Raw genomic sequence first — 288,358 nt, forward strand, 5'->3', positions numbered from 1 at the left:
CTGAAGGGAGGAGGGAGGAGATAGAAAGCAATCCACCCCCATCTCTTTTGCCCCCATCCAATCTACCTCCCTTCTCTGATAATCTACCTCATATTTCCCCACTGTCTCCGTTTCCCTTCCTAACAGATGCTTTCTTGACATACCTTGCCTCCCTCTATCTTTCCCTTGCCTCCCCAGCCTCCCCTCCCATACAACACTCACTCACAGAAAATTTCTAGTGCCCGTTATATTTCCCCCCCACAATGGACTTTATTACTCGTTATGTGTGATGCTATGAACTGCAGGGTTGTAACTGATTTGTACATGCAGTACTTCAAACATTCAGGAAAAGTGATGCATAAGTGCTCCTGATGACTGGGATAGATTAGATTTTTTTTTTAAATGTTGCATGTATTGTAAGCCTTGAATTTTAAATGTGGGTTTTGATCTTATATTATTTTGTATTGTTAGTTGCTATTAGCAGATTTCTGGGAAAGTGGGGTAGAAAACTGAAGTGTTCTTGTGGGTGAGTGTATGCTTGTGTATGATTCTAAGTTAAACTTGAGTATAGCAGGCATATTTGTAGCATCTTTCTTTTTGCCAAACAAAAACTTATTGATTAAAAATAATTATTTTGCTAACTACAGGCCAAGCAAACAAGCAGTTCAACTGGCCATTTTAATTCCAGCAATCTTCTGAGAAGGGTTGAGAAGAATACAGATGAAGCAGGTCTCTTAGCATACCATGCCTTTCAAAAACAAGGTCCCATTGACCTTAAACACACCTGCTGTGGCTTGCTTTGCTGGAGATCAGGGTGAGTTGGAGACTTACTGGAACAAAACTGTTGAAAAACAAAGAATGCATACGCCAATAGTGTATTTACACATCAATATGAGACACAGCATGGAAATATATGAACCCAGAGACTATAAACCTAATAGAGATCAGACCCGGTGACCAGAACTTAGATCTGGAACATGCAGATGATGATCAGTGCCTCTGCGCATGAGAGTGGATTCCTTCACAGCTGATCAACCACTGCATAGCATTCATACAACTGGGAGAGCCAGTGAGAGGCCCAAGTTTGGATCCCAGCTCAGCCAGGAAGTTCACTGGGTGACCTTGGACCAATTACACTCTGTCAGTTTGTCTACTTCACAGGGTAGTAGGGGAGAGGTGTGTGCAAAAGAAGGAATGGTTACATAATTTTGCCCTGAACTCCTTGATAGAATGGGTATCTGCCTTCAGTCTCAGTGAGGAAATTGAATTATAAATAAAGTAATAATATTAATAGGACATCTCATTCAAAGGCTGGATAGCTTCAGTTCCAGCTGCTTTTATTCTAAATTACACATAACTAGTAATAAGGTCCAAAGTGAGCCAAGCCATGCAAAGCACAAAGATCAGCCTGCTTCAGAGGCTGTGAGTTAGAGTTGTAGCCCCCACCCCCCAAGAAGGTATATCAGTTCACTTGGACAGGTTGTTTGTTTTGATGAATCCAAAAAAAGTAAAAAGACCAATGTATTCTCTGGCAATTCATAATGCAGCACAAGCTTTTACCTGAGGGTGTGTTTTAGTTTTTACCTTGAAAATAGTATCCATCATGGATACCAATGTGACATGACAATAATTAAGAATGCTGGAAAAATCCTTAAGATTTAGGGGAAATGTGGTTTTACAGTGTTATGGATGAAATTTCAGCAGTGGCCACCAAAAATCTAAACCAGCAGCACAATGAGACTAAGGGTATCCTGAATTTCTACAGCCAAATGTGTTCATTGCAAAAAAGAAAAGGCAAAAGGTAAAAAAGAAATATTCTGCATTAAAAGCCCTCTAATCAGTACTTCTTTGCATGTTCAAGGCTTGTTCACAGCCTGATTAATTCCAGTTTTAAAGAAACAAATTTGTTGCTGGCTATGAGATCCCAGGCCAGCCAATCAGGAATCACATAACCATTTTAACAGTGTGGAAGGTAGAGAGGCAAAAGGAACAAACAACAGGGAACTGACGAATGAAAGAAACAAGAGAGCAAAAGGGAAAGATGGGATCAAATGCATTTACAACAGATTTAGCACTGTAAAGTGTTGCCTCTGACAAGTGTCAAAGGATAGTCAGTCCAACAGTATGGCTTGAAACCAGCATGCCAGTGTCTTGTTCAAGTTTTCTTTCTTGCTTTCTCCTTCAATAAGCAGCAGCTGTAGCTCCTCCCCCTTCCATATTCTCCCCCCTTGCTTTGAATAAAGCTGTCAAATTCACATCTGTGTGTCAAGCTCATTCACACCCAGGTGTATGGTCCTTCAAATTAGCACAACCTTTCTCCAAAAGGCCAGCAATGACATGGTTGAGAAATCCCCACCTCCACCCGCAACACCTGCCTAAACCTGCGTAGTCTTTGCTCACACGCCCATTATATGGAGGTTGCTGAGGATGCTGTCCCTTCAGAGCAAGTGTCAAACTTCAGTAGTACAATTGCCAACCTCCAGATGGCACCTGGAGGTCTCCCACTATTACAATTGATCTCCAGACCACCAAGATCAATTTTCCAGGAGAAAATAGATGCTTTGGAGGATAGATCCTATGGTATTCTACCTTGCTGAGATCCCTCCCTGCCCTAAACCTAGCCCTCCCCAGGCTCCACCCCCCAAATCCCCAGGCATTTCCCAGTCCAGATCTGGCAACCTTATTTCAAGGAGAGAAGAGAAAAATTTTTTTCAACAAGACACTCACCAAGTTCCCTCTTTGCAGATGTTACATAAGAAAGCAGATGCCAGTTTGGTGTAGTGCAGGGGTGGCCAACGGTAGCTATCCAGATGTTTTTTGCCTACAATTCCCATCAGCCCCAGCCATTGGCCATGCTGGCTGGGACTGATGGGAGCTATAGGCAAAAAACATCTGGAGAGCTTCCGTTAGTCACCCCTGGTGTAGTGGTTAAGTGTGCAGACTCTTATCCGGGAGAACCAGGTTTGATTCCCCACTCCTCCACTTGCACCTGCTGGAATGGCCTTGGGTCAGCCATAGCTCTGGCAGGAGTTGTCCTTGAAAGGGCAGTTGCTGTGAGAGTCCTCTCAGCCCCATCTACCTCACAGGGTGTCTGTTGTGTGGGAGGAAGATAAAGGAGATTGTGAACCACTCTGAGATTCGGAGTGGAGGGCGGGATATAAATCCAATTTCTTCTTCTTCTTTTGTTTCACTTAATACTTGGGAGTTAACTATTCTGTTTTGGGAGTCATGTATTTATTTATTTGTACAGTTTTTTTGCTGTAATAGAGCATCAAACCAGGATCTGGGAGGCCCCAGTTCAAATCCACACTCTGTCATGAAAGCTCACTGGGTGACCTTGGGACAGTCACACACTTTCAGCCCAACCTACTTCACAGGGTTCTTGTGAAGCTACAATAGAGGAGAGGAGAACAATGTAATCCGGTTTGGGTCCCCAGAGGGGCAGGGTATAAATAAAGTAAGTAAATAAATAAAAATCTTACAGTTGGCAAAGAAAGTAGCTGTGGAATACTTTTGAGGTATTTGGAGGTTTATGGTTTAGTGAAGAGTGATCATGACAGCCTTTTGGCTTTTTGTGTTTGACCACCTGGAGGTGGGCAACCCTAATTAGTGAAAGGGCTCCCTTCAGCTTCCAGCTTCATTGATGGGACCATGAGAGAGGAACTCTGACTGGCGGGGGGAGGGGGGCTGCATCTCTTCCTGTGGGTTCCAAAATATGCTCAGGAATGGGGCTCTTTAACCAGGGTAAACTGTTTAAGAGCATCAATTTGACTCCTGAGTGACTGGATGCTGACGGAGGAGCAGGAAGGTTTTAGCCTTTCATTGAATCCATAAAGAATATTTTAATGGCCTCTCTGTCAAGGGAAAGAATTTCTGGGGATATTTTGGGCTTTTAAAATTGGAAGCAGCTAATGTTACCGTCATTGCCACTGGTGTGAACTCCCCCAGGGATGCTGTCAGAGCAGGGCTCCTCTACAGGCATCATCATGGTTAAGGAAAAAACATGAGCTTACTGTTCGAGTGCTTTTTCTTTGGATTTGAAAGGGTGCCTTATCCCAAAGGCTTGGTGTGGCTCCACTGGGCATAAGCCAGCCATAGTTGAGCACCTTCCTGCCTCTTCAAGACTCATGGTTAATTCTTTCCAATCAAAATTATCCAGAAGACCAGCACATGTTTCATTTAGGCCAGATCTTATTTTAAAAAGTGAGATATCAAAGCAGATAAAATTCAAGAATTTAAGCTGAACATTGGGCTTCACATATCTATGTCAGGTTGATTTGGGGACCTAGCTGTAGATTTTAAATGTATGCCTGTGTTTTGCTTTGCAAACCTTCCTTACAGGGAGAAAACTGAGAGCTGGGGAGAACCAGTCAAGATCTAATCAGCCATGAAGCAAACTTAGTGACTTTGCTAGTTGCTCTCAGCTTCAACCTACCTCACAGGGTTGTTGTGAGGCTAAAATGGGGGAAGGGTGACCGGTTGAGTAACGAGTGTTGTTCTGATCTTCTTGGAGGAAGGGCAGGATAAAAATGTAATAATGGACAGAAGTTTGGCACAGAATGGCACAGAATGTGTGTGTGTGTGTGTGTGTGTGTGTGTGAAAGAGAGAGAGGAGAGCTTGGGTCAGATCCTGCTAACCTTTTCATTCATTGCCAATTAATTCCTTATTTTGGCCCCTGTTGTACAACATGCTTGTTGCCTATTCAGGTCCCACAATCCCCAGTATATAGTCTTTCTGGGGGATCTTTACTTTTCCTCCAGCAGAAAAGCAGGTTGATAGAGGCACCAAATTTTCAGCATATGATCCAGTGCCTCTCCTCTAAACACCCTCCAAGTTTCAAAAAGATTGGACCAGGGGGTCCAATTTTATGAGCCCCAAAAGAAGGTATCCCTATCCTTCATTATTTCCAGTGGAGAGAAGGCATTTAAAAGGTGTGTAGTCCCTTTAAATGTGATGGCCAGAACTCCCTTCAGAGTTCAATTATGTTTGTCACAACTTTGCTCCTGGCTCCACCATGATATCTCCTGGCTCCATCCTCAAAGTCTCCTGTTCCACACCCAAAGTCCCCAGATATTTCTTGAATTGGACTTGGCAACCTTAAGCTCATTGGGGGGGGGGGGGTGCCTCTGTAGGCACAGATCTCCAGTGTTTATAAGAACATAAGAGAAGACATGTTGGATCAGGCCAATGGCCCATCCAGTCCGTGTCACACAGTGGCCAAAATACCCAAGTGTCATCAGGAGGTCCACCAGTGGGGCTAGAAGCCCTCCCACCATGCCCGCCCCAAGCACCAAGAATACAGAGCATCACTGCCCCGGACAGAGAGCTCCAACAATATGCTGTGGCTAGTAGCCACTGATGAACCTCTGCTCCATATGCTTATAAGAACATAAGAGCGTTTTGTGCAGCTTGGTCCTTTGGGACAAGCTAAATGAGGCAGTGGGTGGCTGGAGCTCCCGAGCTGGAGAACTGGACTTGGGAAGCAGTCCATGATGGAGACAGTGTGTATAATGGTTAATGTGTTAGACTAGAAGCTGTGACCCCAAGGTTCAGATCCCTACTCTGCTGTGCAAGATCACCGGATGACCTTGGAACAGTCTTTCTCTTTCTGTCAGCCTAACCTACTTCACAGAGTTGTTGTGCTGAGGAGAATATGAAGGAGAACAATGTTGTGAGCTGCTTTGGAGATTATAAAAGGAGGCATAAGTTGCTAGATAAAAAAACTATTTTCTTGATCTGAACTGTGTCCTTGAAACATCAGCTTTCACCACAGAAGGAAATGTTCAGGTACCATTGGGTTCCAACAGCTACTTTAAACTTTTTTTAAAAAAATAAGTGAGATATCCAACCACAAATCTCTTGGGATCTTGCTTAAATGCTTTTCTTGCCCCTTAAAATCTGACAAGCCTCTTGCTTGGTCAAGAGTCCCCCACTTTGGCTAAGTGTACACAAACTGTGGTAGCCGTGCATTAAACTAGAGTGATTAGGAAGAACAATGGAACATCCCCTGAGGAAAACAGGATTGCATTGTGGGGCTGAAAGGAAACTATTGGTGATTACAGACCAGCACTTTGGGCTGACTCAGAGATGCCTCCGAAATCACTAGAAAAATCCTTCAAAACACAAACATCTGCTGCCTGTTCCCATCCCGTCCTCACCCCGTCCTCCGGCATTCTGAGAAGCAGCTCAAAAAGCTACCACTTTCAAAGTGGTAGCAATTTTTTGAGCTGCACACCAGTCACCTCCTTGGCATCTGGAAGCAGAAGAGTGCAAGCAAGGCACCTTGGTGGTGCTGGTGTGAAACCACCAAGCCGCCCCTGCCGCATCCAGCTTTTAAAATATTTTAAAAATTTTTTTACAAAAAACTGTTCAGAGTGCATGCACATGGCCACTAAAAATGTATGGGGGGAAAACCCCAAATCAAGGGACGGGGATGGTGTGCAACAGCCATCTGATTGTGCCCGTGTTACCCCGTAGATAGGATGGGGACGGCTTGTGGGGGAGTGTGTGGAAGGTTCCGGATGGTTCTTTTTGAGCCAGCCCAATTTGGAATGCCTCCTGTCTGCCCCTAAATACCGGTCTATTATCACCCTATTAGTATGATGAATGTGGTGGCCTCCACAATAGCCTTTAGCTGACTTATTCCACAAATACAGCCTTACCCAGGAGAACAGGAATGCTTAGTGAATATCAGGGTGTTTGTGAGAGGACCAGTTTAAAATGTTGGGTTCAGATTAAAAATTCTGAGAGGCCTGGTACCACCACAGAAGGTTTTAGGAGTCAGGGCAGAGAAGTACCAGCCAACATGCCAGCCACATTAATTTTGGTCTTGATGTGACTGAAGTGTTAACAGACAGGCCTCCACTGTGGGAGTTTTCTTTCTCCCTCATTGAAGAAAGAAAATCTACCTCATGTAATCAGGGAACAAAATTAGGTGGTGATGAACATCCGCGTGCAACATGGTGCATGGGTAACCAAATACACGAAAACAAATCGATGTGCGTTTTTCTCTGCTCATGGGTGTCTGGTTCCTAATTAAAAATCCCTTGCTATTTCTTCATCTGCTAAATCAATTAAGAGAGTTTTTCTTTGGACAGGCCTCTTGACACTGAGGTGCTAATCCCCCCCACACCTATCCCACCCCAATTGCCATGTCCTGCGCCTTCTCCAATTTGAGCAAGTCGTTGCTAATCTCTTCTTTTTGTGTATACCTGGAACCCCCTCCTTTTTACGCTTGCTTCAAAAGGTCTGTCCGGAAGACTGCTGTAGTTTGAAAGCCATGCGTGTGGTATAAAAGGAGGTGGGACGGCAGCTCAAGGTTTGCAGCCGCTGACAGGAAGAAAGAGAGGGAGGGAGAACACCACAGATCACACAGTACGGCAACAGGTAAGAGAGAAAGGTATCTCCCTCTCTCTTCAATTGCACTTTAGCTCTTCTGAGATTATCTATTCTCTAAGCTTTCTTTCCTTGCCAGGTGAATTTTTTCTCGCTTTCCCCCCTTTATGTTTCAGCCTTGAAGGGAAAAAATTATATTACATTTCAGTCGCAAAGAGGAAAAAAGATTACTGTGGATGCAAGCCAGCAATATCATCCTATGCAGAGTGATTCCAGTCTAAACTCACTGATCTCAGTGGTTTGGATTTGAGTAACTCGGCACAGGATTGAACTAGTCGGATACAAGCTTCCTTAAATGTGTCTGAAGGGGTGCTGGGCTATTCATGAGGACACAGAGCGATCCATTTAAAGTACAGACATATAAGTCCAAGTCAAAATGTTGAAAGAGAAACCTTAGGAAGGTGCCCGACAACCGTTCTTGGAAGAGCTCCTGACAGGAAGAGACAAGTAGGATACTTGAGGTCAGCATCTGAACTCAGGGCAAGGACTTGGACTTTATGGCCCAAAGAAGCATCCCCCCCAAGTCTGACTTCTTATTTCTTAGAGAGGTTTCTTGGAGGGGTACTCTAATTCCAAGTCTCCTGTTCATTTCCTATAGAGTAAAAAGGTCCTTATTTAAAACACTGCTGCTGCCCCCCCACACACTATTTGATCTATAAGGTAAGAGTGATTGTCCTCATCAATATTTGCAGTTGATTTAAAACCTGAAGCAGTGGTTACTGTGGCTTCATTAATTTAGATTGGAAATTAAGGAAAGCAATGCTTCGTATTTTCCTTTTGACACCTTCTAAGCAATTACATAGCCACCAAGAAATAAATTTTCTCTACCATCAGATTTAACATTTAAGAATGTAAGGTACTTGGGCAAGGCACTTTTTTTTTAGAAAGCAACTTTTAATTGCAAATGGTGGAAATAGAACTTCAGCACTGATGCCTGTTTTAGTTGAAGAACTATGGTGGCCCTAATGGGTAGGTGATTGACAGATAACAGGGGAATGGCACTTTATCAGGAACTAGTCCAGAATGGAAAGAGGAGGCAAATTTGAAAGGGGGGAAGAGAGAGATGACAGCATTGCTGACATAAATCACTTTCTGGATATCAAAACTGAACTTTAGCATTACTTTGCAGACAATGAATTTCAGTGGGAAAATATGGTCTCTGAAGGCCAAACTGAATGAGATTTGAGAAAACCAGAGATTGACTGGATCTCATTGGATTGGATCCAGCATTAGATTTCCATTACTGATGGGAGGGTGATTGATACTGATCCTGCCCCCTCACTTTCTACCACACACCTCTGACTCTCCCCTCATGCTGTTCTTGCAGCTCTGCAGGAAGTATTTCAGATTGAGGTGAGAAAGTCCCACTCCTAACTGATGAAAATTCTGTCTGACAGTAGAAATTACTCCTGGATCCAGACCATTTCATTTGGCTTTTATAGTTGAAAACAAACTTACTGTACTTGGATTTCATTGGAGCTATGTTGTAGGAGCATGGGAATTAACCTTTTCCCTGACTATATTGTCCTGAGGTAAATTGCCCCTGCCAAGCAACTATTTGCCATGTGGGGGCAACATAAGGTATGAAACTAGATACCTGCATCCTCTCCTGGAATTAATATTTATTAGCTGGGATAGGTGGGGATTTGAACTGAACAAAAGACAAGTATTTGTTAACTTTTTTTACCCCACTTTTCTTCCCAATGGGGACTTAGAATGGCTTACAACATTCTTCGCTTTTCCATTAGTCTTCACAACAATCTGTAGCTGAGAGTTCTGAACAGACCCAAGATCATCCAGCAAAGCTTTCCTGCCAGTACAGGAATTCCAAATTAAGTCTCTTAGACCTTTGTCTTATTCTCTAAATGCTAGCTTTCACGCTTATTTGCCACCAGTGTTCCCTCTAAGCTGAGTTAGTTCACAGTTTTTTAGCCTCCAGCTCACACATTTTTCTCTTAGCGCAGGAAAAATGACCCCAGAGCAAACTAATTTATGCTGAAGCTCCCAGCTTTAATGCCAGCAGCTCATGAAGTAGAATTTTTGCTCACAAGACTCCATAGCTTAGAGGGGGTATTGTTTGCCACTGATAAAGAATTATATGCCCAATATGTGCCCCAGAGAGTACTGAGATCAGGAGCACAAAATCTTTTGACAATCCCCGGGCCGAAGGAGGCCAAACTGAAAACAAGAGAAAGGGCCTTTTTGATCACAGCTCCACACTGGTGGAACCAACTACCAGATGAGGTGCAGGCCCTGCGGAGCCTTGCTCAGTTCCGTAGGGCCTGCAAGACCACTCTCTTCCAGCTGGCCCTCTCGTAATGTGGATACTAGCCTATTATATCCGGTCATCATTAATTGCAAGAGGAGAACATCTAGAATATAGTACCTGGAAATGTTAGAATATAATTCAATTGATGGTTTTAATTATAACATTTTTAATGTAATAGCAAATATTGTGAACTGTATATTGTTGGATATAATGTTTTATTATTGTAACTTGTTTTTATGCCATATTTTGTGAGCCGCCCTGAGCCTGCTACGGCAGGGATGGCGGGATATAAATAAAATATTATTATTATTATTAATTATGAGAAACAGAAAAACCAAGCAAACAACCCTTTCCCTTTATGGCCATGCTTCCTCTCACCCCATTACAAAGGGAGAAGAGGTCTGCATCAGAAATTATGCTATTATTCATTATCAGTGGAAACAATTATGCCCAAATGGCTGTTAAATGTTACTCTCTGCAAAATTTAACCCTTTTAGTATCTATTTAGAGAATTCATTCTGTTTTCCATATGTTGACTTAGATCCGGCCAAATGTTTCCACAGGCAAAAATTCTGCCCACAGATTGCAAATTCCTCACCTCCCCCCCAAGGCTTTGGCCTAAAATGCTTCCAGAAAAGCTTCAGGGAACCCTGAGGGACTGCATGTGAGGAGGCATAATGAGCTACAGCAGTAAGGGAGAGGTGAGAAAGTCACACTCCATGGACAGATGCTTGTGGAAACAATTGGTTAGATGCAAGCCAATACCTTAACCCTCCTTTGGCTGATATTATCATCTGAGTTGGGGGAAGCAGGTGCTGAAGCTGAGAAAATAACCATTTACTGAAGATCCAGCAAGGTGTAGAGGTAAGAGGTGTCACACTAAGACCTCAGAGGCTCAATTTCAAATCTCCACTCTGCTATGAAACTCACTGGGTGACCGTAGAGCACTCACCCTCTCACAGACTAACTTTATATTACCTCAAATGATGGTTGTGACTGTGAAGATAAACTGGGTGGTGTGGGGATACCATGCAACCATGCTGGGTTCCTTAGACAAATTGTAAGAAAAAAACCCTAATAAATAAAATCAAGATCACTAAATGGCTGATTCCAACAAGGAGCTTCTAGTTTCATAGTCGTTCTGCTATACCAGGTTTGTATCGTGCTCAAGGTGGCTGTCATCTTTCTGTTTCCTCAGACTTGCTCCACTTCCTCCTGAAGATGCTGAATCCTCAGTGGAGCAGTCTTTTGGCCATTCTGGGAGTCCTGCTCTTCCACTCAGTGGTAGGAGGTCATGGCCATTGTTTGGAGAGTGGTCGGTGTAGGGACATGGACACAGAAGCTGGCCTTTTGGTAAGTGAACTCTTCACTGGGACCAATTGTGGAAAGTTCCAGAAGAACATACATACAGATCTACTGACAAGGCTTTGTTGACGTGTTAGCTTGATCTTGAGCCTCAGCAGCAAGGTTTACTTTCTGGGAAAAGTCATCAGGGCTAGGGATGCCATGAATTTCATGTCAAACAAATTCACTGTTTGACTGCCACACAGACTTGAGCCAATCATCCAGCTTGTTTGGTTTGCACCAGATTTCTCAAATACTTTCCAAACATATTTGCATTGGTGGTTTATCTCCCCTCCCCCACACTCAGCTCCTCATGAACCAAAATTCTTCCAGTCCATTAATGTCACTAATAATTGTTTAGATGAACAGTAGGATAGATGAATAGAACAGTAGGACTGTATGAATAATAGGATTTTAAAAAAAAACATGCCATTTTTATTTATGTTAGATATATATAATTTATGGCTGGTTTAACAGTCTCTGTATGTTCCCTTCACCATCTTCCTGAAGGGCTTTTTCTGGCATTAAAAAAATCAGCTGCTGCTAGATCTCAGTGTTATAATTATCTTTTACATTCGTCACCTTTATTAGGCATTTGTCTCATCAGAACCAGAGACATTTTAAAAAGATTTTACATTCAACAAAATAAACCAGAGTGATATAAAAGTTAAGATAAAATTATCCAAAAGCATACATAAACTGTTCACAGATCCTTATTGCAGCTAGCAAATGTTTAACTGCCCGCAAGGAGATATAGGGATTTGTATCCAATGCTACTAGCTGCTCTTCTGGGAGACTCTGAACATTATGCAGAAGAGGTCTAATAATTGCATTCATCAGTCTCAAATAAAATAAAATAAAATAGTATGTGGGATAATTGTTCAGGAAACCCAACCCTATAAGGGCAAAACCTTTTACTAAAAAAGGGTTCCCGACTCAAGAATCAAATAGGGAAGGATATTAAGCAAGCATAAAGCATAAAGCTCCACAATCAAGAGGTGATTCTAGGTTGGATAAATAGGCAGCTGCAGTACCATAGTCTAGTATGGTGCCATGGGGCATAGGAGATCAAAATCTATTTGCTAGAGAACACAAGATTTGCCTTTCTAGCAGGTGCTGATGCAACTAGACTATGGGCAGGAGAGAGTCAGAGGAGATGTCAATTGAGATAATTTTCCTGTTGATTAACTTTGACCCCTTGCTTACATATGAATCCTCAAGCATAAAAGTTAGGTAGCTTGGATGATCTGTTAGAAAAAAATAGAAGCAACTAGAACTTTATGGTCTGAAATCTTTTGTTATGATAAGTTTGTTTCTTTGAATTCCCAACAAAAGCTAATAGAGGACAGCAATATATTGTTAGCGTGTCATTGCAATCTAACAGTGGCTAATTTTTAAAAAATGTCTTCTGGTGCCATCGGAGGAGGAACCATCCATAACGGCATTTGAGAACTAGAACCTCTGTTGAAAGTAGGGCTGCCAATGCCATCTTGGAGAATTCTTGAAGATCTGAGGGTAAAGAGTTGGGGATGTGCAGAATGCCTGAATGTAAAATAAGACAATCAGTTTGCTTTCACAAATTCTCCTCAGTTAATTTTAATTACAAATATTTCGGGGGTGGGAGGAGTTCTCCGTTTCAGTCCTTGTTGAGTCTGCAGGTGCTTTTGAAATGTTAAGCAGAAGCAGAGGGTGCTGTCACAACATGGGGAACTGAACTGATCTCAAAATGCCTGACGGGCAGGGTGGTCTCTTTGCTTGGGGTTAAAGACACTGGTTTCATTAGACAAAGGAAGGGTGGGTTTGGTTAGCCAAAGAGTGATTCTCCTAAGGTCAGAGACATAACAAAGTCTCTGTCTATGTCCAAACTATGGGTGCTTGGTAGCGGTCTACCAGTCAGGTATGAGCTCAGTATCTTGATAGCAAGTTAGCTGTTAGACAGTGACTAGAAGCTCCCTGGTTTTATGTCTGTTCCATTCAAGATATGTTTGGTTTTATCCCCAATGCTCAAAAACAAGCAGGTTCTAGGAAACACACTAGCAGGTGCATTAGTGCTTCAGAGTCCCATGAAAGGATGGGCACAAACTGGCTCATGAACTAAAGTCATTTTGATAGGTGCAGGTTCAGGGGTGTATATAATTGATACTGTGCAAGCTAGAGGTACCAAACTCACAGGAGATCTCTTGCGGACTCTCCTCTACCTGTCTGAGTTATGCCCCCTGAAAGAAGGTTTCCCCAGGAAAATGCTTTCTGAGGAAATGACAGGAGCACTTTCCTGGGGGCATCTTCTTAGGGGAGCCCTAACTCTGACCCCATAAAGTCAATCCTCACCAGATTTGGAGGGCTGGCAGAGGAGAGTTATCCAGAGATCCCATTTGAATTTGGTGTCTCCAGCATGCTGGGAGGACCATTCTACCACATCATGAACTGAACTAATTCATGGTTCATGAATAGGGCACACCACACACCATGAACTGAACCACATTTTCCCAATTATCGCTCATCCCTTGTCCTTAGCTGGGAATCACCACTCTGTTTGCTATCTATGTTGGAACCCAATGATATCTGAATTAAATATTTGATATCAGACAATATGTGATAGCTGGTGTGCACTCGTATTCAACACTAATGATAGACAATTTCAAATGATATTTGGGTTCCCAACACTGCCTTACAAATGCTGGAAGATTTGGGGGATGGAGCCTGCGGAGGGCAGAGTTTGGGGAAGATCTGATGTCATTTGTGGGTGTTGTTTCCCCCAGTCTCTTTCATCTTTACCCTAGAGACGGGGGGAAATATTGAGGCCATTTTTTCTCCGGTCCTCAGTTCTTTGGGAAATATGGTCTCGGAGTGGGGAAATGAGAAGGCTAAATGGTGTATTATATTTACCAAACAACTGCCATGCAGGAAACCCTTTCTACTTTACTGTCTCCCAGAACATACACAGCTGCCTTATACAGGGTCAGTCTGTTAGTCAGAAGCCCAGTATTGTCCACTGTGGTTGGCAGCAGCTCTCCAAGGTCTCCACTTGCTATTTGAAACCCTTTCACTGGTAATGCAGGTGGATTATCTTGGAGCAGATGCTCTACTACTAACCTGCAATCTTTTCTCTAACCTCTGAATCTGTTCCAGAACATCCATTTTTTGTGAGAATCCTGGGGCGAGTGCGCACCCTAAATCCACATAAGGCAGTATTAGGCCTTGCTATTGTCCATTGTGAACAGAGTGTATCATGGGACCTAACCAGCTTTATACTTCTGTGGCTCTGCATCACTGAGAAACAGGACTAGAATGATGAGTCTCTCAGTGCCTTATAGTTTAGACCAGGGGCCATTTGTTATGAGGGCCAGATCTGACATACATGGGACTTTGTTTGACTGGGCCACATGTTCCATAAAATGTAATGCCAGGTCGTGTAGACATAAACTTCATAAAGGACACAACGAAATACAATTAAAAGATATTATTTTAAACTTAAAATACAAACATGCTTAAAACAAGAACATTCTTGCTATATTTTGTTTATTTAATAGTCTTCGGCACCTCCCAAACCTCTTTCCCCCACTGTTAAAAGATGCCTACCTAAAATAGAAAGGTTAGGGAATTGTTTGTTGTTGTTGTTCAGTCGCACAGTTGAGTCCAATTTGTTGCAGCCCCATGGACCAAGTCACGCCAGGCCCTCCTGTCTTCCACCATTCTCCAAAGTCTGCCCAAAATTGTGTTAGTTACATCAGTAATGCTGTCCAACCATCTCATACTCCCTTCTCATTTGGTGATCAAAGTATTGGCGCTTCAGCTTCAGTATCTGACCTTCCAGGGAACAGTCAGGGTTTGACAATACAATTTTAAAAACAAAACATCAAGAAAAAGCACAAGTACCACAGCAGAAATTAAAAAAATAAACTAAAAATATAAAATGCTCTGAGCTGAGGAAAATATGAAATGGCTGGGCATTGCAAACCACCCCAACTCCCAGGTCTACTCAGAGAGGCTGTAGGTCTCCAGGGTTTCAGGGTTTTTTACAGGTTGGTTTGAGGTAATAATTCTGGTTGTTCTCTTCAGCACTTGTTCTGCATTGGAACCCCATGTTATGAGTGTGTGTGTGTGAAAACTAATATTTTCCTGCATAACTGGAGTTCCTTGAGTTTGTAGAACTCTGTATTTTAACTCTGGTTGATCCCAAACCTCCCTCCCCACCCTTAAAATATGCCTGCCTAAAATGAAGATGTGGGGGAATAGCAGGATTTGGCAATGCAATTTTTAAAAATAAAACATCAAGAAAAAGCACAAGGATCATAGCAGAAACTAAAAATATATTCAATGCTCAGAGCCTAGGAATACATTAAATGGCTGGGCACTGAAAGCTTCTCTCCGCCCTTCTTATCTACTCAGAGTGCCTTTGGTTTTCCAGGTGTATTATTCCCCTTTGGCTTTGGGTTCCCAGGTTACAGTACTCAAGCACCCATTCTCAGGTCCATTAAGCAGAGACAAGCTAGCTGAAAACATCAGCCATTTACAAAGAGACAGCTGAAGCTGTTGGATTTTGGAGTCAACATACAAAACTGAAACTGAAACAAACGCTTCACCCAATAGGACCAAACTAAATCATACAGATGTGGGGGGGGGGCAGGCTGTTCCATTACATACAAAAAGTTGCAAAGAAAATGTGGGCACAGACAGACTATACTGGGAATGGAAAATCCACTCTGCATTTTCTTTGCAACCTTTTCTGTGTTTCATAGAATCATAGAGTTGGAAGGGACCTCTAGGGTCATCTAGTCCAATCCCCTGCACAATGCAGGAAACTCACAAACACCACCCCCTAAATTCACAGGATCTTCATTTCTGTCAGATGGCCATCTAGCCTCTGTTTAAAAACCTCCAAGGAAGGAGAGCCCACCACCTCCCACCCAGAGAGAAAACCAGTGATGACAAAGCCAGAGCCCTGTCCTCTGCTTCCTGCAGCTCCATCTTGAATGGATGAGGACAGGCAGAGGAAGGAGTAGGGGGAAGAGAGCCGCAGGCTGATGAAAGCCCTTGGTGGGCCAGTTCTGACCTGTGGGCCATGAATTTGACACCTCTGGTTTAGACTCTTGTTTCACCTGTAATTGCGCTGAGCTTTGCAAACCTTGGAGATAAGCTCTTTTGGAAACCTTAATAGGGCCTTTTTGGGCAGGCAAGCAGTTCCGGTTGACTTGATGTCAGGGGGTGTGGCCTAATATACAAATGAGTTCCTGCTGGGCCTTTTATTTTAAAAGCCCTGCGTGAAACAATGGCAACATCAGGGGGTGTGGCCTAATACGCAAATGAGTTCCTCTTGGGCTTTTTCTACAAGAAAAGCCCTGCTTAATAGTAAGCACCAACTGAGCATTCTGAATACTTGGGTGTTGGGAAGAGCAAAATAATCTCTGCCTGGAGTCAGCAGATCTGTTTGGATTAGGTGTGACCTAGAGTTTTCTCATAGTTGCAACTGATCTCCAGAAAAACTGGCAGCCTCAGATGGTAGACTCTATGGCATTACATCCCTGCAAAACTCCTCCCCCACCCTCCTCAGACTCCACCCACCATTTCCCAACCTATAGTTGGCACCCCTAGCTTGCATATGATTGAGGGCTGTGGTGCTTGGATGTCTCTTTGTAACTCCTCCCTACCCTGCCCTTTCCCTGATGCAGGAGTGCCTCAAGGCCTGCAGATTGGATCTCTCGGCTGAATCACCGGTCTATCCTGGCAATGGCCACATGCAACCTCTGTCTGAGAATATTCGGAAGTACGTCATGAGCCATTTCCGCTGGAACAAGTTTGGCAAAAGCAACAGCAGTGGTGGTGACTTAGGCCATAAGAGAGAAGAGCTCCCCAGAGACCCCATCCTAGACTTCTTCCCGTTTCCTTTGCAAGCCCAGAACAACTGGGGAGAAGACAATGAAGGCAATCAAAACCTGGAAAGGCAGGAAAGCAAGCGGTCCTATGCCATGGAGCACTTCCGATGGGGGAAGCCTGTGGGCCGGAAAAGGCGACCTGTGAGGGTATACCCAAATGGGGTGGAGGAGGAATCCTCAGAAAACTATCCCCAGGAGTTCAGACGAGAACTTTCCTTGGAAATGGACTACCCTGAATTTGACTCCCATGAGGGAAAGAAGAGCTCTGAAGCAGTGATGTCTGAGGAGGAGAAGGAGGACCTGCCAGAAGAAGTGAAGAAAGATGGTGCTTCATACAAGATGCGTCACTTCCGGTGGAACGCCCCACCTAAGGACAAACGCTACGGTGGCTTCATGACCTCAGAACGCAGCCATACACCCCTAGTGACTCTTTTTAAGAATGCTATAATCAAAAGTGCCTACAAGAAAGGCCAGTAAGAACGAGGGGTTATGATGACCGAAAGCACGGGAGGGGTCCTGGGTAGATTTCTTTGGCACGCGTTTCATTTAGATACTGTTAATGATGATCATTTATTTACATTGTTCTAACTCGTTATGAATAATAATTAAGGAGCTCGCTGCTTAGGAAAACACTTTCATTCTGGTTCTGAATGTACAAATAACTGGGTGGGGGAAGGGGAGGTTTTGCAACAAAAGTTAAGCTTATATCCATTGTGTGCATGTAACAAAGTGGGAAGGCTAGTGGAGGGCATCGCTATCTTTCAGAAGGGCAGAGTATTTTCATATTTTAAACCAGATGTACAATACTGTAAATGAAAGGATTAAAGATATAAAATAATTATAATGATGATAATTACAATAATACATCTTTTGCAAACTAAACAGATCTCTGAGGCATCTTTGGTAATGCGTTATATTCTGCAGTTATCTATTTTATGAACAGAAGCACCCTGCTGGATCATACCAAATGTTTGTCTAACCCAGCAACTATCATTAGATATTTCTGCCCCAGTTCATTTCACCCAAGACTTTCTTACACTGAATCTCATTTTCCAAGGTTGTTGTCCACTCATTTAGTATGAAGAGATTCCGTTGAGGATTCAATCCACTTTGGTTTTCACCATCCTGAGTAAGAGGTATCATCTGTAAGCACAGCTGCTTCTCTAGAAAAAAGGTAAAGGTAGTCCCCTGTGCAAGCACCAGTCGTTTCAGACTCTGGGGTGACATTGCTTTCACAATGTTTTCACAGCAGACTTTTTATGGAGTGGTTTGCCATTTCCTTCCCCAGTCATCTACACTTTCCCCCCAGGTAGCTGGGTACTCATTTTACTGACCTTGGAAGGGTGGAAGGCTGAGTCAACCTAGAGCCGGCTACCTGAACCCAGCTTCCGTCGGGATCGATCTCAGGTCGTGAACAAGGAGCTCAGACTGCAGTACTGCAGCTTTACCACTCTGCGCCACAGGGCTCTTCTTTTTTGCTGCTTCTCTACTCTACTATAATTTCACATCATTTGACCGCAAATTAAATAACACTCACTTCATATTTTTAACCAGTAGCTTATTCACAGAATGATCCATCCTCTTATCATATGACTTCAAGATCTGCTTAGGAGCCTTTCAGGAGAGAGTTTATCAAATACTTTTTTGGAAGATCAAGAACGTAGTGTTTCCCAGATCACCTTTGTCCATGTCTTGTTCACACTGTAAAACAACTCCAGAAGGCTGATGAGGCAAAACTGGCCTTTGATGAATCCATGCTGATTTATCGTTTGTAGAGATAGCTCTTCTGTGTTCTGTTCCAGGGGTCCCCAACCTTTTAATGTATGTGGGAGCCTTTGGAATTCTGACAAAGGATGCTGGCCACACCTACAAAATGACTACCATAGGAGGTGGAGCCAGTGACATAATGGCTACTGCAGGAAGTGGAGCCACACACATGAAGCCAAGATGCAGGGGAAAAGGGGCAATTATATATATATATATATATATATATATATATATATATATATATATATATATATATATATATATATATATATATATATATTGGCTGTTGCAACTGAAGCACCATTATTTTATTCTGCACAGGCAATCAGATCTGCAGTGTCCAATCAGAAGCCCTGCTGGGCAAGAACCCCATCTGTGTCCACCCACATTCTAAAAATACTTGGTAGCCAGCCACTATAATGATTTTGCCCTCTCCTCTCCCTTGCATGCAGGATTTCCCCTTCTGTCTTGTTTTTTGCTAAGCAGCCCCTTTATCTTATTTGTCTATGCGTGTCCCACTCACTCGCTTTATTATATACAATAACAACTTCCTGGAGGTTAGCAACCCTAATTGAAGCACATGAGCAAGGCCAGCTTACCATGCAAGTGACCCAAATGGCTGTTAAGAGTGCCAAACCAGGTGAGGGGGCAGCAATGGGGGAACAACAGATCTCCTCTTGGGTTGCTGTTATCCACCTGGAATCCACCCAAGGCACAGTACAGAAGTGCTTCTGAATGCCTTGGAAATTGCCATTGTGGCAAGGAAGAAAATGCTTCATAACAGGGTTGCCAATTTCCCACTTTTGGCAGGGGAACCCCTTCCAGCACTTCCTGCCTACCTACCAGTGGTGATGAAGAGAAGTGGGAAGAAATGGCAGAAGTGACATCATCGTATTGCAAAATTTGGTGATGTCACCAGTTTTCTTGGCCAGAAATGACTATGGCATTACATTATGACATTCCCACATGTTTCTTCTCCTCTTGCCAATTGCTGACTACCTGGTACCTAGAGGCAGCTTTGTCATGGCACTGCATCATGGTTAGAGTGTTGGATTAAAACCTGGGATAGCTGACTTTGAATCCCCACTCTGCCAAGGAAGCTCAATAGGTGACACCGTGCCTGTCACCATTTCTTAGCCTAACTTACCTCACAAGGTTGTTGTTGTAAGAGATGAAGTGGAGGAGGGAGGAAACAATGTGAGAAGTTGCTTTTGGAGAAAAGCAGGATATAAATGAAAGCAAAATAAGTTTGGGTAGGGCTCACAATCACTGCACAAAGGCTCTCCATATTGAACTGACACACGTTGACGGGAACTGGCAATGAGCACACTGGCCCTGCCTTCGCAAAGGATTGAACATGATGGCCCTGCTTTCTCCTACACACCTCTATGAAGATTCACGTGAAGACATGAAGCTGCCTTACACTGAATCAGACCATCACTCCCTCAAGCTCAATATTGTCTACTAAGCAGGCCTGTAGCCATAAGGGGGCCTGTGGGGGCCCTACCCCCAACTTCCTGTCAGGATGCCCCAACTTTCTCTCTCCCCTGCTGCCACGTGGGAGGGAGGTGTGGCCCCCACCTTCTCAGCACTCACCCCCATGGCCCCTCTGGGGGCAGCAGCAGGGGAGAGGGCTGTTTAAATTGCCAGGACGGTTGGCAGGAGCAGCCACTGGCCTCCATGATTTAAAGGAGGGAAGGAGAAGGAGGGAAGGGAAGAACAGGTGCTCTGAGTTGTGGGCCCTGAGCTCCACCAAGAGGAGGGGGCAGCTAAGTGACCCTAACTAGTATTTATGCCTTCTGACCTTTGAAATCCTGGCTATGGGTCTGCTACTCAGACAAGCAGCAGCTTTCCAAAGTCTCAGGAGGAGGTCTTTTGCATCAGCTACCACCTAATCCTTTTAACTAGAAATACCAGGGATTGAACCTGGGAACTTCTGCAAGCCAAGCAGATGCTCTACTACTGAGCCACAGCCAATCCCTCTCCCTCAGGTTCTCATTTTCAAGCAGTATGTGTGTTGGCTTCATGTCATGATCACATCTGAGCAGTGTGTGTGTGGGCTGCATTCAGGTGACTGGGGTATGATCTGTGCCACTTAGACATTATACCTGTGTTTCAGCAATCATGAATTAAAGCAAGCATTACATTGTTTCCTGCTCTTCCTTTATCCACATACATCCTCTGTGTGCACTTCATAAAGAGCTACAGTGGCATAAACAGTATTCTAGATGCTGATCTCCCCATGACATTTTATGTACTCCAGTCAGTGTGGTATTTTTTACTTCATCATTCCTTCATCACTTCTGAGAAAGAAGCATTTAATGTTCTGTTCCAGCACAGTAAGATTCAGAAGGGGGAAGGTTATTTATCCATATAAATAAATTGAAGGGTTTTTCCCCCCAGGGATTATTCCATCAAAGAGTGATTCACTGAGGTTTGGAAGAAGGTTGAGTAGAAGGGCAGTTTCATGCAGATGAATGGTTGATTATCTTTTTTCCCCCTTGTCCTTCACCTCCCTTGACCATATATGCAAATTTCTGAGTTGGAAAATTCCTGAATATTTGGGGGTGGAGCCTTGATGGTAAGGTTTCGGGAGTGGAGGAACCTCAGAGGGATATCAACAGCTGCTAGCCAGGATTTATAGTAGTCAGTTTTGGGGAAGTATAAATCTGGAAGGGGGCAGGGTTTCCTCAGGGGCAGAGCCTAGCCAATGGTTGCCTGCAGGCAGGGCCAGTGGTGTCAAGGGGTGGAGGAGATGTGGAGACCAGGGGCAGGGGTAAAACAGCAGAGTCAATAAAAAGGCGTTGCTCATGTATTCCCACAGTTATTCCATGTATTTTCAACTCTGACTAAAGTTTTGAGTTATATTACTTTTTGGTTCTTGCTTGAAATTGCTGTCCAAAAGAAATGATGACAAAAGTGGAAATAATTAACTTGTTAACACGTTTCATGGAATGATAGTCTGTTAGAAAAGCAGACAGGAAGATTGCAGTTGGACAGGAGTTTATGCTGCGCTTTGCCCCAGGTCTCTCTCCTTTAGAACCTACGTTGAGAAAATTTTTCAGAAGGTAGCCATGTTGTTCTTCAGTCAAACAGCCAGATTCTAGATCATAGCATCTTAGCAATCAACAAGTTTTTTCAGGGTTCAGTCTTTTGAGAGTCAAAACTACCTTTGTCTGATATTTGACTCTTGAAAGCTTATAGCCCCCCAAAACTTGTTAGTCTCTAAGGTGCTAATACTGGACTTGAATCTAGCTGAGGAAAAACACTGGTTCTAATCTAGAAAGGAATTTCATTTTTTTCCTTATTGGGAAGAAATCTCTAGGTTGGGAGATGGATTAGAAAATGGTAATTTCATAACACAAAGCAAGATTATTGGGAGAAGCCGGGCTTTTTTTGAGCAGCAATGCACAGGAACACAGTTCCAGCTGGCTTGGTGCCAGGGGGTGTGGCCTAATATGCAATGAGTTCCTGCTGGCTTTTTTCTTTTAAAAATCTCTGTGTAAAACAATGGTGACATCAGGGGTGTGGCCTAATATGCAAAAAAAAAAAGCCCTGGAGAGAAGAAATTGGTTGGGGCTCACCTTGGTTTCAGGGCCCCCAGGTTAGACACATTATTCTAGCAATATTCAGCTCTTGGTTACCTACATGTTCATTATCTGAGTGGGAGCATTTGGTGCTTGCTGCTTCAAGGAGCAGAAGTGCTTATTCAACAATATATTCTATATTGCTGGCATTCAATAAGCAAAAAACATAAATGTACAGTGCCAAACTAAGCAGACACTCTTCTAAGACCACTGAAGTCAGTGGGGCTCAGAAGAGTGTAACCTGTTTATTGTTACCTGGGTAGACTGTTCTGGGAAAGAATCTTAGATTTATCATCTTTAATAATGTCTGGAGTAATATCTATATACTAAATAGCAAAATCATTCAAATCTTTGGTTATTTAAATCTGGTGACTGGAGCTGTAAATGGGAAAGACAGATCTTTCTACAAACCTGAAAAAGGTCCCAAGTTTTCAGAAAAATGTGAAATCTTAAAAAAGAAACATTTTTTTTAAAAAGAGAAAAGGAGAGCTTGTAGCTTTAAGCAACAGATTTCCTCAGTGGCTGTTTGCTAGGCAACTACAGATTCCAGCTTTGGTTACATCAGTAAAAAGCAAGGGGAGGGGAAAGGGTCTGTTCCAGGCCTCTGAAGGAGGACTCATTTGGGCTTGTCCTTGCTTGGGAGGACTAAATTGGGCCAGTCCTAGCTAGGGTTGCCAGCTCCAGGTTGGGAAATTCCTGCTGATTTTGTGGTGGAGTCTGAGGAAGGCAGGGTATGGGGTGGGGAGAAGCCTCAGTCATAGAGTCCACCTCCAGAGCAGCCATTTTCTCCAGGGGACAGATCTATGTCATCTGGATTTTGGTTGTACTTCTGGGAGATCTCCAGGTCCCACCCGGAGGTTGTCAAAGCTAGACCTTGCAGCAGCTTTTGGGCGACTTGATGCTACCTGATTTGCATACCAAAGTATCTATTTTTGTCCTGTTCTCACACTTCTAATAGTCAATGATGTATTCCTTCTTACCTTTCAAACCACATAAGAACTCAACATTTATATGACACATTTCCATTGTCCAGCATACTATATACTTGTCATAAAAGCTCATACTTTTCAACAATTGTACTAACCAGTTCTGTTGCAGGTGCATGCGTGAGCGACTCCTGTCCTTTACTTGCTGCAGGGCAATAAACACAGGATGAGTGTCGGCCACAGTACTCCCCCCATGGCAGCTACTGCCCAAAACTGCCCTGTGTGCCTAGTTTTGGGTGCTAAATTGAGACACTCCTTACTGTCCTCTGCAGGCCTTGCTGACTAGAGATGACATAGGGAAGGAATTCATTTATGCAAACTTTCACCCTCGCATGAGGATGGAGGGTTGACCCTAGGGTGCATTCACACTACTCTAAGTAATGCAGCTTGCAACTGGATTTTTGCTATCTTTACACAGTAAAAATTCAGTTGCAAAATGCATGATTTAGGGTAGTGTGACTGCACCCCTAGTGATCTTTTAGGAGGCACAGAAACAGGGGTGGGGGCAGATTTGGTTTATTTCCATTTTTATTTTTCAGTTGCTTCAAAGTGCATTCCACAACATGATGTGGTGCCAAATCCCTCTCCTTCTCTTGCCAAACAATTCAGAGGAGCAGCTGTGGCTCAGTGGCAGAGCATGTGTTTGACAGGTAGATGCATCCTAGTTAAGTCCCTGACATCTCCTATTCAAGAATCTCTGCTAACAGGTGCTTAGAAAGACCTTTGTCTGCTTGAGCCCTTTGAGAACAGTAGCTGGAATGGAGTGGTATGCGGCAGTAGTATGAGGCAGATTCATATGTTCTATAGTTAAGCAAACAACAACAACACAGGCCATTTCTGCACACGTTATGCCTTTTGGGTCCACCTCAGTTCCATCGCTGGCCTCTGCTCAGTAAACTAGTTTCTTTCTTAGATGTGAAACTTGCCAAGAACTGCCCAGCTGAATGTACCATGTTTGATCCCTGGCCCTTTTAGTTAAAGGATCTTGGGCAACTGCTGTTGGGTTTTTTATTTGCTTTGCCTGAGACCCTGGAGAGCCGCTGACCTTAAAAATAGGCAGCACTGATTTGAATGGAACAAGGGTTTGGCTGGGAGCTTCATATCACTCGGCAGCTGGGAGTGGGGATCTTGAATGAAAAGGGGTTATTTAATAGGGTGGTGTGGAGAGTTACCCTCTTGCATCAACCTTGACACTGAAAATAAAACCACATGAGGATTTGACCCAGCAGTTTACACAGAAAAAATCAGAATTCAATGGGCAGCTGCTTGGGTCCCCCCCCCCCCCAATATCCAGCCAGCTCAGCTTGTTTTCGGCTTTTCTTGTGCATCACAAAATGTTTGCTTAAAGACAGTCCAGCCCAAGTCTATGACAACATTAACATTTATTTGAAAAGGGCATCAGACTGATTTTATTCAAAAATCAACCAACAAATGTCCCCCCACCAATAAGTGACCTTTGTGAAGATCAACAATACAGTTCACACCTGTTTATGCTTTTCTCCACTCTAACTGCAAAAGAAAACTTCGTGTGCCTCAACATACTGCAATGTATAAAGGAGAATATCTGCATATAAATTGCCCGTATCTTGATTCATTAGTGCAGTATCTCTCTATGTATCTTTTTGCAATGTCAAAGCCAGCTTTTGATAATCTGTTTGAGAACTTGCCATGATTGTATAGAGATGACAGAGGATCAAATTAAAGCACAGAATATTTAGATTTGTAGAAAGGTCATGGTTTTCTAAATTTATACACATGTGTAGATAAAATGATAAAAGGAGAAAAATACTTAATGTAAAATACAAGTTGCTTTGTAATGCCTGTAGTTGCTTTCTGGGAGATGTCTGAGTTAGCACATTGGGATCCTGGAATGCTGATGAACATTCCAGTTGCTCTGGTGAAAGAAAATGCAAAGGGTCAGAACAGGCATTCTGCATTTTAAAGAGTTGGGTGGCTCTGGGGCCCCTGACCCCCAACCTATTTCCTTGCAGCTACACAGCACCATAGAGAATGCCTTTTTAAAAATTAAAGGAGAGCACTTTTGAAATTGGAATGCTACCATGGGGTGGGGGAGCAGAATCCTGCCTCCTCTCCAGTTTTCTTGCACCGAAATGGCTTGGTGGGGGGAGGGGGAGAGATTATTTACATGGATCAGCAAAAATGGAAACAAGTTCTTAACAGTATTAGGGTTTGTAGAATATTTCGGGATCAAGTGCCGTGTTCTACTGGAGAAAGTTTTCCTTCCAGACGTTTTGTTCTCAGCTGCGGAGAACATCCTCAGTGGCGTTGCAGCTGGAGCAGGCGCTCAGACCTTCTTGGCTGCTGTGCATTGAGTGGGGCCAGGGCTGCTGGAGAGCTGCTATTTGGCTGAAAGTCTCAGAACAACCAGCAAATTCCACAGAACAATCAGCACAGTCAACAACCATCTTCCTTATCTTCAAACCCCTTCCAACCCTCTCAGCAATTAACACAGAACAATGGTCACATTCAACAGCCAGTTTCCTTATCACTACCCTTCCAGGAAGCCCCACCAAACAATGGGCACATCCACAAACCAATTGCCCTTTCATCACACCCCCTCCAGCCTAGAAATAGCAGCTCTCCAGCAGCCCTGGCCCCACTCAATGCACAGTAGCCAAGAAGGTCTGAGCGCCTGCTCTGGCTGCAACGCCACTGAGGATGTTCTCCGCAGCTGAGAACGAAACGTCTGGAAGGAAAACTTTCTCCAGTAGAACACGGCACTTGATCCCGAAAGATTCTACAAACCCTAATGATGTTACCAGCCGTGAAAACCTGAAATCTTTCTTAACAGTATATCGTTCCTTATCCATTGGATTTATAAAACTTTTCATGCTGCATGTAAATTTGCAAAAAATGGAGTTCCCATAGGGAAAATGTTCCTGATGCAAACAAATCCTGGCAAGATCTGGTGGACTGTTGGTTGTAGGCTGAGACATATCTGACCTCTCAAATTTTACATTTTTTTAGACAAGGATGCCCTTTAATATGTTCCATCTTTTAGGTATGCTCTGAGTCCAATACATACATGGTAAAAAGGTTTCATCAGGGCCGGATTAACATTTAGATCAAGTAGGCACTGGCCTATGGGGCCCCATGCTTTTAGGGGCCCTGGGCTGGCTTTTCCCCCAGGTTTTCCTTCTGCTTGCAGCCCTCCCAGCCTGCACACTCAGCCAGCAACTGAGCTGCTCTTTGCCTGACTTGCCTGGTGTGGCTGCTTCTGGCACTGTCACCAAGTTTGCCTCGCTCTGCCTCTCCCCTGCAGCTTTGTCAAAGGGGCTTTTGAGAAAATGCCTGAAGGCTACAGCAGGGGCCGTGGGCGATGGGGCAGGCATTCCAACTCTGAGATAATTTGCAAAGGGCCCCTGTGATTTTGACTGCCTAGGGGCCTCCACAGGGTTTAATCCAGCCCTGGGCTTCATAGAAATCTCCTGTCTTTTTTTTTTTCTTACTTTGCAACAGATTACCTCCTGTTACTTTTAAGAATTCATTACAAGTAGTTCAGATCATGTTTGTCTTTGTGAAAAGATAACTGTTGGCATGCTTTTTTGGGAAGATACATATTGAGGTTGGAAATGGAAATAGAAAAGATCCTTAAGTATAAGGATGTGTTGCGGCTGACCAAGATCGAGATAATTTATACTGCAGTATTCCCAATTACTATGTACGGGACGGGTGTGAAAGTTGGACAATGAAGAAAGTTGCCAAGAAGAAAACTGATCATTTGAAATGTGTTGTTGGAAAAAAGGTTTTGCAGATATTGTGGACTGCCAAAAAGACAAATCAGTGGGATCAAGACAAACTTGAATTGTCTCTAAAAGATAAAATGACTAAACTGAGAACATTGTACTTTGGACAAGAGCAGGCCTCAGATTCAGTGGGAGCTCACAGGAGCACAGCTCCTGAACCTTTCTGAGAGTTCCTCCTCCTTGTCCATTGAATAGTAGGTGCAGCTGCATAACAATCCCTCGATGAGCTTCACCACCTATTGTTCTACAAAACGACCCCTGAACAAGAGTCACTGGAAAAGATAAATAATGCCAGGAAAAGAGAAAGACCCAACATGAGATGGATGGACTCAACCAAGGAAGTTACAACCCCTCAGTTTGCAGGACCTGAGCAAAGCTGTTAACGAGAGGGCATTTCAGAGGACATTCATTCATAGGGTCGCCATAAATTAGAAACTACTTGATGACCCTTAACACATATATGTATGCTGGCAAAATCCAAGGAAACTTAAAATATGCATTGCCAAACATAAAAGCAACATTAATCTCAAACTCCTGTGGGGTTTGGGGAGGGACCTCAGCAGGGTCTAAGGCATATAGCCCGCCCTCCAAAGCAGCCATTTTCTCCAGGCCAGGGGAATGAATCTTGGTCATCTGGAAATCAATTGTAATAACAGGACACCTCTAGGTGCCACCTGGAGGTTGGCAACCTTACATGAGACCTCGGGAATCTTGGGCTAGGCCTCCAGCCTCTTTTCCCCTCCCACGGTCCTGGCCAAGCCAAACTGCTGGCAGTGATTGCAGTTGGGGCCTTGGGGCTGGTGCCGCATGACTGCTGAGGAAGCATTCTTCCTTCTTGCAGCTGTTGTCCTGGCTGGCTTGGCAGCTGGTGAGTGTGGTTAAGCTGGTGCATACCATGCTGCAACATTTCTCCTTGTTGCCACTGTTCTGGTGGGCTTCCAGGTTGCCAGTACTGTGGGTTCCCAAGAGGGCACCCTGTGATTCTGGGGTAACTCTAGTGGCAATTGCAGCAACAAGGATGGGCATGTGAAGTTCCAGAATTTGTTTTAATTTTTTTCAAAGTAAATTATTTTTAAAATTAATCTATATTTGCATTTTTTTTACTAATCTCCTTGATGAAAGCATAGGCAAAACGTCTAGGGGACTTCAAGTCTAATGAACTATTTTTCCCCGCTGAAATGGCTTCTTGGCCTTTTCTTGCTCCTCGCTATCCTGAACAAAATTAAAATGATATTCAGAGCCTGCAAGCCAGTACAGCAGCCCTTTCATACATCACACAGTGACTCCCAGGAGGCTGCATTCTTGTGACCTGTTGGGGTCCAGCCTGCATCACTAGCTTGCCTTTCTTGGTGCCTGATGCTCAATTGGGGGTTCATCCTCCACCTGCTCCAACAAGGAGCCTCCAGCCATTGACAGATGGGTCTGCCATCTGGTCTTTCCCTAATGATGCCTGAACATCATTGTATTAGCTTCCATTAGCAATCTTGCTTGGAACTGTAGCTGCTTTTGGATAAACATATGGAGCAGAGGTCTATCAATGGCTATTAGCCACAGGGTATAGATGGAACTCTCTGTCTGGGGAAAGTGATGCTCTGTATTCCTGGTGCTTGGGGTGGCAATAGTGGGAGGGCTTCTAGTGTCCTGGCCCCACTGGTGGACCTCCTGATAGCACCTGGTTTTTTTAGCCACTGTGTGCAGAGTGCTGGACTGGATGAGCCATTGGCCTGATCCACCATGGCTTCTCTTATGTTCCACCCAACAGTATCCTGGAAGCTATGCAGGAAGGAGACACTGCTGCTTTACCCTCTGATGTTGTTCTAGTGGTGGGCTTCAAAGATAGAGGCTGGGATGTAGGAAGCTTCGGTTCTTTGCAGCCACCTTGGGACAGACAGAATGCATGACAGAAACTTTTTAAATAAATAAACTAAGCACCATAGGGTAAGGGTTTCTTTAAAAAACCCTCTAAAAACCAGTCACATATGGGTTGTTTTGTCCATAATCACTTACGTTTATATTATTTATACTTATTATCACTCCAGTCTGATTGGTTTTTTTAAAACTTCTGAATTGTTCTGGTTTCAGCAAAAAAAATAAATTTCCAGGTTTCTCATCCTACTGGAGCGAAATCTTCAAGGATTGTTCCCCTCGCATCTTTCCCGGCGGAGTTCTCAAGTAGTTAAGCATCCCTGTTTCACAAGATTCATGCTGGCACCTCACTGAATAGACAGAAGAGCACTTAATTCTTGCAGATCAAGTTCTTGATATGAGCAAGAGGGGAGGAGCTCTAGTGAGAAAACAGTGATTGGCAGGAACTGAAAATGCTGAACACAAAAGTGCCTGTCAAGAATATCCCGAGGTGCACTTTTGACTGGAGAACATCCCTGGCATGATCCTGAGTCATTCTCCCTTCCTCCCTACTCCAGCCTCTAATAAAACCAGAAAAGATGCCAGAAAAATGGCCAGACTAAGGTTTCCCATGAATTTTTGGAAATAATGCCGTTCAAGATTCAGAGCATTTCCTAACAAGGATATCTTGGGTCGGATCTTGAATAGCAGTCTTCTAATTGTACATATCCGTAACTTAGAGAGGGAGCTCTTTAAGTACATTCTTTTGCCCAAGACAGAATAGACTGTTCTTTAAGCTGCACAGCAAATAATGATCCAACCACTGCTGTAAGCAAGAATCTACAACCTCTTGACAGTCTGGCCCTGGAACAAGGAGAAGGGCTTCTTACTGCTTGCTGAAGAATAGTGTGAATGTGGCTTTAGCAGAAAGTTTAGCGGTGCAATCGTAAGCAAAGTTCTCCAGTCTAAGACCATCTAATTTCAGTCCTCCTGCATAGGATTGCCCTCTTGACTGTGCTGTCAATGACTTCCAACTGATATCCCTGGGTTTATCGAGATATAACAGGCATGAAGTACTTGGTTCAAAAGTGCACCTGAGCATTACAGATCCCGATGGATTTTTTTTGTAGGGCCTGCGCCTATTATGTACTGAACTGGGCTCTTCAAGACTGGGGCTCTGTTTCCGAAGTTGTGAAGTTCTTGTGGAAATGCACCTACCAATGAATGCATTCATTTTCAACAGGTCTCATCTTGAAAGCCTTTTTCATCTTCAGGATGGAGTCAGGATTTGAGCCCAGCTATGCCATCTGAAGGAGAATTATACCCTTCTAAACATACTGAGAGCCAGTTTGGTGTAGTGGTTAAGTGCATGGACTCTTATCTGGGAGAACTGGATTTGATTCCCCACCAGTGTTCCCTCTAAGCTGAGTTAGTGTGAGTTAGCTCACAGTTTTTTAGCCTCTGGCTCACACATTTTTGCCTTTGATCAGGAAAAATGGCCCCAGAGCAAACATTTATGCAGTAGCTCACAACTTTAAGGCCTCATAATTTTAATGCTTGTAGCTCACAAAGTAGAATTTCTGCTCACAAGACTCCACAGCTTAAAGGGAACATTGTCCCCCACTCCTCCACTTGCAGCTGCTGGAATGATTTGGGTCAGCCATAGCTCTCGCAGAGCTGTCCTTAAAAGGGCAGCTTCTAGGAAAGCACTCTCAGCCTCACCAACCTCATAGGGTGTCTGTTAGGGGGGAAAGGTAAAGGAGATTGTGAGCCGCTTTGAGAGTCTGAGATTCAGAGTGTAGGGCAGGATATAAATCCAATATTATCTTCATACTGACATCAGTGGCCTTGGAGTGTCTTTCTGCTTAGGATGGCATGGTAGGTCCCACCCCCTCTCCCTGGTGTGGCCCTCTAAACACTACATTACACCAGCTCTCATCTGACCGAGCAAGAAATGAAACCAGTGCACACAGAATAGATTGACTTTATGTGATGGATTATCAGCACACATTTTCAATAAAAAGGGAGGGGGGGGGAGAGGAATCTACCAACCCTTCCAAACAGCTTCTTAAAAAAGGGAAGCCACACGATCTTCCCCCACCCTCCACTGTCCGTAGAAGGCTACATGAATGTCACTTGCATCTTTTGCATGACAGGAAAAAACTAGCTGAGCGTGACGAAGGGAGAGGAACTACAGATGCTTAGAGAGCTCGGATGCAGGGGGTGTTTCTGTCCATCTTGCTCAGAAAGTTGGTTGGGGGTGGGGTGTCACACCACCAGCTCCAGGCAGCCCCACTTTTGCTCATGCAGGCAGCATGATGGCATTCCACTGGGTCCTGATGACCTGGATCTTGTCCCAGCATGCAGTTTGACTCTCAGTACACACATAGGTCTGGGAACTTCATCTCGTACACTGGGATGGAGTGACTCTGGGGTTGGCCGTAAGCAGCTGTGATGGTGCCAGAGGGGCTTGGAGGGGGCCTGCAGGGAAGAGAAGGGAAAGAACGGCTGAAGACACTGCAGTGGCTGCAGATAGCAAATATAAACAGCACTCTCCATATGCAATTTGGAGGAAGTGGCACGGAAATAAATGGGAACTGCACAGAGTGTTTATTTAATTCCATTCAAGCGTATGCAGAAGAACTTATCCCAGGATGGAGTCAGTTACATCTGTGGTTCTACGCTTAATGCTATCTCAAAGATCCTTTGCTTGAGGTATATGTTGTACGGTAAGGACCATCTGGGGAGCAAGTGCGAGAAGCAGATCTTCTGTTTGGGCATACTGCCTTTAGATAAGGAACACAGAATCAGAATACCCCAAAACATGGAATTGTACACTCTACTCTTCCATGTAGAAACAGAGGTGTCATCTAATTCTCAAAATTCTACAGAGAAGGGATTATGGAGAACAGAATTCCTGTAGTTGCTGCATTGAGGTGAAGATACATTTGCTATGTCCCCCCATTCCACTTACCGTATGGTGATCTCAAATATCTGGTTGAGTTTGCTTTGGAGCAGAGTTGCCTGCAACAAAAATGAGAATTTGTATCAGCGCTATATTGTATTGGCACTTTTGAGCTGTATGGCTGTGACGCAGATATAAGGAGAATGTGCTAATGCTGCTTATTGGAAATTTCAGCATAACTGTTTTTTTTTTTAAGTAAACAAATACGTTTTGAGACAAAGAGGGAATGCCAAAGAACCTTCTGGACAAGTCCCTCTCTTGGCCTAACCTACCTCACAAAGTTGTCGTGATGATAAAATGGAGGAGGGTGAATTATATTTGCTCCAATGCTTTCCTTGTAAGAAGGATGGGATAAAAAGATACTACCTAAATAAATAATCCAGCACTGCAAGTCCCACAGTGGCTGCCTAGGAGGATCATAGCAGGTGAATGTGCCTTCTATAACTGCCTCCCAACAACTGGTGTTTTACCACATCTTTATCCTATGCTTCCTCCCCAGGGCACCCTACAATGGCCCAACATTTCCATCTTATTCAGAAACAGTGCCTCCAAACGTTCTGCCATCATAGACCTATCTATCCTCCATGAATCTGGCTTTCTCCTCTTCTTACTGGGGGAGGGGGGCATGACCTAATTTATCCACTTTATCCTGTGGCAGTAAATTCCACAAGTTAATTATGCATTTTGCAATTATGAAGAACCTATTTGTGGAACTCACACATTTCTGCAAGTTTGGAATGCATCAGATGTTTAAAGACCACCTATAAACATTTTGGGGGCCTCTCGTGTTTTCCCACTGCTAGGTGGTGGTATCAACCAGAGTTATCGTTCTCTCTTGTTCCATGGGAACTCTGCCGCCCTTTCTGATTAACAGCCAGTTAGGGCAAGTCAGGCTCTACTTGTGTAATGTCTGGTTGAGAGCTGAAGTCCAGAAAGTATCCCCTTGGTCATGGCCCCCCAACAAGAAGAGGAGAAAGCCAATTCTAAGAGGTACACCTGGATGTGTCCACTGGGGTGCAGGAGTTCTGCATCTGTCAGCCATTCCCCTCGCACACACTTTGCGTCACTCAGAGCTCCCTTTGCCTATTCCCTCCACCTCACTCTCTGAGACTCACATTTGATATGATTTTTACAGTAGCTGAGCTCCTGTTTTGCACAAAGGAAGCCTCTAGTTCAATCTTTGTAATCTCTAGTTTAAGGATCATCAGCAGCAACTGATGGGAAAGACCCCTCTCAGCTTAAGACTCTGCAGAGACCTGTTAATTAGAACTGACTATTTGGAGCTAGGCAGACCCAATAGTCTGATACTGCATAAGGCAACTGTATATGCTCAAAACTGGGGCATAAGAATAAATCCCAAATAAACTCAGAACCTTCACAGGGATTTGTCACTGGAAAGCTTTAAATGATTACATTTTTATAACATCTTCTTAATACTGCATTTGTCAGCTCAATAAATCCCATTTCATCATTATATTTAATTGATGTAGAATTACACAGTTGGTGTAATTAATGAACCAGAATATGCAACCAGCAGACATGCCATTTATTTACAAGCCACACACCCAACTGGGGCTCTGATTATATGGCTATGCCCAGTAAACAATGGTTAAGACCATAGGGATGTTACCCATTTCTTTCCACAATGCTCTCACGCAGAGAAAAATGACACTCACCCGGGCACCGCAGTGAGCTGCAATCTCTTCAAAGGGGGCTTTCTGGAATTTCTCAACCACCTGCCGTCGTCTTTCCCGCTCTTGCTCTTCCACCGCCACACTGTCTACTAAAAGAGAGAAGAGAGACAGAGAGTGAGGTGGAGGGAATAGGCAAAGTGAGCTCTGAGTGATGCAAAGTGTGTGCGAGGGGAATGGCTGACAGATGCAGAACTCCTGAACCCCAGTGGACATGTCCTGGATTGTTTGTCTCTCCCGGTCACAAGCAAAGACAAAAGAAACCACACAAGTGCCTTATTAACAGGGAACTCACAGCCACAGGATGCAAGGATGGCCACTAATTTCCATGGTTTTAAAAGGGAATGAGCCAAACAATTGAGACAAATAAAAAGGAATGAGACAAATACATGGGCCTTCTGCAATTATTCATAATGGCCAAAAGGAATACCAAAGTTCCTACCAACCCCCCCACCCACCCAAAATAATTAAAGCGCCTAGGAGCCCACGGTGCCCATTCAGACTACTCTTTATTATTCAGTAGTCTGGCTTTGCTTTTTTTCCTAGTTAATGTCCACTGGAATTAGTGGAAAATTTGGATGCAGAGATCAGCATGCAGCCATTTTGGAAATGCTTCATCAGACAATGAAAGGGGTACAGTTGGCAGTGCTTGTATAGCTTGTGGGCAGGCTTAACCACTGCCCCACAAGCTATATGTAGCACTGCTAACTGTACCCCATTTCATTCTCTGACAAAGTGTGCATGCACATGAAAGCTTACATTCTCAATAAAACTTTGTTGGTCTTAAAAGTGCTACTGGACTCCAACTTTGTTCTGTTGCTTCTGACCAACATGGCTGCCCACCTGGATCCATTTTGGAAACACGACACTGCTACCTATAAAAGCTTCATTGTTCAGAGGGCTCATTATGATTTTTGCTTGTTGACTTCCATCCTGCTCCGCTCTTTGGCCATTCAACCAGCCCTTCTGAACTTGGGTCATCCCTCCTATATGTGCAGATGGTGCTATTAAGCAGGGGGGAGCACCAAGCACACAAGGAAACATCCTATGCCCACTGAGATACACTGAGCCAATTTCAATTTTTTAAAATTTATTTACTTCAAATATGCTTTGTTCAGTCCAAAGTGGCTGACGAAACAGCAAATGAAAGTTAAAAAAGAAAAAGTGACAACACAGAATGACAGGCTCCTCCTCCAAAGACCAATAGACATTCATTGCCTATCAGAGCAAAAGCCAATTCCTTGTACTGTTAGGACACAGGCCCAAACACATAAGCCACTCTACAGAAGAACAGCTGGGATGATGCCCTTCCAGATCATAAAAGGTTAAATGAATCCAAAGTAATGAGCTCAATGTTAAAGGAGATCAATATAAGATATTAATATAGAACAGTTATAAAAATATCAGTATTTATTTACAAGATATTTTAAAAGGCCCTAATATAACCTCAGCTTAGGTTATACAATGGCTTCAGTCACTGCAAAAATATTACAATAAGAAATTATTATTCTATGGAATAATTCAAATATTATATTAAATTCAATAATGGGATTTTTCCTCTCTCTCTCCTTTCAGCACAATTCCAACTTATCCTCTATTGATTTATTATTCTAATATTTTGCAATGTCTAGAGTCAATGTGTAATTGTTATTCTTGACCACTGAAGAAGGGCCGAAGTGTGTCTGGTTAGAATCACATATCATCTTTGTTTGAGTGTACTGTATGCTTTTAATCTAAGTTGAGGCTACATTAGCACCATTGTTTTTTAAAAAATATCTTGTTAATAAATACCGGCATTTTTGTATAACTGTTCTACATCCATATATTATATTCATTTCCTGTAACATTGGGCCTAACGTTGGACTCATTTCACCTTTTAGGTTTCATCTTTTTGGGTTAAGTCCCTCCACCCCTTTTGTTCTTGTAGCTCTTTCAGATCATCTCATGAAAGACAGGTCTTCCAACCAAGGGCAGTGACTGAAAGAGCCCAGGAATAATGAAAGCCAGATGGACCACAAACGTTGATAGGGATACTGAGAACAGCAATAGCAGTGAGGACCACAATCAGCACATGACTTGACATAAGGAAAGTTGGTCCTTGAAATACATACAAGTGAGTGAAATACACTCAGGCACATAGGACTTAAAATGTCACAACCATGATGGGAAGCAAGCTGGTAACGAGTGCAGCTACTTTAGAACTGGTGGCGCAGAGTGTTAAAGCTGCAGTACTGCAGTCCTAAGCTCTGCTCATGACCTGAGTTCGATCCCTGGTGGAAGCTGGGTTTTCAGGTAGCCGGCTTGAGGCTGACTCAGCCTTCCATCCTTCCGAGGTTGGTAAAATGAGTACCCAGCTTGCTGGGGGTAAAGTGTAGATGACTGGGGAAGGCAATGGCAAACCACCCCATAAAAAGTCTGCCGTGAAAACATTGTGAAAGCAACATCACCCCAGAGTCGGAAACGACTGGTGCTTGCACAGGGGACCTTTCCTTTCCAATATGCATTCAGGGACTTTGTTTTTTATGAATGTTTGCAGTCAGGGTTTTTGCAATTTGTAGCCTGGGTTCAAGGGTTGCCTGACATCAGTTGCACATGAACTGGGAGGGCCTGCCCACAGCGCATCACTGGGAGGCTTCCAGCTTTTTTTCCAGAATAGATACTTACCAATTGCTTTCTTTAGTGTTTCATAGGTGATTTCTTCAGCAGGTGCTCTCTGTTTAGGATGGGGGATGGGGAGGACAAAAGTAGGAAGAGAAGAATTAGAAGATGGATGCTCACCCATGAATATCAGAGTGTTTTATAGAGTCATGTGACTGGACAGCTTCTGCTCACTACATTACAGTGTGATGTAGAAGTTGGACTAAGAAGGTCTGGTTCAGGCCATAAAACTGGGCAATCTTGGTCCAGACATACTCAGTCTCTCAATTTAATGCTCCTCACATGGCTGCTACAAGGGGAAAACAGAGATGAGCCACACGCACGACAATGTGTTCCTTGGAGAATGGCAGAATATAAATGCAAGGGAAGAAATGGCTTGCATAAAGCAACTTGAACCTAGCAGCCTGCCTAGTCCAGCATACTGTGGGCAAACAGATGCCCCCGGAGGGTCAAGAGGCAAACCATAGAGGCCAAGGCCTTCCCTTGAACTTGCCTCCTAGCACTGGGTTTCTGAGGTTCACTGCTTCTGAATATGGAGGTTTCATTTAGGCATCATGACTAATGGACACTGAGGGACATGAATCTAATCCCCTTCTAAAGCCATCTATGCTTGTGGCCATCCCTTACATTCTCTGGTGGTGAACTCCACATTTCAATCACTCGCTGTGTATTCCTTTTGGGTACCTTGAATCAACTGCCCATCAAATTTCATTGGGTGCCCCCAAGTTCTAGTAATATAGGAGGGAAGAAAAAAGATTCTCTTAGTTACCTATCATCGAGACTACATGATAGAATTGTTGAGGTACAAGCGAGCTACAAGACTGATATATAAATCAGGAAGTCCTTGGTTCAAACTCTCCCTTCTACCTACCTATTAATGTCATCAGGGCAATGGGAGAAACAGCTCCCCAAAGGGAAACATCTGCCCTGCTGTTGTAGTGATTGAGCCCCAGCACAACACAGAACAGCTTGCTGAGAACAGCACAGGGCCGAGGAGAAAGCAAGGCACATAACTGTTAAAGTACCTGAACATCCAAGTGCATATGACTGTACAAGAATTTAATGTACAGCCCCTTCAACTGCTCCATGTTTCCTTGGGATACTCCCCCCAGTGGCCCTCCTCTTCTCCTAATCCCTGCCACTTCCCGAGCACAGTTACTTGTCCATGTGTGCTCATCCCGAGCCAGGTAATCAGGGCCTCCTATTGAGCTGTGCAATTCTTCATTGGTATGCATTGGTATGCATACCACTGCTGTGCCTGAGCTTCCCCAGGCACAGCAGTGAGTGAGCAAGGAGGGAGATCATGCTACGTGTTCAACTGTGCAGGAGTGAGGGGAGCTGCATGTAGCAGGAGAGATGTACTGGACAGGAATGAATGCAGCCTGCCAGTGTCACCAATGCTAGTTCTCCAAGCTATGTCAGAGGGGGCTTAGAGCGACTCATGGCTGTGGCTGAATCTATCTGGAAGTTGCTGTGAGCACTGCTGTTCACTTTGATGAGGCTCATGCAAGAGGACTTCCCCAATGAATAATATTCTTCAAGACTGAATTTGTAAATCTAAACATGTTCTCTTCTGATGTTTGCAGACTCAGCAGACTGGGATGAATGCAGATCGTTTTCTGGCTAGGCTACCACTTGGTAATGCATGCAAAATGATGGGAAAGCTAGCAGTGGCAGAACTCTCTTGGGCTCGACTCAGATACTAAGCTGGCTAACCAAACAATTCTGTTTTTATTAAAACAAGAAGGAAGAATTGCAGTTTATTTCCTCCCCACTCCACCTGAAACTCGTCCATTTTGAAGACCACAATGAGGTGAGAATCCTTCCCCCAACACTGGCTTTTGCTGCTGGGAAAAGCAAAGGACTCCATTCCTTGACACCTAAATTGCAAACACAGAAGTGCCCCATACACCAGGAACTCTGGGAAATTTAGTTTTCCCTGCTCAGTTGCAGTCTGGGCAGGAGGAAAATCGAGCTGCAATGCTCACCTGGGGCCAGAGTAATTACAAGTCACCAAGATTTGTATTATGAACCAAGAAAATAAGAATGTTGAAGTCGCCACCAGAAAAGACCACATTTCATTTCCTTTATTTCTGTTATATTTTTACTAAGCAGCATCTGTGGCGTGTGAGGAAAGCCAGTCAGATGGCCTGATGGGTAGGGAGAACACTACCAGCTCATAGGATCGTTTTCTTGCTGCATGCAAGTATATATTTCTTCCACAATCAGTGCCTTCACGAATTATATTCCACCCTTCCTCCAAGAAGCTCAGAGGGGCATAGACAGGCTTTCCTCACAGCCACCTTACGAGGCTAGATTAGGCTGAGTCTCTCCCAGTGAGCCATATAGCTAAGAGGGAACTTGAACCCAGTCCTTCTCAGTTCATGTCAGAGAACTCTCCCTCTATCAGTCCCTCACCCCAAATAATTAAGCTATGGTTATGTCTCAGGAATAGCTGCCAACCCAAAGCAGCCTGATCCATTTCTTTGCCTTGGAAATAAAATGGGCCATAAATCAAAAGGGAGGCTAAGTTTATTCCAGCAGCCTGAGGTGCCACTGAAAGAAGCAACTGGCTTTTTAAGGAGGCCCAAAAACAATAAAGGGGAAGCAAAACACAATCCCAAGAGGACGAGGAGAGAGAAAACATGGATTTCAATTGGTAGGACTGGGGATCCTGGGCGCCATCTATTGGTTTAGATTGTGCTCCCTAGCTCTTCTTGTCTTTCCCTTCAAACTGTGAAGCTGATGTGGTGAGTGCCATCAAAATGCAGCCAACAAAAGTGAACCCTGTGGGGTTTTCAAGGCAAGTTCAGAGGTAGTTTGCCGTTCCCTGCCTCTATGTAGTGTCCCTGGACACTTTTGGTGGTCTCATATCCAAATACCCACCAAGGCTGATCCTGCTTAGCTTCTGAGATCTAACAAGATTAGGCTAGCCTGGTCCATCCAAGCCAGGACATTTGGCATACCTCCTCTTTTTCGGGGCTATTTCTTGACTCCACTTCAACCTGCAGGGAGATGGTTTCTCCAATACTCTTCCTTTTCGAGAGCCGATCTTCATCTGAAACAAACAGTTGATCCATTATGCCACCTTCCTCCTGCTCACTGCCATAGGGAAGGTAATGCCTTCCTTCTGAATGGACCATTCTGGACATCTCAAGAATAGGAATGGGCACGAACTGAACCATGAAGCAAAACTCATCATGATTTTTGCTCTGTTCATGGTTCCAAACCAAAGTTCATGAAAGGTCTACTACTATGAACTTCTAAAATCTTTTAAAACAGTTTGTGGCGGTTTATGGATAGTGCATAAAGCAGGGGTTTAAAGGGATTCATCCTTCCTCGAGGATCGGGGACAAAGGGTGGCAATTGGTGGCGAGCGGTCCCGGAGGCGCGCACTGGATTGTGGAGTGCCTCAGGGGGCAGTTCTCTCACCAATGTTATTCAATATCTATATGCGCCCCCTTGCCCAGATTGCCAGGAGATACGGACTTGGGTGCCATCAATATGCAGATGACACCCAACTCTATCTGCTGATGGACGGCCGGCCTGACTGCGTCCCTGAGAATTTAGACCAGGCCTTGCAGGACATGGCAATGTGGTTGAGGAGGAGCGGGCTGAAATTGAATCCAACGAAGACAGAAGTCCTTTGTCTGGGTCGGGGCGCCCGGGAAGGGAAAATACCTCTTCCGGTCTTCGACGGGGCGCCGCTGAAAGCGGCGCACCGGGTTAGGAGTCTGGGAGTTCTACTGGAGCCTTCATTATCAATGGAGGCCCAGATTGCAGCCACTGCCAAGTCAGCCTTTTTCCACCTGAGGCGGGCAAGGCAGTTGGCTCCCTTCCTAGAGCGCCAAGATCTGGCAACGGTACTTCACGCAACGGTCACCTCGAGACTGGATTACTGTAATGCCCTCTACATGGGGCTGCCTCTGTACCGAACCCGGAAACTGCAGCTGGTGCAGAACGCAGCGGCCAGGCTACTGTTGGGGCTCCCTAAATGGGAGCACATACAGCCTGGACTGCGCGAGCTGCACTGGCTACCAGTTATATACCGGGTTCGTTACAAAGTGCTGGTCATTACCTTTAAAGCCCTATATGGTCGAGGACCTGTCTACCTTAGGGACCGTGTCTCCCCATATGAGCCCCAGAGAGCACTGAGGTCAGCTGGAAAAAACTTGTTGACCACCCCCGGACCAAGAGAGGTGAAGCTGCAATGCACCCGCAATCGGGCCTTCTCTGTAGCCCCGAACTTATGGAACCAACTTCCAGAGGAAATGCGGGCCCTGCGGGACCTTGAACAATTCCGCAGGGCCTGCAAGACTCTCCTCTTCCGACTGGCTTTCGCTGACGAGGAAAGTAACTGCTAATGATACCGCCATCATAATAAAGAACAAATAGCAATAGCATTAACACTTTTATTAATTTAATTAATTTTAAACCTATTAGAATTTTAATGTCGAATGTAACTTTGTCTTTGTATAATGGAATGTTACTGTTAGCCGCCCTGAGCCTGCCCCGGCGGGGAGGGCGGGATATAAATAAAATTATCTAATCTAATCTAATCTAAATTATCTTTAAACAACTGCTTTCTTTTGCCTATGAAAGTCGCAGAGCCAGCCAAGCTGTTTTCCACACTTTCTTGTCCCTTTAAAGCTTAAAGGGACTGCACAAGCCAGCAAGAAAAACTGCTGAGCAGCGGGGAGCAATCTGCTCTGTGCCGCTCAGCTGTTTCCCACTCTTTCTGCAAACCCGGTTTAAAGGGATTGTGGCCTATTTGAAGGGGATTTGTGGAGCCAGTTCAGTTTGTGATTCAGTTCATGGTTTGGCCATGAATCAGTATGAACCACATTTTTCTGGTTTGTGCCCAATCCTATTGAAGAACTGCAAAGTAAGAAGATGCCTTTGTTCCATAGTGGCAGCAGCTCTCCAAGGTCCCAGAAAGAGAGTGATCTTTCCTTCCACCTGTTTCCTAAGATTCTTTTAAACAGGAGACGTTGAGGGTTGAACCTGAAAGCTTTTGCAGAAGAAACAACTACTCTATCTATGATCCAAGACACCACTCCCCCCCCCAAAAAAAATCTTGCATTGGATTGGAAGCTTTAAAGTTCTTAAATCATAAGTCAAGGCTCTGCTCACTGAGATTCTTTTAACGAGATTTAATTAAATTAATTTTTCTATTTATACCCCGCCCTATCCTGCAAGCAGGCTCTGGGCAGCTTGCAACATTAAGAACCTTACAAAAACATTAAACAAACCACATCCAGACTTGATAATATCATAATTTCAAAATCTGTAGAATTACAGAATCGCAGAATTAGCAAGATAGTATCCAACATAACTTAAGCACCTAGATGGTAAGATGCTGATAAGGTGCTGATGGAGGCCTCATGCTTAGCTATGAAACAGTTGAATTCAAAAAGCTGCTTCACAAATAATAGTGACTTGATATAACTCTAAATAACTAACTCCAACTCTCCTCTGTTTCTGAGTACTGAACAAGCAAAATACAACAAATGTTGTGTAAGTCTTTAACAAGTGCTTTTAGATATTAAAATCCTGTATGCATTTAAAGTTTTCAAGCATGCTCTGCTTTCAGAATGGCTTCTCCGCTGGGCAAAATAACCTCACTGAGTATGTTCAGATTTCTTTCTCCTCTGATTTGAACGAGAGTGACTTGAAACATTTTCACAGCAATACTGTGCAATGTCCCAACATCCAATTTGGTCAGTGGCATTTCTATTTTTTACTTGATGCATCAATTGTATTGTATGAGCACCCCTCAAAAAAAAATCTGCCACACACAACCCTCTATGCAGCAACTAGCACAATTCTGGAGTCACTTAGATTCTGCAACAATGTGGATGTGTCACTTGTGGTATGCAGCCCATGGAGTCACAGGAAATGATAACAGTGGAAGAGTGATGGCAAGTAAGAGATGGCCAGGAACAACCTGTCAAAGGCTGCCAAAGAACAACCCACTCATCTAGGCTGTCGTGAAAACATTCTTCACTGGACTAATTTAAATTCTGGGCCCTAAATTGCTGACATCTGCAAATCTGGTGTTATTTCACATAGTCTGTGCTGCAATTTTAGCTGCTTTGCATAGTTTTGTAGTCCTAGGGAGAAACACAAGGCACAAATCTGAATCACTGGGAATTGTATTTGGTCACTCTTGTGACTTCTGAGATTGCAGCAGACATTGCCAATATACACTGAAGAATATCTTCAGACAGACAGGCATGAGGACTAGAAACTTATGTTTATTCAGGCAGTGTGTCCTGGAAGCTTAATTCTATACCCAATACCGTCCTTTTTTCCTTTGCTCTCCTGAAACTATGGCACATGCAGCCCCATACAATACCTGTCAGCTGGGGAACGTAGGGGGTGCTGAGCCTGTCGGAATTGTAGCCACTCCCTCCCAGCACTTCACTGATCTTGCTTTGCCGGAAGAGGATCTCGGGCCCAAGATGGTCCACGTTCCTTGAAAGCCTTGGGGAAAGAAAAAAAAGACTCCAATCAACTTCTCCATCAGGCTGCTTATTAACTGGGTCTTCAGAGAAGATAGGAAATGTGGAAGGAAGAGCTGAGAGAGAGAGAGAGAGAGAGAGAGAGAGAGAGAGAGAGAGAGGGACAGCACAACTGAGCAAGAGGCCAGGAGATAAACCTGGAGGAGCAGCATTAAGTAAATGGTGATTCAGAAACCATGTTGAACCTGTGGGATATTTTTATCTAGTGCTTCAGATGTTCAAAAATTTGTTGGTGATGCTGGCTTGCTCACCAGACTGCAGTCCTGTTTAATGGGCTGATGCTTATAAAAATGGCTGAATAGTGAAAGGACTGCATGTTATTAAGATAGCAGCAGAACTGGAGAGAGGCCCACATCAGAGTCTTTACCTGCTTATGAGGACTGCTAGATAGATGCTGGCTTGCCCTCTTTCCCACAATGGCACAATGTTTTACAAAGGCACTCTGCTCCCTGCTTTAGAGTGACACCCAGCTTTGAAGATGAGCATACTATAAATGCCCAGTGGATTAGTATGTCCAGAGATGCTTCCTTATTTGGTTTCTCCACCCAATTCCAGTAGACATTTTGAGGCCAGCTTTATACCCCCAGAGACTCTTACCTGGGTTTTTCAGCAAACACGCCTTCGGGGAGGAGGTAAGGTGCCTCCTTCTGCCTCATCTCTATGACCTAGCAAAGGGAAAGACTTTTTTAAGCCAATCAAGATTGTCTAGTACCTATTCATTATATCCAAGATCTGGCCATACAGGTTAGGAGGTAACTTTTGGATCCCCTGCCTAGCACCTACAGAAATGCTCAGCTTAGTCATCCTTAGTTATTGTGTGTGCTGCTAAGGCATGGTCAGCAAAGTGATGAAGCTGGGATAAACTGCCTGCAACTTTGCCAGTTTTTTATATTTTATACGTTAACTGACTTATACACAACACTGTTCAAGCAGCAGCTTAGGTTTGATAGAAAGAATACTGTATGCAGGGCTCATTGTGTAGCAGAAGCTCCTTTGCATCTTAGGCCACACCCCCTGATGTAGTTAATCCTCAAAGAGCTTACAGAATCCTCCTTACAGGGTCTACCATAAGCACTTGGAGGATTGGCTAAATCAGGGGTGTGTGGGCTAATATGCAAAGGAGTTCCTGCTACAAAATGAGCCCTGTATTGTACTTCAGTTCCCCCCCATGTATTTTTTTTCTCAGTATAAACATGGGGAGGATTTCCTCCCCCTTCCACTGCTACAAAATGTTCAAAAATTGTACATCTCTACTCAAACCTGTTCACCTCTACAGTGTCAAAACTACCAAGCAGAATGATGTTGCTCCAAAAGACCACTTCTTTTGCTGATCCCTTTGGGGGCAAGTGGCTACTAATCATAACGCCTCCCCCCCCCCAAAAAAATAAAGCTTTGTTTTATTCTCCATCCTCCAAGTTCTTATCACAGCAACTTCAAGGCTAAAGTGGATATTAATCGAAAAACACAGCCACTATCAATGAACACCCCTCTATCTTGCCATCTCCTAAATAACATCAGTCTGAAGCAAATGTGCTTTATCATTTTTACAGCCCTGCATATGGCAGCCAACAAAGTAGAGCAACGGAGTGGAAAACATCACAGTAGACAGCATATCATGGCATCAACATATATTAGCTGAGTTAGGGCAAGACTGGAAAAATGCCAATTGACAGCCATTGTGCAGTTCATATAACATCTGGCTTGTCCTGCAGCAGCAAGCTGTGATCTGTCAACTGGGAGGTGGTTCAAGAAATAACAAGGACAGATGTGTGAAGCAGGATGAGAAACAAGGCTAGACCTCATGGATGTGCTGGCAGAAGGCAGGAACGGTAGTCAGCTGGCTGATCAGGTTCAGATAGGCGGCTCCCAGGGCATAGAGAGCACAGCGGTTGTAAAGCGGCAGGTTATCCTCATTGACCAGGGCCACCTCCTGAAAGGAGAAGCATCATGTTATAGATCCCTATGAGGTCTCTGCATGGGAGAGGGACACTGTCCAAAAGGGCATTAAAAACCCTAATTTTACAATGAGCCAATTTCCATATTTTAAAATCCCACAAAGTGCAGTGCAAGCTGAGAGACGCATGACATCACAGGATGCCACACACTCCTGACGTGGTATCAATAATCTGGAAAGTATTTGCTAGGCAGCCTGGACCCATGTTGCAAGCAGTGCTGGGGTTCTGAGAGGCTATAACCATGTACCCAAAGGTAGTCCTAAGGAGCACAGACAGCTTCAAGAGGGGATTGGATAAACAAATGGAGCAGAGATCCATCAGTGGCTATTAGCCACAAAGTATAGATAGAACTTTCTGTCTGGGGCAAGTGATGCTCTGTATTCTTGGTGCTTGGGGGAGTAACAGTGGGAAGGCTTCTAGTGTCCTGGCCCCACTGATGGACCTCCTGATGGCACCTGGTTTTTTTGGCCACTGTGTGACACAGAGTGTTGGACTGGATGGGCCATTGGCTTGATCCAACATGGCTTCTATTATGTTCTTAGGAGGTGGGAAGTACTGTTGTTGAAGTCACAGCGCTAGGACGGGAAAAGTTTAAATCTCTTGCCTTTTATGTTTCCAGTCAAAAGTGCCCCACTAGAAGGGGGGTGGGGAACATAGATCTTGTACTGAATCCTTTTTTCTGTCTCAAGTGTAAACAAGATAGGGGAGGGGCATTTCCAACTGGAGAAATGGCATGCACACCTCTGTGTGTGTTCTGTGAGCATGCGTGAACGACTGGCCCCTTGCATCCTCAGCATCACTCCTTTGATCCACATTGGGTTTCTCCCAGTGACTCCTTGTTGCCATGCAGTTTCATCACATGCAGTCACTGGATCAAGGTTTGGCTTCCCCACCTGTCAGGCTCTTGCCCTGGGCACCTAAGTGTACCTTGGCTTTCCCTTCTGCCCATTCCCGCAGACTTCTAGTAAAGGTCAGGGTTGGTTTGGAAGACTCTCATTTCCTCTTCTGCCTACCCAACCTCACCTGCATGGCCAGCACCAGGCGGATGAGGTCCACCACCACTTCCTCGTTTGCTAGCTCAATGCTGGTGAGTGCTAGCAAGCTGTAGAGAGCTTCAAAGTGAGCACGGCCGTTGCTCTCCTCCTTGCAGCTCAGGTACATGTGCCGATACAGCTGCTGAGAATTCTGGAAGCAAAGAGGAAGCATAAGAAAGAAGCAATGCTTGAAAATGGCTCCTCATCTGATGCTTCTTCATCTGTGATGAAGGCTGCCCCATTCAGAAGAGAGACACCAGATGGGAAGGCAGGCCACAGAGACCTCTAAAGGCTCATTCCTGGAGCAGCTGCAGGTCCCTCCCACCACTTCCATTCCTTTCTCTGATTTTTGGTGCTTCCTGCTCCCCATTTCATCTCACTCCCATTTTATTTCTTTCAGTGGTCCATGTCTTCCCACCCTCTTCAGGGGTAAAAGTAGTAGAAGCCACAATCAAATGACACTGAAGCATGCAAACACTAATACGCAAAGTACCTCAAAGACTTAGATGCTATGCAAAAACTAAAAGTAGTAACAAAGGCCCTGCACGCAACTTTGTAATTTAGCAAGGGGTGGGGGAGACACAAAAGGAAGAGGGAAGGAATCAGGCAGCCAATGCTTTAGTGCGTGTCTTCAGGTGCTGCTTCCAGCTGCTGAGTGAGGGGGCAGTTGTCCTCATCCCTGGTGGCAAAACATTATTGTGATGCTGCAACTTCTACAGCAATTCAGGGCAAAGCCAGAAAAGTCTGTCCATTTGCAAAATGCAAACTGTAAGGTTGCTTTTGTTTCAACTGACATTGGGGCTTTGATGATAGTGAGACATGAACTTGCGATGTGCAAACAGATGGGGATGTCTGATCTTGGTTTCATCTTGTCTTAAGTCTCAGCCAGAAGTGCAGCAACTCACTGTATTTTTGATGCTACTGCAGCTGGGATCATAACACAGGGATCATAACAAGAGAGAAGGAAAACAGCGAAATCAATTTGGGCCAAGTATCTATGGGAAGGGAACTCCAGAGCACTGGAACCACCATTGAAAAGAACTCTGTTGATACACTAACTGGTGGTTGCAAAGGTTGGGTACTTGAGAAAGAAGAGATTAGACTTATACCCCACTCTTCACTCAGAGCTTCTTAAAATCTCCTTTTCCCTTTCCTCCCCACAATAGACACCTTGTGAGGTAGGTGGAGATGAGAGAGTTCTCAGAGAACTGCTCTTGAGAGAACAGCTCTGCTGAGAACTGGTGGCTGACCCAGGATCACACCAGCAGCTGCATGTGGAGGAGTGGGGAATCAAATCCAGTTCTTCCAGATTAGAGTCCACTTTCTGTGCACTGCTTGAATATCATATAAAGGAGGGATATCCCTATAGGCAGGCTCGACTTTATCATCGTTACAAATTCTGCTCCGAAGCCTCTCTCAGCAATCTATCCTTCTGGGGAATTCTGGAGCTCAGAACTGACTAAAGATGTGATTTCCTCTACATTAAGGAGGAGAGATTCCTACCATGTGTTGGTTATTAAATAGTTGTGATTATAAGTTGTTGGAATCAGGGTTCTGTATTACCAGAAATATATTACCAGTGGAACCTAATGTTGAAATCTGGGATTCTTCCAGAGTTGTCATATTTCTGACAATCATGAAACAAATAGTAAAACCATTTTTTAAAAAAAATTCTCTTGAATGTTTGTTTGCTATATTTGTTTTGTTTTATATCACAAGAAAATTACTGTACCCTTTTTTGGCACTTATGGGGGCCTGGATTCAAAAGGGTTTTATTATTGTTTTTATGATGCATAGGAATGTTGTAGTTCTGAGGAAAGGCAATAAAAATAAATATTTTCCTTTCAGGGAAAGGGAACCATTTTATTTAATAGACTGCTAAAAAAGCACATTTTTTTCTCGTCTAAAACCAGACGTTTCCCAAATATCTTCTCAAAAATTTTCTTTCTTGTTGGAAGAAATCTGGAGCCAAACCCACAACATGAGGAGGAGGAAGAAGAAGAAATCAGGACACGTGCTCAACCTCTGCTAGTCAAGCCTCATCTTCTACTTGCAGATCCTCCGTAAACCCAATCACCTGCCTACCTTTTTCATGAAGACAGTATCCTGGCGTGAACACTTGTCCACTTTCAGCTTCAGGATGGAGATGTCACTGATGGTGCTGTGTAGGAGAATGAGAAGAAAAAGTCTGGATATGAATATCAAGTAGGATAGAAGATCCTTTTTTCCTTTAGTGGCTTAATTCCGACACCTAGTAAAATCATTGCAGCGTTACATAAAGCAAGGAAAACAAGGCTGCCAGTCACACAGGCGGAAGAATGCATTTAGCAAAGCGCCATTATTGTTTGATTTAAGCTGAGGGGGCAGAGCAGACACAAGAGCTTCTTCCCTGGCTATAAATTCATATCAAAAGTGCCCAGCCTCTGGAGAAGCCATGAGAAATGAAATGCTAATTTTCAGCAGTTAAATTTGAGCATCACAATTCTTGCATGGGGTATACTTGAAACTATAATCAATGGTGGATAAATCTGGGAGAAATGCCACATTTTAAGGACAGCCTGAACTCTCCCTCAGCAGGACTTTTAATTTATTCATTCAGTTTACTTAATTTTTAGGCCACCTTTCCTGCTGAGCCGCAAGGAGAATCACACAATTTAAAAAAGAAGAGCTGGATTTTATACCATTTTCCTCTACCCTAAGGAGTCTCAAAGCAGCTTACAATCGCCTTTCCTTCCTCTGTTCACAACAGGTACTTTGTGAGGTAGGTGGGGATGAGAGAATTCTGAGAGAGAGGTGACTGGTCCAAGGTCACCCATCAGGCTTCATGTGGAGGAGGACTGGGGAATCAACCCTGGCTCTCCAGATTAGAGTCCCCCTCTCTTAACCACTACACCATGCTGGCTGTCTTTCACAATTAAACACAATGCAACAGGAACAGTCTAATATGGTGATACTCACTCTGTAGTTCAGGAACCACATATGGCTCATCTGCAACCTGTTCCCAAAGGAGGCACCTGCCCCATGTTCCAGGAGGGTTAGCAACACCAGGGCTTGTGGTTGGCAGGCACTTCCCACCTTGGAACAGGCACTGAAGGATGGGTAAGTACAGGCACCCCTGAGCCACAGGCTTCATGCCAGGGATGGAACTAAAGAGACCATCCTCTTCAACAACCTCTCAGCCTCTGTACGCTCATCCCAGCACCTAGGTGGCAACTGGGAGAAGAGCAAGGTGGTAACGTCAAGGTGGTGCTGTTTTCAGACCCTTGTCTCCATATCCAGTTTGGTGTAGTGGTTAAGTGCTGTTAAGTGTGTGAACTCTAATCTGGGAGAACTGGGTTTGATTCCCCACTCCTCCACATGCACCTACTGAGTGAACTTGGGTCAGCCACAGTTCTTGAAAGAGCTTTTTCTCAAGAATAGTCTCAGGGTGTCTCAGTCTCGCAGGGTGTCTGCTCTAGGGAGCAAAAGGGAAGGAGATTGTAAGCTGCTCTGAGACTCCAAGGGAAGGACGAGGTATAAATCCAATCTCCTCTCCTCCTCCTCTTTCTCTATGTCTCCTCTTTGCTGTGTCTCATGCTGAAAAGCCAGAAGGCAGAGAAGGAAGCCTTTCCTTCACTGCAGATAAGCCCTAAATGCTCAAAAGTAATCTAGAATTTAAAAAGCCTAGCCTGATCTCATCAGATCTCAAAAGCCCAACAAGGTTGACCTGGTTGGTATTTAGATGGGGGAGACTACCCAGGAGGTCTGGCATTGCTGTGCAGAGGCAGGCAATGGCAAACCACATCTGTTCATCTCTTGCCTCAAGAACTCTACAGGGTGCTCATAAATCGGCTGCCACTTGACAGCACTTTCCATTTAAATAGTTTAGTATTCATAGCTGTATTACTATACATGGGTATTTAGGGCACACAGCAGATACGCATCTTTTTTGCTTGATGATAATTGAGAATGTGGCTCTCTGTGAGCTGTAGACTGAGCACCACTGGAATTATACATTATACATACAAGAAACAATGAAATAAAAACATGGATTAAAAATTAGAGAATGTGCTTAAAAACTGTACAAAAATACAATAAAGCTGGATTATAGCCATTACAAGGGCTACTCATTTGCATCGAAGATTTCTATCCCTTTTTTTCAGAATTTCCCTCCCAGTCCTCCCCTCTCCATTCCCCTCCTATTATTTTTGGACCCTTGAAAAATTACTGTACTCATACGGTTTCAATGTGGATATGCTGGTCTGTAGTAGAGGAGCAAGATTTTTGAGTCCAGAAGCATCTTAAAGATAAAAATGATTCCCACAGTGTTAGCTTTCAAGAAACAAAGCTTTCTTTGTCAGATACCAGAGTTCTGGCTCTCAAAAGTTTATAAATGTGAAAATCTTGTTGGTCTTTAAAGTGCTGCTGGAGTCAAATTTGGTAGCTATAAAGGAGCCACTTGTTCTGAGAACAACTCCTGTGCAGGCAGGAAGATTCTTAAATGACTCACTCATAATTAGTGGCCCAGTGGTCAGCCCCTATTCTACAGAATGGCACCTCAACCGGCCCCCCCATCTGAACTCCAAAAACAAAGCCGAGGCTGGAATACCTGATAGTTTGAAATTTGTGTTTATTCCCATGGCGGTCAATGAAGCTGATGAGAATCTGGAGGACAAAGAGGCGGATCTCTGGATCTTCCATCAATGTGGCTGACAGGAGTCTGTCCAAGAAGGAGCTGGGAAGGGCTGTCAGCATATTACTGCACTGGAAACCGGTGGAGACCTGCAAGTTCCCAATGACCATCACCGTTAGAGTCAAGGCCATGGGAGAGCTTGGTTGCAACACAAACCCCATCAACAAGGGGTACTGCCGACAGGTAAGGATTGGACACTGGGAGGTGCAGAGCTGCCTGAGCCCCTTCCCAATACAGCTTTGGAAGACATGAAGTGCAATCCTATACATGTTTACTCAGAAGTAAGTTTGCTCCTAGGTAAGAGGACCGTGGCCTAGGTTTGCTCTTTCCCCTGTAGGGTGTGGCCAGGCTTGCCTCCTTGCATTATAATGGTTTGCAAGCACTTTTCTGTGGTAAACTGGCTCTCAGCTTGTCGTGCACAAACATCCATTTTGGCGTGGTCTGTACGCATGTGCAATACATTTGGGTGCGCCTCACTGTGGTCTGGTATCAGTGCTTAGCCTTAGCCAGCCACAGAGTGAAGCCTCAGGAACTACATCTTGCACACACAATGGACATTCATGCAAAGTCTCACCTTAACCTTTATAGGATGCCTGGATAGGCAGGCTCACCCCAAAGCATAAGAACCCCCCATATGTAAAGGGACCACTCTGCTTTGAAGCCCCGACAGCCCACCAGATAGGATAGTAGTGTCAAAGTTCTGAATGCCCCTAAAACAGCAAGGACTTTTTCCAAGACCACAGTTCTAATGTCAGATGTTCTTTGTTCTGTAGGCACCTCTCTGCAGCCTACCTGCTTTCCTCATTAGAGGACTCAATGGGAGATCTGTGACGAGTCTATTAAGGACAATCAGTAAGATGGAAGTCACAGTAGGACAGATGAACAGCTGGTCACCATGCAGGGAAGTATATTTTTCTACGAATCCGTCATCACTTGTAAATTTGGAAGAAGCAGCTGTGCTGCCGGCACTTACCTGCAGAAGTGATTTCAGCAGCATTATCTGTGTTAGGCGATTCCTGTTCTCCCTAGAGAGGCAAAGGCCAAAATTAAAACCAAGCAGAAAAGAGGTCTTGAGACACAAAATGACACCCATCGAGCTTGGAGGGAGAACAAGCACAAGCCCCTCGGCTATAATGCCATAATCACACACATACACAGACACAAATTCTTTGCCAAGGCAAGGCACTTATGTGCAGACATCTCATCAAGCAAAGGGATATCCAGGAGAGATCCATGTCAGCTGTGCTAGTCTGGTAAAATGAGTGGGCCAGGGCAGGGGCAGAGGGAAAGAAAAAGAGTTCCTATGGGGCAGATGCTCCTGTCACAGCCTGTGCTGTTCTCCATAAGAGAGAGAGAAAAAGGCGGGGGGAGAATTAACCCAACAAAATTGAATCAACTACCTGAAAGGTAAGTTAGAAAGCCAAAGCAGGGCCAAAAGCTAAAAGGAAATATGAACTAAATAAATTTGGTGTCTTAACATGTTTCAACCCAAACAATTAAGAGGTCAAACAATTGAAGGTACAAATAGACTCCTAACAATGTAAAACACTGCGTCTAATAATGATGCATATTATTTTAAAAGTCAAATTTATTAAGCCAATTTTATTGCGCTTCAGAAAAGAAATCAAAAGGCACAATAAATGTGAGGCCTCAAAAGGAGGTGTCAAATGAAGATGTACTGTACATGAGTTGAATGATATTGCTGTGGTGTGCTGAGAAACAAACATTAAGAAAAAAAGTTTTCTAATATTAACTTGTGTCAAAATGTAAAATAAACTGCCCTAACAGAGCAAAATTCAATGTAAAGAAATTGTTACTGAAATATTATTCTTTTCTTCCTTAACAGCACTCCTGTTTGGGACCTATATCTACTTGTACATTGTCTTTTGGTTGTAATAGGAGACTATTTACACTTCCCATGGTTTGACCTCTGAAGAAGGCCCAATTGGGTCAAAACACATTAGGTCACTATTGTCCTCTCTTGGACACATGTAACTTTTTATTCTACGATGAGGCTTGTGTTGGGTCCTGATAGGCTTTTTAATGTCTTTATAATGAATACATGTATTTTTATGTACAACTAGTTCATATTTCATTTTAGCTTTTGGTCTTGCTTTGGCTTTCTAACTTATCTTTCAGGCACTCCATAGGGGAACCATTCCAATTGAGCCTGTCCTATCTTGTCTAGGAAAACTGCTGAAGCAACATTCAGAGTGAGTCTCAAAGTCACAGGCTTCTGTGTTCTCTCCCTCCTCTTCTTCAATGAAACAATATTCTAGCATTCCTGGTTTAGGAAATCTATTTCCACTGTGCTGAAACTTCCAAATTAGGGACCCTTAAAAAAGTGGGGCTCATTTCCTGGTAACCTGGATTCTAAATCAGTGTAAATTGGGTTTAATAATCCTGGCTATGGGGAAAGGAACGACACCACGTTTGCTGGAAGACCTACATTCAAACAGTCCAACAGAACAGACTGAAGCCAGGAAGTCTGGGCAGAAAGGCAGGGTCTAGGTTTTGTAAATAAATAAATTGTGGCTCTGTATTCAAGGACAGGAGGCAGGAAGTGTGCAAATCTGACGTTCTTAAAGGTGCCACTGGAGGCATGGTCAGTTTATAAAATTAGGCATCACATGGAGGGAGTAGATACGGAGAAACTCTTCTCCCTCTCCCATAATACTAGAGCTCAGGGTCATTCACTGAAGCAGAAGGGTGGGAGATTCATGGAGGGCTGGGCTATCAATGGCCACTAATCATGATGGATATCTAGTCCACTCAGTACCAGAGATGGTATGCCTCTTTAAATCAGTTGCTGGGGAGCACAGGCAAGATAATGCTGCTGCTGTCTTCTTGCTTGTGGGCTTCTGATTGGTAGCTGGTTGGCCATTGTATGAACAGGATGGTGGACCAGATGGACCTCTGGTCTGATCCAGAGCAGCTTTTATGTTCTTATTGTTGCTAGGACTCAATGTATGCTTGCTGTGCTTTATATACAGCCAGTCTGCTGCCCCTTCCACCTTTTTTTGGCAATTACTCATAATGAATATTTCTTCCTAGGGTTTCAACTGAAACAAATTAAATGGATTACTTTTATTAGCACAAGATGAGCTTCTTTCTACATCAGGTAATGACATGGATATGAGTGCTTTTTTGAAAGGTGTTGGACAGCACAGACAGATCTTGCAAAAGATTGTATTAGCTGAGTTCAGAGGTTGACAGCCTCCTGCTAGCCAAGCAGACTGTAATGAGAACAAGAAGAACATCTAAGACCTTGATGTATGGAGCACCACAGGCATTTATAAGCTGTTTGCAGAACAGGCTTCTGATATGCCAGATTTCTCTCCTCAACATACACTAATTGGCACTCTTAAGGGCTAATATTCCCATGAGGTTTTGTAAACAGTCAGAGTTGTTCCTGTTATTCACATCAGAAGTTCAGAATGAAAGAACAGAAGGGCTAATATTGAAGTTAACTATTTATATTGCACAATTCTTCCAAGGAGGTTAAAATCCCATTTTATGACATCCTGACAACTTGGGTAAATCAAGAGAGTGACTGGCTCCAAGTCTGCCCAGCAAGATACATAAGTGGGGATTGATGTCCAGATTTCCTTGCTCCTAGTCTGAGGGACCCTTAGCAAGATGCTCTCAAAGGGTCCACCTCCTGGCCATGATCTATTTCCTCAAAAGTGGGGGGCAGTGATCAAGCTGCAGATGATGGTAAGAAGGAGTAGCAAGATGGGTGGGGGGCAATTTTCAGTGCTGGGCCCCTCTGGGACTCTGAGGCTTTGGTAGAAACACAAGGATGCTGACCCATAGTGCTGGCTCTGCTTTATATTGCACGCCCCCCTACTGGCACATATTCCACTTATATGGCTCCTCCTTGAATCTCCATCCATCCCTTTGGACCAGAGCAGTTTCCCCTTCTATGTTCAGCCAGCTTCCTCCTACTCCCCTGCTACCTAAATTGTGGCACTTAAACCTTATTTCACCTGCACCACTGGATGCTTCCCAGTCCCATACACATTATACTCCTTCATCAGCCCTAACTTCTCCCCTTTCTCTCCTGCATCCTCACAGAATCATAGAGTTGGAAGGGACCTCTGGGATCATCTAGTCCAACCCCCTGCACAATGCATGAAGCTCACAAACACCTCCCCCAAAATTCACAGGATCTTCATTGCTGTCAGATGGCCATCTAGCCTCTGTTTAAAAACCTCCAAGGAAGGAGAACCCACCACCTCCTGAGAAAGCCTGTTCCACTGAGGAATCGCTCGAATGGTGAGGAAGTTCTTCCTAATGTTGAGCCAGAAACTCTTTTGATTTAATTTCAACCCATTGGTTCTGGTCCTACCTTCTGGGGCCACAGAAAACAATTCCACACCATCCTCTATATGACAGCCCTTCAAATACTTGAAGATGGTGATCATATCACCTCTCAGCTGCCTCCTAAGCTAAACATCCCCAGCTCCTTCAACCTTTCCTCATAGGACTTGGTCTCCAGACCCCTCACCATCTTCGTCGCTCTCATCCTGGTGTTGATTGTACATGTTTTGAACAGCAATGTGCATTCACCTTTCCACACACCTGAATGTAGATATAACTATTCTCCATAATCAGGGAGTGTTGGCATCCACAGCCTAGTTCTCATTGAAACAGTCAACCTCGGTTATACCACTTGCCTTCAGGCAGGGGCTCACATGACTGAATGCTAATGCCCCCCTTCCCAATATAGAAAAGAAGTTATCCATGCCTATGGAAAACTAGCACAGCAGGATAGAAGGCTGGGCTAGACCTTTTCTCCCAGACATACTCATTTTCTATATACAGGAAAACATTATTTGAATGGAGGATGTTGAGCAGTTCAATCCAAACTGGGCCTTTCCCTCAGGTGCTCTGTATGTAGACCATAGTTACTCAGGAGCCCCAGAGCTCAAAATCAAAAGTGTTTTTTATATATCAGGGCAATGAGGGACAGTCTAACATGGTCCCTATCTGCAATCTGTAATGTGGCAATCCAGCCAAGACTGAACCCCACATTATTTTGACAAATTTGAATTGGTCCCCATTGGTTTCCAAGGGACTGAACTGCCTGGACTTTCTTCTTCACTATGACAGCTGCACCAACACAGTGATGCCTCATAAGTGCAGGCAAATGGGCTGCCCCATTCACTTCAAAGGAATGACCAGCTCTGTGCAAGCAAAAGGATGTATGTGCAGAGATGTCCTGTTCCTTAAAATTAGTGGGGAAGTGTATGCACACACACAGCTCCACCCACTTCCGAGGCCATAATAGGACCCCTGGAGCAGAAGGATTGCCTTTGAACTGAACTGGTTAAAGAACACAGAACCAGAAGTACCTAACTCATAGCACCGGGGAATGTTTGGAAACTGTTTTCACCCCTTGCTTTTGCATTTTGAAATATGAGATTGTTAGAATTCAACATCAACATTTCCTCCTTTCGATAAGAAATCAGAAGGGGCAAAAAACAAAATAGAAGGATAAATAGGAAAAAAAAGATTAGGGTTGGAGGAAAGAGAAGAAAAGACAAAGAAAACATTTTTGTCCTCACCCAGCTCTGCCAGTGTCTAGGGGGTGATGCAGAGAAGGAAGTGGAACTTTGCTCATGATAAAGAGCATGACCTCCGACCTCTGATAGGTGGGCAGGGTGCTGGCAAAGGAACCTGAGGAAAGACAGAGCAGGAAGAGAGCATGCAAGACAGACACAGAGACGGCATGAAAGAGGGGAAGGGACACTCTTTCCAAGCAGGACACACAGGCTTGCATCAGCAAACAGCATCTCTACCAAGTTTAGGGAGGTGATTTTCCTTATATGAATCACTATTACTTTTAATAAGCATCCATTTATGGCCAGCAGCTCCTTAGAAGTCTGAAGGAGCACTGTAAATTTTGGAATCACTCACAACTAAAAAGGAAAAATGCATTTATTGGAAGGCAACTGCCTAGTCCCACTGAACTGCCATTCAGCCTATTAAAATGCAACAAATGAGAGGAGATGAGTCCTTTAATCAATCCAAGGCTGAGACAAAGTCTGTGTATCAGATAGACTAAATCTCTGCCCTTTGGCAGAAATGGCAGACACTTTAGTAACATACAAGCTCCTAGGAAATTTTGCAATTTGCAAATAGCTGGCTCACAGATAGGATTTCCACATCACTCCCAAGCAAACTGTCTTTTTTTTTTCCAGGATCAGCATCATCAATGCTTTTTCAATGGCATCCGTTCACACATTCAGTTCCCAGACAGTAAAAGTAAAGAAATCAGGACACACACTTAATAATCCCAGCTTTCTCCCCACTCAAGATTGTCAGGTCAAACTTCAATAGAATTTTCTCCTTCACTGCCTTAAGACTACTGCGAAAGAGGATTTCCATCTACTTCATGCAGCAGTTTCACTCAATGATTCCTGAGATTACCCTGACCTCTGCTGGCTGCTTGGTGCATACAAACATAAAAGAATGGGCTTGCCTTAGTTTATGTCAAGTTCCTGTTCTGGGCCTTCATGTAGATGGAGAAAGCTTCCGCTCTTCTCCAGAATACAAAAGTGCTGAATGTGACAAAGTATGCACACAGTGTCTTTCCCTCACCAGTATTAACTGTGCAATGCTGCACATACTTGGGAGTGTAACCTCCACTTTCCTCCCCAGTAGGCCTGAGCCCTGTTGGCAGGACTTAGCCCTCCAAACCTGTTTTTAGTGCTAGTGCAAGACTGTCTCTGAGCATGTCTAGAGCCCACTCCTCTCACCATTGTAGAATGACTTCATGGCCTTCTAAAAGAATGACAATAGGTGGGACAATGCATAGTCCAAAAGGAACTGAGAGCATTCTCAGAAATATAAAGGCAAATACTGAACCACACACCCAGCTCTGTGCATAGCACACAGCAAACAACTGGACTCAGGGGTTTACTTGCCAATACCACAGGGGATCTTTGCATCCTTGGCTTGAGTACTGGGAATTAGCCTCTGTGCCAAAGCAACAGCAGCCTTTAGCACCCCTGCTAATGCTATAGCATTGCGATGGGGGAGATCAGGGGTGGAATTCTAGAAGGAGCTCCTTTGCATATTAGGCCACACCCCCACAATGTAGCCAATCCTCCAAGAGCTTACAAGGCTCAGGGGTGTGCAGCCTAATATGCAAAGGAGCTCCTGCTAGAATTCCACCCCTGGGGGAGATACAGGTCCATTGTACCTAGTGGAGAGGACAACTAACTGCTAAAACCAGAAGTTTGGGCCCTAAGCTTGTATCTCCAACATAGCTTTGTATCATCCATCACTGAGGACCTCATTCCTCCCAGTGCTGAACTCTACAACAGAATGCCCATCAGTAGGCTGGTGACTGGAAGATTGTGGCTACTTACAGATAGGTCAGGATTTCTGCACCCTCAGGGAACTGCCCATTTTTTTGGGGGGGGCAACAATTGTGTAAATGAACAAAAGAAGTCCGGCCACCCACCTCCATCTGTGCAACAGCATGGTGAAAATTCTGACACTTTCGCGAACACTGAATAAGGCACTTCAGCAATTGTATGCAAGAGGATTTTTGCCATTTCCTACAGCAAAATCCCATCGCAAAGTTCATCGAAAGTGCATTATTTATATTTAGAATGTGTGAAAGCACCCCTGAGTATTCTCAATGCATGCCAGGGAACAGTGAAAGCAATTTAACAAATAAAACTAAGGGGAGGGATTCTGTCCAGTCTCAAAGGCTAGGGAAGAGGGAGAGAGAGAGAGAATGTGGCCTCTTCATGAATCTGTGAATTTCAAAATAATTTCTCCCTCTCGCTCCCCAGCTTGCATAGTGTAGAAAAAGGACTGGCACATCCCTCCACTGCAGCAGGGGCCAAAGCTACCTTCACAATCTGCAGGACAGGCCCATAAGGCAACAAACCAAATGCTCGTTCAGTCAAGATGCTTACCCACACAGTCCTAAGCACATTTATTCCAGTCCAAGTCCACTGAAATCAACAGACTTAGATCAGACCAACTCTGCATAGCCTCACACTGATGAATCTTTCCCTGCTACTGCTGGCAGTGTACATGTTCCATAAAAAGTGCCATATTCACATTCAGCAGACATTTTATCAATTAAGAAACACATACCAGGTCTATCTTTCCTAGGAGGCGGAGACAGCTCAAAATCCTGCCCTTGCAGCCTGCTAGAGATTTGATCAGGTCCATTTCCCCTTCCCATCTCTGCTCTTATGTTTCTCCCCCCACCTTCCTTAAGAAAGAAAGTCAGGCTGAACTGCTGTAAAGTGTTGTGCCTGTCTCCATCCTACAAGCTTGAACAAGGTGCTCAATCCATTACTTTCAGAGGTGGACAGCTCTTCTCTGTCTGCCTTGCAAAGGCAGAATGGTATCAGAGGGACACCAACCTCTTCCTTCTAACTGCGGAACCCAAGGGTAGAATCTTTACACACTATAAAATGTCATCTCCTAATGGACAGTGGTCCCTTCCCAGAAGCTTCTGTCTGCAGTAGAAGATGATTGGCTATCAGCCCTGCAGAAACAAAGTGAGTATCCAGATCACAGCACCACATATGTCAGAAAGATCTGGTATTATTTGGTTCAGTGCCTTCAGGGTTTTAGGATGCTAGTCAATCTGGAAGAAGGAATCTTTTTCAAAAATTGATTTTAATTCTGCTGTGAATGTTAATTATTTTAAATGAGTTTCTTATTCTGCTGATTATCTTGTGAGGAGCCATTGGGATGGGGGTGTGCTGCACTGGCCTAAAGCCAGAGTTATTCCCCCACCCCAACAGCTAATTCTGGCAAGTGCTATGAAGGCTGACATAGAAACAAACTAGAAGATTGGGAAGACTTGATTCTAGTCCAGTTTAAGTGGTAGAAATTAGGAACAGTCAACGAGAATCTCAAGCTTGCCTTTACTGTAAAGTGAAAATCAATATTAAACTGTTTTGTTAAACTGCCAGGTTAGGAACTTGGATAGATTTCCTTTTTGAGGATGGCTTACAGGATAAAAAACCCAGCATGTTCAGTTTTTCCTACCATGTTGCTACACTGACAAAACCTTTTCTGTCAATAGAGCCTTGACGCATAAGTAGCTTCACAGCTCAATTTCATTTTGGCACACAGTGGCTCTTGCAGACAAGCCCAGCAGCATTATAGACCAATCCATTGTGACCAAAATTAGATCAGTCCACTGAGAACTGGGAGAACTGAGTTTGATTCCCCACTCCTCCTGATGTGACCTTGAGTCCGTCACAAGTTCTCACAGAGCTGTTCTGCTCAAGAGCAATTCTGTGAGAGCTCTCTCAGCTCTACCTACCTCACAGGGTGTCTGTTGTGGGGAGGGGAAGGGAAAGAAGATTGTAAATCGCTCTAGTAGTATTTACTGCTCCTTCGGGTAGTAAAGGGCGGAGTATAAATCTAATCTCTTCTCTCTTTTCTTCTTCTTTTTGAATGCAGAACTTTTCCCACTGATCTTCATACACACCAAAGCTTTAGTGTGCTCCTCTGGGATAGCTGCATACATTTAGCCCTTTGGATTGGGGGGAGGGGCCCCCCCCCCCAAGTGAGACAGGAGGGCCTCTCATATAAAGCAAGATCTTGCTATTCTATCCTAGCAGCATCTCACTCAAACAGCTGGATCAACTCCAGCTGCCTGGAAGATGCAAACAAGACCTACCAATAAACCTGGATGAAAGACACAGATCCCAAAACTTGCTTCCAGACTTCTACTCACTGGTTGTTCCATATAAAAGAAATCTCACTGTGATTTCTGACTATGCTACAAGTGCTTTCATTATTGATTTGGGTTAATCCAGATCTCTGCAAGTTTTCATTTCCCGCAGTGGGAAAAGGGGATCTTGGTCGAAAAGACATGCTGTAACTACTGCTTTGTACACTGCAATAGGATTTGCTTCCCATCCATACCTCCTCCATGCCACCCACCAAGAACACACTCCTACACTCAGCTGCCTCAAATTACAGGGCACGTTCTCATCACCACTCACTGCAAATTAATTTTCTCTTTAATCACCAACAACATTTTCATAAATCATCTTCTTTGTGTGCTTACTGGCGGAACTGAGGGTTTGACTTCTCATTCTTAACTAAGAAAATTAAACGGTGGGTGTTTTGTATATAAACTCACGGCACATGTTTATACTCTGCCTTCTCTTCCTGTAACAGAAGCTTCTTTGCAGCAGCCATGAGACACACACCAAGCAAAATCTAAGATGGCTGCATGACCCCATATGGTGACACTGGTGCTTCCCTGCATTCAGATTTCTATTCTGCAAAGTGTAGGGAGATGCTAGGCTAGGAAGAGGTTTCCTCCTCCAGAGATTGGTGGAAGCAGAATGAATAGGAGCTGCTTATATTTCAGAGCAATCGTTGTAATTGTTTTTTACTCTGAAGCTTGTTTTTATGCATGACCTATCCTAAACAAATAATCATATTCATAACAGTGCCTGGCGTACAAGATCATCCTTTAAAAAAAAAGAAGTAAGGCTATACCGATCTTTCAGTAAAAGGATTATCACTGGAGTTGTGAAGGTTTATCTGTTATAGCTCTGCACAAAAATGGTTGCTGGTGTCTAGCCTAAATGTTAGCATCTAGAGCAGAAGTCCCCAGACTTTTGGAGGCTGTAGGCACCTTTGGAATTCTGACACAATGTGGTGGGCACACCCACAAAATAACCACCACAGGAGGCAAAGCCAACCACAAAATGGCTGCCGCACCTTATCTTCAATCACAGAAGATTAGAAGCCCCGCTGGTCAAAAGCCCCATCCGGCCGTGCCCACTTTCCAAAAACTGTTAGTAAGCACCAAGAAAGGTATAGGCATGACCCCTCAACTAGAGAAACATTTCTTTTTTAGAAAAGAAAAAAGTAATACCAAGTTTCAAGTCCTTATGGCTGTGGCCAGTGCCTGATTAAGTCTTGGCTCAAACAAGTGTGTGTGTGTGCGCACGTGTGACAAACCATGTAGGAGGCATTCTTTCACTTTTTTATGCATATGGATGCACACATCCATCTACCCTCCTACGTAACCAAAAGCAGCAATCCCAGTGTTCAAAAACACGGGGCTTTGCTGAACCAATCCCCATTCTCCTGGGGCAGAAGCAACAAAATGCTGCAAAGGCATCAACAGAAGCATATGCATATAAATAGGGGATAGAAAGGCCACAGCACCGACAGCTCTGGGAAGACTTCCCTTGGTCCTGCCCTCTAGCTGGGGGGGGTGTGTGTGTGGAGGGAGCAGCAACAACCACAGGATTCCCCATTCTCCCAGCATACCTGTGGTCTTGATAACAGCTTCCTGAAACATACGCTCTTCGTGCTCTTTGATGATCTTCGTGCCACCACTGAAGGCACAATCGTAGCTGCCTGTCAGGGCATAATCGATGCTCAGGCGCAGTTGCCTCAGGAGGGTATTGAACACTTCCAGCACTGTCGGTCCTGGGAGAGGCACAGAATACCAGAAGATGTGTCTGTGTTACCTACAGGTTTCTCTTCTCTAAAAACACCACTAAACCCTGCTCCTCCCCTGAAAAAACACCTGAAGTTACAAGCAGATGGCGGTGGGAATGCTTTCCTGGTCGTGGTTCTCTATCACTGATACTCGTCAAAGATTGCCAATCCCCTGAAGTGGAGAAACTGGGCTTCCTTGGCTGACTTTTCTATATATACTCCACATTGGATTCAATGTAGAAAATGCATGAATCTCCTGCTGATTTGTTTGTTTAGCTGAAAAGTAGTATTGGAGGAGGCAATGAGAAGAGCAGCAGAGGGAAGGAGCTGCTTACCCCTTTTGCTGCTTCCCACATTCAACAGGATTCCTTCCCCCTGAGCTGCTTTTCCATCTACAACAGGACCCCCAGAAATCCTCCCCCTGCCCCAGATAGAGATGAGATAGAGTGGCTTCAGTATCAAATCAGGAATGAAGAGACTCAGTTTCAAATCCCCATTGCAGCTATAAAGCTCAATTCATTACCTCAGACCAGCCACTCTCCTTCAGTCTAATTTGCCTCACAGGGATTTTGAGAGGTCAAGACATAGGTGAGGAGAATCAGGTCCATCACACAGAGCTCTTTGGGCAAATGGCAGGACAATAAGAGACAGATTCATACATTTCCCATAATGTCTAATTCGGCCCTCAGGCCAAAGAATAGTCTAATTACCAGCTCTTTTATTTTCCTGCCTTGACTGCCAGCGTGTCTTTCTATGGCAGTGAGCAGCTGCTGGCATTTAAGAAGCCCCATTGTAAATGGATGTCCTCCTGAAGGCCTCAGGACTGGGGCAAACTGGCCCTTTCATTTAGCAAGGAAGTTTCCTACAGGGCTGCTAGCAGCCAGCAGCAAGCTAATGCAAGCCCCAGAGGCTCCAGCAAAACACTGCAGGGATCAATCGGCCCTAAGGGGGACAACGTTGGCACAGGAGGCAGCAACTGGTGGCCTTGTCAGCATATGCTTGCTAGTAAGACTTCAGGCTGGAGTCTAATGCACATGATCCATGACAGTTCCTGACAGCTTCCCTTAGCAGGTGCAAACCAGTTCTGTCCAGAGGACTTGTGCTTATGCAGAATGATTCAGCACTGTGTGCTGATTGGTCCTTGTATATAGCTATAACTGAGGAGAGCTCGTACAGTGTATGCTCTGCTATCATATGTATTGTCGGGCGAAGCACTCTGACCAGTATATACCAGAACAAATATAACTTGTAAATGTGTAAATAAATGTATATAGTTAGCACAAGTCAGTGTGCTGTATATTCTTAAGCCTCTCGAACCCAGAGCATACCAGCGAATACGCCAACAGGGTTATGAGCCCAGCACGCTTCCGCTGTGCCGTGCTAGGTTCTGAAGGAGGCTGAATTGCTGTGGTGACCTTGACTGAGTGGATGTCTGCAGCTGCTGCTTCTGGAGCTGAGGTGGAAGACGTGCTCAGCCAGGCTGCTGATAACAGCACGGAGGACGAGAGTGATTCTGAGGACCAGCTGCCGGATGGAGATGACAGCATGGCTCAGGCTCCGACTGCTCTGCTAGTGGAGAAGCTCACTTCTACAAATTATAATGTGTTGGCTCTGCGGATGGAGCATTATCTGAAGCATGAAGGTCTGTGGATGTATGTTGCCACTCCCCCAGATTCTTCAGCTGCCGGAGACAACATCAAGGACGAAAAAGCTCTTACAACCATCGTTTTGAGTGTGGCAGACAACCAGCTTGTGCATGTATCTGGTAAGCCGAAGGCTAAACAAGCGTGGGACAGCCTGAAGGCTGTGTACGTGCAAAGCACAGCTGGGTCTCTGATAGCAATTACCCGTCGCATGTACTGAACTGTAATGAGACAGGGAGAGTCTGTAAGGGCTCATTTAAACACTTTGGCTGAATGCTTTAAGCAACTAGAGCAGTGTGGAAAAACTGTTCCAGAGGAGGATAAAGTGTTTATCATTCTAAGTTCCCTGTCGGTGGATTACAATATGTTGATAACATCACTGGAATCTACAGAAGCTAACAAATTAACCTTGGTTTACATTACTGGACACCTACTGGAAGAGGAAGACAGGCAGAGGGAGTTGCGTTCTTCAGAGACATGGCAGCATTCCAACATGGGAGGCGGAGAAAGGGGCCAGCTGCGAGACTGGTCGAGCAGAGAGTAAAAAGCATGGAGAGGCGTCTCAAATCGCTCTAAGAGTACGTAGATGCTTCTGCTGTGGGTCTACAAAGCACCTGAGATGATCGTGCCCAGAATGGAAGAAGAAAGGCACAATTCACAACTCTTCACACAACCAGAAGGCCACATTGGTGGTCACGGATGTGGCTGCTGCACATGGAACATGGATTTTGGACTCAGGGGCATCTCACAACATTTGCAGAGACAAACTTTTGCTTCAGGACATTCGTTCCTCAACATTACAACATGTGAGGTTTGCTGATGGCAGGAACTCTATTGTACAGTGTCAGGGAAGTGTCACATTCCCAGCACTGCAACACACTTTTAAAGAAGTGCTATGTGTTCCTGCTCTTGAAAACAATTTACTGAGTGTGCTGGCTTTGGACAAAGCTGGTTTTACCGTGACTTTTGCCAGCAATTCGTGTAAAATAATGAAAGGTAGCCGGGTGTTTGCTGTGGGAAGGTTGCAAAACAATGTTTATGTTGTAGGAAATTCATCTGGGGGAGCACAGGCGGTAACTAACAACAACAAACCTCATGATAATTGTGTGCACTTGCTCCACTGAAGGCTGGGGCACATCAGTTTTAACACTATAAGCAAAACACTTGCTATTGTGGGGCATGAGGGAGTGAAAGAATGTAAAGAGTTTCTTGACTGTGAAGTGTGCAAACGCACAAAATCAAAAGCATTCCCGGTTGCCAGGAAAAGTGATAAGAGTGTCTGCAAAACCGTTGGCACATGCAGATATGATAGGACCTTTCTCCAAAAGCCACTCTAATAAGAGGTTTGCCCTAATTTTAGTTGATGATTTTTCCAGGTTCTCATGGGTGTATGTGCTCAAAAAGAAGTCTGAGGTGTTCATAACAGTAAAATATTGGGCACGCAAGGTACAGAAACAATTGGGTGAATTATGTGCTCTGCAGACAGACATGTGAGGTGAAGTCATGTCTTCTGAATTTCATAAATGGTTGCAAGCACAAGGTATAACTCATAGAGTGGCAAATGTGTCAACACTGCAGGAGAATGGTGTGGCTGAAAGGAAGGAGGGAATTTTGCAAGATATGATGCAGTCTATGCTTACCGATGCTGATTTATCAATCACTTACTGGGCTGAAGCATTGAAAGCTGCATGCTATAGAAGCAACAGAATTTGGACCAAGTCCATAGATAACATTCCTTATAAGGTGTTGTACAACAAAAACCCCAGATTGGGACATTTAAGAATTTTTGGCACCAAGGCCTGGGTGAATGTTTCTTTAAACCAGAGAAGGAAAGGGAAAGCTCGCTCTAAAAAGCTTCTATTTCTAGGCTATCAGACTGGAATGAAGGCATACAGGTTTGCTAACGAACATCAAACACTGAGCTTTAGCAGGTCTGCCAATTTTTGTGAAGATTGGAATTGGCACAGAGTGCATGCTAATGAATTGCCTTCACAGGTCGCACTCCCCTTATCAGAGGAAACTTCGCCAAGTGTAAAACAAGAGATTGTGTCTCCTAGGCAACACTCCTCTGAGAGTGAACAGAGTGAGCAAAAGATACCTAGAGTGTCTACCAGAAGTACCAAAGGTATACCTCCAAGTCAGATTTGGGTATGATACCACTACTGTAAATCATGTATATTTAAGAGAGCCAAAGAGTTACCAGGAAGTGTTAACTTTGCCTGAGTCAGAAAAGCAAGCTTGGCAGACTGCCATGCAAGCAGAACATGATTCTCTTACTGAAAATGAAGTGTTTACCCTAACTAATTTGCCTGCTGACAAAAACATAACCAGTTGCTCCTGGGTATACAAACTGAAAGCCTTACCGGACAGTGGGCTACAAAGGAAAGCCAGGCTAGTAGCAAGGGGGTTTTCCCAGACAGGAGGACAAGATTATGATGAAGTATTTGCCCCTATAGTCAACTCTGATACGCTAAAAACAGCATTGTGCTAGGCTGGGATTGATAAGATGCAGCTGCATCATTTTGATTTCACAACTGCTTTTCTAAATGCCCGAACAGATGAACAGCTCTACATGGAGCAAATTCCAGGGTTTGAAAGCACTAACAAGAACCTTGTGTTGAAACTTAACAAAGCCTTATACGGCTTAAAGCAGAGTGCCAGAGCATGGAATCAATGTCTGAGCAAAGCCTTAAATGATCTTGGGTTCACACAGGGGATTGCTGACCATGTATGACCAGATATCTGCATTGCAATTCATATGTTGTGTCAGAAGTGTGCATGTCCTTTTATGGATTATTGGACTGCTGCAAAAAGGGTATTGAGATATCTCAAAGGTAGTGTTCACTAAATGCTTAAATGTAGACAAATTTGTATCTCTGAAACAAAGGCTGGGACTCACCGCCTGAGTCTTAGGGGGAGTGTCAGCATATGCTTGCTAGTAAGACTTCAGGCTGGTGTCTAATGCACATGATCCATGACAGTTCCTGACAGCTTCCCTTAGCAGGTGCAAACCGGTTCTGTCCAGGGGACTTGTGCTTATGCAGAATGACTCAGCACTATGTGCTGATTGGTGCTTGTATATAGCTATGTGTATATAACTGAGGAGAGCTTGTACAGTGTATCCTCTGCTATCGTATGTATTGTCTGGCGAAGCACTTTGACCCATGTATACCAGAACAAATATAGCTTGTAAATGTGTAAAGAAATGTATATAGTTAGCACAAGTCAGTGTGCTTCTTAAGCCTCTTGAACCCAGAGCATACCAGCGAATACGCCAACAGGCCTACCTCTGGCTGAGCGTCCTCTGCTATGCTGCCAGAGATTCTGGAGTTCAGCTTATTCCTGGGCTGCTTTAAGGTCCTACCCTCCCCCATCCAGGGCTGCAGCTGTGCTCCTTACCGACTGATCCAGAGGCTGCAATGACAGCCGCCTCTGATAGGACCTCCACTATCCCAGCACGCACGGTGGCTGCGCTTTTGCTGTTTGCATCCAGGTGGCCCAAAAGCTGCTGGATCACCAAGTGGGAGTGCTGAGGCTGAAGGCAAAGCAGAAAGAAGAGGACAGCATCAATGAGGGCAAGTAAAATTCAGAGGGCAAGAAGGTACAGGAGGTACACCTAAGCCAGGGGGTCATAGGGGGCAGAGGGAGAATGGGAAGGTCTGCCCGCCTGGCCATACCAGCACTACATATGAGCCTCCCTGCCTATTTCCTAAAGCAGTAAGGTTTACATGCACACTTCCCTTCAGGACCCACCTACGCTACAGGTTCATGATCAAAGGAGATCCAGGGAGCTAAAAATTCCAAGATTATAATAACTGGACAAGCCAAGACAGACTGATAATCCTATTCTCACATTTTTCAAGCCTCAATCATAAGGGCTGGAAATCTGAGTTGCTTTAGTCCCCTATATTTGTAAAATGGAAGAGTTTGCGGGGTCCCTAATCTTGTGCACAATAATGGAACTGCCTAGACAAACCAGGCTAAAAGTGGATCAAAGGGGTCCACATTTTTCTAGTATGATAAATGTGCAAGGAAACTGTGTGTCTTGCTGCTTTGATTTATAAAGTTCCTCTCTGTAGCGGCATCCAAACCAGGAAGGTGATTCAAAAAAGTCTTAGGGGAAGGCAAGAGCTTCTTCTCACTTGCCTAACCTCTGCCCTGACAGTCCCACAAGCCATGAGAATTGCTTGGAACTGGCATTATTTGCCAGTGTGGTCTAATGGATTGACTGCTAGACTGGGACCTGGGAGATCCAAGTTCAGTTCCCCATTCAGCCCTGTCGCTTTCTCTCAGCCTAACTTACCTCTGAGGGTTGTTGTGCGGGCAAAGCAGAAGAGGAGAGAACAATGCATTCCACCCTGAGCTCATGGGAGTAAGCACAGGATTTTAAAGAGCAACGGATAAACTAGGTACCAGTGAGTGTCCTGGTTTTTCCTTGCAGCCCACTAAGCCACAAATTTCATTCCAGAAGCACTACACACTGCTGCCTTGAAATTCTCTTTTTCCATGGTCTATGGAATAATGCTTTAGTTCCTCTTCTTCTATTAAAAATGAAAATTACCACATTAACCGCATGATTCTTTCATTCTGAGCATCCTCTGGTGTCTCCCCTCCAGTGGCAGTGTTTAGCATGCAAGCTCCTTGAGGTACAGGCCCGTCTTGTTTTTTGCTGTTGACATGCACATTGATTATGATTTTTTTATCAGCAAAACAGAGTTTCACTGCTGCATTTTGCTCCTATGCAATTTGCTCAGGATCAGTGTGTGAGCCTTAGAAGGGAGGCTTCCTGCCCCTCTGTTTAAGTTCTTGTTACTTTGTTGGCTGGATGGGTGATGCTGGTCCTGCAAACAGATTTCATTCCCTTATGGTGCAGGCCTGAAACAAGATGTTCCCTTGCTAGATGGCTCACCTGGATTGAGTACATGATGATCTTGAAGCAGCGGACAGCAAAGATCTTTGGCTCCCATAATGAGTGGTTATCCAGGTGGCTTGGGGGAAAGAAAAGGGCAAAAGGGTCATAAATGCCATACACCCCATCAATACACACAAGCAAGGACATCCTTGGCCACTGGCTAGCCAGCCAGTGCTCCCTTCCACTACAGCCCAGGAATGCATGATGGCAGATGTGCCAGGACAGACTCACAAACAAGGATCAGATGCGAAAATGGAACAGAACAGAACCACAAGCTGTTCAGACCAAGGAGATGCTCCATGAAATTTAAGTGATGGGAGCCAGTGTGTTTAGTCTGGAAAGTGGTACAACATAGATTAAAATCTTAATAAAACCTAACCACCATTTAACAAAATGCAATAGTTGGAATCCAAGGTCAAGATCACTGGCCATCTGAACTAGAGGCATTTCAAAGTCAACTCAACACTGTTGATTATCTCTGTTTCTCAGCATCAAAGAGGATCTGTTGTCCAGGCCAGGCGGGGCCATTTAACTACCTGGGCTTCATGAATCTCTCCCATTCTTTTTTTAAAAAAAGTGATCATCACATTGCCAGGGGATTCTTGTGCTAAGCAACGGGCTCTGATAGTGGCCCTCGAAACAGCAGAAAAAGGAAATTCAAACTCAGCATTTTCCTTTAGCCTCCCACCAATTTGCTCAGATGACAGCAAAGCATTACTTCAAGGGACTTACATCATGACGGGTTTGATTGCATTTTTAATGTTGCCGTAAGCTGCCCGCCCCAGCAGCTCTCGTAGGCAACGCTCAGACAGTTCTGCAGGACTCTCTTTCTCCTTCTCAGTTGTTTGCAAAGGAGATGGAGAGCGGCTGAGCAAGAAAGGAGAAGAAATAGTATTGCATTGTGTACTTGGGGCCAAAAAATTAATTGCAACCCCCAAACAGAAAAGAAATGTAAAAATACAGCAAACTATAACAATGGTGACAAGTCTACCGATAAGCAATTCTAAATGTTGCCAAATATCTAAAAATATGTCTTTATTGTTGTCTCTATGCCGTATGTTCAAATATAAGTTTGTAAAGTCCCCATTCCACTGGATTAAGGGACATTTCTCTCTCTAATGTAGTAATGCAAGTTTTTTAGCCAAAGTAAAGGTATGGGGGGGGGGTCCATTTCTGTTGACCATCAAGTGGACTCCAGGAGACAAACAAATAATTTAAAGTACATAAGAATTCCCAAAGATCAGTTAATACAAAACTGATGTGATTAATTACTTCCTCCCCAAAAGACTGAATAAGAGGTTCAAAGAGTATGTTTAAGGGACACATCTCAAAATGTTGAATTTCTGATCTTTACCATGCTCTGTGGTGCCCAGTATATCCTAAACACACATCCTTTTCCACTGAAAAAGTTAACAGTTTTGGGACATATCTCATTTCTTTAGCAAAACAGGGCCATCTAGCTCCTTTTTCCGTTCACTTCTGAGACTCTGCATATCATATTTATTAACTGACATCAAATATTGAATACTCTTCCAGCCTCAAAATTTATCCCTTAAGAACCCACCTCCTGACCTTCTGCATGAGTCACTCATCTGGACATAACTCCTCACTGGAAGACAGGAAGGCTAGAGCTGTGACTCAGACAGAGATACAGCAGGCAGTCTCTTTGATGGGCAAGTCTGGATTCTCATGAGCCTTTAGCTGATTTACTTCTGGTAGCACCACTACTTAGAAAGAAATTTGAGAATCAAAGCATCACAGCCACAAGGAAGAATGTCTTACCTTTCTGCTTCCTCCGTATGCTGCAAATTATAGAGCAGCGAAGGCACAATCTTGTCCATGTGTTGAGGGTCCCAGATATTGGCCTGCAGTTCGTCATTGACTGTCTTTCGGACTACTCCCTGCAGACCTTTTATGCCAGACATCCGGATCCTTGGAAAGTGAAATGAAGAAAAGCTGCATTTCAATACTAAAAGGAGCTTTGCCAACGAAACCAAAACAGCCGAAATGTATACCCAGGGAAGATCACATTTAGGATGCAAGAGGTTGTTTTTGAGGGAAATATGCCAGCAGGTGAAAACTTGCTTCATGTGGCATTCCCTCATTGATTCCTCTTTCCTAACCCACATTTTAATGTTTTTAACACTTGAAAAAATTGGTCAAATGATGTATATTTGGGAAGGGTGTTGATTTTAATGGTTTCATAATGTAATTTTATCACATGTGTTTTAGTTGCCTTGGAGGCTTTTGTAAGGGCAGAAAGGCAGGATATAAATTCTGTAAATAAATAAAGAGAGAAATAAAATTCATGTCTTATACAGGAGACAAGAAATAATGACATTCTGAGAGTTGCCAAACCTTTGATTTAGAGGAGGAAGAAAGGAGAGATACTGGAGAGGGGGAATGGAATGGGAAAGAAATAAGCTTCCTAACTGTTTAAATATTTCTCTGTTCAACACTGTTTGAAGCTGCTTTTAATTTTCTTCACTTCCTTTAGTCTGCTATCCCTTTAATTACATTGACCGTAAACCCTCTGAGGACTGAAGCATGCAATAATGGAAGGCAGGCTGCCCTCCAAAACACACTTTAAAAGGGATCTCAAAGAAGAAAGGATCTCATGAAGCAGAATGTGCATTTTTGTAGGGGAGAAAGTAAATCACCCCTATTTCTGCAATCTGAAATGTTGCAGGTCATGCCGATATGCTTATCTTGCCACATCCATCCCTGGGAAAAGTAAGTCTAGTTGGTGTTTATGTGTGCCCTGGTAACCTCCAGGCTAGAAGATCATAACAATTCACTGTGTAAAGGTACCTGTGAAAAGGCCTGGAAATTACAAGTCAGGGATCCAGGATGCAGTAGTTACAATACATGCTAGTGCCAGATGAAAAAAACAGAACTGCTGTTCTGAAGCCCTATACTGGTCACCATAAAGTTTCCAGGCAAAATTACTAGCTTTAAAACCCTCAAGAGTCTCCTTAAAGTTACTTTTTTTTTTGTTCCTCATATCCCACCCTTCCTCTGAGGATGTGTAACATATAAAGAACAGGTTTTGAGTCCAGAACATAGAGTTACCTCATCATTTTTCTTCCTCACAACAATTCTGTGAGGTAAATTAGGGTAATGAACTATCAAGCTAGGTGGGACAATACCACAGAAGTTCTGTTCATCTTTTGATCATAAATTTGAACTATCATGTGGCCCTGATTCTGATCAATGCAGCACACTTCAGGGTTTAAATAAAAACTGGGCTCTTTAAAGGAAGAGAAAAGAAACTACGCAGGAGTAAAATGATTACCCCCCCCCCTTCCTGATTGGCTCCAGTCCAAACTAGGCTATGAATTAACTTAAAGATGTTGGGAAGGGTCATGAATCTTCTAGTGCCTCATCTGCTTTGACAGAGAGTAAATGTCCCAAGGTTACCTAGGGACTCAAATCTAGGACACTCCAACACTCCACTCAACATACTATCAGAGTATTAGGAGTACCTGCCATCTGCTGAGGTAATCCAGGCAGCAAATCACTGCCTTTGGAACTCACTGCCAAAAGAGCACTGCCTGGCTCCCTCCACACATCATGAACTTGATCAAGAACTTCATTATAAGAACAGGTTTTAAATAACCTGTTTTAGAGCAGCTGCTTTTAAGCTTCCCTAAAATTTCACTGCATTATTTTATCATTCACAGGGATTTTATCCTCTCATTTTAGGCTTCAGACCCTTATTGTGCTGAGATACAAGATACAAATTTCAGAAATAAATATAAATAAAATAATTTGGAAATCCTTCTCAAACCAAACCCATTAGAATTTAAGAGCATCCATGCTGGATTAAGCCAGTGGTCCATCTAGTCCAGCATCCTGCTTCATATTGTTTAACTAGATGCCCAGATAAGGTCTACTAAAAGGGAACAGAGGAAAGTGCCTCTTCCATTGTTGCCTAAAACCAAGTGGTATTCAGATGAATACTCTGTCTCAGCATGGACCTTCTATTTGATTATCTAGATTACTATCTATGGATAGGCCTATCCCCTGTGAATTTATTGAATCCCCTTCCCAAAGCCGTCTAAACAAATGGCCATCACTATATCTGGGGGCAGTGATTTCCACAAGATAATTATTCATGGAGTAAATACTTAATCACTGCTTCTCCTGAAAATTCAAGAGCACCCTTCCAAATTTTTTAAAAACAGTCCCTTAATGGATTTAATAATAGCAGGAGACATTTAGCTTGTCCTTTTGATGGTTGTGAGACCCTTAAGAACATGACAGGAAATCTGCTGGATCTGACCCATGGTCCATCTCATCTGGCATACTGTTACCAGAGGTGGCTAGCTGGAAGCAGGACCCAAAAATAAGAAGATGGGTAGCCTTTAGTCTGCTTGTAGCAGTAGAAAACAGAAAAAGTTCAGTAAAAGACTAACCAAATTTGTGTCAGGGTAGGAACTTTTGTGAGTCATTTCTCTCTTCTTCAGATACCTGAAGAAATGAGCAGTGACTCACAAAAGCTCATGTCCAGCCACAAATTTGATTAGTCTTTAAGGTACTACTGGACACTTGTTCTTTTCTACAAAAATAACAGGTCCTCCCTAAATTGTATATCCCAAGCACATGGTATTTGGAGGTATACTGCCTCTGGCCATGGGAGTTCCTCTCCAGTATCTTGGTCTCAACAGGCCTCTCCTCAATGAATTTGTCCAGTCTCCTTTTAAAGCTATAGAAGCTAGCAGCCTTAGGGTGTTGCAGATTCTACAATTCTACAATTGTAAAAGAAGTGCTTTCTTCTGCCCACCTGGAACCCACAGGCAACTCAAATTTAATTGGGATGACATTTCTAGAATTACAAAGAGCAGTGAATAATTTCCAAACACTGGAATTGAAGACAGAAGCAAAATAATATAAAATAAGGAGAATTCAGCACTGTTAATTGTCAATTCCGTGCATGCTTCAATAGCCCCTGCTGTGACATGGGCCAACCCCCCACCCTCACCCTGACCCTGGCAATTCATTATCCTACAACCTCTGGAAAACTTTCCCTGGCTTCCAGCTTTGTCAAGGGGGTGAGAAGCAGCAATTAAAATACATCCTTGGCAGGCTAATTGCAGGGTGAAGAGCGCTCCAAGAACAGTTGGGGGGGGGGCTGAAACAGATCCAAGGGAGCAAATGTGCACTATTCGTTACAGGGGGGAGGGGAGCTAGTCTCCAATGCAGCACAGCACAGTTCTGATGGTGGTAAATAATATTCATCTGGCCTTGTTATTCATAATTAGTCCTTCTGGGAGGCAGGGTTTATCTTGCGTAAGGAAAGGGAGATGCTTATTGCTCATGCATAAGGAGGTTGGGTTTTCCATGGTTAAGTTAAATGTCCAATTAAAAAAGCTTAAAGTCTGAGTTCAGGACAGGTATAGCTTCTTTTGCTGTGATCTGGATGGGACAAGCTAGCCTAATCTCATCAGATAACAGAAGCTATGGAGGGTCGACCCTGGTTAGTACTTGGATGGGACACCAGCAAGGCAATCCAGGGTTGCTATGTGGAGACAGGCAATGGCAAACCATCTGTGTTTTGTCTCTTGCCTTAAAAAAACCCTATGGGGTTGCCACAAGTTGGTTGTGACTTGATGGCACTTTCCACCATGTTGCTCTTTTGATACACCAAGGAAACAACCAATCAGGAAGGGCTGAAGAAGGCACGAACGTGGCCCGCTTCAAAACAGGCTTCCATCAAGGTTGGTGTACCCATTGTGGCCACCTTAGGAAATCACAATACAAGTACAGGTACAGCCAAAGACATTCTTGGGACATGAGGCTGAGACTCCAGATCTCTCCATGCATTCCCAAAATCGAATCAGGAGTATGGGAACTTTTTCTTCCTTAAAATGAAAAGTGCTCTCAATACTAGAGCTAGGAATGGTCCCCAAATGCAGAAACTCCCGATGTGGGCAAATTTTTGCTTTGGGGATATGAGTACACAGGAGGTCCTGACTTTTGGACCTGTAATGGGGGGAGGACTCAAACTGTGCACTAACTTGGATCAAAAGATGGAAGTGCAAATTTCTGTGTGCTATAGCAGCTAGGACTGGAGAGGCTTAGATTCAGATCCTCACTGATAACTTGGGGCCAGTCACGTGTGCATGTGTGTATGTGCATACCCCCTCCTGTTGTCTCTGGATGCTCCAAAGCACAGTGTGACACAAGTATCCCCCCCCACACACACACACACACCTTGACCACAGTCCCAGTAAAATCCCCCAGAACCTGGAGAAAAGTATTTCAGCAATATAAAGGCCGTGGCACACCAACCAGAGGAACTGGTTGGCCATTGTGAGAGACAGGATGCTGGACTAGGTGGATCACTAGTCTGATCCAGCAGGGCTCTTCTTAGAGACAGCTTTGTGAGGCAGAAGCTGGGAGTCAATCCCAGCAGAAGGGAAGCCAAGTGGGCTCAAAAGTCAGGCAAGGCCAGAAGGAGTGGGGAGGGGGGGAGCAAGCCAGTGCTGACCATTTTAGGGGGAGGGGAGAGGCAAACTCTCCTCCTAAGAAACTATGGATTTGTATGACGCAACACCAACAAAGTAACTGTTTGGTGAACCAAAGTGACTGGCTGAGAAGGGACTTTACCCTTGGCAAGTGGATCCAAAGAGGCTTGTTCACCAGCATCAACTTGTTACTCACTTTGTGCGGATGTCCAGATCATCATGGCTGGAGTGACACATTTCACTGAAGCGGGACACAAAGAAGTCATAGCTCCTGTGATAGGAAGGGGTGTCTTCTTCAATGTTTGCAAACTTCACAAACTGTAAGTGGGGGAAAAAGAAATAATGGAAAAGGTAGAATGGAAAAGGAGTATTTGAGAAATGCTGCTTCAGTCTACCTCCTGCAGCTTTCTGGGAAAGATAAAAGCTACCAAGTCAGGGTTTTTTTGTTTTTCCACATATGTTTGTAGAGATGGTTTTGAGACACGGTTGGAAATACCACACTTAGATGGACACTTTCCCAAACAGGCTGGCTATGGGCAGAACTGTGTGTACTTTGCATAAATAAAAACCTTCTGCCTAACGTAGTTGGGGGGGAAAAGCAGAAACCTGAAACATGCATACATTACAAAGGTTAATAGAACAGCCCACGGCAATAGCAGAAGGCAGAGCTGGGAAACTAAGAGGTAATGGGAGCAGCTGGCAAAGTGGAGAGTCAAAGCATTTTGGTGAAACAGGCTAAAAGGCAAGGTTGGCTTATCCAAAGATCTGAGTGTAGCTGAGCAATGTTTATATGCCAGTGCCTTACACCAAGTCAGATAGCAGATTCATCCAGCCCAGTCTTCTCTAACTGGCAGGGGCTCTTCAAGGCCTCAGAGAGAGAAAGACCTTTCCCAACATGTGCTGCCTGAGATTCTTTAACTGGAGATAGCAGAGGCTGAACCTAGGATCATTTGCAGGGAAAAGCAAATGCCTCTCTGCTGAGTGATGGACTGACCTCCCCCCACCCCATCCACTTCCGTATCTTCTATAACAAAAACCCTTGATCTGCCTTTATTTTCCTTTTGAAACTCTGAAGAAAGGAACTAGGGGAGGATTCCCCCTACACTGAAGCCATGCACTATATTGTTCCTGCCTGTGAAACTGTGCCTAACTGCTGGTTGTTGGAAGGCAAGTCTTAGAGAACAATACAAGAGCTTCCCTTCCCTGTAGTCTTTGGAACAACTTCATGATACAGTTTTGCACAAGTCAGGTTCCTGGTTCCCTGCAACCATACAGCACCTTTAAATTTGCCTCATTCTAGATGTGCATTTTATGGTATTCCACGGATGTGCAGCTCCAAAATGGGGCAAGCAACTCCATACTGAGGCTGCTCCAACTTGGGGAAATGGTGCAAGGGACGAGGCAAGATGGCTTCCTCTCCCCACATCACAGTTCCAAGCCAAATTGGCCCCATGGGGTTTTTAAAAAGTCATTCCCTGCAGCTGCTGTGCGACTGGAAGGAAACTGAGTCAACTCAGACTGAGCTTGCTAAAAATTATATTGTGTAACATGGCCCTTTGCGAAGCACGCACACAGAACCCACTAGGACATGTTCAATTTGCCAGTCTATTATTCCCCATATGTATAACCTCCGTCCCCTGCAGCAAGGCTTGTACCCAAACCATTGAGTCACACAGCCTCCAATGTTTAGACCCATGCCACTCAATTTAGTCCACTGATGCAGATGTCCAGAGGCCTTGGGTGCCTCCTCTGCTGCCAGCTAAGCAAGGTTGAAGCTACATACCGAAGCTCTGCTTTCCCTCCATCTATTTCCCTACCCTCCCACCTGATGCCCATTTCAGCCTTCTTTTATCACATCTCAAGATCTGTTTCTGAGAAGAATCTGCTGTGCAATCTCACGCTGTGGGAAGGACCGAGGAATGGACCCTGTGGCTGTCACCTAGGCCCTTGGATGGCTCACAAGGCAGGTTTCATTTAAAACCGCTTGATCGCTGGCCTACATGAGGTTCAGTCTGGTGCCAGCTGCATGCAGTTCTAAAGATCTTTAAGAAGCAGACAGGCTCCAGTGCTCACATGCCCAAAATAACTGCTCTGGCAGACTTTGCAATCGTTCCCATCTCAGTAAAATTGTTAAGAGATTTTCAGCAAAAGATTTGTAAGGTTGGTTTAAGTCCGTGGGGGAAATTCAGCCCGACAGGCTCTTTACCTTCAAACCTCTCCCCCGCCCCCAGGCTATAGTTCCTCCTCTGTAGCTCCTTTGCAGGCTGCTTCCCTCCTCTAAAAATGCACACAGTATTACAAGTGGCCAGGCCCTCTGTGAAATCATTCCATTCCTCCTAGTCAGAATTGATTTCTCCTCTTCTGATATTGCAGGTGGCAGGCAGAAAATATCTTGGAGAGGTTCATGGAGCTTCCTAGGATAGTTGTCATTTGAACACATAAAAACATATGCGCAGCATGTTTGAGACAGAACATGTGTGTGTCTAGTTTGCCTTACATAGGCACATAACAGCATACATGAGTGCAATGTGGCATTTCTCCAGAGGGAACAACCTATGAAACCATCTTTTAAGTAAATTATAGGGAAAAGGAAACTGTTTATGCTTTTTGGAACTCATCTCTCCCATAGTTCAGCCATCCATCTTGCTTTGAAGGGGAACGATTGCTCCATTCACCAGGAATTGGCTCAAATGCCATTGGAAGCATGATTAATGGTGAGGCTTTGCACCCTCATCTTTTCCATCACTGATCTCATTCTCCTTAATTTCTTCTCCTGTTGGTCCTCATTAAGTCCCAATTGAAACACACAAAGGTGGTAAGGCCAAGAGCTCCTCTTATGTGACTTTGCCAGGGTCTTGTTTAAACAGTGTTATAAGCCATACATCTGCACACCAGAGATCCACAGCCATGGCACATATTTTGTTGACTGTATCTAGCCTCTTCTCTAAATATCCTCTAGGAGTTGCCATGACTTCCAAGCATGTGCACATGAGCAGATGCACACGTACACACACAAAAAGACAAATACAACAAATACCAAAAGAAAAAGCTTTGACACTGAAATGCAGCACCTGGATATTATACCTAAGGGACTGAGAATTAAGATGTTGCATGCTAATTTGCTGTTCAACCTCTGCCTTATATGTATGGACTGGTAAATTCCATTTCACTGTATCTGAGGAAGTGTGTATGCACATGGAAGCTCATACCTTGAATATAATTTTGTTGGTCTTAAAGGTGTCACTTCGTTCTACTGCTTCAAACCAACATGGCTGCTTTCCTGGACCTAATCTTGTACCCTAAAAATCTTGTTCATCGCTAAGGCATGTTTGGACTCAAATCTAATTCTTCCACTGCAGACCGACACGGCTACTCTCTGAGACAAATTTCATTTCTACCTTCATCACCTTTATACTGACCGACCAGCTGCCAGACAGCAGGAAGGCAAGGCTTTTGGCTAACTAGCACATGCTCCTCCGCCATCTCTCCCCCTATTTTCATGCTTTGTTGTTCTCTTAAAGGTTCTGGGTCTACATCTTGCTTATGCAAACCAATTATCCTGGGGTGGTAGCAGTGTTGAGATTTATTTGGTCACAATAGAGATAATGGTAATTAAGAAGGCTTGTGTCATTAATGAGCAGTTCACAGTTTGAGTGGTGGAGCCAAGGGCAGATTTGCGCAGCAGCCAACAATTTGATTCTCGCTGCCTCCAGTTGAAAGACTGTCTGGACACAGAGCAGGAGAAGACAAGGACACCCTGAGAAGCTGGATTTAAAAGCTGCACTTATCTCTTATTTCTAAGTATTCAGACCTATCAATAGCTTTTGGATACTCTCTAAAAACCACAGTTCTCTGCCCCTAAAATTCACAGATCTGTATATTTTTGAACTGTCCTTCCCCTCCAAAATCATTCTCTTTTTTTCTTCACTTGATATATTTAGCTATTTCAATATTTATAGCCTCCCCCCCCGCCCCCCCCCGGATCCAAAAGCAGCTTACAACATAATGAAGAGAGCTGTGAACCACAAAACCCAGTCAAATCTCACCTCTGAGGGCAAACCATCCTGGTGGCAGCAGGCAATGCCTAGTGGAATACCACCATCCAAGTTCCTTAGCAGAGGCAAAATCTGAACCTGGGACTTGATGGTTCACAGATCAGGCTCCAGTCACTGTGCTATGATAGTGAAAGCCAGTATGGTGTACTGATCAGAAGATTGCCCAAGGACCAGGTAGACTTGAGTTCAAACCTCCACTCATCCACGAAATCCTTGGGTTGTTGCAAAGACAAAATGGAGCAGAAAAGAACCATGTATCCTGTCTGGAGCTCTTGGGGATATGTTTGAACACACCAGTTTTCTGAGGAGCTAGAGCTTATGTCACCCCCACAGTGCATCTGCTACTTGAAAGGCCAAGGGTGCACCATTCCCGAGATTACAGCTTACCGAGTTGGTGCCAAGGATCTGCAGGTCAGGCTTCTCAGACTCCAGCAGCTTGGCCACCATCTTCAAGAAACTCTCCACAAACAGGTTGATGCTCTGACAGTGGCAGGCCATCAGCAGCTGGTCCAAGGCTTCCATAGCTATGCACACATACCTGTGGGCAGGAAGAAGGGGAGAAAGGAAAAATACACACAGAGTGATGGGTTAAAAGGAGAAAGGAGAATAGTGGGTGGAGGCATCTCAGTGCCACCACTGGTTACTTTGCATGTGTATTATATAGACTATATATTCTGTTACCCCATTTAACTCTGCAAATCAACACAGATGAAAATGAACGTACTCCAAGACAAACCGTTCAGGAAGCAGTCTCAAGGCTAAGGATATGGTGCAGTACTGATCTCTGTTTGGATGGGGTAGCCAATGGGGCACCAAGTACATGTTGTAATAGCAGACCCATTTTTTTAGGGACGAATCAACATTTGGAGGGAGGGCGTTATTTAAAGCACTCAAAAGCCAGAGGGCGACATGGTTTCCCTTCCTCACAGTTGCTTCCCCCCTTGTAGTCTCGCCTAACTGTATCTCTTCCCCAGATTTTTTTTTTGGGGGGGGGAGGGGGGTGTTTTAAGAACAGCGGGGAAAAGGTTCATCGCTGAACTTTTCCCCTAGCTTCAGAAAGTACAGAAGAGGGCAAAACAAGATGATTAAAAAGTTGGAGCACCTTTCCTATGAAGAAAGGGTAAACAGAAAAGAGGTGACTAAGGGAGGAAGTGATGGTTTATAAAATTATGCATAGGCTAGAGACAGTGGGCAGAGGGCTTTCCTCCCTCTCCCCAGGTACTAGAACTTGAAAGCATAGAAGGAAATTGATAGGAATCATAGAGTTGGAAGGGACCTCCAGGGTCATATAGTTCAACCCCCTAAGTAGATTCAAAATGGACAAAAGAAATACTTTTGTTTACTCAAAAAGAGCTTAAAATGTGGCATTCACGCTAGTTTAAGTAATGATGGCCATAAGCATATCTAGTTTTGAAAGATTATAGTTAGCCAGATTCAGAGGTCCATCAATGACTACTAGCCATAAGGACTAAAGGGAACCTCCACATTCAGAGGTAGTCAACCTTAAAATACCAGTATGAGGAGGCAGTAGCAGGGGACATCCTCAGCCCCTATGCTCTGTTTGTTTGGCCATCTAGGGAAATCAGTTGGCTGCAGTGTTAGTGTGAATTAACTCAGTTTTAGAACTTCTAGTTCACACATTTTTGTCTTAGCTCAGAAAAAATGGCCCCAGAGCAAACTAATGAGGAGGCAGTAGCAGGGGACATCCTCAGCCCCTATGCTCTGTTTGTTTGGCCATCTAGGGAAATCAGTTGGCTGCAGTGTTAGTGTGAATTAACTCAGTTTTAGAACTTCTAGTTCACACATTTTTGTCTTAGCTCAGAAAAAATGGCCCCAGAGCAAACTAATTTATGCAGACGCTCACAACTTTAATGCCAGTAGCTCACAAAGTAGAATTTTTGCTCACAGGATTCCACAGCTTAAAGGGAGTATTGGTTGGCTGCTGTGACAAACAGGATGCAGGCTCTACTTTTCTTATGTTCTTCACATGTTCCCACATTTGTAGTTTAAATCACATGCCCAAACTCTAGTTTTGCTATAGCTGGGGCAGATTTGTATTTGTCTCCCAACAGCATTTTGTCATTTTGGTCTGGAAGTTTCAGGAAAGGCACTCTAAGCTTTCTGAAGAACAGTTATAATGAGCCACAATGAATGCCTGGCTTTCAAATCAGCATTTGGCATTTATCATCAGAGCAACATGTGTTCTGCATACTCCATGAAAGTATGGTTTCCAGGATTATTTATTTATTTATTTATTTATTTACTTTTCAAAGGAAAGTAAATTTCTAGTTCTTAAGGCAGTATAGCTTTAAAATATGTTGAGATGTGGCCAGAGAAACATGAAGTGGCTGGGATGGAGAGTTACTGAAGATGAGAGGGAGGAAAACACAAGTGAACAGGTGAGGTTGCCAACTCAGTGTATGGATATTCCTGGAGATTTTGGTGGTGGAGAATGAGGTTTGGGGAGGCACCTTAGCAAGGAGCTCAAAGAATTCACCCTTCAAAGCAGCCATTTTCTCCACGGGAACTATCTGTCACCCGTAGGTCAATCATTACTCTGGGATCTGTAGTCATCAGCTGGAGGTTGGTAACCCTGTGAATGGGACTACCAGTGACTAGATTCATCCCATCTGTTGCTCAACTTATTTGCCTCTCCCCCATATTAGAACCAGAAAAACCGAATGCAAAATAAGAGGGTAATGCGCATGCATTTATTCATACTTCAGGACCAGGAATTGACTACTGAATAATACATTTTCCTATTTCAGAGGAAACAGATCCAACTGTGCCAGGTCAAATATTTTGCTTGCTCCTTCTTATAAGTACAAGAAGGTAACCTGGTGGCGGGGAATCAGGTGCCAAGAATGGGCATCTGTTAGTTGCTCCTGAAACTCTTGCTTTTATTTAATCCCAATTGTGTAGTGGAGGTGCATGAGGCTAAGCCTACTGATGCCTGTTAACCCATGACAGCTACATGAAGCCTCTATATTTCAAGGCATTATGTCCTGGATGCTGTGGGTAAAGCAACGCAGGAGAGCTGCTGCCACTTCAAACGTGCAGAGAAAGAGCACATACAGTTTTTTTTTTAATTAATGCATGAGCTTCCCCCTGAGAAGTTCTCACTGGATCCTGGGGTTTGATCCAAAACAGTCTTCTCATGTGCCTTTTATCGCTCTCTATTTCAAGGGTAAGGCAGAGTCCGGAAACAGGTTCTATGGCAAAAGTTCACAAGTTCCAGGGCTGGGCCCTGTATTTCACTGGGCCCTACTCGATGCGTACCTCACAAGAGAGAGGTAGAAGAACTTCTCCCCCAAAGAAAAGTCAAGGAATACTCTGAGCTCTGGTCCCCAGCAACCACAGCCAATGTCAGGAGAAGAAGAAAGTGCGCCTTGTGCCTCTTGAGGAGTGAGCCAAACCGACAGGCAAAAATTAATCATCTGACTGCAGAGAAAAATGGAGCATTTGTAGGCTGGGCTGTTGACAAGGCCACATTGCCGTGGGTTTCTAAGGTCACTTATTAAATCATTTCAGTAATGATTCCTTCTTTATTGGAACAGGGAAGGGAAAAGACAGGAGCAGAGCAAGAGAGAGGGAGAATGGCGGCATATGAATCTTTATTGGACACGCATTACTGGGCGGGCAGCCCAATTAAGTTCAGCTCCCAGGACTTGCCTCACATCACATTTTGTTTGCCGAGACAAATTGGAGCTGGGTTGGGCTGGAGAGAGAGACCGCTTTGCCAATGAGCAGACTGAAGCAGAAAAGCATCTTCCAGACAGGATCACTGCATGTTTTGAGTAATCTCTGAAGGGGGAGGGGACCCCTTCTTGCATATGGAAAGCTAGCATGTCAGGGGAAATGTTCTCCTGGGAGCCTTAAAACAGAAGGAGAACTATTGCTGTAACAAATTTTGCCTGCAAACATTTTGGCAAAAAAATAGCACCTGGGAAACATTTTGTCTTCGGCATGTACATGTACTCACACACAGGCATTGTTCCTGTCCTGTTTGTTCTAATGGTGTCAGCTTCCAGGAAATGAGAGTCCCGGCCAATCATGGAACCACATGGTGAATGCAATGATAGATTCATCCAGTCAGACTGGGCTACACAATAATATGACAGAGACAATTTGGGAGGAGGAAAACGTAATTCTATGATAGTACTGAAGTTACTTTTGTGGTGATACGCCCACCAGAGTTAGGTAGTATCAGAAGCCCCTGCAGAACAAGTCGATAACAGTAGACTAATGCCTTTATAAATACATAAATACTGTATAAATTAAAAATAACTCTTGCTTCAGCAAGCAGTCAGTCTAACACAAGAAGTCACTACCCCTCAGCCTCACCCGCCATACAGAGATGATGAACGTCTCTGGCATCTCCTTGGAGGAAGATCCGCGAAACCAGCAAGTAAAGACATATTTAACTGCTTTATGCTTCTTGTCTATCTAGTTCAGTTATCATCTGTTCTGACTGGCACTCTCTCTCCACAGTCTCAGCAGGGCAAAAAGTCTCTCCTAAACCCTGCTCCTGAGATTGGTTGTTTTTGTTTTTTTTAGAGATGCCAGGATTTCAACCGGGAACATTTTGCAAAGAAAGTCAGTGCTCTACCACTCAGCCACTAATGATTTCCCCAACTGCAGTCTCCTGATCCCAATTGCACTTTCAGGTCTCCAACACAGAGAAGATCTCTATGATTTGCTTTCTGCCACTCCAGAATACCTACAGCAGATGCTATCATAAAGGCCATGTATCCCTGAGTCAAGTGCTAATAGCCCCAAACACCAAAGCTTTAACATAGCAGTTCTTTTTTTAAAAGCTATAATATCAAGGAAGTCATGGCTGTCAGTTTGCAAGACCAGAGCAAGGCTGTTCACTGACAGGATGTCTTACGGAGAGCCAGTTTGGTGTAGTGGTTAAGTGTGCAGACTCTTATCTGGGAGAACCGGGTTTGATTCCCCACTCCTCCACTTGCACCTGCTAGCATGGCCTTGGGTCAGCCATAGCCCTGGCAGAGGTTGTCCTTGAAAGGGCAGCTGCTGTGAGAGCCCTCTCCAGCCCCACCCACCTCACAGGGTGTCTGTTGTGGGGGAGGAAGGTAAAGGAGATTGTGAGCCGCTCTGAGACTCTTCGGAGTGGAGGGCGGGATATAAATCCAATATCTTCTTCTTCTTCTTCTTAAAGGTCATTGATTCATAGGGTCACCAAAAGCTGGAAGTGACATGAGATCACTTAAATTTACACACACACACAAAGTCCACTAAAATCATTTTTTTAAAATTACTTTCCCCCACCATGCACACACCAAGCAGCTTGCAACATAATACTCCCTTCCTCCATTTTATTCTCACAACAACCAATGTATTTTATCTACATTGTAAGCAATCTTGAGTTCTGTAAGGTAGAAAGGTGCCCAACAAATGTCTTTTAAAAACACTAACGAAATAAACCACTTGGTGGGACAGGTTGGATAAGTATGTGTGACTGACCTAAGGTCAACCAGTTTCCCATGGCAAAGTGGGAATCAAACCTGGCTCTCCGAGATCCTAGTCCAAGATTTGAACCACTATACCGGGGTTCCCAACATGATGCCCAGGGGCACCATGGCACCTGCTGACATGTTTCCTGGTCCCTGCCAAAAAATTTTAGGAAGTGGGCTTGGCCAACAGAGGTTCTGACTGGCCATTGGAGACCTAACAGATACTGCCAGATCTGCTAGGTCTCCAATGTTAGCAGCTCAACATGTACACTTTTGAACAATATGTTTATTTCAAAAAGCTTCTTGTTAAACAGCTCCTGCCTGAAATGCTGAAGAGCTACAACTGGCATTACACATAACCTCACTCCCAGAGATTTTTTCATAGGTCCACCTCCTAAGACAGTCATATGAACATATGAAGCTGCCTTATACTGAATCAGACCCTTGGTCCATCTAAGTCAGTATTGCCTTCTCAGACTGGCAGCGGCTCTCCAGGGTCTCAAGCTGAGGATTTTCACGCCTACTTGCCTGGACCCTTTTTGGAGATGCCAGGGATTGAACCTGGGACCATCTGCTTACCAAGCAGATGCTCTACCACTGAGCCACCGTCCCTCCACTAATTTTATCATTGTGCTCATCACCCTGGGACAAAGTTCTAAAAATGCCCACTGGCTCAAAAAAGCTGGGGATCCCTGTACTACACCACAATGGCCCAGAAGTGTGTAACTGCTTAGAATTGCACTGCAAATACACAGTGGGTAGTTTTCAGACCTTTTTCATGAGAGTGCCTTCAAGCAGCTCTATTCCTACAGATCCCCATAGGTGTGTGAACCCCACTGCAGAGCCAGGGAAGAAAGGCACAGCCTTCCAGAGATGAAGAGGGAGCTTTATCAAGATGTTGAATGATGAAAAACTCCCTCTTCTCCAAATGAACTGCAGATGAACAGAGGGGCACCTCCCGCAGCCAACCAAAGGCCAGCTCTTCAATGAACTTTCTAAAGATTAATGCTATGCTGCAGCCAGCTGAGATTGCAAGTGGAAAGCAACCTGCTGGTCAGCCGAAGAGTGCTGATCAAAGAAAAAGACTGCCATCAAAGAGTGGGGGGGGGAAGAGAGATCCCTAGCTTAGTACAGTGGCTGGCCATCTGCTAGAAGAGCTTGCTGCTTTATAAGCAGAATGATAATGAAATTATAAATATTATGACAAATAACCCCCCAACAGAACCAGAGAGAGAAACTGGATCATGGAGGCAACAACAATAGCCAACCATCCCTCAGGAAAGAAGAATCTAACCGACAGCACTTTAACGCTGGTATGAACTTGTAAGAATGAGATTAGAGGAAGCAATTTCCTACATAAATCAATCCAAATCAAGTGCTTTAACAAGCCATGTCCCCCCCCACACTGCCCATATTTGTAAACTAGGATTCCAAGTCAGGATCTTAGAATCTTGGTGCAACAGACACAAGAGAGGAGAGGCAGGCGATTGGAGGAAAGAATGTGCAAGCCTTTTAGATGTCCGTGGCCCAAGCAAATGGAAGATTGCTGCTGACACTGGGATGCAGTCTCTGTCTCTAAATGGACAGAATGATGGTGGAATGTACCATCATTGCAGCCAATTCAAAGCTACCCCATAGGGTTTTCCAGGCAAGAGACAGACAGAGGTGGTTGGTCATTGCCTGCCTCTGAACAGCAACCCTGGACTTCCTTGGTTTTCTCCCATCTAAGTACTATGCAGGGCAAATCATAGCTTCCAAGATCTGATGAGACTGGTCTAGCATGGACTGTGCAGATAAGGGCAAACAGAGAAAATACTACAACACAAAAGGAACACAAGGCTCTCGTACATACAGTGAAGTTCTGAAAGCTAAAACTAGTGCACACACAGGACAGACCTCATGCTGGCCAGGACAGACCCCATGCTGAAGGGAAATAAGGGGTCTTTCACTTGCTTCCATTCTTCTGGGGCCTAAAGAAGAGGGAGGAAGCTGGGTTCCAAAGGGTGTGTGTCATACAAGCCTGAATTCTACTGGCCCTGCCATAGGGACCTCTGAAGCAAGAGGAGAGGGGAATGTCCCTTCACAGTTCCAGTGATCCAAGAGTGGAGACCGGCCTCAAGGGTCAAGAGCCAACTATCCCCCTGCTTCTTCCAACTCTAAAATTTTATTGCCCCCTCATTTACATTATTCTCCGCAACGTGTGAAGCTTTCAGTGTTACCAGCTACATTTTATGGATTTTTAACTGGCTGATTGCCAGGGGGACCGTACCAAGCCTTCAGAAGAGGGTGGTCACACTCCTCTTACACTGAACTTCATTTGTTAGGCACAGCCTGGGTTTGTTTTCTACTTTTTTTCCAATTTGTTTTTCTCTCACCACAGCAGAGCATGCAGCATCTCTCATTTAATCCCCACACCAACCCTGCGACGTAGGATAGTCTGAGAGATGACAGCTGTAGGGCCTGGCTAGAGGTAAGGTTGGGACTCAAGGCCTATCTCAGCTACCACATTACTGCCAGCTTCCTCAAGCCCAGGTAATTGTCTTCATAAGGTGGAGAGATGACACAAGCTATTAGATCTTTGCCCTGACCTGGATGGCCCAGGCTAGTCTGATCTCATCAGACCTTGGAAGCTAAGCAGGGTCAGCCTTGGTTAGTATTGGGATGGGAGACCTCCAAGGAATACCAGGGTTGTGACACAGAGGCAGGCAATGGCAAACTGTCTCTGACATCTCTTGCCTTGAAATCCCTAGGGGCAGACTGGAGAGCCAGCAGTGCACGACTGGGCAGATGCTGTCATGCCACTTGTCTGCTGCAGATGAAGTTGTTCTGCCATGCTAAAGTCACAATCAGAGTGGCTCCACCCACCCACACCCAGCAGTCTCCTGTCCTCTTCCTTGCACTGGCTGCTCACAGACCATATAAGAGCCCCAGATGGATCTTATGCTTAACACCCCTGCCCTATAAGTCAGCTGTGACTTGTCCGCACTTTCCACCTTCACCATTAGACCTTTGCAATGATATCACTATATTTCCAAGAAGTAATAACAAACTTGCATTACAGGAATTATTCTCCTTTAGATCAAAACACAAATTTGCACTGGTCCCCAAAACAGACTGTTTCTATATTTACATCAGAGAGACTGGAAGGGAGCTCTTTTGCCAGGATTCCAAATCAACCAGACATCTGAAAACAGAATCTTTCCCCCAGAAGTCTTTGCTTCAGAGATCAAACTCTCTTTCATCAAAGGTCCTGTTTTCGTATTGCAAGCAAAAGCTCATTAGCAGTCTCTTGAACATAGAACCTCTGACAAGGCTTTGAAGGGACTTTTCAGTTCCAATGAAAGCAGAAATCTTTGTGGCTTTGAAACAGCTCCCATTTTTTATGCTTCTTGCTCTCCGCCATTCACTACCACATAAAAGCCAAATTCAAAGTACAAACGGTGGCAGAGAACACAAAGAGGAATTGGCCTGTGTCTAGGTTCTGTTGGCAAGACAAAAGGGAAAGAATCCCGGAATTATTTGAAAGGAGCATTCCGTCCAACACCTCTAATCATAGTGGCAATTTATCCTGGGTGACAAACCCCCCAGAAGTATCTCTCTAGCAAACACCACCTTCTAATAGAGCAACTGCACTCGTGAAACAAGGGGCAAATGTTCTGAGAGAGAAAGCATATAGAATTTATTCAGACAGTCAAGCCAAAATGCAGCAGAAAATAAGATTTAGAAAATTATAAAGGGTCAAGTAGTCAGACGTAGGCATCAGTTAAATTAGTGGCTGAGAACAGGGGAGAGCCACATTCAAATCTCATCTCAGCAGGTGACTCCGGCCCTGCCACTCTCTCTCTCATAGCCTAACGTACCTCATATGGTTTTTGTGAAGATAAACTGGAGAAGTGAAGAACCACTGCAGAGAAATGGCTCTACTGATCCATAAATGAGAGGGCGCTCTATCTTCCAGACTTCCCCGCTCTTTGGTGTGTGACCCTCTTAGGAAACTGGGGTCAGAAAGGTTTCCTTGCCCTGGTAGCTTGCCAACATTCTAGCGTATTATAAATCTAGACCCCTCGCCTTCTGCCACCCTGAGGACCAACACCAAAGGGGAATCTTATGTTAGCATTTCCAAGCAGGAATGCAGTGAATAAGAAAAGAGTGCAAGGCTCTTTAGGGAAACAACTTTATTACTACCCAGTAGAACTCAAGGTAATTCTAAGATCTAGGTACAGCTAAGCAAAATAAAAAGAACATGAATGAAAGATCATTGACTAGTTCACTTATAATCCTTGAACCTCTGGTCTGGCCTTGGAAAGAGGTTGGCTGTTGGTTGCATAGTGTACCCCCCCAGGGCCACACCTGCAAACAACATCCTCTTTCATCACTCTCTTCTATCATTGTAACCATCAACAACACACCTGGGAATCTCTGTCACTGATGGGCCCCAAACAAAGGAACAGTTCCCCTTTCTAGATGCCACCCACATCACCTCCTAGAGCAGTGTTTCCCATTTGCACGGTCGTGACCCGGTACCGGGCCACGGAAGCCTCACTACTGGGTCACAAGAAAAGCCAAACCTAGCCCCGTCCCCAGCAAAGCTATCCCTGCCCCCAGCAAAGCATGACCTCTGCTCTGCTTCCTTCCTTCCCCCATCTCTCTGTTGTGCAGAGAAAAGCTAGCCTTGAAGACTGACACAGGCTGCAAAGCCTGCGCTCCATTTGGCTTCCTTCCTTCCCCCATCTCTCTGTTGTGCAGAGAAAAGCTAGCCTTGAAGACTGACACAGGCTGCAAAGCCTGCGCTCCATTTGGCTTCCTTCCTTCCCGTCTCTCTGTTGTGCAGATAAAAGCTAGCCTTGAAGACTGACGTAGACTGCAAAGCCTGAGTTCCATTCGGCTTCCTTCCTTCCCCCATCTCTCAGCTGTGCAGAGAAAAGCTAGCCTTGAAGACTGACACAGGCTGCAAAGTCTGTTTGGCTTCCTTCCCCCATCTCTGTGTTGTGCAGAGAGGAGCTGGGCTGCCTCTCCTTCCTTCTCCCCCCTCCCAATGTTTGAGAGAAAAGCTGGCGTCCACTGGCACTTTAGACCCATGAAGTGTTCTTCATGGTGTGAGCTTTTCTGTGCCTTGCAATATGTTCTTTTGGGGAGATTTCCCCAGGAGGCCTGGGCAGCAAAGAACGAGGTGTGTGTGTTTTTCAGCTCGGAGGGGTGGGGAGTGGGCATTCCAGTAGCTATTTTTTTTTTTTTACCAAATGACCCCTGGGCAGAATTGTTGCTGGCTGAGGTCATCTGATAGTGAGGAAGGCTTCCCCCCCCCCTTCTTCCTTTCTTTCCCTGCAAGTGATGCTCTGTCTGTATTCTTGGTGCTTGGAGGGGGGGGGGAAGCAACAGTGGGAGGGCTTCTAGTGCCCTGGCCCCACTGGTGGACATTCTGGAAGTGACATCACAGGAAAAGGTGGAGTTTTGGTTCAGTGTGCCCCAGAAGTGACATCACTTGGCCCTTGACACCAAAGAAAATGACATAATTCCTGTCTCCCAGCTCCACCCCCAAAGTATCCTGGCTCCACCCCCAAATTTTAGTAGGTCACAAAGGAGAAGTGTAAAAATAACCAGGCCACGGGAAATAAAAGTTTGGGAAACCCTGTCCTAGAGCATTAGCCAATCTGAGTGCCAGGTCCCTGGGGTCAAGCCCACCAGAACATGGTCCCTTCAGTCAGGAAATGCAAACACATCAAAGAACTAGTATGTTTTCTCTTTGGGTGGTAAATGACTCTGTCTATTTGGTGAAGCATAGTTTTCCCATACTCTGCCAGCCTCTGGAATGTTAACTCAGCCTTCCATTTCCATAGCTGTCACAGCATATCGTGCCCACCTGTCCCTCACTCACAAAACCCATGTACCCTTGGCTCCTTGTTAAAGGGTGGTTAAAAAAATTAGCCTTCTCAACATGCATTAACACTTGTGGTGGAAAGCACCATCAAGTCACAGCTGACTTACAGCAACCATGTAGGGTCTTCAAGGCAAGAGACATTCAGAGGCACTTTGCCATTGCCTGCCTCTGCACTGCGATTCAGGACTTCCTTGCAGGTCCTCCATCCAAGTACTAACCAGGGCTGACCCTGATTAGCTTCTGACATTGGGCCAGCCTGGGCTGTCTCGGGCAGGGCATCAACACTGTCGCCACTTTCTTTTGGAGAGAAAAGTAGAAAGAGCCATCTAGAAACACAGATGGTTCACACCAGCATGTACATCAAAGGGTGATCTGCATGGGTAAATTGCACAGACTACACCACTGGCAGAATGTCCGTATCGTCTCAAGCATAACGCTTGCCAGTAAAACGAGCCCACAGTCCTCTGCACACAACACTACCCATACTGAAATCAACACATGTACTGGCCTGCTCTGCACAATGCAGTAAAGTCACAGCTACCTTTTCCCTCAGTCCTCCAGTGACCCCTGCCCTGTGCTCAGACAAAGGAAAAAATCTCCAGGATCCCTAGGCCAACCTGGTCTGGAAGAAAAGTCCTTCCTGACACCATAGTGGTGAATGGCATTACCCTGAGTATAAAAGAAAAAGCCACAAGAGTGAAGACTTGGCTCATCCCTTCCTGTCCTCCTACTTACGATTTGATGCAGAAGTAGATATTGGATTTATATCCCGCCCTATACTCTGAATCTCAGGGTCTCAGAGCAGCTCACAATCTCCTCTACCTTTCCCCCCCACAACAGACACCCTGTGAGGTAGGTGGAGCTGAGAGGGCTCTCACAGCAGCTGTCCCTTCAAGGACAAGCTCTGCCAGAGCTATGGCTGACCCAGGGCCATTCCAGCAGGTGCAAGTGGAGGAGTGGGGAATCAAACCCAGTTCTCCCAGATAAGAATCCATGCACTTAACCACTACACCAAGCTGATTTGCCTAGCAGGCACAAGGATGTTAGTCTACCCTCCCACCTAAGCACAATTTCCAGCTTGTGAGCACAGAATCTATGCATACAAAAAAAGACACATGTGCAGGATTCCTTCTAGTGACTGGGAATGCCGCTTTTCTAAATATTCTAATCACAGGGAGGGGACATAGACTCCCTGCTTGAGGGCAGGATCAGCATGCTCTTACCCACGCTCCCTCCACAAGAGATGATTTCAACAGGTGTAATGCCATGGGTAGAGGGCTCATACATTCAGCTATCACCCATGAAATATATAGTAGTCCAATTGTAAAGGCAATCTCTTAGCAACAAGTAGCTGAATTTCAAGAAGACAGCCACGTTAGGCTTGTACAGCAAAACAGAGAACTTTGTGGCACCTTAAAGAAGCAGATTTATTGTGCCATAAGATTTCATGGTTATGCGGGTGCACCATGTTCACAACTGGCAAGCAGGTACACAAGATAAATGTAAGAAGTAGTCTGGGACACACCTCTGAAAAAGCTCAAATATATATCATTCACAAAAGCAGTAAAAGTCTGCTATTATGCTACTGGGCAGCACAGATCGTACTGGACCAGATGATCTGACAGTCTAAGGCTGCTTTCCAAGTCAGAAGCAGCAAAGGCTTAAAATACATATGAAAGAAGGTCTTGTAATGGAGGACAAGGAAGGAGAAGGAGAATAACTAGAATGAGGGAAATCCTGAGGCCAAACATTAAGAGTGATGCATTGAGGGAATTTAGTATCTGTTAACCAAGATAAGTTCAGGTTTAAAGGAATCTGAGGTAAAAAGTCATACTCTGAAAAGGTGAAGGATATCAATCAAAACCCTTCTTCTAAACCCAACAGTCATAATGGGACATGGTTACAGAATCTGGGTTACAGTCACAAAGATCAGGTGGCATGAGAGACACTGCCTAAGACCCTGGGCAGTAGTAGCTGCGAGTCAGAGTAGACAATACTGACCTTAATAAATCGATGGTCAGTATAAGGCAGCATTATGTGTTCAATGTACCTTAAAAGCTCCATATTCAATTGGATTTCCAGTGATCTTCCAGCAACTCCAGGACCCCTTACCCATATCGATGTCTGCTCACATCTCTGATCAGCTTCTCTGACAGGTAAGCACCAATGCGGTCCAGCTTCTCAGGAGCAGACAGAGCATAGAAGGTCAGCTTCTCCATGTTGGTTTTCACCAGCCCATCCTAGAGGAGAGGAAAAAGTGTGATTGCATCAGAACTTGAACATGCAATGGGTCTAGAACTCAAGTCCAAAGGGTACAAGGTAGGGAATGGCCCCACCCCCAAGCTATGACCAAAGGAAGTACAGAGAAGATCATCCAAAGCAAAGCCATCTCTTGAAGGTTATGGGAAAAGGCCTGGGTAGACTTGTCATCTGGGTGGAATACTAAACCAGTGGTTCGCAACTTTTTGGTATAGTGGCCCTCATCCAAATTTACCTGGCATGGTGACCCACTTAAAGTCAGCATGCACAAATCACTAAAACTGCAAAAGCTTGGGACCACCTGTCACAGGTTTCATGACACATTTCTGTGGCTGAGAAACACTGTACTAATCCTGTCACCATCCCTTTTTCTTGTTATCAGACTAGCCTCATCTCCGCCTCGCTCCTCTGGTCAGCCACTTAACCTTGCCTTTCTCCCTCCTTCCACCCCTTAAAAGGAATCAGATTTGCTGGCTATTTTCATAAACTGTGGGCCTGCCTCATTTCATGTAAAGTTCCCTCCAGAGAAAGCACACTCACTGGGATAAGATATGTTGCTGCAGTGACATGATTTTCCTTCTTTGTTTCTAGGCAGACAGCTTCTTGCGGAGAACTCAGGTGTGTTCCACTGGTAAGTGGTTTAAAAAAACAATCAAACAAGGAACTGCAAGATGAGCAGCACCCTGTTTTCACCCTCCCTCACAAGAGTTCAAATGTAAGAAGGGGTAATGTGACCAGTGGTGATCTGCTCATTACAAGAGTTACTCTGGAGACTATGAAAGCAAGAAGGCCTCTGCCACTGGCCAGAAGTCCAAGGTTCACTGGGAGGTTTACACACACATCCTTCCCCAGAAACTAACCATCTCAAGGGGAAGACCATTGGGGATACAAATGTCAGTTTTCTTCCTCTCCCTCCCTTCCAGAAGGTTCTGCTTTGGAGTAAGCTGCCCTGAGACCAGAGAAGCAAGAGAGCTCCTGTCACCAGGAGAACTGCACACAACTACCTCTGTCCAATCAAGAACACCAACAAGGGAAGCCTGGCCAGACCCTGAGAGAACACCATTTTGTTTTCACACCGCTGGGCTAATCCCGCTCCTCCACCTTTTCTTGCTGCTCCTTTCCCCTTATGGGTCTTCGTCTTTTTGAATAGTAAGCTTGAGGACAGCCTGCCTAACACCCCACCCCTCATGCAACAGCGGCCTGGTTGGAAGATAACTGTCTGAAAAACAGGATATAAATAGGCCAAATAAAAATAAAATAGCCCTTCATCACAGATGGCTCAGTGCTCTTCTCCATGTACTTCAGTGCTACTAACTTACATTAATAACCACTTTACTGATTTATTTTTAACTGATTGATTTATATGTTTTGAGCAGACTGTTGCCCTCTCTATGGGAGCTGACTGATTAAGGCAGGCTAGAAATCCATTAAGCGAACAGAAATATGCTCCTGTCAGGAGTTAACAGTCACTTGGATACTTTATTCTTATTAACAACAAGCTGAAGGCCCATGAGGAATAAAGGAGGGGGAAGAAATGGCTGGCAAACACCTCCCTCCTCACCTCCCCAATAATCTACAAGCCCTTAGGGACCTGAGCAGACCAATTTCCTTGACTCCCTGTTTTGTTTCTCTCTCTAACTGACACAATCCTGTGCCTTCTGCAGAATGCTCAGGCATCAAGCCAAAGCTGAAAGGGGCCCCCATGCTTTCAACTTTCAGTTAACCCCTCACCCCACCAAGTAGATACAAACCCTGCAATCTTGTATTTAGGTAACCTGATTTTGCTTTTTTCACAATTGGCACGAGTCACCCAGTTAACTATTCGTTGATACTTATGGGGGGCATTTGATGGGGAAGGGGATTCAAAATATTCTGCATAAATGGTCTCTGGAATCAGTACCAGCCATTCAATAAGATAGATCACCATTATCGCATTGCAAGTGCTAGTGCTGAAACAGAGAACGTGACTCATGGCAGAAAAAAATATCTTAATGGGGACTTCAGAGGAATGCATGAAGCTGCCTCATACTAAGTCAGACCACTGGCCTGTCAAGGTTGGTGTGCTCTACTCTGACTGGGAGCAGCTCTCCAGGGTCTTAGGCAGAAGTCTTTTACATCACTAACTGCAGATGACAGGGATTGAACCTGGGACTGTCTGCATGCCATGAAGATATTTGACAACAAAGATGCAGCCTCCCTGCAATGTTCAGAATGTCCAGATCTTGTCCATGCTCACTGGCCAGTCTTACTTCAAGAGGGTGCATGGAGTAAACACCAGTTTTGTAGAGCCTTCACTCCCTGCACCTACAGTAAGCTTGCACATGGATTCTGAGATGGCTCCAAGGAGCTGTTCTGGCTTACCATGGGATAAATTTAATAAAAAGATAAAAGCTTTTCTCAGAAGCATGACAATGATAATAACTTCAAAGTAAAAAGGAGGCAAGGAGGAAGAAGACAGGGACTGACAGGCTATGTGGGCTCATAACTGTCACTAGCATGCTCATGTGTCATCTGGACTTTAAAAAAACAGCCCCTGTCAAAAACTGCTTGCCTTTCACAGAAACCATTTGGCAGATCTACCACATTATTCCTCCTGTGATTTGCATCTTGGATTGACAGTGGGGGTAGCAGATAGTATACACAAGGAACTAAGAGCAAACATAGACTGCTGCTACTTGACTACCAGCTTGGTAGTTACCAATTTGCACATTTACAAGTAAAAAGCAAACAGCTGGAACTGAGGTGTTTCCATGATATTTTACTCTCTTAAGGAAGAGGCAAAAACACACGTGTATGCACATACTTTTCTAGATTTCATAAAGACAAAAATAACATTGAAATTATACAGTCTGGCACAATCTCAAAGAGCTGGAGACTATCTGGGCAGTGCTCAAATGTGAACTTCTGGATCTCCCAACAAAAATATGTAATCTTTCATTAAAATCTGCCTCCATTCTTGAGGACTGGAAGGCAGCTAATGTCACCCCCATCTTTGAAACGGGTTCCAGAGGAGATTCAGGAAATCACAGGCCAGTCAGTCTGATGTCAATACCAGGTAAGTTGGTGGAAACTGTTATTAAAGAGAGAATTGGTAGGCACATTGATGAATGTAAGAACATAAGAGAAGCCATGCTGGATAGGCCAATGGCCCATCCAGTCCAACACCCTGTGTCACACAGTGGCCAAAATCTACCCTCTTTCTCTACCACATACATAATTTATAAATCTCTATCATGTTCCACCATAGCTGTCTTTTTCTAGACTGAAGAGTCACAGACCTAACCCCCCCCCCCCATCATATCCTACGTTGCTAAACTTACTCAAGAGTTTTCAGTGATGTCCAAGTATGCGCTGTCTACCATATCACCCTTATTCACATGCTTGTTAGCCTGCTCAACCAACTGCAAAATGTTAGTGATGCAGGACTTCCCTTTGCAGAAACAGTGATAATTTTCCCTTGGCATGTTTTCTTCCCCAATGTGCTTAGTGATTCACTGTTTAATAAAAGGTTGGCTTAACTAACCTGGAACAGTTATTAGGCTAACTAGCCTGTAATTCCCTGGATGCTCTCTGGACCCTTTTTAAAAACTAGGGTGACATTTGCTATTTCCAAGCATTTAGCACAGAGACGCATTTAGTGACAAGTTACAAATACTCACTAACAGGTCAATGATTTCACATTTAAGAACATAAGAGAAGCCATGTTGGATCAGGCCAATGGCCCATCCAGTTCAACACTCTGTGTCACACAGTGGCCAAAGAAAATTATACACACACACGCACACGCACACACTGTGGCTAATAGCCACTGATGGACCTCTGCTCCATATTTTTATCCAGTCCCCTCTTGAAGCTGGCTATGCTTGTAGCCGCCACCACCTCCTGTGACAGTGAATTCCACACGTTACTCATCCTTTGGGTGAAGAAGTACTTCCTTTTATCCGTTTTAACCTGACTGTTCAGCAATTTCATTGAATGCCCACAAGTTCTTGTATTGTGAGAAAGGGAGAAAAGGACTTATTTCTCTTTCTCCATCCCATGCATTATCTTGTAAACCTCTATCATGTCACCCCGCAGGCGACGTTTCTCCAAGCTAAAGAGCCCCAAGTGTTTCAACCTTTCTTCATAGGGAAAGTGTTCCAACCCTTTAATCATTCTAGTTGCCCTTTTCTGGACTTTCTCCAATGCTATAATATCCTTTTTGAGGTGCGGCGACCAGAACTGCACACAGTACTCCAAATGAGACCGCACCATCGATTTATACAGGGGCATTATGATACTGGCTGATTTGTTATCAATTCCCTTCCTAATAATTCCCAGAATGGCATTGGCCTTTTTTATTGCAATCGCACACTGTCCTGATATTTTCAGTGAGTTATCTACCACGACCCCAAGATCTCTCTCTTGGTCAGTCTCTGCCAGTTCACACCCCATCAACTTGTATTTGTAGCTGGGATTCTTGGCCCCAATGTGCATTACTTTGCACTTGGCCACATTGAACCTCATCTGCCACACTGACGCCCACTCACCCAGCCACAACAGATCCCTTTGGAGTGCCTCACAATCTTCTCTGGTTCTCACCACCCTGAACAATTTAGTGTCATCTGCAACCTTGTCCACTTCACTGCTCACTCCCAACTCCAAATCATCTATGAACAAGTTAAAGAGCATGGGACCCAGTACTGAGCTATGCAGCACCCCACTGCTTACCGTCCTCCACTGCGAAGACTGCCCATTTATACTCACTCTCTGCTTCCTATTAATCTTACTGGACTGCCCTCTCTGACATACAGAGCCACCCCACCTCCAACCCTTCCCTCCCTATCCTTCCGATATAACTTATATCCAGGAATCACCGTGTCCCACTGATTCTCCTCATTCCACCAAGTTTCTGAAATTTCCACAATGTCTATGTTTTCTCCCAACACTAAACATTCCAACTCACCAATTTTACTTTGAACATTAAATTTTTTAAAAAGAACCCTCAGGTGTATGGCACCAGACCTAAAGACTTAGTAGCTTTCAGTGTTCCTAGTAATCCTCAAACATCATGTCACCTCAGTTGGAATGAGTTCTTCAGGCACCCTCCCCAAAACAGCAGCTCTGACATGGGTATGGGTCCCCCATTTCCATAGTGAGAAAAGACGCAAAGAATTCATTCCATTTCACTGCCGTCTCTTAATTTTCCTTCAGCAATCCTTCTATTCTTTGTTATCCAACAGTTCAACAGCTTCTCTAGTTAGTTTCCTGCTATTGATATATTTGAAGAAATGCTTGTTAATATTTTGGTCATCTGCCCCTCAGAGTAGAGGTCCATCAGTGGCTATTAGTTACAGGGTATACAGATGGAACTGTCTGGGGCAGTGATGCTCTATATTTTTGGTGTGTGGGGGGGGGGCAACAGTAGGAGGGCTTCTAGTGCCCTGGCCCCACTGGTGGACCTCCTGATGGCGCCTGGTTTTTTGGCCACTGTGTGACACAGAGTGTTGGACTGGATGGGCCACAGGCCTGATCCAACATGGCTTCTCTTATGTTCTTATTCTCTTTTTTGCTTGCCTTGTTGCCAGCTTACATTTGTTTGGCCTGTGTTCCGTGTTCCTTTTTGTTCACCTCAATCTGGGAAAATTCCAGTTTTCAAAACAGAGTTTTGCCTTTTAGGGCTTCCTTGAGCTGAAACTGTTAACCAAGCATCCTTTTAGATTTGGTGGTACCTCCCCCCATGACAGTTCAGTGTACAAATTGGGGCCAGCATATGAGCTAAAAGGTTTGGCTGCATGGCACACGCTTAAAATATCTCAACAGAAGGTTCATTTACCTCTGGATCCTCTGGGAAAATATTGTCAACGAGCCTCTTGTAACGAGGACGCAAAGCTCCGCAGCAGCCACAGACACCTGAAAATGGAAAGGAGAGACCCTCGTTAAACCAGGCAGTTGAGCTTATTAGCCTGGTTTGGGGTGGGGGGCACCACTTTATAACCAATTTTCCTTTTATTAAAGCAGAGTTTGGGGTTATGCAAAAGCAGAATTGTTGAACAGTTAAATATAGAACCAGATGAAACCATCACAGCCTTTAAACCACACTGAGCACAGTTGTTCAGCGGTAGAGCATCTGCTTGGTAAGCAGAAGGTCCCAGGTTCAATCCCTGGCATCTCCAACTAAAAAGAGCTCAGGCAAGTAGGCATGAAAAAACCTCAGCTTGAGACCCCGGAGAGCCGCTGCCAGTCTGAGTAGACAATACTGATTTCGATGGACCGAAGGTCTGATTCAATATTCATACGTTCGTATGCAAAGGTACTGCTACCCTCTGCTCCACACCTTACCAGGATTGGTTTATCTATTTATTCACTTTACTTTACTTTACTTTATTCGATTTATATCCCGCCCTACCCCACCGAGGTGGGCTCAGGGCGGCTTACAACAATAAAAGCTAACAAAAGTCGATTTAAATACAATTAAAATTATACAATAAAATACATAAAAGCCTAAAAATACATAAAACTCACATCGATATACACTATGCTACTATTACTTAAATCAGTCCTTCAAATTTCCAATATTCGGTAATCTGATGTTTAAGATTTAATATTCAGGCATTCTGCTCACAGTTAATTATATGCCAACCGGAAGAGGGTTGTTTTACAGGCCCTGCGGAACTGTTCAAGGTTCCGCAGGGCCCTCACCTCCTCCGGGAGCTGATTCCACCAACAGGGAGCTGCAATCGAGAAGGCCCTGTCCCTGGTCGCTTTCAGACGGGCCTCCTTTGGCCCAGGGATTATAAGGAGGTTCTGAGACCCCGACCTCAGCACTCTCTGGGGGACATGTGGGGAGAGACGGTCCCTAAGGTAGGCAGGTCCCAGACCATAAAGGGCTTTAAAGGTCATAACCAGCACCTTGTACCGAACTCGGTATGTTATCGGCAGCCAGTGCAGTCCTCGAAGCCCCGGCTGGATGTGCTCCCGTCTAGGGAGCCCTAACAACAGCCGGGCAGCGGCATTCTGCACTAGCTGCAACTTCTGGGTTCGGCACAAGGGCAGCCCCATGTAGAGGGCATTGCAGTAATCCAGCCTCGAGGTGACCGTTGCATGGATCACTGTTGCCAGGTCGTCGCCCTCCAGGAAAGGGGCCAACTGCCTTGCCCGCCTAAGATGAAAAAATGCGGACTTGGCAGTGGCTGCTATCTGGGCCTCCATAGTTAGGGTAGGCTCCAGTAGCACCCCCAGGCTCCTAACCCTGTGTGCCGCTGACAGAGGCACACCATCGAGGGCCGGTAAGGGAATCTCCCTCCCTGGACCACGGCGACCCAGGCAAAGGACCTCTGTCTTCGTCGGATTTAGCTTCAGCCCGCTCAGCCTGAGCCATCTAGACACGGCCTGCAATGCCAGGTCCAGGTTTTCTGGGACACAGGCAGGCCGGCCGTCCATAAGTAGATGGAGCTGGGTGTCATCAGCGTACTGGTGGCAACCCAGCCCATATCTCCGGGCAATCTGGGTAAGAGGGCGCATATAGATGTTAAACAACATCGGGGATAGAACTGCTCCCTGAGGGACCCCGCAATCCAGCGGGTATCTTTGGGACAATTCACCCCCAATCGCCACTCTTTGTCCCCGACCTTTGAGGAAAGAGGTAAGCCATTGTAAAGCCAACCCCTGAATCCCCATGATGTTCACATCATGTATGCTCCATTTCCCTTAATAGGGACCCAAGGTGGCTCATATTGTTCCTCTGTTTTATCCTCACAACTGCCCTGTGAGAATGTGTGACTGGCCCAAGGTCACCCAGCAAGCTTCCACTACAGAGTGAGGATTCCAACCTGAGTCTGCCAAGTCCCAGTCGCCACTACCCCACACTGGCTCTCCCTTTAGCGGAGAGAGTTCTGGAGATTTAGGATGCCTCTACACAGGTTGTATTGTATTTGAACCCCCAAAGTATCTGGGAGCATCCAAATACTGTCATGCCTTGTCTGGTTACCACATTTCTTCCCTTGTGAGCTGGACCAAAAGAGAACACTTAAGGATTGCTACAGGCAAACATCCATTTGGATTCTCCACCTATACCTATTGGGAGGGGGTGGAGCTAAGTTCTGCATCCCCCCACCCACTGCCTGTTAAGGGGCTTCTTTCCCATTTGAGCCACATTGTGGTTTTACACAGGATTCTGGGCTGTTGAGGGGAGCGGCAGCTGAAATAATCACTGCAATGTACTTGAAGAAGACGATATTGGATTTATATCCCACCCTACACTCTGACTCTCAGAGCAGCTCACAATCTCCTTTACCTTCCTCCCCCACAACAGACACCCTGTGAGGTAGGTGGGGTTGAGAGAGCTCTCCCAGAAGGTGACCTTTCAAGGACAACTCCTGAGAGAGCCATGGCTGACCCAAGGCCATTCCAGCAGCTGCAAGTGGAGGAGTGGAGAATCAAATGCAGTTCTCCCAAATAAGAGTCCACGCACTTAACCACAACACCAAACTGGCTCTCAAACTAGCACATGCAACAGCAGTAGCAGAGGAGTGATGGCAGTAGCAAGCCCAGTGGATTAGGGTTGCCAGCTTCAAGTTCTGAAATTCCTGAAGATTTCGGGGTGAAGCCTGAGAAGGAGAGAGACTTGAGTGAGGTATAAGAAGCACAGAATCCACCCTCCATAGCAGCTATTTTCTCTGGGAGAGCTACCCCCTGTAGTCTGAACTCTGAAGATGAGCTGCAATTCTCGGAAATTCTCCTGGGCCCACCTGGAGTGTGGTAATCATAGTATGTGGATGCCACCCACTTGTTCCTGCTATGGTGGGAGAAACAGCTTGATTTTTTCTTTTTTCTTTTTGTAATATTTGCTTTATTTACAAAAGTAAAAGTAGAACACGGGTACAGGGAGTTCTACAGGGTAATAGAATGATAGATTCTGTATCCTCGAGGCACATCAGCCAACCCACAGCACTCTCCATCCTATCTCTGTGCCTTCTTGGCTCTAAAGCTGCTCTTTCTTCACACATTTGCCCCTTGCCTTCAGCCAAGAAGGGAGGGTGTTATCTCCTCGGGCAAGGATGAATGCTTGGACAGAGACACTGCCTGACAGCCAAGGAGACATCAACATTCATGAAGAAACATCAGCATTTTGTTTGTTATAGGCCCTGCTTCTCTCAGGCATGCCCCTTCAGGCCAGGCCCCTAGATTAAAATTACTAATTACAGTAGAAACAAAGCTAAATTCCTGGTCACTTAATTGTATATCAAAAAAAGCTCTTTCGTGAATATTCACACAGTGGTGCACATGGAAAGGAGTGCCCCATTCCCCCTCCCACACAAAGATTAGGGACAACAACTGACCCAAGGGTCACCCAGTAAGCTATGTGACCTGAATTCCTCTCCCTTTGTCAGTCCACCACTGTAAACACTATGCCAGACTAGGCAGCCTCCATGGTGAACAGTGGATTGCCTGACCATTTTGCTTGGCTTGGCAATGCCCTAGCTACATTAAAAAAAACCCAAATTGTAGTCAGCCCAGCCTGAGCCAGAGCCCAACATGGAGCCTATTGGGGAGGGGGAACAGAAATATCATTTGTATTTCTCTTTCCATTCTCTTTCTCCTTCCATTCTCTGTAAGAAACACCAGCCCTTTTTAAAACATTTGCAAGCCTATCCCTTTCTTCCAAACAGCTGGGACCAGGCAGGTTAACAAATAAAGCCAATTCGAACAATACAAGCTAAAACAGCAACATCATTTTAAAAAAATCATAAGTACAGCAATGGCAACAACTAATCTATATACCATAAAACAGGCCAATAACTACCAACCTGCTCATACACAAACCTGAAAGTAATGAAACCCTGTTTCCAGCAAGACATTACAAATACTGCCTTAAAAAAAATCCCATTTTACAGTCAGTGCAGGTTGCAAGCTTAACTTCCTCTGGAAGGTCATTCCAAAGAACTGGAGCAGCCACAGAAAAGGTCCAAGAGCAAGCAAAGAGCAAATCAAAATAATGGGAGGTGGGGGGAACAACCAAATCAATGTTGATGTGCAGAATGAAGTTGCCACATGGGTTTGTATCAAGAGAGGCAATCCTTCGAGGACAGGGGTTCCAGTCTTTAAAAAATGAACACCAGCATCCAGATTTGGATCCAGAAACAATCTGGCAGCCAATACAAAGTTTTTAAAAATGGGAGTGGTTTGCTCCTGATAGCAACCAAGTTCTAGTAATCTTGAGTGGTTTGCTCCTGATAGCAACCAAGTTCTAGTAATCTTGTACCAATTGCAGTTCCCAAATTATCTTCAAGGGAAATCTCATGCAGAGTGCATTACAACTGTCAAGCCACAAGTTTTTACTGTAGCAGGAAACTGTGGATACCAAATGTGACAGGGGAGGAAGAACTTTTAAGCAAAATAAAGTTGGAGAAATGTGGTTTTGTTCACAATGGATAAAACCTGGTTAGCGAAGCACTTGATTAAACAGAGCTGGATCCAGCAGAATCCCTGCGGCTCCCTTCCCTTGCAGAATTGGCATTATTTCCCCCTCCCGTCTCTACCCACAGGAACCTACCATTACCGTCATCTCAGATGCAGCCCCCCTCTGAGAACAGCACAACCTAACCTCTCTCCTTCCTCCTTTTACTTGAACACATGAAGCTGCCTTATACTGAATCAGACCCTGTCCATTAAAGTTATTATTGCCTACTCAGAGTGGCAGAAGCTCTTCAGAGCCTCAGGCAAAGATCCTTCACATCATCCACTGCCAGATAGTTTAACTGGAGATGCTGGGAATTGAACCTGGGACCTTCTGCATATGAAGCAGATGCTCTACCACTGAGCCATGGCCCCTCCCTGTCACACCAATATCTTTCCAGGTGGATGTTGTCTTTCACCTGGCATTTCTGCCAAAGAGGCTGCTTACTCCAGCAGTAACAACTGGCTGAATATATGAAGCTGCCTCACGGCACATCAAAGCACTGGTTTATCTTGCTTAGTATCATGGAATCTGATTGGAAGCATCTCTCCAGGGTCCAGCTGCAGAAAAAGGTCTTTCCCAGTCCTTCAACCAGAGCGCTTTTCACTGGGCATGTTCAGGGATTGAACCAGGGACCTTCTGCATGTAATATACATGCTTCTGCCCTGAACTAGATGATGCCTATAGAAACTTAAGTGCATCACCTTGATAAATTACTGGCCAGAGCTAAGCTCTGAGATGGGAGAGTAGAGGAGACGAATTTCAGGGACAGCCATGTTGGGCAGATAAATGTGCGCTTCATTCCAGGCAGACGGCACAAATGCTATTAGTCAGCCACTGCCTGAAGCCACCAGTGCTTGCAAAGGCAGGGGGGAGAATGATTCACAGGGGGCTGAACGCCCCTGCAGCATTTCTCCAGCAAGAAGAAAAGGAAAGTGATGAAGCTTCCATCAATCAAATGTGGAAAACTAGGGCCAGACAAAATGCTAGAAAAATAAGCTGGAGGGAGTAATTTCACAGCAGCCCAGGACAGATGGCCTGGGTAGTCTTTTCCTTCCGGAAGGCTGCAATGGTGTATTTCACATTCGCCTGGCTGTTGTACCACTAAATAAATAAAAAAGTGATGGTGTGGTTTAGCAGGTACAGTTCAGGGGGAACCAGGGTTCAAACTCCTGCTTAGGTCCAAAAACATGTACAATGGCTCACAGGCAGAATATATGTTTTGATGCAGTGGCCTCTGGTTCATCCCTGGAACCAGTCAACCCTGGACAAATGCTATCAGTCAAATTGCAAAACTGGGCTAGATGGGACCATAGAGTTTTCAGCAATTCCTAGGAAGGCATGGCATCACTTCTGGAACTGAGATCACACCATAAGCCCCCCAAATTTTTCCCTTCCCACTGCTGCTCAAAACAATAGCAGGAAGTGGGAGCTGGGGGCAGGTATTTAACAACTCCCACCAAGTTGACTATGTTGGGTTTCTATTGCAATTTCACTTCCTGTTGTCATGAGTTAATTAAATGAATGTATATGCATGCTGATGTTTAGCCAGTGAGAGGTATAGCCAATGAGAATGTCTCTGCACGTACTTCCCGCTCAGGCTGGGTGTCAATATGTATAGTGACCATTGAAGGAAAGCCCTAATAGGTTAATCCATATATTTGGGAGGTGGTCTGGGGGAAACCATTTGGTCAGTTTTTATTGCCCTTTGTGTAAAGCCCTCAGATTTCCATGCAGTTAGAGTTTGGACTCAAGAGAGTCGAGATGTAGTCTAGAGACTAGATAGGATAATGAATCTTTTGTTTTCTAGTAATCCCAGTCTACCTTTCCTCATAGTAAAAGTAAACTACTGGAGAGCCAGTTTGGTGTAGTGGTTAAGTGTGCAGACTCTTATCTGGGAGAACCGGGTTTGATTCCCCACTCCTCCACTTGCACCTGCTGGCATGGCCTTGGGTCAGCCATAGCTCTGGCAGAGGTTGTCCTTGAAAGGGCAGCTGCTGTGAGAGCCCTCTCCAGCTTCACCCACCTCACAGGGTGTCCGTTGTGGGGAAGGAAGATAAAGGAGATTGTGAGCCGCTCTGAGACTCTTCGGAGTGGAGGGCGGGATATAAATCCAATATCTTCTTTATTCTTAAGCTAAAACGTGTGCCTGGCTTGTTTATTTGTGGTTCTCTCCACACAACTCTGCTAAAGGTATCTGTAAACCTTAACAGACTAGCTGCCTTCATCTGTGGACCCTACTTGCTGGATTTGTTCCTGTTCATTTGCATTCTAGGAAGGCTGCAACACCATCCTTCTTCAACAGGTCTTTGGGATTTCTTCCTGTTATTTTTTTCTGGTGGGATGATAGTATTTCAAGTTGCTTGATAAATTTATGCAGACCAATAGTCCAAGTTATATAAGCAGCCACCCAGTGTGGTATAATGGTTAGCGAAACTCTATCTGGGAAACCTACAGTTCCCTGCTTGGTCTCTTAGTCTGACATCTCATTCAGGACTATTGTGAAACAAAAATAATAGGAAAGAGAACCATGTGCAAAAAGCTCCCTGTATAAAAATGCAATAAACAGATATAAAGTATCTCTTTATATCAAATCATGTCCTTCATAAATTGCTCCATCTTCATTTGGAACCCAAAGCTCTTTGCTCTCACATGAATTTATTAGGAAGCCACACAATTACCCTCAAATGAGGGTCACCCTCTGAAATTGATGGGCAGTAGCCTCAGGAATGGAAAAAAGGAAGTACTTCTAACAAAATAATAGGAAATTTGCTAACATAGGTTGTGCTGATGGGCCTATTTTTCTATTTCCCCCCTAATCTCTTTTTTTAACCTATCTAAACTAGTGCCTATCAACAGCTGGCTGGTATTGGAGACAGAACACGAAAATGGATGGATCCTTGGTCTAGGTTTCACAGGCAGGTCAGTTTGACCAGCTTCAAATACTCCATGAAGCCAAGTATGCAACTGGGCAGATGGCAGCTTCCCCCTTTAATTTCATCATGGTGTCACCGGCTACCAAGAGCTGAAAAACAATCTGGGGCAAACTTAACAGCAGATCAAAGCTGCTCTGTCCAACAGCATCTATGCTAGAACTTCAGGTATCTCCAAACCAGAAGAATTACCCTTCTGTTTACTTAGCATAACTACTTAAAAACAGATTCTTCTTAATAACTGCTGTTATTTTGTTTGTTTCAATTTCATTTCTTTAATCGAAACTTTAGGCAGTGTTCCAAGATACAGGGGGAGCGGCAGGGGGGGGGGGGGGGGGAGAGAACTATTTAGTGAACTGCACATGTCTACAGAAATCTGACTTAACGTTGTTAAGCTACAATAATTGGTTGAAAGTTTAATTTCATTGTTTAATAATAATGAGCACAGCCTGCATTTACATGTGTGTCCAAAAAGACATCCTAATTGTGGCGGCAGCAGCAGCAAGCAGAGTGGAAAGGGAATCTGAGCACAACCATCCCTGCACTGCTTGCAGCTGCTGCTGTCAACAGACGTCGACTCCATTTCTTGTCTTTTCATCAGACATAGAATTAAACTTTGGTTAAGGCTTCATATCAAAATTTAGGCTTTAAACAGAAGGGGAAGAGATCAGAAGGAAAACATCTGTTGTTTTTTTCAAGAGAAGTTCACAGGTCTGATTTGGTGCTCTGAATAACAGTGACAAGGAGGCACACCATTAGTCACTAAATTCACACATTACTCTTTCTGTTGAGACTTGTTTTGAGACGTGCAACAGAGAGAAGCATCTTGTGCTGCACTGCTTCTCTGCTAAATCATCTGGTCAAGTCAGAAAACTGACTACGGGTTGGCGAGAGGGCCCCCAGCTAATTCAAATTTAGACTTCAAGGAGCTAGCATTTTCTGTGTTCTTTGTTAGCAAGCCTGCTTCAGCTCTCCTGGAACTATGGGTTAATCCTGCATTGGGTTAGACCCTGGTCTGACAAAGGAAGACTTGGAATGATTGCCTGAGTTCACTCAAGAAACACAACCTGGTAACTATGCCTTAGGACAGGGGTGGCCAAACTTGCTTAAAACTAAGAGCCACATAGAATAAATGTTAGATGTTTGAGAGCCGCAAGACATGAATGTCAGATGCTTGAGAGCCACAGGACAGGAGGAAAGGAAGGGAGGGGAGGGGAGGGAAATAGATGGGATGAGAGATGAAGAGGTGGAAAGAAAACAACTTTAACGGCATTCTCCAAACCAGCTGATGGGGTGGTGGGGGCTTCAAGAGCCACACAATATGTGTGAAAGAGCCATATGTGGCTCCCAAGCCGCAGTTTGGCCACCCCTGCCTTAGGATTTAATTGTGCAGCTAGAACTTTAACTGGTAGCTTCTTTGTTTTCTTTTTCACAGTTAAGTTCCTTTGGAAATATTCCAACACACTTTAATAAAATATACTTTTACTATATCTGGTTGTTCTTTGCTTCAAGAGTTGCAGTCTAAATCCAGTACCTGAGACTTAAAGCATCTCTCTCTCGGCTTGACTTCGCGAACGAAGATTTAAGAAGGGTGCAGTAGTCCATGTCTGCTGCAGGCTCGCTGGTGGCTGACAAGACCAATGCGGGACAGCATCCACCTACTGGTAATTAGCTCACAGAAACTCAACCTGCAAGCATCCAACCTGGCAACCTTGCAGAATTGACTTTCTGATTTAATCTCAGAAAGGTCAGGAGTCTGCCCGCTGGCTTCTGATCGTACAGACACTCTAACAGGCAAGTGATAAGCTACCTCCCTGGATTGTGAGGACTCACACTCCAGGTTGGTTGTATAATTTTGAGCTCTGCCCACTCATTCCAGTGGTTCCTTGGCTTGGGAATTCTTGACAGCCACCACCCTAGCCCCATTCTTCTCCATTGTTTCTACCCCACCCAGGCAAAAGTACAGCTCTAAGGGATTTTGGCAATCCCTGTGACTAGGGATGAACCAGGAAAATGCAGTTTGGTTCGTGGCATGCCAAGCACACAATTCACAAACCATCACAAACTGTTAGCCATCAAATGAACCAGTTCAATTTGTGAGGTTCATAATGCGGTAGAATCCCCCCAGCATGCTAGAGGCACCAAACTTGCAGGATTTCTGGCAGACTCTCCTCTACCTGCCCTCCAGATTTGGTGAGGACTGGATTTACAGGGTCTGAGTTATGGTCCCCCAAGGAAGGAGCCCCAAGGAAAGTGCTTTCTGAGGAAATGACAGGCACAGGTTTAGAAATGTAAAAAGCAAGCTAGAGATGTTAAACTTACAGGGGACCTCCTCTGATCCTCCTCCATATGTGCAGATTGAACTTAGGGGGCTTGAGTTATGGCCTCCCAAAGAAGATGCCCCCAGGAAAGTGCTTTAGGAGGAAAATGTCAAGTTCAAATTCACACGGAGCCTACTGGTGTTTCCAAGACTGGAGAGTCTGCCCCATACACACTGCTTTGAAGTTGCTTTGTAGTTTGGGAAACATTTTGTTTGTGCAGCGGCTGTCTGGAAATGTATCCAAACAAAATTCAAGTCCAGTGGTATCCTTTCACTAACCGCCAAGAACTGGTATCTGTTCACTAACTGCCATGAACGTCTTGAAAGTTTATGGAAAGTTTGTGCTGGTTGACCTGCCATAAACTTATTTATGAACCACAAACCACCCAAAATTCATCATGAATTTGAGCCAGTTTATGCCCATCCCTACCTGTGACCCAGAACTCTTCCTTTTTCTTCTGAGCCACACTGTAATTCTACCATGTGACTCACTTGGGAAAGTGAAAGCACCCTTTAAACATGGGTATGGGGGTGGGGGTGGGGAAGAGAATGCTGTGCCAGTGAACCACCCTATGACATTTTGAAAACAGAACTTACCTCTCCCCTCTCCCCCTTTTAACAACAGGTGCAATGTGCAGAGGGATTCTATGCCTCCAACCACCCTGTAGTTTCCCCATTGGAAAATGAGGCTTCTTTTTATTCCAGATTTTTTTTTGGGGGGGGGGCAGGAGCCAGAGGAGTCAGGTCCATATTGAACATGATATAATCTGGAAACTCTGGTTCATTGCATTGACTTCCTACTGTTCCGGGGGGGGGGGGGGTGTCTCCATGTGAGTCAGTGTATTTTTGTAAGTAATGTTATCAAATCTAGTGATTCCGGGGTTTTTGTTGTTCTAATAAATCTGATGCTTTAAAACAAAATGAAATGACCACTGTTTAACCAACCATATTATCAACCCTACTTCAAACTGACACAGTAATGCATTTCTTTTAAGACAACTCCACAACATATACACTGAACTGAGCATGGCTTCCCTGATTTCTGTAAAGTTACCAGAGATCTGCAACTAAAGGAGGCTAGAAGTCAAAGTGGTTTGTAAGCAGAAGGAACTGCTGGTCTGATCTTTGCTGCCACCCCTAAGATGGCCACAAAATGCAACGCAGTTTAGCAAGATCAGGTGATATGAGGAGCCAACACAGGCCCCCTTGACTGTATGGAACTCCTGACTCAAATCTGGATCCTCAGTGTAGCAACTCACTGCAGGCTGGGCAGCTTATCCTGCTTTTTCATCTGTTCTTGGAACTGTTGCCAAGTCACTGGTTGGATGGCAAGCGCACACACGCACACTCCCTTAACTGTATCTCAGAAAAGACGAACAGTTTCAAGTACAACAACAGGAAGGTCATGTACCACCACTTCCCTTCCATTCTGGATCCATCTTGCCTAATTGCTTATGTGTTTCCACCTCTGTCTCAACATTGAAGTTTCCTTGAATGACCCCGAATGCTCACAATACAGGCCAGCAAACTAAGTTGAGAGACAGCAATTTCCTTACTTGTAGCTGAACAAAGAAACCACCCACCCAAGGCTCTTGGCTCTTTCACCAAGTCACATGAACACAGGAAGCCTTATTCTGAATCAGACCACCTGTTTACTCAGACTGGCAGCTCTCCAGTGTCTTGCAAATCACCTTCTACCTGATCCTTTTTATTTTCTTTTTTTACAGGAGACACGGGGAAGTTAACCTGAGACTTTTTGCACTCAAAAGAGATGCTCTGTCACTGAGCCTCAGACCCTCCCAAGTCCTCCTCCATTCAGTCAATACACAAGTGTCATTCTTCTGAATTTCTCTACCCCTTGGATCTTCAAACTGATCACTGGAGAAAGATCCGCTCATTTTGTATGACCTTGAAGTTTTGCAAGCATGAACCGCCAGCACCTCAGATAATACAACATAGCCCCCTGTATATATTTCTATGCTGCTTTTTGGTCACATGCCTCCCCACCAATCCGCCTCCAAACATCTTAAAGAAATAAAGAACAAGTAAAAAAAATAACTTAAATCTATCACAGAAAAAACTACAGATCTATTTGAAACCCAGTAGTCCAAACTTCCTAAAGAAAGAAAAGGAAAGGTCCCCTGTGCAAGCACCAGTTGTTTCCGACTCTGGGGTGACGTTTCACAACGTTTTCACGACAGACTTTTGTGGGGTGGTTTGCCATTGCCTTCCCCAGTCATCTACACTTTCCCCCCAGCAATCTGGGTACTCATTTTACCGACCTCGGAAGGATGGAAGGCTGAGTCAACCTGCAGCCGGCTACCTGAAAACCCAGCTACCGCCAGGGATCGAACTCAGGTCATGAGCAGAGTTTAGGACTACAGTACTGCAGCTTTAACACACTGCGCCATGGGGCTTGTAAACTTCCTAACAGAGCCCAAAATACCAATAAAAACAACACAAGCTATTATTTATTTTAATGTTTTTCTACATAATGCTATTTACATCCCATCCTTTCAACCAAAATGTGGATTCTCAGTACAGATTACAATACATTAAAACACATATTAGTCTTAGTTACAGTTGTTCTAGTTATATTTCATGCATGTTTTTAAATATCACAGGATAATTAAACACTGATAGCTGTCATGGTTGTATTAAGCAGATTTTTATTGTGCCCTTCCATCAGATTTCAGAGCAGTATACATCATTCCTCCCTTCTTCAATTGAGCCTCAGAACAACCCTGTGAGATAGGTTAGGCTGAAAGAGACTGACACCTATCATAACCCAAGCAGGCTTCATGGCACAGTGTAGAGTCAAACCTGAGTCTCCCAGAATCCAGTTCGCTAAACTAAGAGAGGCTCTGGCTCAGTGGCAAAGCATCTGCTTGCCATGCAGAAGGTCCCAGGCTCAATCCCATACATCTCCAGTTAAAAGGATCATGTTGGAGATTATGTGATCTCAGCCTGAGACCCTGGAGAGCTGCTACCAGTCTCAGTAGATGACACTGGCTTTGAAGGACCGATGGTCTGATTCAGTATAAGGCAGATTCATGTGTATACCAGGGTGGTTGTTATTCCTAGTCATCAGCTGTAGACGATATATTGACTAAACCAACTGATCTGTAGAGGATTGTAGGAGCACAGCCACAGTACTAAATGAGGGGTCAGGAAGCTGACTTAGGCAGATGATCATATGAAAATCGGTTTGGGGACAGGGCTGAACTGGGATTAAAGGTCTAATGCAGAATGGAAGAACAGCAAATACAAATGAGTAACAGACTAATCTGGCAGTCAGTAGATCAGAATCAGTCTAACCCATATTAATGGACAATGTGTTGACACCCAAATGTAAGCAGCACCTGATAATGGCAAAAATGTCCAACTAAATACAGAAGTAAAGATACAGTTCAAAGATGGGGTATGTTGAACGAGGGCCAAATCATACGTAGGAGGGAAAACGTTGTAATCTTTATTTTTAAATATTCCCACTGCCTGCAGCCCTTTCCCCAGTGGCACTGGGCAGTGCATGTAGCTGGGATCATGGTGGCAGAAACCCCGGGCTCCAGCAGCTGCTCTATCTCAGGGTACACCAACAGCAGCCCAGAATGGAAGCAAGGATTTTATAGTAATATTTTTACTTGCATACTATATCCAAACCCTGACAGCCTGGATCTTGTCTGATCTTGGAAGCGAAGCAGGGCTGGCTCTGGTCAGTACTTGGATGGAAGACCATCAAGGAAGTCCAGGGGTCACTATGCAGATGCAGGCAATGGCAAACCACCCCTGTTCATCTCTTGCCCTGAAAACCCTGTGGGGCTTGCCTTAAGTCAACTGCAACTTGACAGCACTTTCTGCCACCACAATACCCAAAATGAACCCAACCATTGTTAAGATGTGCCTCATTATACTATGAGACGAATGATCCAATATAGGAAAGCTAACTAGACACCTAAAGGCCTCTTAAGTGCACTCCTGTATCCGAATAGCACTTGACCAGAACAGGCAACAGAGAACCCCACTGCCTCTTGCATCACATTTTCCCAAGGAGAAGCTGGACAAATACAGAAATAGACACTGTTGGCTGTCTAACCAACAGACCAGGGTGGGCGATGTGCAGAAAATCCATCTAGGCATCTCTTTCAAGGGGAGACAATTATTGTAGCTGACTGTGCCAGGCGGGGATAGAAATCTAATTAGAGCTGCATGTGGTTAGAAGAGAGATGTGAAGAGCTGGAAAACAGCCAAACACAGAGGGAAGGAACATACAGGGCTTTCCCCCCATCTTCCCCTGAGTAATTCCCACCATGTCAAAGTAAGCTCTCCAACACAATACGTAATGCTGTAGTGGAACAATGAAGCAAAAGAATGTGTTGAGACCCTGGGAAGTAACGCCTCTCTCTGTACAGTCTTAGAAACCATTGTCCATTTCCAGCCTCTGCTAAAGGCGTGCATATTTTCTGAGTGATTTGAAAACAGGAGAACATACGGCTGACTGGATGGAAGAGACAGTTATAAAACCCAGATCATGAAAACTCCCTTTTGTTTTCCACACTGTCGATGGGTTTCTATTTTCATCTCTAGGAGTCCTATTTTTCCCCAACTTGCAAAAAAATATATTTAGATACTTTAAAGGGCACACAGCCACCTGCTGCTCCAACACTACATCTATCCATGGAATTGTTATTTCAGCACAGCCAAAGAGTTAGATCTTTAAAATTTTCATATGTAGAGCAAACAGCATGTGTTATACGTGCTTCAAGTTTTAGGATAAATTTTAGATCATTTTCTTATTGAAATAGTGCATCTCATTTTTTCCTCCAAAATTTCTAAAGTCCCCCCCCCAAAAAAAAAAATGGAAGGAAAGAAGTTTTCCCCCTACCTCAAGGCTTCAGTTTTCTGGAAATTTCACCTAACTGGGTACCTCAGGTTAGCCCAAGTCTTCTCTGATCTTGGAAGCTAGGCAGCGCTGGCCCCGCTCTGTACTTGGATGGGAGACCATTAAGCAAGTGCAAGGTCACTACACAGAAGCAGACAATGCCAAACCACCTATGTTCATCTCTTTCCTCTAAAAACCTATGGGGTCATCATAAATTGGATGCAACTTCACAGCACTTTCCACCAGCAAGGAGCAAAGCCAGCTAGAAAAGGATGCAAGATTAAGGAGAGGGAAGCGAGTAAGGCAAGTCTGGGCATGCAAGGGAGAACACAAAGGACCCCTGATATCATGGCCACCAAAAGAAAATGGGTTCCTCAAAGGCACGAATGCTGAGCCAAGGTGCAGAACCAAACAGGAGGCTAGATTGTGAGCCATTAAGAGCCCAAAGGATATACTCAGATTTGTCCATTGTAAAGGAGGTCCCTACCACTATCAAGGGCTGCTCCAGACACCATAGCATGCAGATCAATTATAAAGCTAAGCATCCTTTGAAAGGTCAAGGTGGAAAAGATTTTGTCTTGTGCCTATTCCTTGGCGAGCAACCTGCATTTCTCTTCCTCTTCTATGACTGCAGGTGAAGATTTTATGGCATTTTACAGTAATGTTATGTTAATGTACTTGCTCTTTAGACACCTGTTACCCTTGTTAAGATTTTATATGCATATTCTCTTGTGCACGCAAAAGCAAGATTCACAGTTGTTAGTCGGAAAGGAGAAATCCCATCCCCTAACACTACCATTTCTTGGTCTTCAGGGATTCCAGTTCTACCTATCAGTTCCATCTGAAGGCACTTTTATAGTTTGCTTAGAAGGAAGACAGGGAATTTCCTACAGGGAGCCAAAGCCAGGCTAATCCCCACCCCCACCCCCGTTCAACCAGGAAGAATTAATAATTTCTGCTTGAGGGTTGAGGAGTCATAGCAACTTGCTGAATCTCTGGCAGGTAGATGAAAATAGAACAATGAAGAACATGAATATTGTCCATACTGGATTGAACGCTAGAAGGTCAATCTAACTGTTTGGCATTTATTAGGAAAATATAATCCTGTTTACAGTAAAATAATTTAAAACAGGACAGCTGGCAAAGCAAGCAACCAAACTAAACATCAACAAAACTATTCAACCAGGCAAGAAAAGAAGACCAAAAGCAAAGCAGTGACCATTATCGTGGGTGTTAAGAGCTGTCAAGTCACTTTCAATTCATGGAGACCCTGTGAATCAGTGTTCTCCAAAACATCCTACCATTAACAACCTTGCTCAGGCCTTGCAAACAGAGGGCCATGGCTTCCTTGATTGACTCAGGTAGTTAGGACTCTAATCTGGGAGAACCAGGTTTGATTCCCCACTCCTCCACATGCAGCTGGCTGGGTGCCCTTGGGCCAGTCACAGTCCTCTCGGAGCTGTTCTCGAAAAAGCTCTCTCAGCCCCTCCTACCTCACAGGCAATGTTCCCTCTAAGCTGAGTTAGTATGAGCTAGCTCACAGTTTTTAGGCTTTGGCTCACACATTTTTGTCTTAGCTCAAGAAAAATGTCCCCAGAACCCACTAATTTATGAAGTAGCTCACAACTTTAATGCCAGTAGCTCACAAAGTAGAATTTTTTGCACACAAGACTCCACGGCTTAGAGGGAGTATTGCTCGCAGGGTGTCTGTTATGAAAGGGAAGGAGATTGTAAACTGCTCTGAGACTCCAAGTGAAAGGCGGGATATAAATCCAACCTCCTCCTCCTCCAAGTGAAGGGTGGGGTATAAATCCAGTCTCCTCGCCCTCCATCTCATGTTGGGTCTTCCTCTCTTCCTGCTGCCTTCAGCTTTTCCTAGCATCATTGCCTTTTCCAGTGACTCTTGCCGTCTCATAATGTAACCAAAGTACAATAGCCTCAGTTCAATCACTTTAGCTACTAAGGAGAGAGTTCAGGCTTGATTGTATCTAGAGCCTACTGATTTGTCTTTTTGGCAGTCCACAGTATCTGCAAAACTCTCTTCCAACACTAGATTTAAAATAAACTTTTTTTCCTGTCAGTTATCTTTACTGTCCAACTTTCTCATCCATACACAGTAAAGAGGAATAATACAGTATGAATTTTCTTGATCATCATAAGTCCTTACACTTATGGATCTTTTCTAGCTCCTTCTTAGCTGACCTTCTCAGTCTCAATTTCCTTCTAATTTCTTGGTTGCAGTCTCCCCTTTGGTTGATATTTGAGCCAAGGAATGGAAAATCTTTTTACAATTTCAGTTTCTGCACTGTCGATCTTAAAATTATGTAATTATGGCCATTATTAGTTCTGCTCAAATGTCCAATGGAAGAGAGTGGTTTGTGAGGGGGAAAAAGCTTTCTACAGCTCTGAAGGGAAAGAGCAAAAGATACATTTCCAGGAGCAGAAGGGAGGTTTTGGTGTTGTCACTGTGAAGGCCTTATCATGTACACTCAAAAGTCAGTATTCCGATGGTAGCATGATATGGAGCAATGTTCCCTCTAAACTGTGGAGTCTTGTGAGCAAAAATTCTACTTTGTGAGCTACTGACATTAAAGTTGTGAGTTACTGCCTAAGTTAGTTTGCTCTAAGGCCATTTTTCCTGAGCTGAGACAAAAATGTGTGAGCTGGAGGCTAAAAAATTGTGAGCTAGCTCACACTTAGCTTAGAGGGAACACTGATATGGAGTGGAGTGGAACTTCACCAGCTGAACAACACCAATGGGTCAGTTTAGAACTGACAGTAGCCAAGGAGGTGCTTCCAGAAGGCCCACAGGTCCAACAAGAAAGATAAAGCCATTTTTATCTCCTGCCTTCATCCACTAATAGAAACAGACAAACTTGCCTGAGGAAGATTCAAGACCAGTAGCCCATTAGACACCAAGAAGACTCCCAGGGTAGAAGCTTTCAAAAGTCAACACTCCTTCAAGTCAAATATCTGATGAAGGGAGCATTGACTCTCACAAGATTATACTCCCAAAACCTTATTAGTCTATGAAGTGCTACTAGACTTAAATTTGACTGCAAACCACAACAACCTGCCTGAAGAAGATGGACATTGTCCTTCTATGGACACGTTTTACTATTATTATTATTTATTTATTTGATTTATATAGTGCCCTCTCCCCCCAATTGGGACTCAGGGTGGTTAACAACAAGGTATAACTACATTCTTATAAATACTATAATGTGTATTTACAATAAAATTTAAAACAATAAAAACAGCAATAATCAACAATCAGATGACATTGACTATTCCATCTCCTACTCCAGGGGAGGCCAGGCTTCATAGCAGACCATCAAGTACAACTCCAATTTCTGAACTGGTTCTGGATCTATTCGAACCTAGTGATGTGCTGCATTGAGTACTTGATCTTCCGCATGTCTGCTCAGAAGTAAGCTCCTGTGATTCAGATAACCTTGCAAAGGTCTTCTTTGGGTCTTGCTTTAAGGCTTCCCATGGGACACATGGCAATGTGGCCAATGATTTAAAAAATCATCCTACAAAAACCCACATGTGCTTCAGGGTGAGATTGCATGCCGTGCTGTCCTTCCTAACAGTAATATGGAGGCAGAGAAGAACTTAAAGAGGGCAATGTATAGGAAAGAAAGGATGTTTACCCCTTCCATCACCCACTAATCTTGCCCTTGTCCTGGAACAGAAATATTTGTCTTTGAGACAGTGGGGAGGAAAATGGCAGAAAACCAGACAGTTGGGAAGTTATGGAGAAAAATCAGCAGGTAAGGAAAGAGTTAAGCACCACTTCTTTTGCCCTTCCTTTATGGCCAATGCTCCACCAACCAGACAGTCCCCCTACAGGCAAGCCTACCCTTAGGAAATGTGTGCCATTTACAGGGAGACGAAGCTGGAACTCTTTGATTTTAGCAGAGGACATTAAGTTTGTTCAGCCGCTGCTTGAAGACTGCCAGTGATGGGGGCGGGGCTCACCACCTCCCTAGGTAGCTGATTTCACTGTGGAACAACTCTTACTGTAAAAAAGTTTTCCCTCATCTCCAGTTGCCCTTAATTTAAACCCATCATTGTGAGTCCTCTATGCTGCCAACAGGAACAGCTCCCTGCCCTCCTCTATGTGACAGCCCTTCAAATAATTAAAGAGAGTAATCATGTCCCCCCTCAACCAAGTCCCTCAGCCTTTCCTCATAGAGCTTTGTCTCCAGACCTCTGATCATCCTCATCACTGCTCCATGCTGTCACATCCTTTTTAAAGTGAGGCCTCTAGAACTGCACACAATACCCCAAGTGCGGCCTAACCAATGCAGTGTACAGCAGCTGCTACCTTGGAGAAGGGATAGGACAAAAATGTGATATGAAGATTCCTGCAGATAAATTCTACTCTGATCTCTCTCTCCCAGACATTCTTATCCAAGTATTACTTGTGAGTTCAACACATAAGCAGGTTTCTAGTGTACAGAGAAGCTTGGAAGCAGGAGACCCAAGCGCTCTGTGTGGCTTCCTCCTGTAGCCCGTGATTCCTCCACTTTACATATGAACATGAGATCTGTGAGCTCATGCTACAATCCCAATAAAAGAGGCTAAAAAAGTCTTCGCCCAGCCTGGAAAGTTCCTTTCAACATGTCAGAATAATGCAAAATAGTTCTACACGTAGCTCCGAAAAGTTCTCCCACCAAGAAGCCACCCACTGACAGCAACCATTTTTAGAGGAGGCATGTCATCATCCCTCCTCAACTTGAGTATGTGGCAGATTTAAGTCCCTACCTCCCACCCACCCATCACGACAAACTGAATTCATGCCTAATCTGAGAATTTTGGCAGCCCTTAACAACACAGCTGTATCCCTGTAGGGGCAAACTGCAGATGTAGCCCTTAGATTACTTGTAACATGCTGGTCTCAGAGGTGTCTTATTGTGGGCGATGAAAATGGCAGAGTATTTTTATTCTTTCAGCAGAGATAGATAGATAGATAGATAGATAGATAGATAGATAGATAGATAGATAGATAGATAGATAGATAGATAGATAGATAGATAGATAGATAGATAGATAGATAGATAGATAGATAGATAGATAGATCGATAGAGAGATAGAGAGATAGAGAGAGAGAGAGATAGAGAGAGAGAGATGATAGATAGAGAGATGATAGATAGAGAGATGATAGATAGAGAGATGATAGATAGAGAGATGATAGATAGAGAGATGATAGATAGAGAGATGATAGATAGATAGATAGATAGATAGATAGATAGATAGATAGATAGATAGATAGATGAATTTATTGTCATTGTTCTCAACAAAAAGAGAGCAACGAAATGAGGTGCTCTTCCACAAACATACCAACACATCAAACACACATATTCATAAACCATTTAAATACATCTGAAACCATTAAACCATTAAAACCATTAAAACCATTTAAATACATTTAAATATGGTGGATTTTTCTTCCTCCCCCCCCCCAACCCCGAAGCAGAAGACGAGAGGGGAAAAGAGCTGCCTTGGCATCAGGCCAACACCCAGAAGGCTGTGGCAAATTTGCATTGGAAGGCTTAGCTTTGATCTCTAACTTGCCATGTTCAACACATTTTGCAAACATTAGCTAATTAATCTCACAACATGCTCCCTCCTCAGTGAGATAAATCAACCATCCCCTTTATTTAAAAAAAGAAAGAAAGGAACAAGCAGATGGCTGAGAAAGAGGAATTGCAGAGGCAGCAGTGTGTTCCCTACCAGGAGCATAACAGATCATCACCAGAGGACCTCTGCCTGATAACACATGGGACAGGGCCTTCTCAGCAGTAGCTCCACAGTTATGGAACTCTTGCCTTAGGAAGTTTGCTCCCCTTCCTTGCTGGCTTCCAGATGCCAGGCTAAGTTAATTTTGTTCCTGACTAAGTTTTGTTCACTCTCTTGCTATTTTTTAATTTTTATTTACTTATGCTGCTTAACTCGTAGTTTTATAAACTGTTGTGAATATTTTTTCCATAATCAAAAAGGTGGACTATGTATATATTAAGGAAACAAAATGTATGCCACCTTCAGGATCATCCCATGATAACAATAGCTCTGATGGGTCAGTTCCCCACAGCAGCCAGTCAGAGACCCCACAGAGGCCTGCATAAAAGGCATAAAGGCAACACCTATGGGAGGAGCTGTGGCTCAGTGGCAGAGCATCTGCTTGGCAGGCAAAGGTCCCAGGTTCAACCCCCAGCATCTCCAGTTAAAATAATTGGATGGTAGGTGATGTGAAAGACATTTGCCAGGGACCCTGGACAACTGCTGCCAGTCGCAGTAGACAATACTGACTTTGATGGAACCAAAGGTCTCATACCCCCCTCCCAGTAACAGGGGTAGACTCTGCTACAGGTGAAGCTTCATTCTGAGCTATTATTATTAATAGACACTAGATCTGGGCTCTGCTAGAAATCTGTCCCCCCCTCCTTTTAAAAACCTCTAAGCCAATGGCCATCATCAGCATCTCTTGTGGCTGCAATTTACATAAATTAATTCTGCATGGTTACTTGTGGTAAACAGTTGTTTTGGTACTGGCAGGTTTTACTGGGATGATCCCACCTCCACCCCAAGTTCTGATATTATGAGAGTGCAATTTAAAAACATACTACTCTATGACTGAGTCCAGACTGGTCGCTGGATGGGCCCCTGTGTGGCTCAAGCAATGCAGACTACACGTGCACATCTGCTCAGCAGCCCACTCCCTCACCAGCCTTGTCCCTCACCATTCAAAGAGCACCTTAAAAAGTACCACTTACAAGTGGTAACAAATTGCGAAGCATTTCCAAAGCACCTTTCTTGGCTGTCTGGATGACCAGGAAGCGCCCAGAGAGCAGCAATAAGGCGCATGAGCATTGTGGACACTCTTCCAAGGCTTCCATGGCCTGTCCGGGCAGCGGGCCATGCGCCATCTGGACACCCCAGGATGCTTCTGTTTGTCCTGGCTTACTTCTGGTTCAGTACACTGCCACCCAAACCAGCAGTCTGGATCCTGCCTATGCATTCTTCTTACTGTTCACAGATCTAAGCAGGAGTCCACCAGCATCTTGTCCCCTGGCACTGGCCGTTTAGCTGTTTCCAGGATGATCATAACCAGGCCATGAAGACAACAGCCTTTCTTTGGTTGTTACACCCCATCAACTGGTTCTGAAGATACATTGCCTCTGAATGTGGAGGTTTCATTGTTAGAATGTGTCTGAAATGAGAAATTGTTCCCAGAACTTGTGGTAGTGAATATTGCTAAATACGTGTTGTGTGAAAAAGTCCTTTTGTCTGATCTGTCCCAATGATCTGTCTCAAATTGGCTCACGAGAAAGCAGTCATGAAGACCCTGTGATGTTCAGATGTTCGGATACAAGCTCATTTAGTGGACTTAAAGTAAGTTACTCTGTTCTAGCAGAGCCATCCCATGTAAGGGGATAACATTTTGTCTATTTTACAGAAGATTACTAAGGTAATGTACGTGAAATGCTTTGGCACGCTCTATTTAAATACTAGATTATCACAACAAACCTGAGCCTCATGTTAACTCTCAGGACTTGCTATGGAATTGGGCCACCCGCAACTTGGCCAAGAATAAAGAAATCAGCCTCAAAAGGTAGAAAATCATAATGCCGTCAGACATTCACTAAACCCACTTTGCTTTCTGAAAACTAGCCAGGTAAAACACCCCCTGACTACGCAAAGAGCTTTTCCGTAACGTAACATGCACTCTCCCCTATGTGTTTGTATGCCAAAATAACCAAAAGCAAGAGGAAACAAAAGCCACTCCACAATAATCCTTCACAGAAGTGTCAAATATCTATACAGAGGCAGGCCTACCTCAGGTGGCAGACTTTTGGTGCCATGGAAGATGGAGAAATGTACAGATGTAAAGAATCTGGCCCTTGGAGCATGATCTACTGAGAAGTTCTTTTGCACAAATCCTGTTCAAATGAATGGGAGTTACATGTGCTGTTATGCAGCTGCCATTCCTTTGAGCAGGGCTTGCGCAAGAAAACCTCCTGGTGGATTATGCCCCATGGCTACAAGGGTGCCATTTGGTTTCTCTGCCTTGAGCACCCAAATGGCTTGGACTTGATCTTCCAGGGAAGGACCTCTTATAGGATTAGAAGTAAGCTGGTGCAGCAAGTCACATGGATGGGGAGCGGGGGGGAGGAGAGCAATTGAAAAACACCACCCAGAAGAATTAGTAAGGAGGTATAAAGATCCAGCCCGGCAGATTCATTTCCCACATACACACACGCTGTCCCACCCCACAGCCCGATTTACTTGCGGCCTCCATCTGCTCAGACGGGATCACGAAGCTGGCGACAGTCAAAGTCTAGCCCTTTGTCTCCCTGACAAAGAGTTAAACCAACTCGATACGGAGCAGCCGTCAGCAAGCCCAGCCCATCCCTAGCCTGTGATACGCTGTACCAAGGACCAGGCAACCTCGGCCGGCCTTACAGGAGCCTCTTCCTCCTGTACCCAGTTCCTTGCCGGGAGGTACTGAGGGAGGCACCTCCTGGAGGCCAGCTGCCTATCAAGGCCCCAGGCCCACGTGGTAGTCCCGCTGGTATTCCTTAAGAGTTAGCTCAGTTTTCCCAGTGACAGAAGAAAGAGCGCTCCTTCTGACTTTTTCTCAAAGTCTCTGGCAGAAAAAGATGAGAGCATATAGCTGGATCTTCCACAGCAGTGAAAGGGCTGATGTGAGCCTTAATTTTTAAATCTCAAAGCACACACGCAGCCACATCTAATATTTCATGGCTTGTTTGTTTTTTCCCCCCAAATGGCCTGATTCCAAGTGGGAAAAATACAGTTTCTTGTAATAAAGAGAACCGTGGGATTGGTAGCTGTGGGATATGGACAGTGAGAGAGGCCACCGAGATGACTTGTACTTTAACAGAGTTCTTGCATGTCATTAGGGTGGAGGAGGAGAAGGCGGAGAGATCGGCTGTGACAACTGTAGCCAGAAATGAAAACATTAGCCAGGGACAGACAGAACAGTCTTTTGCCACTTTAAAGACAGAACAGATTTATTTTGGTGTCACCCAAGGCAAGAAGTAAAACCTCCACCTCAGCATGCAGATAAATGACCTCTAGCCCACAAATGTCAATTTAATTCATTAGTCTTTAAGTGTTCTTTTTGGGGGGTTTTGTAGTAACCGACTGCCATAACTAGTCCGCTAGAATCTGTAACCTAGTTTAGACAGAGAGTCGGAAACTAGAACCACTTGCACTCCTCATAACACATGTTATTTCATTTTTCTCTCAGCCTTCCCCCCCCCCCCCAAGAAACTTAGAGAGGCTTACATGGCTCTCTCCTTCCTCCCCCCCCACAACAACCCCCATGTGTATGTTTCTTGCAGCATTCAGCTAGGAATCATAAGAAATGGGAACATTAAACACCAGTTTTCAAAGGTAAATCCTTAATTGCAAACATGGCTGCTTCTCACGCAGCCATGTTCTGCCATTTCTAAGAACTTTTTACTGACCGAAGTTTCCTTGCTGTGAGGTATGGCCTTCCCCCACAACCAGCCGCACAAGACTAGCATTGGCATGTTCACCCAATTTCTTTTCTAAACAATAATAACCACAAAAGCAGCTAACAACAAGTGGGCTCCCTCTGCATCAATCTGCCCTACTACATATTTGCTTTCTAAAACTGTGTGGAAAAGGCCTTGACTAGCATTTTGCCTCACTCTCAGGGAGTTGATGGATTCCTCAGACTTCTAATGCCAACAACAAAACTCCCACTGACCAAGCCCAGTATATTTTCACCCCCACCCTTCCTCGAAAGAGCTGAAGGTGACATACATAGTTTTCCCTTCCTCAGTTTATTTTCACAACAACCTTGAGAGGTAAACTAGCCGAAGAGCCTGAGACTGGTTACTAGCAAAGCAGGGAAATGGTGTCCGTGTGTATGTGGCGGGGGGGTGTGTGTGTGTGTGTGTTATTATTGTAACTTAAGTAAGGTTCAACTCTCCCCACACAGATGCATCACCACTCAACAATAACAGGTCATACAAAGGAAAGCTCTTGTGGTGATGAAGCTGGAGTATCAGATGATAACTTGAGTTTAAATGACAACTTAGGCAAGCAGCAAACTGAGCAACCTTGGACCTGTCACAATGCCAGAAGCCTGACCCACCTCACAGGGCTGATGTGAGGCCAAAATGGAAGAATCGCATATGCCGTGCTTGAAAGAACGGCGGATTAAAGAGGTCAGGGATAGATAATAAAAATAGGTAGCACTTGTATTAAGCAGCTCTTCCATGGAAGACCCAGACCTCATCTAACTTACCCCAACAGAAAAAGACAGAACAAATGAACAAAGTCAGCTGTGGGCATTGGTAAATATTATTCACTGCCCTTTTGAACAAGCTCCCATAAAAATTAAGGCCTATGGAAGGTACCTGTAGCCAGGCGGACCATTTTCCAGCACCATGCCAAGCTCACGCCACACGGATCAACGGCAGAGATGGCTGGATGAAAAGGGGAGGCCATGATTCATCCAGCTAAGGAGACGGGCAGGATGAGTGTCTTGCAGGAACTTCTTTGCCAAGCTACAAATGCAAGAGCAAGTTCCAGAGGCTGGCTTGGGTAGCAGGGCTTTTGTGCCACTTGGGACAGCTGCCAGGAGAGAGGGATGCATCTCCAGAGGGCCGTTCCATCCAGCAGCAACCAATGTAAATAAAAACGAGCCTTTGCTGAGCCGGCAGGAAACTTCTGCCGAGTCACAGGGATGCTGGGGAGGGCAGGAGGACCCAAGCGGCAAGACAGCCTCCCTGTTTTCGTCACGGGGCAGGACGTGAAAAGGGAATAAGAGAACAGAAAGAATCTCACTTGGGACTACAGCGGAAAGAAAACAGATCTCAGTTGCATTGAAATTTGTGGGTTTATGCATACAGGGAAGGCAGAGCAAAAGCCCAGTAATTGTTCCTTCTGCCTTTCTTCTGCCAAGCAAGCCTGTATTGTGGAAACAGCTGCATAAACTGGTTTCCACAAAAAGCAGGGACTAAGAAAAAAGCAGGTACTTCTGTGGGTGGAGGCTTTTCCCAACACGCTTCCAGGCTCCTTCCATCAATTATGATTAGGTCTCAAAAGCAGCATTTCAGACCTCATCCTGGGGTAGATGGCAACATTAGAGGAAAAGGAGAAGACCCAACTTGAGATGGATTGACTCATTCAAGGAAGCCACAGCCCTCAGTTTGTAAGGCTGTTAATGATAGGACATTTTGAAGGTCATTACTTCACAGGGCTGCCACATTTGAAAGCGACTTGATGGCACTTAATTAACACTTTCAAAAGTGGTGTAGCTAAATCACACAAGGCTCTGGGAGGGCAAGATGAAGTTGGAGGAAGGGAGGAGGCATAATGGGAGAGTAGCATGTCTCTTATCGAAAAAGGCTGAGGGCCAATTCATGCATAACAAAGTCCTTTTATCTTCCCTGAATAATTTTAACCAGATATTCAGAGGTGTCGAACCCATTTGTTACAGGGGCCAGATCTGACATAAATGAGACCTTTTCAGGCCGGGCCATGTGTGTCATAAAACATAATGCCAGGTAGCTGGGATATCAACTTTATAGAGGACACAGATAAACACAAAGATCTTTTAAAAAATTAGACTAAAACATGCTTAAACCATTAGCACTCATTGGCCTTAAAGGTGCTTTCTTTGTATCTCTCCCATGAGATCCAGAGAACTGGCCAAAGGAAGCTCTGGCTCTTTCCTTCCTTCCCAGGGGACCAGGAGGGGGAGGAGCCTCAGCCAATAAAAGGAAGAGGGGCTTGGCTCAGTAGCTCTGTTGTGCGACGGAGAGACCCTGGCAAAACATTCCCACCCCTTCCTCCCAAAGGGAGAGGCCTCAGCCAATGGAGGCTTTGCTCTGCGGCTCCTGTGTGCTTGAACAACCCTGGCAAAGCAAGCTGTGATGCAGAAGGAAGCAAGAGAAAGGGAGAAGGAAGCAGACAATAGCCAGTTGCTCAGGGGGCTGATAGGAGCCCTCTGGGGGCCTGATTTGGCCCGCAGGCCGCATGTTTGACACCCCTGCCTCAGAAAGTCTGAGACTAGGACTTTAATTCTCAGGCCTACATGTGCACAGGAAGAACACAACCCCCAGAACATCTTATCAAAAGTCCTGGTGGTGGCCATGAAGATTAGTAAATTGGTTCTGAGTTGAGTCAAGAAGTAACAGCATATTTTAAAGAGGAGTCATTACTTTATGAGGCTGGGAATTAAATATTTGTTTAATTTAGTTGTGTGTACCTTCTAACAATTACCACTGTTTTATTGTTATTAGAAAGAAATTCATCTACCATGAATTTCAGCATCTCAGAAAGATGTGGAAAAGTCTGTCCTTTTCCCATGTATTACTGATGGATTTAAATTTAGTCAGTCATCAGCATTCTTTCAACAGCCTTGCTGATTCACCAAAAGCTGCACAAATGACCAAATTCCACACAAGCATTGAAAAAAAATTCATAAGGTGATTAGGCACAGAATTCCCATAAATCTCAATTCTATCTTTAATTTTTTTTTTAATTTAAGTTTCTATGCCTTAGGGCTTAAATAGGGTTGTCTGCCAGGTTCCCCTGGCCACCAGTGGGGGAATGGGGGGTGGAGTTGCTGGATCCAGGTAGGAAAACTCCTGGAGATTTGGGAACAGAGCCTGGGGAAGACAGGGACTTCAGTGGGGTACAATGCCATAGAGCAGGGGTGGCAAACGGTAGCTCTCCAGATGTTTTTTGCCTATAACTCCCATCAGCCCCAGCCAGCATGGCCAATGGCTGGGGATGATGGGAGTTGTAGGCAAAAAAACATCTGGAGAGCTACCGTTGGCCACCCCTGCCATAGAGTATACCCTCCAAAGCATTCTCCAGGGAACTGATCCCTGTAGTCTGGAAATGATATGTAATTCCAGGAGATCCCGAGGTCCCACCTGGAGGCTGGTGTCTTTAGGCTTTAAGGATATGCTTGAAAGTCATGGCAGGAAATTCCTGCCAAGATCTCAGGAGCTACAAGAGTTACAAAATCAGGTTGCAGCTACCTAAAGTGTGAGGTTTCAAGGGCCTTGACAATTCTTTGTGCCTCTATGGCAGGCAAAGCCAATACCAACACAGCAGGCATTACAAAACAAATTACACTAAAATAGGAGTAATTATGTGCCTTTGGTAAACGCTATTAATGCAAGCCACAGAATTCAGCTTTTGCTTCGGGGAAGAGTTGTATGTTAGCTAAAGGTCTACCCAACCCGGGTCAAGGCCCGTCAGCTGTAGTGGCAGCATAATGCTAACTAGTTTTCACTGGATAACATGGTCTAGAGAGCAGTTTATTCCTAATGAATTGGACAGAGGCGGTAGGTCAGATCACCATATTACACTTGTATGGAGGGGGAGGGACACATCAAAAAGAGAGCATAAAAACTTCTACTATGACGTTTCAGAGTCAAGGAAGTTGATCTAATAGAGGATAATTACAGTAATTCATCTTTAACTACCGCCGCTCGGGATCGTAACCTTTATTTAGCTGCTTTGATGCCTGCATGAACCATTACTGTATTATAATAAACATTTTAATGCATTTTCATGTTCTAAATGAGTCTCAGAAGTTCCCTTTGGTGACAAAGCAAATGCGGCTGTTGACAAAACTGATGAAGATCTGTAGCAGAAGATGAAGCTTTGGACTAGTCTGTTGAACCAAAAGGCAAACCTCTGCCTGGTCGTTAACCATTTCCATGAATTCTCTCCTACCACCCCCCCTCCAAATAAAACTACTCCACATACAACGTCACCACCTTGCACACACAACATTGTCTATACATGTGTAGCCTATATTTCCTTTCAGCCTGCTGAGAAAAGAATCAAGTCTAAATTGAAAAATAAAGTCCTCTTGCAAGTGGAAGTAAACAGGGCCTATAATCTGGGGCTGGTTTTTTTGCCAAAACTTTACGTTCACGAAGCCAAGCCGAGAGACAGGTCCTAACAGCATTTTGGCATGTGGCTAGAATAAAAGGGTATTATGGTTGTCAGCCTCCAGGTGGGGCCTGGTGATCTCAGAGAATTACAAATGATCTCCAGGCGAGAGAGCTCAGTTTCCCTGGAGGAAATTGCAGCTTTGGAGGATGGATTCTATGGCATCACATCCCTGCTGAGCTCCGCGCCTTCCTAAGCTCCACCCTTTCAGACTCCACCCACAAATCTCCACAGGTTCTCTCAACCTAGAGCTGACAATCCAAGAGGGTGCAAAAGCAGAAAATACTCCAACTAAGCAAGCTTTGGGGTTAGCCATAGCCTGGAAAGCTGCCCTAGCAAATATATGCACACTAAGGGCTTAAACATAACAAGAGAGAAAGCACCCAGATCAACAAATTCCAATGGGTCAGCCGTCAGCCATTAGCCTGTGGCAGCAAAAACACAAAAGCTTTTGGAAGTGTTAAAAAACAACAGGCTTTCACTAAGCCAAGGCACTAAAAGGAGAGAGCTGAGCAAAAACAAAAAGCCACATCAAAAGAACACACCCTTCTTTTTTTTAAAAAAATGTGCTAGACAGACAGATTAAGCATGTTATGGAAGTGTGGCTAAATCTGCAAAACATATCCTACTTTCAGAGTCTCAACCACAAGAGTCAGAGGGGTTTGGGACTGGTATTCTCAACCTCTCAGCCCTGACCCGTGTCTGACTTCACTAACACAGCAGCCTCTTCCTCGTCATTGGCTTTGGTAACATTGCAAGGGAAGCTCTGCAGGAAATTAAATGCTGCTAAGCGACAGGAGTTGTTGGAGTCAACACTCTTCTATGCACCCCCTGGAACAAGTGCCACTGGCATCAGCAAGTGCAAGGAGATCTGTCCCGCTTGCACCAGGGGCTGCTGTCTGCTGCACATAGTAGCCAAGAGCAATACGCTAAGCTGCTGCCTTCTATCCTCTGGTGCTTTTGCACATACAATCACTACAGAAGGGCACTGGAGCAGATGGGTCAGTGTGTTTTAGAGGTGATGGACAGCTCTTGACCTTATACAAGCACCTTTCATAACTGCCTAAATTAAACCAGAGCAAATATTTCCCAAAACAAACACATTTGGTATTTAAGCACAGCTGTTTTGCCGCTACAACTTAAGAATCAGAGATGCTCCAAACAGCATCAATATACTTGCTTATTTTTCCATTCATATGCCCTGGGCAAGTGAGACCTTCAACAGTTATGCAATGGCTTATGCAGGCAGGCAAGTCAGAACCACTGACATTTCATCTAAAGATGTGCTGTGGTTAAGTTATCACACTAGCGCTGGGGAGACCCCTATTCAAGTTCCTACTCAAGCCAAGAAGCTCACTGGGCAAAGACTGGGCCAGTTCTTTCTTCACTGTATAGCCTACCTGACAGGGTTGTAGTGAAGACAAGTGAGGAGAACCGCATGTGCTGCCCTGAGGTCCTTGGAAGAGGGACAGGATAAAACTATGAAGTTTGTACCTCGAGTTGTTAAAGGCATTACAAATTTTCTGTAGTTTCTTCATCGTTCGTCGCCAGCATATCTGCATTGTTTCAGAGCGATATTTTCAGCATCCTTTTTCTCCTCCTCCTGGGTCCTCACTATCCTCCACCTCATTTCTGATGGGACTACCTCTCCAATGTCAGAAATGATGACAACTGACACAATGTCATCAAAAATGCTGGCAAACAAAGCCCCTGGTGGGGTGGTGCAGCCAATCAGATTAAAGGACAGTGCGAGTAAATGAGGCAGAGGACAGCAAGGGAAGAGAAGAAAAAACATGACATACCACTGCCTAGCAAATAAACAAGAACCAAAATGTGTTTGTCAAAAAGTATTTTTTCAGTAACTTGTTCAACTGTGACAGATCTAATTTTAATTTTTAAGGAGAATATTTGAATACTCATACTTTTGGTTGATTTTTTATTTATTTTCCACCCTCTCAAGGATTTTTATAGTGTAGATCTTTATAGCTTATATATATACATATGCAGTTCTTGGTTATTTTAGTTTCTTACTATCAGCCGCTCAGAAACCCTCAGGCTGAAAGGTGGTATGTAAGTCGTAAAAATAAAAATAAAGTTGCCAGTGAAAAACAAATTCCCAGAAAAAAGGAGACGTTTGCAGAAAAGGATGCTGAGAAGCGACAGGAATTTTGGATCAACCCAAGTTTTAGAATGGTCATCTTAAATAACTTTTGTGCAAAATCTGTAACATTGTATTGGGGGGGGGGGATCAAGGGGCAAGGTATAAGTGTCAGAAGTGGGAGATGCTGGATGCTGGCAACAACTACAGCACAGCATGAGGCAGGAAAGTAAGGAACTGTGTGGGTGTTTTTGTTGTTGTTTAGTCGCACAGTGAGTCCGACTCTTTGCGACCCCATGGACAAAGTTATGCCAGGCCCTTCTGTCTTTAACCAGCTGTGCATGCATGCTAACAGCATTGCCTGCAGCATTCTTGCACCGTTTGTTGCATTATACCATTCTTATTGCATCGTCTTCTAAGTCCATAAACCACCTTGAGTCTCAATGAGAAACTGAAGCAATAAAAATCAATGAGGTGAATAAAAGTGAACATTACATTAGGGTGCAAGCTATAAAGTCAAGGAGACACAGCCTTGGCCCCAAAGCCCCATGCTAAATGTCAGGCAGAATATCTCTGCTTTGCTTTGCATATACTCAGTCGTGATGGTTAACCCAACATCCCACTCATAAGCAGATTTTTAGTGACACTCCACCCCTTCAATCAGCAACATAAACTTTGCTTCCACAACCATATGTTCTAACCTGTTCGTGAATGCAAAATCCCAGCTGATTTTCAAGGCATCAAATCCCTAAGCCTTCCTGGATTTGAACAGATCTAATGTATTTTAAATATTTAAGGCAAAGTGTACACAGAAAGACCATTAGCAAGATGTTTGTGTTCCCCCCCCCCTCGAACACAATTCCCAGGAGAGCAAAATCTCAAGTTTCTCCCTCTCTGAGGACATACCTTTTGAAAGAAAAATACTTGATATAGATTCAAGTGGGCAGCCGTGTTGGTCTGAAGCAGTAGACAAGTTACCCCTTTCACAACTGCTACACTCAGAATCAGAAGGGTAAGGAATTGTCAGGATGGATACAGTGTGCAACCGGAGAGCTGGTTTGGTGTAGTGGTTAAGTGTGCGGACTCTTATCTGGGAGAACCGGGTTTGATTCCCCACTCCTCCACTTGCACCTGCTGGAATGGCCTTGGGTCAGCCATAGCTCTGGCAGAGGTTGTCCTTGAAAGGGCAGCTGCTGTGAGAGCCCTCTCCAGCCCCACCCACCTCACAGGGTGTCTGTTGTGGGGGAGGAAGGTAAAGGAGATTGTGAGCCGCTCTGAGACTCTTCGGAGTGGAGGGCGGGATATAAATCCAATATCTTCTTCTTCTTGAGACATACAGCTCTTTTTCTCTGGCTGGATGCTGAAGAAACAAAGCACTTTCATAAATATTTGCAAACAACAGTGTGGTGGGTTGCCCTCATTTTGAAGCAACATCCAATCTTTCTCAAGCTTCAGATAGAACATTCCCCCCCTTACTTAAAAGTTGATGTAAATTTTAACTTTAGGTTTATTTTTCTCTGTTTTAGCTTTTAATAACATCAGAGAAAAGAATTACTACCCTGAGAGGAGCCCGTGCTTCATTATCTCAGGAATATTTTTTTCATATTGAGCTTTAAAGAAGTCAGGAGTCCAAAACACCTATTAACCTAGACTAGAATCCTTGAAAACTCCTCCACCTGTAGAGCACCAAGGACTCCTCTGAAACAAACTGAGCTATATCAGTTAAAGTCAAGGACTGATTCCGCATTTGGCGTTTGCCTCCCTTTTGCTCCGTGGTTTTTCTATGCGGGTGGGATTTCCCAATTCCACACTAGAGGATTTCTCCCGGATTCAATTCCCAATCTGTTCCGTGTGTTCTGATTCCGCATTACTGCTGCTACCAGAGTCTCCCCCACAATCATAGCAATTTCCCCCTCCCTCATACGTTTCCCTTTTTTTTTAACACGCATGCATGTTCGCATTACAACGTGATCGTCTTTGCATTACAACATAATGCCAGAGACATAATACTGGCAAAGTCACGTGTTTTCCTTTCCCCCTGCCATTGGCAGGTTATCAAATCCCCGGGAAATCCGACTCTGCGATCCACCATTTTTATCCACACACGCTGAATGTTAAGTACACAGTTTTCCATTAAAACCTATACCAAATTACAAATAGATGCATGAAGGTGGGGGAGGGGAGAGATTTATGCCAAGGGGTTAAGGGAGAAAGTTTCCCCAACCTATCAAAAATATAAACCTATAAACAAATTCCTGTTCCCATTTGAGGCCATATGGGGGAGGGGGGATCGATAAAGGTGGCAATCGCACATCTTTAAAGTAGTTTGTGTAACATCCCTATTTATTTAGTTGCGTTGTAACGATCTTATTTGAAAAAAAAAGTATAATAGTCAGGAGTGATTTTAATCAGAGGGGGGAAGAAAGTAATCACAATGCAATGACACATTATCAAAATCACGTGGAATACCATAAAGAATGGGGGCGGGTGGAAGCAAGGGATGTATTCAGTAAAAGAAAACAGCGTTGCATCGTTATATATTTTTCTCTTAACGTGAAACATTATTTGTTTTTTTAAAAATTACTTTATTTCAGGAAAATATTGGCTAATTTTCAAAGGGAGTAAAATTAAGGAAATATGACGAAATAACTGGGCGGAATCATGGGCATGAAGTTATGTGGGTGTGTTCTACTGATGCGAGAAGTTTGACAGCGCATTGGTGTGAGTTCTGCACATAAATTTCAAGCCCCGAAACAGCATCAAAAATAAACTTCTCACAAAATTACGATCTCCTCAATGCGGGGCGACACTGCTTTGGAGGCGGGTCAAACTGCTGCCCCGTGTCAAGATATGTGGAAACCAACATCTGCCCCGGGGGAAACACAGCGCTGGAGTCGGAGCAAAGGCTAATGCCGAATCAGCCAAGGTTTGCATTGGGCATATGTCATTATACACCCAGCACAAGGCAGTGGGTGGGGGGATGAGAGAGATAAACGCTACCATGAGAACCATCTCAGGCAGATAAGCTCCTTAGAAATGCATGGATGGTTTTCATTAGATTGCAAACAGCAGGCAGAGGCTTAAGAAATACATTTGTAGGGCTGGAAGGAATCAGAGCAGGAAAAGCCCTTTGCCCAAGAGACCAGACTAGACAGCCAAGATCCCACTCATTTGTCCCAAATATACTTTCCCCAACTCTTTTTTGAACTCCTTTTGTTCTTGCAAGAATATGTGGAGATTAGGCAACAGCAAATGTTGCCCCAAAGGTACTACTGTTGGCATTTCTCTGAGCTGTTCTCACAAATTTAAGCACAGCTTTTCAAAGCAGATGGAGGTCCACATAGCTCGATATTTGTTTTTTTCCCCAACAGTGGTTGATTGGTTGCCTCTGAACCTCACAAGCAATACATGAAAGCAGCATCCTCTGATGGTCTGAGACACAAAACAGCACAAGATACACCCAGATAAACTTCTTAGCAACTGGGCTAGGATACCACATTTTAACTCAATTCTTCATTTTTAAAATTGGAATTCTTTATACTGATTTGATTTTTTTTAATTGGAAAGGGAAGGTACACTGCTAAGAAATGCAGAGAAAGGGCGGTATCAAGACCAATCTTTAATGTGCTCTGAAGAGCCATGTACAGCTAAAATGTCTATAAGGTGAGTTTGTGAAGAGTTTTTAGCATTCATTTTGGAGAACGGAAGCCTCGTAGAAGTGCTGGGCTGGAACTGGGGCCTGATCGTCACACACCTCTACCAAATACTGCCTCCACAAATTTTGGGGATCTTTCAATGGTAGTCAATAGCAGCAACAATGTTCAACTCCTTAAAGAAAACCTCTTACAAACTAAGAGTCCACATGCTTAGTTTGCTAAGGGACGGTGGCTCAGTGGTAGAGCATCTGCTTGTTAAGCAGAAGGTCCCAGGTTCAATCCCCAGCATCTCCAACTAAAAAGGGTTCAGGCAGGAAAAACCTCAGCTTGAGACCCTGGAGAGCCGCTGCCAGTCTGAGTAGACAATACTGACTTTGATGGACCCGAGGGTCTGATTCAGTATAAGGCAGCTTCATATGTTCATATATGTTCATATGCTTCTGTGGACAGAGACCACCCCCTCTCATATGATAGCACAAAGTTCCTATGGATAGTAGATAAACTGGTCTCAGGGTTGCCAATTTCTAGGCAGTTGAATGGTCTCAGGGTTGCTAACTTCTAGGCAGTGCCTGGAGATCTGGAATTACAGCTGATCTGATGGAAGAGATCAATTCCCTTGGAGAAAATGGCTGCTTTGGAGGCATTATACCCTGCTGAGGTCACTCCCCAAACAATGTCCTTTCTATGCTCCACCCCTAGATCTCCAGGAATTTCATGCACCCCACCCCCAAACTGGCAATGCTAGTAGTCTGTAGCCTTTGGAAATTTATGCTGAAAAAATGCATGAAATCTTTGAGGTGCCATAAGGCTCTTGCGCTGCAACAGACCAATGTTGTTTCTCTTGTGTAGAAATGTACAAATATGACACTTTGTTCCTTCTAGTACATTCATTTGTTGCATCCTGCTTTTTTTCTTCACTAATTTGCCCATTCCATTAATCTCTTTTACCGCTGTTTTATTGTATGGCAATCTAACAGGGTGTGGGGGTGTGGAGAGAACAGGCACCAATGATCATTTTATTATTGAATTTTGGTTGGGGGGGGGGGCACGACTGCAAATTTTTCCCTAGAGCTGAGAAACTATAGAAGCAACTCCAGTTTTCAAACCAAAAAGTATTTATGAATACTTTTGATGAGCCCCACCTCATCAAACTTTTTTTGGTTGCAACAGCTGCCCTAAATCTGTCAACAGGAAAGGACTGAGATCCAGGTTCAAATAGTTTTCTGGTTTTTTCCTTGCCAGACCTGGTTCCTGTCCCTCCCACAACCATTACCAGAATAGTTTTATATAAACCCAGGCTTCCCTCTTTTCCGCTAGCTGAAAACACAAGCCCAGGAATTTGAGTCACCTCTCAAACACACACCGCCAAATCATACAAGCTACTCTGCAACCCACCAGTCATTTGCTCAGTTAGTTTATAAGGCATGCTGCCCTTCAAATTATCCCATGTTACCCGAAAGGAGAATTAAACGACTGGGCTAAGGAGAGGAGGGGGGGAGAGGAGATCTGTTTTGAATGATTCAAAATGATTCTCTCCCCTCACCCCTGCTGGATTTTTCTGGGATTTGCTTCCTGACAGTAACACTGGGATTTGCTTCCTGACACTGGGATTTGCTTCCTGACACCTGCAACCTCACCACAAAAGCACTCTAGGTCTTCATTCTTCAACTGCAACTAACTGGACCCGCACAAAACAGGCGACCCTGTTACTGCACCCACAACTGCCAGTTTGGTGTAGGTCAGTCAAAGTTGAAAGAGCTGCTCTCTCAGAAACATTTTTCAAAACAGCTCTCTGCCTACCTCACAGGATGTCTGTTGTGGGGAGAGGATGGGAGGGAAATTGTAAGATGCTCTAAGACTCCAAGTGAGCGGAGGGGTATAAATCCAGTCTCTTATTTACGTCTTCTTTTTTGCTGCTTAAGACACCTGTAGCAAGCTTTTGAGTTATACAGAATCCTTCAGGCATAGCCTAAAAACCAAGTCTGCAAACATGGTGGACAAGTTGCATAAACCCAGCAAGGTTGAAATCTGGGGGTCAAGAGGGGTTGGAGCAAACAGCAGAAGACACTGGCCCTATCAGACTAAAAATAGCTAGGCCCTGTTAAGGGGATGAATGAAAAAATACATGTTACATTTACAACTCATACATCCTCTAAGAAGCATAGGATAGGATACTGGGGTGGGGAGTAGGGTTTATTCTCACAACTTGGTGAGGGAAAGCAGGATAAGCAAGGGTGACTGTGAGCATAATGGACAAGCAGCCATTTAAGTATCTTGGAATCAGCTATGAGCTCCAGCCTAGAGCAGCACTCTGGAACAAATTTTTGTCCAGATAAACAGAACAGCTAGCCTGCTCCTGATAGATCTTAGAAGCAAAGCAGGGTTTGTTCTGGCTAGTATTCAGATGGGAGACCACCAAGGAATACCAAGTTCATGATGCAGAAGCAATGGCAAACCACCTCTTGCCTTGAAGGCCCTACGAGGTTGCCATAAGTCGGCTGGGACCTGACAGTACTTTCCACCATTCCGGCAAATACAAGAGCAAACCAAACTATCAAAAACACATCTAGTCCAACCCCCTGCACAATGCAGGAAATTCACAAACACCTCCCACACATACATACATCCCCCCAATGACCCCTGCTCCATGCCCAGAAGAATGCATAGTCCCTTGCCAAACTGGCCTGGAAAAAAATTGCTGACTGACCCCAAAGTGTCAATCAGCATTTGCGCATTTAAGAAAGGGCGACAAGAACTAAGCACTGATGCAATCCTTCCTGCCAACGCCAACCTTCTCATGATGTGCCTAACTCACAGAATCAGCATTGTTGTCAGATATCTAGCCTCTGTTTAAAAACCTCCAAGGGAGGAGAGCTCACCACCTCCTGAGGAAGCCTGTTCCACTGAGGAACCACTCTATCAAGAAGTCCTTCCTAATCTAGCAAGAAGTTCTTGCTAGACAGAGAGCCAGTTTGGTGTAGTGGTTAAGTGTGTGGACTCTTATTTGAGAGAACCGGATTTGATTCCCCACTCCTCCACTTGCACCTGCTGGAATGGCCTTGGGTTAGCCATAGCTCTAGCAGAGGTAGTCCTTGAAAGGGCAGCTGCTGTGAGAGCCCTCTCAGCCCCACCCACCTCACAGGGTGTCTGTTGTGGGGGGAGAAGATAAGGGAGATTGTAAGCCACTCTGAGTCTCTGATTCAGAGAGAAAGGCGGGGTTTAAATCTGCAGTCTTCTTCTTCTAATGTTGAGCCAGAAACTCTTTTGATTTAACTGCAACTCATTGGTTCTGGTCCAACCTTCTGGGGCAACAAAAAACAATCATGACAGCTCTTTGAGTACTTGAAGATGGTGATCAGTCATCTCCTCTCCAGATTAAACATGCTCAGCTTCTTCAACCTTTCATCGTAGGACTTTGTCTCCAGACTCCTCACCATCTTCGTTGCCTTCCTCTGGATACATTCTCGCTTGTCTATATCAAGCTGGTTAAGGTTAAGCCAAAGGACTGGCTGAAAGTCATCCTGTGAACTTCGCAGCAGAAGGGAGATTTATACCAAGGTCTCCCAGATCCTAGAGCTAGACTATATGGACAACAAATTTGCCTAGCTAACCCTTCCTCCCCTTCAATTAATGGAATTGTGGGAGACATTCACTACCATCCATTCCTAATGTTCTAGACATTGGACACATTCTCTTCCCTGCCTCCTTAAACTCCCACCCCCCACACACAAAGCCACACCCCTTCTACCCTGAACAGCCCTTATATAGTGGCACTTCCATTCCATGACACAATTCAAAGTAACAGAAGTGAATTCCTTCACAACTATGTCCAATAGCTCAGAGGTCTTGTTCGTGTGTGAGGTGGAATGAAGAAACAGAGCAGAGCAGACAACCCCTGAGGGAGAGGATCACATAAGCCAGGCCTTCATAGGAGGGACAATATTGGGGGGATGTGCCCTATGCCCATGTTCACAGAAGGGAAAGTAAAGGGACAGAGGTAGTCACAGCAACTCCACTGCCACCAAAGTTTGCAAACCCTGGCAGTGTCCGTTTTCCTCACAGAAGAGGAGGAACAACAGGCAAGCATTCCCAAAGAAAGCTCAGGGTCGATTTTCACCCCTGCAGTATGCAGCTGCAATAGCATGATGAGTGTATTTTTAGGCAACTGGGAAATGCTACCAGACCTAGTTTGGGGCCCTTGGTGAACCCAGTGTGTGTTCCAGAGCATATCCCAGAATCCTCTGCAAGGCACAAGAAAGGCCACAGCAGAACAAATGATGTCAAAGGTGTTCCCTGAAGGGAGAACATTTATGAAAAAAGCAATGCCTAAAAAAGGGAGACAAGCAGAAAAACATTCCTATAAAGCAATTCTGGAAGTCCTTCTCCTTGCATACAAATTTAGAGAGGGGAAATACTTTAAAGTAGGTCAGGGCTACACAATAGCAACGAAGCTACTCTCTTTCTAAGTTCCTCAGAAACAAACTATTGAAAATGAAACTAAGGAGTAAACCAAATGAGACTTCAATTTGTTTATAGGTTCAATAAATTTTCCACATGCAGTATAATTGTCAGGGGACAATTTACTAACATAAAGGTTATAATAAACCAGGTTGATTCAGGGACCTACCTGTAGATTTTAAATGTAGGTCTGTGTTTTGCTTTTCAAACCTTCCTTACAGAGAGAAATCAGAGAGCTGGGGAGAACCAGCTGAGATCTACCTACTCCCCAAAGGGATTATGGAGAGGGACGGTGGCTCAGCGGTAGAGCATCTGCTTGGTAAGCAGAAGGTCCCAGGTTCAATCCCTGGCATCTCCAACTAAAAAGGGTCCAGGCAAGTAGGCGTGAAAAACCTCAGCTTGAGACCCTGGAGAGCCGCTGCCAGTCTGAGTAGACAATACTGACTTTGATGGACAGAGGGTCTGATTCAGTATAAAGCAGCTTCATATGTTCATATGAAGCAAACTGGGTGACTCTGCCAGTTGCTCTCAGCTTCATCCTACCTCACAGGTTTGTTGTGAGACTAAAATGGGGGGAGGGTGACGGGTTGAGTCATGAGTGTTGTCCTGATCTTCCTGGAGGAAGGGTAGGATAAAAAAGTAATACTACTCCCTATCTCTCAGCCTATCCTACTTTACAGGGTTGTTGTACAAGGGGCAACAATCATGAAAGCTGCTTGGAGGATGGATGGAATCAAAATGTAAGAGAAAGAATCAGCCTTTAAGTCAGTCAGCTTTAAGAGATAACAGGCGTGGGACTGAATAGATCTACTTTAAATTTAGATTTCTTTATAAAGCGCTTTTTTAAAAAAATCTAGATGATTCACAGTTTTAATCCACCCTAGAATCCTGTTTTAAAAAAATAACTGTAACAAAAGCAAATAAAGAGAAATGTCATTTTCTTAGGGAATCTCATCCTCTTTTATGCCAGAGCAAGTTTGAAAACATTTGGTTAAGGGGTCAGTCAAGATTCAGTTCCCATTCTGTGCTCCCTCAACATACGAACTGACGACCTGTGTGACTGTGAAGTCATTTGTGATAACAACTGTCTAAACTTAAATTAACTATGTTCTCTGCTGTTCTCTGCTAATGTCCTATGTTGCTAAAAGTCTGTTCCCTGGTATATCTTTTCCTACGTTTTGTTTTGCTGGCATAAGGGGGAGCCATGTCAGAGGAAAACTGAGAGGCAAAAGTCTGCTCAGATGGAAAACAGCCCCCCCACAAAGGCTCCTCCCCATAAGAATGCCACGGAAGAATGTCATGGCTGCTTCTTGGATAAAAAGCAGCCATCAATGCTTCCATAATATCAGCAACAATTTCACCATTCTTAGGGCTTTTTTGTTGAAAAAGCCCAGCAGGAACTCATTTGCATATTAGGCCACACACCCTGACGCCATGCCAGCCGGAACTGCATTCCTGCTCAAAAAAAGCCCTGACCTTCTCTTCATTCGCCTCTCAGATCTATTTGCATGCCCAGCAACCAGCTGACTAAAAACTAATTAATACAGCACTGGGGCTGGGAAGAGAAAGGTCAGGAGTGAATAACGGGCACACAGAGGTGAGCAACCAGTAGAAGGGAAGGAGGGGACAAAGCCTAATGGGAAGGGATTCCACTCCAGTCACAGTCTCATTTTATAGATACATTTCCACCCATTTGGTGAGCACCTTGCTATCGAGAAAGAGAAAGTTTCGATATGAATTGTGCTGATTTACAATTCTGCGTCATTCCGTGTTATGTAAATCCATCACATTCTTTATCTCATTGTATACAAAGAAGGTAAAATAGAATTTCAAGATTAACTTGCTTTTTAAAAAAGAAATTCAAAATTCACCATGGTTTTCACATTGCCCACCCAGTCACTCTTCATTCATCAGATCAGTGAGCCAAGAGACAGACTGCAGATGAGGCGGTCAAATTGTCTCTGGGTTGTACCACTCACGGAACTCATATCAAGGATAATGTAGGGGGAAAGATTTCACCAGCAATGTAGTTTTCTAAGTGCACAGGAAGACTAAATTGGAGCTCTTTTTTTCTGACATGCTAGTGCTGCAAAGCCAGTGTCATTTTGTTTTGTAAATTCTACCATCAGCCCCCCCCCCCCCCCCCGCAGCAGTCTGATGTGGGATAGCCCAGTGACCACGGCATGGATCTTGTGAGGCTGGAGCCACAGAATGAAAGGAGCTGGAGGAAATCACAATGCACCTGGACCCCAAGTCCCTACCTGATCCAGCCCAGAACTGTTCACATGAAATAGCCACTCCAACTGGATTGGCAGAAGACTGTATCCAAGCTGGGCAAACACCAGGTTCCAGAGGCCCAAGAGATCCTACCAAGTCAGCTGAATTCTGGGGAAACTTGCTTGGAAGCTCCACAAAACTTGCATGCACTGCCAGGAAGGTGAGAACACCCTGCCCCTCCCCAATCCTGGGATCAGTAAAAACAACCACAGGGAAGGGGGGAGAGAAAAGCCTGAGCACCTGCTGGTGCAGAGGAGTGTGCTCAGTTGACCTACATGCACCACCCACGCCAACTGATTGGGCACCTTCAAAACAGTCCTGGAGGCAGCCCTACAATCCTGGCCACAATGTGAGCCTACAGACCCCAGAAGAGGTGCCTGTGAACTAGATCCCACTAGAATTCTGAGTCACAGGGACAGAGAACAGACCAGCCTGGCCAGATTGCTAGCCAGACTGGGGAGCAATTCCTTCCTGTCCAAATTACTGCAGCTGACCAGATGCCGAACTTGAACAAAAACCACCCAGATCTAATGCTCCAGTTCATACTCCATCCAAATCTACCTTTTCAACAGCACCAAGAGGCACAGCACCTCATCAAGCCTCTGGGTTTCTTTGGGCCACCATCTCACAGCTTTAGAAGAGGCTCCCTGTACATATCTTGGGGTCTCTCTCAGATGACTTGTTTCCCAAGAAGACAATGGGAACAAACTAGGGACCCCATGCCAAGAGTGGAGAATGAGGAAGGAAGGAAGGAAGGAAGGAAGGAAGGAAGGAAGGAAGGAAGGAAGGAAGGAAGGAAGGAAGGAAGGAAGGAAGGAAGGAAGGAAGGAAGGAAGGAAGGAAGGAAGGAAGGAAGGAAGGAAGGAAGGAAGGACAGTTGCTAGGCAATTCCCCAGGACCAGAAAAGCCAGGACAAGGAAGCAAAGGAACAAGCATGTACCTTGGTCTTTGCACCAGCTTCCGTACAGGGGACAGCACCAACTTTGCCAGGGGTCAAGGCTGCAAGCTATCTGGTCTCAACATCAGCCTGGGCCTCTTGCAACAGACTCACGGTTTAGAAGAGACTCTCCACTCTTTGCAAACAAACTGTCCAAGCTCAGACTGGAAGAAGGAAATGGAAAAAGTGCCCTTTGCCCTCACAGGCTCAGATAGGATAGAGGCAAATTTAATCAACACTGGCTGCACATTTTAACCTGGAAGGGCTGATGAAACACCCACGACTGAGAAGGAAGGGGCTTAGCCAGCTGTCTAAGCCAGCTGTTCAACATTAACAGCCCCCAAAGTGTAAGGATTTGCTTCCTGGGGACCCTGCCAAGCAATTTGGCTTTGGGCAGGGTCAAAAAAGGATAACACACAATCAAATTAAGTATATTGCAGGGCACGAGCCAAAAATAAAATAAATTTTAAAAGCACCGCTCTTGTTCCAAAGCCCTGCTGAGCTGCGAACATGTAACAAGGGTGGCCATCTATTTCTTTACAACCCACAGCTAATTGATTAAATTTTTTATATGCTCTAACCCAAAGCTCTACAATTGAAAAAAACAATGCAATATGAAGCAACACGCAAGGAGTCAAAACAGCAAAAGGAAACTGAAACAGCTGCATACGCAAAACACAGAAGAAGCCCCTGAGCTATAGGTGCTCTAACAAGCACTGAACTTCTGTGGCCAGCTGAAATCTCATTCTACCCACAACTCTGCTCTTATGTCTCAAACTCCACAGCACCCTGCAACCTACCAGCCCACTAAGCAAAGCAGGAAGCCTGCCTTCAGACTAAGGCCCCTGCCCCCCGAAGAACCACTGATGTTGGATGCTGTCCACTATTACTGAAAGGTGTTTTGCCAAAGGACACTGAGACTATGAGAGCTAGTGTGGCATAGCAGGTTTGAATGCTAGACCAAGAAGTTTGAATCTATGCTCAACAATACTTCTGGAGTGCCTGTGTAACCTTCAGCTGAAATCAAAGGGTAAATATCCCACAGCACTATTTCAGATAACAGAAAAATATGACTTTTTAAAAAAGCAATTGATATCTACCACTAGGGACATGAACCACCACGGACACAATCCATAGGGAACGGTCTGAATGAAAAAGAACACGAGCATGAGAACCCACCTTCCCGTTTCCAACAGGACGTGCCCAAGAGAAATTTCTCACCAGATAGAGTCTCTGAGCACAATCTCATAATCAGGGAAAGGGAGGAGGGAACCCGCCAACTAATATTGTCAGCAAGATCTATTATTGCAAAGATCTGGCAAAACAATTACCCCATCAACACTTGACAACATACAACAAATCATCGCAACGGAGGACTTAGCAGATAGACTTGGGAATGAAGCCAATCAATTATACAGCTGCATGGATGCTATGCTAAATTTCTGCTAACAGAAGCAGGGAGGGAAATTTTTGCTGGTTCCCCTGTCTTGCGCTGGCCTCTCATGCTTTTCCTGTGCCCTCGGGAGCAGCATATGATGCCAGACTGGGGCAGAAGACAAGAAGCCCCATTCAGCTGATGGGAATAGTTTCCATCAGCAGTGATTTACCACAGGATCTAAGTCAATGTTTGCATGCCAGTTTTTACAAAGCTGGGGGGGGAGGGCAAAGAGATAGTGATGCAAGAGCTAGTTAAACCCTACTGCTCTTTTATGCAGCATTTTTAAACACAGACTTGCAGAAAAATAGAACAAGTTAGAAGCCTGAAATTTTTTTTACAAGCCCATCTGCATCAGCATATATACATGCAGCATTCCAGGTAAAACAGTGAACACAGGAATCTGCACATCTGGGAGGAACAGGTGACCTAGGTAAGGACCTAGCTTTACTGCTGCTTTTAACATGTGAACAGCTGGAAATTATCTTCACATCAACCCTGCTAAGGAAAATATTAACAGGCTCAATTTATAGATGAAAACACTCAGACTAAGGAAGAGAGGATGTGCAGTTGCCACTGGGTGAGACAGGGTCATAAATGGGATTGGCAACCAGCCATCCTCCATCCATCGTGGCTTCTGCTAACAAGGTTTACATTTTAAAGTTAAGGAAGATGGTTTTTGCTCTCCTCTGCTACCTGGGCTCTCTGTGGGTGGCCACTCCAAAGGAAATGTTCCAGCTCAGTGGTAGAGCACAAGTTTTGCATGCAGAAGGTCCCTGGTTCAGTACCTGGCATCTCTACTTTAAGAGGTCTCAGTAGCAGATTGCAGGAAAGAACTTTCTCTACCCTAGGCAGCAAAAAAGCTTCTGCCAGTCCAATTAGACAATACTGAGCTATATGGACCAATGGTATGACTATTTACATGGCAACTTCAAATAGTGCCATTTACAGAGAGCGCTCCATCTCTGGGTGGCATGTTTCAGAAAAAGCTTAAGTACTGGCAGCATTAAGTAACATTTGGTCACCAGAGTTAGACACAAAGGTTGAGAAACAAATTCACAGCAATATACAGCACCATTCCACCACCCCTTTTCTTACTCAATATGATTCACCATTATCGTGATTCTCCCATAAGCGGGAGCCAAAATACAGCAGGGCAAAAATAAATGGTATGTGCATAGCTGTGATCATCCCACGCAAACACACTCCCTCCAACACTGACTGTGCACAGCGAGAAAGCATCAACAATACCATCAAGTGTAGACAGAGGGAAGAAAGCAGGGGGTCACCTGGGGGAGGAAGACAAACTCTGCATACAAGGTCCAGGGACCAAATATGCAGAATGCTGGCAGGCCTTAGATGAGAACATACCCACCTCCAATCTTTCACATTTTTTACCCCACCCATCCTCCAAGGAGCTCTGGGCATCATACAGGAGTTCTCCCTCCCCTAATCCTCTCAACAACCGTAACTCTGTCATCTTGTTTGCCAACCCTGTTCTCATGCCTTTAAGCAGCCAGACCTGCAGAAATTTCACCAGAGGCTTTTTCTGGCAAAGGGACAAAATTATAAAGAGCTGTGCTCTAGACACTGGGCTGCTGATAAAGGTGTGCGATAACAGAAGAAGGGTGAAGAAGAGGATAGCAATCTGACTTTATTATATTTAAATAAATCGCCCAACTCTATGGCTGCAATAACATCTAATTAAATAAACACAGATTGAGACCAATGATTAAAACAGGTGTGTCCCCCCCCACATCTACTGTGCCCCCATATGTGCAGGTTGGTATGAACAGAAGAGCAGACTTCATAAGTGCCAGCTCCAGAGTCTCCAGGCTCAAAGAATCCAGGCACAATCTCCATCTATGCTTGCTCTGGGAAGCTGCCATCCTCATACAAATATATTCAGAACAGCAGGATTGGGGGGGGGGGGGGGAGTTATCCTAAGGCTTCTGTCCTGTCCTGAAAAACACAGGCAGGTCAACCCAAGCACGAAAGACTCATGCCTTTTTTCACAGCCCAAAATCCTTTGGTCATATGCACCACTGAGACAAGCAAGCTACAATCAGCCTGAGAGAAGCCAAGTCAACATGGCATTCCAAAAGCAGTAAGCAACACATGGGGAAGGTGGGGGAGGAAAAGTTGTGCCTGCAAAACGGAACTGCAGAGGTCCCTGATGAAGAGAAAAAACCACAACTACCAATGGAGCAGGGTTTCAGGAAAAGAAGGCTGGAAGGGCTGGAAAATTTCTGGAGATTTTGAGGTAGAGCAGGGGAAGGGCCAGTTCCTCGAAATGACACAAACCTTCCCTACACAACCCTGGTAGGCATCCGGTCCACTTGATCTGGATCTAGGAGGCTGCTGTGGTTGAGTTCTTTGTTAAAGGTGTGATGCTAGACAGAGGTCCCAATGAAACTCATAAGGAAAACAACCTCTCTGGGACTCTCCGAGGAACAGATCTTTCCTCCAGGGGGGAGGGAGTAATTATTCCCTCCCCAGGTGGCACACCAATGCACACGGGGGCTTGCATGATGATGGAATGTTTTCCATGCGGAAATTCTCTGCCTGTAGGGGAAAGGGTACTAGCTTTCCTGACATGTTAGCTTTCTGTGGGTAGGGATATTTCTACAGGGGCACATCCCCATCAAACAAGTCAAGCAATGAACCACAACTGAGCTGAAGGGGTTAGATAAGTGGCTGTATAATCCTCTTCCACTCAGAACTCCTCTCCCCGAAAGTTGCTTTTCACCCCACCAGAGAGAAGATGGAGAGCACCTCTCTTTTCTATGGGGATTCTAGACCTCAGAGCTGGCTTTCATTTTGGGGCGTATCCTTCACCAGAGACAGGGTCCTTTCCCTCTCTGGAGATTCTACAGCTCAGAGGAATTTACGCCTATCCTTGGGCAAAAGGCTGAGAAAGTTGGTTTTCTTTCCTACCAAAAACGCCTCACCCACTCCATCTCCTCCCAAAATCACCAGGCAAGCACCGTTTTGGTTTTTTTACTAAGGGGGGGGGGAGGAATAGGGTAGGGGGAGAGAAGTGGAACTTGCTCTTGATTATATGTTGGAAGGGAATGTCTTGCACGGGGGAGGGGTCTCCCTGAGCGGACGAGCGGGACATCCCTTTCAACTCTCCAAAGCCGCTTCCGTCGAAAATTGCAAGCCCTCCTAACCCTCCCCCCAGCGGAGCAAATCGGAAACACGCAGCCACCCCCTGGTTTGAAAAGGGAAACAGAACAGCCAGCCACCCTACCACGCTTCTCAGCCGTCCTCCATCCCTACCGCCCTTACCGTACATCTCTCAGCTGCGCTGCGCAGCCAGTCTCTGAAGCGCCGGTTCAATCGCCCGGGCCGATCCTGCCGCTGCAGCGCCTTTTCATTCAGCCGCCGCGGCGCAGCCCGGGATGGGCGGAGCCACCAGGGGCAATGAATGGAGCAGAAAGGGGGGCGCGCGCGCGGGAATGCCCATTCAGGCTCCCCCTGCTGCGACAGGGACTGAGGCTGCGCGTCGGCGGGAGGAGACCCTTCCTAATTAGCCACGCCCCTCGCGGGTGGGCTTTGGGGAGTTTGCAGGCGGAGCTTTGCACGGAAGGGGGTCTCGGGTTCCTGCGGGTTATTTATAGGATCATCGGGTCAACGTTAGTGGGGAGGCGCGTTTAGATCTACATTTTAGATTTCGAATATTAGCGAACGTTTAATATAGGTTTGGGCTTTATAGCACGAATAGTACTGAGGAAAGGAGACATCGGCATGGAAAGGGTTAAGGACGCTATGTCCAGAGTTCTTGCATTCACTGCATTATAGGTCTGTTCTTCAGCTCCTGGCCAGGGAGAAAGTGATGTTCGGAAGCGGGAACAATTATGGCTCAGTGGCAGCAGAGCATCTGCTTTGAGTGAAAGAGATCTCAAATTCAATCCCTGGCATCTGCAGTTAAATCAGGTGATGTGAAAGATCCTCAGCCTGAGACCCTACCAGTAGCAGTGAGAATACTGAGCATTGTTAGACCAGTGATGTGTCTCAGAAAAAGTAAGTCCTAGGTTCAGTTTCTGGCATTTTAAGCTTTAAAAGGATCTTAGCAGTTTTGGGAGTGGAGATCCTGCAGAACTGCTGTCATACAGAGAGGACCCCCCCACCCCACCCCCGCCTAACAGTGACCTGACTTGGCGAAAAGCTTCTTCCTATGCAAATTCTGAGGTTTCGCTTTATGTTACTGGTGCTCATGCTACAATAATTTGTCTTCAAGCACAAGACTCCTGTTTGTCTTGCTGCAGCATGGCTACCCCACTGGGATTTGAAATTCTTTAACCCCAGTCCCCAGTAATAACTATGCTACACATTCATCTAAATCAGACTGTCCAAGGTGAAGGAATCATAATGTCTTTCCAAACAAACAAGCCTTGTACCTTGCATGCAGAAAATTAACACCAGGGAGTAAGAAGTCAGGAGTCTTTCTGGGATGTGCTAAGTTTTTTTTAACCTGCAGGGAAGCCTTTTGATTTCTGCAGCTTCTTGGACAGCAAAATAGCTTGGGGCAATCCTTTCTGCACATGCTGTTAGCCTAGAACACTTTGCAAGGTTCTTAAAAGGGTACGATAAATTTTTAAATTAAAACATGTTCTAGCCTACTGAAATACATACACATGCAGAAACTCTTGTTGAACTGCTCTCAAAGCATCACTTGTCTGCCCAGAAGCAGAAACAAATAGGAATTACCAGGGCTTTTATTTTCCTGGAAAAAGAGGTGCCAGAATTCTCAAGAGGGAAATGAAGGAGAAACATATGGGTGCCCCTCATAAACTTTTAAACATTTTTTTAAATTGTTTTCACAAAGAGGTTCTGGAAGTCCATTCCACCATGTTCCTCCAGGAGAAAAAAACCCCTGGAAATAACAGATTTTTTTTTTAAAAAAAATTACTTTTTAAATACAGGGATTCTTTAAATTTAAGGTTTCCATGTGTAAGGAGATTTTTCCTTAAACCGAATGAAAATCCACTCTCTCTATTACCAAGATCTGTCTGGGAGAGAAAAAAACTCACTTTAAGGCTTTTCTGCTCCCGAATAGGCAGTTTTATTTAAGAATGAATTCATTTTGACACCAGCTCATTAGAGTTCACCAGCAGGCTGGCTTCCTGAACAGATACAAAGTCCATCCTTTATAGGAAAATACAAAGCAAGAAGGTCAGGCTCCAGTAACTCAAAGGATAGCTTAAACCCCATTCTCAGACATAATTCACTCCACTTCCTGTTTACAGAACACTTTGAATTCCTGAGAAGGACATAAAAGAAAACAATCCTCTTAACAGCTTGAAAAGGAGATAAGGGTGTCCACACACCAGTGACCATGACTTGGTTACCTTAAGATTAGGGAGGTTAATGGTATGGCAATTCCCTTACCTGTTTTTCAAGCTTTAGAAAACATTTCACCAATAACAGCCTAGATCAGGGGTGTCAGACATGTAGCCCAGGGGCCAAATCAGCCCCCCAAGCAACTGGCTGTTGTCTGCTTTCTTTTTTGCAAGGCTTGCTCAGTTGCACAGGAGCTACAGAGCAAAACCTCTATTTTTTCATTGGCTGAGGCTCCTCCCTTGGGGAGGAAGGGAGGGAGAGCTTGCTTTGCCAGGCTCTCTCAATCGCACAGCAGAGCCAACCCTCTCTTCCTTCTGTTGGCTGAGGCTCCTCCCCCTCCTGGTCCCCTGGAGAAGGAAGGAAGGAAAGAGGCAGAGCTTCCTCTGCCTAGTTCCTTGGATCACACAGAAAAGATACAAAGAAAAGCAAATTTAAGAGCAACAAGTGCTAATGTTTTAAGGAAGTTTAATTTTTTAAAAACATCTTTAAATGTGTTTGTCTGTTTCCTTTTAAAGCTTATATCTCTGCTACTTGGCATTACATTTTATGACACGCATGGTCTGGCCCAACAAGGTCTCATTTATGTCAGATCCGGCCCTCATAACAATTGAGTTTGACACTCCTGGCCTAGATCCTAAATCTTATTGATAAATTTTAGGAAAATAACATTGTTAGCTTTGAAAAAATGCACTGTGTTTATCCCCTTTGTGTTCCCAAACCACTTTAATTCAGCAACATATATAATTGGAAATGCTGGAGGGAAAATCTCACAGATTAGGAGCAGAAATATATATTCCAGACAGCAAGAGGAGTGGTGGTAGTGTCTGATGGACTCATGAGGCACTCCCCCACTAAGCTTCCCCCTCCTCAGTTTGTTCAGTTCCTGCCTGCTTCCTTCCTTCCTACCAACCCTGTTAGCTCCTTCCTTAGTCTCAGGCATAACTTGGTAGAACTTTGCAGGCCAAGCTCTCTAAAAAGATACAGAAGAACAGAGGGAAAGAAGGCTCCTCCATGGAAGAAGAATGGAGGAGGAAAAAGGAAATGATGGACAGGCCCAGTGAATGGATTCTGATGAAATCCTTTACCAGTCAGAGAATCAGAAGGCCAAGTGAATACTTGACACTGGCGAATGATCTACCAAGCTAGTGCCAGGCAGGGTCAGGTGGGTGGGTACACTCTGGCCTAAACTAATGGGATGACTGCTTTCGCTTTTTGGATTCTTATAAGAGTAGAAGTTTGTTCCTGCTGGGAAAAAAGGCCTCTGTTCTGCTGCAACTTCACCTGAAGAGGAGGGGAGAAGGATGGGCTTCATTTTATTGATTTGTACAGCAGGGTGCTTTCTCTCGCTTACTGCTGTTGTTTACTGGTTTGTCAGTCAGGTCACTAACTGCATATTTACATTCAGTGAATAAAAGCATAATCTGGATGCAGGTTGTTGTTATTTTTTTTTGTGGGTTAGTGGTGCAGGATCCTAGTGTTGCCAGCCTCCAGGTAGTGTCTGAAGATCTCCTGGAATTATAACTTTCCAGATGAAAGATCAGTTCCCCAGGAGACAATGGCAGTTTGGGAGGGTGGAGTCTGTGGTATTAACACACACACCCCAGTGTTTCTTGCCTCTCCAAATACCACACTCCCCATGCTCCACTCCCAGGTCTCTGCAAATTTCTCAACCCAAAACTGGCAGCCTTGTCTACCAATCCTGGTGAGCATCATCTGCCACCATATTCTGGGTTTTACTAATCCTACTGAGGTTTATTTATTATTTGAGACAATCTGCTTCAGAATCCTGCTAAGAATTACTGTCCCCACCTTCTCTGCAGTTAAAATTTAAATTGCTCTTCTAAACAGGGAGATGCACAATAAAAGGTGCCACCCCTCTGGTGTATGATTGCTGCTCACCCTCACTCAGTGGGGTTGCAAACAGCATCGCTGGGTGACATGAGCAGTGGCTCCACTTTGGGAATGAGGTGGGGGCAGGATCTGGTTGGCTAGCAAACAGCCCCAACAGAAGGGCTCTCAAGACCAAAGCTATTTTTGTACCTGCTGCTGGTGAGCGAGGTCTGTACTGGATATTTAAAATGCAAAGATGTCATTGCCCAGGTGAACAAAGTTAAAAAAAAAAAAAACTACTCAAGAATTGGGGAACATGCTGATAAATGCAAGTTTGTGACAGAAAAAGAAAAGAACCCACATCACTCTATCAGAATTCTAAAGATCTTCGTTTTGACCAAAGTGATCAGCTTGTCTCTGGGCTGTGACCCTTCAATGGCAGGTTCCTCCACATAGAAATTCTCTGAACAGAGAAAGATGCCATGTTCAGGGAGGAGAATCTGAGCATGTTAAATGCAATGCCAGGGAAGGCTAAGCTCAGGTGAGGGGCCAGAGCACTGCTTAGCAGCACTGATTAAAGTATTTGCTGTTTGTATACCCCCACCCATCTCACTATTTATTAACATTTTTATGCATCTTTCCTCCTGGAGTTCTCCCTTCTCCCATTTAGTCCTCACAACAACCCTGTTTGGTAAGTCGGTTAGGCTAAAGTTCATGACTGGCTGAAAGTCATTTGGAGGGGATGATGTGAAGATAGCTTTGCCCAGTCTTAGTCCAGCACTATATACAGTGACTATATACTATAACAGGGGTGGCCAAACTGCAGTGTGGGAGACACAAGTGGCTCTTTAACACCTATTGTGTGACTCTCAAAGCCTCCACCACCACCCCCATATTGGAAAAGGAATTTCTTTCACTTTTCCAAGCCAGCCAGCAGCTTAGAAAATGCACTTGAAGTTAAAGTTGCTTTCTTTCCACCTCTCCTCTCCATCTATTTTCCTTCCTTCCTAGCAGTTCTCAAACATCTGATGTTTATTGTGTTGCTCTGCATTAAGCAAGTTTGGCCACCCCTGAACTATGATTTAACCACTCTACCATGCTGTCTTTAATGTCTGCTAGGCATTCCATTATACCCTATGGAAACCAGTCCCCATAGAGTATAATGGATACTTGATCCATGGGTATCTGGGGCTCTGGAGGTGCTGTTTTTGGAGGTAGAGGCACCACATTTTTAGCATAGCATCTTGTGTCTCTTCTCAACATCCCCCTCCAAGTTAAAAAAAAGCAGATTGGGGCCTATGAACTCCAAAGTGTGCTCCCACCTTCCATTATTTCCAATGGAAGGAAGGCATTTAAATGGAATACAGTCCCTTTAGATGTGATGCCCAGAACTCCCTTCAGAATTCCTGGCTCCACCCCCAAAGTCTTCTGGCTCTACCCCCAAGGTCCCCAGATATTTCCTGAGTTGGACCTGGCAACCCTACCATCCAATCAGGCACAAGCTAAGTTCTCTTAACCAACCATATGCCATCTGTCTTCATCAGGCCCCACCCCTGGTTGGCTGGGCAGTGCCCTTTGTCTCCTAAGCTCCTCCCTCTGAAACTCAGACTGAGACATGGCTGGTGACCTTATTTGTCATCCATCCAACCTGAACTCAGGCAGCCTGCCCCCCTCCCCCCCCCCCAAGCTCTGGCCTTCCAAGTGCTTGCCAAGGGGTCTATGTTTTCAGTCGCAGGCAGACTACAAAACTAAATGAGCCAACCTAAAATGGGTGACTGCATATAGCTGGCAGGCTGGGTCAGGCCCACCAGATTACATCAAGTTTTGCAAACCCAACTGAGTGATTTTCCACTGTTCCAAGTGTTTTATGGCTTGCTTTGAGATGAGTAGCCCAAGGAGACAGACAGGCTGCATTTAATTTTCTTAGTGCTCAGTTTGCTTTTAATTCTAAACTGCAAGCTCTGGGGTTGTCTGGCTGCCTGGAAAACAACTGTGGTCTGCAATGCTGAGGCTATGGGGGGGTGGGAGTGGGGAGAGTCGGGTTATAAAAAGGCTTTTCTGAAGATTAGCAGGTAGCATTTGCCCATCATCTTCTGGTTTCAGCCATTTGGTTGCTTTTAACCCTCAATCAGGAATTCAGACATTGGATGCCAAGGCAGCCAATGTGCCTTGAGGAGTTAAGCAGAGGAAAGTTCTGATACCCAGCAGTAGAGAAGGCTTCCTGCCTCTTCGCAGTGGAGTCTAAGGCCTGACTTACTCATGAAGAAGACTGAGGTTGTAGTACAGACTGTACCACGGTACCATAGAGCTTCCCTCCCAAATTGCTAGAGTGTCCGGGGAAACCATAGAGTTTCCCCAGAAGATTCTAGAGCAGCCAGCACACAACATTGCCAGCACAATGACATCACTTACGAGTAACGTCATTGCGCTGGCAACATTGGGAGGGGATCCCCTCACCGGCCCAATGCAAGCCGGCGGGTTGGGGACCTTCCACACGGGAGAACCCTTGCCCGGCCCAGGAGCTTGGCAGCCCTTTTAATAAAACCTTTTAACTGTGACCAAGGAGACATGTTCCAGGCAGTTAAACAGTGTTCAAACAACAAGTGGGTGATAAGCATTAAGTGCAATAGTAAATATGAAACAGTAAAGGTTGGTGCAAATAAACAGAAGCCCTGACGTGTTTAGCTAGACATTCCCTTCCTCTAATACCAAATTCACCCCTAGGGTAAGGGATTTCTCCTACTACTTTCTCCAGCTCAGCCTTCCAGAGAGAACACACCCTGTCTGTACTTGGTCTTTTTATGCTTTTCTCCTAGGTCCCACCTTTCTCTGGTCTAGTTTCCCTCCAAACCTTGCCACCCAATCAGAGGGACAGAAGGGATCCTGGGAAACGTAGGCCCTCTGCAGCTACTCATAGGCAGGCTTCTCTAAAGCCTGTGGCTTCACTACGCCCAAGATCATGACAGCCGCCATGTTGGTCTTAAGAAACAGAACAAAGTTTGAGTCCAGTGGAACCTTTAAGACCAACTAATTCTGGGTATAAGCTTTTGTGTGCATGCACAGGATACATTGAACCAGATTTACTTAAGACTTAAAGGTGCCACCAGACTCAAACTTTGTCCTATTAAAAAATCTATGCAAGTAGAAATGTAGCACAGCAGGCAGACCCCCCGCTTTGCATGCTGGTTTTCTATTTGCAGGGGATTTTAAAGGTGAGATAAGGTTGTCAGGTATAGATGGAGTTTTGGAGGGTGGAGCTTGGAGCTTGGGAAGGGCAGGGTTTGGTGAGTGGAGGGACCTCAGCAGGGTATAATGCCATAGAGTCCACCCTCCAGAGCAGCTATTTTCTCCAGGGGAACTGATCTCTGTTTTCTGGAGATCAGTTATAATAGTGGGAGATTTCCAGGCCCCACCTGGAGGATGGCAACACTGACAGGGGGCATTCCAAACTGTGATCATCCCCTGGTGGCCTGATATGGTGATCCATTCAGCCACCTCAGTATTTTTCCATGTGTCAGGCTTCCTTGTATCTCTGACTGGCCTAACTCTCTTCCTGATCCCCTGGTCACTCTGCTGGCTTCTGTCTGTGGAAAATTATTGGGGTTTCTGTTCCAGAGTATGGCAGTAAGTTAATGGAACCTGCATGTTTCCTTGTTCTCACCAAGATGATCAGCTTGTTTCTGGGCTGTTTATCCCTCCTCAGGGTTTTGGGGGTTTTTTGTAGAAAAAGCCCAGCAGGAACTCTTTTGATGTTTTCTGCAAACACCTAGGCATTAATAAAGAGGCATAGCTGGAGGCTACAAGGTGTAGTAAAACTCTGTCTTTTGTTTCTGCTATAGTGGTAACCATTATGGTACCCAAGTGACACTTTAGCATCCTCATCCTCCTACAGACTAACCAATTTTTCAACAAACCACCACATTTTCAGCTCCAGCACCTGTTCCTCATGCTGATGTCCAATCAAAACATATCTTTCTATCTGCATTTAAACCTTAATGGAGCCTTTTCTTTACTCCCCGCCCCCCCCACCCCAGCATTCTTCACTAATGTGCACTTTTTATATTTTATGTCTATTTTACAACCCAGTGTGCTGCGACAGTGAAAAAGGCAAACTCCATGTTAGGGATTATTAGGAAAGAGACTGGACATAAAATGGCTGGCATTATCATGTCCATGCATAGAGCTGTGGTGTGACTTCATTTGGAATACTGTGTACAGTGTCAAAAAAAGACATCATAGAGCTGGAAAAATGCAGAGGAGGGTGACCAAGATTATTAGGGATTGGAGTACCTTCCCTGGAGTTAAAGACTGAAGAGTCTGAAACTTTTCAGTTTAGAAAAGAGATGCCCAGGAGTCATTTTGTAGAAAAATAGGTGGTGGAGCTCATCCTGGGATTGTTATGCAACTGCACCTACTATTCAATGGACAAGGTGGAACTCTCAGAAAAGTTCAGGAGCTGTGCTCCTGTGAGCTCCCACTGAATCCGAGGCCTGGAGGGGGGGGAGAGACATGATAGAGGTTTATACTTGGGGTGAAGAGAGTTCCCCATATACTAGAGCTTGAGGGCATACAATCAAGCTGATGGGCAGTAATTAGGGACAGTCAACAAAATGACATATTACTTTACACAGAGAGCAATTAAAATGTGGAATTAGCTGCCAGAGGATGTAACAATGGCCACAAGAAAATACAGCTTCAAAAGGGGATTAGATAGATTCATGGAGGATAGGTCTATCAGTGGCTACTAGCCATAGCAAATGAGGGGAACTTCCACATTCAGAGGCACTAAACCTCTGAATCCCAAAGCCAGGAGGCAACATGAGGGGAAGGCTTTTTCCTCTATGCCCTGTTGTCAGCCCTCTAGAAAAACTGATTGGCTACTGAGTGAGATAGGATGTTGGACTAGATGGACTACTGGTCTAATCCAACAGTGCTCTTCTAGTGTTCTTATGTTTTTATATTGGATAAGGCAAGCTTAGCCTGATGAAGATGTTCCTTTTTCCATACCTGCTGATGACTGATAATGCATTTCAACATACTGATCCTGTTTGGGTAGTCATCTTTTTACTGGCATGGATCCAAATGTTTTCTAAGGAGCCTTCTTTCAACTTATATTACTCTTCTGTTGGAGGCTTCAAACTTTCCTTGGTGGAGCGAGAGGGCAATGGTAGCATAAGAACATAAAGAAGAGTCTTGTTGGATCAATACCCTACTGATGCTGGGTTTTAATATACTTTTTATCTGCTCTGATTATTAGGTTTTTATTAGCATTCCAATGGGTTTATTGTTGTGATTAGTGGTTATGTGGAAGCTAGAAAATCAACTAATATATTTCTAACAGTTTTGTTTTTCTGTAGCAGGCCTGGTCGGATTTCCAGATGCCTTTTCTTTTGACACAAATGTGAGGCTCCCCTCCACCTTAATTGATTCTGTTCTTCTCTTTTGTTTTCCATTAATGCATGGAATTGCCTCCTAGGAAAATTGTGTGATTCCATCTCTCTCTTTAACTTCAAATTCCTCTGTAAACCCTCCTTTGTCACAACCTCCCTTTCCCACTGAAACTAATAAGTCTAAGCACAAATAAATGAATGCACATACTTCCCTTTTGGTGCAGGTTAAGTGCCCAGACTCTTATCTGGGAAAACTGGGTTTGATTCCCCACTCCTCCACATGCAACAGCTGGAGTGACCTTGGGTCAGTCATAACTCTCTCAGAGCTGTTCTGCTCAAAGAGCTCTCTCAGTCCCACCTACCTCACAGGGTGACTGTTGTGGGGAGGGGAAAGGAGATTGTAAGCCACTCTGAGACTCCTTTGGGTAATGGAGGGCAGGATATAAATCCAATTTCTTCTTCTTCCCTTTTATCCCTGCCTTCTCTTCCTTCCCCTCCCTTTGCCTCAGATCTTAGAGTGTGCATGCACTCCTTCGAGCAGGGACCTACATTTCAATAAAGTGCCACGCACCGTGATGGTGCTATATACATCTTAGTTATTAGATTAGGTTCATTTCTGTTGGTGTGAAATTTGGAATTACACAGAACCCTTCACCAACTAAGCTTGCTGCAGTCAGAAAGCTATTATATGCCCCTCCCCCCTACACACAGCAGTTGAATCCAGTGAGAGATTTCACCTTTCCACTTGGTATACCTTGTTCTCTGAGCTGGACAATTGCCCAGAACTTATTTTCAGCAATGTTCTTTATTTTTGATGTTCTGTCTAGTTCCCAGAGTAGTGTTAAAGCAACATTCCATAACAACTGTGGGATTCCAACCCCCAGCCCATTCTAGAATGCAGAGAACTTGACAGATATTACTCCCCCCCCCCTCCCCAAGCACTGTATAAATAGGACTGAAACCAGGGCATTCTTAAGCTTCCCTTTATTACAAATAATGATTTGGCTCAAATGAAAACAAGATGAAAATCTTCCACTTTAAACAAAAGCAATGTAGTGAGAAGCCACTGACAGCAATACTGCGCTGAAGTCTGCACAGATTGTGCTTCTAGTGATAGCTCCATAATCTCAACCATCTGCAGTGCAGATGAATATAAGTGACACAGGGAACACAAGACTTGCCTTCAAACCAAACAGAGAGGAGGGAGGGACCAAAGCCACTAGGCTTTGCTTAGAGCAGATTCCCCAGGTCCAGTTCGTGGTGTTTCCCTTTAAAAGGACTTCAAACAGCAGAGCTGGGAAAGAGGTCTGAGACCCTGGAGAGAATCCACAAATCAGACTAGATACCACTGATGAATGGATTGAGTGTCAGCCACCTTCTTAGGTAGAGGATGAGCTACCTTGTGCTGCATGGCGCCCATTCACACCTTCTAGACTAGAGAACACAGGTTAGATCACTGATTCTCACTGCATCAAACATGAGTTGCAGGTTCTCCTCAACTTCCATGTGTCTGATGTGCCCCATTTGAATCAGGATCATGGCTAAGGCTGCCAACGGGATGGAGAAAAATGCCCTGTCCCTTCTGCAGAAGCTTAACCTGTGGAAGTGGGCAGGTGAAACTCTTTCACGGCATGCAGGTAAATAACATCACTTAGTAAATAAGATCCCATTAAGGCTCAATTACAGAAACAAGACATTTTTCCTCCAGGTCAGGTGTCAAACCTAACCATGGTATGTGTGAAAACAGGGACTTCAGCCTCCTCCACCCTCCATGCCTTTTCCCCCAGTGGAAACTACCTTGGGGAGGTGCTCTTTGGCTCAGTAAGGAAACCTGTGTGTTTCCTGGCATACATCTGGGTTTTTCCAAATAGCAAACCCACAGGACTGTTGCAGGTTGGGAAGGCTGAAATTCTTTCCTTCTCCACATGGGCCACAGTCCTGACCCCAAGCAGGCAGCACCTGCACAACAACTGAGAACCCGCACTAGGGTGGGAACCCCAGATCCACCCTGCGTTCTCCATAATATATGCATCCAGTGGATTATCACTTGGGAAGTTGTAATGAATGGGATCCTATGTGCATTTACACAAGTCTAATTTACTTCAGTGCAGTGTGCACAGCAGAGCTTCCCAACTGATTATGGGGATGCAGTTCCCAGTGAATGGGCCTCATGGGCACCACAAGTATCTTTGGTCAGCCCTAAAACCAAAACTCCTTGTAACAGCGTGCTCCATCTCCAGCTAGATGCTCCTAAAGGCTAGGCTCCTGAGCAGAGTACAATAGAAATAATCATCCCCTCTCATTTGATTACAGCCCCTGTAAATAAAAGTTATCTGTTCCTAGTTATTAAAGCAGCTGCTGCAAAAATGTCTCCTTCATGGATTTGCTTAATCCCTTATAAAGCCATGCCAGCATCCTTTGCAGCATTCTGCGGCAATTAATTCAGCGTTCAGTTAGAGCACATTCCAGGTTGCTGGAAATCCATAGGTCAAGGTGCCCCCTGAAGAGGGATGCAGAAACACTTCTACTACTAAATGGAAGGATGCTTCTGTAAGCTCTTTTGGGAAGAGCCCCATCTACTTTCATCCAAGGCCAAATCTCACTTCCACCAAAATATGGTGGTGTTCATGTCACCAATTGGCTGAGGCTTGTTTTCTCCTAGATATGCAGACTGACTGTAGAGGAGAGTTTCTCCAAACCCGGTAGTGGGTGGGCGTCTTTACCCTTACCACTGAGTAGCTGCAATCAGTGCCTTGTACCAATACTGTCTCTAAGCTGTGGAGTCTTGTGAGCAAATATTCTACTACATGATCTACTGGCATTGATGTTGTGAGCTACTGCATAAATTAATTTGCTCTGGGACCATTTTTTCCTGAGCTAAGACAAAAATGTGCAAGCCAGAAGCTATAAAACTATGAGCTAGCTCACACTAACTCACCTTAGAGGGAACACTGCCTTGCACTGTACAAGGAGATTTCTGGTCTCAGAGGCATAGTTTCCAGGCAGATTTGTCCATTGACATTTTTCCTTTAAGAATGCAGTGCTGACCAAGATGTGCCAACACACAAACCTCCTAGCAAAGAGGGACATGCAATTTTCTTGCCTGGGTTCACACAAGAAATCTGACTCAGAGCCAGCAGCAGAGAGCCCAGAAGTCCTGCAGCCACAGGCAGCGGTCCCCTCACTCCCACCTCCTTGCACTTCGCTCCCACACGCGCCTGCCCATGCTTAGCCATCGCATTACCATTGCAAATGTGCCGATCCACAGCCGCTGTGCACTCCACCAGGCCTCTTCTGCACGCCATGATGCTCCGCAGCCCTCAATGGGGCCTGGCTTGCAGGCAAAGCAGCTGTGCCTCCTGTCTCGAAGGAGAGGGATGCCGGCTGCCTTGCACGCTGCCCTGGATAAATAGGTGCCCCCCCCCACCTTCAACTCCTCTCCCAGCTGCTTCTCTGTGCAGGAACACAGCAAACTGGGGCAGCTCCCATTTCTGTCCTTCAAGGACTCCGATGTGCTGCCCTAGCTCCTTCTCCTCCTCTCCCCCCTTCTCAGGTTTTCGCCTTTCCTCCAAGAGCTGTTGTTTATGTCCCCCTCTTGCTTTCTCAGCTGAAGATTTAGTAACTCTCTAATTCTGTCTCATCAGGAATCCATCTTCCAACCCTCTCCATTTGCTTCCTTTTGATCTCCCCCTCCCCGCCTCCTCTTCTGCATTGCTTTATGTTATGAAAAGGCATCAGTATGCAATTATTCGCTTCCTCTGGCATCCTCAGTCTTCTCCCTTTCCACCCCAGGCTTTTCTGGCTTTAAAATGAGGGCTGAAGCCAGCCTCTGGAGCCTTCCTTTTTCAACACCCTCCCCATCATGCTCCCCAGCAGCTTTAACATCATGTGAGCAAAGAGGCTTTGAAAGTTGTCTCTCCTTATACATCTCAGCTGCTTACTTCCATGTGCCTGTTTTGGCCAAGGAATAGAATCCAGCAACTGAGGTGTGTAAGAGGAAACCCATGGCAGAGAGTCAGTGTGATGTGGTGGTTTGAGTGTTTGAAGAGGATAAGGAAGACTTGGGGGTGAATTCCCACTCTGCCATTAGACTAACTGAATGACCTTGGGCCAGAAATCATTCTTGCCATCTAACCTTGAGGGAGCAAAGTGGAAGGGGGACATGACTTAGGTGGTAGAGCATCTGCTTGGCCTAAAGAAGGTTCCTGGTTCAGTCCTGGGCATCTCCAGTTAATGGATCAAACAATAGGCAATGTGAAAGACCTCTGCGTGAGACCCTGGAGAGCCAATACTGGTCAGAATAGTCAAGACTGACCTTGATAGACCAATAAGGTAGTTTCATGTGTTAGAACCATGTACACCGCCCTGAATTCCTGGAAAAAGAATTGCACAAGAACCCTACCCAAGACCCCTATTTCCCCCAGCTCCACAAAAAGGCCATCTTGACTCAACTGACTGAGGTCTGGATAAAGTATCCAGTTTGAAATCAAAGCAGGAATGAGCAAGAGTTTCTTCAGACATTCTCTCATGAGAATAGCCTGCTGGCATGCTCCAGAGAAAGAGCACTCTGATTAATGGCCTCTCCTCTACGGCCTCCAGAGCTTTCTTACACTCATGGGTAAGAGAGTAATTGTGCTGGACAAGTATAATTACTGGACAAGAACTCAGCCCTAAAGTATAATTACTGGACAAGAACTCAGCCCTAAATCCAAGGAATGTCATCCAGCTGCTGCTTAGCCTTCATTTGGGCCAGCCTTAGCCAGTCCACCATTCAGGTAACTCAACCCCCTCACCTAAGCAATTCCTCTGCCCCACTTTCTTCCCACCTAGTATGGCCATATTTGGATTTCTGCCCTAAATGTTCATCAGACTGCACTCAAATTCAAAACTGAAAATCCCCAGTAGGAAAAAGAATCTGAACCACTGATCCAGTCCTGCTAGAGATCTTCAGCTCTTGATAGAATTGGGCCATGGCCAGAATTCCTGGTTGAATTTTAGCCACTTCTAATCCTATGAAAAGGGTATCTCAAGCTCCCCAGCATTGTAGCTTGTTCTGCACCTGAGCCTCTTCCTCACCTTTGATGTTGGATATTTGTCCATCCATGTTGAAATCACTGCTGGTGTACCCTTGTTCACCACTGGATCCTCAACTCCTTAGTTGGTTTCAGTTTTGGATTTTTCTTCTGTTCTGGAAATTCCTTACCCCAGAGCAGCTTTTCTATCATCTGCCCTGGACCTCCAAGCATCACACTCTTCTCTTCAGGAGAGGGAACATAAGATTTTCCTTTCTCCCTTTATATCCCAGAGGAGGAGATTTATATCCCACACTTTGGATTTATATCCCGCCCTTCACTCTGAATCTCAGAGTGGCCTACAATCTCCTTTACTTAACTTCGCCACAACAGACACCCTGTGAGGAGAGTGGGGCTAAGAGACCTCTCATAGAAGCTGCCCTTTCAAGGACAGCTCTGCGAGAATGACTGACCCAAGGCCATTCCAGCAGCTGCAAGTGGAGGAGTGGGGAATCAAACCCAGTTCTCCCGAATAAGTCTGCTCACTTAACCACTACATCAAATTTGCCCTTGATTAGGTAGCAACCAAGGGCAGCATTGCTAGGATTACATTAATATACTGCAACACAGTTTTCTGGGTTTGGTCACTCTTATCTTTCATTTGTTTTAGCTTTGTATCTTGTTAGGGGAATAAAGATTTTCTTGTCTGAGATTCTCTGTCTGCCTGTCTAAGGATATCGTTCTATAAAGAGATCCATGTAAACAATAGACTGAATCACCCTGGAAGGCCTGTATGGTTCCGCATGTGAGGAGGACACTCTACACATCACAAACCTGACATGGGGACTGATGTGGATAATGGAATTAAAAATGTGATAGATTCCATTGCTGTCCACACAGCATAAGAAGAACCATCTCATCTCGCATCCCGCTATCACCCAGGTCTCAGGAAGTTCACAAGCAAATAGCGGCCCCACCCTCCAGGTTCCATCTAGCTGTCAGAATTGACAGATCTCTCCTCTCAATCAGCCACGTTTCTGTGCATGTGTTATTCTGCTGCCTGCCCCTGCGGAGCAGGGTCACTGGACCAGACAAAAATGGCTCACACACTGATAGGCACGTGTCCAAAGGTCACCCCGCTCTGTGCCTCTGCTCTAAAACTTTCTGTGAAGGAGATTGCACAGCATTCATCCAACCAACAACCTGAGGGAAGAAACCTTGCCAGACAGCATGTATGGGATCTCAACAGCAGCCTTCTTGCCAAACCTAATAGGTGAACACAGGTGGGTCTTCCAGGTTGAGTCCTGAGAAAAGCCCTGGTTAATTAATCAGGGCGTACGTGGAAGGCTGTCTCAGAAACCGCGGCAAGGGCCTACTTGCCAGCAGCTGTCAGGGCAGGGGTCCTTGGGTTTTGTTTTCTGTTACCACCGCCTCATGTGTTCTTTGTGGGCTATTTTCGGCCTTTGTTTTGAGCCAGTGAGGAAGATATGAAAAGCCTTCCTGCTTCCAGTCACAGATGCTGCAAGGCGGGACTGAAATGGGGGATGGTGGGGGGAGAGTTGTGGAGTCCTTTTTTTTTTAATTACCATCTCCCATGATCCAGATGTCACTGTTTCCCCCACACACACACACACACACATCCATGCCTCTGCCTTTCCTTTAAAACACAGGAGGAGTCTGTCAGCGACGCAAGCTACCCCCTCAGCTTGCGGTTATCAAATGTAGTCTGGCTGAAAGAGCCCATCCTCAAGAGATACTGCCTGTCAAGATCTGGCACCCATTAAATCTATGAGCAGCTGTCACAGTGGTTGGGCTGTTCCAGAGACAGAAGCCTCCCCAGAGGGAATGAGAAATGGGGGTACAGCTCTGGTTAGAGAGGGAAACATGTATGAAAGACAGCCAATTAAGGCACATTCAAATTGGAGGGTGAAACAAAACTTGGCATGCTATTAGATGCACCGAAGGCTAGTTCAAAACATGGTGAAGAAGAAGCCTATTCTGGCCAGTCTAGGCACCGTATGGGGTAGTCTGACCTTAAGCTTGCCAACCTCCAGGTGGTGCCTGGAGAGCTCATGGAATTAAGGACTGATCTCCAGACTACAGAGATCAGTTCCCCTGGAGAAAAATGGTTGCTTTGAAGGGCAAATTTGATGGCATTTTACCTTAATGAGCCCTGACCTGGATAGCCTCAGGCTTGCCTGATCTCATCAGATCTTGGAAGCTAAGCAGGGTCAGCCCTGGCTAGTATTTTTTTTTGTAAAAAAAAGTCCAGCAGGAACTAATTTGCATATTAGGCCACACACCCTGACGCCAAGCCAGCCAAAACTGCATTCCTGTGCATTCCTGCTCAAAAGAAACCCTATGTCTAGCTAGTAGGAAGGCATTCAACGAGGAATATCTACTAAATTTTATCCTGCCATTTCTCCAAGGAACTCATGGTTCTCCCTCCATTTTACCCTCACAATAACCTTCTTTGATATGTTAATGTGAGAGAAAGTGACTGGCTTAAGGTCACCTCTAGTGAGATTCATTGCTGAAAGGACATATGAACCCAAGTCTCCTTAGTCCTAGGACACTATTCTAATTACATCAGACTAGTCCACTGGTTTGAAGTCAGGTATTCTGTACTGCAGGGTGGTTTCCTGCTACCATTCTCTACTGAGACCATCCAGAAGAACTGCAGACTCAGATCCCAGTCTCGAGGGGCCCTTAGCTTTGGGGTCAAGCATCCAGTCCTTTTCCTCTGAGGAGCCTTCAAGAACTCTCCTTTGGGCCAGGCCTCAGGCCAGCTTATCCAGATGCATAGGGTTGCCAACTCACTGGGAAATTCAGACTGGCTCGATCTCATCAGATCTTGGAAGCTAAGCGGGGTCAGCTTCAGGTTAGTTGTTGGATGGGTGACTAAGATCATGCTTGTGATACAGAGCCAAGCAATAGCAAACCACCTCTGAACATCTCTTGCCTTGAAAACTACATGGGGTCATCACAAGTTGGCTGTAACATGATGGGGGCTGGAAGTGTAGAATTCTGCACTGATGGTTTTCCTTAGATGTCCAAAAGTAAAAATAATACAGAGATCTTTTTTAAAAGCAAAAGCTGAATGGTCAGGTTAGGTGTCTGGGACATACCATGGAATGGAGCACTGTCTCTCCAAAATCTCAAATAGAGAACTTTAAAGTGGGAATGAACCTGGAATCTTCCCCTAGATCCAAAGCAAGTCCTTAGTAAGTAAGCAATGTGGCCCACCAGTATGTTTCTGTCCATCTACTGCATTTTTATTCCACTCTTCCTTCAAGATCAAGGCAACGTATATGGTTTTCTCTTCCCCATTTTATCCTCACAACAAACCTGTGAGGTAGATAAAGCTGAAAATGTGCAACGGACCAAGGTCACTAAGCAGGCTTCACAGTAGTGTGAGAATTTGAACCCAGGATGCCTAGACTCTAGTCCAACAAACGAGCTACTATACTGGCTCACAAGAGATGCAAACAGCGCCCAAAGCTTTGACCTTATTCGCGCCACACTCTGATGTATTGGAGGTGAGAAACACAGGCTGCATGTCAATTTTTTGCCTACCCTTGCAGAAAAAATAGTGGGGCGGAGGAAGGGAAACAGAAAGAGCTGCCTGTATATTACCCCATCCACCAGCTGCAAATCCCATTTTTCTTAGTAAGCAGGTCACCATCTAACCAGGCGCAAAGCCGCATTAGCATTCTCCACTAGCTGCAAGTGGTATGTATTTAATAGGCTAACTTCATGATTTGAAAGCAAATAGTCTTGAGGGGAACTCAGGGATGCTATACTTTATTTAGAAGGCATTGGAAACAAAGAACCAAGCAGAAGGCAGGAGCCTTTGTGTTTTTCTCCTGATAACCAAATGAGAGCATGCTAATTTTGCCCTGCAGGAGGAAAACGGCTAGCGTTAATAGGGAAAAGGGGGGGGGGGCATCCAAGCAGTAAGAGAATTATTCTGGTGGGAGATTAAATTAGAGATGAACCAATTTTTTTCAGAAGCAAAAGCCACTAACAGCACTGGGATTGGGCAATAGGGGCACCTATCTAAAGCCCATTCTGGACTGTGGCACAAAATAGGCTAAGAGAACACGCCTAGGAAGGACTACTCAGAAGCAAATCCCATTTTATTCAATTGGCTTATTCCCAGGAAAGCATTTTAGGATTATAGCCTAACTCAGTGTTATGCACTGTTGTTCTATTAGGACATGTTGATTATTTGAAACCTGGGAAAGGGATTGATAGCTTTTGTGGCACATGGTCACCTCCCTGGCTCCTTCCTTTCTCCATCTCTGGAGTTGAGGAGCTGTCATTATTTTGTGGGAGCAAGGGCTGGTCTCCATGTTCTCTCCAGCCTAATGCTATTATTCTCAGGAGCAAGTGCTACTGATATACACATCTGTATTTGCCAGAAACAAAAATCATGTCCAGACAAGTAGTAGTGGGCACCCTGGGTAGTAGTGACCATGTGATTTTTGGAATTTTGGAAAGGGAAAAGCTGTATGTACTCATACATATAGGCTGGGCTTCAGGAAAGCAAATTTTAATAAATTTAGAGTTTCCTTTTTTATTTATTTATTTCCATTGATTTATACTACACTTCTCCCGTGAACTGCTCGAAGTGGTTGGATTATGTTACGCTAGATAGAATCCTATGGCCAGAACTACTTAAGGAGAAGGGTGTTCAAGAGGGGTGGGAGTTTTTTAAAAGTGAAATATTGAAGGTACAATCACAAATGATTCCTATGAGAAGGGGAAATGGAGAAACCTAAAGAGGCCAAGGTGGCTCAATAAACAGCTCTCTAAAGACTTGAGAAGTAAAAGACTCATTTAAGAAATGGAAGGAGAGTCTTATAACCAAGGATGAATATAAACAACTAACCAGTGCTTGTAGAGAAAGCTAGGAAAGCTAACGTTCAGTGTGAACTTGGGCTAGTAAGAGATGCTAAAAGCAACAAAAAAGGATTCTTAATGTACAATAAGAAAAAGAACAAGGACATGGTAGGCCAACTGCGAGAACGGGAAAGTGAAATTGTAACAGGTGATGAAGAAAAGGCAGAACTGCTCAATTCCTACTCTTCCTCCTTCTCTTCTGAGGAAAACAGTGCTCAACATGGCAAAAACAGATGATGAGGGAAGGGAGTTGCAGTCTAAGATCAGCACAGCACATAATCACCTAGTTTCATTAAATGAAACAAAGTCCTTGGGGCCGGATGAACTGCATCCAGGAACTTGTGGACATAATTTCTGAGCCCCTGTCCATTATTTTTGAGCATTCTTGGAGAACAAATGAGACTAGAGGTGGGCAAATGTTGTCCCCATCTTCAAGAAGGGGGAAAAGAAGGATCCAGGTAACTACTGACCCATCAGCTTGACGTCTATACCTGGAAAAGTTTTGGAACAAATCATTAAACCGTCAGTCTCAGAACATTTAGAAAGGACAGTTGTGATCACTAAGAACCAGCATGGGTTTCTCAAGAACAAGTTATGTCGGACTAGCCTAATCTTTCTTTTTTTTTTTTTGAGAAAGTTATTTTGATTTCAGTAAGACTTTTGGTAAGGTTTGGCATACTATACTTGTTGACAAGTTGGCAAAAATTGTGGTTTGGATTTTAAAAAGGTGTTATGGATCCTGTTATTGTTAGCTGGCTCTGTAAATGGTTGACAGATCGTGCTCAAAGAATGCTTGTGAATGGTTCCTCATCCTCTTGGAGAGAAGTGACAAGTGGAGTGCCTCAAGAATCTGCCCTGGGACCTCTTTTATTTAACATATTTATAAATGATTTGGATGAAGGAATAGAGGGAATGCTTATTAAATTTGCAGATGATACTAAATTGGGAGTGGTTGCAAATACAGTAGAAGACAGAAACAGGATATAGGATAATCTTGACAGGCTGGAAAACTGGGCTAAAACCAATAAAATGCATTTTAACAGGGATAAAATGTAAACTTCTGCATTTAGGTAGGAAAAATCCAATGCATAGTTATAGGATGGGGAAGACTTGTCTTGGCAGTAGTATGTGAGAAAAGGATCTAGGGGTCTTAGTGGACTGTACACTGAACATGAGTCAGCAGTGTGATGCAGTGGCTAAAAAGGCAAATGCAGTTTTGGGCTGTATCAACAGAAGTATAGTGTCCAGATCAAGTGAAGTGATGCTATTGCCAGTTTGGTGTAGTGGTTAAGTGTGCGCACTCTTATCTGGGAGAACCGGGTTTGATTCCCCACTCCTCCACCTGCTAGCATGGCCTTGGGTCAGCCATAGCTCTGGCAGAGGTTGTCCTTGAAAGGTCAGCTTCTGTGAGAACCCTCTCCAGCCCCACCCACCTCACAAGGTGTCTGTTGTGGGGGAGGAAGGTAAAGGAGATTGTGAGCCACTCTGAGACTCTTCGGAGTGGAGGGTGGGATATAAATCCAATATCTTCTTCTTCTTCCTCTACTCTGTTCTGGTAAGACCTCACATGGTGTCTTATGTTCAGTTTTGGGCACGGCAACTTAAGAAGGATATAGACAAGCTGGCACTCATTCAGAGGAGAGCAACAGATTGTGAGAGGTCTGGAGACCAAGTCCTATGAGCAAAGGCTTAAGGAGCTGGGCATGTTTAGCCTGGAGGGGAGATGACTGAGAAGTGACATGATCACAATCTTCAAGTACTTGAAGGATTGTCATATAGAGGATGGTGTGGAATTAAAGGATGGACCAGAACCAGCAAGTAGAAATTAAATTAAAATTCTGGCTCAACATTAGGAATAACTTCCTGACAGAGCAGTTCCTCAATGGAACAGGCTTTCTCAGGAGGTGGTGGGCTCTCCTTTAGAGGCTTCTAAGCAGAGGCCAAGATGGCCATTTGACAGCAAAGCTGATTCTGTGAATCAGGCAAATCATGAGAAGGAGGGCATCAGTGCTTAGTTCTTGTGGCCCTTTCTCACACACCCAGGGAAACACTGATTGACACTTTGGGGTCAGGCAGCAATTTTTCCCCAGGCCACTTTGGCAAGGGTTCCTGGAGATTTTTGCCATTTTCTGGATATGGAGCAGAGGGCACTGGGAATGTATGTGTGGAGGGAGGTATTTGTGAAGTTTCTGGTTGGACTAGGTGATCCTGGAGGGCCATCCCAACTCTATGATTCAAGGTGGAATTTGAGAATATGACTGACAGCTAGGGTTGCCAAGTCCAAATCAAGAAATATCTGGGGACTTTGGTGGTGGAACCAGGAGAAATTGGGGGTGGAGCCATAAGCAAAGTTGTGAGAAGCAGAATTGAACTCCAAAGGGAGTTCTGGCCATCACATTTAAAGGAACCACACAACTTTTAAATGCCTTCCCTACATTAGAAATCATGAAGGATAGGGGCACCTTCTTTTGGGGCTCACATAATTGGACCCCCTGGTCCAATCTTTTTGAAATTTGGAGAGCCTTTTGAGGAGAGCCATCAGATGCTATGGTGAAAATTTGGTGCCTCTATCTCAAAATACAGCCCCTCCAGAGCCAAGATACCCCCAGATCAATTCTCCATTATAGGGAGAATTCTCCATAGGGAATAATGATCAATTCTCCATAGGGAAAAATGAAGTGCCTAGCAGACATTCCCCCCCCCCCCCCGGTTTCTGATGACTCTGAAGCAGGGGAAGCTTTGCTCTTACCTGGGGATTGGCTTCTCTACTCACAAGTTGCTGAACTTCCAACTTCTTCAAAGTAACACAGAGCAACCAAAGGTTCAAGTTTACCTTTCCTATGCAAACGACCTCTGAAAAGATTGTGGATCCAATGGAGGGTTTGGGCTGCCTTCACAGTCACTGGGAGCAGCCATGTTCTTCTGCCCACTTTCCCCCCTGCCCCCCTTCAGCCTTAAGGACACAGGCACACCATCCCAAGAGGAAGCCTTTCCAAATGGAGATTGAAGCCTACAGAGGTGGAAAGGCACATGGTGGCTGTGGGGGTGGGGCTTCCCCGTCGGCCAGCTGACTGGGAGCGGGAAGGAGCCTAGGAAAGCAGGAGAACCCCCCGCTAGGACCTGGAGATTGGCAAGCCTACTGGTTCCTTGTGATTTCAGAAAGCCATGTTTCCTCCTCTAGGGATGCCAGCCTCCAGGTTTCTGCACAACAGCTTTCTAGCTGAGTAGGGAGAACTTGGGAGATTACAGCACTATATTACAGCTCTTTATGGTCTGTTTTTAAGGAAGTCTATTCATTTCCACCCTCATGAAAAACAGAACCCCCAAAGCACTATATTTTTTTAACTGCCATTGGGATAAGGAACACAAATGAACAAAAGCTGACAAACATCATTGGATCCATTAATATCCCTGGGGTTTGCTCTCAGTTGTCTCTAAAAGCACAATCCTTTTCTTCTTCTCTGTCTGCAGTTTGGCTTGGATAAGTTCTCTAAATTGGATGGAATATGAAGAAGAAAGGGGAAAGGGTGTTAGTTTATACTGACACTGGCTGGAGACAGAGGACAGTTGAAAGTGGTTTGGATGGCACAGTGCTTCAGCAAATTGAGGTTCCCAGGTCTGAAACAGTGTGAAGTGAGAACTGGATAAAAAGTTAGTGGACAAGAGAATGGAGTGCCTAACCCTACCCTCCATACCTGCTGATTGTTTCCCTGAAAATATGTCCCACCTGAGGCAATTCCTCCCCCCCCTTAGCATGGCCTACTTCCAGTTTTATAGACAAGATGGAGATAAAATGTTTTGAAAACAAATTGGGGGGAGGGCATTTTCAAGCCAGAACGGAGGCAGGGTTGCCAACAGGCCTGAAGAATAATATCCTTTCTTTTTAATAGCAGCTTAAGGCATGGTGATGGTCCAGGTAAAGCTTTTCATAGCATGGAGGTAAACAGGCCTTTTTTGGTAGAAAAAGCCCAGCAGGAACTCATTTGCATATTAGGCCATATCCCCTGATACCACGCCAGCCAGAAATGCATGTTTGTGCACTCCTGCTCAAAAAAAGCCCCCAAGGTAAATAACATCATGTGGTAAATAGCTTCCCAGTAAGCTTCTATTAAAGGAGTAGGATTTCCCCCGCCCCCTCTAAACTTTTAACAGTCTGAAGAACACCCTTTTAAGTTCATTTAAATAAATGGGTGCACAAAAATCTAAATCTGTTTAGGATGGCACTGACAATCAGTTTTCTGAACTTTGACAAACTGTTAAAGTAGAGTAGGATATCATATGCCTACTCTGAAAAGCAGAGCAGGATAAAGTGGGGTAGGATATGTTAAAGTAGAGTGGGATATGTAGGATAGGTGGGATGGGGGTATGGTTGCCATCTCCAGGTTGGAAAACTCATGGAGATTTGGGGATGGAGTCTGGGGTGGATAGGGACCTCTGTGGGATACAATGCCATTGAGTACACCCTCCAATGCATCTATTTTCCCCAGGGAAACTGCTCTCTGTAATCTGGAGATGAGCAGTAATACTGGGGGATCCCTAGAGCTCACCTGGAAACTGGCATCCCAAAGAGAGAAAGGAGGGAACATGGCCTTGTTAAATCACAAAGCGCCAGTTGTCAGCCACAAATTCTACTTGTCTGGACATGATCTTTGCTTCCGGCTATTATAGATGTGTAGACTCTGGAGTGTATCAGTAGCACTTGCTCTTGAGAATAATGTCATTAGACTGGAGAGAACGTGGAGACCAGCCCTTACTCCCACAAAATAATGAACGCTCCCCAATTCCAGAGATGGAGAAAGAAAGGGGCCAGGGGGGTGATGACGTGCCACAAAGGCTATCAATCCCTTCCCCAGGTATCAAATCATTAAATCAGCTCCTCTGCTTTAATTATGGAGCAGTGACTGATGACTCAGAAATCTGCCTTTCAGCGACTTCCAGCTTTAATTAAAACCAGGCTTTTGAACAAATTTGTTGCTCTGATTTCCCTAGGAATTACAGGGATTTGGGAATAACAAAAGCTGTTCTAAACAAAACTGCTTTTAAAAATTGTATTTTTCTTTCTTACGTAAGAGGTGTTGAGGGGAGAAAAATCCCTACAGGAAGACAGGTTTAAAACATAGGTCACCCTCAAGAGAAAAGTGAATATATCCTGAGAAGGTTATAGTCTAAATTTGAGGGAAGGGGAGGTACAGGAGGGGAGGGAAAGAATGAGTGTGAATATGCAGAGATGCTGTATAAACTAGGGTTGACAACTCCTGGTAGGGAAATTCCTGGAGATTTGGGGGCAGAGTTTAGGGAGGGGAGGGAGTCCAATTGGTACTGAGACCATTGAGTCTACTCTCTGAAGCTGCCATTTACTCTAGGGGAATCAATCAGTGAAGTCTGGAGATAGGGTTGCCAGATCTGACTCAGGAAATATCTGGGAAATTTGGGGATGGAGCCAGGAGAATTTGGGGGTGGAGCCAGGAGCAAGGTTGTGACAAGCACAACTGAACTACAAAGCGAGTTTTGGCCATCATATTTTAGAGGGATCGTACTAATTTTAAATTCCTTCCTTCCATTGGAAATAATGGGGGATAGGGGCACTTTCTCTGGGGGCTCATAGAATTGGACTGGGGGGTGGTGGTATGAGGAAAGGCACTAGATGCTGTACTGAAAATTTGGTGCCTCTATCTCAACCCGCCCCCCCCCCCCAAACAGCCCATCCAGAGCCCTGGATACCCACAGATTGATTCTTCATTATATTTGTAATTAAATGCATTTTGAGTATATGGGTATAGACTGTGGTCACTGTGATATTTCTTTAAGGAACACTTAATGAATTACACCTGGGGATATATAAGTGGTTTTTTTGTCCTTATGAGCTTGCATTTACTTGCTACAAAGTGAACTGAGAAAGAATTTCTGGCATTTTTACCTGTTATCTGTAATGGATTTGTGAAGGTATTTTTCTTCATTTGCTTATATAATTCCCAGATTCTTAAATTGTATTGTGTTATTGATGTCCATTTTTAAATTATGCAGCTTGAAGAAGCAACTGCAAAACAAGGATATTGGTACAGCCTTGTTGCAATTACTGGACTGCTGGCTGCTATACAAAACAAAATTGGATTGTTTGGATGATCATCTTCTTCTTACCATCGGATTTTCTAACGAGAAGACAGCATTGGATTGCTTATGAGTTGGACTATACTTCTGATGGCTTTCTAAGCTGTTCTGTGTTGTTTAAATGAGTGCCAATTTTTGCCAATTTTCAGTAAATATTATATTAATCTTGATAGTTTCTTGGAATTTTCAAATGTTTGAGGCTGGTGATCACGGAAGCTTAGGCTTTCTTTTGCTATCCAACTGGGGATTGGCAACCCTATCTGGAGATCAGTGATAATTACAGGAGTATTGCAGGCCCCACCTGGAGGATGGTAACCTTTCCACAAACTAAGGCTTTGTTTCAGTTTTGTACAGAGGGTCTCCGTAGTCTGGAGGAATAATAACAATTATGGAAATGCACGGCTCACGTATGCACTGTAGGGATGAAAGGCATGAGAACCAAAGCTGGCATTAACTGATGACTCATTTACTTTCAAGAGCCCAACCTCTTCCCTGTCTCCCAGTCGAACTTGCACGTCTGTGTAGAATTAGAATTAGAAATCACAGCCAATTTATGGCAATCCAGTAGGGTTTTCAAGGCAAGAGATGTTCAGAGGTGTTTTGCCATTTGCTTGCCTCTGAATAATGACCCTGGACTTCCTTATTGGTCTCCAATCCAAATACTGATCAGAGCTGACCTGGCTTAACTTCCAAGATGTGAAGGTCATCATGTGATACCTCTAGAACTCTTTCCCCCAGGAGACGCACAAGAAGCTGTGCCTATTTCAGTTGCCTGGTATAGACTTTTCTTTTTTCTGGGTCCCTTTGTAAATTGTGGAACCCAGGTGTAACTAGAGTTCCAGCCCCACCTGAAATTTGGCAGCTCTAGATAGCCCTCTCAAAGGTCAATATATTTTAGGGTTGCCAGCCTCTAGGTGAGTACTGGAGTCTGATCTCCTGGAATTACAACTGATTTCCAGACTACTCAAATCAGTTCTTCTGGAGAAAACAGCAGCTTTGGAGGGTGGACTTTATGGAATTGTGCTCCCACTGAGGTCTCTCCTTTCTCTAGATTCTGCCCTCCTGATGTTCTACCCCAAAATCTCCAGAAATTTCCAACCCCACAGTTGGCAATCCGATCACCAGACTAAATTGCTCTCCCCTTTTATTTCCACAGCAAAGTTCAGGAGTAAATTGTCATAGGATCCCCCATTTATTTGGGACATAGGCTAAAGAGACTCACCACCACCAGCAAATAGATTAATCAATGGCTGCTAGCTAGGACTAAAGGGAATCTCCGCATTCAGAAGCATTAATCCTCTGGAAACCAAGGCTGGAAGGCAACAAGAAGGAGAAGGCCTTGGCTTCTGTTGCCTTGTTTGTTTCACTTTCAGGGCAATTGTATGAAACAAGATGCTGGACTAGGTAGAACATGAGTCTGATTCAACAGGGGCCTTCTTATGTTCTTATGAAGGGTACTGAAGCACTCAGAAGCAGGGGGATGAAATCTGTAATACTGGATTTAGGAATAAATCCCACTGAAATCAATGGCATTTAAGAACATAAGAGAAGCCATGTTAGATCAGGCCAATGGCCCATCCAGTCCAACACTCTGTGTCACACAGTGGCAAAATTTTTTAATATATATATATATACACACACACACACTGTGGCTAATAGCCACTGATGGACCTCTGCTCCATATTTTTATCTAAACCCCTCTTAAAGGTGGCTATGCTTGTGGCCGCCACCACCTCCTGTGGCAGTGAATTCCACATGTTAATCACCCTTTGGGTGAAGAAGTACTTCCTTTTATCCGTTTTAACCTGGCTGCTCAGCAATTTCATCGAATGCCCATGAGTTCTTGTATTGTGAGAAAGGGAGAAAAGTACTTCTTTCTTTACTTTCTCCATCCCATGCATTATCTTGTAAACCTCTATCATGTCACCCCGCAGTCAACGTTTCTCCAAGCTAAAGAGTCCCAAGCGTTTCAACCTTTCTTCATAGGGAAAGTGCTCCAGCCCTTTAATCATTCTAGTTGCCCTTTTCTGGACTTTCTCCAATGCTATAATATCCTTTTTGAGGTGCGGCCGGCGACCAGAACTGCACACAGTACTCCAAATGAGACCGCACCATCGATTTATACAGGGGCATTATGATACTGGCTGATTTGTTTTCAATTCCCTTCCTAATAATTCCCAGCATGGTGTTGGCCTTTTTTATTGCAAACGCACACTGTCTTGACATTTTCAGTGAGTTATCTACCACGACCCCAAGATCTCTCTCTTGGTCAGTCTCTGCCAGTTCACACCCCATCAACTTGTATTTGTAGCTGGGATTCTTGGCCCCAATGTGCATTACTTTGCACTTGGCCACATTGAACCACATCTGCCACGTTGACGCCCACTCACCCAGCCTCAACAGATCCCTTTGGAGTTCCTCAGAATCCTCTCTGGTTCTCACCACCCTGAACAATTTAGTGTCATCTGCAAACTTGGCCACTTCACTGCTCACTCCCAACTCTAAATCATTTATGAACAAGTTAAAGAGCATGGGACCCAGTACCGAGCCCTGCGGCACCCCACTGCTTACCGTCCTCCACTGCGAAGACTGCCCATTTATACTCACTCTCTGCTTCCTATTACTCAGCCAGTTTTTGATCCACAAGAGGACCTGTCCTTTTACTCCATGACTCTCAAGCTTTAGTTCTAGATAAACAGCTGAAGATCATTATATAAATGCTAAGTGTTAGAAGGCTACCAAACCCTATTCTATCCTAACCCCCCCCATCCAAAAATGGAAGGCAGATTCCTCCATGCTTCAGCCCCACTCCCATAAGTTTATCACTGCTTCCTACACACATAATATGCAGCAAACAGATGGCAACTTTATTAACTCCAGCTAAGAAAAGCAAAGCGCTGTGCCAAATCTGAAATTTACAAATGTCATCCAAAACTGGTTTGCAGACACAAATAACTACAGCAATCTCATGGCAAACGTCAAAAAGGAGGCCACCTGCCTGCAGAAATCAATAGATCTCCTTCCACAGGTTGGCTCACACACCGCCATAATGAAGGGTTATCTGCTGAGCCACAAGTGAGGACCAAATGTTGTTGACAATAACATAATAGCCATCAAACCACACAAGGCCTGAATGCCTTTGGTGGAGAAAGCAACTTTTTGGAAGAGAAATGTACAATAATTACAGGGTCAAGCAAACCAGTGATCATCAAATAAGTGGTACAGGAGCACAGGCAATATGGTCTATTTCTGGGCAGAATTAAAGAAGAGGTAGCTGGGGGAGTCAGCATTCTGGACTTTGCGCTATTCCCTCCTCTCTGCCAGAAGAGGAAAAGGAGAATTAAAGAATAAATTTATGATGATTTGCATGTTGTGTTGCCAACTTCCAGGTGGCACCTGGCGATCTCCCACTATGATAATAGACTTCCAGATGACCAAGACCAGTTCCCCTGCAGAAAATGGCTGCTTTGGAGGGTGGACCTTTTATGATTATACCCTGTAGGTTTCCCCCCTCCCCAAGCCTTCCTCCACTCCACTCCCCCTCCAAAAAGAATCTCCAGGTATTTCCCAACCCAAAGCTGGCAACCCTATTTGCATATCACAATGAAAATATTATGGAATGAGATTACAGTAATGATATTCTCAACAATTTCCCCTGTGCATGTGTGTGTGTGTGAGAGAGATTACAGTAATGATATTCTCAACAATTTCCCCTGTGCATGTGTGTGTGTGTGAGAGAGATTACAGTAATGATATTCTCAACAATTTCCCCTGTGCATGTGTGTGTGAGAGAGAGAGATGCAATCCTCTTCCATTCCAGGCAGTTAGATCCTTTCCCCTGTAACATATTTGTAGACCGTGGGTTGGATCCAGGCTAAATTTTCCAATGCAGAATGGAACCTTACTGTTTCCCCCTTCCTACTGATGTCCACAAAATGCTGCTTCTGGAGGACAGGTGACTTTGAGGAATGACTAGGATAGATGGGTTTGGAGCAGGAAGAGGGAATAGATGGAAATTGCTGATTTAATCCAGTCCAACCCCATGCCTCAGCCAAAGTTCCTGAGCTGATTTACATGGTAAATAATTCTACTGGGTTTTTTTTTAAGCATTCACAATTTTAAAAAACCACATCAACAATAATTCATTTTCTGCTTCCTCATTTGAAGAGAAGTGCCCAAGGGATAGTTACCTGGCTTGGAGAAGAGAAGCCCTGGAGATTTATGGCTTTTTTCTTCCCAGAAACTTGTTTATTTACAAGTAGAATGCAGGTGGAGGCAAACATGCTCTCTGAAAGGGCATATTAGATTTCCAGAGATGGAGATCTGGCATTTCAAGGTACCTCATTTCCCAGCCAACTCATGGCTGTGGCTCTATGGGCTCCTTTCTCTGTTCCAAATTCAAACTTGCCCATTTCTTTACATATCCACATGGCCCTCCACTCCTGGCTCTGAAAAGAAATGGACAAAGCCACCAGAGGATCATTTCCTAACTATTAGTGCTCACTGGGTATAGTGCCCATTAGCATTCTTTTACTGTAGTCCAGAGGTTCCCACTGGGTGCGTCCATTTAGGCCAAGCCCATCCACTGTAGTTAAGTGGCAAGCCTGCAGCGGTGCTGAAAGCAACTATTAAGGCTTAAAAGCTTGCAAAATACCAATCAATGCTAATAAACCATAAAACACTAATTAACACCAAATGGCTGGGAAGGAGAATAAAATGTGTTCTTTCTGCATCCAACACCTCAATACAGCAGACTGTGTTTGACTGCCACTGCAAAAGCATTCAGTGGTACAGGAGAACAGAAGATCTTTGTCACTGAGAACAACAAGGAATCTTGGTGCCTTCAAATCACAGCCGATTTATGGCAACCCAGTAGGGTTTTCTAGGTAAGAGACGTTCAGAGGCGTTTTGCTATTGTTTGCCTCTGAGTAATGACCCTGGACTTCTTTACTGGTCTCCAGTCCAGACCAGAGCTGACCCAGCTTAACTTCCAAGATTTGACAAGACTGGGCTAGCTTGGAACTCACTTGAGTCTTTGTGTCTGTTTATGCTTTGTTTGGCTCCTTCCTTTAGTGATCAGTCAGGGTCTGTCTCAGGGATCAAACAGAGTTATGCTCACTGACTTCAATGGATTTAGAAAAAATATAATTACTTAGGATTGCATTCTTAGCCTCCTCCTTGTGGCAGTGTCCAGGAGGAGTAAAAAGGGTGAGGGGCCAGATTCAAAGGCACTGAGTTTATTTTCCTTTTCTGCTCGAGAGCTTTTGCCACTCCCTCTGTCATTCATAAGAACGTAGGAGAAGCAATGTTGGATCAGGCCAATGGTCCATTCCATCCAAGACTCTGTTACACAGTGGCCAAAAACCCAGGTGCCATCAGGAGGTCCACTAGTGGGGCCAGGACATTAGAAGCCCTCCCACTGTTACCCACCCCCCAGCACCAAGAATATAGAGCACCACTGCCCCAGACAGAGAGTTCCAACAATACGCTGTGGCTAATAGCCACTGATGGACCTTTGTCCCATATGTTTATCCAATCCCCTCAAATCTCCAGGTATTTCCAGCCCAGAGCTGGCAACCCTACATCATGGGATCCTGATCTCAACCTGCTTCTTTCTCATCTTTCTCAGCTCCATGGCTCATTTCCTGTCACACCTTTGCAGTATTAGACACCTTTGTCAGATGCATGAAGCAGTCTCCTAAATTGACGGGTATGTACGGATGTGTACACAAATACTTTGTGGTATTTCACTTTCCATGTTCACAATGCTTCATGTATAATGCACAGTAATAAGTACTACTGCCCTATTGGGTAGGCCAGTGTTGCTATCCCCATATTGCTAATGTGAGACTGAGAGAGAGTGAAAGAGGCTTGCCTCGGGCTGTCCCCTGTATTTGTGGCAGAGCAAAATTAAAACCAGAAACTTACTTATTCAGTGCTCTCTAAGCCATAATGTTACACCAGTTTTCTAATAATAATTATTTCATATATTGCTTTTCTTGTGGAACACTCAAGGCAGGAACCGACACAGAAGAAAACTGTTTGCTAATTTCCACTGAAAACTGCTTCTAAGTGCTGGATCAGCAACGAAAGTACCAGGTAATCAAATTGAAAATTAAAAACTTTCCTAAAAGTGTAATTAATGGTGGAAAGGTCCACGGCCCAAAGGTGCTTGCAGTATAAACAGCTTGGTGTGTTTTTCTTTCCCTCTTATTCAGGCGTCAACACTACTTTGAAAAGCTCATTTCTTCGGCATGACACATGCTAGATCATCTGATCAACAGCTCGGCATCAGCCCAAGAAAGATAGTGAGAACAAACAGTAATTCACATGAGCTTCAGTAGCTCCCCAGGCTGCCATACCCCTTTTTTGTTTACCTGTCATGGTGGGCTCCGTATCTCACTCTGGCCTCTCTGCAAAGGATTTCACCTGTGTCTCAGGTGGCCTTCTGGCACCAAAATTCTGGAAGGCCAGTGGGACCCTTCCTTCTTCCAGGGATAAAGAGACAGAAGGGACTTGCCTTCCTGTTCTGTTAACTTGTCAGGAACAGCAGTGGCCAGATTGATGCTTCCTCTTCTTCAACTTGTGTTTCAGGCTGCTGGCTTCCCGTACTCTCAATGGCACATCTGCCACCTGCTCTCCTGCTCACCTATTGGGCACTTTTGAAGCTCCAGAAAGAAAGACAGCTGGGTAGGAGAGTAAAAAGTCCCCATGTCTCATTCATGCCCAGTGCCAATCACCAGCAATGCTTTGGCTGTCTATCGCTCAGAAGACGGGTGGAGTTAGTTCCTTCTCCTTTCTTTATCAATCAAGTTCCCTCCCTAGACTGTCTGCTCCTACCTTTCTCCAAGGCTACCCAAGGCTGTTTCCATGGACACGGGGTAGCAGCTGTCAATGGCAGCAGGGTCCTGACGACTCATGAAACCCATCCATCTGTGTGGCACGTCTCCCTCAGAAGGCCATGGGGAGATTTGGATTCTGCGTCTGAGGAGAAATAGGAGTTTGTGTCTCAAACGGAACAGAAGCTATCCCCTGTTTAGTCCCAAGACAATAGTGGGAAGAAGGCTATTAACCCCACCTCTTCCAATTCACTGGAAAGAGAAGCATAGTCTGAGACCCTCCTTGGGAGAAGGGCAGAATCAAGAGACAGTGTTATTAATAGAACAAGAGGACGTCTAAGAAATACTGTCAACTAATGCTTTCCAGCTGTCCCTGTGTGGCATGTTACAGGCATTTGGAAGTTTACAGCCAGGCCGTCAAGATGGATACAGCTCCCTCATTTCAAAGGGCTTGGCTGTGTTTTCAAGAACTACCCCTCAAATTCCCATTACAGGACAGGCTGTTTGGGACTAGAAATCATAAACAAAGAAGACTACGCATTGATCCATGTATAATTTATTCCTGTGGCCCCAAATAAGGGTTCTGTATACCTTGCTGGGGGTAAAGTGTAGATGACTAGGGAAGGCAATGGCAAACCATCCCATTAAAAGTGAACACATCATGATGCGACATCACCCCAGAGTCAGAAACAACTGGTTGCTTGCATAGGGGACTACCTTTACCTTTTTATAATGTAAAACATTGAGGAAGTATCATTGAAACTGTTGTGTATTGTGCCTTGCTCATAAACTGTTCTGTGTTCTGAATTCACATACTGTTCTGAGTGTTAGTAACTGAAGCATGCTTCTACCCTCCAGGATGCAAATGCCTACATTCCAATTGGCTATTCTGTGTGAACCAGCCAATTGGGACACTAGGCATGTATCAATGCACATGCAAATGATGGATCCTGGAGAGACCAATAGGGCAGATTCTTGCCAACTAAAAAGGGTGTGTCTTGCCTTCCCCAACTGTATATATTGCCTGTTTTGCCAGGTTGTTCTTCAGTTTAAAGTTACTCAAAGAATTATGTTCTTACCCACAGCTGAAAAAAAAACAGCTGTATAACCGGAGGGCATGTCCATTTTCTCCTTTCTTCTGTTTATTCCATCTTCATATGTACATGTGGAAGTGACTTTACCTGTTAAATGAAAGTGACCGGTACCTGTGGGACCATTCAGCTATTATGGATTTTAGAACTATGGGAGCAACTAGGCATTGCATCACTGAAGCTCTGATACAGTGGATGCCAATGGGGACTGTCACTCAGCTTTAATTTCAGTTTCTCAGATGGAAAAAGGCTGACTTGGCAGTGGCTGCTATCTGGGCCTCCGTTGATAATGAAGGCTCCAGTAGAACTCCCAGGCTCCTGACCCAGCACGCGGCTTTCAGCGGCGCCCCGCCAAAGACCGGGAGAGGTATTTCCCCTCCCCAAGCACCCTGACCTAGGCAAAGGACTTCTGTTGGAAACTGAAGTTTCAGCCCACTCAGCCTTAACCAGGTTGCCATAGCCTGCAGAGCCAGGTCTAAGTTCTCTGGGACGCAGTCAGGCCGGCCGTCCATTAGCAGATAGAGCTGGGTGTCATCTGCATACTGATGGCACCCAAGCCCATATCTCCTGGCAATCTGGGCAAGGGGGCGCATATAGATATTCAATAGCATCGGTGAGAGAACTGCTCCCTGAGACACCCCACAGTATGGTGTGCGCCTCTGGGACAGCTCGCCCCCGATTGCCACCCTTTGTCCCCGATCCTCGAGGAAGGAGGAGAGCCATTGTAGGGCTGACCCCCTAACCCCTACATCGGCGAGGCGGCGGGTCAGTAGCCGATGGTCGACCGTGTCGATACTATATTAAATGTATAACTGAAAAACTCTAGAAGTGCTTAACATTTGTATGTGGACCTGTTTGGGTTCCCATTTTTTTCAGCAGTGTGTTTGTTTGCTTCACTATTTGGAGGTTGGCAACTCTTGTCTCCCCTGGCCAAGTGGTGGTCGATTCTGTGAATTTATTGGCTGAAATTTCCTGCCTTTTGCCCCTCTGGCTAGGAATTCTAGATGAAGCCAACACCAAGCCTTCCCGGTTCAAGCCCGCCACTCCACTGAGCAAAGTCTGAAGCCAGAGGAACTTCCTCCAGAAAAAAATATGCCAGACAGCCAGAAAAGCTGAAGTTTATAAACTGATGCCAGGTGTAAGCGATGTCTGCCACAAGAGTCAAGAGAGCAAACTGCAAAATATGCAACTGCTGTGTAATGATGCTGTCACATGATTTGAGTGCTGAGTTGCAAATGCCAATTTTAACACAAATAAATGTTTTGAGAGGAGCAGGGGTGGAATTCTAGCCGGAGCTCCTTTGCATATTAGGCCACACCCTCCTGTTGTAGCCAATCCTCCAAGAGTTTACAAGGCTCTTCTTACAGGGCCTACTGTAAGCTCCAGGAGGATTGGCTATATCAAAGAAGTGTGGCCTAATATGCATAGGAGCTCTGGCTAGAATTCCACCCCTGGAGAGAAGTATGGAAAGAAGTCTTCATAAACACTGCAAGCCAGGGCTTATTTTTTGAGCAGGAACGCCGTTCTGGCTGGCTTGGTGTCGGGGTGTGTGGCCTAATATGCAAATGAATTCCTGCTGGGTTTTTTCTACCAAGAAAAAGCCCTGCTGCAAGCTAATTTTTAAAAGAAGAAATCAGGGAATTTGAAAAAAAGAGAAAGAAATCAGCCTAATCCTTGAGGACTGAAGGGAGAGGTGATAGACTCTGGGTTGAATTGAAAAACTGAATTGGGGAAGGAAATAAATAGAGCCAGGATACAGTAGAGGTCTGGCCCCTTAGTAAGCTCATGAAGCCCGTTTCAGATTTCAAGACATCAGCATCTTGAAAATGTACACCTTGAGCTCCACAACCCCTTATTCAGGAGGAGCAAACTCATTGTGTAACCTGAGGTCATGCAAAGGCAGCTGTAGGAAGGCTAGAACTGCACCGGGAGGTATACAATGAAGCCAATTTCTTATTTCATATCTCTCTGTTTTTGTCATATCACAAAGGCAGCCATCCTGAGCTTCCATTGTGAAAAAAGTCTGCATCAACCCACCTTCCACTGGAAGAAATAAAGGAGCATATTCTCCATGATATTGCTGGGGAAACAGCAGACATTTATTTCTAGGCAAGTCAGTATGATATAACAATTAGCATGTCATATTAGGGAGCTGAGAGAACCAGGTTTCAAATCCCCACTTGCTGAATGACCTTGGGCCACTCTCTCTGTCTAACTTGTCTCATAGGGCTGTTGTTGGGAGGGTAAAATAGAGAAAGGGAGGGGCTGTGGCTCAGTAGAAGCTGCATCTGCTTGGCATGCAGAAGTCCCAGGTTCAATCAAGTAGGTGTTTGGAGAACCTGGAAATCTATTTCTTGAACCTTGTTGGTCTTCTATGAATGTATTGTAAGAGATTGGGTTCCAGTGAAAAATAAGCCTCAAAACTGAAGAAAGACAGATGAAACGTCTTGATATCTAGAACAGATGTCTTTGGAAGGGCTTCCTTTAGCTCTATGAACTAAATACTGGAACATGGATATTCCTTTGTGATTGGAAAGTTTGTTGAACTGCTTTTGAACTGACTTGTGGGGATATCCTTTTGAAGCAAGTTTTTGTTCATTTGAAGTTCTCTGCGCAAGCCTGGTCAGAACACCACTGACCTTCACATTACATTGTTTTGCCATTTAAAATTTATGGTGTCTCTTAGCAGTTTTTTAATTTACACAATCCCCAGGTGGGGGCAGGGAACCCCCCAGTTTGGAGGTCCTCCAGGGTCATCGGAAAGTGGGGAGGGGAGGGAAATGTCTGCTAGGCATTCCATTATTCGCTATGGAGACCGATTCCCATAGGGTATAATTGAGAATTGATCCGTGGGTATCTGGGGGTGCTGGTTTTTGAGGTAGAGGCACCAAATGTTCATCATAGCATCCAGTGCCTCTCCTCAAAACACCTTCCAAGTTTCAAAATGTTTGGACCAGGGAGGCAATTTTATGAGCCCTCAAAAAAAGGTGCCCCTACCTTCATTATTTTCAATAGAGGGAAGGCATTTAAAAGGCATGTGGTTCCTTTAGATGTAATGGCCAGAACTCCTTTTGGAGTTCAATTATGTTTGTCACAACCTTGCTTCCGGCTCCACTCCCAAACTCCCCAGATATTTCTTGAATTGGACTTGGCAACCCTAATAGAAACCCAGACCACAACCCAAGCAAAAAGGGACAGATGACTGCACTCTGCTTGGGCTGCAAAGGGCAGGCTGGGCATTTTAACATACCAGAAGAGTTCATGGTCATGGTGGGCAGTTGCCATGCAGAACTACTGGTGGCACAGGCATGGAGTGAGCAGGCCCAGCCCCCAGCAATTAGGCTTGCCAACCTCTAGTGAGGCCTGGAGATTAGGGAGGGACACAAACCAAATTACAAAGTGAAATTTGTCGTGAACCACTTCTGGTTCATGGTTCACAAACCTTGGTTCCTGCCACCCCCCCCCCCCCCCGGTGAACCTTCCAGGTGGCTTTGGGAGGTTCATGTGGTTTGTGTCAGCAGACACACACACTGGTGCCGGAGCTTAAAGAAGGCATTTAAAAAGACTGTGGTAGTGGTGGTGCAGCTTTCAGAAAGCATCCAAAGGGATCCTTTTGGTTGTGTCATTTCATAAATGAACTGCTTTTCTTTTGAGACTCATTTATGGGATGGGACCAGGCCCAGAGAAATCATGCTTGGCTTGCCCAAACTGGCTAACTCCTTAGCACCAGCCAGGGTGGGACTAGCAGAGCCTACCATTTAATGACAGCCTTCAGAAATTTACGAAAGTGTATTATTCAGTATCTAACCACAATCCACATACAGGCAAAAGAGCCGTTCAGGGTTATGCTCTGTGTTTCTACTAGCACCACAGCCAAGCGGATGGCTTGATGTGCTGCTTCAAATGAACAAGAGGCCAACTCACAAGCGCCCTCTGCTGGCCCTTCTGAGTTCCTGAATCTTGATTCCTTTCCTCTGAAACACTTCTGACAATAATGATACCGATTTCTCCTTAAGGCTCAGCTGCCTCCTCCAGCCCCCTTGCTCTGGCCTGCCAGTGCCTTGTATTTCTCCTCAGAAAGCAACTTCGCTAACTGTACGAGGAAAAAAAAACTACCTTAAGTATTTTCTCTTAGTCAAGGCATTTGTGAACATCAAGACAATGCTGTGTTGGAGTGGGCTGTCTGACTAGTGACTTCACAGCCTTACAAGCAGGTAGCAGAAGCAGGAGGAGGAAGAGATGCCTGAACTTCACCGACTGTCTGAAAGAGCCAGCCATTTCCTTGGCTGATGGGAATCAGTGCACAGCACAGCACAGCTGGCTGATGGAATGAAATTAGGGACTGGCATGGAACCTGCAGAGAGGTGAGGCCAGGAAACAGGAAGTATGGCCAGCCACAAGACAAGCAAAGAACTGTGCTAATGATTCCTCTCTTTCTGCTCTCACCACTCTAGTAGATGTAACCTCAATGACTGCCTTGTCTGCTAAGATCCTGGATCGAAGGTAAGCAGGGCTTTCTTTGTAGAAAAGGCCCAGCAGGAACTCATTGGCATATTAGGTCACACCCCCTGATGCCAAGCCAGATGGAACTGTGTTCCTGCTTTAAAAAAAGCCCTGGAAACTCTGGCTTTGGAAATTCCTGGAGATGCCTGAGGAGGGGCATCAGTTTCTTCTAGTCTCTGAAGCTACCATTTTCTCCAGAGAGATTGATCTCTATAGTCTGGAGATCAGTTTTAATAGCAAGAAAACTCCAAGGCCCTAGAGAAATGGCAACTTTGGAGGTCTGACTGTGGTATCCAGTTTCCAGGAATTTCCCAACCTGGAGTTGGCAGCCCTATTAAATCTGATGGATGTGCAGCCTAGCTTGCACAAAAGCCATTTTTCCTCCAGCCCCAAAATGTGAGCTTGAAAGAGAACTGCATTGTCAGTTGTACAGGAGAATCAATAATGGGAAGAAGCTGAGCCCCTGTCACTGGCCAGCTAGGACTCAGCAATAGCAAGAGCTCCTCAGGAAGAGGGCCTCAGGACATTAGCTCTGAACCAGCAGAAACCAGCAAGCAAAATGATGAGCTCCAGGCTTGTCACAGTTCAGTAAAAGGGGGGAGAGACAGAGAGAGGAAAACTTGGTGACAACACCAGCAGCAGCCCCTGTCACTGGCCAGCTAGGACTCAGCAATAGCAAGAGCTCCTCAGGAAGAGGGCCTCAGGACATTAGCTCTGAACCAGCAGAAACCAGCAAGCAAAATGATGAGCTCCAGGCTTGTCACAGTTCACTGCCAACAGCTAATGTAGACCCACCAGCACCTTTCAGCCCAGTTCCAACAGAGGAAGCCCAGGGGGTCATTACCAGCCTTCCAGCTTCACCCACACCCTTTGAGCACCTGAGGTTTAGAAGGCTGCTCCAGAAGAGCAGGCATGTTTCCTGGCCTGACACCAGCTGATCAGGAGTAGCAAGCAGCTGGCTACAAGTGAGACCCATCCAGCAGACAACTATAAAAACCAGTCAAGGGAGACTGCATGGTGAGGAAACAAGTCAAGAATTGTCTGACTCAGTGACCACAGTTGTGGATTCTGCTTTCCTCCTGAGACTTTTGGACTGGCTCCCAACACTGACCAGGGACTCTCTCTCTCTCTCTCTGCCCTTGTGAGTGACTAGGGTTGCCAAGTCTAATTCAAGAAATATCTGGGGACTTTGGGGGTGGAGCCAGGAGCAAGGTTGTAACAAGCATGAGTGAACTCCAAAGGGAGTTCTGGCAATCACATTTAAAGGGACTGCAGACCTTTTAAATGTCTTCCCTCCACTGGAAATAATGGATAGGGACGCCTTCTTTTGGGGCTTATAGAATTGGACCCCCTAGTCCAGGGTGTCAAACATGCAGCCCAGGGGCTGAATCAGGCCCCCAAAGAACTCTTATCAAGCCCCCGAGCAACTGGCTGTTGTCTGCTTCCTTCTCCCTCTCTCTTGTTTCCTTCTGCATCACAGCTTGCTTTGCCGAGCTTGCTCCAAATCCAAATACCTTTATTGGCATAGAAATAAAAAGTACAGCATAGCAAATTTACATGGAGTTTCCGCTATAAAAACCAGTCGAACATCAAGAGGGGGAGCTAGTCTTTTGCTTCCTGATTTTTATGGCAGCCAAAAGGTACTTTGCAGCCAGGCTTGTGATATGGGAACATTGGTCAGATAGTAGAAAAAAAACTAACTTCGCTTCAGGTAATCCATAAAAATTAGACAGAATAGGTTTGATTATGCAGTCCCGCACTTCCCCATAAAAATCACAATAAAGTAAGACATGGGTGACCATTTCAAGGTGCCTTCCATTACATGGGCAGACTATCCTGATAAGGGATGTTGGCAAACCTCCCAGACAATACTGCTGAGGGTAGAACATTGAGTTTTGCTAACATAAAAGAGCGGCATAACTGGGGTTAAGTAGTCTGGGAATGGTAGGGAGCAGGCAGCCCATGACCTGGGAAGATACCAAATGCTAGAGGGGAACAAGTTTTATGTCCAGAAGAACAAAGGGACTGTTTCTCAATATCTAAGATCCTCTGTTTCAGGATTCTGAATGCTTGCGTTTCACTAAGCATACAGAGGTTGTCCAAGGGTACTCCTATGGAATGTATTTTCTTCTGGATCTGACTATACCAAGTGGAAACGAAGGAATCTACTAGCATCATATGGATATAACTAGCAGGGTCTGCCCTAAAGTATAGCCAAAACTCTATAGTTAGTAACCATGCCCTGGTCTCAATCAAATGGGTTCCAATCTCTAGGCACATTGCAGCATAGCTGACACAGTTGGAGAACCCTAAAATACGATGTAAAAATGCTGCCTGAATTTGCTCAAGTTGAAAATTGAGGGTGCAAACCCAAATGGGGATCCCATATAACAACTGAGAAACTGTTTTAGCATTAAAAACATGAATGGCAGCTGGGACAAATTGGTTGCCGTTCTTGTAAAAAAAGCTAACCAACGCAGACGAACTACACCTTGCTGAGATGACTGCTTGCTTGTGTTGTACTGTGCAGTTATGATTATATTGGAAAAAGACCCCCAAGTATTTGAAAGATTTCACCTGTTCAATATTATTTCCCTTGAGGCACCAGTTTTGTGGTTTCCAGGACTTTGAAAATACTAAAATTTTGGATTTTACATAGTTTATAGACAGGAAATTTGTCTCACAGTATGAAGTAAAAGCGAGTAACAGGCGCTTGAGGCCCTTCTGCGAACGTGACAGTGCAACTGCATTGTCGGCGTAGAGCAATAAAGGGATAACGGATGGCCCAAGTTTAGGGGAGTGACCATCAATAGCATTTAGAGAGGGGGCCAGATCATTCAGAAATAAATTAAACAAATAGGGGGCTAGAAATAGGGGCCCTGTTTCACTCCCCGATTGGAAATGGTCTTTGAAGTTAATGCACCTAGGTCGTTATATCACACTTGACAGCTATTAAGGGAATACATTTTACGAATAAGACCCATGCTGTCCAATTTGTTCCAGAGAAGATCCCTGGGAATAGAGTCAAATGCCCCTTTTAAATCAAGGAAGGCCGCAAACAGCCTTCTTCCCCCTCTACCACTGTATTTCTCTATCACGTGGTTAAGATTTATACAGTGGTCCATCGTAGACTTGCCAGGACAAAATTCAGTTTGTTCCCTACTTGAGAGATTTTGTTCTTTCATCCATGAAGTGAGTTTTTCCAGGAGGTGTCTCGCATATAATTTGCCTGCTATGTCAAACAGACTAATTGGGCGATAGTTCTTTGGTGACCAAGCTTGCTCAATCACACAGAAGCTACAGAGCAAAGCTTCTATTTTCTCCATTGGCTGAGGCTCTTCCCTTGGGGAGGAAGGACGAGAGGCAGAGCTTGCTTTGCCAGGCTCTCTCAATTGCACAGCAGAGCTACTGAGCCAAGCCTCTCTTCCTTCTATTGGCTGAGACTCCTCCCCCTCCTGGTCCCCTGGGGAAAGAAGGAAAGAGACAGAGCTTCCTTTGCCCAGTTTCCTGGATCCCATGGGATAAATGCAAAGAAATCACCTTTAAGACCGAGTGCTAATGTTTTAAGCATGTTTTATTTTTATTTAATTTTGTTTGTGTCCTTTATAAAGTTTATATCTCTGCTACCCAGGGCTTTTTTTTGTAGCAGGAACTCCTTTGCATATTAGGCCACACACCCCTGAAGAGTCCTGTAAGCTCTTGGAGGATTGGCTACATCAGAGGTGTGTGGCCTAATATGCACACAAATAAAGCCTTGCTGCTACCTAATCTTAAATAGGTACACACATGGCCCAACCTGACATGGCCTGGCTCGACAAGGTCTCATTCATGTCTTATCCGGCCCTCGTAATAAATGAGTTTCACACCCCTGCCTTAGTCCAATCTTTTTGAAACTTGGAGGGTGTTTTGAGGAGAGTCATCAGATGCTATGCTGCAAATTTGGTGCTTCTATCACACAAAAAAAGCCCCCTCCAGAGTCCCACATACCTACAGATCAATTCTCCTTTATACTCTATGGGAATCAGTCTCCATAGGGAATAATGGAATGCCCAAGCGACATTTCCCTCCCCTCCCTGCTTTTTGATGACCCTGAAGTGGGGGGAGGGCCTCCAAACTGGAGGATTCCCTGCCCCCACCTGGGGATTGGCAGCCCTATGAGTGACTTTGGACTGTTAGACCATTCTTCTGGACCATGCTCTGCTTTCTGGACTGAACCAAGTGGGCTCTGCTTTCTGGACTGAATCTTGACTCTGGCTTTGGACTCTGACTTGGCTGGCACCTAGCCTCTGGCAGCCTCCCCTCCCCCATCATTGATTCTCCCCTGCTTTAGTGTTCCAAATCAAACCCCTTTGCTTATCTGGTTGTGTGGAGTGCCACTATGAGTTACCAGAACAAATTTTGAGTCCACCTTTAAGACCAACAGAAGTTTATTTGAGGTACAAGCTCTCATGTGTACGCACACTTCCTCAGATACATAGAAACAGAATTTAATAGTATATAGGCAGATGCCTCTGCACAGGTGAACTGCAAATTAGCATACAGCTTAACGAAGATGTTTTGACATATACAAAGACTAAGCAACAGTAACAAGCTAAGTTTATATGTCACAATTTGTTTGGATTTAATTATGCGGAAAAACAGTGGAGTAATATGTCAAAATAGGTGACTAATGCATAAACACTGCTATGTGTTACAGGCAGTTGTCCCTCCCTTTATGGAGAACCATCTCCGTTTACACTGTCCCCCAGTCAACAGAGCACAGACATTGAATTGCTCAACAGCATTATTTGTTTTAATGCAAGCAGAAAGTCAAAATATTGGATAAGGTAGAGAAAAATTCCATTCTGGATTTCCCGGCAGGGAGATTTACTCAGCACAGCGCCGAAGATGAAGCAAGAAGATGATTATCCGGAAAGAGAGGCAGTTGATTCTTTGGCTGGGAGGCAGTGCTGCTGACAGCTGTCTTATTTCCTGCTCACAGAAGACAGTGACAGGGTGATAAACTCAGGGCATTTTCACTCTTCTCGATTTAATATTGGATAACCTGAATAATTTTCTAGCTGTTGACATGCCCACCCCCTACCCCAGAAAACATTCTGTGCCATAGCTCTTACAGACCCAATTTTGTGCATGGTTACAGAAGCAAATCTTGCTGTGTTCATTATGGCTTAAGCTGCAATAAGTATGCAGAGGGTTGCAACTGTGGAGCTGTCCTGGAGTTTCGTTACCCATAACAATGGAACTTGTTTGCATTAAGAAGGTCTCCTGAGTTGCAAACAGGGCTGCAGACAGCCACAGGAAGAACATAAGAACATAAGAGAAGCCATGTTGGATCAGGCCAACGGCCCATCCAGTTCAACACTCTGTGTCACACAGTGGCCAAAAATTTTATATACACACATACACTGTGGCTAATAGCCATTGATGGACCTCTGCTCCTTTGTCTACATGTTTGTTCACCCCCTCAAAGAAATGTAACAGGTTAGTGAGGCAAGGCTCCTGGACAAAGGCTGATTTCACACTGGGGGCTTATCACGGGCTATGTTCTGGGTTCGATAATCTGAAAGGTACTACCGTACTCCTACTTTGTTATCTTGCACATGTCCCTGATTGTCTCTCTTGTTTTATACTATGACTAACGCGGTGCAATTCACATTGTGCCGATGCCATGAGGTCACTTCCAGTGCAACTCAGAAATGATGTCATGGTATCTGTGTGATGTCGAAATCATAAGACCTGTAAATAGTAGCAACCTGTGTGGCACTATAATTGCGATTTATAATATAACAACAAAGCCCTTAAAGGGAAACATCCATATCCTATAAGAAGAAACACATTCAGTCACTGTGTAGCCATGGTGGTGGCAAGGGGTCATTTTGTAGAAAAAGAGGCATTGGAGCTCATTAGCACAGCTCATTTGCATATGTCGCACACTCCTGACACCACGGGAAGGTGTACTAGATTATATCAGTTCACCATCTACATTAAAATGCTTCTTGAATTGTAATTGTCATAATAAAACCCTGCTCCCATCATATTTTTTGAATTACTTTCTCTTATGTGGCCACAGTGGGATAAGGAAGATTTTCATCTGTCTGCTTTACATGTTTTGGTTATTCCCCCTTTTTTGTGGGGAAAAATGTTAGAAAGTTTGTCAAATATTAAGAGTTCAGCAAAATTCTCACAGGGGGTTTAAACAAGGGAGCCCAGAAGGAAGTATGGGGGGGGGAGGGTAAGAAAGAAAGAGCACAATAAAATGTAGAGGTTCTGGAGCTCTGCTCCTGTGAGCTCCTGCCCAAAATGAGGCCTGGTGGTGGCAGCTACTCTCAAGCTGCAGCCGATTTATGGCAGCCCCTCATGGGATTTTCAAGGCAAGAGATGTTCGGAGGGGGTTTGCTATTGCCTGCCTCTGTGTCGTGACTCTGGACTTCCTTGGCAGTCTTTCATCCCAGCACTAGTCATGGCCAACTATGTTTCGTTTCCAAGATCTGGGCTAGCCTGTGTCATCAAAGTCAGAGCTCTTTGGGCCATAGGGAGTTGAATTAGATTTACATTATATTTGAACAACAGAACCAGTGTCAGGTAAAGATGGTGGGAAGCGTCTGTCGTTGCCCTTTGTTCGGCCCCTGAGCTGACAAGCAGGGCTGGCCCTACCACTAGGTAAACTCGGTGATTGCCTAGACTGCCGGCCTTCTGGGAGCGCCAATTGAGTGTCCTCATGTGTTGTTATCAGTCCAGGGGGGCGGGGCATTCCAGAAGTTAGCCTTGCCTAGGGTACCAGACAGTCTGGGGCCGACCCTGCACAAGAAAAGCACAAGAACTCTCATATTCCTTTGGGGGGGAGGGGCAAAGGATACTTGTTGCAAATGAATACACTTGTAAATGAATATATCTGCAAAGGATATCTGTTCCAAATGAATGAGATTGTTACCTGGGTGGTTTCCTGGGTAGGGCTACAGCTTGAAAGAGCAGAATTGATATAGCAGTGCTACCAAAATTTTACCTTCTGCACAAGAAATGGATTCTGGAAGCTGGCTCTCTGCCTTCACATGTGGGCTGTTCCACATGGAGGATTTGCTCCACTCCGGCCTTCAAAGGTGGTGGAGATCATTAGCATAGCTCATTAGCATATGCCCCCCTCCAGCCAAAAGCAACCCGATGCAAGAAAGGAGAGGCAGCCCAAGCAGGCCTTGCTTGCCTGGGGCTTTCCTGGGCCGCACTCCCCCCCACCAGTCAAAAGGCCAGCAAGCCACCTGCCACCCAAAATCACATAAGAAAGGGTGGTGTGAGCTTCTCCAGGGGTTAATGAGGGCTGCCGGGGGAGTGGAAAAGTCCCTGGTGGTTGGCTGGCTGCACGCTCTCCTAATCCAGGGATTGTTATGCAGCTGCACCTACTATTTAATGGACAAGGTAGGTGGGGAGGAAGAGGGGAAACCTTCAGAAAGGTTCAGGAGCTGGGCTCCTGTGAGCTCCTGCTCAATCTGAGGCCTGAGTAGAAACATCAAAGTCAAAACAAGTTAGCTGAAATGCTGGTACGGGGGTGTGGATTTCTGGAGCTCTCCACCCACATTTGGTGCCATTTTCCCTCCCTATTATTTCAGGCCTGCCAGCCTCCCAACACTAATGCCATATATAGAGCTTTCTCCTGGCTTTAAACAATTGTAGTCAGTCTATCTCAGCAGAGTTATTGTGATGTACTACTAATTTGTTTTATAATCCGTTGGGAGATCCCTCTGGTGGTGTGGATGGGAATTGCAGTTACGAGGTGAGCAGGGAAAACTAGAGAATCAGCCTGCGTAGATGCTCTGAGTCTGTTGCAGCAGCAATGGAGCCAGTGTGGTGTAGTGATTAGGAGCAGTAGACTCTAAACTCGAGAATCAGGTCTGATTCGCCATTCCTCCACCACCTGAAGTCAGCTGGGTGATCTTGGCCAAGTCACAGTTCTTTCTCTCTGAACTCTCTTAGCCCCACCTACCTCACATAACTGTTATGGGGAGAGGAAGGGAAGACAACTGTAAGTCTTTCAAAGACTCCTTTGGGTAGAGAAAAATGACCAATTGCTGGGGCTGATGGGAGCTGTAGGCAAAAATCATCTGGAGAGCTACCGTTGGCCACCCCTGCCTTATAGTATTGTTTTCTACTTTTATAATTCAGTTTGCAGTATTGTTAATGCTATGTCATGTCTTATACTGGGGTGGGTTGCATCATTTTCCAGTTTTGTCACCCTAGTCCACCTAGTCCCATGGCACAGAGTGGTAAAGCTTCAGTAATGCAGTCTGAGCTCCCTGCTCATGACCTGAGTTCGATTCCAGCGGAAGCTGGGTTCAGGTAGCTGGCTTCAGGTTGACTCAGCCTTCCATCCTTCAGAGGTCAGTAAAATGAGTACCCAGCTTGCTGGGGGGAAAGTGTAGATGACTGGGGAAGGCAATGGCAAACCACCCCATAAAAAGTCTGCTGTGAAAACATTTTGAAAGCAGCATTACCCCAGAGTTGGAAACGACTGGTGCTACCTTTACCTTTTTTTTTAGTCTTGTTGCATTGCTTATTGAATATCTTATTTGTCTGATTGCATTGGTTTATACCAGGGGTGTAAAACATGCCGAATCAGGCCCCCAGAGAGCTCCTATCAGGCCACCTAGCAACTGGCTGTCATCTGTTTCCTTCTCCTTCTCTCTTGCTTCCTTCTGCATCACAGGTTTTTTTTGCCATGCTTGTTCAATTGCACAGGAGCTACAGAGCGAAACCTCTATTTTCTCCATTGGCTGAGGCTCTTCCCTTGGGGAGGAAGGACGGGAGGCAGAGCGTGCTTTGCCAGGCTCCCTCATTTGCACAGCAGAGCTACTGAGTCAAGCCTCTCTTCCTTCTATTGGCTGAGGCCCCTCCCCCTCAGGGTCCCCAGGGGAAGAGAGGAAAGAGCCAGAGCTTCCTTTGCCCTGTTTCCTGGATCCCATGGGAGAGATACAAAGAGAGCATGAGTGCTAATGGTGTAAGTATGTTTTACTTTAAGGGTAATTTAAAATATATATTTAATTGTACGTGTCTGCGTTCTTTTAAAAGTTTATATCTTTGGTACCTAATCTTAAATAGGAACACACATGGCCCAGCCCAACAAGGTCTCATTTATGTCAGATCCAGCCCTCATAACAAATGAGTTTGACATCCCTGGTTTATACAATATAAGTAAAAAAGGAAAAGGTAGTCCCCTGCGCAAGCACCAGTTGTTTTCGACTCTGGGGTGATGTTGCTTTCACAACGTTTTCACGGCAGACTTTTTACGGGGTGGTTTGCCATTGCCTTCCCCAGTCATCCACACTTTCCCGCCAGCAAGCTGGGTACTCATTTTACCAACCTCAGAAGGATGGAAGGTTGAGTCAACCTGGAGCTGGCTACCTGAACCTGCTTTCGCTGGGATCGAACTCAGGTCGTGAGCAGAGGGCTCCGACTCCAGTACTGCAGCTTTCCCACTCTGCACCACGGGGCTCCTACAATATAAGTAGCAGTCTGAATAGGCCAGACTATCCCAAGCTTCTTAGAGTTTGGAGGCAAAGCAGGGTCAGCCACGGTCAACACTTGGATGAGAGACCACCAAGAAAGTCCAGGATTGCTAATTAGGGATGCCAGCCTCCAAGTCAGTCCTGGAGATTCTCTGGAATTACAGTTCATCTCAGATACAGAGATCAGCTCCCCAAGATAAAATGGATGCTTTGGAGGGTGGACTCACTGGCAGTGTACCCCACTGAGGTCCCTATCAGAGAGTCAGTTTGGTGTAGTGGTTGCGAGCATGGACTCTTATCTGGGAGAACCAGGTTTGATTCCCCACTCCTCTACATGCCCCTGCTGGAGTGACCCGTGTCAGTCATAACACTTGCAGAGTTGTTCTGCTCAACAGCAGTTCTGGGAGAGCTCTCTCAGCCCCACCTCCCTCACAGGGTGTCTGTTGTGGGAAGAGAAAGGGAAAGCAGATTGTAAGCCACTCTGAGACTGAGTGAAGGGCAGGGTACAAATCCAATCTCCTTCTCCTCCTCCTCTTCTTCTTCATTGTAACTTGATGGCATTTCATTATTATTATACTGTATAATCCACCTTGAGTCTCTGTGAGAAGGGCAGGAGTTACACACACACAAAACAAAACACTTCATTTTTAGAATTAGCATTGAATTGTTCTTAAAGCAAAACACTGAAGAGAATTTGCAAACTGCACACAGAGAGTTGATTTTTTTTTTAAAAATGAAAGCCATATTCAAGAAAAAAAGATGTGTGACACTCCTCTTATGGCATAAGAGGAGTGTCACACATCTTTTTTTCTTGAATACTAATAGAATAGTTCTTATGTGCCTCAAGCTGCATGGGTTGGAAAATCACCCACCAGCTTGCAGAGCTTATGTTGCAATCCTTGGTGCCATCCCTCAAACCACCAGACAATGACAGCGGTCAGGGTTTCCTCATCATCCTTTTGTAAAGACATGGAGCACAACACCCAGCAGCCACTGGTCTGTGGAGCAGAGCTTAAGCTTCCTCAGTTCCTCATCCATCAAACCACTAGAATGTACTTTCCCATCTGGTGGTCATTGCAATTAATCGCTCACCACAACTGCTCTGCATCCCTGTGAGAGCCAGCCAAAAGGGGACACACAACGGCATGTGTGGGCCTTTGTGCTAGTGCTGTGCTGTAGTTGAGCCTAAGGCTCCATTCAAGCATCACACAAACCTATGCTTTCATGCAATTAACTGTGAACAATTACAACATTCTCTTGTTATTTAGCCTTGAAGGAGGCCCAGCACAAGACAGCACACAGGGACAGTTCTCCTTGCTCCTGGCCCCAGGCTGGGCCACTTGTGGGTTCATGTACATCAACACCAACACAATAATATGATCTACACATTACAGATTCCACAGTTTAGATGTGGGATAAGAGTCAGGCATGTGGGTTCTCTTTCGTTCCCACACATGAGATTTTCAGTTTGGTTGGGGCTTTAGTAGGGTTGCCACTCAAGGATATGGAACATTAAAGATATAAAAATACATATTAGAGTATTTTCTCCAGTTGTCATGAAAAATGACATATTCAATCCTGACACCACCGGCGTAACCAGCAATTCTGTCTTGTAACGTTTGTTGTTTAAGGCTGTCCTTTTAAAATAATTGCTGGCATAATAATAATGGCCCATAAGGGGGCATCATTTTTTAATTTTGCCTCCCCTCAAAAAACATGTAGATCCGGTCCTGCTGGCAACTCTCACCCCCAGGCTGCCACTAGTGGCCAGAGGGGGACAGTGCCAATTCTACTATAAAGATCAGTTCCCCTGGAGGAAAAGGCAATTTAGGAGACCAATGTGGTATACCACAGAGTCTAGGAGAAACTGAAGTCCTAAAGTAACACGTTTCCTAAGCTTCCTTCCTTCCCCTTGCACAGCTCCAATCTTCCAGGAGTTTCCCAGACCAGAGGTGGCAACCCAAGACTGCAGTATGCATGGAGAAGGGGCTCCTCTATACGCACTTGTGATCCTGATCTAAAGTGAGCGCCATACATGCAAGAATGGAGGAGAATCTGCAACTCATGTTTTACTTTTGCATGGGAGGGGGACTCTTTGTGCTCATCAGACCAACATTTACTGGTGATCCTCAGCCCAAAAGACATCCACTTAGCCTCGACCAGAGCCAGAGCCTTTTCGGCTTTGGCTCCAGTCTGGTGGAACACTCTCCCAAGTGAGATCAGGACCCTCTGGGGTTTGTTATAATTCCACAGGACCCATAAAACAGATGTTCCACCAGGCTGAGGCAGCAGATGTCAAATTATATCGCACACATACACCAGCTCTACCTTTTGCCCTACTTGTATGTCTTAATTCATGCTGGTATTAGTGAGAACTCTGCCACTTCCCAGAAACTGGAATATCTGAACACACATATAGTTGAAACTCTGAGTGTACTTTAACCACATTGTAACCGATGTTATCATTTGTATGGAGCTAATTTTATTGAGCCATGTTTAAAACTGTTTTATCATACGTTGTAACTCACCCTGAGCCTGCTTGCGTGGGAGTGCAGAATAAAAATTGAATAAAATGAATAAATATATATTCTTTAATGTGTGAGTTGACCCTTGCTTCAGTTTGCTGCCAAAGTGGGCCAGCTTGGGTTTCAGGGGCAACAGCTGCTTTCCCTTTGAAAAAGTCCAGCAATTATTTTGTTCTGTCTCCAGTACTGACCAGTGGGCACAGTGCTCTGCCTTCCGAAGACCCAGCATATTCCAAGAGACAGATCTGAATACCTGCTGGCTTTTAGGTTTTCAAAGGGAGAACAACCACTATTGCTTCACCTTTTTATGCCTTGTTAGGCACTGGAGATATTTTTGCCTCGTGCACAGTGTGCCTAATTCAATTTGCAAGGCACCTCCTCCATTTCAGGTCAAGAGTGTTCCAAACTATAGACTGGGCTTTTATTTCCATGACACCCATCAGCATCCACCCCCTACAGGGCCATATTAACAATTAGGCCAACTAGGCACTGGCCTGTGGGCCCCCACACCTTTAGGGGCCCTGGACCAGCTCCCCCACAGTTTCCCCCTGGCTTGCAGCCCTCCCAGGCTGCACACACAGCCAGCAACTGAGCCGCTCTCTGCCTGACTTGCCTGGGTGTGGCTGCTGCTTGCATCATTGCCAAGTTTGCCTCTCTCTGCCTGTTCCCCACAGTTTTGTCAAAGGAGCTTTTGAGAAGGTGCCTGCTAGCTACAGTGAGGACTGTGGGTGGTGGGGTGGGCGCTCAGAGATAATTTGCAAGGGGCCCCCCAAGATTTTGACTGCATAGGGCCCCCCCTTATTCCATTACACTTAACAGCTAACCCAAAGAATTCTGTTGGACTCAAAAACTTGCCTTGTTCATTTGGTCCTAATAAAGGTATGATGCTTCTGTTGTTTTGGGGTTTGTGCCAGTAAAAGTATCCTTTGTAAGGTCTCAGGCAGGCTTCTTCTGAGTCTTGTACTCAGCTGCTGTGCTCTTCCAGCCAAAATATATGTTAAGGGAGGGGAGCGGAGACCCCAGCTGTTCTCCTGTATGAAGGTTCTACCATGTGATATTTTGTGATTGCTATGGAAAAGACACAGGTGGAAATAAACTTCAAGTGCTCAGATGTGTTGTTGGCATGTTTTCTGCGGCTGTCAAAAATGCTCTGGCTCAGTCTAATAGCCTGTGGGGGTGTTCATTGGCTGGGCAGTCACAGATTTTTTGTATTGGAAACCATAGAACAGTCTGGGAGGAAGCCATAAGACGGCATTGCCACATGGCTACAGCAATGTGTGGTTTTGCGGCTCCCCACTTCCTTGAGAGACAGCTTGTTAAGGGATGGGGGGGGGGGCAGAGAGAAGCAGAAAGGGAATATCCAAATTGCTGTGGAAAATCAATCTATTATAGAAATCCACTCAAGGATATGGAACATTAAAGATATAAAAATACATATTAGAGTATTTTCTCCAGTTGTCATGAAAAATGACATATTCAATCCTGACACCACCGTAACCAGCAATTCTGTCTTGTAATGTTTGTTGTTTAAGGCTGTCCTTTTAAAATAATTGCTGGCATAATAATAATGCTGTTTGATGAACATAGTTTAAATAATAATTACAACTTAATTGTTCCTCTTTAAGTTGAACTCCATTTTTCCACAGCAGCGATAGATCATCAAATACTTCTATTTAAAAAAAATTCTTCCAAGTATTTCTTTAAAAACATTTTTTGATGTTTAATTTTTTTAAAAAAATGTTTCCTATTTTGGGAAAGAATGTTCCCTCTAAGCTGCAGAGTCTTGTGAGCAAAAATTCTACTTTGTGAGCTAGTGGCGTTAAAGTTGTGAGCTACTGCATAAGTTGTTGTGCTCTGGGGCCGTTTTTCCTGAGCTAAGACAAAAATGTGTGAGCTGGAGGCTAAAAATCTGCGAGCTAATTCATGCTTACTCATCTTAGAAGGAACACTGCTCTGGAGGGAGAATATAAAACTTCTGGAATTTGTGGCTACAGGTTGTTTTGATGGTGGCCCCAACTTATTTATTTAGCTATCTATTCCCCACTTTTCTCCTCAATGGGGACTCAAAGTGGCTTACAACATCATTCTTATCTCTTCCATTTTATCATCACAACAAGTAGATTTTGCAAAATTCAGTTGCAGAAGCACGTTATTTAGTGTGTGTGGATGCACCCAGAGTGCCTGCAGGATGGGGGTTCTGGATTTCAGGATTCCTCTTCTTTGGAAGAAGAATTTGCAAAGATAAGTGGATGTACTTCCTAACAAGCATGCACCAAGTAATGACATATAAGTGTGGTGGTGGAAAGTCCTATCGAGTTGCAGCTAACTTATGGTGACCCTATAAGCACTTTCGAGGCAAGAAATGAACAGAAGTGATCTCCTGTTTCCTACCTCTGCACAGCAGCCCTGGACTTCTTTGGTGGTCCCTCATTCAAATACTAACCAGGGCCAACCCTGCATTGCTTCTGAGATCTGACTACCTAGGAGTATCCTGAACCAGCCAGGCCAGCCAGGGCTGTCTAAGTTTAGATAAGTCCAGATGTCTATTAACTTTGGAACAGGGTTGCCAGCTGGCCAGTTTTCCAGCACATGGCTGAGTTTTCTCTCTTCTCGCCAGCTGTTGGATTCTCTCCCTATATGATAGAGGCTCTAGATCAAAGGCTAGTTTTGAATTCTTTACCTATTTATTGTTTCCTCCATAACTGGGGTAACTCAGAAGACTTCATCTGATTTCACCCTATGGCAAGCTGAGTAAGCCACTCCAAATAAGAGAAATAAGCAGGGTGGGTGCATGAATAAGCTTTCAGAAGATGCTGTGTCTGCCTTGTAGTTCCCATCCTCTCTGCTTGGCTCAGCTCAGAACAAAAGAGCTGCCACAATGGATCAAAACAATGGAAGAGCCACACATTGTGCAGCTAGATATTCTCAGAAGACCCACAAGCAGGGCATGGAAGCCATGCCCCACTCCCCCACATGTTGCCCTCCCTCAGTATTGACATCCAGATGACTATTCCCACAGCCATTGATGGACTTCCCTGCCATAAATCTTTTAAGTCAAGTCAAGACATGTTGGGTTCCTAGTGTGCAAAGCATTCTTTACATGCTTAGAGTCAGACTGTGTCACCAAGGCAATTATTTTAGGATTGAACAGTCTACTGTATACCTGATTCCCACATTATACTAAGGAGAAGGGGAAAAAAAACAAGACACACAGAGAGATACTCAAACAAACAGTCTTTATTCCCCTCACAGGATCCAAAGCTAGAAAAATGAAATGCAAGGGAGAGCAAAAATGTAAAATACCATATTTTGCAATACCATAACACAATTCTAGCAATGCTGCCCTTGGTAACTGCCTAATTAAAGACTGAATGGAAAATCTAAGGTGAAATAAAGGGATGATAGGAAACCCCCCCCATGTTGTATTATCCCAAAAAGAAGAATCCAACACCAAAACCATGTCCAACACAACACCAAAACTAAGTTGGGAATCCAAGCAAGGGATGAAGGTCTAGGAACTGAAGGAAGGAGTTGAGGTTTCAGCAAGGAGGGGGAAAGTCTGGAAAATAAGCCAACTTCAGGGTAGGGGCAGGCACAGAACCAACTATAAAATTGTGGGGAATTTATGAGTCATTATAGGTTCGGGAGGATGACACGCAAGAGGGTCACATCTAGGTGGAGTGACTGAGTTATTGACACAATGAACCATCTCAGGCTGACCTGACAAAGACTAGGTGATGGTCTGACCAGAGGCTGATTCACACATCCTCCTTTATTAGTTAGCTCCCATTCTGTGAGGTTGGCCCCAGTGGGGTGTGTGTGTGTGTGTGGAGTTTTTGGCCCAAGCTATTTACTTAGGGTTCCTACAAGCAGGCCAGCTCTGCAAGGCAGCAGGCTCTGTTCCAGTGACAAAGTGTCTGGAATGAGGGAAGAAACAGGTGAAGAAACCAGGACACTAGTCTCTCCACATCCCTAAAAGGAGAAGTTCACTATCTGCAAACAAATCTACATAAATAGGAAATTTTATTTTTAAAAATGGGCTAAAATACCCCCCCCCCCCCTAACAAAAAGGCAATTATGAAGGTAGAATGCCAGCAGAGAGTTGGAGTGTATTGCACTGAGTAAAACATATATGACCATCTGCCAACTGGATGGAAGTCATGGGTGTGCTTGATGCAAGGAGCTGCTGGTACTTGTCCTCCAGAGGCTGAGAACAAAGAGGTCTTGAATCAATCAATGTCCTTTGTGGAGCATCCTACCTTGTGGGCTATTCCGTTGCAAATTCCTGGTAGTTCAGGGGCCACTGTTTTGATATCAGATGGATTATTTTACTGAGGTCCCTGACAGCTAAATCAGGGGATCATTTGGATGCACAAATATAGGGATTCCTTGGGGGTGGGGGTCAGTTTCAACACTCTCTTCTGTCAGCTTTGCAAGAAATACACTTTGTGGATAGGCACTGCCTGTGGATAGATGGGTGCAAGGCTGGACTCTACCCCTTGGTGGGCCCCACCTCTTGCCAGACCAGGACTTTTTTTGAGCAGGAATGCCGTTCTGTCTGGCTTGGCACTAGGGGTATGGCCTAATAGGCAAATTAGTTCCTGTTAAGCTTTTTCTACAAAAAAGCCCTGTGTGAAACAATGGTGGTGTCAGGGGGTGTGGCCTACTATGCAAATGAGTTCCTGCTGGGCTTTTTCTGCCAGAAAAGCACCCTGTGCTGGGCTGGTATTTGCCAAAAGATGGCAATACTGCTGAGAGAGGGACCTCCACGTCCCCAGCATGGTTGGGTCACTACTGCAGCCAAACTCAGAAGAACCGTCTGCATGGGCACAGTCTACTGGGAAATTATTTTGCCTAAGGCTCCTCAAAAGGACCAGGGACGCTTCTGCACAGCACCTGTTCCTTTTAAGGGGTCCTGCAGAAACAGAACCTTCCAGTGGATTGAGCCCATCCTGGTCCATTGCTATAGGGATTAGCTTGGTGTGGTTTGGGGTTTAAAACAAAGGGCATTATGGGTGCCAGGTGGCCAGGTGTGATGTCCCTGTACTATATGGAAATAGGCAGAGGTAAATAAATCACTAGGTATTTGCTGCAGATAAAACTGTTGTTAAAGGGACCAGCTTAGAAACTGGCAACCCCAGGAGCATGGTGTATGGATGATTAAAAGCGGGGGTTGTTTTGTAGAAAAATAGGAGGTGTAGCTCATTAGCATAACTCATTAGCATATACTGCCCTCCCACCAGCCAAAAGCAACCCATCGCAAGAAAGGAGAGCCCTGGGTGAGTGAGGCTCTAGCAGGCCTCACTCACCTGGGGCTCTTCTTGCACCTCCCCCCCCCCCCCGCCTCAGTCAAAAGGCCAGCAAACCACCCGCCACCCAAAATCACATAAGAAGTGCCTGATTACAAGGGTTCTTTATTTTTTTATGTATCTGTTTGGGATCATGACAATGCCATGGAAAATATGCTTTAGCTAATTTGGATCTATGTATCTATAAAATGTAAACATCTTTACAAAAGCTCTGTATTCCGTTTCCAACCCCGCCCCCCCTTCCCGGAATTCAACCGCATGCTCAGATAAATGTTGACGGCCTCCGTAAAAACCACAACATTGCCACGAGCATTGTACATTAATTTTAACATGGAACGCGACACTGCCTGCACATCAGGAATCAGGCCACTAGAGGGCACGAGTCCCCAGGTTGTGTGTTTCACTCACACGGGCCACTTTTCCAAGAAACTTTTCAAAGATTGCCTTGCAATTTTGCACAGTGCAACGCTCTAGCTCTTGGAGCCTCTGGCTCTCCCAAGAAGACTCCCTGCACCCTTCCTATCTCATTGGCTCCCCAGGCATGGTGAATGCCTGTTGAAGAAACGTCCCAGTCCCCAGCTTTGTTTGGAGAGGCTGATTGCAGAATGTGGTGAGAGGCATTTCTGGCACCTTTAGTCTTGTGGGAAGGTCTGCAGAGCATTTGCCAGCCCCCAGTTGGCTGACAATGGAAGGGCTTGCTGGAGATGCCTAGCTGGCTGCTGCTTTTCTGCTGGCTTGAAAGACATTCACTGATGAGCAGAACCCTCATTTGCCCTCTCGCTCCTTTTACCATGCTTGCTGCTTGGTAGGGTCTGAGAGGTGGGAACGGAGACAAACACCTGGGCTTCCAAGGATCCTGCCTGCAGGTGAGCAATTTCCACCTTGTTATTGCAAAGGGTTCAGGTGTGTGTGTGTGGGGGGAGAGAAGTGGAGGCAATGGCTGTCCAGGTGGAAAAGGCTTGAACTGGAACGAGGGACACCTCTTGCTCTGAAGAACTCTCATAACTTTCCAGCATGGCTTCAGGTGGTTCTCTTGGGAAGTCACAGTTTGAAGTGGAAGGAATACCCACTATCTGGACAGCAGTGTGAATGAAAAAAGAGATGGGGTTGGCTCAGAGAGAGGGCTAGCTTGAGTGAGCCAGCCAAAATCTTGGAATAAATGGAGATGGAGGAGTGTGCAGGCTAAGTGGCCGCTCCAACATCCCTGTCAGGGTTGCAGAAGATTCACCCACCTGTGGTTCAAAGGGTAACCCTCAGTGGCTTCTGAGAGGCACGTTTCCTACGTAGTTGAGTGCACTGGGCTGCCTGAAGTGGCAAAATGACATGGGACTGGCTCAAGACCTGAGGGCAGGCCATTCCTGCCTCTAAATGAGCATCCTGTGGCCAGAGGTTATAAATTGGAGAGATTTTGATCTCCATCAAGTCAGAAAGGATTTCTCCTACATGCCTTTATTTCATGTGGTGTGGTGTCCTGTTTTACCTTCTCCTTACGTAACCAGGCAACAATCTTAGTACAGGTAATTACCACTAACATAATATTTCAGATAAAACGATATCTCCTTATCTAATTGGAAGAATTTCTGAAATTAATTTTGGGATTGTGCCACGAGCCCTTTGTGGCACTTTGCAGTTGGGTCCTTTGATGTGTGTGCATGGAGAAACTGCTGCAAAAAGCAACCTTGATATGTTTATATGATTGCATCAAGATTTTTTCTCGCATGGTGTTTTAGCGAGGCTTCATAATACTAGTAGTAGGAGGAGAACAAAGTTTGAGTCCATTGGCACCTTTAAGGCCAACAAAGTTTTAGTCAAGGTATGAGCTTTCGTGTGCATGCACACTTCTTCATCTAGTATTAGTAGTAGTGGTAATAGCATTTGCATTTTAACATTTGCACGTTAACATTTAGCATTTGCATGTTAATACCCTCCTTTTCCCAAGGAGCTCAGGGTGACACACAAAGCCCTCCCCACCTCCTCTTTATTCTTACAAAACCCCTGTGAAACTGAGAGTGACTTGGCTGGACTGGTCACTCAAGGAGCTTCATGGCGAATGAGACATTCAAATTCAGGGCTCTCCAGGCTTTGTCCAGCACTCCAGCCTTAAGGTGAGCAACCCTAACATGATGGCAGCATGGCAGACCATTTCGCCTGTGCACAAGGTGGCTCTCTGGTGAAATGATCAAGGCCACCCACAAAGGTGCCAGCAGTTGTGCTGGGGCTTCGTTTATTCCCTTGTTGGCATACCAGCATCTTTGCAGGCAGACACTGTAGGTTGGGGGCATTTTGGTCAAAAAGGTTGTGTATCCTTTGCTTTCCATCATCTATGACCTGAGCCTTTTAACTGGAGATGCAGGGAATTGAACCTGCATGCAAAGCAGAGGCTCTAAGCATGACAACTCCTGCATAAATTGTTAGGAGGAAACAGACATATTTGAAAGGTGGAGAGGGCTCACTTGTCAAGCTGCCTTGAGGAGTCACTGAGAAATTCACTGCCACAGGAGCTGATGGCAGCTACAAGCATAGATGGCTTCAAGAGGGGATTGGATAAACATATGGAACAGAGGTCCATCAGTGGCTATTAGCCACAGTGTATTGTTGGAACTCTCTGTCTGGGGCAAGTGATGTTCTGTATTCTTGGTGCTTTGAGGGGGCAACAGTGGGAGGGCTTCTAGTGTCCTGGCCCCACTGGTGGACCTTGTGATAGCACATGGGGGTTTTTTGGCCACTGTGTGACAGAGTGTTGGACTGGATGGGCCATTGGCCTGATCCAACATGGCTTCTCTTATGTTCTTATGAGTCAGATTTTTTGGTTTGTCAAGGCCGGTATTGTCTTCTCTGCCTGGCAGCAGCTCTCCAGGGCTGAGGTCTTTAACTTCAGCTACTGTCTGATCTTCTTACCTGAAGCTGCCAGGGATTGAACCTAAGACCTTTGGCATACACAGCAGGTGTTCTGCCACTGAATCAAAGCCCCTCCCCAGCTCAGGACATATCTACACAAACTATTTAGAAGTTGGTCCCTCCCTAGCTTCAAATGCACAGGAGGCTGCCTTCTACAGCATCAGCCCCTTGGCCTTGCTGACCCAGTATCAACTTCTCGGGCAGGCAGCAGGTCTTCCTGCCTTTTTATCAGATGGAGGCTGGGACCTCCTGCATGCCGAGCACCTGATAATCCACTCAGCCATGCAACTCTCTTTAAAACAGTCTCTTTTGATCATCAATTTCTTGGCTTCTTTGATTCAGCCAGTGGCAGGATGCGTCTGCCTGAAGCTTTCTCAGCTGCTACGAGTTGGAGGAGATAACAGCTTATCAGAGAGGTCTGCCATGGGGGTATAACCCTCTCAATGACGGGGTTTAGGCTAAAGTAACTGGGGAGCGCAATGGCAAACTACCTGGTTAAAAGTCTGCCAAGAAAACGTTGTGATGCGATGTCACCCCATGGGTTGGTAAGACTCAGTGTTTGCACAGGGGGGCTGCCTTTACTTTTTTAAGAGTCCAGTAGCACCTTTAAGACCAACAAAGTTTTATTCAAGGTGTGATCACACACACAAAATAATTCTCTTTCAATCCATTGCCAGTGCACTTCCCAACAGGGTTTTGCCAGTTCAGACAGTAAAATCCAGTTGGAAAGTGCACTGAAAGTGGATTGAGAGTGCATTATTTTGTGTGTGTGATCATAGCCCCTCACACCCTTCTTCAGGGTTTAGGCTGCCCGTTCTCAGTCTCTGTCTGGCAGAAGAGGTAAAAGGGAGGTGGTATCAAAGGAGCTGCAATTCCTCTTTCCTGTGGTGAGGGGGCAACCTGTAGGAGTGGGAATTGACTGATCAGAGGTGGCCTAGGCTGGGCCACGGTGAGGCCCTTTTCATCACCTCAGTGTCACTCAGCCAGCGGATTGTCAGGCTGGAGTGTGAACTGAAGTTAAAAGGAATCTGGGATTAAAGGCCAGGCTGAGGTGGGAGGAGAGAGGCGGGAGGATCTTTCATCTCCGCTCTGGGTCACAAGGAGGAGGAGGAATCTGGCAGGCCTTGGCGAATGCTGCCACATAAGGGTCACCATTAATCTCTTCTCTGCCGCAGCCCATTTAGATGTGCTCTTAAAGCTTTCCCACACAGTGACACTTTCCTGTGGGAACAGTGTGGTCACTGCAGCTGCCAATGAAACATCATGGCTTCCAGATGACAGAATTTCCTGCTTTTTTCTTGTCCTGGTCCCTAGCTACTCTTACCGCCAGATAACTTCCCCCTAGTTCACATGTGGCTCTTTCACACACATTGTGTGGTTCTTGAAGCCCCCACCATCCTGTCGGCCAGCTTGGAGAAGGCATTTGTCTCTTTAAATCACTTCTCCAAGCCAAGCTAACCCGTGGCTTGGAGAATGCATTTAAAGATAAAGTTCCTTCCTTCCTTCCTTCCTTCCTTCCTTCCTTCCCTTGCGGCTCTCAAACATCTGATGATCATGTCTTGCAGTTTTCAGACATCTAACATTTATTCTGTGTGGCTCTTATATTAAGCAAATTTGACTGCCTCTGCCCTAGGTGCCGGATTAAACCCCATGAAGACCCGTAGGCAATCGAAGTCTTGGGGGGGGGGGGCTTCCAAATTATCTCGGAGTCTGAGTGCCTGCCTCACTGCCCATGGCCCCCGCTGCAACCTGCAGGCACCTTCTTAAAAGCCCCTTTTACTAAGCTGTGGGGGAGAGGCAGAGAGAGGCAAACTTGGTGACAACACCAGCAGCAGCTGCCCCAGGCAAGCTGGGCAAAGAGTGGCTCAGTTGCTGGCTGCGTGTGCAGGCTGGGAGGGCTGCAAGCAGGGGAAAAACCAGGGGGAGGAGCTGGCCTGGGGCCCCTAAAGGCTTGGGGGCCCGTAGGCCAGTGCCTACTTGGCCTAATTGTTAATACAGCCCTGCCTAGGTTGCCTCCTAGACATTAGGCTTCTGATGTTCTAAAAATCTAACAATGCAATCCTAAGCAGAGCTGTGCCTTCTAAGACCATTGAAGTCAGTGGGCCTAGAAGGGTATAACTATCAGAGCTGGATTAACAATTAGGCCAAGTAGGAACTGGCCTATGGGCCCCTATGCCTTTAGGGGCCAGCTTTTCCCCACAGTTTTCCCTCTGCTTGCAGCCCTCTCAGCCTGCAGGTGCAGCCAGCAACTGAGTTGCTCTTTGCCCAGTTTGCCTGGTGTGGCTGCTGCTGCCGTTGTTGCCAATTTTACCTCTCTCTGCCTCTCCCCTGCAGTTTACTAAAACGGGCTTTTAAGAAGGTGCCTGCAGGCTGCAGTGGGGACCATGGGCAAGGCGGTGGGTACTCACTCTGAGATAATTTGCAAGCTGCCACCCTCCCCCCCCCCCCCGATTTCAGTTGCCTAGGGGCCTCCACAGGGTTTAATCCGGCACTGATAACTCTACTTAGGATTGCATGGTAAAATCATGAAAGCTGATTTTTGTGAAATAAAAATAGAACAAGCCAGCAGCTGTAAAATCAGTGGAGTGGAGGTAAAGAGAAACCCATTGCCTTTGGGAGAGAAGTGGAGTTGGTGGGAAGTCACAGATGAAGCAGGCCAATATAGCTAGCCAGTTGCCTGGGTAAATAAAAAGATTCCGCTTGGCCCCTGAAATGAAGAAGATCAGGCACCAGGCAATCTGCTGGGGCTCCCGTTTGAAGATGGGAGGCAGCACAGGTAAAAGTCCCTCTAACATCTGGCATGTTTCAAGTTGTTGCTGGCAGAATGGGAGTATCATAAAAAGATCCCTGCTGAGTCACATCGAAATCTGTCACATTTTCATCCTGGCCTTCCTCCAAGCTGCTCAGGGCAGCATTTTGAGTCCAGGATCCTGTATCCAAGAAGCCGAATGCCAGCAAGATGTGAGGGCAACAGGTGTCCCCTGCTGTTTGTCCATTAATTCTTGGTTTCCTTCTCCTAACCCTTTTGTGAAATGTGGCTCCCTTCTTAATTAATTAGGTGTTGAGTGAAAAAGCACTTTTTGTCTGTCTAGGTGCTACTTTTAAAAATCTTATTTCTCCAAGGAGGTTAGGGTTGAGCAAAAATAGTTCCTTCTCTCTCCTTTTATCAACACAACAACCTTGTGAGGTAGGATAGGCCAAGAAATGGTGACTGACTCAGAGTCATTCAGTGAGCTTCACAGTTGAGGGTGGAACTCTACACTTGTGTAACTTTCCTACTCTCCCTCTCTCCCGTCCTTCATCACAGGTGCTGCAGGGACTGCAGTCCTCTTTCCCCTCATGCCTCTTCCCCCCCACACCAAAAATCACCACCCCAGGCTCCTATTACTCCAGCTGAGGAAAAAAATATAGGAACTTGAAAGTTTTCCTCAGTAGGGGGTTAGAGCAACTTGGCAATGGACATTTTTGGTGATAAATCAGTGGAAGGGCAAAGATTTTAAGAACTGCTTCCCCTCAGATATTTTAATAACAGCCTTCTCCCCCCCTCCCCGACTGTAATTTTAAAAAATCCTTAGGAGAAACAGCCAATGGGCCTAGGAGGGTATAACTCTGTTTAGGATTGCACTGCAAAATAATAAAACTTATTTTTGTAAAATAAAATTAAAAATGGACCAACCATACAAACCAGCTGTAAAATATTTGTAGTTACAGCCTGAGAGGCATTTGAACCTTAGTCTTCTCAGCTACAGTCTAACACTCAGGTCCACACTGACCTTCCTTTTGCAGTGCTGAGCCCAGAACCCATCATGTTCAAATCCTGCTATAAATCGTTGTGTGCTACAACAGGAAGAACCATTTCCCTCTCTCCTAGTCATGTGCAGTTGTGTCTGTCATAGTTTACCTCTGGCCTGAGTCAAGCAGTGGATCTTTCCTGACTCCAGCACAGTCTAAACACAGACTGTAAGCTCTGTGAGGCCTGCCCCTTATTTTCCACCACTGCCTCTCTCTGCAAGGCCTCATGAACCCTAACAACACTCTGTAAATCACAGCAGTAAATCTGGCCTTATGAAACAGATCCACCTCCCCTAGGGATGGGAGGAGCTGGCCTATTTGGGCTGCTACCAGATTTGTCCAGCTGGTTTGATGCTGGGTTTGGCAGGTCTTGGATTTCTCACTCTCTGAACACTGGACATGTTGCTCTGTGCAGGATTGAGAGGATGTCACTTGTAGGGTTGCCATCCTCCAGATAGTGGCTGGAGACCGCCTGCTATTGCAACTGATCTCCGGATGGCAGAGAGCCATTCACCTGGAGAAAATGGCCATTTTGGAAGATGGACTCTATGGCATTATTCCCCATTGAATTCTCTCCCTTCCCCAAACCCTACCTCCTCAGGCTCTGCCCCCCAAATCTCCAGATATTTCCCAACACAGAGCTGGCAACCCTAAATGTCAGGGATATGAGTCATCAACCCTTCCTGACCTGGAATGTTAAGGGTAGTGGGGTTCCATATGGTGGGGTTACTCTCACCCCAAACTGGAGGCCCAGAGCACCATAACAGAGCATGCCCTTTGCTTGCAGAAATTGTCCTGGTGTCTCCCATTAAGAGAATCAGGATGCGGTGCTTGCAAAGTAACCATGGCTGGATCAATGTTTGGTATATGTAAAGTGCAGACTGCTCACTTAGCGTTCCCTTTTTGTTGAGGATTACCACTGGAGGACCCTGGATTTTACCTGATTTTGATTTGGGATGGTTTTTCGCAAAGACTCTGGACTTTTGAGTTACAGGAGAGATGAACAAAATGCAATGGAATATTTTCTATTCAAAAAAGCAGGTTGCAGAATTCCGAAGCATCCCTTGATGCTACTGCCTCCTTGTGTTAAAGGTACAGCAGCAGACCCACAACACAATTTCCCACCAGCTGTTTCTGTTTGTCACCCACAGGCAACAGGATGGATAACAAAGCCATGTACATGCACACTTTTGGGGAGAGGGAGAATGGATCCATCTTTGAAGAGCCATTTGATGGAAAGAACCTTTCGAAGCTGAACCTCTGGGAGGATGGTAAGTGTTTGAGACGACACTGAGAGCCCAGAAGGCCGTCTTCATTCTGGGGTCCTAGTGTCAAAACGATGTGTTATTTATTAAAGACAATGAAGCCATCTTCTCTCCTTGAAAGGGTTGAAGGTGGGTTACGATGATATTTTAAAAATATACTTCACAGTAAGCCAGCTAACAAGCCAGCTGTCCTTCCTTGGAGATTTTTAAACAGAGGCTAGATGGCCATCTGACAGCAATGAAGATCCTGTGAATTTAGGGGGAGGTGTTTGTGAGTTTCCTGCATTGTGCAGGGGGTTGGACTAGATGATCCTGGAGGTCCCTTCCAACTCTATGATTCTAATAAAAGTTTGGAAATACAACGGTGAAAACGGATTAAAACAACTAGAGAAAAATCAATACACAAGCTACTATTGTGAGAAAATGACCTCTCTGTCACACACATACGGTTGCCAGGGCGCCTGGAGAAGTGAGCTTGCATCCGCCTGGCCAGTGAATGCGAGTAAAGCTATCCAGGGGACTACATAAGACTCCCGTGTACCCATTACCAAGTATACAAGTGCTTGAGACGGGCACAGAGTGTCTGCAGCTGCACACAAACACTTCCCCGCTACCGCGTGGAATCCGCCATGGCGAGGAGGAGGCTACGCCGCAACGGAGCTGTCCAGGCGAACGGTGTTGAAGCGCTAAGCATGGAAACCACTGTGTTTCGCTTACACCACATGTAGCCATCTTCCTGCCTGGTTGGGTTTCATTCCTTCCAAGTGGGAACCTCACGTACACACCTTGAGTCATTCCTAGCCCGCAAGCAACCTATCTAGTTTATGAATGAATTAATGGTTCCACTATTAATCCTGATTGCCAAGTAATATCCTGAACAACAGGCTTCGCCCAGGAGATGATGAGAAAGAGGAAGGATCTCTCCTGAGACATCCAAGCCCTTTTGTCTACACCGGGATACCTAGGCCCATATCTGATTCTCTATTGTCACACTCCCAGTTAATCCCATCTCATCCCAACCACCCAACTATCTACATACTGATATCATTGGAGCCGCCCCAGGCCCTGTCGCAACTTGGAAGTTTCCAGGATGCCCAGGATGAAGGGGATGTTCATTGGTTGAAGCATGCACCCAATCAGGTGTCGCCATGGACTCGCCATTGGTCCAGCCGATGTCCAGCCCTCTTGGTCATCAGCGGACCCTCCCATTAACCCTCCTCGTTACCTCCCATCCCCTCAGGACTAAGGTAACCCTATATAACCTGTGGACTAGCTACCCACAGGTGTGCTCTCTATGCAGCAACCCCCTTACCCCGCTGTATAGATCCATCCCCGAATCCTGATCAGTTTCGGGTCCATCCCCCATTCCCTCATTTGTCGCCATCGAAGCCTTCCTTGGAGTCTGCGAGAGGTAGTATTACCCTGTATGTCCATCCTTTTATGTTCCCCTATCGATCTCTCTATTTTTCCTAGACCTGTATGAATGTGTGAATGTTTTGTATTTTACCTTGTGTGAAAGAACTATTATATCAAATAAATTACAATTGGTTTTATTAAATTAGAGTCCTTTATTGAGCATTGACCATCTGAACGGTTGAGCCTCGTATACACAGATAACAAAGATTCCTTTTGGGGGCTAGCTGTCTCTCAGTCTAATTCCCCAAGTTATTTTGAGAGCAGTTTCCCTAACACTATAGCAATTACCTAAAAACTGCACAGAAGTGATGTACCTCTGATTATTAGGTGTGGGGGATAAACAGAAGAATGCTGTAGTTCTGCTTGAGATTCAAGATAGATATGTTCTTAACCTTTCCCCATGAGGATCTGTGATCAACACCAATGTGGCTGCTGTAAATCATTCTGGTTATGCCTTCACAAAATATACCATGTCATCTTTTCTCTTGCATGCAAACAAATCACAGAGGCATGTGGATCTCCTAAGACCCACCTTGTATTGGGTAAGATCTCCACAGAGCTGGCCTGTTCCGCACACGATGAAAGGCAGTTGGATCCAGACTAATGTTTCCATGGCTGTAAGGGCTTCTACTTGTGAAGTGTGATTTTCCTACCTTTGCCTTCTCCCCCGATGCTCTAAAGGTGCTATGTTCCCCAGGAACAATGTTTTGGGAGGCATTTTTGCACTTGAGAGTTCTGTGACTGTGAGCTCTCCTTTTTCAAAAACAATAAAAATGCCTGATAAGTAGTCCCACTTGCTTGCCTTGAAGATTAGGGCAAGTAGACAAGAGGGTGATTAACCCTTTTCTCTCATGCATCTTCTGCTATTTAAAAACCCCTCTCACCCCTTCTGTAGAGCAACATCAAAGGCAAAGTCAAAATATGTGGAAGAGCCCTGAGTGCAAGAATCATACTGGCTGATGGAAGCAGCTGTCATTGATGGTCATTTCTAACTTTGTCCCTTCCAGCTCAACTTAATTGCACAGATGCTAGGCTTGCCAATCCCAGGTCCAAGTGGGAGTTCTTCCGCTTTCCCAGGCTCCTTCCCACCCCCAGTCACCTGGCCGGCGGGGGGGGGGGGGGAGCCCCGCCCCCAAAGCCACCATGTGACTTTCCACCTCCGGAGGGAGGCTTCAGTCCCCAATTGGAAAGGCTTCCTCTTGGGATGGTGTGTCTGTGTTACTTTGAAGAAGCTGACTGCAACTCTGAGTAGAGATGCCAATCCCACCCTTCAGAGTCGCCAGAAACGGGGAGGGGGGGAGGGAGAGGGAAGGAAATGTCTGCTGGGCACTTCATTATTCCCTATGTGAAGATTGATTCTCATAGGGTATAATGGGGAATTGAACTGGAGGTGTCGGGGGCTCTGGGGGGGCTGTTTTTTGAGGTAGAGGCACCAAATTTTCAGTATAGCATCTAGTGCCTCTCCCCAAAGTACCCCCCCAAGTTTCAAAACTATTGGACCAGGAGGTCCAATTCTATGAGCCTCAAAAGAAGTTGCCCCTATCCTTCATTATTTCCTATGGAAAGAAGGCATTTAAAAAGATGTGCTGTCCTTTTAAATGTGATGGCCAGAACTCCCTTGGAGTTCAATTATGCTTGTCACACCCTTGCTCCTGACTCTGCCCCAATGTCTCCTGGCTACACCCCCAAAGTCCCCAGATATTTCTTGAATTGGACTTGGCAACCCTACCAGATGTCCTTAGCCCCAATGAATCTAGGCTTTTCCAAGAATATTTGGTTTGGCATAATGCTCCCCCATCCACCACCACCAAAATTTTCATAGACAGTGGCAGAGCGGAAAACCAAGCAGTCTGTGCAATCCTCTGGGTATCGTATAGTTGCACAGTTGCCAAGAGAAAGTATTCACAATGCCTACAAAGCAGGAGACACGTGCAGGGAGTTTGGGTCTCGATTGCCCAAACTTCTGTTTTCTGTGGGAGGGGAAGGCAGGGCTGGGAGTTCTCACCAACACTTTATTAATCTGTCAAGAGGCCTGTGTGGCCCAAAGGGTGTAAGAAACAGCCCTTCATTTCCTCTCGAAATGATGCCACCAAACAGGAAGGGCATGTTAGGCTGTAGGCCATGAAGGTTGGTGGGAGAGTTTTGGTTTTGTTTCAAGGGGGGGGGCACGCATTGCCAACAATCTGTATGTGTACTGACTGAGCAGTATGACACAAGTCTCCAGCAGACAAGTCTCCAGATTTGCAGATGACAAATGATTAGGAACGGTAAAGCTTCCTGTTCAAAATGACTGTGCTCAGACTGGAAGAATTAGTAATAAAAAGGCACGTGAGATTCAAAAGAAGTAACTGCAAAGTGATGTACTTAAGGACAACCCCACCCCAGCACCAGAGATACACTGGCTTGTGATGCTCTGAAAGATTTATTTATTTATTTATTTATTAGCATGACTTTTACCCTGCCTCTCTGCCCTCATAGGGCCACCAAGGTGGCCTTAGACCTTGGAGAGGCACTGCCAATCTGAGAAGACAATACTGACTTTGATGGACCAAGGGTCTGATTCAGTATAGGCAGCTTCATGTGTTCAGGTGAGCCGGTTTGGTATAGTGGTTAAGTGTGCGGACTCTTATCTGGGAGAACCGGGGTTTGATTCCCCACTCCTTCACCTGCAGCTGCTGGAATGGCCTTCGGTTAGCCATAATTCTTGCAAGAGTTGTCCTTGAAAGGGTGGAGGGTGTCCAATGTTGTCGTCTTCTTCATGTCACTTGAAGGAAAGCTGCCAGCAGAATTTACCCCAGCTGATTTTCACAAACCACGTATATTTCTTCTGGGGTCTCCTGAAATCAGCAAGACAGAAGAAAACACTTTTAAAAACAACAGTGACAAAAACTAAATATCGCTTTCAGTGATAATTAGATTTAAAAGGCTAATGAATTAAAACATACAAATTAAAATTTCATCTTATAAGCCATTAAAACCAAAACACAACTACATCTTTAAAAGAAATTAAAACTAGAGCTTAACCCCCAGTACAAAAGATAAAAAACAACAGTTAATATTGAAGAGGAAGGAGAAATAACTGAGGGAATGCCAAGCAAAGATACAAACAAAAAGGGCAGGCAAATCTACCTGAGGTGAAAGTTCCAGAGAGATGCTAAAAAGTGAACTTGTTCACAGGCTGTGTTCCAGTTGCTGGGCAGGGGGTGGGGGTGGGAAGACATCAGTTTTCAGAAGGATTGGTTCCATCTGGGGCTTCTTGGTCCCATGAGAAACTGAAGCAATATAGACACTAGCTGGGATTCAGCAGGGCTCTTCTGTTGTCTTAATTTGAATTCATGGTGGGTAGCTCACTGATAACTTTGAACCAGTCTGCTGTGGCACTGAATATCAGTCAGTTGACTTAGTTCAGACATCATTGGAAATCATAGTTTAATACAAAATAACTGTCATGAATAGGATCATGCCTTGACCTAGATGGCCCAGACTGGCCCAGGCTCATCAGATCTTGGACGGCAACCAGGATCAGCCCTGGTTTGTACTTGGATGGGAGACCACCAAGGAATACCAGGGTTGCTATGCACAGGCAGGCAGTCACAACCCCCCTCTGAACATTTCTTGCCTTGAAAACCCTATGAGGTTGCCATAAGTCAGCTGCGACTTGACGGCACTTTCCACCACCAATGTGATCACCCTTCACTAATTATGGTTGGTCGGAATACTTGGATCTGAATCCATGGTTTGAATTATTTCTAGTAACCACAGTTAGTCTTAACCATGGTTTTGTGTAATGGATGAATGCAGTCAGCAAACCAGCTTGGTCTCTACAGGGAAGGCAGGAGAAAGAGTGAAAATTATTAAACCAGAGTTTATCAAGACAAACTAGGATCTGAGTGCTTGTCTGCAAGTTGTCAGAGCAGTCATAAACCCATAAACAATAACTAGTATGTAGTTTTAAAAATAGTTCTTGCTGTTTGGTGTTTGTCTGGGTCCGTATATATAGCGATGTTCCATAGGCTATTCTGGTTAATATTGACTCTCAAAATCCCAGTAGTTTGGCTCACATTCTGCTTGCCAGGTGTTTTTGGCAGGCTTCCTGGCTGTTTGTGAGCATCTCTAACCTGTTCAGTGGGTTACCTTTGCAACATATTCAAACAGAGCAGTACAGTACGATTGACAGCATTTTACGCATGTGCATTTTTACGATGTCCAAGGGGAGTTGTATTCTTCCTCCCACAGCCCTGTTGTTGCTGAATGCTACGGTGCAGCCAACTGTTTAAACAAAGAGTTGTCAGAGCAGTCATAAACCCATCATCAATAACCAGTATGTGGTTTTAAAAATAGTTCTTGCTGTTTGGTGCTTGTCTGGGTCCATATATATAGTGATGCTAACGGCTGCCAATCTGGTTGGATTGAGAACATTTCATGCATGAATATTTTCTGAAAGTCCGAGGGGGGTTGTAGTTTTCACACACAAACATGGACCACATGTCTTTTGAAAGGTTTTTTTTTTTAAAAAAATACAAAATTAAAAAAAAAAAAAACATTGATTGCTCAGTGAAAACCAGCCATACAAGAAAGAGGGCCAACAACTGGGCATAGAGGTCGAGGCCTTCCCCAACGTTGCCTCCTGGCTCTCGGATTCAGAGACTGACTACCTCTGAATGTAGATGTTGCCTCTAGTACCAGGGCAAGTATCCTCCATGAATCCAGAGTCTCTATGGATCTAATTCCCTTTTTAAAGCTGTCTGTGCCTGTGGCTATTACTACATCCTCTGGTAGTGAATTCCACATTTTAATCACTTACGGTGTGAAGAAGTATTTCCTTTTGTCTGTCCTGAATCTGCTGCCCACTGTGGCTGACAAAAGTGGAATGTTCACCTGCTGTTCTGCACAGAGTTCTCTGGATCGTTAATTATAATGTGTGTATAAAGTGCCATGAAGTTGCAGCTGACTTACGGCTACCCTGCTGGGTTTTCAAGGCAAGAGACAAACAGAAGTGGTTTGGCATTGCCTGCCCTCTGTGTAGCAACCCTGGACTCCTTTGGTGGTCTCCCATCCAAGTACTAACCAGGGATGAGCCTGCTTGGCTTCTGAGAGGTGACAAGATTGGGCTTGCCTGGACCATCCAGACAAGGGCCTAATTAAAATAAAATAGGCATAAACAAATAGATGGATTTGTGTTATGCCCAGGGTTTTTTTTTTTTTTGCAGAAACAGCCCAGCAGAAACTCATTTGCATATCAGGCTACACCCCTTGACATCACCATTGTTTCACACAAAAGCCCATTGTTTTTACAAAAAAGCCCAGTAGGAACTCATTTGCCTATTAGGCCACACCCTCAATGCCAAGCCAGCTGGAACTGCATTCTTGTGTGTTCTGACTCAAAAAAGCCCTGGTTATGCTTGAACTGAGCAAACATTATAAGTTATTAGGGAAAGGATTGAGAATAAAAAATATCACAATGCTTTCCTATAAATCAGTAGTGTGTCTCTCCATCTTGACAAGGATGTCTGACAGCAGTGATGAAAAATGGCAACAAACTATGCCATCCTACGCAGTGCTATACCCTTCTAAGTCTGATGAAATCAGTGGGCTATAACTCTGTAGATGGGCCTATAAAATAGTCAAGGGGCTGGAACATCTTCCCTATGGGAAAAGGCTGAAGTAGAAGAATGGAAAACTTAAAATCAGATGGCTTGTAAAATGGTATTGTGTCATGTGGCTTTCAAATAAGAGTTTGTCTCCAATTATAGCTGGGGTTAGCACTGTCATTTTATTACGGCTTAGTGGCTATTTGATTTGTTGTGCTGTTTTAATAGAAGACAAACTGCTTCAAACTTGGGAAGCACATCTGCAGGTTGAACTACCAAACTCCCTCCCTGTAGAATCGCTGGGAATAGGTTTGTCACCTTATCACCAAAATAATTCTCTGGTTTTTATAGGGTGGGGGGTGGGGAGGAGTTAGCATCTTAATCTGTTCTTCCCCACCATCTTTCTGCAGCTTCTAAATCTTTATGCTGCTTTTTCCCAGCCATGGCTTGCCTCCAAATCCTCTCATCAGGTTGCCGTTATCACCCATTCTATACCCTTCCTCTTTTGTTGCAAATGTAATTCCATGTCCCACATGGAAAAATATCTCCCCCCCCCCCCCACCAGCAGTCTCAGTTCTGAATTTAGAAACACTGTCATGCTCATAGTGAAGCATGGGAAGGTCAGCTTTCTCTTTAGCTCTACCTGCAAGCCATCTGTGCACTCCTAAACTCCCTCATTGCAAGCTCCCCAAAATGATGGCAGTTGAGCCAGCAGCAGCAGTAGTAAAATGTCTCCATCCTTTCTTCTTGTTCCCAGAATGCTTTTACAGTGGTATTCAAGGAACAAGGACCCCTGGGAAAAGTAGTTCTCCTAGACATCTGAGGCTATATTGATTCAGCTTCCTGGAGAATGATATTCACCAGGCTGCCTGGTCCCTGGGATTCTGAGATGGAGGGGAAAAGGGATGGAAAGAGTCACATTCCTTCAGAGAGGTGCCATTGCCCCTGCTGCCTGAAATGTTGAAGAGAATGAGGGAGTGGAAGGTCAAGGAGGAGTTCTTCTGTGGCTTCGAATAGAACTCTGCGGATCTTAAACTGAAGGGAAGCATAATGACCACTGAAGTTCACCTTATGAGCCAGATAGTTAGAGCTAGGAGATAACTTCAAGGGAAGTCCTTGGCCTCTATGCCCCATTGGTTTTTCAGGGCAACTGGATGGCCTCTGTGTTAGACTAGATGTTAGACTAGATGGACCACTGGTCCAATCTCACCTGGGCTCTTCTTATTTTTTGTGAACTTTAATAACATCATTATTTCTTGACATGAGAATGGGGAAAGGCTGAAATTGTGGTAGGCAGATGCAGTCTTTGATGACTCCCTTTACTCTATTATGCACAGCGCTCCTTAGCTCTAAAGATGGTTCAACCATTATGTTCTTATATTCTTATTTATTTGGGGTTTGATAGAGGGTATTGCGGGATGTACTGGGAACCTCCAAGGGCCTGAAAATGTCCATCTCCTATCTAACATGACAGCGCTGAGTTAAGATATTTGGGGCTTTCCAGTTCTTGTTATTAAGAGCACTAAACCCAGGTTGAAATGTCACATGTGTGATTGCTGCTGGCAGTGCCTGAAGATGAGGTGTTGGCATGGGAACTGACACTGATAGTAATTTCTCACACATGTTGAGGTTTTTCTCAGGAATTGCAATGGCTGGAAATGTGTGCTTTCTGAAAACTGAAGTTCTGTGGCCGTGGCTTTCTGAAAAAGCCAACAGAGATTCATCTTGCATCTTGATTCAAGTTGCACCCCCTAATGTCTCCAAACAGAACCCTTTTTTCCCCATTGTGGTTTGTATCAATTTGTCATGTTGTCATGTAGCTCTTGTTTTTCCCATCTGCTGCTCTGCTGGAACCATTATTTTTTTTTTTGCTGGGCTTTCTTTTCGTTCTTTAATCCCAACCAATCAGGGGTCATGGATATCACATGAAGAGAAAACAAAGCCCTTGCCTTTTCAGCAAAGGTGATGCTTCCTGGCCCGTTTCATTTTAGCAAGACAGGGAGCAACATGTTTCAATAATACCTGTCTGCTCTAAATTTCAAAGCATTCTGCTCTAAATTTTCAAAGCATTCCCTTCCAGGAAGCCCCACCTAACAATGGGCACATCCACAAACTAATTGCCCTTTCATCACACCCCCTCCAGCCTACAAATAGCAGCTCTCCAGCAGCCCTGGCCCCACTCAATGCACAGCAGCCAAGAAGGTCTGAGCGCCTGCTCCGGCTGCAACGCCACTGAGGATGTTCTCCGCAGCTGAGAACGAAACGTCTGGAAGGAAAACTTTCTCCATTAGAACACGGCACTTGATCCCAAAAGATTCTACAAACCCTAATGATGTTACCAGCCGTGAAAACCTGAAATCTTTGATAACATTCTGAATGTGTATACTCATCCAAATTTTGATTGGATAGGGAGTACTGGCTGATCTAATCTGGCAATAAAGATGTGTTCCCTCTCCACTTGCAAACCTTTTTGTGCCCTTTCAAGCCACTGCCTCCCAATCACCAAAAAGGAGAACACAAAATATTCACGGAAACAGGTACCCCATTTTGGCTCAGCTCTATGAACCTGCATCACCTGTAGCATTATAAGAAATGGTGGATTTCCCAGTTGCAGTTAGAACAGTCGAATGGTAAAGAGGAACACTTGAAATTAAATGGCTTCCTTCACCATGCACTCTGGATTCAGTGCCCTGCCATGCAAACTTACAGTCACCTGTCTCTTATCTTTATGTTGTGATCTGCACTGGGCCCGCTTGCAGGGAAGGCAGAATATAAATTTGAATAAAAAATAATAATAAATCTGTGGCTGGGGTATGTGCCTTGTTTTGGCTAATGAACAGAAAGGGCAGTTTCCCAATTGCAGTCAGGACAGGATCCTCTCATTTGAACTTGAGTGAAATTTGCCTCTACATGAAACCCTGGCCTATGAGATCTGGGACATAGTGAGGGGCTGGCTACACTACTGAATTAGCTTGCTCTTGACTGTTTGAAAGGGGTCCTGCTCCCCTCTTCATGAAAAGCATGAAATTTAGAGTTAACCTCAGCACTTGGAGATTTCCCACTAGTACAATTTATATCCAGATGACTGAGATCAGTTTCCCTGAAGAAAAGGGCTGCTTTGGAGGGCATGGTCTATGGTACTATGCCCCACTAAGGTCTAGGGTTCCTCTGATTTCGGGGCCTCCAACCTGCAACCATAGTATGGTTGCCAAGTCCAATTTAAGAAATATCTGGGGACTTTGGGGGTGGAGCCAGGAGACTTTGGGGGTGGAGCCAGGGGACATTGGGGTGGAACCAAGATCAAGGCTGTAACAAGCATCGCTGAACTCCAAAGGGAGTTCTGGCTGTCACATTTAAAGGGACCGCACACCTTTTCAATGCCTTCCTTCCATAGGAAGTAATGAAGGATAGGGGCACCTTCTTTGGGGGCTCATAGAATTGGACCCCCTGGTCCAATCGTTTTGAAACTTGGGGGGTATTTTGGGGAGAGGCACTAGATGCTGTACTGAAAATTTGGTGCCTCTACCTAAAAAAAACAGCCCCCCCAGAGCACCAGATACCCGCGGATCAATTCTCCATTATTTTCTATGGGAATAAATCTCCAGAGGGAATAACAGAGTTGCCAACAGACATTTCCCTCCCCTCCCCCTGCTTTCTGACAACCCTGAAGCGGGGGGAGGGCCTCCAAACCGGGGCATCCCCTGCCCCCACCTGGGGATTGGCAACCCTAAACCATGGAATTGGCTGGCAAGGGTAGCTTTGCCCCTGAAGAGCACCGATGTGCCACAAGGAGCCCAGCACAAAGACATCACCTAGAAGTGACATTATCATACTGGATACATCATGGGTGGGGGGCCTCTAGCATTTAAAATCCCCCATCAGGAGCCGGATAAGACCTGGCAACCCTACTGAGGTCTATCTTCTCCAAACCCCGCCTTCCTCAGGCTCCACCCCCAAATCTCCAGGTATTTCCCAACCCAGAGCTGGCAATCCTAATCCAATTCACTCTTTGCAGTCTTGTTGTTCTTTCTAATTGGTGCTGCTAACAAAGATCCAAAGAAGGCCCCATTTTTTTGGACATGCAGCTGTGATCTGCCTCAGAAAGGGAGTGGTTCACTGAAGAGGCCCAGGCTAATTTCTCTCAAACTCCCCAAGGGCCTGATATAAGTGTCAGAGAAAAATACTGTTAACTATCATCGTTATGAAACCTCCGTTTCCATCTGTTTGGCCGGGGGACACAAAAATCACAAACCACAAGCTGATGATAACAGCATCCTGGTAATTAATTGCATATTGACCCATATTGGGGTGAGGCAAGGTCTGCTGCACAGCAAAGAAAACATCACATTTCACGCTTCCTCCACCTCTCTCACTCAAAAAATCTCATCTTAAAGCTCAGTGTTTTCTCCAGGGATCTCATTTCACCATTGCCAACAAAAGAGTGACCTCAGTGTTTTATTGTCTCATAGTTCAGCCGAAACCTTTGCAGGGCTCCGTCATTTGATCTACTTGTCTTTGCTTGGACGCCCATCTTAACCCTTTGGAAATGGAAAACCTTTTTATTGTACAACTGGAGAATAACACTGAGCTAGATTTTGAGATAGTTTTTGGGGAGGGACAGTGGCTCAGTGATAGAGCATCTGCTTGGTAAGCAGAAGGTCCCAGGTTCAATCCCTGGCATCTCCAACGAAAAAGGGTCCAGGCAAAAAGGTATGAAAAACCTCAGCTTGAGATAGGCTTCCCAAATCCCCCGCCTGGGCGGGGGACCCCCGATTTGGAGCCTCCTCTCCCCGCTCGCCAAAAATCTGGAAAGGGGGCGGGGAGGGGGAATGGCGGCCCTTCCCACCCAGCCCCGATCCCAGCAGCTTCTCCTCGCCCCTTCCCTCCGATCCTCGATGCTTCTCCTCATCCCTTCCCTTCCCACCCCGGATCGCAGAGCTTCTCCTTGCCCTTCCCTTCCCACCCAAACCTGATCGCAGCAGCCGTTCTTCCGTTTTCCCAGGCTGCTTCCCGCCCCCAGTCAGCTGGCTGGCGGGAGGGGGGGGAAGCCCTGCCCGCAAAGGACCATGTGCCTTTGCACCTCCGGAGGCTGATTGAAATGCTTCAATTTGGGATTGTGTGTCTGTGTTGCTGTGAAGAAGCTGGCAGCAACTCTGAGTAGAGAGGCCAATCCCCTGCATCAGATTTGCCAGAAACGGGGTGGGGGGGGGGAGAGGGAAAAGTCTTCATTATTCCCTATGTGGAGATCGATTCTCATAGCGTATAATGGTGAATTGATCTGGAGGTTTTGGGGGCTCTGGGGGAGCTGTTTTTGGAGTTAGAGGCACCAAATTTTCAATATAGTATCTAGTACCTCTCCCCAAAGTACCCCCCAAGTTTCAAAACGATTGGACCAGGGGGTCCAATTCTATGAGCCCCAAAAGAAGGTGCCCCTATCCATTATTTCCTATGGAAGGAAGACATTTTAAAAGGTGTGCTGTCTCTTTAAATGTGATGGCCAGGACTCTCTTGGAGTTCAATTATGCTTGTCACACCCTTGTTCCTGGCTCCGCCCCCAATGTCTCCTGGCTCCACCCCCAAAGTCCCCAGATATTTCTTGAATTGGACTTGGCAACCCTAGCTTGAGACCCTGGAGAGCTGCTGCCAGTCTGAGTAGACAATACTGACTTTGAAGGACCAAGGGTCTGATTAAGCATAAGGCAGTTTCATATAAGATAAGCTAGTTAAGCTACAGTTTAGGAATATGCGGAAAAGAAAATATTCATTTTAAAAAATCAAGTCACTTCCTGTCTATGTCCTCAGCCCCCACTCACCTGAATTGGACTGAGCACACCACCAATTTATATTTAAATGTCCTTTTGTGTGAATAAAAAGTATTATTTTTTAATAACGTGCATCTTCTTAAGTAGGATTTCCAAGTCTTCCTTGGGAAATTCTGGGGATTTGAGGGTAGCAGCTGTGGAGGATGGAGTTTGGGGAAAGCACCCAGCACAGCTGTGATGTCCACCCTGTGATGGCACATCCTATAATATTGCATCAGGGTGAATGGTCAACTCCTCCCACTGCTCCTCTTCTTGTGATGTCATTTCTTCCCATCACCATGAGAGTTTTGTTCTTCTCAGATGCACACAGGCTTTTCCCTGTTTGCAATGACAGCACATAAGGACAAGTGGATTTAGCCTCCCTCTCATGCTGTTTACACATCCTCAAACCACCCCACTGAGTACTGTTAACGCCATTGAAAAAATCATGTGATTTTTGTGGCTGCACAGAAGTTTCACAACAGAGCCAGTAGTGGTTCCATGTGGTGGTTTGAAGATGTGAAAAGAGCATGGGGTTGGGTATGCTGAAACTGCTTCTCCTTGTGTTACTGTGGTCACAAACAGAAAACATCCATTGTGCACCTGGAAGGCACAACACTCCCATTGCATGTATGTTACAAAGACCTTGTGGTGTCCCCTAGGAAACAGAAGGATTTTGTAAAGTGTAGATGGAGCCTAAGATGATCCGTTATGACCAACAACAGGCCTTCTTTCAAATCACTGAAAAGTATCATCTGTGTCCTGCCTGAATAGCTCAGAAGGATTATACCCTATTGACGTCCCTCATCTCCCCAAACCACACCCTGCTCAGGCTCCACTCACCGAGTCTCCAGGTATCTCTCAACTCAGAGCTGGCAACCCTATTTCTGGGCAACAGAGATCAGTTTCTCTGGAGCAAATGGCTGCCCTGGAAGGCGGGCTCTGTGGCATTACGCCCCACTGAAGTCCTTCTCCTCCCAAAACCCTCACCTCCCCAGACTCCACCCCCCAAATTCCTGGAATTTCCCAACCTGAAACTGGCAACCCTTGTTCCTCTTAAAAAGTATTACATTCATTCTGTTTACGGTGATCTTCAGTATCGCTTCAGTAACACAATTCGACAGCTCGTTCTACATTCTAGCTGGAGGCACTCTTCTCCATTACACCCAATAACAAAAGTTTATGTGATTATGGAATCACTTGGCCAAATATAAGACCTGTGGTATTCATCACTCTGGCAGGAAGAAAAAAAAAGGCGTAAACACTTTGGGAAGACATTTAATATCTAGAAGAACATTCTGGATGAGTTCATGTTTCTTTTAATCTCACTTTGTAAAACAGATTTTATCTTTCCATTATAAATTTTAAACCCAGCATATACAATGTCATAACACTGTTGATTAAAAAAAACCCTAACCTTTTTGCTCTTAGCTAAACATGTAAAGGACACCCATCTGCTCTGTCCTTGGTTACATGGCTCCAAGTTCAGGAGGGCATTTTTATAAAAGGATTAGAATGGCAGTATAATGGAACAGCTCAAGAGATCACGCTTATAAGAGAGTAGGGCTGCAGTCTATCGCAGTGTTTATTCTATGTATGACCTTGCTTTAACTGCATTATCTTCTACCTTTGTAATTCACTTTCAGCATTATGGTTTATCAGTCTTAGACGATGTCGTAGACGATGGTGCGGTCTCATTTGGAATACTGTGTACAATTCTGGTCACCGCACCTCAAAAAGGATATTATAGCATTGGAAAAAGTCCAGAAAAGGGCAACTAGAATGATTAAAGGTTTGGAGCACTTTCCCTATGAAGAAAGGTTAAAACGCTTGGGGCTCTTTAGCTTGGAGAAATGTCGACTGCGGGGGGACATGATAGAGGTTTACAAGATTATGCATGGGATGGAGAAAGTAGAGAAAGAAGTCCTTTTTCCCTTTCTCACAATACAAGCACTCATAGGCATTCAATGAAATTGCTGAGCAGTTGGGTTAAAACGGATAAAAGGAAGTACTTCTTCATCCAAAGGGTGATTAACATATGGAATTCACTGCCACAGGAGGTGGTGGCAGCTGCAAGCATAGCAAGCTTCAAGAGGTGATTGGATAAAAATATGGAGCAGAGATCCATCAGTGGCTATTAGCCATTATACATACATAAATATGTGTGTGTGTGTATATGTGTGTATATGTATGTATGTATATGTGTGTGTGTGTGTATGTACACACATACACATATTGGCCACTGTGTGACACAGAGTGTTGGACTGGATGGGCCATTGGCCTGATCCAAAATGGCTTCTCTTATGTTCTTATGTATTTGTTTGTTTGCATTGCTTTCTGGTTCTGTAACCCTAGACCTATTGCACTGTTTATAGGGTATTTTATGCTGTCTGATTTCTATATTTTATAGTTTGCCTTGAGTCCCAATGATAAAGGTAGGGTATAATTGAAGTTAAAAAACCACAAATATCTCTAGGCATTTCTGGAAAAAATCTATGGTTTTCCTGGACACCCTAGCAATTTGGGAGGGAAAATAATAGGTACCAAAGAGTTTTTACCTCCCAAATTGTTAGAGCGTCCAGGAAATCCATAGTTTTCACCTCATGCCTAGAGTGGCCCGTGTGTGGCAGTGCTGGTGCAATGATGTCACTTCCGGCTGTTGTCATCACGCCCCATGTACATTGCTCATGCGAAAAAAGCTTGCGAAAAAAGTCCCCCGTTGGAAGCCGTGGTGGACTTGGCAACCCTAGCAATCCCTTTAAATGTGATGGTCAGAACTCCCTTTGGAGTTTAATTTCCCACTCATCCACTTGCAGCAGCTGCTGGAATGGCCTTGGTTCAGCAATAGCTCTTACAGAGCTGTTGTTGAAAGGGCAGCTTCTGGGAGAGCTCTCTCAGCCCCACCTATCTCACAGGGTATCTGTTGTGGGGGAGTTAAGTAAAGGAGATTGTAAACCGCTCTGAGACTGATTCAGAGAGAAGGGCAGGATATAAATGCAATATCTTCTTTTTCTTCTTAATTTGTCAAGGGAATGGTAGGGTATAAATCCTCTAAATAAATAAAAATAAATAAAAGAGGCAGTTTTAAATACAATTTAATGGTATTCTGAAATGGCATGTGAAGTGGATATAGATTCAGGTGGGTTAGCCATGTTGGTCTGAAGCAACAGAACAAAGTTTGCGTTTAGTGGTACCTTAAAGACCAACAATGCTTAAGTCTGTGTATAAGCAAGAACTGAGTTACTTATCATATGCAGATGCACACTTTAATTACATTAAAACAGATTTCTTCAAGCATTGCATATAGGTGTGTGTGTGTGGGGGGGTTAGTTTCCAGGAAGGGCTAATTAAAGTTAAGATGCATAAGTAACTGAGCAATAAATATAGCTAATATTGGATTAACGTAGTTGGTAAGACCTGTGGATAGCAGCAAATTAGCATACAGATAACAAAAGAGTTAACAAGATGTGAGAACTAAGTTTGAGTCCAGTGGCACCTTAAGCCCAACAAACTTTAATTCTAAGTATAAGTGAAAACTGAGTGACTTAGCATGTGTAGGGAAGGAGAAATAACCCCTCCCATCCCTTTGTGCTCAGTTTCTTTGAATGTTTTTCTTTGGCTGACTTTCAGTACTGGAGCCCCTCCAAGAGAAAGTACACTTCAACTCCAGATTTAATTTTAGACATTCTCCCAGTTAAACCAGCATCCAAGAGGAGTGAATAGGGTTGCCAGGTCTGTGTTGGAAAATACCTGGAGACTTTGGGGGTGAAGCCGGGAGAGGGTGGGGTTTGGGGGGAGGAGCCTCAGCATGGTACAATGCCATAGAGCCTACCCTTCAAAGCAGCCATTTTCTCCAGGGGAGTTGATCTCTGCCAGGAGTACTACAGGCCCCACCTGGAGGCTGGCAACCCTAGGAGTGAAACAGAGCTAAATTTCAAAGTGATAAAGGAGTGAAACAAAGGGAATCCATTATTCTTAGTCCTCACGATGTCCAGTTCTGCTCTTCTAGGGTTTTCCCCATTATCCATGCGTAGAAGAGGTGTTCCAGTGACTTATCTGTAGGCTCTGCGCAGATGTCCATGTATGGGGAAGGGAGCAGGGAGATTGGGTATGATTCTGCTCCAGCCCTCCACATGTTATCTCAGGCTTTTACGCCACTTGGTTAAGGCTAGCAGCTACAGAAAACAATATAAATTATTTGTCTTTATTCAGAACCACCTGTTTCTGAAAGGTGGGAAAGGGTAAACCTGGGTGCTTCACAAAGACTTTTACATGATACTTTGGTTTTCTGGTACATTTTATTGTTTGCCTGATGTTTTTAAAAGATGCTGTGTATAGTATGTTATCCTGGCCTGGGCAACCCAGGTTAGCCTGATCTCATTAGAGAAGCTAAACAGGCTAGTATTTGGATGAGAACCCAAAGGAATTGGATTCTCCAAGGAATACCAGGGTCATAATGTGGAGGCAGCCAATAGCAAACCACCTCTGAATGTCTCTTGCCTTGAAAATCCTGTGGGGTCACCATAAGTCAGCACTGACCTAACAGTACTTTTCACCATGATAGTATGCTGGTTCTAAGTTTTTTCATTGAAATCCTAAAGAGAACTACACTTTCTAAACTCCTGGACTCCAGTAGATTTAGAAGGGTGTATTTCTATTCAGGATTACCTTGTAAGATTACCTTGTATTCTATCACTGATTCTGCAGTGGCAGTTGCACCACCCCTGGGCTTCTGCTTTCCCCAGCTCAAGCAATCAGTTCCCCATCAGCCAGGCCTGTAGTTACGAGGGGGCCTGTGGGGGCACAGCCCCCCAACTTCTGGGTGAGGCCCCCTGACTTTGGGCCCCCCACCAGCTCCTGGGGCCTCTGATCTCCTTCCCGCTGCCCTCCCTTCCCTGTCACCCAAATCTTGCATGGGGTGGGTGGCAGAAGCAGCCCTCAGCCTCCCGCTGCCAGTTAAAGAGCTCGCCAATCAGCTGATTGTCAGGCCCTTTAAATGGCGTGGAAGGCCGGGGCTGTTTCTGCTGTGGGCTGGTCCCTCGCGCTATTTTGGTGGCAAGGAAGGAGGGCAACATCGCCGAGCCAGAAAGAGAGGAGCAGCAGCAGTGTTCCCCAGAGGAGTTACCCGAGGTCAGCTCCCCCCCCCCAGCATGGCCATCAGGCATGGGGAGGCAAGGCACATCCAGCTGCATAGCTGCCCGGGCCAGAGTCATGTCTGCGGCCACTCTGCACTGTGCCGCCACCTAAAGGGGCACCTCCGTGCTTACTGCCAGCCAGTCAGTACCTGGCAGCTGAAGCCAGCTCCACTGGGCAGGGAGGGGCGGATCGCAGGCAGAGCAGCTGGGTTTCTCTGCCTGCCGCTGGGCAGAATGCAGTCACCTTCCCTAGCCTTGCTTGGCATGGACTTTTGGGGAAAAGGCACCAAGACTGAAAGGCTGGTGTTTGTTGCACCTCCAGGCCCCTCCTCCTCCCCGCCAGCACAAGGCAGGCTCCAGCTTTTGCGCCCCTCTACCAGAAAACCAGAAAGACTTTCTTGCTCTCTTTCCCACCTGTGCGGCTACGCAGCCGGTCACTGGCCCTCCTCTGCTCCCTGGGCTGGGTAGTACACAGGGAGAGGGGACTTTGCAAATCCCAGGGGTCGAGCCCACCTCCCCCTCCCCACCTGGGTGACTCTCCAGTCCCCCCAGGGACTCCTCCTAGGGAATACCCCCCACCTCCACCTCGCAGGCTGGCCCAGGCCCTGCCCAGCCCGCCCCCTCCAGCCTCCCCCTTCAGCGCAGATGAGCAGAGGTTGCACGGCTGGGGGGACACACTCACACACACTCTCTTTCTCTCCAGGTGGGATTTACGGATCCCCTGGAATTACAGCTAATCTCCAGACTGCAGACTACAGCAACTTGTTTAATGTCTTTTTTTAAAAAAATGCCATTTAGCTGCTAACATTGTCAGTCTTCAGCTCTCTTTTGCTTCTGCTGCCAGCCCCATGCACTATTTGAGTAGCACTCTCATCACTGCTGCCCTTCCTTCCCCATTGCCCAAACTGCACGTGTAGGGTGGCCAGATCGTCCCGGCCACCCGGGAAAGTCCCGCCCCTGCCCTCAAATTCCCGCTTCCCGGGTTGGCTAACCCGGGACCAATAAATCCCGGTCTAGTGCAAAATTGATTTAGGACGAAATTGGTCCCAGAATGATAGCGGCGGGAGCGCTCCTTGCGCGCAACGGCGACGGCGGGGTGCGAACCCATTTTCGGGTCGGGTTTCCTTTCTTTCCCAAACTGAAAAGACGAAATGCGTTTGAATGGAAACGGGGTGGGGGAGTGGGGTTTGGTGAGCAGCAGAGTTGCAAAAAGGAGCCAGCCGGGCGGTAGGACCCCGCGAGCGTCCCTGGGCAGAGCCCGGGCGAGTGACTCAAAGAAGGAAAGGCTGGAGGAACCGGGGAGCCAGCGAACGCTCAAGGCAGGGAGCTGCGGGAGCCCCGGTGCCCCAGCCAGCCAGCCAGCCGCGCTGCCCTCCTTGCCTTGCAAAGCCACCCTGGCGTGGCCGTGCCTGGAAAGCACAACGCGAAGCCTCCCTTCCTCACGCCCGGCTCTCCATTCATAGCCCGGGCTGGCAGCACCTCCATGGGCTGATTCCCTGCGAGAGCAGCAGCAACCGCAGCCAGGAAGAGGAGGAGGAGCGCCTGCAACTACTCCGCCTGCCTGCCTAGGCCTCGGCTCCAGCCTCGCTCTGCAGCCGCCGCCACTCTCCCGGCCATGTAAGTGATGCCTCCCCCCTCGCCGCTTAGCCAGGCTGGGCGAGCCAGCGGCGGGGCCTGCCTACTGCTGCTGCGGCTCGCTGGCTTGTGCTGCTGCTCCGCCTCCGGGAATCCCCCCTCCTCCCCCCCGGGTTTTGGTGCATTGTCTGGAGGAGCGCTTTCCCCGGGCCCGGCTCCCTCGAGGCCTGCCCCCGCCCCGTCTCCACAACCCCGGCTTGCGAAGGCATGCTTTTTTTTTTTGCCAAGCCCCCTCCAATCCCAGCCGTGGAAGACGCGGGGCTCTTCCTTCTCCTCCGGCTGGGGACTGAGGCCTTGCAAAATAAAATAAAACGTGGCTTGCTTTCTCTCTCTCCCTCCCTCTTTCTCTCCCCCCCTTTAGTGCATTGCGGCTCAGGCTCTGCTATCTCGTCGCCGCCAGCCCCCCTCCTCTCGGCTGCTTCCCCTCCCCCCCCCTGCGTGGAGGAGGGCCGGCGGTGTTTCCGGCGGTGGCATGACGTCACCGGAAGTGACGTCACCGGAAGAGACGTCACTTCCTGTTTGCAGCGGCGTGCGCTTCGCGCACACACACACACATTCATTCCCCCCTCAAGGTGTCCCTGGCTGGCCTGCAGATATTATGGCCACCCTATGTGGGTCAGGTGGCAGAAGCAGCACCCATTTGATTTGAAGGGAGTGGGAGAGAAGGCTATGGGGTGGGGCTGCTGAGTGCCCCCCCCCCAAATTTAGAAGCCCACCAACCTTCCATATCCTGGCTACAGTCCTGCCACCAGTTTTTTTTAGAGATCAGGAAGACACGGGGGAAATTTGAGGAAGCTGCAGGTCAAAATGCAGTTGCGCAGCAACTAGCGGGGAATTGATCGCTTGATCTGGGAAAAGCAGAAGCCCAGGAACAGCGCAACTGCTACTGCAGAATCAGTAATTGTTTTTAAAGCATTTAGCTTGATGTTTGCATTACTATGCATTTACCCATATCTGCCTTGGGAACCTGTGGGTGGGGACATGCAGGAAATAAATATTTAAGCAAGCAAATAAATGAATGCATGAAAGAATCAAAGAAAGCATAACTGGGTTTTCAAATTCCCCTGCATCCCTGAAAGACAAAGATTGAGAACTAAGGACGCTGAGTACAAGGACAAAAAGAAACAGCAATTCTTTTTGTTTTCCTGGGCCATATAGTTCTTTCCAGTATTTCTCTTTGGAAAATATAATTTGATTTCTTACAGCCCATGAGGTAATTTCTGAGATTTAATCCTTCCGGTGTAAAACTATTGAATATTACCTTATGGCTACAACCTTATTTGAGAATACGCATGCTGGACCAAGCCAGACTTATCCTGAGTAAGCAGATGGAGTCTGGAAAAAATCCTGGGATTTCTTTCAATCCAGTTGCTAGGATACTGCAGAGAAAGAGGCTGGAGAGGAACAGTATACCAACCCTTTCATAGGTGAGAAGTCCCCACTGGTTTTTTTTGCAATGCCTGGTAGTGGTCTCAGCACGGTGGTAGTTCCAGATGGTGTTTTGAAAAAACAGGCGGCAGTAACTAAGTTGGGTGAGGAGTCTAAATTCTGAAGCTGCCAAATGAGGTGAAAATTTGCCCTTGGGGAGAAGCTCCCAGTTTTCTCCAGAAAGTTAGAACAGCAGCTGTGGAGATGAATTCAGTCTGAGGAAGACACAGAGATGGTTTCCTCTGCATTGCTTGATGCCTAGAGAGCTCTAGTGGATTCTTTTTTCAGACTGGTCAGTGGAACTGGATCTAGCACTAAGCTAAAAAGAAAAGTTAATGGCAAGCTTTTTGGCAGAATTTTATCATAGTCAGGGCTTTCTTCTTGGGGAACGCGGTGTAATGGAGTTCTGGAATGTTGTCATGGAAACAAAATGCTAAACAATGTTTAAAAGTTTATGAGGGGTATCCTTGTGTTTCTCCCTCATCTCCCTTTTGAGAGTTTCAGCACCTCTTTTTCTAGAAAAAAAAGTCATGATTATAGTAAAAGGAATGAGAATTGGATTGGCATTTAGTGTGATCCTGGTTTGGTTTGGACTACTGTGTGTGACCCAGGGCAAGAAGTTTTGCCCTCACTCTAATGGGCCTCATTTGCCTGATTGATATCATTCACCATGTAGCTGAATCTGATTGGGTACAAAGTATGGGACACATTAACATCTCCAAGATGGTATCGTTAATCATCTGGGATCACAACAGGAGGAACTCTGTAGTGCCATATAGTTTTTACCCAAATGCTAGAGCATCCCCCACGTGACATGCCCATTGTGATGATGTCAGTTCTTGGTGATGTCGTTGCTCCGGGCATGTTGGGTGTTGATGGAGCTCTTCTGAGGCGGGGATCCCCCCACCAGCCAACTCCATGCTGGTGGGCTGGAGGCCCCCCAAAGCAGGGGAATCCCTGCCCCCAGCAGGAGGCTGGGAACCCTAAGCAAGAAATCAATTGATGTGAAGAGTTGTGAACAGTCATGAAGAAAGAAGATGGAGTGGGGTCATATCTGGTAGGACTGAAAAACATCTAAAACAAGATCACACAGGCAATGTGGGGGAAGTGGAACTGGAACTGGAACATTAAAATTTGAAAAAAAACCAGATTTATCTCAAAGACCCCTAGTTGCTGACTCTGTCCTTAGTGTTCTGATCGCCTGCAATGATGCAAAAATGCTTTGATTACTTGCATAATTTGTATATTGAAGCAGAGAGGCTGGATAGAACCAGTTGTGAAGAAAATGACATTTTGGAAACCTGTCAAGGGGTCAGGTTTGTGCTAGTAAAGACTGATGGGGGGAGGGGGGAGGCATCTTCAAGTCCCTCTCTACAATCAGGTGTGAATTTGCCATCATGCAGAAAGAGACCTACTACCTATATATTTTACAGGGCTTTTTGGGGTAGGAAAAGCCCAGCAGGAATTCATTTGCATATTAGACCACACCCCCTGACATCACTATTATTTCACACAAGGCTTGTTTTGTAGGAAAAGCCCAGCAGGAATTCATTTGCATATTAGGTTACTCCTCCTGACACCAAGCCAGCTGGAACTGTTTTCCCGTGCTTTCCTGCTCAAAAAAAGCTCTATATTTTCATAATTTGCTTAAACTCAGTCTCTGTGGATTTGGATGCCTTTAGAACTCTTCCAAACTCATCTCCCTTTTCTTTATATTGTTCTCAGACTGTTTTGAAAGGCAAAGGTGCTTGTGCAGCCTTATGACACAAGTCTGAGCTCCAGAGTTATGTGCGAAATTCCTCCTCTTGGCACAATGTTTGTGAGAAATTCCTCATTCCAGATTTATCTTTTTAAAAACCCCAACAACAGCACTTATAAAAACATTTAGCTTTCTTTGTAAATGATTCGAGGGGCTATTTGGACTGGGGTTTTGCTACCAGTGTTAAGTCATACCCTTTTCCTTTCCTTATTAGGAGTTACTTTGGAATACCTGCCAAATTAATATCACCTTCATGGAATGAGTTTTGCTTCCCATGAGAGAGAGAGAGAGATCTTGTGCCAAAAGCACTCTTCCAAAACCCCAGCTCTAAGCCAGTCTCTTTTAGGGGAGATTTCAAATTTTTCATCCTTGCTGTTTTGAATCAACAATTCCTGTTTTGATTTTACTTTTCCCTTGGGCAGATCTAGCCTATCATGCTCTCACGTGGCATCAATTTCCTCATACTGAATTTCCTCCCCTGAAATGTATACATTCCCAAAATAAGCTGTGCATCAATAAAGCACTATTATTCTTTGTACATATATTAAAAATGGAGTCTGGTATGTTATAAATAATGTGCATTGTGTATAAAAAGCCATACAATAGAAATGAACCGATAATACCAAAATGTGGATAAACCAAAAGTGTTGTCCAAAATAAAATCAACTATGAAAAGCAAGTGAATAGGGAACGTTTGTGTTCAACCCTAATTCATTTTCTGTATTTCCTTGGTGAGTAAGATTGTATGATTCTGAGGGACTCACAGTGTAGGAGCCTTTCATTTCCCTCCCCCTCCCCGCAGCCTCTTGAGACCTCTGAACAACAATACTGATAGTGAAACCCTAATGACACTTTGAAAGTAAGCCTCACTGAATAACATGGGACTTCTGAGTCGACCAGCTTAGTAGGATTGCCAGATTCTTCAGTGGAGGCAAGGGCCCCCAACTGCCAGACCCACCAACCTGCCACCAATCAACTGGCCAGTAAGGGGAAACTTACCCCCCACCCCAAGCATGATGTCTGTGTCACTGCCCCCGTGATCCAGAAGTGACATCATCATGTCTGGGGCATTTGGGGGGGGGGGGATGCTCTGGTGTTTGTGCAAAACTGTATGGTAAGAAGCAAATTTACCATACAGATTTTCCTCAGTTTCCAGAGCATCACCCTGATGGGCAGGAAGTCCTGATGTCACTTTCAGTCACATGGTCAGTCAGTGACATAGACACGTTGCTGCATATCAGATGGGCCCCCTATTGTTCCGGGTAAATCCCCTGCCATTCCCCACTGGTTACCAGGAGGGACGTGTCAACCCTACTGCTCAGGATTGCATCTTGAGTTATGGAAGCCCAAACACAACAAGGCATGGGAACTGCGCCTGCAGTGACATCACCCCTGCTTCCTTCTTGTGCCAGTGGATCCTCTTGCATAAGCAGAAGCACCGTCAGTGCAAGAGCAATGAGTAGGAATAATTGCTCCTCTGAACATTTTGTTGACAAGGTTCCTTTGAATTACAGCATTGGCTTGGGTGTCCTGGAAAGTTTTTGGAGGTAGCAGGAGGTAGGAAAGATCTTCCTCTGTCTGTGGACATCCTTTTGAGTGAAGAAAGAGGACAGAAAGAACTTTCTCCCTTTCATAATATTAGACGTCACAGGCACCCAATGAAGTTGATGGACAGTAGATTCAGGTCAGATTTAAAAAGAAGTGCCTTTTCATTTTTGTGTTTACATTGTAGAATTCACTGCCAGAAGACATAGTGATGGCCAGGATAGTGGATGGTTTTAAAGATAGATTCATGGAAGATAGGTCCATCAGTGAGGGCTCACTAAGGTAACCTCCACATCCAGAGCCAGTAAACCTCTGAATACCAGCACTAGGAAACAACACCTTGGCTTTTATGGTCTGTTTGTTGGCCCTCCACAGAACCTGGGGCCAGCCTCCCACTATGGCAAGAGGTCTCCCACTGGCAGCCATCTTTGTCTGCCACCACTCTGAACAGTGATGGGAGAATTAAAAAAAAACAGTGATGTCATCAATATCACTACCATATGTCTTTGGCTTGCTATTCCCCAGTTGAGGACAGAGGATCCCCTGATTTTGCAGGCTCCTGCCCGCCACTGGCCATCAGGAGGAAATCCCCCTCCCCGGCAATGTGCCTACATTACCTGGAAGTGATGTAGGCATGCCTGGGGCAACACTCTGGTTTTTGGCCAAACTCTATAGTTTGAGGGCAATTTTACCATAGAGTTTTTCTCATAAACCAGAGCATTGCCCCTAATGTGCTTATATCACTTCCAGGTGATGTAGGCACAGGATGTGATGTCATTTCTGGTGACATCAGGGGCAATGCTTCTGGTTCCCGGGAGTTCCCCCCACCCCCGCTGATTTCTCAAATACACCTGGCAACCCCACTACGTCTCTTCTGAGAAAAACCTGGATGTGAAGTACGGTAAGTTGTAAGAATGACCAAAAATTCTTAAAGTTTTTAGGAATTCCTAGAGCTACCCTATGTAAAACCTGGATGTGATATAGTAAAGTCACTGATGCCACACAGCCCAGCCCTGAACCAAGGAAAGGAAAGGAAGAAAGGTTAAAACGCTTGGGGCTCTTTATCTTGGAGAAACGTCGACTGCGGGGTGACATGATAGAGGTTTACAAGATTATGCATGGGATGGAGAAGGCAGAGAAAGGAGTACTTTTCTCCCTTTCTCACAATACAAGAACTCGTGGACATTCAATGAAATTGCTGAGCAGTCAGGTTAGAACGGTTAAAAAGAGGTACTTCTTCACCCAAAGGGTGATTAACATATGGAATTCACTGCCACAGGAGGTGGTGGCGGCTACAAGCATAGCCAGCTTCAATAGGGGGTTAGATAAAAATATGGAGCAGAGGTCCATCCGTGGCTATTAGCCACAGTGTGTATATGTATGTGTATATATGTGTGTGTGTATAAAAATTTTGGCCACTGTGTGACACAAGGTGTTGGACTGGATGGGCCATTGGCCTGATCTAACATGGCTTCTCTTATGTTCTTAAAGGAAAGGAAAGGTCCCCTGTGCAAGCACCAGTCGTTTTCAACTCTGGGGTGACGTTGCTTTCACAATGTTTTCACGGCAAACTTTTTACGGGGTGGTTTGCCATTGCCTTCCCCAGTCTTTTACACTTCCCCCCCCCCCCCAGCAAGCTGGGTACTCATTTTACTGACCTCGGAAGGATGGAAGGCTGAGTCAACCTTGGGCTGGCTACCTGATTCCAGCTTTCACTGGAACCGAACTCAGGTCATGAGCAGTGAGTTCAGACCACAATACTGCAGTACTGCTGCTTTTCCACTCTGCGCCATGTGGCCGCTACTCCCTGAACCAAACCCTCCTGCTTATGATTGCAGTGTTGGCTGGAGGGAAAGTATCCCCAGAGAAAAATTTAAAAAGAAAAATAAGGCCCCTGTCTACTTATAGGAAGTTCATAGAGTTCCTAGTGGTTACCGTTTGTTACTTCTAGGTAACTCCAGGAATTGCCAGGAACTCTATGGTCAGAACTTCCTGTAAGTAGACAAGGTCTTATTTTTCTTTTTAATTTTTCTTTCCAGAACGATTGTGTGCTCCTGTGTGACCCCAGGTTCCATCTGCTGATGAGGTGAGCATTGATAGCCGAGGTCTGCAAGTACCCGGAGGTTTCCTATTATAAATGGGAACCCTACTTAATTAGCTACTGCATGGAACAGGATGTTGGACTATGTGGACCACTGGTCTGCTATTGGAAGGGTCTTCTTTTTGTTTTTATGTCAGAGGTTTACTGCCTAAAAATGTGAAGGTTCTCTTTAGCCACCTTGGCTAGCAGCCATTGATGAACTTATCCTCAATGAATGTGTCTAATCCTTTTGCAAACCAACTCATACTGATTTCACCAAGGGCACCTTCTCCATTACAGCAGACAATCCTTCACTTCATTTGGCTCAGACATCTTCCACCTAGGGTTCACAGCAGGCCTGGATAAAAATGTCCTGTTCCTTTAATAGTGGCTTATTGAATGAAAGTAGATAGGTGGAGCTTTTCATGGCACGGAGGTAAATAACATCACCTGGGAAACAACATCCTATTAAGTATGTACAGGGCCTTTTTTGTAGCAGGAACTTCTTTGCATATTAGGCTACACCCCCCTGGTGTAGCCAATCCTCCAAGAGCTTACAGGGCTCTTCTTAAAAGGCCTACTATAAGCTCTTGGAGGACTGGCTACATCAAGGTGGTGTAGCCTAATATACAAAGAAGTTCTTGCTGCAAAAAAGCCCTGAGTATGTATTAAAGGAACAGAACATTTTCCCTCCAGATCTTTGGGAACCCTATTCTTATTCCAGTTCTAGAGTCAGGGTATGTTCACACTACACTAAATAATGTGTTTTGCAACTGGATTTTTGCTATTCTTACACAATAAAAATCCAGTTGCAAAATGCATCATTTAGTGTAGTGAGAACGCACCCCCAGTCACTCCCTGCTGCTTTCCTGCCAGAAAGTATGACATTTGTTTGCCTTTTGGATGATTGAAACAACTTCCTCCTGAGGAGCTACACAGCCCATGGGCTTTGATACAAGCCCATAATGCAGGAAAATGATTTCTAGCATACTACATGTTAATCAGTCTTTTAGGAGGTGAGACTCACAATGTCCCTTCAGGCCTTCTGGAGCAGACAAAAGACATCTTTACTCCAAAAGGCCTTTGAATGAATGTGATGGATTTAGTGTTTCATTGTGTATTTTAGTGTGATTTTATTAATTTTGTGATTATTAACTGCCCTTAGTGTAGCATTGTCAGGCTGCAGTGCCAAATGAGGAATTGTGGGCAGGGTCTGCACACTTAACATCAGTTCTGGTGATATAGGATATGCTCACTTCTGTTTTTTACTGAAAGTGATGCAAGAGCACAGACTCAATGCTGGTACACATTTGTCCATTTCCTCCTGTTGTTGCTGGTAAGCAACAAGAGGGAATGCTGGGAAACCCCCACTATAACATTCCTATCCTGGCAACTGGTGGGAGATCAGGGAGGCGAGGACCAGCTGGAGGGCTTGATGTCAGTGATGATATGATGTCATTTTCTTGGAAAACCTCAAAGTGGCATCAGGCCTCTCTAGGAATCATCAGAAACTTTATGGTGGGAAGATGCCAGCCTTACCTTGGGCCCCTTAGTTGATTGAAAAGCCGGTTAGCTATATGACCTAACTAGCAAATATATAATGTTTCCTTCCTAATCATGGTTGAAATAACTGTGTGCTAAATCATTCTGAAATTAGGTAACTGGCTCTTTCCTTCTTCTGCCCTTCTCTAGGTGCAGGCAGCAAGAAGAAACCATCAGGGCACTGTGGCCATCTTGGATCCTTGGCTGCCCTCAAATATGCAGTGGTTGGGCTGTACTTGCTGGTATTCCTGATTCTTGTGGGAGTCTTTATCTTAGCAGGTAGGAATGGAATAAAGAATCTTCATCCATTAGAATTACAAATTACAGTGCCGTTCTCATTCCTCTCATTCTGAAGTCCCCCAGGCTCTAGCTACGTTGTTTCAAAATGTTTCTGTCCTAATGTGCTGAATCCCCTTGCCATACCACACTGGTTTGTTTCCATGGCCTTGTGTTTACTTGTGCCACCACCCAGACTTTTGTGCGTAGCTAAGAGAAGATAAAGCTACAATGCGAAATACAATGAGTAATAGTTGGACCAGGACAGAAAGATGTGTCAAAACCAATCTGGGATGAAATGAACCGAGTGAGATTGAGTGGGTGGCCACAAACCATCTCAAGAGTCTTTGGGCTCAAGCTTTGGGTTTGTGGGTTGGGCAGCTGCCATTGGTACACGTTCCCAGAATGTCTGGAAGACCTAAAATCAAATGTTCACTTCTCTGCCAAGAGGACAAATTAAGCATGGCACTAGAACATCCAAATGAATGCTATAGGATAGCCCCCAGGATACCACAGATCTCCAGCTTGGGAAAAGAGAGAGACACCCACCCATGGATATGTTTGATTTCTGAGGTCTCCCTCCAAAAAACTTTCTGAAGTATAATCAGAGATATAGTCTTTCTGTTGCTATTGTTATACTAGAGAAGGGACAGATAGTCAGTTCTTGGACTGGAATTCTATAGCTCAGGCCCAATGTGAACTGTAGAACAATAGAAGAGTTCTGTTAGATCAGCCCAATGGTCCATTATGTCTAGCATTCTCTTTCCAAGAGTAGACAGCCAGATGCCTTCAGAACATCCACAGTGAGTGCAGAGACCAATGCCTCTTCCTGTTGTTGTTCGACATAAACTCTTATTCACAGGTTGACTTCCTCTGTACATTGAAGTTCTATTCAGCCACCCTGGCCAATAGTCATCAATAGATTACCAAAGAATTGTGAGTTGGTCAGTGAGGGCTGATTGGCGATAAGGAGTAATAATAACAGCACCCACTATAAGGGAGTGTACAGGACTTTTTTTTGTAAAAAAAACATGCTGGAATGGGTTGGTGACTTGGTTTAAATTTAAGATTAGGTGAGAGGTTGTGGATGGGCCCTGTGATTGTGGCCTAGCTCCTTTGATTCTTTACCATCTGACTCTGATGTAGAGTTGTCAACTTCCAGGTTTGGGGTGGGGGGTGGGGTGAAGATCTGAAATTCCAACTGATCTCCAGATTCCAGAGATCTTGCCCTCCTCAGGGTCTACCCCCAAATCTCCTGTTTTTCCCCCAAGTGAGAGTTGGCAACCTTACTTTGAAGAAAACCATATAGATGTCAGGGAGCCAGGTTCTAGCTTCACCTTTTCCAAAACTTGTTTTAACATGTAGGGAAGGAGTTTTTCCTGTATGTAGGAGCAGTAAATCAGTATAATATCCTGTGTTTTGAAGTGGTACAGCCCAGAGACAAATTGTTCAACTGCTCTATTGTTTGTGAGAACTTGATTTTAGCCCTTGGTTTTGGAGTTTGTATTATAATAATATACTGGCTAGATAAAATAATATACTGGCTAGTTTTTTTTGGGGTGGGGGGAAGTGCATGTTTGTTGGATCCTATCACTTCACTTGTTTAAATACGGAGCCTTCCTCTGGCACAGGGCGTCTTCATCAAGCAGAAGAGCCTGGGGTTTTTTTAATGCAAGGCACCACATTTAGTTGAATAGAGTGGTATGATTCAGCTCAATCTTTTTTACCTTTTATCATTATAAGCAGCCATTTGAGCTAGAAGGTCTGTAGTGAGAGCCAGTGTGGTGTGGTGGTTAAGAAGTAGGAAGGCAAATTTATTTTAGTTATATACTGATGTGGGTCAGTTTGGTGTACTGGTTAGTTGCACACACTCTTTTCTGGAAGAACCAAGTTTGATTCCCCATTCCTCCACTTGCAGCTGCTGGAGTGACCTTCAGTCAGTCACAGCTCACTTAGAGTTGTTGTCTCAAGAGCAGTTCCCTCAGAGCTCTCTCAGCTCCACCTACCTCACATGGTGTGTATTGTGGGAAGGGGAAGGAGGCTGTAAGCTGCTCTGAGACTCCAAGTAAAGGACAGGGTATACATCCAATTTCTTCTCTTCTTTTTTTTCTCAGAATAGGTGGTGGTTGTAGTGTGAGCAAGGATACCAGTAGTGGCCAGTTGACAGGCTCAGAGGGGCTGATTGTGGGCAGGAAGCTGGGTGGAAGCTCCACTTAGAACTAAACTGTAAATATAGGAACAGAGTGAAAACTAAGGTGGATATTTTGATCTCTCTGAACACCTCTCTCTCAGCTTAGGGCTGTTTAAAAATAAAACAACAGAATGCATAGAATAAAGGAGAGATCTGTTTATAGACTTCCCAGGGACATGGTTTTCAAACTGTCTTCAAGAGGGAGACTTGGGCTTCTCAGTGAGCAAAACAGGAAAGGTGGATAATCTTTCATGAGAGACGGCATGTCCACACCTAACAATTTTCCCCAGCAGTGCACAGCTGAACAGCAGGGTTCTAGACAGGGTGGAGCTGAAAGGAGGTGGAAGCTTTTCACAACTATTTTCATTGCCACCCAAAAGAACACCCTTGTTTTGGGTGATTTTTCAGGAACTGATCTGCAGGGGTGGATTTGTGTCATGCCCTCAACATCAGCACTCAGTTAAGTCCATTTAGCTACCTACATAGCATCATACCCTTCACTACATGATCCCTGATAAGCTAGGATTGCCACATGAAAAGCTAGGATCACCAAGAAACATTGACTTCACACTGAATGTGCTTAATTATGTCAACATGTACTTAGATCCAGGGGGGCAGCCATGTTGGTCTGAAGCAGTAGAACAAAGCAGGAGTCAAGTAACACCTTTGAGACAAACAAACTTTTATTCAGAATGTAAGCTTTCGTGTGCATGCGCACTTCTTCTTCATTCCTTGTCTGAAGAGGTGTGCATGCACATGGAAGCTTACATTCTGAATAAAAGTTAGTTGGTCTTAAAGGTGCAACATGTACTTAGGTTTAATTGGCTATACAGATCTGTTCAACATGTTCATTACATGATCCAGGATTGGCTAGGGACACACTAAGTAAGAGAGAGAGAATCTTTAACCAGGAAAATAAGGCACAATGAACTCTTAGCACCAGTAAATTGTGCAACAAATGTTGATGAACAGGATGAAAAAAGGTAAACATTCTCATTAAGAGGGTTTTCTGAAACTATTTTAGTGCCTTCAAAACCCTAACTTTTACCCTTTCAGAGCAGTTTTAAGCCAAGCCTTCATTCTGTATCACACTTTCATGTGAGACAGCAAGTAAGGTCCATCAGATTTCACCAGCGTCAACACCAAATTACTGAACAACATGTCCCAGGATCCATTGTTGTATATTGGGGTTCAATGGCTGATGTCTAGGGGGATCCTTGGCAGACAAGTCAATGAGGTGGACTTCTTGTGGACAAAACAAAAATGAAAACCTCTGCCCTATCGTGTAGTCCCAGTTAGGAAGCAGCAAAGACACATCAAGGTGAACCTGTACTTGGATTGACAATCAAATTAAGGTCAACCGACAACATTCTGGAGTCTTTGAAGCTAGTCCTGTCTCTGAGGCAAGTGATAGAATTCATGTCCACTTTTCCACATCTTCTCTGAAAGTTCATAGCAGGAAAAATGAGGTCAAAATATGGGAGACTTGCCAGAGGCCACACAGTGAGTCCAGGCATAAGCGGAAATTTCAGACTGGACCACACGGATTTTAGAGACCATTTTCAGTCAGTACCCATCAGAACAAAACTTGGTCAGTGTTCTGAAGGACACAGCCAATGTGACAGAACCAAAAAGAAATGCAGCATTTGAGAGAATAATTGTCCTTTGTGATTAAATGGTAATTACTTCCAGATTTGCTTGCTAATTGAAACAGATTTCCATTCAGAGGTCTTTGCAGAACAGAAACAAAATTTTTGATAATCAAAGTTAAGAATTCTTGGAAAAGTTGAAATCCCCTGAACCCCATACCCTTGACACTGGAATGAGTGCTTCAGTTGGATTATGTGACATATAATGTGACATAATATACTATGTGACATGTAATAATTAGGGATGGGTTTAATTTTTTTCATCCTTGTTGTTTTTGACCTAAAAGTCCCTTTTTCAATTTGGCTTCTTGTTTGTACAAATCAAACTTGAAATTCTTTATTTTTGTGATGTTTTGCTTCTGTGTACTGAGTTTTTCCTGGGCTTTGTATGCCTATCCCAACATTGCTCAATAAATGGGCATTAAACATTGCATGTGTATTACATATAGAAGTGTCAATACATTGCATGGATAAATTGCATCTAAAAACCATACAAAGTGCACACACAATATTAAAAAAAAATCCAACCAAACCAATAGCAAAAAGCAGAGAACTGAAACCACTGAAGAAAATACAAAAGAATATCAGAGAAATGAAACAGGGTTCATTGCTGTCTAATCTCTATTCTTCAACAGAGACCTAAAGCAGCCTGCAACATTTTCCTTTATTTTATCCTCACAACAGATACCCTGTGAGGTACATTTGGGATAAGAGAGTATGTCTTAGAGGAGGAGCAATGGCTCACTGGTAGAGCCTTTGCTTGACATGTAAGAGTTCCCAGGTTCAATCCCTGGCATCTCCAGTTCAAAAGCATCAAGATGATATGAAAGATCTCAGCTTGAGACCCTGGCAAGCTGCTGCGAGTCTGAGCAGACAGTGCTGATCAGGGTCTGTCTCAGTCTAAGGCAGCTTGATATATATTGATATGCGACTAGCCCAAGGTCATCTAGCAAGCCTCCATGGCAGAGTGGAGATGATGTGAATTTGGGTCTCCCACATCCTAGTCTGACGCTGTCCTGGCTATCTAGTGTTGTGCTGTCTCGTTACCATTTTGATTTGCTGCATTTTGATTTGTGGCCCCAGAAGGTAGGACTAGAACCAGTGGGTTGAAATTAAATCAAAAGAGTTTCCAGCTCAACATTAGAAAGAACTTCCTGATCGTTAGAGCAGTTCCTCAGTGGCTTCCTTGGGAGGTGGTGGGCTTTCCTTCTTTGGAGGTTTTTAAACAGAGGCTAGATGGCCATCTGACAGCAATCCAGAGCCTGTGAATTTGGAGGGGGGGGGTAGTATTTGTGAATTCCGTGCATTGTGCAGGGGGTTGGACTTGGTGACACTGGAGGTCCCTTCCAACTCTTGATTCTATGATTTAACAAATCTTCACTCCATTGTGGACTTTAGAAAGTTATCCATAGGCTGTTGCTGAGCTGACAAGTCTTGCCTCCCCCTGAAAGGGAAACGAAGAAGTTTTTCTATCACAAGGGCCGTTTTCCCACTCACGTTTTACTGGCGCCACGACCATCCTGACGCCGGCGAATCTGCCTGGATTTCGCATCAGAAGCTCCGGCGCTCCCAGAAGCGCCGGCTACTTCCGTCGCTAAGCCAGCGCAAACGGAAATCGCAAAGATGCAGGAAAACGTTTGCGCTGGCTTAGCGACGGAAAGCGCCGGCGCTTCTGGGAGCGCCGGCGCTTCTGTTGCGAAATCCAGGCAGATTCGCCGGCGTCAGGATGGTCGTGGCGCCAGTAAAACGTGAGTGGGAAAACGGCCAAGGAGAGGTGGAAGAAAAAGAAGGTCAAGCAGAGGATGGAGGAAGGACAGAAGAATGAACTAAATTTGTTGTGTTTGAAGTGCTGCCTTGTAGTGTTTCCTTGCCTACATCAAGCTGCAAAAGAATGATAATCTGCAACTCTAAACATGTAAGATTCATGGGGGCGAAATCTGAAGATTTCCTGAGACCATGTTTATTTGCTGAGTTTTTTGAGGAAAAGAGAAGTATTTGGTGCCTGTTTTTTGCCCCAGACTTTTTGCAACATCAGATCAGAAAACAACATAAGAGAAGCCATGTTGGATCAGGCCAATGGCTCATCCAGTCCAACACTCTGTGTCACACAGTGGCCAAATATACACACACACATGCACACACACTGTAGCTAATAGCCAATGATGGACCTCTGCTCCATATTTTTATCTAACCCCCTAATTTTGAAGGGGCTCTTTCTGAGGAGAGGCTGCTATAGTGTCAAACATCTATTTATCTCCCTCCCAATGGAAAAGGTAACTGCTTATTTAATAGATTGTGTTTGGACAATTGTCCTTGCAAAAGGGGAACACAGAATTATTCCTGAAAAGTGTTTCTGTGAAACCTCCTCCCTGGGAAGATAAATGATTTACAGTGTGTGGCTGGGGAAGAAAAGCCTGGCTGTTCCTAGAAGATCAGTGGTGAACTTGAGGCAGTTCCCATCCCTTTTGAGGCATTCTAAGGGAGTGGAGTAAATGTGGGATTGTTAGGGATGCCAGCCCTGGGAAGAGAACTGGAGATTTTCTGGGTGGAGCCTGAGGTGGGTGGAATTTAGGGATGGGAAATACTTCTGCAGGTTACAGTGCCATAGAGTCCATCCACCAAAGCAGCCATTTTCTCCAGGCGAATTGATCTCTGTCATCTGGAGATCAATTGTAATAGCAGGAGGTCCTCAGGCCCCACCTGCAGATTGGGAACCCTATTTCAGACCTCAGTACTATAGTTTCCCTCCCTCTTTATGGCATTAAACCCCAGCTGTGTGCTGAGATTAAGAGCAAGTATAGTCTAACCTTTAGAGGATCACATTGGGAAAACCAAGAAATTAATCCCCATTTGAGTATAAAGCTTGCTGAGTAACTTGGGCCCATCATCCCCTCTCTGCTTAACCTACCTCACAAAGTTGTCGCAAGGATAAAACAGAGTCACAAGAGTCATATATGCTGCCCTTCCTGGAGGAAGGGTGGGATAAAAAATTTAATAGGTAAAGGTTGGTTTGATGTCCTCTGAAATACACTATCTTCACATGATTCTGTCAGATTCCTTACAGGTTCGGCTCTTTTTCTAGCAGGAGCTCCTCTGCATATTAGGCCACGCCCCCCTGATGTAACCAATCCTCCTGGAGCTAACAGTAGGCCCTGTATTAAGAGCCCTCTAAGCTCTTGGAGGATTGGCTACATCAGGGGGGCATGGCCTAATATGCAGAGAAGCTCCTGCTAGAAAAAGAGCCCAAAAATAAATAATTTCTCCAACTCCTCCGGAGCCTTGCAAAAACAGGAAGCTTGAAGGTTGGTGATTTATGCTGCTCGGAATCAGGCTGGCTTTTAATAGCCTCTTTTTATAAGCGCCTCGAGAAGTAACAGCCGGCTGTTGGGATGGAGTGCATTAGCAATTCTTGCCCAATATGACGGACTCTAGACAAAGGCAGGTGGCTGAAGTCCAGGAAGCACGAGATGTATTCTAAGGTCATTTGAGAATCAAGAGTGCTTTCAGGAACAGACGGGGCTTATTAAGATGGTGTGGGTTGACCCTCCAACTGCACACGTGCTATTGCAGAACTTATCCTGGCTGGTGAAAGACCTCAGTTGGAGACACCCAGCCAAGTTATTGCGTTACAGGATGTCAAACAAAGTGGGGCCAGTCACCTGCCACAGTAAACAGCCCAAAGGCTCCTGTGTATAATCCAAAACAACAAGCAAGATCAAGGTGGGGCATTAATGCTCTGCCATACTGAAATGAAGCACAGTTTTAGTAAAAAGGTATATGAAATCTCCTCTTCAAAAGTGGGTAATGAGAATAGAAGATCTAAGTTGCAACCTGGCTGGGTAGACAGCCATTTAGACGTGGGGCTGTAAATTCATCATGACTGATAGCTGTTGGTAGAACCAGCCTGTGTTTTATTTATTGCATTTAGTGCATTTCTACCCCACCTTTCTCTCCAAAGGGAACCCAAAGGAGTTTACAGCATTTTCCTCTTCTCCCTTTTGTGCTCATGACATACTTATAAATAGGCTGACACTGTATTACTGGCCCAAAGTCACCCAGCAAACTTCCTTGGCAGACTGGATATCAAATTTGGATCCTTTAGAGGCTAGTCTAGCATTCTAACCACTACACCATGAGGGTATCTAAGATTTTTAGCTGCACATTTTTCCATTGCTGCAGGTTATAAGGAATGATAATTCAATTTAGAGCAACCACAAACCAACTGGCGGTTGGTTCACTTCACAAAATGTACTAAAATGATCATTCTAGGCATTATTATCTAGTTCATGTACAGAACATGGGACATGTCATCTGGCGATGTGGCTGTTCCGCTCCAATGCCCTGATAGTTTTGAGCTGTCAGAGGAGATAAAACCTCTATTGGTCTCATTGGCTTAGCTGCTCTGATGTAATAGAAGAGAAGACCTTACCACTAGAGATAATGGTATGCTAAGGATGGCTTGAGAGGCTTGGAATTGGAATATTGTCCTTTTAAAGCATTACCTCCACATCACATTGCAAATAGCATAGTACCTTGTGGATGTTAGTTGCTTCTCAGTGCAGTCCTAAGCAGAGTTATACCTTTACAAGCCTATTGATTACATTGGACTAGAAAGGTTTAAGATCAGCTGGATCAGGTTTAAGTCTTTCAGTGGATTGGAAAGCCATTGGGCAATAGATAGATAGAACTTTGGGGAAAGGGAAAATTATATAAAAATATTCAGACTTAAAAGCATGAGATGTGCAGACAGGCAGGGATACAGTTGTCAGCACATCCCATATTCTGTTATAGGCCTGCACGTGCACAAAATAAGCAAGTTTTATTCTAGCAAAAACTTGCATGCACTTTATCGGATGCACACAGTGGGACTTCACTAGGCAAACATGTATATGAGGTTAGGTATAGGAAAACATATAAACATCAATGCCAAAGTGGCTCTTAAGCCTTGTCTTTCAGGTCTCCCTGGCACCACAGTCTCCTCCTCAAGATGGCGAGCAGAGGAAGAACACCCTGTCTGGAAAAGCCCAATGGGAGCTGCAGGATATAAATACCTAAATTAAAATAAATGAAGCTGCTGCCCCCCGACTAGGCTCTTCTATCTGAACAGCTTGTTTATACTGTGCCAAGACTCCATTAGCTCAGTACCCACCTGTCCCTGCCATAGACTGCCTCGCAGACTTTTGGCCTGACTTTAACTATAGATAGAGACATCTCTCCTATCTCTGGCTATGTAACCCTTGGCTTAATTAAAAAGTCAAGCCTACTTTAGCTATCGTTGGAAACCTGTTTGTCTTTTGTCCTGCCTGTCCTACTGCCTCCCCCCATGAGCTCACAGCATAGAACTGGACAGCTTATGCTTGGAAAGTGGGACCAATTCCCCACTAGCCTTGTCCTGGTCTCACACTCCTTTTATCTGCGGCGCTTCTGTCTGATTTTGCACAAGCTGCCCCAGCGCTGCAACTCACTCCACCTCTTTCACATGGCAAACAGAAACCAGTTTTTAGATGATCTTGCTTGCTGGCAGAGCGAGTTGTAGTCCTGAGGCAGCTTGTGTGACAGAAGCCCCACAGAGAAGAGGAGCTTGAGACCGGGACAAAGCTAGTGGGGAATCAGTTTGAGTCTGCTACTCTTGAGTCTGCTACTCTTGAACCAGGGCATTTTTGAGCAGGAATGCACAGGAATGCAGTTCCAGCTGGCTTAATGTCAGTGGGTGTGGCCTAATATGTAAATGAATTCCCGCTGGGCTTTTTCTACAAAAAGCCCTATGTTAAACAATGGTGACATCAGGAGGTGTGGCCTAATATGCAAATTAGTTCCTGCTGGGCTTTTTCTACCAAAAAATCCCTGAAGATTACCCCTTCTCACAACAGAATCCTCCAAGCTTGTAGAAGCTTTCTCTGACTTCCTCTATCTTAACACTTGCTGTGTTGTGAAATATGGAGCAAAATGGCACCTGTCCAGTCCTTCTCTTGTAAAAAAGATGATGATCATGTCTTCCTAAGCAAGGATGGAAAACACCTCTCCCCCACTTGCTGTGTTCAGTGCTTAGCTGCCAACAAATGCATTTCATTTCACCACAGATTTGAGATTTGTGTCAGGAAAACTTTTTCATATCAGGATTGGTTTGAAATTCCGTGGTCCAGCCATTGTTCTGCAAAGGACAGAAGCAAACCATCTTCCTTTTTCTATTGGAGTCCAGAACAATAAATTCTCTCTTCCCCATGACTCTGCTGTACCTTTTATGTCTGTTTCCATTGGCCTCCCTCAATATACTTTGGAAGTTCCACAAAGAAATTGATGCAGTGCCATTTCCTCCTCTACTGAGAGGCTTTTGAAGAATCTCCTTAAATTAAATGTAAAACGAAATCCAGCACAGAGGAAAATAAACCAGATTGTCTCTTGACTTGTAAAAAAAGATGTGGTTTGACTGTTGTCCAAAAGCAGCCACATGGCAATATTACTTATGACAAAAACATGTTCTGATATTCTGGATTTTTGCCTTCTCCCCCCCCTCCCCCCTCTAACACGGTCTTGATAGAAAACAAAACAGAGAATAAACATCTGGGAGACTGAAAACATTTTGACAAGATCAGAATCCAGAGTCTCGTCTAGGTCTTCAAAATGGAATTCTGCAATGGCGTAAAGAAGGGGCTGCACTTTAGTGAAGTAGTTCGTGCTCTTGTCTTAATGCAATGCATAAGGCCCCAGCTTCAGTTTCCAGCAATCTGTATCAACAAGGCTAGGAAGACGTGTCCTCTAATAGTTTGGAAAGTCATTGCCAGTCACAGCATACAGTTCTCAGCTGGGTGAACCAACGGTTTGATTGTGCATCAAGCAATTTTTTGTGTCCCCCAGAAAGAACAGGCAACATACAGGTTCGGTTTAACAAAGTCACAGTTTTATAGGGAGAGCTGCATCATGGCTCAAACAAACTTCTGACATATTATATAGCATTGTGGGTAAAGGCCTGCTCCTTTGGGCTGTCAGAGAACTATCATAGATCTATTAGAATGTAGTTGTCTAGCCAATGGGAACCAAATGCAGTATGCCACGTTGTTATTTCCATTTGACTCATGCCTATGCCTGGTGAAAAGTGGAATTGCTGAGGCACATCTCCTGGACAGTGGCCATGTTCTGTGTAGTGGTAGTCCTCAGGGACCTAGGACAGTCTGCTCCATGCCATGTTAGGCTACAGAGCAAGCCTTGCCCCATCCCGGTTCTTACAAGTATCCACATCAAGCAGTTTCTGTTGTCCATTGTACTTTCACCCCACCCTTCCTTTAAGGCGCCTAGATTTCCCCCCATCATCCATGTTAGCCTTGCAACAGCCCTGTGAGGTAGGCTTGGCTTAGAAAGAGAACCAGTAGGATCTAGCCAGCCAAGGAAAGTGCCTCTTTTGCAATTAATTTTTTTCCAGTACTTGGTGGCAGGGCTGGCCGTAGACTGTCTGGCACCCTAGACAAGGCTAACTTCTGGCACACACACACACACACCCTCCGCACTGATAACATCACTGAGTTGCATGAGAGGTGCCCAGTCTGGCACCCCTAGAAGGCCAGCGCCCTAGGCAATTGCTTAGTTTGCCTAGGGCAGGACTGGCCCTGTTTGGTAGAAGGCAGACAGGGAAGAGAACAGAGGTAGGAGGAGTGCAAAAGCAGAGGGAGGATGCAAACATGGAAAACCTTTACAATATCATTTAGAAGATTTCTGAGTGTTCAATAAAAGTCAGTCTGCACCCCCCCCCCAAAAAAAAAAATATGTTGTTTACAATTTCAGCCAACAGGTGTTTTTATATCACTAAGAACAAAATCAGACCATTCATCCATGCAGCTCAATATTGGCTTTTGTGGCTGGTGGTGCCTCTCCAAGGCACTGCAGAGGGGGTCCTTCCACAGCACCTGGTACCTGAGACTCTTCAGGTTAAGATGCAGAGAACTGAGCATGGAATTGCCTACAAATCAGCTGCTGAGCCACAGCATCACCACCCCAGGTGGGAAAACAGGCAAAGAGGATCCATACTTTTAAGACCAGATTCAAGATTGAAATAGATGAGATGACAGAAGATCTATGCATTCTAGAAAATAACATAGCAGTTGTGTTTAAGTTTTGGATATGTATCTGCAGAGTGAGGTCCAAGGGAGGGGTGCATAACTCTTTCCTCTGTATAATTTTCCTGAACATCAGAGGTGCTTTCTAGGCACCACACATACACCCCTACGCTGGGGAGCTCATACAGGCCCCATACAAGTGTCTTCTGGTGTCCAAAGCAGAGAGACAGGCAGGAAGGCAACGGATAAGATATATAGAGGCTCATTCTTTCAATGCTGTTTACATTTTTTAAAAAGCAATAATCTTTTCTCAAAATTTGACTCTGGTTTTATTAGCAGTCAGTGCAATGCTCTTTTAGGTCTTTTGCTTTGAATTCCTGTTCTGGTCACATTCTCCAGTTGTTCTTCACATCTGCATTGGCTAAAAATTTAGCTTTGTAGGAAAGGGAAGGAAGAGAGAAAGAGAGAGAGAAAGAAAAGAAAGAAAGAAAATTTTTGAAAGTGTTGAGGCTTTAAGAAAACTGCCCAGTATCAAGGGACTTCAAATTTGTTTGGAAACTTCAAGATATACTTTACTGTCCACCCATATTATAATCCATTTGGACACAATATTATTCTGTTGAGTATGCTTTCCCCCCCGCGGGGCTGTTATATAAATTCCTCATCAGGATTCAAAAGTTTGTGCAATATGTTTGGCTTATGGCCTGATCCCACAACTCAGTTAGGCTGAAGGTCCTTTGATTAATTGTGAACCAATTTGGATGAAACTACCCCCACGACTGCAGTTTTTATGGGTGGGAAGCCAAATACTAAATTGTAATACTAAATTTTCTTTTTAAAAACATACCATCATATATTTGGTGGTCATTTCTTACAATCTCATCTCTGTGACCCTGTGGATTTGTGCTCCCAGGCCAGTGTGTTGAATAATTAGAACAAGAAACTAAGATTGGGGAAACATGGGTTCAAATCCCAACCCAGCTAAGTAGCTCACTTAGGTGTTTTTGGGCCAGCCTTTCTTTCTATTTGACCTACCTCACAGCGTTGTTGTGAGGGTAAAGAGATGAGGGGAGTGAATCATAGATTCACCCTTGAACTCCTCGGAAGGAAGAGCGGGTGGGACCTGGGGATCCCTCAGAATTACACCTCATCACCAGACCACAGAAATTAGTTCCCCTGGAGAAAATGGATGCTTTGGAGGGTGAACTCTGTGGCATTGTACCCCACTGAGGCTCCTATCCTCTCCTTGAGCCCCCCGCCCCCAATCTCCAGGAGCTTCCCAACCTGGATCCTGGCTTATTGTATGTTTATATTACATTTTACACTTTACCAAAATGGAGTCACTGAGGAGTTCACACAGATCTATCTTATTGTAATCCTTGCTCATAGTCCTTCAAGAAATTCTTCTGAGTAGGGCTGCATCCAAAATTATCCTCATTGGAATTTCTCCCTCAATTCAGAATGATGCTGATAGTAAATATTAATGCCATGGAGGATTCTGGAACTCCACAGCAGCTGTGCATATGATTTGGGAGTTGTTCTCCAAGCATTGACCTTCTAAGCCCTCACAGAATCCTGCTCTCCCTCTCCCCAGGTCTCATGCAGCTTTGTTGGCACCCCTATTGATAAGTGCTATTCCAACTAAGCCACTCAGGTTTCCTATGGAGGTGGGCCAGCCCTGGCCTCTTTGGTGCCTTTCTTTCCTGGAGTCCAGACAGTCCCCTTCTCTTTCCTGCTCGATTATCATGTGGTCAAACACCTTCCCTCTCACTTTTTCCCTGCCTGGCAAAAACAGATGAGATCACTGAGACTGGCAGTCTGTTTTGGGGCTTTTTTCTTGGGTTGTGCGATTTAGAGTCCAACCTGAAATTCCCTTTCCAAGAACAAGATATTTATTTTGTTGTCTAGTGAAGCCTGCGTTGAGTTGGTCTGGCCCTGGGCTCCAGTCCCAGGCTCGACAGCCAGGAATTCTTGATACCAGGCCTTGGCTTTGCCACTGTGGTCTTGCACAAGCATTTGACATGCCTCCCGTCCCTACATCATCACTACAACCAAGCCTCAGTTTGCCAACTTCCCCATAAAAAGACTGTTTTTAAAGTGCTCAGATGAAACATCTAGACTGTTGTTGTTGCCAAAAAAGCACCTGGGCTTGTTTATGTGCCTTTGAATGCCACCCTCCCACCTCCCCTTAAGAGATCATCTACTTTTTTTGGTTCAGATTTTGGACACTAAACAAAAGCCTACAGTACTGTGGCCTTGCACGGAGTATTCAAGAAACTCTGCTTAAACAGTAGTGTGGTTGGACTGAGAAGCTTTCCTGAGCTTGGTCACAGGAGCTCATGGGCTGCACAACTCCCTTGTTTCCCAGTTAGGGATGCCAGTTTACAAGGGGCCAGCCAGGAACAGAGAGGAGAAAGTCTCTGTGGTGCTTTGAACCCCTCTCCTTGTGGTGATTCTGCACGTATTGAGGCTATCCCTCTTTGAGAGCACAGATCACTGGAGGGCACTGCTACTCTGGAGGGGACTCCTGGCTCATCACCTCCATACAGTCTGCGAACAGAAGAAAATAAATCATGAGTAACACCTGTCAAAGTACCTTAGTGGTGTTCTCATTTGTTCATGATAGGGTTGCCAAGTCCAATTCAAGAAATATCTGGGGACTTTGGGGGTGGAGCTAGGAACAAGGTTGTGACAAGCATAACTGAACTGCAAAGGGAGTTCTGGCCATCACATTTAAAGGAACTGCACACCTTTTAAATGCCTTCCCTCCAATGAAGATAATGAAGGATAGAGGCACCTTCTTTGGGGGCTCATACAATTGGACCCCCTGGTCCAATCTTTTTGAAACTTGGAGGGTGTTTTGAGGAGAGACATCAGATGCTATGCAGCAAATTTGGTGCCTCTACCTCAAAAACAGCCCCCCAGAGCCCCAGTTACCTGCAGATCAATTCTCCATTATACTCTATGGGAATCTCTCTCCATGGGGAATAATGGAGTGCCCAGCAGACATTTCCCTCACCCCCACTTTCTGCTGACCCTGAAGCAGGGGGGGGGGCCTTCAAACCAGGGCATCCCCTGCCCTCACCTGGGGATGGGCAACACAACTTTAATTGGAGCCTAACTATAAAAGATACAGGAAGTTCTGTGTATGGCATACATCTCTGCTGTAATATTAAATTTATTTATTGTTCTAAACTCTTAGTATATATTATATGTGCCCAACTGAGCCACCATTTATGCCTTCTTATAATTTGTTAAATTGTATTGCTTGATTTGGTTTTTAACTGTTGCTATATACTGTTTTTAGAACATTGTCATCCGCCCTAAGCCCATTTTTTTTTGAAAGGGCAGACTATAAATTGCCTAAATAAATAAATTTTAAAAATCTCACTTAAAATGCATTTTGAGCCCAAATTTGGATTGGGACCATGGTTCAGGGGAATGGCTTTTAAGCCTAACTTCTGCCATTTTTCCAGTCCACAACAATGGCCCCAGAGTAGAAGAAGATGATATTGGATTTATATCCTGCCCTATACTCTGAATCCCAGAGCGGTCACAATCTCCTTTACCTCCCCGCCCCCCACAATGGACACCCTGTGAGGTGGGTGGGACTGAAAGAGCTCTTACAGCAGCTGCCCTTTCAAAGACTACTCATACGAGAGCTAGGCCATTCCAGCAGCTGCAAGTGGAGGAGTGGGGAATCAAACCCAGTTCTTCCAGATAAGAGCCCGACCACTTAACCACTACACCAAACTGGCTCTGATTTAGGGTTTCCAAGTCCAATTCAAGAAATATCTGGGAACTTTGGGGGTGGAGCCAGGAGACTGGGGGTGGAGCCAGGATACATTGGGGTGGAGCCAAAATCAAGGCTGTGACAAGCATAATAGAACTCCAAAGGGAGTTCTGGCCATCACATTTAAAGGGATGGCACACCTTTTCAATGCCTTCCTTCCATAGGATATAATGAAGTATAGGGGCACCTTCTTTTGGGGCTCATAGAATTGGACCCCCTGGTCCAATCTTTTGAAACTTGGCGGGTATTTTGAAGAGAGGCACTAGATGCTATACTGAAAATTTAATGCCTCTACCCCAAAAAACAGCCCCCCCAGAGCCCCAGATACCCGCTGATCAATTCTCCATGATTTTCTATGGGAATAAATCTCCATAGGGAATAACAGAGTTCCCAGCAGACATTTCCCTCCCCTCCCCTCGCTTTCTGACGACCCTGAAGCAGGGGGAGGGCCTCCAAACCGGGGGATCTCCTGTCCCCACCTGGGGATTGGCAACCCTACTCTGATTGCTTCATTTTGACACTGTGTAGTTTTGCAATAAGATAAACAGCAGTCTTCCAGGAACCTTTTTTAAATAGGAAAATGATGGGGGACAATCGGTTTAAAGGCAAATCTGTATTGGGTCTCTGTGCTCCCATAGGTCAGTGAAAAAAAATGTGGGGTGGTCCATACATGGAACTCCCAGGGCACTGTGTAGCTAGGCCCTCATAGGGGCAAGAAGGACCTTCCTAAGACTTGTTTGTGGTCTTTGGGATTTAGCCATTGAGCACAGGCAAAATCATCTGAGAGCCCTTTCAAAATAATCCTTGTTGCCAAGCATAAAAGGTTCATTTGGAAAAACAACACAGACAAAGGGGAAAAGTGATTCCTCCAGCTGACTTAGTAAAGAGGTATGAGGGGAGGTTTTTTAAAAAATAAACACATTAATAGAACAGAATGTCCAAAACCGCAAAACAGCCTCATTCAGGCCCTCCGTGATAATCATCTCAGTGTGAGTTCTTCTTAACAGGGCTGGAGCTGGATATCAACACTCCATTCCTTCCATTCCAAGTTGGCATTGACCTTGCTGGTGGGTTCAGTTTACAGATGACCCAACTAGCAGAGGAAGTCACACAAACATTGTCGCTCTTAGCAGAGGCCTTTCATCAGATCTGTAACCTGTTAAAGACAATGGTGGGCCCAGGGTTTTGGTATCTGGAGCAGAGCTTTTCTCTGGATTAAGACTGCAGGTGCACTTCATTGGTGACAGCCAAAAAAGATGTACATGTGTTTTCTTCATTTGCTGCTAGAAAAATGGACAGTCATTATTTGCAGGGTGCACACACACACACATGCAGAGTTGTCATACTGAATCAGACCTATTCAAGATCAATATTCTAACTAGTAGGAGCTTTAGTTCTTAAGTGGTTTCACACCACCTGCTTCCAGTTCTTTTCACCTGAATGCCAGGGAATGACCCTGAAACATTCTGCATGCAAAGCAGATGTTCTACCACTGAGTCATGGCTCTACTCCAGTGTCTCCTAATATTCCACCATCCTCTTCCTCACTGAATCAAGGCTTAAGGATTTGGGGCAATTTCACATTTCTCAGCCCTGTTCTTTCAGTCCCGCAATATTTGATTCACTTGTGCAAGCTGTACCTGTGATGGTTTATTTAAAAACCATTTTCTATTTCTTCATCTTGAATTTTTCTTATAAAATGCATACAGTTTGCAGTGTTTGTATATCAATTCCATCTATGAAGCTGGCTTTACCAAGGCAGATGATTGGCCTTTCTCACACATTATGATCTTTTCCATGGGTCACCAACCTTGTTGAATCAATAGGTGAGTTTGGAATTTTGAAGTCACTGTGGGCACCACAACAAAATCACTACCATGTGGGGATGGGTTCAGGCATAAAATGGCTGCTGTGGGCATGAGACCAGTCATAAAATGATTGGCATGGTGTTTCCCAGCAGCCACATACTACACAAGTTACATAAACCAATGATGTTTTATATAAAAAAGTAATACTTTAGACCCTCTTCACATTATGGTTCTAAGCCATAAGTTATTTGTTGTTGGCCCTATTTCGGGTAAAACAATACAGGGATGGAGGTTTCACACAGCGAATTTCCTTTCATTAATGAGCTGTCTTTGAAACACTATTGTCATTTCAAACAGTGCCACTTTCCCCCCTGTCCTTTTTCGTTGTGTTGTCTTCTGCTGACTTAAAAAAAATAAAATTCTAACTTGAATCAGTGGAGCCAAGGCATCTCAATGGTGCCACTAGAACAATGAAGGTCCTTTATTGGGTATCAAATATATTATGTAGGTGGGCCCTCATATTCTGCCCTCCTTTCCTGTTGTCTCCTTCCTCATTCACCCCAGGACAGGAAAGTTCTGAGGTATTCATAATACTTCTCACAACGTCCTCTTGGGAGATGCTTAGAGTTCCTGTTAAAAAGTGATTGTGCAGACAAGTCATCCTTTTCTTTTGCACTGGGTAATGCCAGCCCTCCTGCTGTTTATATTCCTGCTAAGGAATGTAAACAACATCCCCACTGACCAAAAAAATAAAATAAAATTTTTCAGCTCTGAACAGACATCCTAATCACATTAAGTAGCTGGCATCAGTACCACAGGAAGAGGAAAGCCATGGGTGAGAGAGTAGGATCAAACCTGTCAAAACATAAAATCATGACGATTGCTTTGCTCAGTCAAACCAAGTTCCATCTGGTCCAGTGTTCTGTGTCTATAAGAAGTCACCAGCCTTCCAAAACAGCATGAAGGTTTTAGCAACTCCCTTTGGGCCCCCAGCAACTAGCATTCAGGGGTATGTGGGGAGGTTTCATTTTGCTACCTCACCTAGTAACCCTAGCTAGATCTCAACTCCATGTATTAGTCTAATCTTTTTTTTCAAAAAAAAAATAATCTAAGTTAGCATTTATCAGCAGTTTTTAAATTTCAGTGATGGAATTCTGAACCTGCTGCCAGTCACTGCAATTGAGCACTCTTGAACTTTCCACCAGGAAAGGGGGAGAAAAATGTCTCTACATCTGGACTTTCTGTGCTGATCATAATTTTATAAATTTTTCTTCTCTACACAACAGTCTGCTCTGGTTTCCACCACCCACTCCATAGCTGCCACTTATTCCCTGGAAGAAACTGTTGTATTTTTCATTCTGTTGGTTTAGTTTAGAATGATTTTGGTTGCTGTTAACAAATATTTTGATCATCTATCCAGTGACTTTCATTTCCCCAGTATAATTGCTAGCTTAGCACTGTTGGCTACCCTCAGGGCTGGATCTAGGGAGGGGTGGAGGGGGTGCTTTTCCTGGGTGCTGTCGGAGGAGGGGGTGCCAAATTGGGTAAAGAGTCCATTCTATTCTATGGGCACAATAAGATAGAATGGGCCTACAAGGAGGTGACATTTTTTAATTTTGCACACACACACCCCCTCTCAAAAAACATGTAGATCCAGTCCTGGCTACCATGAACCTTTTTTGATAATTATAATTCATAATGCATGCCCAGTATCATTAGCAAAAAAGGACACACACACAGGCACTCATATATACCTAGGACAGCTAACAGTAAGGAGGATATAGCAGTAGCCAAAGCCCTGCCGCACACCCAAAGCGGTCAGAATTCCATACTGAGCTTTGTCTATTGTGATGTGCCAGGAATCTGGGAGTGGCGCTATCCTACTGTGTCAGCTATCCGTCTGTCCGTCCATCATCTATCTGTCTGTCTGTCTATCTAGATTTCTTGGCAGCCCTTCCTTGCAAGCAGGGCTCAGGGCAGTTTACAGCTTAGAAGAAAACAATAAATAATTCCAGTTAAAAATCAGGATTAAAATACCTAAACATATATAAATAAGGCAATACACTTCTCAAGATGGCAAAAAAGAATTTCCAAAGGCCACCTATGGCAGGGGAGGGTTACAGATGGTGTGAGAGTGCCAGATTTTATACTGCCCCATCACTGTTCTCAACCAAATGCCTGGCAGAACATCCCACAGGGCACAAATATTCTCCAGCAGAGAGTTCCACCAGGCAGGCACCAGGACCAAAAAAGCCCTGACCCTGGTTGAGGATAGCTGGATCTCTGTCCTTTGTGATTCTTCACCACTGCCATTGTGGATGGCCATAGGGTGGTAATGCAGCAGTCCAGCAGGGATTGGGCCACTAAGGCTGCAGTCCTAAGAAGACTTTCTTGAAGAAACCTCTACTGAGTAAAATGGAACACACTTCTGAGTAGACTTGCTTTGGCTTCCTCTCTAACGGAGCTATGGGGATTCAACTCGTTTTTTATAAAGCTTTTTGCTCCTGAGTCTGAATTGCTCTGACATAGTCTTCCTCCAGATTTGAAATCCACCCTTTTCCCCAAAGCCTGAAGTTCCAATAGCCTGCTATTACTGTTAGATGTTGGGAGCTAGCAATTTCAGCTCTGTTTTATGCCTGCCAAGTTCAGTTCTGTGTTGTGGAGTCAACTGAATTGAGCCATACATTTAATTAAAGTAAAGTGGAGCAATAAGTAGTTTGACCCACCGTATTTCTTCTGACGTTCACTTGACACAGTTATTTGATGAAACCTCAGTTCGGTTTGGAATTAAGCTTTGGCTCTGAATGATGAAAGAAGGCAGATCATTTGCTTAAGTGGGCTAAGCCAGTTTCCAGATGGATGAGGGAGTGAAGGCCAGGGATGCATGCACTCCACCAGGATGGATCTTACACACTGAGAAGGTGTGGTTTGTTTACTGACAATTGCAACTTTCCAGCCATGTAATCCAAACCATTATAATCCCCTGGAGAGTGCTATCATAAAAGTATCAAGTACAATCGCTCCAGAACTGAGAAGACCTTTGCAGGTTGTCTGGTATAGTCTGTGACGACAGCACTTTCTATCTCAGCAACTCTAGATTCTTAGCACAGTGCCTCCCTTTCTCTTCTGCCCATAGACTGAGAAATTAAGAAGAAGATATTGGATTTATATCCCACCCTCCACTCCGAATCTCAGAGTCTCAGAGCAGTTCACAATCTTCTTTATCTTCCTCCCCCACAATAGACACCTTGTGAGGTGGGGGAGGGGGGCTGAGAGAGCTCTCACAGAAGCTGCCCTTCAAGGACAACTCTGTGAAAGCTGTGTCTGACTCAAGCCCATTCCAGCAGCTGCAAGTGGAGTGGAGACTCAAACCCAGTTCTCTCAGGTAAGAGTCCGCACACTTAATCACTACACCACAATGAGGTTGGGGAGAAAGACACAAATTCTACATTGGGGTTGCCAACCTCTAGTTCTCCTGGAATTACAGTTAATCCTCAGGCTACAGAGATCAGTTCCTCTGGAGAAAATGGAAGTTTTGGAGGGTACTCTTTATAGTGCCATATCCCTGCCAAACTCCTTTCCCCACCACAAGCTCTAATGTACCCAGGCACTGCCCAGAAATCTCCAGGAATTTCTCAAGCTAGAGCTGGCAACCCTATTGTACAACATGTCAGATGTAAAGAAGGAACTAGAATGAAAGGGACTGACTGGGAATGAGGATTGTGGAGTCAGAGTCCACCCCTCCACCTACCCATGTTTGTTGGAATGTATGCAGAAAGCTGTCTCATCCATAGCTCTGTGTGTGTAACTGCGGTAACCAAGAGGGACCCTTCCATGTTATCATATGCTCAGTGAATATGCTCAAGTTAATACCTGTAGAGTTGCCACCCCCTTGTACCTCTTTTGGACATCTGAAGAGGACTCTTGGTAGTAAGGAGGGCAGCCCCCCCTCCTATTAAGAAAGTAATTGCAAATGTGTTTAGTTGCCATGATGGAGGGGGGAGGGGTGATTCTGAATGTGCTCTGAGAAACTGAGGCAGAATTGTTGTAAATAGAAGATAGCAGCTTTAGGTTACAGAGAAATCATCACTGTTGTCACAATCCTTAGCCAGTTGGCTGGAATCCAGACCTACAGTGTGAACCAGGAAATAAACAAGTCCATGTTTTGTCCTTGGGATGCAAGGTGACCTATTAGGTCAGGTCTGACCAACTTTTTCAGCCACAAAGCTTTTTTATATAGCAGCCTTCCAAAACAGGTTTTCTTCTCATTCAAGAAACTGTTTGGTTTCGCCTCCCTTCTTTCCAATCATGTTCCAGCTAAGACTTTCAACCCTCTGAAGTTCCAGCTCTACAGCCTTGTGCCAGGGAAATGTGAGCCAGTTGGGATGTTGCATTTAGAGGTTAAAGTACAGTGATGTTTCTTTAAAAATACACACATTATGAGAGAGATGTTCCCTTACTTGGCCCCCTGCTTTTGTTCACCCACATCCTCGTGCAACCCGTCCATCCCACTTTGGCCTCTGGTGAAGGTGATGACAACAAGAGAAGCTTAAAAGTAACAGATGCATGTGCAAGTGACTCCGTGGCATTCTTACGGAGTGCACAGCAAGGTTTTTGCAATGCTGAGGTTGCCTGCCTGCTAAGAAAAAAACACAGTGGGGAATTGAAAGGCAAGCTCATATTTTCAATTAAATATTGAAAGAGAGGACAACTGTTATATTTTTAGCCTTGAACGACATCATACTTGTTTTTGCTTTAAGTGCCTCCATCCACTGCCAGATAATATTTACCCACTTTGGCTTTCATTGACTCTTTAACTTGTGCATACAGAATTAACCCCCAGTGCTGTTAATACAATTACCACTTTCCCACTGGTTCTAGAAAAGCCATTCAATCAGCCACTGTTTTTCATGTTTAAAAATGGAGGCTGCACAGGATAGAACTCAGGTTCGTTTTGGGTCCCCACCCTGTGCCAGATCTAACACAATAACATGTGAGTTGTAGGTTCTTCTTGCTTCCTGCATGCGCAGTACCTGATCAAACACATTCTGTGTAGTATGTGAAGGGCCAAGTCCAAATCTTCCTTGCTGTTTTGTATTATTTTCATTGGTCTTAATAAAAGGCATTACATGGCCTCTTCTTTTTGGACTTTGTTCTGGACCATTGTGGATAACCATAACTAATGTTGCTAACTGATTGTTCATAAATAATTTGGAATTTGGACAGTGTAGCAGCCAGAGCAATGTAATGGCCAAGTCTGAGTATGATGCCAAATTATTTGGCATGGTGAAAACCAAGGCAGAGGGTGAAGAGCTACAAGAGGGGTATCCCTAAACTGGGTGAGTGGACAATGATGTGGCAAAAGAAATTCAGTGTTGGTGTTAGGTGATTCACATTGGAACAAAAAACCCTAGCTTTAGATATATGCTGATGGGGTCTGAACTGATCAGGACTGAGACTGAAAGAGATCTTGAAATTGTAGTAGCCAGCTCAATGAAAATGTTGACTCAGGATTTGACCACAGTGAAAAAGGCATAATCCATAGTGGGGATTATTAGGAAGGGAACTGAAAATAAAACAGTCAGTATTATAGTGCAGTTGCGTAGAGCTAGGGTGCAGCTCTATTGTGAGAATACTATGTATAGTTCTCTTTGCTGTATCTCATAAAGAATATTCCAGAGCGGGAAAAAGTACAGAAGAGGGCAACCAAACTAAGGGACTGGAGCATAATTTCTATCAGGAAAGGCTAGAGTTTCTAGGACTTAGAAAAAACACAATTTAGGGGTGACATGATGTACGTTTATAAACTTATACATGGAGTGGAGAAATTGAATAAAGAGAACTTTTGCTTCCTGCCCCATATTGCTAAACGGTAGGGGCACCCAATGAGGGCAATAGGTTCAGGATGGACAAAAGTAAGTCTTTCTTTACTCAAAAAGTAATTAAATCGTGGAATTCACAATGTAGTGATGGCCGTGAGTATAGATGGTTTTAAAAGGGACAGATTCGTAGAGGTCAGCCAGTGGTTTGAGTGGTTAGAGTGCTGGTTTAAGATTTGGGAGGTCCAGCTTCAAATCCTTGCTCTACCATGGAAGCTGCCTGTGTGATCTTGGGCCTACCTGCCTACCTACACAGCCTAGCCTACCTCTCAGGGTTATTGTGAGGATAAAATGGAGTCAGAGAGAATGTTGAAAGCCACTTTGGGTACCTGTTGGGGGAAAAAGTGGAGAATGAATGAAGTAAATAGGTACATCAATGGCTATTAGCCATAGTGACTAGAGAATTTCCAGTCAGCAAACCACTGGATTCCAGTAATAAGAGGTAGGCTGGGAAAGTCCTTGGCCTCTATACTGTTGATTGGCCCTTCAAGATAACTGGTTGGCCACTTTGTAAAACAGGTCACGGGACTAGATGGGCCACTGGTGTGATCTGGCATGTCACTTCTTCTTTTCTTATGTAACCCAAATAAGTCAGTAAATTCAGATGGGTAGCTGCATTGATCTGAAGCAGCAGAACAAAGTTTGAGTCCATAGGTGCCTTTAAGACACCTTTGGGTATAAGAGGCACCTTTAAGGCACCTCTGGGTACAAATTTTCATGTGCATGCATCTGCAGACACCTGAAGAAGTGTGCTGTATGTATAATTCTTATGCTCAGAATTAAACATTGTTAACTTAAAGATGCCACTGGATTCAAAGTCAGTAAATTGTACGCCTGCATTGGCAGCAGCTTCCTGGCCAACCCCCATGCCAAATACCACTCAAGTGGCATGCAAAACTACTGAAAATGTTGTTCATTCTGAACTGTAAGCAGGTCAGTGATGTGATCGTATATCCTTTATTTGTCAAGGGCAGGGATTGAACCTGGGACCTTCTGAATGAAGGAGAAATGCAATGTTGCTGGGCCATAACTTACCCTCCCTGAACAGTCACACTGAACAGAGTTTATGGGGCATGCATGGGAGAATTCCATGGCAGATAGTACTCTGACAGGTTTCTGTTATGGCAACAGCATACCCACCTATCTTCCATGACGCAGCAGCAAATGTAATGGTGGCATGAGAAATGGTGCCAGCTTGACCACCCAAACCTGTTTCTCCTTTGTGGAGAATATAGCCCATCACTAACCCTCCTGGCCTACTTAAAAGCAATACCCTGTTCCGTCATTTGCTAGCAGAAAACCTTCCACATTCCTTAGTCTCTGCTCAGTGCTGAAGCTGTACAGCAAACCCAGCCAGAAAGCTTGCACGTTGCTGATGTTGTATTTATGTGTGTGTGTGCATATGTGAACATCTTCTGTGCTCCCACCCCCTCGGTAATTTGAACCAAATGTGCTCCATTAATATCCCCAGCCTTTTCTATAAACAAGAGGTTGCATCACCAGCGGCTCAAGGCCAGGCAGATTCTAATAATATTTTTGGTAATGACGATTTTATTATTACTTGGTTGGGTTTGGCTTCCTGCCCGACTTACCCCGACTTACTCAGGAGAACGGGCAGTAAATTTAAAACCCCTTGAAATTAAAAAGGGGGGAGGGGTTGTAACCAGGTTCTCTTTTGCACTTGGCTCGTTATTGGTCCAAGTCAAAACTGATTCTGAGCATGGTTTTCTTGTGTGGGGGTGGGGATTTGGAATGAAGAAGCCAAGGCTCATTTTACACTGAATGCCTTCAGTGGCAGCAAATTCTGGGCCTAGATCTTTCAGAAAACCTGTCCTGGACAGAGCCAGGTGCCACACACTTGCCCCCCCTTCCTCCAGCCTTTGTGCGCCATTTACCTCCTCCCTTTTATTTTGCTGAACTGGCTATGGTGTCACACCCCAGTATCCTTCTTCCGCATTCAAACTGAGCTTTCTACGGTTCTTCCAAAGCCTCCACCCAATAACAATCTCAACTGGGCTGGTGGGACTAGCTGCTTAGCACACAACAGTGGTTGCTTAGAAACTGCAGGGTTCCTCCCACTCAAAGCCAGTTTGAAAAATCTGAGTTAGAGCCTTGAATCCTGACAGGCAGATTTCTAGCTGTCTTATTTCCAGTCCTTCCTTTCTTCCTCCCTCCCTCCCTTCCCTTCTACTTTGAATGACCAGATAGCAGCATGAGATCTACTGGGATGCAAACTTATTACAAGAAATCACACAATATAGTCCATATCAGGAAGAGTAGTGATCCTGGGGGTGAGGAGAGGGTATTTTGAAAGAATAGTTTGGCAGCAGTATTTCCCCTAAGCTGAGTGTGAGCTAGCGCACAGTTTTTTAGCCTCCGGCTCACACATCTTTGTCTTCGCTCAGGAAAAATGGCCCCAGAGCAAACTAATTTGTGAAGTAGCGCACAACTTTAATTACAAGGGTGACAAGGGAAGCTCTTCTTAAGTTGCCTTTGATTATATGAGATGCATACAGTCCTACCTTGCAATAGGACATATAAGAATGTAAGAAGAGTCCAGTTGGATCACACCAAATCTACCTTATGCAGTATACAGCATCCTACATCGGCGCTCCCTCCGTTGTTTGCTTGGTCATCAGGATGTTCAGAGGTATACTGCTTCTTATCATGGAGGTTCTATTTATCTGACTTGGTAAATGGTTGATAGAAATGTTTAAAGCCATGTAAAGCCCTTCCTCCCCTAGAACATTAACAGTGATGATCTTGACTTCAGCTGGTTTAAAAGGATGCAACTTTGCTTCGGATTGCACAGGATGTAAAGAAAATTTGTGGTGTGATACGATGTGCATTTTTCCTCATCTTCTCCAGGTTATTAGCTGCTGCCAGGGAAATATCTGATGCAGCGACACCAGACTGTTTCCCTTAGTAAAAGGAGGAACTAGATTCAGTGGTGCTTGGGAGGGGGAATAGGGTGAGGGCTTCTGGTGTCCTGGTCCCACTGGTGGACCTCCTGATGGCACCTGGGTTTTTTGGCCACTGTGTGACACAGAGTGTTGGATTGGATGGGCCATTGGCCTGATCCAACATGGCTTCTCTTACGTTCTTATGTTCTTAGTGCTGTGGTTTTTGGAGACAACCCTGACATCCATATAGAGTCTGCTGTATCTTTAGTTACTTATGCTCGTGGACACAAGCTCGTGGCATGCTATGCTCAGTGCTTGCCTTCACAGCTGTAGACATTTTAGGCAATATTGTAAGAGTCTGCTTTCTAGGTGGGCCTTTAGGAAACTTTTATAGTTTACAGTCTGGGCTTTATGACGGAGGTTTTATGCACACAGCACTCGTGATGAACAGTGCTATTTATTCACATTGTTTTTATTGCATGTTTCCATTTTTATTTGCATCTGCATTTATTCTTTGCAACCCACCTTTGTCTCAGTCTTAATTGATGTGTACGTGTGTGTGTGTGTCAGAAGCATGCTAGAAATGAGTAAATAAAAATAACTCAGGGCTGTGAGCCTCAGAGTGTGGCTTTTCCTGCACTGCAAGGGGGTGGGGCATTTTGTAAAGCCAAGCCAGCCCAAAAGAGTTTTTATGCTGGAGCAAGAAAATCTAGAGAATGCCTTCACTTCCCTAAATGACATGGGCCACAAGCTGAGGGGAAAATGCATTGAAATGAACCTACACCTGGGTTTGATCCTGACAACTTCCTGCTTGGTTTGCCTCATCACTATAACCCTAGTAATCATCGCTCAGATTTTCACCCTTTGGCCAAGGGTCTCAGGGCAGTTGAATGTGGTTCCCCCCTCCTTTATTTTGGACTCCCAACAATCCTGTAAGACAGAGGTGTCAAACATGCAGCCCGGAGGCTGAATCAGACCCCTGGAGGGCTCCTATCAGGCCCTCGAGCAACTGGTTGTTATTTGCTTCCTTCTCCCTCTCTCTTGCTTTCTGTTGCATCACAGCTTGCCTTGCCAGGCTTGCTCAATTGCACAGGAGCTACAGAGCAAAACCTCTGTTTTCTTCATTGACTGAGGCTCCTCCCTTGGGGAGGAAGGGGGGAGGAATAGCTTGCTTTGTTGGACTCTCTCAGTCGCACAGCAGAGCTACTGAGCCAAGCCTCTTTTCCTTCTATTGGCTGAGGCTCCTCCCTCTCCTGGTCCCCCCGGGGCGGGGGGAAGAAGGAAGGAAACAGCCAGACCTTTCTTTGCCCACTTCCCTGGATCACACGGGAGAGATACAAAGAAAGCACCTTTAAGACCAACAAGTGCTAATATTTTAAGTATGTTTTATTTTAAGCTTTAAAAAAAAATTGTGTTTGTTTGTGTGCTTTATACAGTTTATATCTCTACTACCTGGCATTGCATTTTATGACACACATGGCCCAGCCCAACAAGGTCTCATTTGTGTCAGATCCGGCCTTCATCACAAATGAGTTTGAAACCTCTGACCTTGAGTGACTCTGGATGCAGGATGACAACTGCCCCAAATATTACACATACAAAAAATTATCACTAGAAATAACTTGTAAGCAAATGTTAGGTGATCCCTCCCTTGTTATGGGATACATGGAAAAGAACATAGTCTTGCACTGTTTCTCTAACCTAAGGAGTCTCAAAGTGGCTTACAATCGCTTCCCTTCTTCCCCCATAACAATAACCTTGTGGGGCTGAGAGTTTTGAGAGAACTGTGACTGGCCCAAGGTCACCCAGCAGGCTTCATGTAGAGGAGGAGAGTGAGGAATCAAACCTGGTTCTCCAGATTAGAGTCTGCTGTTCTTAGCCACTATGATACGTAGCTGAAGGAAACCAAGCAGAATGATCAGGTGGACGAGGAGGCGTGGCTTTGCTCTTTTTGCCTCTATGCTGTTTTTGTTAAATACAATAGCTCCCGCACCAAACCTACATCACAAGGATGTTGTGAGGATAAACTAGAGGGACAGAAGGAGAATGATGTAAGTTGTGTTCAGTCCCCACTGGTGATAAAGATGGAGTATAAATAAATTTGCATCTCCTCTGTCCCACCCCATCTGGCTTGGGCAGCTGGGTTTGAGCTGGAAAGCCAAGTGAACAAAAATAACTGACTCCTACTAACGGGACACTTTCCAGAGAGATCTATGGCTCAAGGCACATGGAATCAAAAGGGACCAGCACCAGAGCATAACAGCCAGCATGCTACAGACAACTATAGTTCATTTCATCCCTTTTTGCTGGCTCAGATCTGACGGGAAGACAATTTTTATCTCTTGTGGGGGGGGGAGGTTTGGGGGGTGGAATCCGTCCCTCAGAGGCTGTTGCTGCATTGTCTGGACAAAAATGCCCTTTTATCTCTTTAATAGATACTTAATAGGTTGCTATTTACCAGGCAATGCTGTTTCGCTCCATGCCATGGAAAGCTTCAGCTCTCTATTCCCATACACTAAGCTTTTTATTAAAAGTATAAGGCATTACTTTCCAGACATGTTGGCAACCAACCTGTGCCTCTGGCTCACTAGAAACTGTCCCACATGCCAAACTGTGCAAATATGCATGATGGTTAGGTTATTACATCAAACACCAGGGCTTTTTTTTGAGCAGGAACACACAGGAATGCAGTTCCAGCTGGTTTGGCACTGGGAGTGTGGTCTAATATGCAAATAAGTTCCTGCTGCGCTTTTTCAACCAAAAAGCCCTGTGTGAAACAATGGTGACATCAGGGGGTGTGGCCCAATATGGAAATGAATTCTGGCTGGGTTTTTTCTACAAAAATAGCTCTGTCGAACAATAATAAAACATTCCACTTTTTGAACTAACTTTGGACCCTTCACAGTAAAAGGTCCAAGCATATGGCTATCTCTTTGGGAACCCATTTCACACATACTGTGCTTGCTGTGAGACACATGGAGGGAACCTTTGGGGACTCAGATAATTACAGTGAGAAGAGCTTAGCAAGAGATCCTCCGTTAAAATTCACTTGCTGTTTAATCCTGTTCTTTTCTTAGTAATTGGGAACTCCCCGTGTGGGCACACAACTGATCCTGCCAACATCTAGTTCCAGATTGCTTATAAACTTCATCTGGATTGAATTATGGCCAGGAGAGCTGAGCCCCCCCCCCCCACACACACACAAATTGCCAACCCAGAAAGCAAAAGTGATCATTAAAGAATTAGGAAGAGGGGGCTAGGAGGACATGTGACAGGATGGGTTGAGTCTTGTTTTAAGAACATGAACATTTTGAACAGATGGGCAGCTAACCCCCCCGCCCCCCAAAAAAAACCAACAATCTGCTCCTGGGGCAGGAAATGATCCTAGATAGTTCTTCTCAGAAGTAGGTTCCATGTTATTCAGTGGATCTTACTCCCAAGATTGTAGTCTAATCTCACACACACAGAACCAGGCCAACAGAAACAAAGACGATACCGCCACCAAACCTCTAACCGAGCAATATTCTCATTTCTTCCTTCTTTGAGGAAGTGATATTTTAATTATATCAAATAAAATGCGTTGATTTTGTCAGTAAATGTGTCCATAATTTTATTGCTCTGTTAAATAAATAGTTTTTTATAGGTTACATTTTAATTTTAAATTATGATTCACTGTTTTGTGACTGATGTTGCAATTTTATTGTTCTACATTTTCCTTTTGTTAAGCTGCTTTGAACATAGGAAAGATGACATGTACATTTTAAATAAGTATGTCCCTCAAGCTACCAGTCATTAAAAACTTTTTCAGATAAAACAATTTTAATAGGGCAGCTTTAATGGCCTATTTCTACACATTACATGGACATTTTTCTACAGGACTGGTGACAACCATAAGAATATCACCCTTCTGCCATGGGTACGGCAAAGGATGCAGCTATTAAAAAGGCACCCTTGGTGTGTCTTGAAATCATAATGGGACTCAGGAGAGATGGGGCTTTCTAAAGGATGTTGGACCTTATCCATACCCCCTCCCTCTATATATGTTGTGCTGTTGTGATGTTCCTTCCTTTCTCTTACAGTGTCTAGACCTCAGAGTTCTCCTGAAGACCTGAAGGTGCTAACAGGGAATGTGAACCGATTAAACGAAAGTTTGCGGGACCTTCAGCTGAAAACAATTCACCAGCCCATCAAAGTAGACTTCATGGACCACATCTGGCGTCTTCAGGACCTCCTGCAGAACCATTCTGATTCCCTCCTGGCAATGACAGGCTCCCTTCAGAAACTGGAAGGGACTCTCGGGAGCTTGCAGGCACAAGCTGCCCAGACAGATAGAGTTGTTGCTGGACTGAGGGACAGTCTGATCCAGCAGAGTGACCTCGCCCAGATGGAAATCTACAGGCTCTCAGTGGAGGGAAACAGCAGCCTGCTGAGACTGAAGCACCATGAAGTCTTGCTCAATGAGCTGGCATCCCATGTGGAGTCCATGAGTGACCAGCTGACCATGGTGGGTGGGGAAGTAGGCACCATGAACAGGACTCTGTCCTATGACGTGGGCATCCACCACACCCGCATCCAGGACCTACAGGTCCTGATCAGCAATGCCACGGAGGATGCCCGGCAGATGCGTCTCGTCCACATTGCCATGGAGCAGCAGCTCAAGCATGAGCTGGCCATCCTGAACAATGTCACTGAGGACCTGAGGCTCAAGGACTGGGAGCACTCCATCGCCTTGAGGGACATCTCTGTCATACAAGGTAAGGTTCACCAAATGTCTGTGAGGAGGCTTATTGGTTCAGGTATTTGCTTACTGAGTTCAAATGATTAATCTATGCTGTGTGAAAGGTTCATAGAATCATAGAGTTGGAAGGGAACTCTAGGATCATCTAGTCCAACCCCCTGCACAATGCAGGAAACTCACAAACACCTCCCCATAAATTCACAGGATCTTTATTGCTGTCAGATGGCCATCTAGCCTCTGTATAAAAACCTCCAAGTAAGGAGAGCCCACCACCTCCTGAGAAAGCCTGTTCCACTGAGGAATCGCTCTAACGGTCAGGAAGTTCTTCCTAATGTTGAGCCGGAAACTCTTTTGATTTAATTTCAACCCATTGGTTCTGGTCCTACCTTCCAAGGCCACAGAAAACAATTCCACACCATCCTCTATATGACAGCCCTTCAAGTACAAGATAAACAATGTCTACAGCATTCCCCTGATCCAGCAAGGTAGTCATTTTCTCAAAAAAAGAGATCAGGTTAGTCTGACATGACTTGTTCTTGAGAAAACCGTGCTGGCTCTTAGTAATCACATCCATTCTTTCTAAATGTTCCAGGACCAACTGTTTGATGATTTGTTCTGAAACTTTTCCAGGTATAGACGTCAAGCTGACGGGTTGGTAGTTACCCGGATTGTCTTTTTTCCCCTTCTTGAAGATGGGGACAGCATTCACCCGCCTCCAATCTTCTGGCACCTCTCCTGTTCTCCAAGAATTTTCAAAAATAATAGCCAGAGGCTCAGAAATTACATCCGCAAGCTCTTTTAGAACCCTTGGATGCAATTCATCTGGCCCTGAGGACTTAGTTTCATTTAAAGAAACTAGGTGTTTATGTACTACCCCTTCTGCTGATCCTAGGTTGGAACTTCATACCCTCCTAATATGTTATGTTTTTGCCATGTTGAGCACCGTTCCCCTCAGAAGAGGTCTGAGGAAAAGTAGGAATTGAGCAGTTCCGCCCTCTCTTCATTACCTGTTACAATTTCACTTTCTTGCCCTCACAATGGGCATACCATGTCCTTGCTCTTTTTCTTACTCTGGACATAAGAAAAGAATCCTTTTTCGTTGTTTTTAGCATCTTTGGCCAGCCTAAGCTCCTACTGAGCTTTAGCTTTCCTAACTTTTTCTCTACAAGCACTGGTGATTTGTTTATATTCATCCTTGGTTACAAGGCCCTCCTTCCAATTCCTAAAGGAGTCTTTTTTATTTCTCAAGTCTTTAGAGAGCTGTTTATGGAGCCACTTTGGCTTCTTTAGGCTTTTTCCATTTTTTCTTCTCATAGGAATAGTCTGTGATTGTGCTTTCAATATTTCGCTTTTAAGAAACTCCCACCCCTCCTGAACCCCCTTCCTCCTAAATATTTCTGACCATGGGATTTTACCCAGCATAGTTCTAAGTTTATCAAAGTTTGCCTTTCTGAAGTCCAAACTATAAGTCTGACTACGTATAGCTTTTCCCTTCCCTAAGACTGTACATTCCAAAATCACATGGTCACTACTGCCCAGGCTGCCCACTATTTCCACTTCTTCAATCAATTCTTCCTTGTTGGTGAGAATCAAATCCAAGATAGCAGATCCCCTTGTTTCCTTCTTCACTTTCTGGAAAAGGAAGTTGTCAGCAAGACAAGTCAGGAATCTATTTGACTTTTCATTTTTAGCAGAGTTGGACTTCCAACAGATGTCCAGGTAACTGAAATCTCCCATGATCACTGTATCCCTTCTCTTGGAGAACTTTGCAATCTGCTGTAGAAGTATCTCATCCAAGGCCTCTGCCTGACTTGGTTGTCTATAGCAGACCCCCACAAAAATATCACTGTTGTTTCTTACTCCTTTTATTTTTACCCAGAGACTCTCAACTGAGCTGTCATGCTCCAATTCACATATGTCCTCACAAATATATACCTCCTTTGCATATACTGCTACACCTCTGCCCTTTCTCATTTGCCTGTCCCTTTTAAATAAGTTGTACCCCTGAATCCTAATATTCCAGTTGTGTCATCCCACCACGTTTCAGTAAGGCCTATTATGTCATAGTCTCCTTCCTTTATTAGGACTTCCAGTTCCTCCTGTTTGTTTCCCATACTCTGTGCATTAGTGTAGAGACACTGGAACCCACATTTTATGCATCCCGAGGGTTTGGTTTCCATACAAGCCTGCAAGTTAACATTACCTAGCGTATGCACCACTCTCTGCAAATCTTTAATGTTTTTATCCTCAGTTTCTGGCATCATATGAGGCTTTGAATTATTCTCGCTTCCCCATACAATTTAGTTTAAAGCCATCCTTATTAGGTTAGCAAGGCTGTTACCAAACACCCTTTTCCCTACCGCAGTAAGGTGCAAACCATCTCTCAATAGAAGACCACTATCTGAAAAGTGTAAGCCATGGTTCAGAAATCCGAATCTTTCCTGATAACATCATCGACGTAGCCAGTCGTTTATTTGAAGTATTTTTCTTTCTTGTCCTAAGCCACAGCCTTCAACAGGAAGCACTGATGAGAACACAACATGTACGCCCAGCTCCTTCACCTTCTGACCCAGAGCCACATAGTCTTTTCTAATACGTTCAGGGCTATGATGGGCAATATCATTCATTCCCACGTGGATCAGCAAGAAAGGATAGTAATCCGTGGGCTTGATAAGTCTTCCAATCCTTTCTGTCACATGCTGGATGCGTGCTCCCGGCAGACAGCAGAACTCTCGGGAAGACAACTCCGGTCGGCACACTTTGGGCTCCACCCCTCTGAGCAAGGAGTCTCCAATCACCACCACCTTCCTCTTCCTATATTGTGGAGCAGAAGCTCCAGGCTTCTTATCCACAGGATCCTGAGAAACTTTGTTCAAGCTTCGTGGAGGCTGGGGAAGTAGGCCTTGTTCCAATGGTTCAAAATCAGTTAGTGTGGGGAGATCCTGGAACCTATTGCTGAGTAGCAGGGGCTCAGAACATCTCCTGATTTTCTTTCTCCTTCAGGTTACATTTTTTCCAGGAACCCTCCTCCTGTGTTGGGTTCTCTTCTAATTGCTGAGATACCATTTCCTCTCCCTCCTCTTGTCCTTTCAAGAGCGCCTCATGCCTTTTGTCAAGAAAATCCTCACCTTCCTTTTTACACTGCAGTGTGGACAATCGTGCCTCCAATCCCAGTATCTTCTCCTCCAGCAGGGCCACTAACTTACACTTGCTGCAAGTTGAATTTGTACTACTCTCAGGTAGAAATACAAACATCCCACAGTCTTTACATGTCACTGCCTCTGCTCCCTCACCAGCCATACTGCCTCAATCCATTTCAAAATTTTCTTTATCTTCACTTATCTTTAAATCCCACTACCAACTGCCACTTGAAACTACTTGTGGGTAACTATGCACCTATCTACAGAACCCCCAAGCTAGACCCCCAGGCTGAGCCACAGGCCAAGAGCCCTTTGGCTCGCACCAAAGGTTTGTGCCTCTGGCAAGGATGAGCCTTGCAAATTAAAGGCTGAAGCCCTCACCCACCTCTGTCTCAACAGCCAGAGCAACAGCAGAGGGTGGGACCAGCAATTACCCCCAGGCAAACAAGCTCTCCTCACTCAGCAACAGCTACACAAAAGACACACAAAAGCAATCAGAAACCCCTCTCCAGGAGGCACCAAGCACACACACAGTTACCTCCCACAGCAACCCTAGGTAATGCTCCCCAGCAGTTTTAGAAAAGCAAATCAAGTCTCACTCACCTTACCAGCAGCTCTGGTAAAGGGATTTTAAACTGTGGTTTAAAAACATAAGTCGCCAATCTGATAAGGAGAAAGCCTTTGTCCTATGCTTAAAGTGTACTGTACAATGTTTATCATAGGATTTCCAACCATTCCTAGAGCTACCCTATACCACTTCCTGGTTTTCCTGGAAGTGACAAGAGTGGTATAGCCAACATCATGCCCCCATGTCCTCTGCAGGCTTATAATACCATGGAGGCCACCCTACAAAGCAGCCCTCCATGGCTGCCAGCCCCTCCAAGCAGTGGCAGGAGTTTTCTTTAGTAGCCATAGGGTTCAGGCAATTCCTAGAGAGGCATGACATCACTTCTGGCTTTTCTCCAGAAATGAGGTAATGATGTTGATGATGACTGTCCCTGGCCCTATGCCTCACTGGTTGCCACGCCATGCCTGGCAACCCTACCTCTGTAATCCAGAGATAAGTTATAGTTCCAGCAGATTTCTACTCTAAACCTGGATGTTGGCAACACTCAGTGGAACAGGCTGACCACTGCATGAGACAGGATGTTGGACTAGAAGGACCACTGGTCTGATCCAGCAGGGCTCTTCTTATGTTCTTAATTCAGTGTTTCCTGTGTAACAACGCACTGGCTTTCTACTTTCAGGGTTAGCTTAATCTCAGGGTGTTGCTGGAGCTTTGGTAGACAGAGTCAATGTGTAAAACCAGCAGCCTCAACTGCTCACTGGAGAGAACAGGAAAAAAGCTAGACCTGCTGCTGCTGCCATCTGTGCATCTTCTAGACAGAGCTGGGGCAGACTGGCCATTTCACTGGCTGGGAAATTTCCTGGTGGGCCACTGCCCTGGAGAACCACTGGCAATCAGGGCAGGCATAACCAAGCTCTGGCAGCTCCACCAAAACCTTTGGGGCCATTTGGCACAGCTCTTTATTCTGTAATGGTAACTGGTGCCAGTTCACCAGCTGTCTTTTCTTGCACTAAAGCCAGTTTTCAGAAGGGAGCAATGAGTGAGCTGACACCCAGTGTTTGCACTACTGAGCAGAGGGAGCCCTGCAGCGCTGCCTTCTTGCCCCACAGAGGTCACTCAGCTTTGCTTGCACCTTTTCCATTAGCCTGCTCCTGTATAGAGCCCAAAACAGTGCAACCTGATGTGCCTGTTTCATGGACTCAGCTTGCAAGTGAAAAACAATACAAAAACATTAATGTTTTCATGGCCATTGTGGTGTGTTGGTTCAAGTCCCCAGGTCTGGATAGGGGATCCCTCAGTTTTTCATGCTCCTCCCCACTGCCAGCCAGTTGGCCGACGGGGGAAAGCCCCACCCCAACAGCTACCATGTGCCTTCAAACCCTGACAGGTTTAGAAGAGACTTGCAACTATTTGTGTTTCTGAATGTGTGTGTGCCTTTCAATCTCAACAGGAAAGCTGCAGGAGGGCGGGGTGAGGAGACAGCCACCTTGCTCTCAGTCCCTCTGTTTGTTTGGAGGAAACTCCACTCTCTAGGCTGTTCTTTTATTTCCCTATCAGTCTGAAGAAGTTGGTTGTAATACAACAGATGGTTACATTCAGCAACTACTGTGAGTAAATTGCCCCAGTGAGATCAGAGAAGTGTGTGCTTGCTAACTGTATTTATTTTAGCTGCCTTGTGAGAGTTTGTGTGTTCACTTTCATTTAGTGGATGTTTAGCTGCTGGGGAACAGGAAATGAAGACTTTATTCAGGGGAACTGCACTGCTGTATTTTTATTTATTTTAGGAAATTAGAAAGTCTCCCGGCTCCACACTCAAAGTCCTCAGATATTTTCTGAGTTGGATCTGGCAATCTTAACCTCTCTGGTTGGCTGTAAAGCTCAGCAGCTGAGTCTGGCCTGGTCATTCTTTCAGCCTAACCTACTTCATAGGGTTGTTGTGAAGATAAAATAGGGAATAGAGACAGGGGAAATGTAATAGATTATTTGTCTTATGTGTTGTTAGTTAGAGAGAGGGAAGAAGCAACTTCTCTGTTGCAGGGGTTAGTGGATCAGTGCTCCCTCTCACTGGGATGCATGTAAAAAATGTCCATGTTGAAAGTAATGCAGTGTGAAGGGACACCATCCACACACAAGTATACATTTGGACATGCGTGCTTTAGATCTACACTGCATTAAGTCCAGTGGGCTGTGCATTTAGGTAAGGGGAACGTTGGTTTAATTCAAATGAGGTGCATTCTTCTGTCTTTCCCACCATTACCCTGAAAGAGGTACTCACTTAATGGGGGAGGGAGTATAAAAATGTTTAGCTTGGCATGAGTCAAAAAGCAAGAAGTGAAGAGTTGCTGTCTTTTTTTTGAGTGCTCCTCTTTCTGCCTTTCCATCTGAACTTTGCCCCACCTAGTGGCAGGAGATAGATTTGGGGGGGCTGCAGGGGTGGCCAACAGTAGCTCTCCAGATTTTTTTTGCCTACAACTCCAATCAGCCCCAGCCATAGGCCATGTTGACTGGGGCTGATGGGAGTTGTAGGCAAAAAACATCTGGAGAGCTACCTTTGGCCACCCCTGTATTTATTGTGTTTGTACAACCTTGCAAAGTTTGCTAAGAAAAGCTGGTAACAGCTTAAATTGGATCAAATGATCTGTTTCAGGGCAGCTTCAACATTTTTTGTCACCTCAGGCAAGATATACCCATTATTGGAGGCAGTGGGGTGGGGCGCTGTTGTCCTTCCCTTCATTAATGCTGGCCTGGGAGGCACAGGGGAAATGAGCCTGGCCTTGTAGGGGAACATCAGTTCACTCCTCAGGCAGTAGTTTGATGGTAAACCAACCCTGATATGTATTAATATTATTGTTGCCAACTAAAAGTTGGGAAATTCCTGGAGATTTTTTTTGGGGGGGTGGATCTTGGGCAGGATTTGGGGGAAGAGAAAGAATTCAGTAGGTAGAGCATAATGCCATAAAGTCAACACTCCAAATAAGCCATTTCCTCCAGGAGAAGTGATCTCTGCCATCTGGAGATTGGCTGTAATTCGAAGAGAGCTTCAGCTAGGGCTGCCAAGCCCCTGGACCGGGGGCGGGGGGGACCTCCCCCTGAGTCACTGGCATGATGATGTCACCCGGAAGTGACATTATCAAAATGGTGGTGCCCATGCGGGGCTGCTTTAGGTGTTTCCGAGGAAACTCTATGGTTTTCCCAGACACTCTAGTCATTTGGGAGGTAAAACTCTATGGTACAATAGGTACCATAGTTTTAACCTCCCAAATGGCTAGAGCGTCCAGGAAAACCATAGAGTTTCCCCGGAAACGCCTAGAGCAGCCCCACATGAAGTGCCACCATTTTGATGACGTCACTTCTGGGTGACATGATTTCATCGTGCGCAAATGTCCCCCACCGGGAGATGAAGAGGACTTGGCAACCCTAGCTTCAGTCCATACCTGGAGGTTGGCAACAGAGGTCAATGTGTAGGTTTTCTGCTCACGTTGAATTCACATCATCTGGGAAGCCAGATGGGTGGCTCACAATTTTTGGCTGGCAACCTGGGGAGCTGCTTCTAGTGTGATATTTTAGCTTCTTGTGTTTTGAAAACCAATGGAAGGGAGTGGCCAAAAATTATCAAGGTGGGAAATTTAACCTCTGGGGTTCATGCATCATGTGCTCAGACCTGATTTCTTCATCATCACAATATGTTTTTGCTAGGGGTGCCAGGTCCCTTGGACCTGCTGACGTGCATGAGGGGTGAATTTACTAGGATCCAGGAGAAACACTGAAAATAATTGTGACATGACTACATGACTCAGAAGTGATATAGGTATGTTGGGGGATGACGCTCTGGTTTTTGGGCAAAAACCAGAGTGTTGCACCCAATGTCACTGATGTGCCTACATCACTTCTAGGTCATGTAGGTGTGTCATGTTTATTTCTGCCTTCTTATCTGTTTGAGGAGTTATTGGGGGCAGAGAGGAGTGCCTGAAACTGGGGAACCCCTCCCCCCCGAGCTGCACAGGAAGAAGGGGTCTGGCATCCCTGTTTTTGCAACATAAACCTGAAAACATGCTGGCAGTCCCCAGATCCTGCCTCTTTTTCTTTTGATCATCACGTTAAAATATTTAATGATCTGATTAGTGTCTGGCTGTTACATATTGAAAAGGAAAGCAACAACTGCTTATTTACTTAAGGATGCTTTTCTGCTACTGAGACCTTTTGCACTGGCCACTTACTTATTTAAGCGGCCTCCAAAGATATTCTGGACTGGAATTACCACCTTCTGGCTCATTGCTGATGTGCTTCCACTGTGCCCCTCACCAGCAGCAACAGATTTATCTTTTTTTCTCCCCCCCGCCCCCCCCCCTTTTTTTTGCTTAACAAAATGAAGATTTCTTTGGAATTCAAAAGTTGGATCTCACTTTTGCAACCTTTAATTAGTACTGCTGGTTTGGATTTTTTTTAAAAATTAACATGGTTGCCTATTGTATTTTCAATCATTTCACACACACTCTCCAGCTGTAAGGTTGACCATCACCCCCAATACCTCCAGTTCACAAGATCTCACCAGATCCTGACACAAGCCAATTGCTCTGGAGACAGTGATCCGGAACCATCCTGTGTAACTGTGGGCTGTTTTCCTGAGCTGGCTCCAACCTGGCGGAGCTGCAGGTCCCCCCTGGAGGGGCAGCCCCATAAAAGTCTGCTTGGCCTCAACAATACAGGCCTGCAGGGAGCTGGGCATCTGACTCTCATTAAGCCTGGAGGCATGTGTGTGTTCTCGCTAGCCTTGCTGCCAGTGCTGGGCCTTCCCTTGCACCAATTTTTTGTCACTCTTCTCTGAGCCAGTTGGACCAACCCCTTCCCCATTAAACACCTGCAGTTTTTCAGGACTTCAACAAAAGTGGATTAAATAGGTTAGTCAAAAAGAAAGACTGTGTCTAAAGTGTGCAATTTCTTATCCTTTATTCTATGCTGAGATTTCATGCTCTTGTGGCACAGTGGAAGGAGCTGAGCTGTAAGAGCCCCAGGCTGATCTCCCCATAAAATTCACTAGGGACTTCAGAAAATAATTTTCTCTGCCTAACCTACCTCAATGTTAGTTAGGGCTGCTAGTGTCCAGGTAGGGCTGGGAGATCTCTCAGCATTACAGTTTATCTCCAGACTACAGAGATCAATTCACCTGGAGAAAATGGCTGCTTTGAAAGGTGGACTCTATGGCATTGTACTCTGAGGTCTCTCTGCTCCATAAACCCCACCCTCTCCAGACCCCAAATCTCCAGATATTTCCCAGCCCAGAGCTGGCATTCCTAGGTAGCGTAATTCTGAACTGGCTGCAATAAAAGCCATGGTGGAAGAAGAAGGAAGAGAAGGAGGAGATTGGATTTATGTCCCATCCTTCACTTGGACTCTCAGAGCGGTTTACAATCTCCTTTCCATTTCTCTCCCCACAACAGATACCTGGTGAGGTAGGTGGGGCTGAGAGAGCTCTTTCAAGAACTGCTCTTGAGAAAACAGCTCTAAGGGAACTTGTGACTGACCCAAGGTCACACCAGCAGCTGCATGTGGAGGAGTGGGAAATTAAACCTGGTTCTCTCAGATTAGAGTCCGCTCTCTTAACCATTTGAAGTGAATGGTACTCTGTACACTTGGAAATAAACAGAATGCACTGATTTCATTTGGGAAACAAGACCAGATAATTCAGAAATCTAAAACCTAGAGAGAAAATTCAGATGACTCTTTTTGGGAGAAACATCCTTATATAATTAATGTCCCTCAACCCATTAAGTTTAGATGGGCGGGGAATGAAGCCACTTAACACCTCTTTACATTTTGTATTGTAGGGCCTCCAGGACCAAAAGGGGATCAAGGCAACGAAGGGATGGAAGGTGAACCTGGACCGCCTGGCTTACCTGGACTGCAAGGTAACCTATATTTATAGAAAGCATCTGCTATCTTTTTACTTGTACTGGATTGGTATTGAGGAATAGGATTCCCGTTGGGTTTTATGGGGAGTGGTCATGCTTGGGGAGGGGCTATGGCTCAGTGGTACAGTATCTGCTTAGCATGCAGAAGGTCCCTGGGATCTCCAGCTAAAAGAATCAAGTAGTAGGTGAAATGAAAGACCTCTGTGTGAAACCCTAGAGAACTACTGCCATCTGAGGAGCAATATTGACTTTGATGGGCCAAGGGTCTGATTCAGTTATAGGGCACATAATGTGTTCATCTAGTTTTGATCTACTGGCAGTGTAAGCATAGTGTGCATATAGTCGCACTACATCAGCATGTTTGATGTGCCAGAACAAACATGGTAGCAGCTGTCCTTTTGTTGTTGATTTTAGCTTCCATTTTATGTGCAGTGCATGTCATATATAAATGTGGGTTATGCTCACTCAATGGTGCCTATGTTTCTTTTCTGTATAGTCCATATAGAGAGAGCACATATATACTGGCAGAGGTCTATACTCAGCAGTGATGACTAGCAGTGGCTTTGGACGATCACCCTAGAGTAACTGGTGCTTCCTCCATTGCTGCTTCTGGATTTCATATCTTCCCTTCACACAAGACCCAGAAGTGGCAACAGAATAAGATGTGGGTGAGCACCCAGAGGGACCAGGAAGTAAGGGCCAGGACATGTTTGGGAGCTGCAAACAAAAAGAAGTTCTGAGCACCTGGGTGGGGGAATATAAGACTGAGGAGGAAATTGAATTCCCAAACATGTTTTCGGAGTACTATCAGAGGTTTGGTTACAAATCAGTGACTTGTTCTGGCCTTACCCCTTTGACCCCAGTGATTCACCTGTTCTTTTCAGAGCATGTTGTGCCAAATGCATATTATTGCTTCCATGATTCCCATTAACGTTCCCATAAGTTAAGAAGACCTTTATGTTGGGTGGGGACTGTTCTACCTACCTGTAAGTAGAAGAGATGGCATACAGCTTTTGCATAGCTTCTGCATGTGGCTTTCATGCATTTTTCTACACCAGAGTGACTCCTATTGAGGAACTTCATAATTCGTGAAGCAACACTCAAATGTCCAGCAACACTGAACGCTTCCTAACCACAATAATGACAGCTGTGTAGTGCAAACATGATTGCCTAATGCATATCAGTGTATCCTGCACCAACTATATGAAGTGACCTGCCCTCATTTTGAAACATCTGGCCCTCTCAAGATTTACAGACATAGCATTTAAAGGTGCATGGATATCCATGTTTCTCAAAGTGGGCACAGGACATGTAAAATGATTGGTTGAGGGGGTACACAAAGTTTCAAGGAGGGATGAGATGATGAGGCTTCCTTCTGCCACCAGCCAAGACCTTGATGAGTGGAACACCCCTGGAGAAAGAATAGTTGCTGTTGCACACTGACTTCGTGAAGAAGACTGCAGCATACGTGCCCCCCTTTACTCAGTCATGATTGGGAAGCTAAAAGCTGCTGCTTCATATTAATGATAGCTCCCTGTGATGGTTTGGAGGTAGGGAGAACAGCCATGCCTTCCTCTTTTCATCCTTTAATGTCCATGTTAGATGGACACCTCCTGCCACAAAGCCTTGTATGAAGCAGTAGACTGCACCAGAACCACAGATGACAATACGTTCTGCATTTTTCCTTGCAGGATGGATGTTTAGTGTTGGGTTGAAGGGGACCCCAACTTAAAAGGTCTGAGAAACTCTGGTGTACTGTCTAGTGTCCTCTAGTGTAGTGTCAATACTGCTTAAGATTGCAAGGTACCTCCTGGCTACTGTCAGGGGATGGGAGGTAGGGTTGCCAGATCCAGACTGGGAAACTCCTGGAGATTTGGGGATGGAGCCTAGCAAGGACAGGGACATCAGTGGGGCACAATGCCACTGATAGCTTCCATCCTCTAACACATCCATTGTCTCCAGGAGACTTGATCTTTGTAGTTTGGAGATGAGCCTTAATTCCAGGGGATCCCCAGGTCCCACCCGGAGGCTGGCATCCCATACGATGTAGCAGGAAACACTAGTGTACAAGCAATAACCAATGGTTGATATGTAGTCCATATGACTTTCTTCGGAAATATGAACATTCTAGGCACATTCAACTTGTGGCCTCTCGGTTCTCTCTCCTCACCCCATGATTTGCATCAGATCACCTCCCAGTTTCCTTCATAGCTTTGTTTAAACAAAAACAAGATGAAGCTTTGTTTGCTAGCACTTTCTGCTTGCATGCTAGCTTTGTGAAAGAGCCATGCATGGAAGGGCTTTAAAGTTCATGTTGGTGCTAAAGCAGTGATCGCAAAACAGGTGGCTCTGAGGCAAAGGAAGCAGAGGGTTAGCATTAGGTGTGTGCTTGCACATCCTCTACGGTGGCAGCAAATGGGAAGTGAGAGTGGCTCTTCATGCACTTCTCTGTAAGAAGGCTGGAGCTGGGAGTGTAACCTAAGGTATGCTGGGATTTCAACTTTATTATCTGGACTGTGCAAGAACTTCTAAAGGCTTCAGGAAATGTTTTTCCTCCTTCACTGAAACCACTGTTTGCAAAGGGAAATTTAATTAAAGCACTAAAGGAAAACATGATTTTCTATCTAAGTGGAAGCTTATGCTATACAAATGTTAAACATTCTTGGCCGAAGGACCAGAGACCATCGTTAACAATTTACAATTGGCTAAAGATTTGTGTCTCAGCAGAACTGGGATTAGGGAACTCCTGGATTTGAGTTCAACCAGCTGTGGGCAACCAGTTGCCTTGGGAGTGTAACAGCATAGCTCACTCTGTTGTGTTGAAGGCCTGTACCTTCTCTGTGCAGCCAGTATTTGCCCAAAAGCAGCCTACACACTGTATTTGCCCAAAAGCAGCCCCGTGGCACAGAGTGGTAAAGCTGCAGTACTGCAGTCTGAGCTGTCTGCTCACGACCTGAGTTCGATCCTGGCAGAAGCTGGGTTCAGGTAGCTAGCTCAAGGTTGACTCATCCTTCTATCCTTCTGAGGTCGGTAAAATGAGTACCCAGCTTGCTGGGGGGGGGGAAGTGTAGATGACTGGGGAAGGCAATGGCATGAAAGTTTGCCATGAAAACATTGTGATACAACGTCACCCCAGAGTTGGAAACGACTGGTGCTTACACAGGGGACTACCTTTACCTTTTTTTATTTGCCCAAAAGAAAGATGGCCCTGCATGTAAGATGAACCCCATCCTAAAAATACACACACACACGCAATTATTACTGTGAACAGATTGGTAGGCAAATGTAAAAAAGCCCCGTTTTTCTTGATGGCGCACCTGGGAAAAATCCTAATCTTCCTTTTGGATTAAAGTCAGTTTCATCATGCTGCCGAAACTAAATAAATCTGGGACATTTCACGTTATCATATTTATATTTATTTAATTATTTGTAGCCTGCCTTTCTGACCAATTAGGGCCTGAATTCCTTATTGTCAGGGCTTTTTCTGTAGCAGGAACTTCTTTGCATATTAGGCCCCGCCCCCCTGATGTAGTCAATCCTCCAAGAGTTTACAGGGCTCTTCTTACAGAGTTTACAGGTTGAACTGATTGGCTGCCTATTTGGTTGCAAGTGTAATTGAACATGATGGTCTTTGACCTGGAAACTGCTGCCTGCTAGTGTTGAGCCAAAACAGGGGAGAGCATCTGGTAAATATTTTTGCCTCCTGTGAAACAAGCCTATCCTTCACCCCTTTCAACACCCTTTTGTGAAAGACTGGCTGGTGTTTAAATGAACTGCACTGGCTGTTTGATTTGGTTCCAGGCACAAATCAAAGTGCTGCTGACTATTACTTTTAAAGCACTAAGTTGTCTAGGATGCTTGGTTCACTGTGTTGCCAATAGCTGCTTAAAGAGGGTAGCTACGAAAGACAGGCAAGGCCTGCTCTGAGGTTTCTCCTGAACTCCTGTACCCCTTACCCCCACACATGGTTATCCAGCTGGCACCTAGATGGCCCATAACTAGGATTTCAAAGGTCGGGGGGAATAAATAATAGTCAGGGGCACTTAGCAGTCCTGTCCCCCTGGCAGGGCGCGCAACTCAGAGCACCCTTCCCTCCTACTCCTTCCCTCCTTTATATCATGCAGGTTGCTGCTGGCTGCTCCTCCTGCCACCCCTCCTATGCAATTTAAACAGCCCTCCCATGGCTGCTGCCTCCTGAGGGGCCGCGGGGGTGAAAGCTGAGAGGGTGGAGGCCACCCCTCCCTCCCACATGGCAGTAGAGGGGGAGAGAGGGAAGGTTGGGGGTCCTGAGTAGAAACACCCTGACAGGAAGTCAGGGGTGGGGCCCCCACAGGCTGCCCTGTGGCTATGGGCCTGTTTGGTAAGTGTCAGGGATCAGGGCCGTATCTGCAGATCATTGGAAACTGCTATCTTTGCACAGTGGCAATCATTCACAATCATTTGTCTTATGCTCACAGGAAAGTCCAGCTTGCAAAATGATTGTGTTCTAATGGGAACCTGCAAATCGATTTACTTTTCTTAGGGTCAAAATGCTGCTGTAAAAGTCTGAAATAATGTCTTTAGTAGGGTCTCTGCAGCCAAGGCTGGGACCATTAAGTTAGTCAGCAATGCCAAATAGCATTTCCCACTGAAGACAGAATGGGAGGTCTCTGTTTAGACTCTGCAGCCACACTGTTTAAATCGTTGCATATAACAGATGAACAGTTCAGAATTGTCTACAAAGGCCAAACCTGCTCGTCCTGGCAGGGAATCAATTGTGCAGCAGGTCAGTCATCAGCCTCTGCAAACTTAGGCACTTCAAGAACTCTCAAGAAGGCCACACAGAATTCTATCCCACCCTTGGCCATTGTCATAATGGGAGCTTAGGAGGATCCTCCAGGATCCCCAAAAAGCTGATCACAACTCAGTGTGTTTATTTGCATATAAAACAAGCTGGATTATGAAGGAACTCAATGGGTTTATTTGCATATAAAACAAGCTGGGCCTTTAGGGGTGCCAGCCATTGGGATTGGGACAGAACTCTATGGTAAAATCATGGAGTTTTGTTCAAGTAATAGACTGTCACACTGACATCACACTCGTGATATGTCACTGAGCCCACTTATGGGATAGGGTGGGGTATAAATCTAAAAATCAAATTTAATTAAAAATAAATTTTGGGTATTCACTAGAAGGATGTTGGATGGCTGGTGCGATGCTACTTTTTAGGGGGGAACTGGAAGAGACTGACCAAGAGAGAGATCTTGGGGTCGTGGTAGATAACTCACTGAAAATGTCAAGAAAGTGTGCGTTTGCAAAAAAAAAAGGCCAACGCCATGCTGGGAATTATTAGGAAGGGAATTGAAAACAAATCAGCCAGTATCATAATGTCCCTGTATAAATCGATGGTGCGGTCTCATTTGGAGTACTGTGTGCAGTTCTGGTCGCCGCACCTCAAAAAGGATTTTATAGCATTGTAGAAAGTCCAGAAAAGGGCAACTAGAATGATTAAAGGGCTGGAACACTTTCCCTATGAAGAAAGGTTGAAATGCTTGGGGCTCTTTAGCTTGGAGAAATGTCGACTGAGGGGTGACATGATAGAGGTTTACAAGATAATGCATGGGATGGAGAAAGTAGAGAAAGAAGTACTTTTCTCCCTTTCTCACAATACAAGAACTCATGGGCATTCGATGAAATTGCTGAGCAGACAGGTTAAAACGGATAAAAGGAAGTACTTCAGGGGAGGAAATGAGAGAGAGTCAGTATGCTTTTGAATTGCCTTCAGCTTGGAAGTGAAGCAAGGGAAAACCCAGCACAAAGCACTCTCAGAAAACCCAGGAAAACAGCAACTGGAAAGCGAACTGAGTGCTGAAGGGAGGCAAATCAATGCAGAATGAAAAACAAAATGCAACAGACATGCATAGTGAAAGTGAGGCAAAACACCCATGCATAATAGGCCTATGTGTGAATGCAGTGCTCTGCTTACGACTTCTTTATTTACCCAGGCTTTGAGGTGGATTTCCTTAGTCTTTAGTTTATGCATTAGTATTATTTTAACTGACTTCCAGCAGCTCTCAGTGGGGGCTGTGTGGAACATATTCAGTTCTCATCATTGTTTCTTTTTTTCCATTAGGTTAACTTACACAGTCTTATTTTTCTGCATGACCAGGGAGTCCTCTACATACGTAGAAACCCTTCCCTTAGCTGTGGGTGGCCTACTTGTTCTAATTTAGTGATTGACATGAGCCACCCCAGTTTACTCTTAGATATCATGTGAAAGCTTTTCAGTGGGTACAGGGCAGGCTGTTGCAGAGCAGTCAAATACAGCACCCAGCAAATGAGATTCAGCTTTCAGAAGCATAAAATAGTGTGGAAGAGAGGGGGCTCAGGGAAGCAACTGGGGCTCAGTGGCAGAGTATTTCCTTTGCACATCACAGGTCCCAGTTTTCCAAGACGTCTATGCAGGTCAGACCTTCTTAGGTTCAGGCAAGATATCACAAGCCTTCCATCCATGCCCTGGACCCAGTAGCCACTACACTAGGCATTCAGCAGCCACCAAGGTCTTTGCCATTCACATTTCCAGGACGGCTGTGTTGTGAGGACATCCTTTGCTCCTGTGCTAAATGAGTCGGCCATCTACAACACCAAACCACTTGCTTTATCAAAACAAGGCAAAATCTGTGCAAGAGGGGTGGTTAAAACAGATGGAACTCTGAATTAGATTCAAATCCTGCCAGAATTCATTCTTTTCCTCTTAGCTGTCTCCTGAGGGATGAAAGCATTCACCTAATTTCTTCAGAGATTATCCCATCTCTTAACAGATCTCCCTGCTGTCAGGACTAATCTACCCCAAAGAAGAATTCACAACTAATAGCAGGCTGAACAGCTCATTCTCCTTTATATCCGTGGGCTATGAGATTCTCAAAGAAACTGTCATCCCTCCCCCATTTCAGAAAAGTTGACATGGATAGTTTTTCTGAGTGCACTGTCATGTAATGTTATGTTAACGTCATGTTGGAAAGATCACTAAATTAGCCAGATCCCATCTTGGGTTTTAAATGAGCTGTTACCACTCAGGAAAAGAGGCCTTTTGAGCCATTGCAGAAACCTCATTGGAAACATGTGCTTGGCATACTCCAAGATCTTGGCAAACAACAGATCAGGTTGTATTCTAGGAAAGGAAGGGGGGGAAACACCAGTCTGTAATTAGATAATGTCTTGTTTCAGCTACACCTTTTGTGTCAAGGCAGGAATTATTTTTCTGCTTGGAGGACAGTTGGACTACTACCATGTTTTGCAGACCCATTATTTGACTTGAAAATCCCCATTTCACTTTTGTTTTTCATTAGTGCAAATCATATATGTGGATCTGTATCTTTTTGCCATGTATGCAGATTTTGTATTTGTTGTATACAATGGCGTATAAATTATAAATGGCATATGCTATAAAACAAATAAATTGGGAACACCACAGGGGTAAAATAGGCAGAATGAAAAGGCTTTTGCTGGTAGCATCCAGAATTCAAAAATAAATGAAAATGGGGGCACCATCATATATCCCTCGGTAAGAACAGTAACTGGAAATGAAGTGCATGAAGTCCAGTGATCAGAATCATGTCCACATGGGGAAAGGCTAATATGATTCTTGTAAAGCTAAATGTTTACCAGATTATTACGAGGTGTGAAAATATGCTGTGGCAATTTCTGGATATGCATTTTTGCATGGATGATTTAGCTTCTACTGTTCTGACATTTTATATGTAAGAGTTAAGTGTAGGCCACCCTGTGGATACTTAAAACTGCAAACTGGGGTGACACTGACATAAAATTCCACAGAGCTAGGGATACATTTCTGGTCGGCTCCTGGCCTGGCAGTGGGATTCTAGGAGCCTGGGGTTGGCAATAGAGCTGGTGGTGGCAGGGACGTGTTCCTGGGCTCAGTGAGCAAGTGAGGAGTCTTATAGACCTCCATTTGTTCTTACATCAAAGGGATTTACATACATACTTGCAACAAGAAGTCAGAAATGACAGTGGAATTCATAACTTGCAGGGCATTGGAGAAATGGTCTTCTTGTTGGTTGAACCCCACCTTCTTTCCAAGGCTTAGCAGAGGGGATGCCAGATTTTATTTATTTATTCAAAGTTATCCCTTACTTTATGGAATACTAAAGCCCTGAAAACAGTTAGGGTAGCTTTCTCCTCTGTCATAGATTCTTGAAGGTCTGGAATCCTCTAGATTCTCCATATTTACAAAAGAACATTTTTTGTGCAAGTGGCAATAACAGAACAAAAAAACTCCACCCTTTGGGTAACCAGCCTTCAAGGAATGTTATGCACCAGAGCCTCTGCCAGCCAATTAAGGTTTTCAGAGTAAACTTTGCAATATGCCAGATGCATGTTTGCTATTACTAGAGTGTTCATAGAATCATAATGTTGGAAGGCACCTGATGGATCATATAGTGTGAGGAGGCGACGTCGACTGGTATTATATTTCCAAATGTCCAGAACTTTAGGGGCTATAACAGGAACTACAGTGACTCTGGCCCAAGGCAAAGTACCAAGGAATCCTGGTGTTGTTACAATTTGAAATGTCAAACAGCCTTGAACAAACCAAGCCAAGTGGCTCATGTGTCTGCCCCCTAGCACTGCCAGGCCAACTTGCTTGTGCCTGCCAGTGACCCTACGGCACAGTCAGCCCTCTAACAATTAAAGGAACAGTCTAGATTAGAGATGTCTAACCTCAGTTCAGAAAGCAGGAGACCCAGCTGGCCTGCCTGCTAGGCTGTTAACTTTTATTCCTTTTTGACACATGCAGTTTCTTAAGTGATCAACCAAATCTTGATCTATACTGTTTTCTCCCTCCTCCTTCTGAATCTAGGGTACCCTGGGGAAAGAGGACCGATGGGGCAACGTGGCCCCAAGGGGGACCAAGGACTTCTGGGTGCACGAGGATTGCCTGGCTTCCGTGGAATGACAGGTAGTATTGGGTTGTTGTTTTTTTTAAAAAGTTGGTTGAATTTCTACCTGACGTCTCATCCTAATGCTTTCTGTATCTTAAGTTTACAAATAGTGCCAACCAAAGCAAAGTCACACCCTTCTAAGCCTGTGGACTTCTGCTTACAGAGGATGGTCCATAGTTTGTGCTTGGCATACAAAAGGTCCCAAGTTCAATCTCTGGTTTTTTCAGGTGAAAGTATCAGGCAGAAGCTGAAGCAAAAGACCTCTACTAAGTACCTTGGAGATCTGCTGTTAGTCAAAGTAGACAATACTGACTTTGAATGGCCAAAAGTCTGATTCCGTACATGGCAGCATTATGTGTGTTTGTGTTTTTAGAATTGCACCATAAGTTCCTTTAACCTCCTGCGGTTGAAATCCAGTGTGATGTAATGGTTAGAGTGCCAGACTAGATTCTGGAAGATCTTGGTTCAAATTTATTAGTCTACTGGGAAGTTTCCTGGGTCATATTTGATGTGTAGTTCTCTCTCTGTTGAATTGCCTCACAGGGTTACATAGATTAAAGAGAGGGTATCCATGCATGCCACCTTGAGATACTTGGAAGAAGTACACAATTTATCTATAAAGATAATCCCGTGTGCAAGCACCAGTCCTTTCCAACTCTGGGGTGATGTTGCTTTCACAACATTTTCATGGCAGACTTTTAATGGGATGGTTTGCCATTGCCTTCTCCAGTCATCTACACTTTACCCTCAGCGAGGCTGGGTACTCATTTTACTAACCTCAGAAGGATGGAAGGCTGAGTCAACCTTGAGCCGACTACCTGAACCCAGCTTCTGCTGGGATCAAACTCAGGTCATGAGCAGAGCTTGGACTGCCGTATTGCAGCTTACCACTCTGCGCCAGGGGGCTCCTAATTTATACAGAGAGAGAGAGAGTTAGTGCTTTTGCAGATTCTATGTGTGAAATGCTTGTGTGGAGTTCAAGTACTCTGCAGATATGCACAGAGTGGTGGTGGGAAGTGCTGTTAAGTTGCAGTCAGCTTCTGGTGGCCCTGTAGTGTTTTGAAGGCAAGAGATGTGCAGAAGTGGTTTGTCATTGCCTGCCTCTGCATCATGACTTGTTGGTCTGCCATTTAAGTACTAACCAGGGCCAACCTTATGGTTGCCAGGTCCAATTCATGAAATATCTGTGGATTTTGGAGGTGGAGCCAGGAGACGTTCCCATTTCCTAAATAAAGAAATAAATATACAATAGTGCAGTTCCCCTGAATAACAGTCTTCATTTCCTCATTCTCTTTTTTTGCCTACCCTGGCAGCTGTACTTTCACTAAATGAAAGTGAAACTTGTCATACCCCCACAAGTCTCCTTGTCAGGCTTTAGAAGCAGTTTCAAGCATGGCTTTTTAAAGGGACACACACACATACAAAGAAAGCAGCCAAAATAAACACAGTTTGCAAGCCCACACTTTTGTGTGATCTCACTGGGGTAATTTGCTCACTGGAAGCTGCTGAATGTAGCCATCTGCTGTATTTCAACAAGTTTCTTTAAACACAGGACTTCCGGGTTATGTCGCCTTGAGCTCAGTGGGGGTCAGCGGAGCTTGTCTCTAGAGGTCCCCCTGAATCAGGCGGCTGGAGAGGTGCCACAGATGTGGCATCTCCTGGGAGACCCTGAAGGGGTTTCCTTTTGGCATGGGCTTTGCAAGAAGCCAGGGGAATAGCGGTGGCTGTTCCTGTCCTTCTTGTATGCCCCGAAGCTCTGCCGCCATGATCACCATCACGGCAGTAAGAGGTGAACACCCGACAGCTTGCTCTTTTTTCTCTTAACAAGCTTCTGATGCATCGTTTTCCTACCTCAAGCACGGCAATTCTACTCGGCAAGTAAGTTTGCTTTCAATACCACTGGCTAATGGGTCGTTTTACATAACAACAAATGGGACAGTTCAAAGGAAGGGAAAGAGGCGAATCCTCCCCCCCCCCCATCTTCCCGTGAATGAGGCTTCGAAAAGACAAAGAACAACTTTGAGCACTGGCAACAATTTGAATTAGACTGAATATAGATACTCAAATTGATCTGGATTATAATTGAATATGTGTTAATGAGACTATTATCTGGCTATAACATGGTCTGAACAAAAACGAGATATATTTTAGAGAGATTTGTCTTTGCCGCCTGAGTGCAACTGAAATGGCAACAATCAAAACACATGGCTGGAGGAGATTTGGAAAGACAGACTAACTGGGTCTCTGAGTTACTTTTCAACTTTGATTAATAGACTGAGTTATTTGGTAGAGAAAAATGGCATTACCAAGCAAAACGTTTTATAAAAAAGATTTAATGGATACCATAACTTCTCTAAAGCAAGACCTTGGTTCATTAACAGAGTTGATAAAAAAGCAAA

General features: G+C 44.9%; 3 protein-coding genes and 1 non-coding gene across 10 annotated transcripts in view; 3 read left to right on the forward strand and 1 right to left on the reverse strand.

Annotated features, from left to right (window-relative positions):
• The first annotated feature begins 7,230 nt into the window (after nucleotides 1-7,230).
• POMC (proopiomelanocortin) lies at nucleotides 7,231-17,743 on the forward strand. Its single transcript, XM_060250490.1, has 3 exons — nucleotides 7,231-7,366; nucleotides 10,843-10,997; nucleotides 16,658-17,743. The coding sequence occupies exons 2-3, from the start codon at nucleotides 10,866-10,868 to the stop codon at nucleotides 17,336-17,338; spliced, it is 813 nt and encodes a 270-aa protein (XP_060106473.1). The 5' UTR covers nucleotides 7,231-7,366; nucleotides 10,843-10,865; the 3' UTR covers nucleotides 17,339-17,743.
• Nucleotides 17,744-30,781: 13,038 nt separating this feature from the next.
• EFR3B (EFR3 homolog B) lies at nucleotides 30,782-157,856 on the reverse strand. Of its 6 annotated transcripts, none has more exons than XM_060250514.1 (23): nucleotides 157,691-157,856; nucleotides 98,282-98,358; nucleotides 92,320-92,447; nucleotides 79,240-79,390; nucleotides 74,994-75,115; nucleotides 70,110-70,259; nucleotides 69,060-69,194; nucleotides 68,325-68,403; nucleotides 66,815-66,950; nucleotides 61,599-61,760; nucleotides 55,883-55,994; nucleotides 51,286-51,337; nucleotides 50,229-50,401; nucleotides 47,726-47,801; nucleotides 45,630-45,791; nucleotides 44,450-44,581; nucleotides 43,249-43,316; nucleotides 42,486-42,613; nucleotides 39,094-39,185; nucleotides 36,134-36,182; nucleotides 33,455-33,561; nucleotides 31,788-31,837; nucleotides 30,782-31,294 (listed from the first exon to the last, which is right to left on the reverse strand). In XM_060250514.1, the coding sequence occupies exons 1-23, from the start codon at nucleotides 157,749-157,751 to the stop codon at nucleotides 31,189-31,191; spliced, it is 2,508 nt and encodes an 835-aa protein (XP_060106497.1). In that variant the 5' UTR covers nucleotides 157,752-157,856; the 3' UTR covers nucleotides 30,782-31,188. The 6 variants fall into 6 exon arrangements, with proteins under 6 accessions (XP_060106497.1, XP_060106531.1, XP_060106513.1 ...); XM_060250548.1 differs by lacking the exon at nucleotides 157,691-157,856 and adding an exon at nucleotides 145,177-145,326; XM_060250530.1 differs by lacking the exon at nucleotides 157,691-157,856 and adding an exon at nucleotides 145,172-145,312.
• Nucleotides 133,001-133,067, forward strand: TRNAN-GUU (transfer RNA asparagine (anticodon GUU)). Its single transcript has one exon. It is a non-coding gene; the product is annotated as a tRNA-Asn (tRNA).
• Nucleotides 157,857-200,710: 42,854 nt separating the features above from the next.
• SCARA5 (scavenger receptor class A member 5) overlaps nucleotides 200,711-288,358 on the forward strand; it is a 130,674-nt gene continuing 43,026 nt past the window's right edge. Inside the window, exons 1-6 of one of the 2 annotated variants that reach the window (XM_060250560.1) lie at nucleotides 200,711-201,098; nucleotides 208,074-208,193; nucleotides 236,270-236,398; nucleotides 266,745-267,419; nucleotides 276,937-277,017; nucleotides 285,878-285,976. In XM_060250560.1, coding sequence (XP_060106543.1) covers nucleotides 208,082-208,193; nucleotides 236,270-236,398; nucleotides 266,745-267,419; nucleotides 276,937-277,017; nucleotides 285,878-285,976 — 1,096 coding nt within the window. In that variant the 5' untranslated portion in view covers nucleotides 200,711-201,098; nucleotides 208,074-208,081. The remainder of the gene's footprint in view (nucleotides 201,099-208,073; nucleotides 208,194-236,269; nucleotides 236,399-266,744; nucleotides 267,420-276,936; nucleotides 277,018-285,877; nucleotides 285,977-288,358) is intronic. The other variant, XM_060250568.1, reaches the window with a different exon arrangement.

Source organism: Heteronotia binoei, chromosome 1 (assembly GCF_032191835.1).
Source record: "Heteronotia binoei isolate CCM8104 ecotype False Entrance Well chromosome 1, APGP_CSIRO_Hbin_v1, whole genome shotgun sequence".
In the NCBI taxonomy this organism is placed as follows: Eukaryota; Metazoa; Chordata; class Lepidosauria; order Squamata; family Gekkonidae; genus Heteronotia; species Heteronotia binoei.

What these genes read in the sequence shown, in the direction of transcription:
- POMC (XM_060250490.1), top strand. Translation starts at nt 10,866, where the DNA reads ATGCTGAATCCTCAGTGGAGCAGTCTTTTGGCCATTCTGGGAGTCCTG. An exon ending in ACACAGAAGCTGGCCTTTTG is followed by an intron (nt 10,998 to 16,657) that starts GTAAGTGAACTC and finishes TCCCTGATGCAG; the next exon opens with GAGTGCCTCAAGGCCTGCAG.
- EFR3B (XM_060250514.1), bottom strand. Translation starts at nt 157,751, where the DNA reads ATGGCGTGCAGAAGAGGCCTGGTGGAGTGCACAGCGGCTGTGGATCGG. An exon ending in AGCTGTTATCAAGACCACAG is followed by an intron (nt 55,995 to 61,598) that starts GTATGCTGGGAG and finishes GTCTTTCCTCAG; the next exon opens with GTTCCTTTGCCAGCACCCTG. An exon ending in CAGCTCACTGCGGTGCCCGG is followed by an intron (nt 31,838 to 33,454) that starts GTGAGTGTCATT and finishes TTTTTGTTGCAG; the next exon opens with GCAACTCTGCTCCAAAGCAA.